We start from the raw sequence: 248,170 nt of genomic DNA on the forward strand, positions 1-248,170 counted from the left end.
GATTCTATGATTCAAGCATGGAGCCACTGTGTTCTGTTTTATACTCTCAGTCCATGTGCTTGGAGAACATAAATCCAGGCACACCTGGTGGGCATTGCATTCCACACAGCCTATCTTTGTGAGGACTTCCTGTGCACTGTGGGGATGTGGAGCAGGTTGAGTGATGAGGCGGGAGGGGGCAGTGGAGAAATCAGTGGCTGTGATACTACATGGATCCACCAGCCAGTTGCCACATGTAGCTGTAGCTGGTCTGGCCTGGAGGCTTGGATGTCAGCTGCAATCCGGATCTGATTTTGCTCTGTGACCTCAGGATGCTCTCCAGTACCCAGTTTAGCTCTGTAAAGGGTCATAGGTTAAGACGTAGGCCCATAGGTCCCCAAACAGTGCCCAGACCACAGCCACCCAACCACCCAACAGCTCTCTGGAACCTGTGGAAAGGGGAGTAGTGAATATCTGGCCCCTGAGAAGCTCTGCTCACAAAGTTCCTGACGGAAGCAGACATCTGTCCCCACTGACTGACCTGGACACACTACTTAAGCCAGAAGAAGGCACGGGAAGCTGGCTGAACAACTGAGTGATCCTGACCTGGTGTTGTATTGGATCTTGACTGTGTCTAGTCCTGGCATTGGTCAATGACTCCACTTTGATCCTGAGTCTGGCTCGACCCTCGGCACAGCTATCTGATTCTGACTCCATTCCTGATCTTTCGTGTGACTGCTGACACAGATTGCAGCCCAGAACTTTGGTGTGGCTCCTGGCCCTGGGTCTTGACAGGGTCCTGCCCCTGGCTTTGGTTCCTGGTTCTGACCACTAGCCTTGCCAACCCATACCCAAGTCCCTACAAGCTGCTTGAACTGTATACGGGACATAGGATTTCGAGCAATGTGTAAAATTAGCTATAGCTGCTTCATCACTGGCAACTGCAATGTGCCTTCAGACAGCAAATTGTTTGGGTCGGGGGCCTGTTTCATAGATACTAAGGTCAGAAGGGACCATTATGATCATCTAGTCTGACCTCCTGTTACTTCTTTGGCACTGACCATGCATTATTTAACCCCATGTACATATAAGTGATTCAAACAATAATAAATACACCCAAGGACAGGACCCGTTTAATTTGAAGTCACTGAGAAAACAGATTTAAACCCAGGACGATGGAACTTTTATTGTCAGTCCTGGGGGTCAGAAACATGGCCCACAAAGACTGATTTAAAATGAATGGTCCTTTATTCTTCCCCTTGCCTGACCTCTCCTTCCCCAGCTACACCTGGAAACACACGTCACAAGGGTAATTGCCCAGCTCTCTAAAACCAGCAAAACAAGTGCAAATGTTATGCCGAGGTTTAATGAAGACTTTGGAGTGGGTCGCTCGACTGAGACACATTCAGATGCAGTCATGCTTTCACATCCTCTGACTTTTAACACACACACGCATACAGCCAATAAGGGATCTCATTGAAAATTCAGGAGCTCGGGAGGCAGGGATTTAATAACAAAACTGGCACCTGTCATTTCTTCTACATATTGGATGCACTTGAGTGCTTTGACCATTAAAAATAACTCATCGGGTGGGCGGAGGGGAAGGAATATAAACAGCTTAGTTTATTTCTGTTACCCTGCAAGAGAAGAGAACCTTAGTGAAGTTGCACGCACAGTATTCACAGCTACAGAGTGAGCAGCAACTTCCTGAAAACTTCTTGGATTTCACATTCTCTGCATGTCATTCTCCCATATATAAACAATAATATGCGCCTGATTCTGCAATCTACTACTGCAATTTTATGCTGATGTAACAGCACTGAAGGAAAGGAATGGGGGCAGGACTAATAGAGTTATGCCAGTGCAAAACTAAGGTAAGAAAATGGTGAATTAGGCCCTATGTATGTAAATACAATATTATCACTTAGTGGCAACCGATACTTCATAATTAACATTAACGATTGCTTTGCATTACTAGTCTGCCCCAGCCTTAGAAGAAGGATGATCCACTGGTTAGGGCAGGAGTCAGAGAGCCTGGGAGACTCGAATTCAACTCTCTGCTTTGCTTTTGCTCTCTTGTGTGAGCTTTTGGCAAGTCACATGTCTTTCTGTGCCTCAGTTCCCCTTCTGTAAAACAGGGATGATTGCACTTACCTCACAGGGGAGCGGTGAGAATAAATAAATGAAAGAGTGTGAGGTGCTCAGATATTACAATAATGGGGGGCCATATAAGCATCTTAGATAGCTATCACAGAATCATAGAATATCAGGGTTGGAAGGGACCTCAGGAGGTCATCTAGTCCAACCCCCTGTTCAAAGCAGGACCAATCCCCAACTAAATCAGATAGACTTTGTCTTCTTCCTAACTTCTCAATAAAAGTCTTTTCAGCTTCAAATTTGGCTTGTCTGTGGCCAGTCAGGAAATTTTTGGTCAAATTTGAGGATATTGGAATGACAAAGATAGGAGCTGGAGTTGAATCATTATGTTCCCAACATTTGGTGGGGGTTGGGGGAGCTGAATGCGAGCTTCTGTTTTGAGCCCAACGTTATTCAGGTAGTCACAATGATTCATAAACAGGACAGTGCAGATTTCTAACCTGGATGTCATGGACTTATACATGACACTAATCTGAATGTCTGTCTGCTGATCTATGCCCTCCATGGAAAAACTCCAACTGAAAATGGATTAGGCCCTATGTGAGGAGATTAGCTTGTTTAGGTACTGATATGGCCCCAGCTACAGTCGCATCAGAGCTCTTCACAATCTTTAATGCATTTATCTTCATGAGGTCAGGAAGTTCTATTATTCCTCTTTTATAGAGAGATAAATGAGGCACAGAGGGTGGGAGACACAAAGGGATTTAGGCACCTACCTCCTACTGATGTTAAAGGGAGTTAGGCACCTGAATATCTTTGTGAACAGCACCCATCTGATTAAATAACTCACCAAAGCATGCATGAAGCCTGTGTGGGAATTGAACCCCTAGTTCTAAAGGACCCATCTAGTGCCCTAACCACTAAGCCATCTTTCCCCTCTCTTTGTAGGGGAGGGGGGGATATTTCTTTCATTTCAACGTGAGTTTTGAGCTATCTGGTGTTCCAGCTCTTGGAACCATCATGTGAGTGCAAGAAAAATCTCCACATTCATTTTCAAAAAAGGAAAATAAATGTCTAGACCTCACAGTTACAGACAAAAGCTTGAAACATGAACACTAATGACTCAAAAACCAAATGTGAAATAAAAAGAAGCCAAAACATGTACACATGTATATAAATATAGTGAGTTTTAAGACATTTCTACCACTTTTGGCGGGGGTGACTGATGGTTTTTGAATACTTTGGGTTGCCAATATCAAACTTTTGTCTCACTTCTTCAGAAGGAATGTAGGCAAAGACAATGCCCCTTTTATGAGAGCAACAGACATATGTGAGTAGCTGGAGCAATTGCTGGAGGCAGGATACCACGCCATTGACCAATGATCTATTCTGATCCAATATATGGCAAATAATATGCTTCTTTGCTGGATCTCAGTTTGTTTACTTATCTGTGCTGCCTTTTAACCCTGAAAAAATATCCCTGTGTGAATGGAAGCTTTTCAAAGGCATAAATAATGGGTTAGGGCCGTGTGGAACAATTTATGTAATACCACGGAACTTACATGCACCCACACTAATTTACAGAGAAACAGTTGAGGTAAAAACGGAGCAAATGCACATGGTTATATTATAAAAACAACAGCAGCACTTTCTGTCCAGCAGTTGCCGTTGACGTGTGAAATCCTAGAAGGATACAAGTGGCAATCATCAAAGCCAGTTCAGTACGTGATTTTCTTTTCATTCTTAAGACTCCGATATATTGTTGTTTGAAGTTGGTTGAGCTGTTTAGGCTGTGTCTGTCTTTATCATGAATAATTTAATAATCGTAATGGGGGATTCCATTATTAGAAATATAGATAGTTGGGATTGTGATAGCTGGGAGTTTTGCATGATGAACTGCCTGCTGGGTGTGAAGGAGGCAGGTCTCGTGAGACATTGAGCCAGATTTATGTGCAGTGGAGGAGCCGATGGTCATGGTACATGTAGGTACCAATGACATAGGGAAAGGTAGGAGAAAGAACCTAGAGGGCAAATTTAGGCTGTTAGGCAAGACATTAGAGTCCAGGACCGACATGGGAGCGTTCTCTTAAATACTTCCAGTGGCATGCACAGGGCCAGTTAGACAGGCAGAACTACAGTGTCTCAAAGCGTTAATGAGACAATGGTGTACGGAGGAGGGGTTAAGGTTTATTAAAAGCCGGGGAACCTTTTGGGAAAGGAAGAGTCTATATGGGAAGGATGGGCTCCAGCTAAACCAAAACAGAACCAGATTGCTGGTATGTAAAATGAAAAAGGTCATAGAGGAGTTTTTAAACTAAGTGCTGGGGAAAGCTGAACCGGTGAAGGAACACACAGTTTGGACGGGGGTGGAGTGGGGGGGTGGGTATTCATTAAAGGGGATTCTCTATATCCTAGTAAAGAAGAGAGGATAAAGTTGATAAGTACAGGTAGAAGCTGAACAGAACAAGTCAAATGAAAAAAAAAATCCCATTCAATTATATCATATGAAGGCAGACAACTAAATATTCACAAATTTTAAGTGCTTGCATACAAATACTAGAAGTTTAAACATTAAGATGGGTGAACTTGAGTACCTGGTATTAAATGAGGATATTGATATAATAGGCATCACACAAACTTGGTGGAATGGTGATAATCAATGGGACACAGCAGTACCAGGGTACAAAATATAAAGGAATGACAAAGTAGGTTGTTCTGCTGGGGGAGTGGCACGGGAGTCGCCTTCCTCTGCAGCATGGGACATGGGTCACTTGTTGGAGGATTCTCTGCACTTTGAAGTCTTTAAACCATGATTTGAGGACTTCAATAGCTCATACATAGGTTAGGGGTTTATTATAGGAGTTGGTGGGTGAGACTCTGTGTCCTGCGTTGTGCAGGAGGTCAGACTAGACAATCATAATGGTCCCTTCTGACCTTAAAGTCTATGACTCTATGACTCTAAGTGTGAAAGAAAGCATAGAGTCAAATATAGAAAAAATCTTAACTATGCTATAGAATATCTATGGATAGATATGCTTGAATAATAAGTGTATAGCAGTAGGAATATACTACCAACCACCTGACCAGGATGGTGATGGTGATTGTGAAATGTTCAGGGAGATCAGAGAGGCTACATAAACAGAAAACCCAATAATAATGGGGAATTTCCACTATCCCCATATTGACTGGTACATGTCTCCTCAGGACAGGTTGCAGAGATAAAGTTTCTAGACACCATTAATGACTTCTAGACACCATTAATGACTGCTTCTTGGAGCAGCTAGTCCTAGAAGCCTACAAGGAGAGGCAATTTTTGATTTAGTCCTAAGTGGAGCAGGGAATCTGGTCCAAAAAGTGAATATTGCTGACTGCTCAGTAATAGCTAGCATTATATAATTAAATTTAACATCTTTGTGGGGGAGGGGAATACCAAAGAAACCCAGCACATTAGCATTTAACTTCAAAAAGGGGAGCTACACAAAAAGGAGGAGGCTAGTTAAATGGAAATTAAAATGAACTGTCACAAGACTGAAATGCCTGCAAAGTGCATGGAAACTTTTTAAAAACAATATAGTAGAGGTTCACACTGTATGAAAACCATAATTTTTTTTTAAAAAAGTAAGAAGAACAAAAAAAAATGCCACTATGGCTAAATAGCAGAGTAAAAAAGTTGTTAAAGGTGAAAAGGTCTTCTTTAAAAATTGGAAGTCAAATCCTACTGTGGAAAATAGAAAGGGACATAAACTCTGGCAAGTCAAACGTAAAAGTAGAATTAGGCAGGCCAAAATAGAATTTCAAGAGCAACTAGCAAAAGACACAAAAAGTAACAGAAAAATAAATTAAGTATATCAAAAGCAGAAAGTCTGCCTAGCAATCAGTGGAGGTGTTAAAGGATCACTCAAAGAAGTCAAGGCCTCTGTGGAGAAGCTAAATTAATTACTTGCATCAACCTTCACTGCAGAGGATGTGAGGAAGATTCCCAGATCTGAGCCATTACTTTTAGGTGATAAATCTGAGAAACTGTCCCAGATTGAGATGTTAATAGCGGAGGTTTGGGAACAAATTGATAAATTAGACTGAAATGTCACCAGAACCAGGTGGTGTTCATCTAAGAATTTTGAAGGAACTCAAATATGAAGTTGTAGAACTATTAAGTGTGATATGTAACCTATCGCTGGAGGATAGCTAATGTAATGCCATTTTTTAAAAAAAAAGTCTCCAGAAGCAATCTTGGCAATTAGAGGCCGGTAACCCTAACTTCAGTACCAGACAAATTTGTTGAAACTATAGTAAAGAACAGGATTAGATTAACATGATATGTTGGGGAAGAGTCAACATGTCTTTTGTAAAGGGAAATTGTGCCTCAACAATCTATTAGAATTCTGTGAGGAGGACAACAAACATCTGGACAAGATGATCCAGTGGACATAGGGTACTTGGACTTTCAGAAAGCCTTTAAGCAAAGTATGCAGTGGGAGCAAAAGAGGGAAGGTCCTCTCCTGGGTCAGTAACTGGTTAAAAGATAAGAAACAAAGGATAGGAATAAATGGTCAGTTTTCACAGTGGAGAGACATAAGTAACAGAGTTCCCCAAGGATCTGTACTGGGGCCAGCGCTGTTCAATGTATTTAGAAATAATCTGAAGAAAGGGGTAAACGGAGGGTAAGCACCTGAAGAAGTGGGGTTTTTTTACCCACGAAAGCTTATGCCCAAATAAATCTGTTAGTCTTTAAGGTGCCACCAGACTCCTTGTTGTTTTTGTGGATTCAGACTAACACTGATATTTGACACCAGTGAGGTAGAAAAGTTGGCAGATGACACAAAATTACTCAAGATAGTTAAATCCAAAGCAATGACTTTAGCCCACTTCTGAAACAGGCTGGATGTTTAATATACATTTCTCCTCTGACACAGGAGTTTAAAGGAATAGCTGACTCCTTTCCCCCTGATCGCTATAGATTTCAGTGGGAGCAGGATTGGGATCTAAGTGAAATTTACCCATGCTACAGAGTGCTAGTGGAAGGCCCTTTATACCATCTATGTCTGGACAGGAGCTGTATGAGTCTGCCATGGTTCTCAAACTATGGGTCAGGACCCCAAAGTGGGTCACAACCCCATTTTAATGGGGTCGCCAGGGCTGGCTTAGAGTTGCTGGGGCCCAGGGGAAAAGTCTGAGCCCCACCACCCTGGGCCAAAACCTGAGGGCTTCCATCCTGGATGTCAGGGCTCAAGTAACAGCCCCCCTGCCTGGGGTGAAGCCTTTGGGCTTTGGTTTTGCCCCACTGCCCAGGCCAGTAGGGCTCTGATTTTGACCCCTGCTCCTCCCCCGGGGCAGCAGAGCTTGGGCAGGCTCAGGCTTTGGTCCCACCTCCGGGGGTTGTGTCGTAATTTTTGTTGTCAGAAGGGGGTCACACTGCAATGAAGTTTGAGGATCCCTGGTCTATGGGGATAGCCAAGCAGGGGTGCCTGTGGAAGGCAGAGATGCTGGTGAGCATTTAGACAGGTTCAGCATCCTCAAAGCCCTATGCAAAAGCCATAGAAGGCTCTATTCTCTAATACTGCAACACTCTGTTCTCTGGCCTTTAGAAATGCCATCTCGTCCCGCTCAAATCTATTCAAAATGCTGCTGCAAAAATCATTTTCTTAGCCCATGGCTTTCGCTATGTCACCCCACTCTTTGCATCCCTCCATTGGTTCCCTCCTTGTTACATGAAACATAAACTACTTATTTTCACTTTCAAGGTCCTTCACGGCCTCTCCCCACCCTATCATTTCTCATTCAGTACCAAAAGGTCGACTCCTGCCGCTGATCAGCCCATGACACCAGCCTTCATTGCCCAATTGTTAAATTTTCAAACAAGCACCATCCCACGCTGCTCCTCATGGTTGGGAGAAGCTCCCTTGTCAACATCAGCCAAGCCACTGCCTGGTCCTCCTTCAAATCCCTCCTTAAAACCCTCCTTTGCCATGATGCCTACAAAAAAACTTGATAATGGTGAGATTGTTGACGTGCTGAGACCACTGCCAATTGTCTCGTTGTTTCCTTGTTACCCACATCAGTCTGTCTGTACCCACCGGTTGTCTCTTGTCTTATCCTCAGATTATAAGTTCCTTGGGGCAGTGACTGTTTTTTAATTCTTTGTTTGTACAGTGCCTAGCACAACAGAGTCCTAGTCCATGAGTAGGACTTCCACTCACTACAATAATACAAATGATCAATAATAATTAGAAGGAATCCACTGCTGTTGCATAGGCTAGAATGAAGCCATCCACCCGGGCCTTGCTTTGAGAAAGGGTAGAATCCACTCTAGACCCCACCCTTTGGAGCTGAAAGTGTGGGCTGTAGGTGTGTAGAGTAGATTTTGCCTTTAGGAAGCTTGTTACATGTAGGTGCCCCCATCCTTTTCTCAGAAAATAAAGGAGACCCATGCAAAAGCCTTTAAGACTTTTTCATTTATTTTCCTGTCAACCGTATAAAAGATCAGATATTAAAATTCCCCACCACTTTGCTGATCAAGCATTCATTGCAGTAATATAGAGCAAAAAATATTCTCAGCCATGCAAGGCTCTTTCAGCACAAATCATTTATCCCAGAGAAGAGGCTGTGTGGTGAGTTCAGTGCCAAATCATAAATCCTGTGCGCTCAGGGTTCCCCTCTTTGAAATAAATTGGTTAGTCTCTAAGGTGCCACAAGTACTCCTTTTCTTTTTACAAATAATCAGAACCTCTGAGAAAGTAAAAGGACCCTTCTTTGAACTTGTTCCCCATGTTATTTGGTTGCTCAGAGGACACTGATTAAAGTGACATTTGCTGTGATACCATTGGGCAAAATTGTCAGAATGGCTTCAATCTAAGCTCTAAAACTGAGCCTTCAGTTTTTCACATCTGCATGTTTGTACTCATATCCAAGTTGGGTCTGACCTGCAGTATGTATGAAGGGAAAAGCAATGCTTCAGATACAAAAGAAATGGCTATTATAATAATGCTTTGCACTAATTTAGGACATGATTCGGGATCCTATGCACCTTTCATCCAAGCCTCACGACATACTGTGAAATAGGTATTATTAGTCATTTGTAGAGATAGAGAAACTGAGGCATGGCTAGGTTAAGGGAACATATTCAGTTTCACATAAAGTTGGGCTTCCTGACCGGTCCTCTGATCTAACCAATGGCCCATGCTGCATTCCAAAATAATGCAATGAAATTAAAATAGCTGTTAAACCAAAATGTAAGTTCGCCGGTCCCCAGAAAAGAAAAAGAAAATGGCAGCTGGCAGCCTCTACCAGCGATCCTACAGCAACTTCTCCCACTCTGAGAGTTTCCTGAATCAATGCAGAACTGGCATTTGGCGGGATTAGATAGGGAGAGCTTGTCCTTCCCATTTTAGCTCCTGCTGAAGTTCTAGAATTCCCCCCCGCCAACGTGTTGCCAATTGGAAAGTATTCTTCCATGATTGAAAAGGTCTCTATTTTTCACCCACAATCCCAATTCATGCTGGGTACGTATAGTTAGTGGCTCCATAGTTTTCCATCAAAGTTTTAGGCCTCGGCCTATTAAACTTATAATGCACCAGCCTAATATAGTTTTTTCTTCAGGTGGAAAGAAGAGTTATAACAAAGAGTAGTGTAAGAGGCAGTGAGGTAAGGCATGGATCTGGTCATCAGAAGAAATTTCTTCTATTTCCATTCTTTCACTGACTTGATGTAGGTAGCATAGTTGTAGCTGTGTCAGTCTCAGAGCATTAGAGATTCAAGGTGGGTGAGGTAATAACTTTTATTGGGCCAACTTTTACTGGACACATCTCTGTGTGGCTCAAAAGCTTCTCTCTCTCTCCAACAGAAGTTGATCCAGTAAAAGATACTACACCTCACTCATGGTGACTTGATGTGTCATTTTGGGCAAGTTCCTTAACCTTTCTGACTTGGTTAAGCTATCTGTAAAATGGGACTATTTGTATTGAACACAACATTGTTTCAATTAAATAAAAATGTTAAATTTAACATTTAAAAAGGGCATCACAACCTAGCTCTTCTTCTCTTGCAGCATTTACTAGATGAAATAAATTATGATTCTGATGTAGGCCATATTGACCTTCATGGAACTATGGGGCCAACTCCTAAGATCTTTACACAGTTTTCATACTCAGACCTTACTCTGGCAGTTTTACAATGAAGTTGATGGGAGTATGTCTGTGAAATCAGTAAAACAGAGGAGAAATTCATCTAGGTCATCTAACCCATTTCCTGCCACTCTAGGTCCTATAGTCTGTTTCCTAGCTCCTGGTTCAGTCCAGTTTGAAAAGACTCAGAACAATGGGATGTTTAGCATTTCCCTTGGGATGTTATTACACACTAATAGCATAGATCTCACCACTAGGAAATTGTGCCCATTTCTTGCCATCTGCTTAATTCCAGACCCTTATTCCTGCTTATCCTCCTCTGTCCTAAATAACATACTTTCTGACTTTGGGCTCATGCTCCTTGTATACTTGCTGTAGTGTATTGTCAGGTATACTTGAATTAGCCTAGGCAGAAAATACTGGTTTTGCCATTCAAATACCTAAATGGAAGTCAGAGGTTGGCTGTGAAGTGCTCAAAAGCTGCAATAAAGAAATTCATAATCGAATCTGAGCGTTATCATAGTAAGTCATGTACACACACACACACTGGTTTCACTTTTTAAAATATCCCCTCTTTTTGGAAAAAAGCACCGTCTTCTACTAGGTGCTGCTCTGCATATGTTGAGTCCATGGAACTGGTTGATAGACAATATTCACAATGCATGAAGCAGGCGCTCCTGCACTTATGGATGTCATTAATATGGAAGCCACCCTGTGACATCATTGTGCCAATTGGGCCAGATTCTGCACCCGCTCTTTCCACGGAATTTCATCTGTTTTTTAGGGGAGCGGGTTCAACATCGGCCACAAAGTAACAAACATAATTCAAATGAGGGAGAAGGGAGGTTGGCTGAAAAATGTCTGAGGAAATATGTGATGATGTCGCGTGAAACAAAAGTGTGACTGTAATTTGGTTAGAAACAGTCACATAACTCACACTGCACTCTATGAGTCTTCTTGTATTTATATAATAGAATATTTTGCATCCCCCCTACATATCTCTATTTTCCTGTCTCTATCTATGTGTATACCTCATTCTATCAGTCCCTCTATACATGTAACGAAGACACATGATGGTATAGTATATAGTTTTACCGGCTTGGGTTTGGGACGGCCACATTACTCATGTATGAGCTATGTAAATCATCCCCCCAAAATTGGCAGTGAAACCTTTATACCTTGCCACATCACCGTACAGCCTATATATGCTTCATATGTTTTTGGGGGAGGGGAACAATTTTATTTAAAGATTTTTAATTGGAGTCATAATCTAGACCAAAGTTATATAGATAGCAAAACAGGACAAGTATTTGTATGAATTACTTCGAAAATTCATTTTATCATGTATTCTTTGTAGGGACAATTCTACTACTCTCATTCTTGCCGACTACTTTGTGAGTAATCCCACTGAAACCAGTGGGGCTTCTCTTGAAGTAAGTGGGGTTTCTGTACTCAGTGTAAGTGTGATAAGAACTGGCCCTAAAGTATTGTATAATTGACCACCTCAGTTTTCTTATATTAAGAATTCTGGTGTATTAAAGAGAAACAGAGGGAAGGGAAGGAAGAAGTGCTAGTTGGAAGGATATTATTTCATCATTCTCCTCATTGACTGGAAAGGCACAAAAGCTGCGAGTGTCAGAACATTACTTAGTCCATCTATCATATCCAATGGATTAGAAGCAATTTGTAATGGAGAGCACCGTGGATCAATTGAGGTTTTTGAAACTTTGCAATATGGGCCAACTTATTCAGATAGTCTCTGACCATATTCTGAAGCTAACACTTCAAAATATGCTTCAAAAGCAGCACCTTTGTCTGTAATGATTGGAATTTTGGAAGAAACCACGTGCTATAATTAATGGTACACCCTATCCCAGCCAGTAAATACAATGTTTGGATAAGCAGAGAGAGAAAAAGAGAGAGAGCAGTGTGCTGATGGGTCACTAAGCTTCTGCCAGGTGCTAGTTATAATGGAAATGTTCAGATTCCATAGAAGGAATAAGCATGAGGCAGATTCCATTTCTTCCAATGTTGCGAATACAAAGAAACTGTCAGAGCACTGATGGGCATGGTTTTGAATGATGCCTTCAGACACAGATTAGAATGCAGAATTTGTAATAAAGTATTCACAAGGAGTCCCTGGCTCAGACTGGAGCCAATCCTTATGCTGAAATATACCATTAAAACCACAGCCTCTGTTGAAACTGGGGAGAGTGATGCAACTGAATAGCAGAGCAAACACAGAGGCCGCTGTGCATAATGTACTAACCAACATCAAAAGTCAGGCAAAAAATGGTTGTAGGAACAGCCATTTGCTGCTATGGGGGAAAGATCTCCCATTCCATCTGAGTACAGATAAAAGCCCTTTGAAATACAAACAATGAATGCACCTCACATAGTTTCTACAGCACATCTGGGTACATTTAGAGTCTTCTCTAAAAGGAACCTGATTTATGTGACCAATTGTTGGGAATATATATACAGGTGCCATGGAAAAGTTCAGAAGGCCCACTGGGATCCTACATATGTGTGAAAATTCTGAAGAGCATCCTTCAAAAACTGACCAAAACAGGTTTGTCCAGAAGGAGTTGATCTTTGAACACATGGAATAGGTAATGCTGCTTTGAGCACAAAGAATATTTCTTACATGATTTATCAAATCTAGGATGACCAGATAGCAAGTGTGAAAAATCAGGACGAGGGTAGGGGGTAATAGGTGCCCATGTAAGGAAAAGCTCCAAAAATCGGGACTGTCCCTATAAAATCGGGACATCTGGTCACCCTAGTCAAATCGAGCACTGTGGCCTGGTGATTAAAGCATGGGACTGGGAGACAGGAGACCTAGGATTTATTTTTGGTTCTGCCACTGACTTGTGTGTCCTTGGCTAACTCCCTTATCCTCTTTGTGCCCCTGTTTTCAGATATGTCAGTTAGTGACACCAACACCTGCTTTTATAAAGCCTCTTGAGACTTTGGGGTGAAAACCACTATATAAATGCTGAGCATTACTCTTACATTATTATTATTACTCCCAGAATCTGTTATCAATCAAATTGCCAATCCTGCTAGTAGCATCCCAATGCCAAATGCTTCAAAGAATTGTAATACCATATCAGACGTCTCTGAGCAGCCATTCCCAGCAGGACAGCTGTTTTAAGTCAATGGGAGCTTCTGGGTGCTGAGCACCTCTGAAAAACAGGCCATTTATTTTGGTTCCTAAATATGGACCTACATGCATAAATTTGGCACCTATTTTCTAAAACCTTGGTTGTGCTACTTACCCAAATGCTACAAAGTCTCCTTACTTATAGACTATTCATATGCGGCAGGCTGCTTGTAACTAGACCAGGTTAATACTGAAAAGTATTTATTGACGAATATGAACCACAAATTCAACACAACAATTAGTATACATGATCCATATTACTCATTTCCCAGGGTTCTTCTCAGGAATGATTTTGTTCACTGTAGTGGTTGCAGAAAGAGTTTCACAAGTTCTGGTGCAAATGCTCATGTGCTCATTTGAGGATTCCCACAGGAAGTGTTCATAAGACCATCCTGAAATCACATTGAGACCCCTCCTTTAGTCATCTATTCAGGAAGAAGAAACACCGTTATATGATCTGTGGGACCAATCACACATTATGAATACAGCTCGTTGAAATTTTTTAAAATTTCCAATTTCTGGGGAAAAACCAGGGGGCTGGGGCTGAGGGGTAGTTTTCCCCCCAAAAAAGGTTTGCAGTTTCTCCCCCACACCTTCTGCATCCAGCTCTTCTCAAGACTAACAAATAGCAAAATATGTTTGCATAAATCATTGTCCAACATTTCTGAATAACAAATTAATAAAAATCAAAGTCTGATTATCTGATAAAGTTTCCCCAGCTGTATTTGTGGCTAGAATAATCAGATCTGATATTAGCAAACCCTATTGTCTTAATTACAGTATATGTTGGATTGTAGTTATTAGCAGCAGAATCATGCTTACAGGCATTATATGCCAAATTCTGCCTCCAGTTACCCTTGTGCTAATGCCATTTTAGCCCTTATGGAAGAATCCTAGAGAATTTAACAGAGAAACTGTTTCCACGTTTACATCAGCCTATGGAATTCTATAGCAGAATTCTATAATTCTCTAACCAGTTCTATACCTTTTAGAACAATGTCTGCAGAACACTGTATGTTTTCCACTGAATGCACTCGATGAAGTGAGCTGTAGCTCACAAAAGCTTATGCTCAAATAAATTGGTTAGTCTCTAAGGTGCCACAAGTCCTCCTTTTCTTGTATGTTCTATAGAACCGAACTGGTGTCAGCCCTATTAATTCTATAGCGGTACTTTATCAGGGATGGGCAGAATATGGCAATTTGACCGGCTTTTTGGAAGGAAGTTTTGAATCTCAGGAAAGGAATAATCTGCTCCAACTGTCCGTTAGAAGTGGGCAGGAAGCTATGGTAATCTGTCTTGGGTATGAATATACACAATACATTGCCACTGTGTACCTGGGGCCTTATGTTCAGAGCAGCTGAGTATCTGCAGCTCCGGGTGACGTCCGCTGGAGTCGCGAGTGCTAAACAATTCTGAAAATCAAGGGCTGACCTACCAGATACAAAATCTGCTGTACCTGAGCGTGTATTCCTGTACTGGAATGGTGCTCTCTCTCTATTGTCCATAGTGTGAGTCTAAGTATATTCAGCAAAACATCGAAGCACAGTTAAGGAAACAGAATATTATCGGCATGAGATCATTAGGGCATCCATATCAGCAGTAACTCATCCTATCAGTTTGTTACCAGAGCAATTTAAACCTGCCTTGGGGCTGCTTCAGATTGTCCACTTGCTCACAATTTGAATGTAGACTAGAATTTATTTTTCTGTAACTTGTGCTGTACTGTAATTTATTATGCACTGGACTGTAATTGACTTCCTGTGTGACCTATGGCAAGTCACTGCTCACTAGTGAAAATGAGAGGTTTAGTATATGGCCCTTAATCTCTCTGTGCCTTAGCTCCCAATCTTCTGGTTGTACATTCTAAGCCTTTCTCCCACCCTTTGTTTGTCTTGACTATTTAGAGTGTAAGATTTTCAGTGCAGGACTGTCACTTATTATGTGTACTGCACTTTGCACAGTAGGGCCCTCATGATGGTTTGGCACCTCTAGGTGCTACTATAATATAAGCAACTATAAAACCTAGATTTTTCCTGAAAATATTCTCATGTGAAAAATTCCCCTTAGAAATTTTTCATTTGGAAAATTCTGGTTTTCCCACAGGAAATTCCAAAAATGTGGGAAAGTGGTTTCTTTCCCACTTTCTTACTGTTTCACAAAGTTTTCCAGTTGGGAAAAAGTCAAAAGGTGGGAAAAGCCACTTTCCCACATATCCAAGTTTCCCACCAGAAATTTTTTCTTTGGGAAAATTTTGATCATCTCTAATAATGGTCTTTCCACGTGTAGTGGGTGGAGCTTGTTCACTTTCTTTCATCTGCCACAAAAGAATCAGGCCCACTGACGACTCCTTGGTGACCAACTTTCTTCTAGGGAGACTTCCTGGACCCAATCCGATAAGTGTTTCGTGTTCAGTCTATCGTCAGTGGGAGTTCCAGCTGCTGAGCACTAGGAGCATGCGGCCCATTCTGTGGCTGAGCACTGGGCTACTGGGCATTTGGCATGAAGTTGTTCAGCTAGTAGGCTAAGTGGCTTTGTCTTCTGTATTTAGCTAGTTACAGATAGGTCTGATGAGGATGGCAAAATATCAAAATCCAGAATAGTTCTATCTCTCCTGGGCACAAGCAGTGTGGGTCCTATAGAGAACAGGATGGATACAGGAATTGGCAACAGGCAGATCTTTACCTCTGAGTCACAAGATAATAAGGAATAAAGACTTTTCTCTCTGATGGTTTCCCAGAGTCACCTCCCCCATCAGATAGATAGATAGATAAGTTGCCTCCATCCAGCTCTTTGTGACAGATGTCCACAGTCTCATTAGAACTGCTGAAGGATGAAAGGGCATGGAGACTGAATTATTCTGTCACCCCTAGAGGTGGTTGATCACTGAAGGTCAAATTCAAGGCATATTACTGAGGCAGCCTAGGGGAAGCTTGCTCTGCTGCGACCTGTATTGTACCAGATTTGTAGCTAAACAGCCTCTTCCAGGGCTGGTTCAGCTCTTACATTGATGTAGATCAGGAGTGTCCACTGAAACCTATGGTATAAGTCTGGTGTGACGTCACAATCAGATCCTCAGGGTCCAGAGTTTACATCTACACCATTCACAAGCCATTTAAGGTCCAATTCTGCCACTTTACTCATGAGGTGTGTTGTCTTATTACACAACTAGTCCAATTGAGTCTAATGGAGCTGCTTGGGAGGTAGGGTACTACTGAAAGTGAACTGTGCTTACCCTCTGTATAGGTCTCTGCATGTAAAGGATATTGGTTTTGATACCATAACTCACTTAGCGTTAGCCCCTTACTACACAAGTAGCCCTATATACTCCAGCTCTCATTGTGAGTAAGGTTATCAAAGTATCTGGCCCCAAAGGCTCAGAGATTGTGTGATCTTGTTTGTCTATTCACTGATAGGCTACAGCTAAAGGAATTGGTTCACCCAACGAGCTGTGCTTTTTGAAACTGGAAGTGTGGAAAAGATGGACAGGAGAAGGAGGGAAAGCTGTTTCAGGGTGTCTTTCCCTATGAACCCCTGAGCTGAGACAGACGGAAATGATCATCCACTGGCAAAAAAAAAAAAAGATATAAAGTTCTTTTGGATGCAAATTGCCAGCAAGATCCAACTCTTGAAGTTCATATCCCAATAGGAGCAAATACGGTGAAGCTGACTGATGTTATCAGCTGACTTAAAAGGCTGTATAAAAATTCACAACATAAGTCTTTTGTCTACAAAACCTGCATGTTTAAGAAAAAAGTGCCAGTGGATATGGGCTGCTACTTTGATTGCTAAAGCCTTTGTGACCGTCAATTTGATGGATAAACAGTTGTAAATTATGTGCCTTGTTAGACTCACTCAACAATACCAATAATTGCAATAGAAAGCGTTAAAAACAAAGATTAAAAAAAAGAGAAAAAGTAAGCAATGACCTTCTCATATGCTTGTTTCTTTATGAGCCAATGTGTAACATTTTTATGGGCTATATGTCTGAAAGGAGGTATATATAATGATGTTTAATGTGTAGTTGAGAGCAAAATTATTATAGTTTTATATATGGGGAAGCCATATAACAAAAGAGCACTAGCTAGTGTTTGCCCTTATATGAGATGCAGTCGTATAATAGAGAGCCTTAAAGCTAGAGTTTACTGTACTTTGGGAATTAATCACATAAACTATAAATTGGGTTCAACAGGCTGGCTGGGTAAATAGGCGCAGCTAATGAGGACACTATGAGATCTTATAAGAGCGCTGACTGCCCCAGGACAAATGTGCCGAGCTGCACCTGATGGAAAACTAGAAGACATCAAAGCATAAAGGATTAGTGCTCTCACAGTGTTGAGAAATGGCCAGGGGGAGATTCACCAACTTATTACCCACATCCAAGCTAATCCTGTTATCTGCAAAATATAACTGTGTTCAGGAACTGCCACCACCTAAACTTGCAGGAGACTAATTCTGTGTTTACATGAACAAAAGTGCAGGGAATTTTCATCTGAGCAAAGAATATAAGAGACAAACATTTTAAGAGCTTCTTTTATATCAAATTTGCACGGGGGGCGGGGGGGAGAGGGAAGGTACCTTTAGTTATTTAAAGGCTATAATGTATCCTATGTGTATATCCTATAAGAGTGAATGGTTTTTCAAAAGAATATAGTGCATCAGTCATATATGATTTATCCACTCCTATCTTCATCTGGACTACAGTTATACTTCTCCAAAGGACAACCAAAATACTTTGAAAGCAACTTTTAATAGAAAGACAAGATGAAAAGAAAGGCCATCAATGCTCAACACCCGCCCCCGGGAAATCTCTGAAATTTATTGTGTGCATCTACCCACCTGATCCCTGATCAGTGAGAAAGGAGAAGGCAAAAAATATCCTACGGTCCCTGCCAATGTACCACACAGGGAAATCCTTTCCTGACTCTAGAGTGAGCAGTTCAGCCCTATAGAAGAGAACAAGAGGCACCTGTGCTAAGAATCTAATACAGTTTATACCAAAAATATATCTAGTGTGACCAGCATCTGTGTTAGATAATTGTCCATATTTTTTTCTTTTAATCTCAATAAAGTGGATGCAACCTCTTGGGAAAGAGAATTCCAAGCATTAGGGGGGAAATCCCCACCATGTATTTAATCTAAACACGCATTTCCCTTCCTCTGATGGTTCATCACAGCCATAGTTGGCTGCCTTCAAGGCAGAAATTAAGGCTTAATTACCGAGGCAGGCCTTTGGCTAAGTATTTGTATGGCATTAAGGAGTACCCATGGTACACAGCTATAACCATTAAATCTTGAAGGCAAGGGTTTATCTAATCATCAGAAGGGACGTGATTAATTTTGTAGGTGCTGATTTTTAGAGTTATGAGGGTGCAAAGGTACTGGGTGATGGCAGAACTTATAGAAGGAAATGCATATATTTCTAGGGGGCATTCATAGGTTTTTCCAATTGTTGCTTCTTTTCAGTAGATCAAAACCTAAATTGGTGGAATATTTATTGTTGTGAACATCCTTTCTATTAGGAATTAATAATGAACATCATGATGGCAACTCCCCAAGAGTTACTATAGCCAAGCGAGAGGCTCGGGAGAGGAGTTGTTTGTTGTTAGAGGGATGCCTGGAGAGAGATTTGAATTTCCATCCACCCAGAATTCTTTCCCTCTTTTGGGCCCCAGTAAATCAACTCCTCTCCCTCCATTCCTCACCATCCTCCAGACGTAGAGCAGTATGAGATTTCTGGGTGACCTGTAAACTACTGGCTGTCTCTTTTAGTCCAGTCATTAATGTTCCCTCTTTGTCCTGTACACACATAGCCAGAGCAGGGTCTTCCCAACAGTCAGGGGAGTCTTGTGGATTAAAGAGAGCAAGGAACAAGGCCCTGATTTGTCCATACAACCCATCCTGCACTCTCCATGCTCATCACATATTTCAGAAGCTGGCGGGGGGGGGGGGGGGAAGAGAAATGGAGGAGTGAAGAAGAACTTGAGCTGGGAAGCAAGAGGAGCTGGCAAAACATGAAAAAAGAATTTTAGGAGACAGGGGACTACAAAGAGCCAGATCTTCATCTGGGATAAATCAGCATAGCTACATGGACCTCAGTGGAGCTGTATCAGTTAACACCATCTGAGGCTTTGGTACATTCTTAAAAGTCTCTGGGCTCTTAATCATGTGTGGGACTGAAGCTATCACGTCGGTATTTCTCCTTACAACTTAAAGAAACAAAGACATAGCAGAGAAGTATGTGTGTTCTAAGATCATAATGAAGCTGATGATACTACCATCTAACCTTAAACCCCTACCGACCAAAATAAGAGAGGAAAGCAATAAAATCTTTAAAAACCCACCAAACCTCCCTGAAGCAATTTTGACCCCCCAAACAGGAGATGTGCCAGACACTCCATGAAGTCGACTAGGCACTTTATTATTGCTATTGATTTGATGTAGAAGATACTCTGATACTACGGTAGTTGGTGGCCATATAAAACTCCAAGATAGGAATAATAATAAGTAGAGGTCATGATATTGCTTTATACAATAAACATCAAGTATTATTATAGAGAGGGTTCAGAGAGGGATTAGTGATAAGTGGTCTTATCAAACTCAAACATTTTCCAGTTTTAAATATTTATTATGTATTTAGTATGATATTTGGTCCTATATTTTTTTTTCTGTTAAATGATTCCAGCCTATTATCCTGTTCCCCATCCCTAATAAGTCACTTTGGAGAGATCGTAGATAAAGCTCCAGTGATAAAGCTTTTTCTATTTCACTTTTCTGCTATGACAAGTATGAGAAGGTGATGGATTTGACTGAGAGGAAGACTAGAGTCCAATTTGTCTCTCTATTCATAGCTCTCAAGATTTCATTTGAACACACTTATTGCCTTATTATTTGTTTGATTTTTGGGAATGGTTTCACTATTGTATAATAGCGTTTGTCTTCCAAGCATTTGTCCTCTTTGTACTTAGATGGAAACAAATATTCCCTCTCTATAATGTCAGTCTTAATGACAGAAAAGTTCCCATCACTAATTATTATAAGTAGATTTGGTTCCAGTTTATTGGTTTTGTTTCTGAAAACAGCTGTACCTAGCTATAATGTCTCTAAAATATCCAGAATATTCCCTAGAATCCCTGTAATTTCCAAGCATTGTTTTTTGTATGTCCATTTAAAAAATAAAATGGGTGAATGAAGACCATCTGGCATACCTAATTGTTGGCATGAAGGCCATGCCGAGAATTAGGCATGTGAACCCAGATTTAGGTATCTAGGCTCTTGAAGGGCAAGGGATTTAAGCATATGCCTAACTTTAAGTTTGTGGATAGTACCATTGACTGCCTTGGAAGACTTTATTAGTACTGCTGACATGCTTAAAGTTAATAAAATGAGAATACCTCTTAGATAGCATTTTTTCATCAATAAATCTCAAAAGCTTCTCACAAAGGAGGTCAATATCATTTGCAGATAGGAAAATTGAGGCACAGAGAGGTGAAGTGACTTGTCCAAGGTCACCTGGCAGGTCAGTGGCAGAGTTAGCCATAGAACCTAGGTCTCCTAAGTCCTGGGCCTGATCTTGGGCCATAAATCTGTGCTCTGATTTCCTGAAGCACTGGGAGCTCACATTTCTCAATGACCTTAGAGGTCTCTGTGTGTGCTTGGGACCTCTGAAACTCAGTCCAGAATTAGATACATATACATGGATACAGCTGCATAATTTTAAAGCACCTGAGTTAGAAAAATGTTGACCTCATTGCTTATGAAAGGCATTGGCTTGACAACCCTGGAGAAGGAAGCTCTCTGTTTACCCACAGAACTGGTAGCTTAACGATGCTGCTTTGTGAATAATCTCAACACTGCTCTGGATAGTTTACTTTCCAGGCTCATTCAGTGTATCATTCCTCTGCTGAGATTGCCAGCAAGGCTGATGATTAGCACCAGATATGGTTGTGGGCTTGTGATGTGGACACCTATCTACATGGAAATGGACTGAGCCCAATAACTAATGGTCAGTGACAGGATCTGGTTGCAGAACTTGAAATGAATAATTTGACCCTTTTCACGTGCTGGTTAGAGAGGAAGGATGGCCTAGTAGCTAGGGCATGAGTCAGCCATTTTAGAGATGGGGGTTCAATTCCCTGCTCTGCTGCAAACTTCCTGTATGACCTTTTCCAAGTCATTTAGCCTCTCTGAGCCCTAGTTCTCCATCTATACAATGGGGATAGTTGCACTTACCTACCTCACAGGGGTGTTCTGAGGATCAATACATTCAGGCTTGTGACGTGCTCAGATACTGTGGTGTTGGAGTCTGCGTAAGAACCTATGATTGATAAAGCCCATTGCAGTGAGCCTGGGTCAACAGATTCGAGCTTGCAAGGCTCAAGCTAGCATTCTAAAAATGCTAAAAATGCAGTGTAGATAACTCTTAGAAGTTGTGACTCAGGATGGAGCTTGGGCTTTGAAGCCCACCCAGCTCCCGAGGCTACAGAGCCAGAACTCCAGCCTGAGCCACAACATCTACACCGCTATTTTTAGCATGGTAGTGTGAGCCCGAGTGTGTCAACCCAGGCTGGAAATCTCACGTCCATGGGCTGTACTGCCTTATCTGTAGGTACACAACTTTTTGCTTTTGTTCCCTAAAGCTGAAGTAAATGTTTAATGTGTCAGATTTAAATTTAGACATGGGTTTTGTTTTGTTTGTAGCTATGGAACTGTGATGTCTTCAGTTTTCTGTGTACTTTTCCTGTATATTTTCTAAGACCTGGGTCTGCACGCAGAGGCCTCAGTCATGTTGTTCTCAGAGTGAATGCAAATAGAAGACATACACCTGCTGTGCTCTCTTCTGCAGATATCACATTTGTCCTTTCTTGTTTTCCTTCATCTAAACTAAATCATATCTTGTACCTTAAGGCCCAGCTTGATGAAGCCCAGGCTGGAATGATTTAGTTGGAGTTGGTCCTGCTTTGAGGAGAAGGTTGGACTGGATGACCTCCTGAGGTCTCTTCCAACTTTAATCTTCTATGATTCTATGACCTCACATACTTCTGAAGGGACCACTTCAAACAAGAAGTCATCACATGCTCCCCCACACTGTGATGACTTTTAAAATTGTAGCGTCACAGAAGTATAGAGCTCTAAGGGACCTCAAGAGGTCATCCTAGTCTATCCTCCTGTGCTGAAACAGGATTAAGAATACCTAGACCGTCCCTGACAGATGTTTGTCTAACTTGTTCTTTAAAAACCTCCAATTACGATCCACAACATCCCTTAGTAATCTGTTCCAGTGCCTAACTAGTCTTATAGTCAGAAAGTTATTCCCAATATCTAACTTAAATCTTGCTGCAATCTAAGATTTAAGTCTACCTTCAGTAGACATGCAGAACAATTGATCACTATCCTCTTTGGAATAATACAAACTATTACCTTATCTACCTTTTTACTCTCAACAATCTTCTCCATATTTAAAAACTATTATTATGTTATCTCTCATCCTTATCTTCTCTAGATTAAACCTGCCCAATTCTTTCACTCTATACTGATAGGTCATATTTGCTAAAACTCGTAACATGTTTAATGCTCTCCTCTGGACTCTCTCAAATCTTTCTTAAAGCATGGTGCCCAAAACTAGACACAATACTCCAATCGAGGCCTCCCCAGTGCTGAGTAGAAAGGAACTATTACCTCTCATGTCTTACCTACAACACTCCGATTAATGCATCCCAGAATGACATTTGCCTTTTTCCAAACAACTTCACACTGTTAATTCATCTTCAATTTGTGATACGCTATAATCCTCAGGTCTTTTTTTATGCAGTACTGCTACCTACCTAGTTATTCCCCTTTTTGCATTTGTGCATTTGATATTTCCTTCCTAGGTGCAGTACTTTGCACTTGTCTTTATTGAATTTCATCTTATTGATTTCAGACTACCATAATTCTCCAATCTATCAAGATCAATGTGAATTCTAACCCTGTCCTCCCAAATGCTTGCAACTCCCAGCTTGGTGTCATCCACTAATTTTATAAGCATACTCTCTACTCCATTATCCAAGTTGCTAATGAAAATATTGAATAGTACTAGACTCAAGACAGATCCCTGTGGGCCCCCATTTGATACATCCTTCCCGTTTTACAGCACTACTCTTTGAGTAAGGTCTTTCAACCAGTTTTGCACATCCACCTTATAGTAATTTCATCAAGACCACGTTTCCCTAGTTTGCTTATGAGATTGTCATGTAGAACTGTGTCAAAAGCTTTACTAAAATCAACATATATCACATGTACTGCTTCCCCCTTTCTACTAGGCCAGTAACCCTCTCAAAGAAGGAAATTAGGTTGATTTCACATGATTTGATCTTGAGAAATCTATGCTGGCTATTCTTTATCGCCCTATTATCTTGTAGATGCTTACAAAGTGATTAATAATTTGTTCTATTATCTTTCCAGGTATCAAAATTAGGCTGAAGGGTCTATCATTCCCCAGGTTCTCCATTTTCCTTTTTTGAAGATAGGTACTATGCTTGCCCTTCACCAGTCCTTCTGGGAACTGGTTCATCATCTGTGAGTTTTCAGTCATAATTCCTAATGGTTCAGAGATTGCTTTGTCTAGTTCCTAACACACTCTAGGGTAAATTTCATCAGGACCTGATGACTTAAATGTATCTATGCTATTTAAATACTCTGAAACCTGTTCTTTCCCTTTTTTGGCCTGAGATCCTTCCCCCTTGTTGTTAATCTTAATAGCGTTAAGTATTAGGTCATAATTAACTTTTTTAGTGAAGGCTGGGGAAAAAATTAAATACTTCAGCCTTCTCTGTGTCATCTGTTATTTGCTTGACTTATATAAAGTCTGCTGCAGTTTCCACGGTATGCATCTGATGAAGTGAGCTGTAGCTCACGAAAGCTCATGCTCAAATAAATTGGTTAGTCTCTAAGGTGCCACAAGTACTCCTTTTCTTTTTGCGAATACAGACTAACACGGCTGTTACTCTGAAACCTGCCATTAAGAAATGGATTTACACTTTCCTTTGTCATCATGTTATATCCAGTAAATAAATGAGTAGAAAACCCAGTCTGGGTTGGGTATAAGACAATTCTAAAATACAATATCTCACAGGTACTACTAACTAGGGGTTAGATTCTGATCTCAGATACATTGTTGTACATGTTTGACTTCACTGAAGTTACTCTAGATTTACACTGGTGTAATTGAGATTCAAATTTGATCCTTACACAGCAAAAGATACTATTCACAGGGACTCTTGCAGACCTTATCTTCTGTATCCTGACTATGCACTCTGTATACTTTATTTTGGGGTATGTAGAAAAAGACTCGGAAATTTTATAGTGATCTCACAATGGGTTACTTGACATTTTCAATGTTTGTGTGAATCTGAAATTCCAAGAAATTGAATATCACAACTCAGGTGAACTAAATCCTTTGATTTTGAGTCACTCAAACCAGTGGGTTTCATTCAGTCCTATTGCTCAGTCCTTTGTGGGCACCATTTGGAAAGGTTTGGCAGCTGTTAAGCTCAAGGCTTTGTTTTACAAAAGTAGTGTGTATATGAGATTAATATTGGGTGTTGTAATGTGAGATCTCACGGGCCCTGAGATTCTGCCACTGTTATTTAGGGATAGCACCTGTGTGTACTGCAGTTTGTGACTCAAACTGTCTCCCTTGCTAATGTGAATTGGAAATCCAGAGATTTAATTTGATGTTAAAAATCCTGTTAAGTAACGGATTAATATTAAGTGGTGATGTCTCTACATTTAAATGATATTTTATTATTATGCAGTGGCACTGGGGCTGTTTTTAGAGTGTGCGTACAGCAGCTGCACTCCCCCTTCCCTCTGCCCGTGCCTCTCACCACCCCCTAGAGCTAGGGCCGGGAGCAGGGCCATGGCTCCAGGAGCGGGAGACGTGGACAGAGGTAATGGGGCCGAGGCTAGGGCCACAGCTGGGGGCAGGTGTGGAGTCCCGGGCTGGGAGCGGTGGCGGAGCCCCAGGTGCGGGGCTGGCAGCCAGGACCCCATGCAAAACCTAGGATGCTCTGCCCCCTCGTTCCCACGCCTATGTTATGTATTCGTATTACAATATCACCTGGCAGTCCCGACTGAGATTAGGACCCCACTGTGCTAAGTGGTGTGTGTATATAGGAAGAGACGTTGCCTGCTGCAAAGAGCTTATAGTCTTAATAGGTAAAATAAAGGGAACATTTTTGGCCTATTTGTGGAATGCAAACTGATGCATGGAGAGACCAAATGAGGCACTCAAGGTCACACACAGAAAGTCTGAGGTAGAGTAAAGCATTTAACCCACACTTTTTGAGTCCCAGGCCAATGACTTAACCACAAGATCACCCTTCTTCTTAGCTGTTATTCCTGCAAGAGTAACATTTGAAATTTCCCTTCAGAGACCCCGCCTAAATGAGTGCTTTAGCAGCACGGGCTGGAACAACCATTTGAGGCAGACTTAGTGCCAACAGCTCCTCCTCTCTTTTCACTCTCCCTGACAAAAGCTAATTGGTGTAAATACAAGGAGAACAAGGCCTGACATTTTGGGGTCATCACTGGGAGCGGGGAGTAGGAGCTGCGCTAACCTGCTAAAACTGAGAGGAAATACTTTGCAAAGTATATTCAGAACTTTCTGAGGAAGTGGGGAGTAGAAAAGGCCTGAGGTGAACTGCATCTTTGGAGTAGTGAATGTATTCTAGTCCTGCCCGTGGCCATGTTAGGGTGGAAAGCTCTAATTAGATTAGAGATAGTTGGCTAGGAGGCAGAAAGCTTAAAACATTACCCTTTTAAACAAGTGTCTATGTTTGGAGTAAAAATTATTCTGTTATTTGGAGATACGTTATTGAATGCAAAAATGCTACCCGTTTTTTGGGTCCAAGCTTGGCCTTGCCCATTGCCTTTCATGTGGGCTCATGTTGGAAGGCAGAATTGGGCTTGTGTTTAGGGGGAACAAAAACAATGATGTGTTTGACCACAGTGGTTACAAACATGATACTGATGTCACACCTGTTTCCCACTGGTGACTTCAATGGAGTCACCTTGGATTCGCTCCAGTGTAAATGAGATCAGAATCAGATCCTTCATTTTAAAATAGTGGTACTGGGGTGTTTAATAAGGGAATGCAAACAGATGTGTGTTTCAGTATGCGTCACCAGTCTCACGGTTCATCCAGAGCTAGTCTAATAGTTTACTCTCAGCCCTGTGTGAGGGGTGGGGAATAGCTGTTCCTCCCCAGGAGCAGTCCAGGGAAGGAATTATAATGACCCTCTGAGTGACTATTCCTCCATATCTCCTGTTGTGCATATTGGGGCAGTCTGCTGCACCATCCCACAACCAGATATGGCAGACAGTCCTTCTAGTATTCAGCCAGCTTTGCTGGCTAGCACTTGCGGGAAAGGAGACACAAATCCACCTGCTCCCCACCCCTCCCTGCCCTTCTCTGCCCCCCACTTCCTTGCAGGGGGATATTGGTCACATAGACCTTGCTCTCCCCTTCCCCCCCGCCGCATCCAGATTCAGGATCTGAATAGCCCATGCGTACCATGAAGGGTATGTCTAAACGGCAGCGGAGAGCAAGCCTCCCAGCCCAGCTAGCCAGACATGGGCTAACTGCACTTGAGCCAGCATGCTACATATAGCAGTGTGCATAAGAACATAAGAATGGCTATACTGGGTAAAACCAAAGGTCCATCTAGCCCAGTATCCTGTCTTCCGACAGTGGCCAGTGCCAGAGGGAATGAACAGAACAGGTCATCCCGTCGCCCATTCCCAGCTTCTGGCAAACAGAGACTAGGGACGCCATCCCTGCCCATCCTGGCTAATAGCCATTGATGGATCTATCCTCCATGAACTTATCTAGTTCTTTTTTGTATCCTGTTATAGTCTTGGCCTTCACAGCATCCTCTGGTAGTGTGGACACTGCAGTATGGGCAACGGCTTGGGCTATCCACCTGAGTGCGAGCCCTCCCAACCCTGTGGGTCTGAACTTTGGTGACTAGTCCAAGCTGCCATTCATGCCGCAGTGTTCACGCTGCTATTTTTAGCACAGTAGCTTGAGTGGAGATGCTTCCTCTCAGTTACAGTATGGACATACCCACAGAGGGCAGGGGTAGATGGATGGGTGGGGGGGTCTTTCACCCCCTGGCTCCCCTGCATGCTCCTGTAGGGCCAACTGTCAATCTAGCTCGTTGTGTTTGCATCTCATTCCAGATCTCTCATTCGACATGCAGTCAGAAAACTAAGGTCTAAGGTCAAAATCCATTGTTAGCTGCAATAGTGTGAATCTGGAAAAACTCCACTGATGTCAATGACGTTACTCGAGATTTTCACTGTCGTAACTGAGAGCAGAATTGGGCCGAATGAGTCTGTGATGTGGTAGCATGCATGGCAAGGGCTATAGAGGAAAAGGCAAGTAACAGGAGGGTGGAAAAATGTGGAACCTTTTTGTGCACGTACTTCAACTTATACCCACTCACACTTTCTTCTGGCCCCTTCATTGGTTTCAATTTGAGAGTCAGATGCAATTCTGAGGGCACTATGTAGTCTAAAATGATGGAATGTGTGGTTTGCAATTTGAAAACATGGTTGAGAAATATTTATGTTACAAAGAAAAAAATCTTCAGATACTACAATAGGGATCGACAACCTTTGGCACGCGGCTCAGCAGGGAAATCTGCTGGCGGGCCAGGACGGTTTGTTTACCTGCAGCATCTGCAGGTTCGGCCGATCGCAGCTCCCAATGGCCGTGGTTCACCGTTCCAGGCCAATGGGGGCTGTGGGAAACAGCAGCCAGCACATCCCTCGGCCCGCGCTGCTTCCCGCAGCCCCCGTTGGCCTGGAACGGTGAACCACGGCCACTGGGAGCCGGGATCGGCTGAACCTGCAGACGCTGCAGGTAAACAAACCGTCCCGGCTCGTCAGCGGATTTCCCTGACTGGCAACGTGCCAAAGATTGACGATCCCTGTACTACAACAATCTTTCCAAACCTCCTTTTCCATACCTAGTCAGTTACTATTTTTAATAGTAGTAGATAATAGTAGTAGCAAATACGTACACATAGGTGCTTTTTTAGTGATTTTATTTATTTATTTTATTGCACTAGTGCCTAGGGACCTCAAATATAAACCAGGGCCCCATTATGCAAGGTACTATATACACAGAACGAAAATAAGTCCCTGGCCCAAACACAGAACAAAAATATGGCCCCAAGGAGCTTACACTTCAAGGTCCCAATCCTGTAAAGACTTCCATACAAGTGTAACTCTACACATCAGTAGTCCCATTAAACCCAGGGGAGTGATCACACAAGTAAAATTTTTCCATGTATGTTATGTTTGCAGAATCAGGGTTTAAATAGATTTCCAAAAGTGTATTTTAATCACATTATGTATTTCCCTATTATGTAAATTATTATAGTTGTATTTTGTTGTTTATTATGTTTTATAAAAAATATATAACAAATAAACAGGCTTAAGAGCTGACCATCACAAGGCCCAGCTCCTGAAAATACATTGTAGTCAATGGGAAATCTCACAGAAAGTAGCACTATAATTCTCAACAGGAAGGCCCTCTTTCAAGAAAGCATTCCTACTCAGGAAAGCACTTAACCGTGTGACAGAGGGCTTGTCTCCACTTACCATGGATTGACGCTGCAGCGATCAATCCACCCGCTAAATCAACCGCCAGTCGCTCTCCTGTTGACTCCAGTATTCCATCGGAATGAGAAGCATGAGGTAAGTCGACGGGAAAGTTTCTCCCGTCGACCCAGCATGGTGTAGACGCAGCAATAAGTCGATCTAAACTATGTTATTCCTGTAGCTGGATTTGTGTAACTTAGGTCAACTTAGCCCCATAATGTAGATCTGCCCTGAGTCCCATTTAAATCAGTAAGACGTAAGTACATGCGTAAAGTTAGTCATTAAATTCTTTCCTGAGTAGCATGTTCTTAAGCCCTGACTTAGGAAAGCACTTAAGGGCCTGATTCTCATTTACGCTAAGATTTCTTTACACCCTCATTTACACTCATGTAAAGAGGACTTGGTGTCAAGGAAAAAGAAACGGAGGGCCATATCAGATCATCAGTTTTTAAGCAAAGGTTCCCATCGAAATCAAGTAAGGTGTTCCATTTATATGTCAATGGCACAATATGGACTGGGTTTTTTTTTTTAATTTAAATTATTAAAAGCTGCAGTACTGCCATGCCAACAGTTCAGAATGCATGAGTCAGCCCTCTCCCCCAAAAATCATGAAACTGGCTTAAAAAAATCATGATTGATATCTATATCTTTCTATCTATATATTTGGAGTTGGAGAGTGCACTGGAGGGGAACTTGGGAGACCTGGGTTCCCTTGGGCAAGTTACTTCAACTCTGTACCTCAGTTTCCCCATCTGTGAAATAGGCATAATAGTGACCTCCTCTGTAAAGCACCTAGAGATCTACTCATGAAAAGTGCTATAGAAGAGGTAGGCATTATTATTTTTTGTTTATCTACTTGGTTTCTGAGCCTGTGGGGTGCACTCAAGTCATTTTAAAGCTTTTGTCTACCACCACATAAGCCAGAGTCTTACTTATTTTTATGAAAGATTAGGGTCTTACATAATAACATGATTCCAGGACCTGGGGAATCTAAGAAAAAACACCAAATATCCTAAGACTTGCGATAAAAACAGAAGAGTTGGCAACACCGATTGGAGCACAAACAACTCCCACCTCCAACCCACACTTCTTTTTTTTTTTGAAGTATCCTGACAGCGTTTCTAGTCACCTAGAGTTTTGTCAAACTTTTTATTATTTCTATACTACACCTAAAATGTTGGCCCTAAAACTCTCTGATAGTGTCCCTTTAAGGGTGGCGTTTTGTCCTTTACTCACACTATGATGTCTTAAAATAAGACCTGGTCTACACTTAAAAATTAGATGGACATTGCTCAGGGCTGTGAAAATATAATGTGCCCTGAGTGCTTTGGTTATGTTGACCAGATCCCCTGTGTAGACACAACTGAGTTGATGGAAGACTTCTTCTGTCGACCTAGTAACTGACTCTCAGGGAAGTGTATTTACTACATCGATGAAGAAAACCCTTCCGTTCACGCAAGAAGCATTTTAGAACACAATGGGGCTACAGCAGCAGAGCTGCACCACCATAGCAGTGTTGCTGTAGTGTAGACATACCCTCTACAAGGTTAACAAAAAAGGCATGGTTTAGCATGGGCCATTTTGAAATATCTTGGGCTTGTAATTCCCTCACAGCATAAGGCAGGGAGTGGGGGTGGGGGTCGAGTGTAATGGTCTAATAGGCACAGACAAGCTCAGTGTTGTTTGTTCTTATGCCATCTCTGGCTGAACTGGTCGGAAGCTATTTTGCTCTTTGTCCATCTTACCACAGTTAAGACTCAATCCTGCAAACACTTATGCACTGGAGTAACTACTCAGGGAAAGGTCCTGTTGACTCGCTGCATAAAGTTACTCACGGCGAGTTTGCAGAATCATGCCCTTAAGCCAGAATATCATACATAAAAGGCTGATTCAAGATACGCTGCTATATCTTGATGGATATCTTGTAAACTCTGTTGCTGTGATTGTATCTTACATCTGTGCTAGCTGATTTTGCAGACAATAATGGGACAGATTCTCTCCTCCATACAGCTCCCATATGCCTCTCTGGAGCCAGAACGGAGCTGGAATTGTGCCATAAGGGATCAGAGGAGAATTCCTTCAGTATAGGCATCACACAGGGCTGCCTCCTGGAAACCCACAGAGCTGAGGTGACATGTCAGGGGTGAGAGTGAGAGCCTCCATTACTCATGCCTCTATAGAGATTGCGGGGCACTAGGCTCTAAAGTGCTGAATAGGCTGGTGTAAATTAGAGCACCCCATGAGCTGCTCTAACTTACGCATAAAGCCACTTTTATCCTGCTCCCTTCCTGGGCTGGGCATTCTCTGGTGCACCATGCTCCATAGAGCAATGTGGCTCTATGGACCCGAGAGTAGACTCAGAATTAAACCAAAGCAGAATACTGGCTTCTTTACTGCTCCAGAGCCGTTCCCGCTTCACTCTTAACATGACACGTAACCCTGAACTGTCACAGTTTGCCTCGTGCTGTGTACATACTTTTAATGATTATTGCAGCCAGAAGGCTTTCCTATTATGTTTGAGTTGCTGGCTATACCTTTCCACTGGTTCTAGGTAAAGTAGTAGTACAATACCCACAATTCCTCCAGCCCCGCTACCCACTGTAGCATCAGCTATAGTAGCTGACGGTGTCATTCTCATTCAGTAGCTGATTATAATTAAAAATATCAGAATAATTAAAGTCCTCAGCTTGACAAGCAGAGCCATAACTTTGCCTTCAGACATTCCTATCTAATTAGTTAATTAATCCTAATGCAAATTATAAGCAATAATTAGTCAGCCAAGCTTGACATAAAAGTCTGCTGACTTCCAGCTAAAAGGCTTTCTGGTTGTTGGTCTGGAGCTTCTTAAGGAGTCTTTTGTCCACTCATGGTTTCTGTGGCTACGCTCCTGCTAACTTGGAGTCAATATATAGATATGCAAATTAATTTGCATAGTAGAGAAAACACAGCTGTAAAAACCTGCACTACCACTGACATTATTCTGTTTGCCTTAATAAATGAACACTTGCTACCTGTATTGAATATCAACACATGTTATCCAATGTGGGGAAATTAGATATATCTCCTCCACTCCAAAGTTTCTGGTTCAATATGTGCTTTGGGTTATTCTGGACATGACATAATGTTAATTCCAATGTGATTCTGAGATTAATATAGGCTGTGATATACCACTATCATAAATTAAATCAAATGCTTTTGTAACAAGATAACCGGTATCTGATCCACATTTCTCTGTAGGTTTAACAGATCCGGAATCCGTTAAAGTGAGATAATTTGAATTATCATCAGATAAATCAAAAGTGTGAATATTGCATTTCATATAGTGATGCTGCTAATATTGGTGTATTGCATTCCAGAATGGAAGTGTTAATATATTACAGAAATGTTCAGATTCAAAATTAACTGTTTTTTTTTAAATTGCTTAGAACACCCTGAATGTGAGAAGTGCCATATAGGAACTGTTTATCCATTTAACTAGTTGAAGCACTAACTTCTAAGGCCTTCAGGATCTTTGTCTGAATATGCCCCCATTGAAATAGAACAACAATTACATTGCTTAAAAAGAAATAAACGGCTTAGGGTCCAGCAGTACATGGTGCTAAACGCCTCTTCTTAGGCACTGACACGAAGGCTCTGATCCTGCACGCATCAGCGCTTGACTTCATGGGGGCTGCTCTGATACTTAAAAGTTAAGCATTTTCCTATTAATTCCTGGCTCTAAGAGAGCACTTTTCATCAGTAGATCTCTAAGTGCTTTACAAATTAGGTCAGTATTACCCCCATTTTATAGACGGGGACACTGAGGCAAAGAGCAGTGAAGTGAAGTGATGTTCCTCAGGTCACCAAGCAGACCAGTGGCTGAGCCAGGAATAGATCCCAGGCCTTCTGAGTCCCTGTCCAGTGCACTATCTCCTTTAGTGTTTGTAGCTTCAATGCCTAGCCATTTCTCCCCATGCACACACTGGTATTCTGCTGATTTTCCAGCAAGGGCTCAGTCTTGCAATGTACCAAAGACTCTGAAATCCCCAAAGCATTTGCTGTACTTGTCTCATCACAATGTAATAAATATGAATAAATAAAAACACAATTTCCTTTTTTTCTGAAAATACATGAAGACTAGAAATGGTATGAAACAGAACCACTTATCTGATCCCCCTGGACTTTGAAGGTTGGGATACAAAGAGACTGAGATTGGAACTACCCGTAGTTTGGGTTCTGCAAAAACAAAAGCCGCCTGATGAAGTCACAGAACAAAAAACAAATTTTAATTTCTCCATTTATTTAAAAAAATAAAAATAAATACCTATACGTAGTAAAACAGCTCATTTGACCCAAGATGTGACAGTTCGATGGTGCTGGTATACTCAGCATTAATACACAGGCACTCTGTATATTTGATAAAAGGACTTCAGTAGAAAAAAGTATTTTATTCAGTAAAAGATGCTATGCATTTCAGAAGTGTCCACTTTGTGTCACTGCATCCCGGAAACTGTACATTGCAAAGTGGAGAGTCAAGTCATCCAGCTAAACTCTCCTGGACTTTAATGGTAGATCCAGACCTTTGGAAGAATAGACTCTAAGACTTTAGGGAGTTGCTTTCTAATCTCAAATACAAGAAGTATACCAATGCATATCTTAGCACAGTTGCTGGGGTTTTTTCCAGGTACTTTGGCACATGGTGATCTCACTTGATGGATTTTCTCTGGATTTATACCAGCGTAATTGAGATCACAACATGACCCACTGAATCTGCGTCTTTTCCCACTACGATCGGTTGTACACATTGGGCTAGATTGCCTACAATGGTGAAATCTGCTCATCACAGAAGGAGGGCTAGGTCATTAGGGAGGTAGCTTGGCTCTGTGATTTTCTGGCCTGAACAGCTCCATCCCCAGCATAGATTAGAGAAGCCATTGGGGCTGATCAATTTATGCCAGCTGGCAATGGTCTCTAAGGGACTATCTACTAACCGAGAATAGCTAGATCTCTGGCTAGTTCCTCTTCTGCTACTGATACACTTCTTATATTGGAGTTAAAGAGGTGATACAGGATCTGGCTATACCAGCGCTCCATCAGATAAGAACACCATCCTGTGAAAGAGAATTCTCAGGGTGCTATCAAGAGGAGAATCAGGCCCACTGTGAAAATAATGGGTAATAATCTGCATTCTGTAATTTAAATCTTTATATTTTTTTAACTTGGCTTTCATTATAGTGAACTTTATATGCGAGATTTTTTTCCCCACAAAAGAGAAGCTCTGTGATTTTGGGTGCTAGTAGAAAGTGGGAGGTAATTAATAAAAGCCAAGAAATTAGGGTATCTTCTCCTTTAAGTATGAGTGTGTATGAATGGGAGTTACTCTGTCGTGTCAAGGGGAGAATAGATTAAGCATTTTGGAATGTACAACCCAAGAGGGATAGTTAATCCTGTTCTTGACAATAGCAAATGTGATACGTACAAATGAGGGGAAGCATTATGCATGATTTTCCTCATTTTACATACAGAACAATATCTTATTTTCCAGCTTCTAATTCACATCTTCATTAAGTAAAACTGCTCTAAATCTAGCTGTAACATGCTGTCGATCTGGAATAGGACTGGCATCTACACAGTGGTACCTCCAGGTTTAAAACAAAAATGTTTTCAATGATGGGCATTATATAGGAGAGGGAAATGAAAGGGATAAACAGTGAGGTTGCAAAGTTTGCAGACAATACACAACAACTCAAGACAGCTACGTCCAAACTGGCCAAGAAGAGTTATAAAGGGATCTCACTAAACAGGGTGACTGGGCAACAAAATGGCAGATGAAATTCAATGCTGATAAAAGCAAAGTAATGCCCATTGGAAAACATAATCCCAACTATACATACAAATGACGGAGTCTAAATAAGCTGTTAACACTCATGAAAAAGATTTTTGAGTCATTGTGGAGAGTTCTCTGAAAATATCTGCTCGATGTGCAGTGGTAGTCAACAGAGTTAACAGCATGTTAGAAACTATTAAAAGACAGATAATAAAACAGAAAATATGACAATGCCACTATATCAATCCATGGTATGCCCACACCTTGAATCCTGCAGTTCTGGTCACCCCATCTCAAAAAGATATATTAGAATTGAAAAAAATACAGAGAAGGGCAACAACAATTATTAGGGGTCTGGAACAGCTTCCGTATGAGGAGAGATTAAAAAAAACCGGGACCATACAGCTTAGAAAACAGACAACTGAGGGGGATATGATAGAGGTTCATAAAATCATGAATGGTGTGGAGAAAGTGAATAAGGAAGCATTATTTACCCCTTCACATAACACAAGAACAAGGGCCACACAATGAAATTAATCGGTAGCAGGTTTAAAACAAACATAAGAAAATTCTTCTTCACACAATGCACAGTCAGCCTGTGGAACTCATTGCCAAGGGATATTGTGAAGGCCCAAACAATAAGAGGGTTAAAAAACAAACTAGATACGTTCATGGAGGATAGGTTCACCAGTGACTATTAGGCTCTGACTGAGGTCTGGTCTACACCAGTGGTTTTCAAACGTTTTTTCTGGTGACCCACTTGAAGAAAACTGTTGATGCCTGTGATCCAACGGAGCTGGGGATGATGGGTTTGAGTGTGGGAGGGGCTCAGGACTAGGGCAGAGGGTTGGGGTGCAGGGTGAGGGCTGTGGGGTGAGGCTGTGAATGAGAGGTTCAGGGTGTGGGAGGGGGCTCTGGGGTAGGGCAGGGGTTGCGGTGCAGGAGGGGGTCAGGGCTCTGGGCTGGGGGTGCAGGCTCTGGGGTCGGGCCCAGGATGAGGGGGTTTGGGTGCAGGAAGTGGCTCCGGGTTGGGGGGGGCTCAGGACTCAGGCTGGGTATTGGGTGCTGGCTTACCTCGGACAGCTCCCGGTCAGCAGCACAGCCAGGGTGCAGAGGCAGGCTTTCCACCTGTTCTAGCACCATGGACCGTGCTGCGCCCCAGAAGTGGCCAGCAGGTCCAGCTCCTAGGCAGAGGCGTGCAAGCAGCTCCGCGCAGCTCTCTCCTGCAGCACCTCTCCTGCAGTTCCTAGCCAATGGGAGTGCAGAGCCTGTGGTCAGGGCGGGGGCAGCACTCAGAGCCCCATGGCACCCCGGCCTACGAGCCAGACCTGCTGCTTCCAGGGAGTGCAGTGCGGTGTCAGAACAGATAGGGGCTACTAGTTTTTACTAGCCGGCTGCCAGGGTCCCTGGGTGTTGAGCAAGGCGACCCAGTGCCTTGCATTCTGCGACCCAAACTTTGAAAACCACTGGTCTACACAACATAGTTAGGTCAACGTAAAGCAGCTTACGTCAACCTATTTATGTCTGTGTACACACTACAGCCTTGTCCAGCTGATGTCAGTGCCCTACTACACTAAAATAACTCCACCTCCACGAGAGGTGTAGCCCAGTGTCTGTGTAGACACTGTGTTACTTACCTTGGCTGTCTTTTCAGTTTCATGGCTCGGGCCTTGCACAATAGGGTCTGGGGCTCAGTTGTGGTTTCTAAGCACGACTGTAATATTAATAATAATTTCCAGTGGTACAAGACTCCCATTTATATTCATGAAATATCAGACCTTGAACATGTGACTACCCAAGGTAGTGAATACTGCCCATCATGGACCCTATACCAGTCAATTAAGGGTGACAACTTCTGTGGTGTAAAGAGACCTCAAACAAGTCTTATATTAACATTCCTCATTGTGGGGAAGTCCTTAGTTGGTATAAAGCCAATGTTATTTTCTGATACTCCATCTTCCCTTCTGGCAAATGTGGCATAGGGGTAGTCTGGGAAGGGTAAGGAAGATAGAACCAGAAAGCAATATGCCCCAGTTGGCCTGGGCCAGCCAGCAGAACATTTCCTTGGGGTTATCATAACTGCTGTATGCTAGAGCAGCTCTGGGGCTGTTCTAATTTACCATTGGGGCCAATTTTGACCCAGGTCCATCCCAGAATTGGGGGAGGCAGAAAAGTGCTTTAAAGTCACTTCTTTTACCCGTTTGTGCTGAGCATAAATTCAGGGAAGCTGCAGATATGGCACAAAGGGTGAACGTTATCATAGAGTTTCTTACTACTACTTAAACTATGTCTGTTTTTAACTATTTACCTACTATTTAACAAGTAAATTAAAAAATGTCAAAATAAACATGTTCCTATATTAGGAGCAACTGCAATTACTTCAGGTTAATTATTGTCAAGATCTGCACAAGCTGGCAAAGTAGCTATTAAATATTAGCCGGCAAGATATTTAACAGTAAGGTTTGACAATAACAGAGAACATTCTTTTCTTTTTTAAGTTGCCAAAGACTCCAAATTTACTCAAAAGCTATTGTCTAAACAACACACAATAGTGTCATTATTTTTCAACATATGAACGAACACTTTTGAAGATCAAATTGCATTCCTTCCTGGTGAGAAACAAAGCACAGTTTCTTCATAAGTAGTGCTGGTGACAGGTAAGGTTTGACATGAATTGTCTTAATCCACCTCTGGGTGGAAAAAAAAAAAAAGATACAGACTATCTAACGTTGCTCTAATGGCTGCATGGCACCAGATGAGAAAACCATTTATAATCCAAGAGCTACCACCAAAGGTGACACAGAAATGACTAGTGGAAGTGTTGGTTCCTCAGATAACAAAGCATAATAATGAATGCAACGCAAGGTTTCTGACTGAAGATTGTTTCAAATACTGAATCTGTTGAACTCATCTCGACTGACTAGATTGGGACAGGGATTATGTTTGTACAGTGCCTCGCATTATAGGGAACCATTCTGTACATATTGACAGGTTTCAGAGTAGCAGCCATGTTAGTCTGTATTCGCAAAAAGAAAAGGAGTACTTGTGGCACCTTAGAGACTAACCAATTTATTTGAGCATAAGCTTTCGTGAGCTACAGCTCACTTCATCGGATGCATTCAGTGGAAAATACAGCGGGGAGATTTATATACATAGAGAACATGAAACAATAGGTGTTACCATACACACTGTAACGAGAGTGATCACTTAAGGTGAGCTATTACCAGCAGGAGAGGGGGGGGCGGAGAGGGAGAAACCTTTTGTAGTGATAATCAAGGTGGGCCCTTTCCAGCAGTTGACAAGATCATCTGAGGAACAGTGGGGGGGTAGATAGTTTAGATAGTTTAGTGTCCTTTTTATTTTGTAGAGAAAAGAAAAACCATTCTTACAACTACAATACCCACCTGCTGAAGTGAAGAAACAGATTGACAGAGCCAGAAGAGTGCCCAGAAGTCATCTACTACAGGACAGGCCCAACAAAGAAAATAATAGAACGCCACTAGCCATCACCTTCAGCCCTCAACGCAACATCAAGGATCTACAACCTATCCTAGGATGACCCATCACTCTCACAGATCTTGGGAGACAGGCCAATCCTTGCTTACAGACAGCCCCCCAACCTGAAGCAAATACTCACCAGCAACCACACGCCACACAACAGAACCACTAACCCAGGAACCTATCCTTGCAACAAAGCCGGTTGCCAACTGTGTCCACATATCTATTCAGGGGACACCATCACAGGGCCTAATAACATCAGCCACAATATCAGAGGCTCATTTACCTGCACATCTACCAATGTGATATATGCCATCATGTGCCAGCAATGCCCCTCTGCCATGTACATTGGTCAAACTGGACAGTCTCTATGTAAAAGGATCAATGGACACAAATCAGACGTCAAAAATTATAACATTCAAAAACCAGTCTGAGAACACTTCAATCTCTCTGGTCACTCGATTACAGACCTAAAAGTGGCAATTCTTCAACAAAAAAACTTCAAAAACAGACTCCAACAAGAGACTGCTGAATTGGAATTAATTTGCAAACTGGATACAATTAACTTAGGCTTGATTGAGACTGGGAGTGGATGGGTCATTACACAAAGTAAAACTATTTCCCCTTGTTTATTCCCCCTCACCACCCCCCACTGTTCCTCAGATGTTCTAGTCAACTGCTGGAAAGGGCCCACCTTGATTATCACTACAAAAGGTTTCTCCCTCCCCGCCCCCCCCGCTCTCCTGCTGGTAATAGCTCACCTTAAGTTATCATTCTCGTTACAGTGTGTATGGTAACACCCATTGTTTCATGTTCTCTATGTATATAAATCTCCCCACTGTATTTTCCACTGAATGCATCCGATGAAGTGAGCTGTAGCTCACGAAAGCTTATGCTCAAATAAATTGGTTAGTCTCTAAGGTGCCACAAGCACTCCTTTTCTTTATTCTGTACATATGGAAGTCAATAGAAACCTCTAGTTGATTTCAATGGGGACTGGATTAGGCCTTCAAGTCAGGGTCTTCAGGTGTGGCATTCACAGCAGGAATACAAATAAATAATTGTCACCCACTGAACCTTTGGATTTCACTGAAAATTAGCTGATGCTGCAGAACATCACCTGGATTAATTTAAAGATGTTAGATTTGAGACACTTATTAAAACAAAACCCAAACTACCCAGCTTTGTATTTCCACCATTTAGTAGTTCAGATGAGACTGAGCCAGAAAATTTCTATCTGGATCAAGATTTTGAATACCCCTTAGTTTGGTCTGAAACAGCATCATATTATAAACATAAGGGACAGCTGCAAACTTCAAGCATGGATCCAGGTTCAGAGTCCAAGTTCAGCGATGTCAAGATTCAGGGTTTGGTGTTAATCTTAAAGCTCATATAATTATCATAATTTTTGACTCTTCATATGTACCTCACAACCACCACCACCTTTCACAGAACATCCGCATTCCCTATCCCTCCAGAAATGTTTTGAATACAGTTCAAAGGGTAGGCAGAGCTGCAGGATTGTTCTTATTTTATCTGAACCAGTTTCCCCATTTCTTTAGCCAAAGGGATCAGGTAAACGTCTAACAAATTCGATCCTCTCCTACAAAACATTTTTGAATGAGTGCATCAAAGTGCAAGAAACTGAAAGAAAACTGCCCGGTAGACAGTGTCATATCACAGTGCAGTGTGTGCGTCTAAAACAGATTAGTTTAACAAGAGCATTAGTTTACAGAGTTGCATTTCTGGAAATGTGTGCCAGCTGGCCACAATCATTCTTAATGTCCCAAGAAACTGGGTGAAGTATCTTTGACAATTGGGTTTCATTGTTCTCTCAAGACCAATCCCGGCAGTCCTCAGATCTCATTCCTGCAGCCCTTCCTCAGGCAAAACTCCCATTAGGCCAAATCCTGCAAGATGCTGAGTAGAACTGGGTGACATTTTTTCACCAAAATGTTTTTGTTTTTGTTTTTTTTTTCGGGGGGGGGCGCGGGGGGTTGGCTGAAAAAATCCACATTTGGTTCACTAGAAGTGTTTCACAAATTTGCATAGATTTTTGGCAAATTGTTTCAGTTGAAACAAAAAAAAATTGGAAATGTCAAAATGATTCATTATCAGAATGAACTAATTTGATTTTGGGGGCTAAAGTCACAAGGGTCTTTGGGCACCATTCACAAAACTGGAGGTGATGCCCTTAAAACCTTTAGACTACTGCTTAGCACATTCATGTAGGACAGGCATGTTTGAATTGCTGCTCTGGAATAGGGATTTGAGCCAAGGCACTCCGTCACGAGACACATACCCTCACCACCAGGCTATAGAATATTCTCAGTTATGACTCCCACAATCTCTCCCAATGAAGCTTTTCCACTTTGTGTAAATACATATTTATTGGAACAGGGACTTGAAATCTGGTGTACCCCGTCCCCCCGCCCCAGTGAGGTGACCTAACCTTTGGATTAGAGAGCCATTCCCAGTCACTTTTTCTGACCCAATGACTATTCAAGTGGAACAGTTTCACCAGGAGACATTGAGAGAGGGCCACTCCTAGAAAACCCAATAGTCTGATGATTAACAGAAGACCTGGATTTAAGTCCCTGCTGCAATGTAGGGATTCCAGTGGGGTCTTCCTGGGTGAGTATTTTAACCACTGGGCTAAAGGTTTTAAATATGTGGGGGTATTCTCCTCCTTGGTTTTTGTGTATCTAGCCCTTCATTTTCATTTTTAAAAGGTTAAAAATACCCCAAAATGAAACAAAATGTTCCATTTCGGGTCCAATGTTCTAACTGGAATGTAGGCTGAGACCTAATTCTCCATAGCCTTGCACCTTGAGCAGTCATCTGTGCAAAGCTGATTGGAAAACATGACCTATTCAGCCAGTTCATGCTCATTTGCACATGGGTAAATGCCTACACGAGGTGCAAAGCTGTTGAGAATTAGGCCCCAAGTTCACTTGAGAGATACTAACAGGGGGTTTGGTGCTGGGCTTCTGTAAATCCATGGGAGTTACGGGTGCTCAGCAGCTCCCATGGTAGTGCCTGATGGTTCCCAAGTACACTCCAGATCTAGGACCTATCAGAGTAAGAGATTCCATGAGTATTCGCTGATCCACAGATGAGCTTATTTATGTCTTCCCCTTGCTAATGTGGACTGACACTGTTTAAAATGTGGCTGTTATGGGTTCTTATTTCACCAGCGTAATGAAAGTTACTTTGACCCCGGTCATAAATATGCTACTGTCAAGGTTCCTTCCCCACTCTGAACTCTAGGGTACAGATGAGGGGACCTGCATGAAAGACCCCCCAAGCTTATTTTTACCAGCTTAGGTTAAAAACTTCCTGAAGGTACAAACTTTGCCTTGTCCTTGAACCCTTTGCTACCATCACCAAGCGTGTTAAACAAAGAACAGGGAAAGAGACCACTTGGAGATGTCTTCTCCCCAAAATATCTCCCCAAGCCCTACATCCCCTTTTCTGGGGAAGGCTTGATAAAAATCCTCACCAATCTGCATAGGCGAACACAGACCCAAACCCTTGGATCTTAAGAACAATGAAAAAGCAATCAGGATTTTAAAAGAATAATTTTAATTAAAGAAAAAGTGAAAGAATTACCTCTGTAAAATCAGGATGGTAAATACCTTACAGGGTAATCAGATTCAAAACATAGAGAATCCCTCTAGGCAAAACTTTAAGTTACAAAAGGACACAGAAACAGGAATATACATTCTATTCAGCACAACCTATTTTACTAGCCATTTAACAAAAGGAAATCTAACGCATTTCTAGCTAGATTACTTACTAACAGAAGTTCTGAAGAGCAATCCTGACCTGGTCCCGGCAAAAGCATCACACAGACAGACAGAGCCTTTGTCCCGTCCGTCCCCCCCCCCGCCCCTTCCAGCTTTGAATGTATCTTGTCTCCTCATTGGCCATTTTGGGTCAGGTGCCAGCAGGGTACCTTAGCTTCTTAACACTTTACTGGTGAAAGGATTTTGCTTCTGGCCAGGAGGGATTTTATAGCACTGTGGACAGAAAGGTGGTTACCCTTCCCTTTGTATTTATAACAGTTATATATAAATATGAGCCAGGAACAAAAATCTATGCTGACTAAATGAAGCCCAGAAGAATCTTTTCAGCACCATATGCTTACAAAAAGGCTTTGCAGAGGTGTTGAATCTGCACCTCTGTCTGAGGTGCTTTTTACCTGCAGACCTGAGTTCAGTCATGAGACTACCTGCCCACATAACAGATGGAAAATGTTAAGGACTATTGAACACTCTGCAAATTTTTCCAGAGGATCAGCAAAAAGTTTTTTTAGCACAGGTGTTTAATAACAATTCATCGGGGAAAGTCATGGCGTTCAACGGTCCTCAGACTCATGCTCCCACCTGAGCAGTGGTCTAATGTTAGCAAACTAGGCTGCAACAGGAATGTTAGAGGAATTTTGTCAGGTTCCAAAACTGCTCCAGGGCTTTTCTTACTCTGCGTGGTGCAACCACGCTCATTGCCAAGCCACCACAGGTACACGCCACGTGAGCAGGGGCGTAATGTGAGATTATAAAATTCTTTGAGGTTAGCTCTGCTGGAACTGGAGTCTGCCTCGTGAACGGTTTTGATCAACAAGCAGAGCTGAGAATTTGTGGCCTGGAGTATGAAAGAAGGATTCTGTAATTCATGGGAGTCATTACTTACCTTCTGGTGCAGGAGGTGGATATTGCCCTCTGGATGCATTAATTGGGTCCCCGTGGCAGAATAAGATCCTATAGAGTTAGAGGGCCTAATTCAAATTTTAATATGGAAGCTGAGATCTTCAGAGCAACTGGGAAGATTTGGGCACCCAGATGGGAAACGGGTGCCAAAATTCCTTAGGGAGCTTTGAAAATCACAATCAGCATCTAGATCAAATGGGTGTGATTGCAGGGAGTGGTTTGTCATGTTAAAACAAACAGCAGCAGTAATCACTTGCACAAAGTGCATCAGTTTGGCATTATATGATTCCTGCAAATATTCCTTTGGTTTTGACCCATGATGTTTGTATCTCTGAGATTCACTTTATATTTCAGCTATGAACAAATCCCAAACCTTGACTGTGAAACTCAGTAGAAACTATTGGGTCTCCTCCAGGTTTGTGAGGAAAGGGAAGATGGTACTATGGTTTAGGTAATGGATTCAGATTAACAAGGTCTTTGTTCTGTTCCCTGCTAGGCTACAGCTTTTCCATATGATCTTAGGTATGTCACTTTGACTCTGTATAGATGGACCTCTGAACCCATGCTGAGCCCACTGACTTCAGCAGGGTTCTATGTGGGCAGAGAGGTCTGCTTGTACACAGCTAGATGCAGGACTGCACCTTTCAAACCAAGCATTTTGTGATAAGAAACTATAATTCCCATAATGCACCATGGCAGGGCAGCCACAGGAAGAGACCCCAGTGGAGACATTACTATTGATTAGAAATTAAACATTTAGTTTCTGGTTAACAACTAAAACAGATTTTATCCAGTTTTTATCCGGGAAATGTCAAAATGTTTCCTTTTGATCATTTCAATCTACATTTTTCTGACATTTTTATTCCATGAAAATGTGACACTTTGACTTTTTATCCTAATTCAAGATGAAAATAAGTGCTAAAATATCCAAACTTCCTGCAGGATGGAATTTCTGTTTTCTTTCAATCTTCTTGTGCCTTTGTTCCCTAGCTATATAATGCAGACAATAATACTTCCCTACCTCAGAGAATTATTTTGAGAATAAACTCTTTCATGTTTTTGAGGCATTCAGACACTATGATGAGCACCAACAGTAAAACCTATAAATAAGTGAAATAAAATCACACACAAAACAGTGAATTTGACCCCAATCTATAAACTGATCTACACAGTCACTCAAAACTGGACCTAGATTGGTCCAAAAGACTTGCAACACTTAAACCATATTTTCTAAAAGTTTGCTAAGTTTAAAGTTTGTGATGAAATGTGAAACCAGGTGAGTATTGCCTGGTTTTAGTCTTCCTAGTGTGAACTTTTCACCTGGAGTTCAAGTTCTGCCAAGGCTTAAGCATCTGGCAGTGAATATTGGTGACTTTAGTAGTCAAATTCAACCATGTGTATTATTTCAGGCAAACTTAAATCTACTCCTCTACCATGCTTACCGGTTTTCAACAATATTGCTCCACCCAGTGTTTGCAGAGAGGAGAGCGTAGCAAAACTGGTGACGATATTGCATGATATGCCACCACATGATCGTCTGCCCTCATGGCACCTGCTGTGGATAAGTTTAGCAGGTGAGGGATTTATGGTAGAGGACTCATGGTGAGCTTCATGATATGCAGAGAACGTGACAAATAATTATCTCATCTTGGACCCCATTCAACATCAACCCAGGTTTGATTTACCATGAAGGCAATGGAGCCTTCTTATAGTTGAGGAATGCAAAATGACTCAACTTCCTGGAGGTCATCATGCCTTGAACATTGTTGATAAGAACACTGTGGCTTGACCAGATTGCATACCCCAAATAATAACAATAAGAACAACAACAACCTGATTTTAAAAATAATTACCCCTCCAAACCTGCAACCTTCCCTTCATCTGATTCTGAACTGAACTTGTTTGGCAGTATGGAAATGTTCAGTTAAGTATTATCCAGTCAAGGGAGGGGCAATTTGGTCCGTTAGCTCAAGCAATAACAGTCCACACCTTTAGACTCACCTGTTGCAAGTTGCGTCCCTGCATAACTCACAACAAGGTAGTTGTCTGTCTCATACACACAGATAGGGAAGTGAATTTGGAAAAAAACACAACCCCAAAACAATCCTTTGTAAATCAAAAGATAGGTCTGTTTGTGATCTAGGCAAAAAAATACAGAGTTGGGGAGGTCTGTGGCATCCTGTTTGATATTAACCAGTTGACTAATTCTCAGAGCAATCTCAGGAGATATTGATTTTCCTAAAGAAGTGGCAATTGTTTTATTGTGTGTCTGTGTACATAATATCAATCTCATGTTTATTTATATGTGTAAAGATTTTATTATTTACATTTAAATATTTATAACATTTCTGCACAAGCAGCCAAAAAAAAGTTCATCTCTGCCCTTTAGGAGCTAAGCAATTTCATTTTACCAGATAGACTTTATTCTATCTAAATAATTGACATTGTGGAAAGGATGCCCTGATTTATCACACTTTTGTCTTGATACTATTTATATAATTCCCTAAATGAAGGAGGGTAATGAACTAACAGTCTGACCATTCTGTCCCTGGGAAAGAGAGTGGTGAGAACATAATGAAGAAAATAATATTTAATTCAATGATAACTTGGTTATTGCACCCTTTACTAATCAAATCAATGCCAGTGTTTTTGGTTTCACCAAGATGGTGCTAGATGTGAGAAGACCGACATTTTTTCTTGACATGATGTGTAGAGTGCATAGCAGCTGTATCTTCTGGTCCAGCAATACTATCCTAAGAATTACTTTGCAGAGATGAAGCCTTTTAAATGTCATTCCTCACATAGGGTTCTGAATTGACATTGAAAAGTCACGTTGAAGATTTCACTACTCTCGGCTTCAGTGTGTGATTTGTTTATTCCTCATCCAAGTTGCTTTAGATTGTAAGGCCACCTTCCTCTCATGTGGTAGGGTTCAGAAGATAGTATTTATTTTCATGAATTACTCCTCCTAGTTTTCATTGTGTTTCATGTTTGAAGGAACTAACTAGCTAACCCATCAACTCCAAACAAAATTCTGCCCAAAACATTGATTTTCACCATATTTTGTGATGAAACCATGAAAAACCATGACAGCCATACTGGGTTAGACCAATGGTCCATCTAGTCCAGTATCCTGTCTTCTGACAGTGGCCAGTTCCAGGTGGTTCAGAGGGAATGAACAGAACATGCAATCATCAAGTGATCCATCCCTTGTCGTTCATACCCAGATTCTGGTGAACAGAGGCTAGCAGCACTCAGAGCATGGTGTTGTGTCCCTGCCCATCCTGGCTAATATCCATTGATAGACCTATCCTCCATGAACATATCTAGTTCTTCTTTGAACCCTGTTATGGTCTTCGCCTTCACAACATCCCCTTGCAAAGAGTTCCACAGGTTGACTGTGCCTTGTGTGAAGAAGTTCTTCCTTTTGTTTATTTTAAACCTGCCACCTATTAATTTAATTGGGTGACCCTCGTTCTTATGTTATGTTTAGAGGTAAATAATGATTCATTATTTATTTTCTCCACACCATTCATGATTTCATAGATCTCTATCATATCTCCCGTAAGTTGTCTCTTTTCCAAGCTGAAAAGTCCGAGTCTTGTTAATCTCTCCTCATATGGAAGCTGTTCCATGTCCCTAATCATTTTAGTTGCCCTTCTCTGTACCTTTTCCAATTCCAGTATATCTTCTTTGAGATGGGGCATCCAGATCTGCAGACAATATTTAAGATGTGGGTGTACCATGGATTTATATTGTGGCATTATGATATTTTCTGTCTTAACTCTCCCTTTCTTAATGGTTGCTAATATCCTATTAGCTTTTTTGACTGCCACTGCACATTGAGCAGATGTTATCAGAGAACTTCCCACAATGACTCCAAGATCTCTTTCTTGAGTGGTAACAGCTAATTTAGACCCCATCATTGTGTATTGGAATTATGTTTTCCAATGTGCATTACTTTGCATTTATCAACACTGAATTTCATCTGCCATTTTGTCATCACAAGTTTTATGTGCATGCAGCTTGATACATACACAGATCAAAAAGCTGGATTCAGACACCAGTGGTATATGTGATGTTCAGAATCTAGGGAATCAGATCTGCAGTTTTTAGGCCCATCTCTAGTTTCTACACTGAACTACTGATTGGCTCAGGTCTCCTCAAAATATTTGCAAATTTTAGAGATTTTTTCCATAGATTTTAAGGCCAGAAGGGACCATTGGGATCATCTACTCTGATTTCCTACACAACATAGGACATGGGTTAATTTGAATTAATTCATGCTTCATGTCCAGTAGCTGTGGCTGAACCAGTGTGCATCTTTTTGGAAGACAGACAATCTTCATTTAAAGCTTTCCACTGATGGAGAATCCACCAGAACCCTTAGTAAGCTTGTTTGAATGACAGTAAGTTTTCAGTCAAACTGCACTGAGTTTCAAGTCCACAACAAAACCAAGTGGGGTTTTGTATTGATTCGGGTCTCCAAAAACTATATCACATGAGCAGGTCCCTGATACAGCAAAGCATTTGGGACCAGATTCTCAAATTTATTTAGGCACCTAACTCCCTTTGTCTGGGCCGTAAGCCCTATCCTGACATTCATAGCACGAGTTGTTGTGCCTACATGGAGCGCCATTGTCTTCAGCAGGGGTCCCTGCAGGCACAGCTGTCTGCTTATCTGCAAGAACTGCAGCATCAGGGCCCTACACATGTACCTAACTTCTACTGTGTGTATTTCTGTTGAAGCTGATGAGACTACTCACATGCTTAAAATGACACGCATGCTTAAGTGCTTTGCTGGGCTTAAGAAAGAAAGGAGAAATAATCCTCAGTTGAGAAAAAGCCTCTTTTCAGTCTTCTTGTTCCACTCTGCCACTGCTTTTGGTCTATATAATCAGCTAATGAGATTTCCAGCTCTCCAGGCAACGAGACAAGTTATGCTCTGAGAAGAGCTGTTCCTTGATTTATTGAGATGCTTTCATATACTATTAAGAAATATTTTACAGTGAGTGCGTTTAAACAAATATTAAATTCACACAATTGTTAATCAGTGTGCCATCTGGAAATATTAGAAAGTTTAGACTCTTAATTGCCTGAATCTCATAAATGTTCAAAATTGTTGCATACTACGAGCTAACATGCATTTAGGACTTTTTACTGTATAAATACATGTAATTAAAACCTGAGCTACGAACATCTTCTAGCAGCTGTTGTGAGAGCCATAACCATCTTTCCTATTAATCTTCGGGGATTTGAAGTATGTGATGCTCAGCATCAGGGTCAGCGACATGCCACTACATTTGAATCCCACCATTTGACGAAGCATCAGCATTCTTTTTCCAAATTCTTTCATGTGACTGACAGCTACATCCATTTCTTCCCCAGGCCACTCTTTAAATTCCTTTGTACTTGTAGATGCAAGTTTGCTGGCTCAAGAATTTTGTCTTAACTCTGCCTCTAAGACTTGTCAACGGCAAATTAGAACACGAAATTCTAATTTATGTTTCAAAGGCTCCTATGGTAGTAAGAGGAATGATTTTTATTTACATTTTTTTAAAGTGTCAAATCAAAGACCCCTATAATTATATGATTTCAGTGGGTGTCATATTATGTTGACTTTGGGGTGGGAGAGGGTTAAGCCTGGTAAAATCCAGTGAAATACACAAAGGACTCTTGTACATGGGAAATGTTACTCACCAAATTAACCATCTTAGTAAGGAAATAGAAATATCTACGACAAAACCCAACAAGGGCTGTAGACATCCGAGCATAGGAATCCTAGAACACAGAGACTGAAAAAGCCTTTTGGGGTAGGACATCCTGTTCACCCACTCCAGTCAATGCAGGATTCTGTCCGGTCATTGTACCTTCAAGAGTTTTTGACCAGTCTAGGTTTACAGGATTCAAGTGGTGGAGCTTCTCTTGCCATGCTCCTCATCCAAATGTTAACAGCTGTTTTCAGTAACAGCACTGGTTTTGTTTTCTGCTGTATAGCGTAAATATTGAGGCTGCTCAGTAATGGAGTACACCAACCTCCTCAGGTGCCAGTAGCATGCTAAGTGTATTGTGGCACAGAGGCAAGCATAGCGGTGTTTCAGCACCTAAGCCTTGAAGGCATTGGTTAGCCCTGGTGGTTCCCAATAACCATTCAGACAAATGACTAAGAGGAAAAGGTATTTTATTAGAGCTGGCAGGAAAGGGATAGGTTGTTAATACAGTAGAGGCAGAGGCTCAAACAGTGACAGTTCAATAGTAGTTCTCGTTTGGGTCCCTGGGGCAGTCCAGTAGAGACTCAGGGCTCTTCAAGCCTAGTGTGTGGTGTGGCCTCTCCAGTCTAGTCTCTATTCAAGTAAACAGGTTTCCAGGCCAGGCTCATTTAGTGTCTTTCATTGGGGCTCCTCTACGTTGGCTCCCTGCCCAGCTGCTGCTGATCCCTCATAAGTTCCACACAGGTTTGCACCCGGCTGTAATATCTCGCAATCACAGCCTATTCCACACAAGGCTCTGCCTACAGTTTCTGGGGAATCCTTTCTGCATCCATCTTCTCTGCAGCTCCTGGCTTGTCACATCCTACCGCTTCATAAAATAGAGCCCAGCCACTTCCTAGTTCAGAGCCTGTCTCCTTATCATGCCAGGATGAAGGGGATTCACAGTATTACTAAGGGGAGTTGAAGTCCCCTGCTTAGCAGGTCCTTCACACAGCCAATACACCCTATACTTCATCACCACTCACAAACTCATATTGCGGGGCCCAATCTACTCTCAGCTACACTAGGAGTAACTCCACTGTTTTCACTGATCTGTGCATCAGTTCTGATGATCCTTCACAGTCAAGCTGGAAGGGCATATCAAGTGGGGTCCCTCAGGGATCAGTCCTGGGTCTGGTTCTGTTCAGTATCTTCATCAATGATTTAGATAATGGCATAGAGAGTACACTTATAAAGTTTGTAGATGATACCAAACCGGGAGTGGTTGCAAGTGCTTTGGAGGATAGGATTAAAAGTGAAAATGATCTGGACAATCTGGAGAAATGGTCTGAAGTAAATAGGATGAAATTCAATAAGGACAAATGCAAAGTACTCCACTTAGGAAGGAAAAATCAGTTGAACACATACAGAATGGGAAATGACTACCTAGGAAAGAGTCCTGCTGAAAGAGATCTGAGGGTCATAATGGATCACAAGCTAAATATGAGTCAACAGTATAACACTATTACAACAAAAAGCAAACATTCTGGGCTGTATTAGAAGAAGTGTTGGAAACAAGACACAAGAAGTGATTCTTCTGCTCTACTCCATCCTGATTAGGCCTCAACTGGAGTATTGTATCCAGATCTGGGTGCCACATTTCAGGAAAGATATGGACAAATTGGAGAAAATCCAGAGAAGGCAATAAAAATGATTAAAGGTCTAGAAAACATGCCCTATGAGGGAAGATTGAAAAATTGTGGTTTGTTTAGTCTGGAGAAGAGAAGACTGAGAGGGGACATGATAACAGTTTTCAACTACATAAAACGCTGTTACAAGGAGGAGTGAGAAAAATTGTTCTCTTTAACCTCTGAGGATAGGACAAGAAGCAATGGGCTTAAACTGCAACAATGGTGATTTAGGTTGGACATTAGGAAAAACTTCCTAACTGTCAAAGTGGTTACGTACTGGAATAAATTGCCTAGGGAGATGGTGGAATCTCCATCACTGGAGATGTTTAAGAGCAGGTTTGACAAACACCTGTTAGGGATGGTCTAGATAATACTTACTCCTGCCCTGAGTGCAGGGGACTGGACTAGCTGACCTCTCGAGGTTTTTTTCAGTCCTATGAGTCTATGAACTACTGGCACTTGCTGGTGGCCTGCGGAGAGCTGTCTGCAAACATAGTGCTGGCTCCACCTCATTGTATCCATCTGCTAAACTGTATTAAGAATCAGCTAAATATTTTCCTCATCTTATTTTTCCACAGAAAAAAATGCAACTGTTGCTATAGGAATGTTGTGCAGTCAGGAAGGAAAGGTGTTCCATGTGGTCATGAAAGGGACTGTAGGTGTACCATGTGATTGCATGAGGGAGGGGAGTTTGCCTGTATGGTCACCACTGAGAGAGAGGATGTCTATATGAATGACAATGGGACGTGGAGGTATTCAACAGACAATCTCCCTGTTAAGAGTCCTCTCTATGAACAAAGTTAGAGAACCCTGTATCCAATAGATCCCTGCCAGCTGCTTTGTCCTGTCCCCTCCCAATCCCAGAACCCCAGGGGAGGGGACTTCCTGGGGCTAGGTGGAAGCATGCTGTGGTAGTAGCTTGTCAGGAATAAGGTCCTGCATCTGCACCTGCTCAGCCTCCTGGCAGGCTAGTGAGCACAGCTGGTCTGCATCATCTAGGCCACCTGATGGAAAGCCCTGCCATCATGGCTGAGGAAGTGAGCAGGCTTGCTTATAAGCCCAGCAGTAGCAACAGTTCAGCTGCTGCTCAAAGCATTTGTCTGTGGCTGTGATAACTCCTGCCTTGCCCCACCCTGTGTAACCTGGTCCTGATTCTTGGCTCTGGTGACTGGCCTCTGACTAAGGACCCCTGCTTTAGACACTAGGCCTGACCACCGAAGTCCTGGTCCCTAACAGAGCTCTTTTCTATGGGCTGGTCACTGACTCCCAAAGAGTTACTCTGAATTGGAAGGAGACTAGAATTTGGCCCATAATTTTCAGGCAAAAATTACCGTTCTGTAGGCCCAGTGCTACCGCTCTGCTGCTTCGAGTGGAAGGCAGTCTGGGTCCCTGGCTCAGTGGGGTGGCATGGAAGTAAGAGGGTCTGTGGCAGGGTCCTCCCTTTCCCCCCAGTCCCATGGATGCTCTTCTGGTCGGTCTCCTTCTCAGAAGGTTTGGAGAGGTCTGGAAGGTATCCACCAGGGAAAACTGGAACAAGGTACTATGGCCCGGGTCTACTGTGACTTGCCTGGCTTCCCTCCCCCTGCTGTGAAATATGGTCTCCCTGGGTAGCTTTCAGTGGCAGCTCTGGCAATGAGAACTGTACTGTCCAAGGAGCACATGGAAGGGATGAGAAGGGGACAACGGCATAGATAGGAGACATTTTCCATCTGGATTGCCTGTTACCTCCTGCAGCTTTCCTAAGACCACACATACAGGGGAATGGAACAATTAATCTCTTCTGCAGGAAGGAGTGGGGAACAGACCTGCTCACCTGCATGAAGAATCCAAAGGAAACTGTGAATTGAAATCTTATTCCCTTTCCAACAGTAGCTTGTGTAAGGGAGAATGGGGCCCAAAGCCTTTTCCTTCTGGGCAAGGTATAGACAGTTCTACTTTGGACATCACTGGAAACATGCAAAGGGAGGGAAAAAATAGAGCTGCAAAGCAGTGTTTCTGTGGCACAGCTGACAGAGCATAATGCAAGTAGGGCTTCCATACCTTTGGGTTATGAAATGAGATAGACAGGACCTGATTTATGAGTGTTAAATAGAAAGAAAAGTGCTGCTATAGCAGGAATGGAAAATTCCCACCAGTTGAGTCTTGCAGGCTTTTCTGAGCACAGAACCAGTTTACAAAATCAGGGGTAGAGAAGGAAGATCACAGGTATATTTAATATCCAGAGGCCCATCCTCCCTTCAACTTCCATGAAGTGTTTTTCACAGGGATGAAATTCTGGGTTCCTGGGGATCTGTTCCCTGCCACTGGTTCACTCTTTGACCTGAGGCAAGTCAAAAGCTCTCTGTTTATCCAAAGCATCGAGCAGTTATTGACAAGCTTCGCTTAATTTTGACACAGTCACATGCAACAAGCTCAAAAGCTCGACCTGCACTCAAACATTATTGGCTGTGTATAGAAGAGGAAGGGTGATTTTGTGGCTATGGTGCTAGCTTTGGATTAAAGAGATCTTGCTTTTGACTGGAGTCTTCCTGCATGCCTGGGGCACCTCTCTCTCTCTCTGTGTCTTAGTTCCCCATCTCTAAAATGGAGGTAAATGCTTCTATTTTGTCTATTTCAGCTTTAAGAGCTGTGGAGCAGAGACTTCTTCATACTTTCTACAGTTCCTGGCATAATAGGACCGCTAGTACTACTGTAATACAATCCTGATCGTTCTAGTGAGACTCTACAAAAAGGAAAAGGAGCAGGCAGTGGGTTGAGGGGGGGGGGAGGAGGGATGGAGAGAAACTAATCCAGTGGTGGGGGATCAGAGGGGGAAATGGAGAAATTTGGGAGAAGAGTGAAACTGTAGGGGTGGGGAAGGGGAGAAAGTAAGAGCCTTATGGAAAAAAACGCCAATACCCTTTGGATATAGAGCACCCATTGATTTACTTGGGGCAGAGCCTGTGCTGAGGGTGGCGTGCAATCTGATTGCCCTGGTGAAGCTCCAGGAAGCAGAATGCCTCTGAAAGCAGAAGCCAGTGGCAGTGCATCGCAGCTACGTTCTGTCAGAGGTGCAGAATAAGCCACCGCCACCCTAAGCACCCCAACCAGATATGTTAGCTGGGTTTCTATCGGACAGGTCATGGCCTCACTTCCTCCCTCCCCACTCCCCCGTGGAGTGACTTGCAGCCCAGAGGGTGCATGAAGGAAGCAGGACAGTGACTCTGGTTGTGTGCTCCTGCTGCATGGAGAGTGCTGTCCTTATGCACGCTTGCAATAGAAGGGCACAAGCTAGTCCTAGGACATAGCAACGGGACCACAAAGGTATTTAGGCATCTAAGTCCCATTAAAATCAATGAGAGCTAGGTGCTGAAATACCTTTGAGGATCTGGGCCTGGGTGTCTTATGTCTCTTCAAAAGGGTCCTTTGCAGAAGAGCAACTATGATCTCCACTGAGGTTAATTAGGTTCACACATTCCTATCTGATGGGGTATTGAATAGATCTCACAGCATGGTAAGGGTGATATTAGCTTCCCACTGGGTTGCCTTCAATGATCCCGTACTTCAGCTCTGTGACCTTGTTTCTTAAAGTCTACAGAAAATCCTGGTTTCCTGCAACATTTTTTTCTGCATTTAGAAACAATCTGCATCTGAGCAGTATCAATGTAGATGAAGAGGCATTTAAAACATATTTGCCCTCTGAAGTTTAAGAGCTTGATAAGGGGCACAGTGAAGCCAACACTAAAGCTCCTGCTGTTTCTAATGGGAACAGAGCTGACTCCAACAGAAGACCTGTCTCCCTTTATGATGTAACGTATGCAAATGACTGACCGTTTGCTGCTTTGGGCCCTAACGTGTGACATTCACTACTTTTCCATATACTTCTCATTATAAAAAAAATATTTTTTTCCATTTTGTTATTAATATTTGTTTAACAGTAGACCCAGAGGCCCCAGCTGAGATCACGACTCCATTGTCTTAGGCACCGAATATATACGTTAACAAACAGCCTTTGCCCCAAAGAGTTTACAATCTAAGTAGAGCAGACAAATGGTGGGAGGGAACAGCAGAACAGACGAGTGAACTGACTTGCCCAAGGACAATGCAGAGATATGAGAACCCAGGTCTCCCAAATACCTCTCCACTGTCCTATTCCCTGGATCACACTGCCTAAATCCCTGCTGAATCAGCATCTCCAAACTAATCTCGGCTCTTATACATTTGGGATTGCACCAGTGAACACCATGCCTCTCTGGTGGACCAGATTTTGCACAGCCATGCCCCAAACACTCTAGTATTTTCTGCTAACCAGGCCTTGTAGCCTGGATTTCTGGTCTGACGTCTTGACATTAAGTTGTGCTTCAGATATTTGTCTTCTAGTGTTTTGACAGTGCAACATCATGATGGGAACATCACAAAGTGATAGATTTGATTCCATTCAGTGATGAAGTAGCCCTCAAGATATGCAAAGTTGAAGAGGACTTCCCTAAAGCATCCTATCTGAGCCAGGATAAGGAGTTTGACTCCTAGCATAGGTCAATTTTTTTAAAATGAAAGGCTATTGAAGTCTATGAGGCTCTTTCCAACAACTTAAATGAGTGATGGACCAACTCAACGCAGTATTTGGATGCAGATCTTGTATAGATTTAGTGTTCAGTTTTGAGTGCAAATCAGGGTTCGGGGATTCTGGTTTGGATTTGACAACACTGACATGATATTTATGCTTCTTTAGGGCTGAAGTCTCATGAAATCAGCCGATCTCAGAAGCTTTCCACACGCTTGGGCTGAACTCTTGCCTGAATGGCATTTGTAGCAATATTTCAGTCACTTGCCAATCAGAACTGGAAAGTCAGGTCACTTTCAAGGTTGGGTCTGACTATAGGTGCATCTCTACTTTAAATCTTAGGGCTATACCTTCAGATGTTGTTGCAGTGCTCTTATTCCACGACTTCCCGTGATTCTTACACCAACATTCTGCACATTTTCCTTTTTTCTCCTTTTATAATGGATTTGTTTTTAAGAGATTTTCTGCTGTATACAGGGGCCTCTGGACTACCGTGATTTAAACTCTGGAGAAGGGCTTTGTCTTTCCTAGGTAGGCTGAAGAAAGAGTTAAAAATCCTTCTTGCTCTGCCTGCCACCTGGAGAATATTGCAGCAGTAGCACAAGTGAGAAGCAAGAGAGCAGCCTTTGATCTTGCCATGTTGTGTCAAGGCTTGTGTGTGACAGTGAGAAAGGGAGTCTGTTGCCAGTCCATAATACCACTGTAAGACAGGGAACCTTAAGGGAATAAGTGCTCCGAGCCTTGTTTGGTTGGGAGAGCCTTATTAACTCTTTACATCAGGGATTGGCAAGCTTTGGCACGCAGCCCAGGATAGTTTGTTTACCTGCAGTGTCCTCAGGTTTGGCCAATCGCGGCTCCTACTGACCGCAGTTCACTGTTCCAGGTCAACGGCAGCTGTGAGAAGCGGTGTGGGCTCAGGGATGTACTGGCCGCCGCTTCCTGCAGCCCCCATCGGTCTGGAACAACGAACCGCAGCCAGTGCGAGCCGCGATCGGCCGACCCTTCGGACGCTGCAGGTAAACAAACTATCCTGGGCCGCCAACGGATTTCCCTGACGGGCCACGTGCCGAAGGTTGCCAATCCCTGCTTTACTTTATTTTTATTACAGTAGCAACTGGAGGCTAGCACTGTACAGTCATAGTTAGAGACAGTCCCTGCCCCAAAGAGCTTACAAGTATAAGCAGACAAAAGTTGACACACAGCAGATCAATACCAGAGCTGGGACCAAGCCCCCTCCTGCATTCTAGTGCAGTTACTTAGCCACTAGGCAGCATCAGTTATATAATTAGATGTGGATCAAGCAATATGTGGGTGTGGTCAGTGAAAAAGGTGGCTTGTAACAGGTGATTCAGCTGCCCTCCAAGGGAGGAGCATGAAATACAAATAGGCCTGGCAGATTTTTTTTTATAATTTCAATGGATAAAATCAATGATTATTTTAATCATTTTCGTATTTTTATCCATTTTCAGTTGTAGGAAATTGGGGGGAGAGGGTCAAACAGTCATTACTGAACAACAAGCAGACATAACCGTTAAAACACGAATTGTCAACATCACAACATACACCCAGATATACAAAATAAATATCCTTAAATCAAACCCTCATGAATTCTCAGGCAGCATTTTTCTTACTTTGCCGATCAGTAAATTTCTCTTATCAATGGAAACATTATTTCCCATCGGTTTGTGTGTGTTTGGTGAAATGGACATTTACTGACATTTACTGATAAAAATCGAATCCTTCCCAGCCTCAGTGCAAAGTTTTAGCTGACGCATTGCCTAGTGGATGGAGCGTTGGACTGGGGACTCAGGACATGAGACCTGTGGTCTATTCCCAGCTCTGTTTCTGAATTGATGGGTGACCTGGGGAAGACACTTCAACTCCCTATGCCTCAGTTTCCCAATCTGCAAAATGGGGATAATGATGCCTGCCTCCTTATGGATAGTAAAGCTCTATGGATGAAAAGTGCTACACAAGATTATATATTACTACTACAGAGCGCTGAGGTTGCACTGACATTAGACTGGATACAGCTCTGGCTGAACCCTTCAGAGTTTCAGTATTAAAGCACCTTTCAGCTAGATCAGTGGCTTTCAACCTTTTTTCATTTGCAGACCCCTAAAAATTTCAAATGGAGGTGAAGACCCCTTTGGAAATCGTAGACATAGTCTACGGCCTCCCAGGGGTCTGCAGACCATAGGTTGAAAACCACTGACCTAGATCATGCCCAGAGAATTCTATGCCCTGTATGCTGGGCTCAGTAAGTATTTCAGACCAGCTAGGTCCGCACTGACACAAACGAAGAGTGCTACCAGTCTTGGTTTCACATGACTGACAGCTGAATGCTTTAACATGAGGAATTTTTTATTTGGTTTGGTTTGTTTCCATTGCCATTTACCGAGCTGACACACACAACACATCTGACATTATCATGACTTTTTACATGTCCACTGGCTTCCTGCTGTGCTCCTCAGGACAAATGTCTTTCACTACTTGGATTGCTCTTGCAGCAGCATGGTGCGGACTGTAAATGCCATTAGTTCCAGCGTGAGATCCCTAAGGAGTCTCTTGTTTTAGCTCATGTCCATTTGCCACCTCTCTGTTGGGGCTTTCTGGTTTCTCATCATTCACTTACTATTGTGCTTGACAGATCAGATTAATTCCTTTCAATTCCTCCTTTCCAGGTTAGGTATTATGGTGCCAGGAGTCCCGGTTCGGTAACCTGGATGCTTAGCATTGGCACTTATGGTTGCAGAGCTGAGCTGTCTGTGCTCAGCCCTTCACCATTCCTGTATCAGGTCTCTGCTCACCTCCCAGTCCTTGCTGCATGCTAACCTGCTTGCACATTTATCAGTGGGGTGATGAGGTGTATGGCATATACTTCCTTTGCAATGCAATGCATTTTTGTGGCTGTCTTTTAGCCTGCTTGCTTGTTTTATGATTGGGGGATAATCCCCTTTTAAACAATGGGGAAGGAAATAGAATTGTTATCCCTTTAGTGAAAGGAGACACAAAGACTAAGGGGTGAACTAGATGAGAATCTGCCCTCTCTCCTCCATGCAAAATTCCTTATATGGTATGTCTCCTGGCCTCACCTCGTGCACCACTCCACAGTAGTGGCCACATGGAAGTTGATAGCAGAGTTTGCATTCACTTCAGTGAGATCAAGGTTTCACCCTAAAGCTTGTTAACAGTAACTGACAGCCTGTGTACTTCTCATTTATGTTTATAGTGAGGATTTCGCTAACCCAGGGGTTCTCAAACTGGGGGTCAGGACCCCTCAGGGGGTCGCGAAGTTAATACAGGGGAGTCGCAAGCTGTCAGCCTCCACCACAAACCCCACTTTGCCTCCAGCATTTATACTGATGTTAAATATATTAAAAGTGTTTTTAATTGATAAGGAGGGTCACACTCAGAGGCTTGCTATGTGAAAGGGGTCACCAGTACAAAAGTTTGAGAACCACTGTGCTAACCATTGGTAAGACTGAACAAAAGACAAGGTTCTCCACACAGGTGGCAGAATGAGTCATAGTCAAGCTTGTTTCTGGGGTTGGTTTCCAAGGTTGGTAGTTTTAATTTTAGATGGACATAGGAATTGCCAGACTGGATCAGACATCTAGTGCAGTATTCTGTCATTGACAGTGTCCAGAACCACAGGCTTCCGCGGACGGAGTAAGAACCCTCCTGTAACAATATGTGGAATAGTCTGTCCACCCCCCACAATCAGTCTGATCTTGGTCTTTACTAGTTAAGAGCTTAGTTTAAGCCTTGGAGTGCAGGGTTTAGTATCCCTTTGGACATTTTTATTTTATTTATTATTAAGAGATGAACTGGTAGCTTCTTAGTGGGTAGGGACTATAATAAGGTTGAAGTGATCTAGACATGGATCACAGATGAGAGTCTGATTTAACCTCCATGTACAATGGTGCACCTACATCAATATAGATTGTCTCATCTGAGAATTCTACTGGGAGTCCAGGGACACTGCTTAAGAATAGGGTACTCAGATAAAGCCATGTAGTACCTACATGTGGACATCCATGAAACGAGTGCTGTCGGAGTGGCCTGTTAGGGAGATCTAGGCCCATTGTGGTCCAGTTAAGGAAGTGATCTCTAGTTGGAGATTCCCAGATCATTCCCACTTCCTCTTGCTGCTCCTGTAATGGGAGCTGTGCCTAGATCATAGGTCAACGGGGTCAGTGGCTTTTTGCAACTCCTGGACATTTATAACCAACAGGTGTGATGTCAGACCCATGCATGCAACTAGTAGGGTTTCATAATTCATGGGAATGATGGGTCTTTACCTGAGCTGCAGTCCATTAATTGGATAGCTAATAAAGCTGCATACCATGTTGTGCTTTCCTCTAAAAGATAATTACATCCACAAATAATCGCTGTATTTTAATTACAGAAAAGGAAAAAGTTACACCTTAGAAAAATATTCAGCTTGGCTCGTGGAAGATGTTATATGAAATGCTAGGTAGGTTGGGAAGGTCTCCTTAACTTCACTAAAATGTCTGCAATTAGCACAGCAAGAAATGACTTTCCAGCTTGTGATTCATATTATGGGTATGGGAGTCATAAAATATGGAGCCTTCATGTCCTGTTCTCTTATTAAAGAAGTGGTAAAAGATGTAATTTACATAATGAACCTCATAGAGCTGAAGTAATGAAATAAACATTGAGTTTGGCTTAAGATCAGTTAATTGGTCTTGTTTAGATGAGCTTGGGTTTAGTCCAAACAAGCTAAACTCATTTTCCTAATTCAGTATTGTGGTAACATTATTGACCAGCTTCTAAATGAATAAAACAGCATGTCGTGCTTATCATGTAACTAATTTTCAGCTACTAACTAATGCCATTTTTCAGCCACATCATTCGCGGGTTCTGCAACAAAAAGAACTTAACTATACATGTAGCTGATAGCTAAGAACAGAGAACCTCTTGCACTTTTTTGCATCACGCAACTCTCGTCTAGAAAGTCTCTTCCCCATAAGGTCTGGGATTCTCTGCAGAAGCATTTCCAGAAGCACCAAAATGTTTAGACTGATATTGTCAAAGGAGCTTTAAGCGTGTAAGGCTGGGATTTTCAAAGAAGTCTCTCTGAACCTTATGTGGAGCTCTTGGGGCAGCAAACTTGCACTTGGAGGCTCATGAGAAGCTCTACCACAAGATTTCAGGCTCATCCTGCTTTTCATAAGGTCATAAATATAATGAGAAGAGCCTTTCCCATATTAGTTAGGCATGGGAATTACTTGCCTTCACAGTCTAAATCCAGATGGGCTCTGACACAACAAATAATGATAGCAAGAAATGTGGAAAATGTTAACCAGACTTTTTAAAACCTCTAAAAAAGGGTTCATATTCCCTTTGAGTTCGGAGTGAAGGTTCGAGATCTTATTTGCCCTTCCCTAATATTTTGTGCTCAATATTCATACATGCCTAACATAAGGAAGACCCAGTACTCAGATTTAAAACTAGACCAGACTAAGCATCGGATAATTTAGTGTAGGGAGCAATCCTGTAGTAGCAGAGTGATTGACTAGAAGAGATCTCTTATGTCATCTATATCCAAACTCCATGGTGCAGTCATGACCATTCCCTCCCCACCCCACAGGTGTAGCATGCCATGAACACACCAGCAGCGATATATGTTCATATTAGGCTGGATGGGCACATGAGAGTGGATGTGGAGAGCTTTAGCAAAGGTTCTGCTCTGGATGCATACCATGGACATCCCAGCAGAAAGCAAGGGAACTGGGGCAGAGCAATAGAAGGCTAGAAGAAGAGCAGATCCATGACTACACGATAGAAATGGTTACAGCTAATAGTGCTAATGTTTGTTTGTTTTACTAACACAGTAATAAATTGGCAAAGTAGCCTATCCCTTAGATTTTGACTTGTGTCTTAGCTTATAGGAAGAAAATGTGGTAGGGAACAGAAAATCTATGATTGAAAGCAGAGTACGGAGATTAGCATCTGTTCTATTCTAATTTTTATACTGTGCCCATCATGGTAGTCTCTGTCTCTACTGGAACTGCAAAGCTTTAAATGGAGGAGATCTAATTATTGGGCCAGTTCTGCAACCCCTCTTTCCAGCTAACCCTTGGGTTCTCATCCCTCACATTTGCATACAAGTCTATACCAACCCCCAAACTGTGTTTAGCATGGTGTCAGTCCTCACAACTATTCACAGCCATGTTCAGCCAGTCATATTCTGTAGTGTCGACCAGACGTGAGTATGAAGGTTTTTCAAATGTTATTTCCTCTCTGGAATGCAAATGCTACAAAGCAAGGAAGTCATATATTAAGGTAACATTCATTCCCAACACAATAACATTCTCCAAGCACTAGCGCATTGCCAGGATACCATTGCCATACCAACACATTAATACCTACTCGAATATATTCATCTTCATCTCAGTACATCTCAGCTTCATTACATGCATCAAAGAACTGAAAATCGCAATCTGAACTCTGACATGCAATACATCATTGCATTACATACAATCAATATACATAGGAAAGAGGGGGCATGTGTACTCTTCAATAATACATGTACATGGCTTCCGTTTGGTCTTGTGTATATACATAGGAAAGAGGGGGCATGTGTACTCTTCAATAATACATGTACATGGCTTCCGTTTGGTCTTGTGTATTGAATAGCTGATCTTGTTTTTGAAATGCAGAATTTAAATATATCAGAACTTTGTTATACACTTTTTGTAAGAGATTTTATAGCCAACTTTCTATATTTTTCCACTGTATGGTAGGTAGAGATAGAGAATGTACGAAAGGCGTGTAATGTGGCTTGGACAAAGATTTCATCAGTGAGTATTTTGATTAGGTATATTTTTCATGAGTAGAGCTGGTTGAAAAATTTTCAGCCAAACAATTTGCCATTGGAAAATGCAGTTTCAATGAAAGGTAAACATTTCAAAGGAGCATGTCAATTTTGACAAAAAGTTTGCTGGGAAAAAGTAAAAAAAAAAAGTCATGTTTTGTTTTAATGATGTTGACAATGTTTTATTTCAAAAAGGTAACTTTTAGTTTTGACTGCATCAGTCTGATTACTCATATTATAGAAAAGAATTACTTGTAATATAAATTATTAAATATCATGTATATTACATACTGTAGTTTACATTTTATATATGATGTTTCAGTATTAAAACAAGTGACTGGATGTTATCAAAATCAAACATGGATGGCTCCTAATTCAGAATTTTCATTGCAGGAGAAATTTTGCCTTTTTGTGATGGTTTGGTATTAAAATAAAGGTTGACACTTTTGAATGTCCTGCAGAATGGAAATTCCAGTTTCTGACTAGCTCTACTAAGGAGAGAACACTCTGAGGAGTCTTGATCCCATACACAGGTATTCTGGGAGCTACAAAACTGGAGCAGGAAACAGGAGTTTGGCAAGGGAGTTCTCCAGCTGAAGGAGGAGCGAATGTGACCCTTGGGATGAGTTTGTTGCCTGTTGCTTTGTTCTTTTGTGTGCCTGTGTAACCCAAGCACCTTCTGGGTGCGGTGTTCTGTCCCATCCAGTGGCACTGAGTCCACTTAAAGAGAGAGATTAATGAGTCTGCTCTACAGCGTTAGCTAAGGGTAATATGGCATTTAGCTCATGCAGTAGAGGCTCATGCATTTAGCTCCAGAGGTCCCACGTTCAATCCTGCCCACCGACAACCGGGGTCTGCCACTGTTACACGTGCTTGCTTATAGGGTGATCTCTTTTGTGGGCTGTGGGCTGAGCCAAGCAGCCTGCTAAACTAGGCTGAAAGCTTACTAACGAGGCTCTAGCCTGCTATCCTTTGATCCCTTTAGGATCCCTTCATGAGGCAGCAGGGCTAACTCAAGGAGAACAGGGGCATAAAAAGCCAGCTCCTAACGGACCAGAGGAACTAGTGAATGGGAGTTTTAAGAGGGAGTTTAGAGAGAGCCAGCTACGCCTAACAAACATACTCTAAACTTAAGCCAATAACCCTCTTCACCTCGCCCCCCAAAAAAACCCAAAGAGAAACAAACAAATAAAACTCTGGAAAGAGCAAAACGAATGCAGGCAAAAGCCCAGCGGCAGAGTGGAGGCTATCCAGTTTATTGCACTGAATGCAGCATGTATGATTGTCCTGTCTTGTGGGCAGGTGGCGTATGTGGGCATTTGGTGAAAGCAACTCATGGCCCTCCGAGACAGAGTACAAGCTCTTGAAACCAGACTGGCTGAACTGGAGAAGCTAATGGAGACAGAGAGGTACATAAACAGATTTCCAGGGACACAGTAGAGCGGTCCCACTCCCGGTCTGACAGCCTCTGTTCTGTTGAGAAGTATGAATGTCTTGGGGAAGGAGAACTTCAAACTGGAGCAGAGGGAAACAATCCCATAGTAGGGACTGACCTTCCAGATGATGTTAGTATGGTATCTTGTGGTATCTTCTCATATTAAAGATATCGTGTCAGGAGAGGGAACCCCTGTTATTAGGAAGAGACAGGTAATAGTAAAGAGGGATACAATTATTACATAAGAACATAAGAATAAGAATAAGGCCATACTGGGTCAGACCAAAGGTCCATCTATCCCAGTATCCTGTCTTCTGACAGTGGCCAATGCCAGGTGCCCAGAGGGAATAAACAGAACAGGTAATCCTCAAGTGATCCAACCCCTGTCACCCATTCCCAGCTTCTGGCAAGCAGAAGCTAGGGCCACCAAATCTGCCTAATAGCCATTGATGGACCTATCCTCCATAAATTTATCTAGTTCTTTTTTGAACCCTGTTATACACTTGGCTTTAACAACATCCTCTGGCAAGGAGTTCCACAGGTTGACTGCACGTTGTATGAAAAAATACTTCCTTTTGTTTGTTTTAAACCTGCTGCCTATTCATTTCATTTGGTGACCCCTAGTTCTTGTGTTATGACAAGGAGTAAATAACACTTCCTTATTTACTTTCTCCACACTAGTCATGATTTTATAGACCTCTATCATATCTCCCCCCTTAGTCGTCTCTTTTCCAAGCTGAAAAGTCCTAGTCTCCCAAAATTCTGCCTCCTACATGGTGATTCCACTGCAGGAAGGGCCTTCCAAACCCATGGAAGAAACGGTGGCATGTTGAACCTGGTATCATTCGTGCTATGTATTATAATCAAGATCCTCAGCTGCTGTAAATTAGCACATCTCCATTGTAGCCAACAGAGCAATTCCTGTTTACGCTAGCTGAGGATCCAGCCCTGTGTCAGCACTCTAGGATTTCAAAACCTATGATCTAGGCACAGCTCCCATTACAGGGAGTAAACTGCGTCCTTTACACTTTTTAGCCACACTGATGTAATTGAATGGGAAGCTTTTTCATTTGACTGTTTCTGTTCAGCTTCTACCTGTACTCCATTAACTTTTATCCTCTCCTTTTTACTAGGATATAGAGAATCCCCTTTAACAAATCCTTCCCTAAGGGATATCTCTGTCCAAACTGTGTGTTCTCCACGCGTCAGCTTTCCCCAGCCCTTAGTTTAAAAACTCCTCTGTGACCTTTTTAATTTTACATGCCAGCAATCTGGTTCTGTTTTGGTTTAGGAGGGGCTCATCCTTCCTGTATAGGCTCTTCCTTTCCCCAAAGGTTCCACAGTTCCTAATAATAAACCTAAATCCCTCCTCCAAACACCATCTCATCCACTCATTGAGATCCTGCAGTTCTGCCTCTCTAACTGGCCTTGTATGTGGAACTGGAAGCACTTCAGAGAATGCTTCCATGGAGGTCCTGGACTCCAATCTCTTACCTAACTGCCTAAATTTGGCCTCCATGACCTTTTTCATACCTTTTCCTGTGTCACTGATACCTACATGAACCACAGCCACCAGCTCCTTCCCAGCACTACACATAAGTATGTCTCAATGTCTCAAGAGGCCTGTAGCCATCACACCCAGCAGACAATTCACCATGCAGTTCTCCTGCTCATCACAAACCCAGCTATTAATAAGATTAATAAGACTGGGACTTTTCAGCTTGGAAAAGAAATGACTAAGGAGGGATATGATAGAGGTCAATAAAATCATGACGGGTGTGGAGAAAGTAAATAAGGTAGTCTTATTTACTCAGGCTCTAACTTTTGTCTTCTTTGGTTTCCCCTGCTCCATTCCTCAGCTGAACAGTTCCCTGATGTCTGGGTCTTGCCAGTTTAGCAGAGCTCACTTTCAGAGCTTGCTCCACAAAACCGTGACTTCTCCATACCTCTCCTTTCCTCTTGCCAGAGTTCTGTACTCAGGACAGGCTCCCAGGGCCAACTCTCCCCATAGGCTTCTTCCTTGACTCTGCAGAGCTCTTTATAGCCAAGATAGGGACAACAGAGTTCTTTCTCTCTCTCCCTACAGCCCTCCTTGTATTCTAGGCTACCTCTCCTTACAGTAACCACCTAGCTGGGACTTATCTTTAACTGGGCCTGGCTCACCCTCTCTCTGTAACCAGATGCTCTAATTGAGCTTTCTAGTTCCAGTTAATGCCTTCAGTGAGGGGTCTACACCCAATCACAATCACATTTATCTATGTACATCAACCTCCAAATATATACATATTCATTATAATTTAAATATATATGTATACATGTCAATACATTTTTCTGTGTATATGATACTTATCAGATAACTTTCTCTCCTTTATAAAATATTGAAAACATCTTCAGACCAGTACATAACTGAACTTTGTTTTACTTTGATCTATTTAGATTGTAGGCTTTTAAGGGAAGGGATGGGGTTTTATTTTTGTTTGTTCAGTGTTTGCACAGCGCCTAGCACAATGTGGGCCCTGATCCATGGCTGGGGCTTCTAAGCTCTATTGCGATATTGTTAACTATTACTACTATTATTCACTATCATGAAAGTAGCTACACTGTATCAAAGAAGATGAATCGGTGACCCTTAGTGCTGCCTCGGACATACTAAGTTGGCAAATGCTTGCATGATGACCAGACCCCGTTTGATGGGATAAAGTTAATAGTAACAACTGTTTGGCTATTATATCATTTCAATAACATGCTGCCATATGATGGTATATATAATTAATAATGAATGGAAAGTAAGCCAGTTTCCCAAGGACACAGTAAGTCAGTGACAGCCAAGTTTAAAAACCCAAGACTCTGTCAACCACTAGCAACAATCCTTTTCTGGTATTAATGAAATGGTGATCATTTAAATAAACAGATTACTGGCAAAAATTCTTATCCGTTTTCCTTATATTGTTAATAGACCCATAACGTTTCCAGAATCCATTGCACTATTCTTTTCTGTGCTGTCTATTTAGAGAGCCTTGAATGACGGCGTTGTCAAATATGTAAGACCCCAATATGTCTCAAGCTCGACAGCCATATGACTTAGCCTTGTGTTTTAGCCATACGGATGAGGAAGGCAACTGTGATTACTTCTCATGAAAGGGGGAAATGAGACAAGATTGCTAATGTCAGCCTGGTTTGTCAAGTGTAACCAAGACTGCAGAATTGCTGAGCTGCGTACCCAAGGGTACATCAAGCCTGGATAACTTCCATAAAATAGGACATTTTATCACGTGGCACTTTGAACCATCCGAAGAATGTGTGTGGCTACAACAGATGTGCCATGTTAAAGATAGTACCCAGAAATGGTCAGGTGCCAGCATAACAAGTGTGAGAGCAGATCCTCCCAGCAGGAACCAATTTCAGTGAAACAAACTGGCAAAGCTGTCTACTTGTCATGTATCTGAGTGCCAGACCTGGCGTCTGCAGGCTTGTGGCACAGAGGAGGGAAAATCCAGATTTCAACCACGCATTGATGCCATGGCTTCCAAGAAGAGACCTCTCAGATGTTAGTCTCTGGGAAGTGGTGATGTGATCTGATAAATCCCTTAGAAAAGTCAGCCTGTCCATCGTGCTGTGAGACACTCTACGTAGCCGTTCAAAACCGTGTCCGCTCCCAGGATCCATGGCTGTTCTGAAGCTGCGCTCTTATGGTTGCATCTTGGCACGTGAGTGCGGACATACAGACAGCCCAAACAATTTCTGGCAAGTGCACAGCTGTTAAAATGTATGTGTGCATACTGGGCTGGAATCTTCACTCGTCACGGCCATGCAATCTAAAGGGAGTTTTGCCTGAGAACACATTGCAGTTTATTGTGCCCAAAAACCACAGGTTTACCCAGAGGTCATCACTTGTTGCAGTTCTTCCACCGGAATCCAAATAAAGGCTTTTGCTTTGGCAATTGGCCAGAAGAGAGTTGTAGCAAGGGATAAGAGGCAAATTCGTGTTGGGGACTTGCTAATCAATGGTGTGAAGGTCTTACCTGGGAAGGAAAAGCATAGCTTGGAGTGTTTGGGGACCCATAGGAGTTATTTGTGTGGCAGGGAACTTGCATTGATTTGGGCAGGAAATGGGATGTTGTTAGAGTCTAGTTGCAAATTTGCAGTTGGTGTGAGTTGCAGCAGCAGATTAAATTCAGACACTGCTACAATGGGTGGGTAAGAACAGACAGGGTAGAACTGGAGGCCCAGAGGCAGGGGAGACAGAAAAAGAAGTTCTTTCCTTTGCTAGGTTGACTGAATTGTTAGCTAATCAGACTAGTTTGAGCTATAGCTGAAGAATTGGACAGGGAGGAACTGTGACAATGAAGTCATAAGGAATCCAAAATAAACAGACCGAGGCCGACAGCCAGAGGTTAGAAAAACTGGGGCTGGGAAAAATTGTTTCTTAAAAGAAAAAGCAACCAGAGTTTGGAACTTAGAAGCACAGTTACCAACTTTCATGCGGTAAATAAGCACCCCGATTTTCACAATAATCCAAAAATCAAGCTAATCCCATTTCAAAACAAGCCAATCCCTAAGAACCCCAACACTCTATGTGCCTAGATCCCCCCGGCTTACAGTCTATGGTGGGCCCGCTGTGCACCCCGACTCTCTTCTGCCCTGCCCCCCCCCCCCCCGCTTGCCAGGAGCTGATAAAAAAAAAAAGTAACAAGCTACAAGCCAAATAAGCAACAAGCAACTCACAAGCCAATAACAAGCCCAATGTCGGCATTTTTTTCATGTGTTTGGCATATCTGCTTAGAAGCCTTTTTCTTTTCATTTCTCTTAGTGAAACATTTCTTCTGAGGGATACCCAGAGGGGCTGAGATTCTGGGGAGTCAAATTAGAGCCACCACACACTAAACTAACTACTTTGGATTCTTTTGGGCATTTCTATTTTTGCCTGACGTTTGCAGGGGCTCAGATGCTGCATTGACTGAGGCCACCCTGGTATAGATAGTCAAATAGATTTTAGACCTGATTCACCACTATATTATTTCAGTAGTACAACTGTTCAACTCTATTGATAATGAAGCAGTGATGGTGTGGAAAGGGAGTAATGCACTGGAGAATGAAGCCTTTTGTATATTTTGCATTGGAAGGATACCAGAAATGTTTAGATCTGTATTAGTTTTTCTGTTTTCCAACCATAAGTGTTACTAACGCATTTGGAAAGGATAGCGCTTTATCACTAGTTACCTTGACATGCTATTGTGAAAATTATATTGCAAAAATTTTTCCAATGATAGGTGTAAATTGTTAGAAGATTCCCGTTTTAAAGCCTTACAGATAAAAATGGTTGGTATTTACTGTTTCTATTTATTTGAATTGCAGGTGGGGGTACAGCTTTCTCACTCAGTAACCCAGACCTGCGGTGTTAAGGGTAATATTTTCAAAAGCGCCTAAGGCATTTAGGATGTGTCTTCACTGCACAGTTAACACTGGCTCTTAACTACGTTTTAGCCAAACCCCTCCTATCATCCACACAGAAAAAACTCTGACCCAGGATTGGAGGTGCCAGACTAGCCGACCTTTCTGCCAGCATATATTAGAACCTGGGCTCTGCTTTCGCTCGGGTGAGAACCTGCTCACTTTGTAGTGAGGACCTAGGCAAAAATCATTCAGGTGCTGATCGTCCCTTCCCACCAGTCCGCCCCGAAGTCTGGACATGTTCTCATTCAATCAACACAATTGACTGGGTAAGACTGCACCAGCACAGAGAACCATGGGATATACCCCCAGACGTGCATGGGGAAGTGCAAACCAGAAAGAGCACAGAAACACGGGTAGGGCTCTGCTGTGGGGATGTTTGTACCTGGACTAATCTAACCCTGCTCAATCTGGGTGATTGTCATCTGGTCTAACTGTATGGTGAAGACAGACTCTTAGGCATTTACATTCCACTGAAAGTTAATAGGATTTAGGTGACTTGGATGCTTTAGGAAATTTGATTCTGGGTACATCTGCACAGCAATTAAATAACTCATGGTTGGCCTGGATCAGCTGACTCGGTCTCAGGCTGTGTGGCTGTAAAACTGCTGTGTAGACATTTGGGCTTGGTCTGGAGCCTCAGCTCTGGGATCCTATCGCTCAGACCCAAGTGTCTACACAGCTATTTTAAGCCCCGCAGCCCGAGCTCCATAAGCCCGAGTCAGCTGACACAGGCTAGCCACGGCAATGCCACAGGTCCTTTATTCCAGTGTAGACATACCCCCTGAGGCCCAGATCCTCAAAGGCATTTAGGTGCCTAACTCCTAATGGGATCTAAATACCTTTGAGGATCTGAGCTTGAATGTTTACAGATTTAGGATGGGATTTTGAAAAGAGCTTAAAGGACTGATGCTCCCAGCTCTCACTGAACTTCAATGTGACTTGGAAACCTAACTCCCTCTGCTTCTTTTGAAAAACCCAGTGTTAGGTTATGGTCCCATCCTGCAAAGGGATCTACATGGGCAGATTCTTATGCTCACATGGGTCTCTCACCAGGAGTGGAGCCTTGCTGTGTAGTCCTTGATTGTAAATTATTTCTCTTTTGTTTACATAAAGTGTCTGTGTGTGTGTGTGTTTTTTAAATAGGTACTTACTGATTTTCAGAGTTTATAAACTGAGTCTGCAAAAAATTGATGTTTCAGGAGTAGTCGTGACTAAGTGGCAGTTCAGAATTCAAACCTCTGACTCACGGCTCTATGATGTCAGGGGGTGAGATTAACCTCTCGCATCCTGGTGATCAATTTAATGTTTGTCAGAAAATTCCTTAGTCACTAAAAAACTCTGACTGGCACCTGAAGGGAAAGCTAAAGTAAATTGTATTGGTTAATCCAATTTCTTGTAAAATCCCAAGGTTTGTAGGGCTGTTACAAAATATACTTTTTTTTTCTTCCAGTGAGCATATGCTCACATGAGCTGCATTCTGGTCCTTTTCCCCACAGAAAATGAGAAGAACCGAGCAAATCTCTGCAGTTTAGCTTTGCAGAGGTCCATGCCAACAATTTTTGTGGGTTTGGACCATCAGGGTTCTCATCCCCACATGGTTTTTCTTTGAGTTTTGGAGTTTGAAATCTCAAAACACAAGAAACCATCCCATTTCACCTGCATAAAAATTATGAGAGACAACCAATTTTCCATGATCAGAGTTGCCAATTCTTGTGATTTTTATTGCGAGTCTTAGGATATTTGGTGGGAGAAGATTGCAACCCCATCTCCTGAGTCATGTGATTACATGAGACTCTCAGCTCTGATTAGGAAAAAAAGGAAGTTTCTAGCCCTCAGGGTTGCAGAGAAAAGTTTGACCTGAGTGCACTCTAAAGAAATGCAAAAAACAAAAGGCTGATAATAAAAATACCTAGCTCTTATATAGGACTTTTCATCAGTAGATTTCAAAGCACCTAACAATCTTTACTGTATTTATCCTCACAATAGTCCTGTGAAGTAGGGAAGTGCTGTTACACTAATATCAACTAAGAGATGGAAAGTGAGGGTATCTAGTCACAGGATGGCCAAGTGAGATGTAGGTATATTTTTTGTAGGTCATTTTCCCTCTCATATTTCCTTTTTAAAAACAAGTGCTACATACAGAATTTTTTTGTTCATAATTATTAATAGCAGATGTGTATATAAAGCCCAACATGTTGCACTGAAAATTATTTGCATAATTCCAAAATCAATAACGCTTATAAGTCGACAAATATCCCAAAAGATTGATATATATGAATTCAAGTTGTTAAATAAATTCACATTAGTCATGTTCATATTATATCCTCCATGACCTCTGGAAAGCAAATGTGAACATTCACACCAGAAGTATGATTATAGGAGTTTTATTCAGCTAGTTAGAGAACAGAAACTGTGCCATGTGATTTATGTGTCTACTCTCGTGTGTAGGTTCTTATCTCACACACATCACTGTGTATCTGACCATCTAACTCAGCTAGAGCAATACAGCTCAAAGTTTGAATTTTCATAGAATCATAGAATATCAGGGTTGGAAGGGACCTCAGGAGGTCATCTAGTCCAACCCCCTGCTCAAAACAGGACCAATCCCCAACTAAATCATCCCAGCCAGGGCTTTGTCAAGCCTGACCTTAAAAACTTCAAAGGAAAGAGATTCCACCACCTCCCTAGGTAATGCATTCCAGTGCTTCAGCACCCTCTTAGTGAAAAAGTTTTTCCTTATATCCAACCTAAACCTCCCCCACTGCATCTTGAGACCATTGCTCCTTGTTCTGTCATTTGGTACCACTGAGAACAGTCTAGATCCATCCTCTTTGAAACCCCCTTTCAGGTAGTTGAAAGCAGCTATCAAATCCCCCCTCATTCGTCTCTTCTGCAGACTAAACAATCCCAGTATCCCGTGGCTTGATATTTTAAAATATCAAGTCATGGGATTTAGAAAATTTGCACCAAAAAAACAAAACAAAACACAAGATACGTTTGACTCATGTTTAATTTTGTTAAAAATTGATTTCTTAGCAAGTGTTCTGTGAACATGAAAGAGAGGCAAAAGTCATTGAATCAATTATTCTGATCGCTCCAACAAATGCCCTCTATTCTCTAGGCTCATTCTTCTACTTATAATAGTAATTAGTATTTATATGGCCCCCATCAAAGTAGTTTCTGAGCACCTCACAGTCATCAATGTATCTAGCATTTATTTAATGCCTCACCTCCCGTGGTGTAACAAAACAAGCCTGTGCTCTCCATGTGTTTTTACCTCAGATTAACATAATCTGTGTTTGTGCAAAGTTCCAGGCACAAGATGGGCACTAAATACTATAAGAATGGCCATACTTGGCTAGACCAATGATCCATCCAGCCCTGTGTACTATCTTTGGACAGTGGCCAGTGCCAAGTGCTTCAGAGGCCATGAACAGAACAGGGCAATTTACTGAATGATTCATCCCCTGTTATCCAGTCCCAACTTCTGCTTGCTAGGGCAACTTTACTCAGATGTAGCAATCCAATTTTTTAAATAATAATGAGGAGGAGGAGACCTACCTCCTATATAGCACTTTTCATCAGTAGACCCCAAAGTGCTTTTCAAAAGAGGTAACTATCATTTTACAGATGGGGAAGTTGAGGCACAGAGGAAGTAACTTCCGCAACAGGCCAGTGACACAACTGGGAATAGAATGAAGGTCTCAAGTCCCAATCCAGTGGACTATCTGCTAGGCAACACTGCCTCCCTAGGAAGAACACTATTTTTCTAAGGCACTAAAAAGAAGGAAACTCTGATTTGAGCGTAAGGGAGTGCAAAGGCAGAAATTGGCCCCTGAGCTGAGAGCCAACACAAGGCCTTATCTGGGGGGCTTAAGTGGTGCTGAGGCCTTTTTGCTGGCTCTCTGCATAGGTTGAATTTCACTTATAAATATCTTGCCACCATGAGGACTCCATTTTTCCAAGCGTTTGGCTTATAAAATGGTGATATGTAGCCATAAGTCGGCTGGAAAATATATCCCTTGGATACTTGGTCTCCTGTGATATGATCCATAAAATCACACTGAATGCTCTTCCATTTAGGCAGTGCTCTCTGTTTTTGTTAAGTCTTCATTTTGGTTAGCTGGGGAATGAACTTTTAAGAAGCCACTAGCCATGTAAACGTTTTGACCTGTGATAAAAACTGAATGATTGCAGCGACTTAACAGGAAAGCAGAAGAAAAAGGAGCTAAGCTGAAAGGCTGTTTCTTGGGTGGAAATTTGCCACTGCAAATGAGAGAATGTGAGTATTAAAGAGTCACTGCTCCCTCATGAAAAATTTTGGGACCTATTCTATTGGAAAACAATTCTGCTTTATGCATTTCATTTGTCCTTAAGGCTGTAAGCAAATGTAAAGAGCATGAAAATGAAGGTTTCACCACATGGCCATACTGAAGACAGGTATAATTCAGAGGTCTAATATTCCCTACTGTACCTCACAAGAGAGTTATGAGCATTTTTGTAAAGTGCTTTGAGGTCCTCAAATAAATATGCTTGATCTTGAATAGACTGGATGGGAAACAGTTTTCCCGTTTGTAATAGGGTTCCCACTCACCACTACTGCATCTCCCAGTGTCTAGATCTGGGAAAGTGGTTCTCACTGCATCAGGCCTTCTGCCTTTGATCAATCTGCAATAGTCTCCCTTCTGGTAACTTGGCCTTCTGGGCCAGCTCACCATTTAATGCACCCCTTTCAGGGTTACGAAGTCCAAGAGGACAACTGTCCAGATGCCTTTTCCAGATGGCATTCAGCCCCAGCTTGGGGCAGAGTGTCACTATACCAGTGGTTGTCAGGGGAATCTGGACCTACTCACTACTCTGGGTTCTGGTCCAGGAACCCTATAACCAGCCATGCAGGTCTGCACAGTCCCTGACCCTGTTGCTGTTTCCCTGGGCACCTTCACATCCAATCTCTCTCTCTTCCCTTGCCCGTTCCGATTTACCCTGGGATCCTACTGTACTCCCAGTGGCTACTTCACCCCCTCCTAGCCTCTTCCTATAATTCTTACTCCGGGCAGCATTTCAGGACTTACTCTCCCCCAGATTTTGTCCTTGCCCCTGGTGACCCTTATCCTAGGAAGTTACTCCTTCCCCTGCATCCTCCTTTCAGCTTCCTGGCTTTATAGTACTGCCCAACCCTTCCCCACCTGGGCTTTACTCTGTTAACCCTGGCCCACAGTCTTGCAGGTGATGTCAGATAATTGGCCTCTCAGGTCCTTATTAACCCTATCAGGGCTGGTGTGGGGTGCACACCATGACAGTTTCTGAAATTAAAAAAAAAATCCATCCCAAATCAAGATGGATAGTTAAAGTAGCTAAAATTTTCACAAACCAATATTCCATATCAGAGCAACTGAAATGTTTCATTGTCATGTCAACCTTTTTAAAACACACACACACACACACCAATGCAAAAACTTTCTTAGTGTAAATTACCTAAAATTCTAAATGGAAAAATCTTTACAAACTAAAAAATGAAAATGTCAAAATGGGACATTTCTATCATTTTGAAACTTTTTTTACATTTTTTTTTTTCCAAATCAGAAGATTCTTCGAAACAGACCCTTTCCTACAAACAGTTTTGGATTCAACAAATCAGCATTTTCCAGGGAAAAAATGTTTCACTGGAAAATTTCCTACCATCTCTAATCCTGAACTCAGTAGTCGGAATATCTTGATGCTAGCATGTTTCAGAGTAGCAGCCGTGTTAGTCTGTATTAGCAAAAAGAAAAGGAGTACTTGTGGCACCTTAGAGACTAAACAATTTATTTGAGCATGAGCTTTCGTGAGCTACAGCTCACTTCATCGGATGCATACTGTGGAAAATACAGTGAGGAGATTTACATACACACAGAACATGAAAAAATGGGTGCTATCATACACACTGTAAGAAGAGTGATCACTTAAGATGAGCTATTACCAGCAGGAGAGTGGGGGGTGGGGGTGGGGATGGGAGAAAACTTTTTGTAGTGATAATCAAGGTGGTCCATTTCCAGCAGTTAACAGGAACGTCTGAGGAGCAGTGGGGGATGGGGGGGGGAATAAACATGAAGAAATAGTTTTACTTTGTGTAATGACACATCCACTCCCAGTCTCTATTCAAGCCGAAGTTAATTGTATCCAGTTTGCTAGCAGTTTGTCAGTGCTCCATTTTCTGCACTGGCTACCTGAAACTGAAGGTTTAACCCATACTACCCTAAATAGCTGAGGGCTTATCTACTCAAGCGATTACTCACCCCACGTCAGTCCACTGCAGCTGAGATCTGAGGGCTGGAGCTGAAGCCCCATTGGTTCATATGAGAAGGGTCTGCTGGCTGGGAGTTCTCTGTGAAGCTTTGGAATTCACTCCCTGCTTTGGTCCAAACTGGTTCAAATCTGGTGGCCTTCAGGGTATGTTGCAAAGCTCATCTTTTTTCCCCTCAGTCATTTGAAAATGGGAGGGAATTGTAAGTATAGGAAATGATTGGATTTAAGTTTTTAAGTTGCCTGACTCACTGTCAGTGGGTTGAATTGTACTGTTGAATTTCTTAGAGTATAGTTTTACTGTATTATTAAATTAACGTACCCACGTTAACACAGTGTGGCTCTTTGTCCCCACCTACTGGATGGACCATGTATAGAGGTCTAGCAATTTACTTCCGCTCCAAGCTAACGCACCTGGCCTTTTATCTTTAGAAGCTGCTGCTCTAAGATCCAGGGTTCAGTCCCCGCAAGCAACCTGCCTAGAGTCAATGTTACATTGTGCTGAAAGCATTATTATAAAGTACTTCTATTATTCTAATCAACATATTTCTCCCACCTTTCTCAAGCTTTGCCAGTGGTCTCATTAACTGCTTGACCTATGAAATCCATGTGTCTTAAATTGGCCTCTTTTGAGCAGTGATGGTCTAATCCAGTGCTTACTGAGGTCAACAGATAGACTCCTACAAGGTTCAATGGGCTTTGGTTAAGGCCCTAACTGCCAAGCATTTCATATTGTTTTATAAGGAGAAGGTGAAAATGAAATCGTCTGACTCAGGTCCATTTGTGATCTAATGCAGGATTTTAATGTGGGTCTTGCTGGGTAAAATCCCAAAGCAAAAACTCATGGTGCTCCATATCCCCTGAGGAATAGATACAACTTTTGTTTTTAAAAGAAACAATTCTCTCTGTGCAACATTATCTGAAATTCCCTAGACTTCATGCAAGTGTTGTAAATATAGACTTGTGGCCTGCAAGAGTTCATCTATGACTGATGCTATTCCTCACACATGGCCAAATTCAGCCATAGGCAGCACAATTCCCTTGGATTTCAAAAGCACAACACATTGGCCAGGACCATGACAAACAAACACAAATTTGTGGTCAGCCTCTTTTCCACCTGGCACAAATATGCGTAAAGTACATCGAAAGACACCCTCTAAAATCCTTATCCATTGGAAATGGCAAGCCCATCTTTGTTTTTTCATCTGGACTGGAACATTGATTTCTATAATTTAGAGTGTTAGCATGCATTGAATGTGCTAAGTTTGAAAAATTCAGCCCAAATTGTCTTCAACTTCCTTACCTTCAAAGATGCAGTAAAATCCCAACCAAGGACGAACTTGTTTTAAAATTGTCTATGATGTAAAGGAATTATTTCACCTATTCTTTAAATGCAGTCACTTCTGGTATGGAACATATTGACTAATCTACAATGAGCTGCAGTGGTATGCAGCAATTCAGGGCAGGAACTGAAGAAGAAAACTGTATCCAGTTTGAAATCACAAGGGGAATTTAGGCTGATGGATTAGTGAGGCATTTCTCATCAATTTTTATGAGGAGAGGAAAAGGAGAAACTAAACAGAATGAGTTAAAAACCTCTTGAAATAACACTAAACAATGACTTTTCATTGCTAAAGAAGAAATGGTTGAGGTTTCATTCGAAATGGCTGCTTTCCCCATCACTCAATACAGACCCATAGCTAACTTAATTCAAAGGAAGAGGTTCGCAGGGGATTTCATTGACAATTGTTTCATGTTGAGATGTTAAGGAGGGGGGGGAAATGAGACTGTGTAATAAAAAGAATCCACATTTCCTTTTGTACACTTAATAAAAAAGCTTCTAATTCTAAGCTTGATCCAAAGGATGCTGCTCTGTGATCAGGCTGATTTAGTTGGGGATTGGTCCTTCTTTGTGCAGGGGGTTGGACTAGATGACCTCCTGAGGTCCCTTCCAACCCTGATATTCTATGATTCTATGATTAATTGCCTTCTATTAAAGGCAGGATATGTGCCAGCACTAGGAAGAGAACACATTGCAAAACGAGGAGATGGAGCCAAGAGGAGTGTGTGACAGCTTGTAATGGACCTTGTTTGACTTCAAGGGAATTTGTAACGGGATAGCAAGTGGTTCACTTTTAGGTCACTGGTTTAAATCTGATCCAGGTCATCGTGACACAGCATTCTTATCAGCTGATGCTTATTTGATGACCTACACTACACTCCTCAGTTCCTAGTGGATAAGTAGACATCACAAAAACCAGCCAGCGCAATTGGCACTCTCTGGCATCACTAAATGGCGGTGGCAGTAGACGGCATGGATGGTGAACGGGCACTGTGTTGATCTCATGGTAGAGGTGGTCCCTCCAGGTGAGGATTGGTGGAGTGGTGTGGAAGCTCACACAGTGAGGAACAGTTTCTCCCAGGCTCCCAAACAGCTGAGCAGTAGATAGGGAGTAGTTAAGGAGAATTCTCCTGCTCTTGCATGACTCGTGCGTCAGGCAAAAGTCCCTGCATCCTGAAGAGCACAGGGACTTCTCCCTCCCTCTCTCTCTCTCTGTGGGCAAATGTCTCCCAAAACAATGTCTCCTGAACCTGGGGATCAGGTTGGGCCATGGGCTCACTCCCCCTAAAGCTGCTCTGTTATGCCGGGAGTAGCTAGTGGATTTTGGGGCTGTGCAGACAAGGGATAATGGAGAATAGAATAAGAGCCAGAGACGTGTACAGTTTCACACTGCAGGCATTTGTGCAAGCATATTCTTCTCTTTCCATCCCTATGAACTTTACTCTGAGTGTCAAGATTGTAATGCACTCAAAAATTCCTAGCAAAACTCAAAAGAAATTGAACTCCACCTGCCTTTGTGCTGACACCATATACGTTCAATGCTTGCAATGTGAAACTTCATAGCAATAATCTCTTGGAAGAGCTGTGAACCTTTGCAAACTGTTCAGTGACTCTGGCCTGAGGATCAAGCTTGTAACAAAACCCCAGACTAGCCAATTTTCATGAGGTTTCGTGTTTCTCTGCAGACGTTTTATGCAGCTCTCTCTAAAAGCAAAACTGAAGGGCCAAATTACTTGCTGATGTAAGTGGGTGCAACTATATTGGAATCAATATTATTATCATCCATCTGTATTACAGTAGAACTTAGAGGCCCTAAAGAAGATCAGGGCTCCACTGTGTACATACATACCATGAAACAATCCCGAGTTTACAGTCTAAACAGAGGATGAGAAAAAGGTCAAGGTCAGCTCCCAGACTGCTGCACTGGGCAGCACAGTATGGGGAGGAGGTGAGCAGCCCTCAGTGGTGAAAGAACAGGTTAAGGATGATTTAGAAAAGCTGGACACAAACAAGTCCATGGGGCTGGATGCAATGCATCCAAGGGTGCTGAGGGAGTTGGCTGATGTGATTGTAGAGCCATTGGCCATTATCTTTGAAAACTCGTGGCAGTTGGGGGATGTCATGGACGATTGCAAATAGGCAAATGTAGTGTCCATCTTTTAAAAAGGGAAGGAGGAGGATCCAGGGAACTACAGACCAGTCAGTCCCACCTCAGTCCCTGGAAAATTCCTCAAGGAATCCATTTTGAAGCACTTGGAGGAGAGGAAGGTGATCAGGAACAGTCAAAATGGATTCACCAAGGGCAAGTCACGTCTGACCAACCTGATAACTGGCTTTCTGGATATGGGGAAAGCAGTGGATGTGATATACTTTGACTTTAGCAAAGCTTTTGATATGGTCTCCCACAGTATTCTTGCCAGCAAGTTAAAGAAGTATGGATTGGATGAATGGACTATAAGGTGGATAGAAATATGTCTAGATCATTGGGCTTAAAGGATAGTGATCAATGGCTTGATGTCTAGTTGGCAGACAGTATCAAGCGGAGTGCCCCAGGGGTAGGTCCTGGGGACGGTTTTGTTCAACATCTTTATTAATGATCTGGATAATGGGATGGATTGCACCCTCAGCAAGTTTGCAGATGACACTAAGCTGGGGGGAGAGGCAGATATGTTGGAGGGTAGGGATAGGGTCTAGAGTGACCTAGACAAATTGGAGGATTGGGCTAAAAGAAATTGGATGAGGTTCAACAAGGACAAGTGCAGAGTCCTGCACTTGAGATGGAAGAATCCCATGTACTGCTACAGGCTGGGGACTGCCTGGCTAAGCGGAAGTTCTGCAGAAAAGGACCTGGGGATTACAGTGGACAAGAAGCTGGATATTAGTCAACAGTGTGCCATTGTTGCCAAGAAGGCTAACAAAATATTGGGCTGCATTAGTAGAAGCATTGCCAGCAGATCGAGGGAAGTGATTATTCCCCTCTGCTTGGCACTGGTGAGGCCACATCTGGAGTATTGCATCCAGTTTTGGGCCCCCCACTACAGAAAGGATGTGGACAAATTAGAGAGAGTCCAGTGGAGGGCAACGAAAATGACTAGGGAGCTGGAGCACATGAGTTACGAGGAGAGGCTGAGGGAACTGGGCTTGTTTAATCTTCAGAAGACAAGAATAAGGGGGGATTTGATAGCAGCCTTCAACTACCTGAAAGAGGGGTTCCAAAGAGGATGGAGCTAGGCTATTCTCAGTGCTGGCAGATGACAGAACAAGGAGAAATGGTCTCAAGTTTCAGTAGGGGAGGGTCTAGGTTGGATATTAGGAAAAACTTTTTCACTATGAGGGTGGGGAAGCCGTGGAGTGGGTTATCTAGGTAAGTAGTGGAATCTCCATCCTTAGAGGTTTTTAAGGTCAGGCTTGACAAAGCCCTGGCTGGGGATGATTTAGTTGGGGTTGGTCCTGCTTTGAGTAGGGGGTTGGACTAGCTGACCTCCTGAGGTCTCTTCCAACCCTAATCTTCTATGATTCTATGAAATATCATTATCCGCATTTTACAGATGGGGAACTGAGTCACAGAGAGATTAACTGACAGTCCCTAGTTCACACACGGAGTCTATGACACAGCCAGGAATTGAATCCATGTCTCCTGAATCTCAATCCAGTGCCTTAAACACAAATTCATCCTTCCATCATCGTCCTCTCTTGACTTGAACCTGGCTATCTTAAAGAGTGAATTTGGCCTTAAATCTCTATCTGATTGGAAAATGGGGGCATGATATGAGAGCCCCGTAAGGGGGACACAAGTTCAGAGACATGCAAATTTGACTGCTCATCCAACTTAATGCACCATCAACCTTACCCTGATGAATTGCAGAGGAAGAAGGAAAGAGGCTGTTAATTAAAACTCATCCAAATTCTGATGGCTAAATTGCTTCCAATGAGTTAAAAATAATTTAAACTGACCACCCACCACCTGAGTGTAATGGAATTCTAGAGTGTGTCAGAAGAATTGTAATCAGTGCTCTCTAAAGGAATGAAACAAGTTTGATGTTAATTTTATGAAGGCTGTTGGGTCTGCCTCCACCATTTGTGTACCAAATTGAAAAATTAAAAACCTACGTTTGAACACATTAATTTGCATCTCCTTCAGACGTATGGCTCCACTCTATTTGTTAATGTTTAAGAGTGCAAAAAAAAAAAAAAGACTGCAGGTCCTCTGATCCCATTTCTCTGCTTCTTTCTTTATTTCTTTTGCTGCTAATTCACACCTAGTCCCCTGCTCTAAGCTCATTTCACTTGGAATCCTGCGGTGATAAACTAGCATGGCCCATCCCGTCAGATATCTGCTCTGCAAAGTGGGATAAAATGCTGTCATGAGCATCCCTGCAGATGTTCAGATTAGGCTGGATTCAGGGATTGTTGGAGATGGGATAGTGTTGCTGCCTTGTGGCCTCTCTAGATCTTTGTGTTTCCTCTTTGGGGCTATACTAACCAACCAGATAGGTAGGATCAGCAATGACTTGTGTGTGTGGTGTGGCGTACAATGGAAAAGGCACACTCAGCTATGTCAAGAACAAAGTGCAAGGAACCAGAGAGTCACTAGGAACTCAGTTTAATCGTAACAACTTCCAAGGCCTAAAATTGGGGAAGGAAAAATGAACTCAGTACTGCCGTGGCTAGTTTTCAGGTCCACAATCTGCCAAGTTGCTATAGGATGTTAACTGTTTGACTATAAAAAGAAAAGGAGTACTTGTGGCACCTTAGAAACTAACCAATTTATTTGAGCATAAGCTTTCGTGAGCTACAGCTCACTTCATCGGGTGCATTCAGTGGAAAATACAGTGAGGAGATTTATATACACACAGAACATGAAAAAATGGGTGTTATCCTAACCCTAACCCTCATGAAAGCTTATGCTCAAATAAATTGGTTAGTCTCTAAGGTGCCACAAGTCCTCCTTTTCTTTTTGCGAATACCGATTAACACGGTTGCTACTCTGAAACCTGTCTAACTATACTCCCTTTGCTGCCTGGTGTGACACTATGATGTTCATAACCTGCAGCAGGCAGCAGCACCAGTACAAAGTCTGAAATGCTGTCTACCTGAGACCACTTCAAACTTTGCAGCTTCGAGTGCCTCCTTGGGATGCTGGACAACTCAGGGATGCTCGCTTGTGTTTGCACTGATGCTCTCTTACAGCTGCAACATTGCAGGTTGGGAATTCCAAAGGAGACTAAGGGAGATGGGTGCCTACATCCTAACAATATCTAATCAATGGGTTGCTGTCCATTTAGTAGGTTATCTACAAGAACCAGCTAAATCTACCTCAGCTACTGGCTTATTACAAAGCAATGCAAACCTAAAGAGCACCGCACCCAGCTTGTTATGGCAGAAATGTTAACATCGCAACTCCAGTGTATGGCCTCAATAATTCAGACCAATCCTATGGACAGACAAGTTAGTTGCTCCTGTTTCCTGACCAGCAAAGCTTACCAGTTGGTGAGAACTAGCTGTAAGGGCAACCCATAACATGGATGAACAGTAATGTTTAATAACTAATAACAAGTATTTATATGTAAAGGCTTCATTTGTAATGTCACTAGTCCATATTTTTGTTTTACTTCTTATATACATAGCACTGTGGGACACACTATAATAATGCCTATTCCCGTTTTTAAAAATGGATTTAAAACTACACCCCTCAATCAAAGTCCCAGACATAACATTCCCAGGCCCACAATATGGGACTAAGAACAATTGGAAAAAGGCAACTGTCCACAGGTTGTATGAGGGAATGTGCAGACCACTGGACATGTGCGGCATGAATGTATGGATGGGTAAAGCAAAATGGCCAAGAAACAATGTTTAGCCCACTGGCCATCTTCAGTCCACGCTTTATGCTTTTCCGGAACAATGCGTAAATATCTCCCCATAAAAAGACAAAAAGCGGAATAATGTAATAGGAAGAGAGCCTGAGACATAAGCCCTTTATCAGAGGGCTGGTATGAGGCAGGACCTACTCACAGAATCTGGCAAGAACAGGGATGATATTGCAGAAATACACATTCCTAAGAAGTGCTAAGCACAGAGTACTCACAAAAATACATCCCAATATCAAGTGGTACCAGAACATCCCAATATCAAGGATGGTACAAAAACATGCCCCAAGGATAACAGGAACACACTGACCCCTCCTAAAAGATAAGGTCAGGATGACAGTACGTAATAGAGATGTTCTGATCGAACCAACATGTACAAAGTAATAACTAACTTGTTTGTTTAACTATATAAAGATGTATCTCAGAGGGAATATCTTGGTCCAGCTGAGGGAGAAATGGAAAGTCTGCCCTTTACTGAGCTGTGTCCATTGTCATGGCCATACATATCTTAGTATCCTCATAGAGTCTGCCAGGTGCTATTACCGTGCTTCGTTGACAATAAACCTGGCTGGGTGCCTTCGCACCTTAACGGATCTTGTGGTCATTGGGTGGTTCGCTCGAGGTCTGCTGTGCCAACTGTCTGCGCAGAACTGGGGCAGGACACAGGGAGAACACACACCACGCAGCTGAACGTCTACCACCACCACTGAAATGATACCTTGACGTGTGTCGTGTCTTTCACTAGACACTCTTAAAGAGCGTCACAAATATTAATAATCCATCCTCGCAGTCCTCCACCTGGGAGGGAGATTGTTATTACTATTGCCATTTTACGCAGTAGAAAGGCAAAGCACAGCGAGATGAATGACTTCCCCAATGTCACCTGTGATAGAGCTGAGACCTGAACCCAGATCTCCTGTGTTCCAAGCCTGTGCCTTAATCACAAGAACATCCTTCCCCTTGTCTGTCAATGAACCAACTGATTCAGATCTGGCATGTTGCAACAGAGAGGGGAAAAGATGATTAGCATGGGGGTGAGGGGGGTCATTTTTTTTAACAACCTGAGATTTTTAAAGTAAGGAGATCTGAGATGGGCAGAATTGAATTATATCTAATTAACAAATGAAATATGCCCTTATTCTTCGGACAGAACACAACACTGCAAGGCAATGTGAGACTCTGATAAGCTGTATTCTAGTATATAATGGACATCTACACATCCTGTGTGCATTGTTTTAGTCTTTGCTGCTAAATTCCCCCTTCTTTCCCTCTTCCCAAACGGCTTTTCCCTTCTACACAGATTACTAAAAAAGAATACACAATTGTCGTAGGCCTGCACTATGCGAGCCAGTCTAAACTTTTTTTTTCTTACATTGCATCTCTGGAGGGGGTGGGGGTGGGGGGAGGAAGGTAGGGATTTGCAATGAGGGGAAGGGGGGAGAAAAATATTTCCTTTGGCAATTCTGTTTCAGTTTCGAAAGGGGACTACTTTCTTCATTCTTTATCCCAACTGACAAGTACAAGCACTTTGGGCCCTAACTGGATGTGAACATTGTCAAAAGACATTTGGGCTAAAGAAAGGCATCTGCAGTTCTGTTCCTATTGCGCTCGGTGCTGGAGCCACTTTTGCCAACGTGGCAGGGTGGCTGGTGGGCAGACACCAGTCCAGATGGGAACTTCACATACTGTACGCATCATGACCAACTATAAAAACAGTCACAACAAATCAGTTGTTACATAGCACGTCTCCTTGGAACCTTCACATTCAATTTCAATCGAGCTGACATCCATAGCTTACAGTGAGCTTTTGTGTTTAAGCATCAGTACAATATTAATGCAAGAGCAAGGGGACTCTGGCTTGCCATGGCATAAAATTAACCACTGATCTCAGCCAGGGGTTTGAAGGGTAGAGTGGTTCAAGGGGGATTGTGTAACCGGACTTTATGGAAATAGAAAAGGTGAGAAGAGCGGGGGACATCAAGATCAGGGGACTGTTTTCTGGTGTTACGGGCCTACAGAGAGTTGGGGATTTCAGAAAAAAGAAATACACATCGTAAACAGTAATTTAGCGCTCAAGATAATCCCGTAGCGTCAGCTACTCCCCACTAAAGAACTGCGGATAAATATTACTTAGAAAAAATTAGAGGGATGGCAACTTGAACAGCTTAACCTTTCTTCAAAGGGGAGGTGATGGAAGGCAGCGCTGAGGTAAATTGACAACTTGGAATTAACTGGTTGCTGGTGTGGCTCAGGTAAAGCTTTAACGGTAACCCGAGCTTTCAAAAGTGTTTCCAAACTGAAGTATTATGAAGAGGTATATTATGTTTTGTATTTGTGACTGAAAGCATTTTATTTTAAAGCCAGCACTGCCGATCCTGTCAAGGTGGAGATCCTAGCTTTATGTACAGTGCCTCTAGCCCTGCATCATGAGTGAGGCAACATGACAGCTTGTAATAAGTAATTTTTATACAGTTGCATTTATCACTCAAGTAGGCTTGGCAATATTAAACACAGACCTTAAAATGCTGCAGAAGAGGAAGGACAGGGGCTGGAGGCCATATATACTCTGTGTGTGTGCGTGCGTGTGTGTAACTTTTTTTTTTTCTTCAAGCAGGTTCCTGTTAATGTGGCACTTTTTAAGATATGCACTGAAATGCCTCCAAATTGTTAATACATCACTAAAAGTTTACAAATGAAACAACCCCCATTTAGCCCAAAGGATGTTATTTTAGGCTTTAATGAATTAGACATTGCTACCATTTTCAGGCAAAAATCAATTGCCTCAATTAGCAAATGTGGCCCAGTCCAAATATTTATAGAAGGCAGGCCCAGGATCGTCTGTCTCGGTTTCTCTCGCTCTCCTTCCTCGTTAACATCTTGGTTTCCATGAAAGCACAGAGCAGTAGCTCTGTCTGTGGAAGTGCAGGATCTCAAGTGCAGGTGACTTTGGTTTTCTTTTCGGCGCCCCCTCTTTTCTATTCAAGCGGAGGTTGGGTTTTTTTCTTTATCATGAATAATCCAATGCAATTTTTTTCAAAAAGAAAATTAAATAAAGCGTGAAGCTAATTCCTCTATATGGAATCAATAAAAAAAGTTACCTTGTGGACGGAGGGGGAAAAAAGGGAGACAGCTGATAATGCACCGTAGTGATTGGCAGCAGAACTCTACGTTCCCTCCATAAGACGTATGTACACGCCAGCCTGTGTTTGACTTAAGAGGGGCTGAAAGTTTCGTAGCCCAATGGCTGACTCTTTCCAAACTCTCCCATGCACAACACTCACGTGGCCTGATTCTTCTCTGTTATACCAGTGTGCTGTAACTCAGGACACATACCACAGAACTCAACAAAGTTACAGTGATGTAAAACTGGGGTAAGCAAGAGGAGAACTGGGCCCCACCTTTGTTACTATTTATCTGACAATAAAATCTACAGGCCCCAATCAAGTTCAGAGCCCCATTGGGCTAGGTGCTGTACAAATGCATAGTCAGAGAGAGCCCCTGCCTAAAAGAACTTAGAATCTAAATGCAAAAGACAGACAAAGGGTTGGTGGGGATCAGAGGTGAAGGGACTTGCCCAAGGGCAGACACCAAGTTAGTGACAGAGCCAGAAATAGAAGCCAGCTCTCCTCAATTCCCAGGCCCGTGCCCGATCCCCTAGACCACCCTGCCTCTCACATTATCTCCAGTTCTATGTAATATATCTGCCCAGTCCTCTCCTGCACAGTGTTGTGCTGGAGGGAGCATTTTGGGAGCTCCTTGTTAGGATTCTGCCCCCATAATTCAAGGAGGGTTGAGCTGAACATATTGGCAGTACCCCTCTGTACCCATCTATTCTGAAACCTTTCAAGACCATCAACTGAGCATTGCCTATAGCATGGGATATGTAAACCACAGTAAGTGTTAAATATTCATTTCATTGCTACTGCTGCAATGGGATCAAATCACAAGTGGCAGGAGGGGCATGAACCTGGACAACAAAACGACCCAGGAGCTGGGAGTGTTGTTTTCTAATCTTAGTATTAACCCTGATTCTTGTTGTGATTTTGGATTTAGGATCTGATTCAGCAAAGTACATAAGAACATACATAACTTTAAGCAACTGGGTTATCCCACTGAAATCATTGGAACTACTAATGGGCTTAAGTATCTTTCTCAGATCCATAACCCCTCTGTGCCTCAGTTTCCCCATCTGTAAAGTGAAGAACATAACCTTAATTAAGCCTCCTAATGCCCCAGAGGTAAATAAAAGTGACCCTGTCAATCTAAAGATCACACTTCTCTTTGATTGATTTAACCTACTGTTATTACCATAATTACCTAAATTTAGCATAATTACAAGAAATAGAAAAAATAGCTTTTGTTCTATTTACTTGCTTGTTTACTTTGTGTAATTTAACAGCAGTTTGCATGCCAGCTTCACGGTTTCCCCTACTTCATCAGCTGGAAATTATGAATAAAAAAATTTTATTGTCATTATGTATTCTCTTGCTGTTTATTGGTATTGAAGTAGTATGAATGGTCCTAATAGGAATTGAGGACTGTTGTGCCAGGTACTGTAAAAATAAAAATATATAAACAAATAAACAAAAACAAAAACCAAACATACATGTCCAGTCAATTTCCCCTGTTGTCTGTATGGGTCTTTCACCCACCAACACAAGAGAGAAAAACATTTAAAGTTATAGGAAAAGAGAATTAGAAAACTCTCAGAAAAACTGACAGAGGAATTCAGGCATGATACTTGAAACTATTTTATACATATATGTATATACACACACACACACACACACGATTTCAAGTCACAGTCAGGGGTGAAAGTAACTTCAAGGACCTACTGGTATGCCGGAGTCCTGAGCAGGGGCATGGCCTCAATCGGAAGAGGCTGAGCCTTTAAATCTTGATTTAAAGGCCCTGTGTCTGTGGCTGGGAGCCCCAGGGCCTTTAAATCACACCCGGAGCTACCAGCTGCAGAGGCGGCTGGGAGCCCCAGTGCTCAGGGGCGATTTAAAGGGCCCAGGGCTCCGGCCGCCGCAACCGCAACAGCGCTCTGGGCCCTTTAAATCGCCGAGGGAGCCCTGCTGCCACTACCCCAGGGCTCTGGCAGCGGGGCTCGGGGGGCAATTTAAAAGGCCCGGGGCTCCAGCTGCTGCAGGGAGCCCTGGGCCCTTTAAATCAGCAGCCTGGGGAAGCTGGTCCGATCTGGCACAGCGTACCAGACCATACCGGCTTACTTTCGCCTCTGGTCACAGCGTTCCTTTAATATCTGCAAAGTTGATTGAGATCCTTAAGAAAGATGCTGTATTTGTGCCAATCTTTATTAATAGAGATATTTTTACTGCATGCTAAGAGCCAGATCAGAGCTATGCCAATTTACACCAGCTGAAGATCTGGTCCTTTTTTCTCTGTATAGTATCTATAGTATCTATTTGGAAATAGATATTTGTAAACTCTGTCCACATATTTATTCAAGTGACACCATCGTAGGAGCTAATCACAGCCACGCCATCAGCGGCTCATTCACCTGCACATCTACCAGTGTGATATATGCCATCATGTGCCAGCAATGCCCCTCTGCCAGGTACATTGGCCAAACCAGACAGTCTCTATGCAAAAGAATAAATGGACACAAATCTGACATCAGGAATCGTAACATTCAAAAACCGGTAGGAGAACACTTCAACCTCTCTGGCCACTCAGTAAAAGACTTAAGGGTGGCAATTTTGCAACAGAAAAGCGTCAAAAGCAGACTCCAAGGAGAAACTGCTGAGCTTGAATTAATATGCAGACTAGATACCATTAACCTGGGTTTGAATAGAGACTGGGAGTGGCTGGGTCATTACACATATTGAATCTATTTCCCCATGTTAAGTATCCTCACACCTTCCTGTCAAATGTCTAAATGGGCCATCTTGATCATCACTACAAAAGTTTTTTTCTCTTGCTGATCATAGCTCACCTTAACTAATTAGCCTTTCACAGTTTGTAGGGTAACTTCCAACTTATCTGTATGTATATATATATGTTCCATTCCATGCATCCGATGAAGTGAGCTGTAGCTCACGAAAGCTTATGCTCTAATAAATTTGTTAGTCTCTAAGATGCCACAAGTCCTCCTTTTCTTTTTGTAAATAAATGTTTCTTTATAGATGCTGCAGCTTCTATATAAACTCGCTAAAGGAAGGTGACTCTGTTGACTTAAATAAGCTTTGAATCAGGCTTAAAATGGTGAGAGCAAAGTATTAGGTGGATGAAGATTGTTTTTATTTATGGGATGCCCATGCCATATTTCTCTATCCGCCTTCTTGCCCCTGGTTTCTCCTTTCCACTGGATGTCGCTTTCTCAGTTCTACAAGCTACTGTTTGGGAAAAGGCAATTGAGGATATCAGCCCACAACAGCACACGTCTTTCCCTCTAGAGTACTTAGCTGTAGCTAGTGCTTAACAGCCTTCAACCTCACAGATCAGAAAAGTATTTGTTTTTTAAATTTGTTGTCAGTCTACATTACATTATAAAAGAGGCGTTGAGATACACTATAACCACACAATACACTTCACATTTCTATTGCACCTTCTACCTTGGAGCCAGAATTCTATTTTAACCTCACCATCCATCTGTTTGGTAGATTGTCTACATTTTACACACAGAGGTTAACAGCCATATTTTCAAAAGCTGCCACTGATTCTGAGTGCTTCAGATTTTGAGTGCCCAGCTTCAAACAGTAGGGAATGGCTACACTCTTTAAAAAAAAAAAAATGCGGCAGCACATCTCAGAGCTCAGCTCTACAGATTCGGGCTCCCGAGGCTCACACTATGGTACTCAAAATGGCCATGTGGATGTTCCACTCAGGCTGGACCTTAGGCTCTGAAGCCTGGTGCGGGGCTGGGTCTCAGAGCCCAGGTGGGAATGTCTACAATGCTAGTTTTAGTGCCATAGTGTGAACCCTGCAAGCCCAAGTCTGTAGACCTGGATTATGAGACTCATTGCCCCAAGTCTGTTTTGGCAACGTAGACACAATGATTATATCCAGCTCAGCACTCCTGAACATCAGGCCGTAGGACCCAGATCCCCAAAGCTATTTAGGCACCTAATGCCTGTTGATTTCATTGGGAATTAGGCAACTTTGAGGAGCTGGGCCCAGGTGTCTCAATTTGGACACTCAAAAAATAAAGCACCCAAAATCATTGATTGCTTTTGAAAATTTTGGCCTAAGTGATTCACTTAAGTAATCGGCAAAGCCAGTAACACAATGAAGTTTCCTATCTCCCAGAACTCTGCCCATCATTTCTTTCTGATTGTATAGTATTCTATCATGTTGCAACATAATATATTACATAGGCCCAACCCTGCAAACACTTGCATATATGCTTAATGTCACTTGTTCCAGCAGTCCCACTGAAAACAATGGGATTTCATAAAGGGGTGAAGTTAGGCACGGGCATAATGGAGGGTGGAAACCATAGAGCATAAAGTAATGAAAGAGGAGAACAGGATTTCATGGCACCTTTTATATTCAAGTTGTCCCAAAGCACTTTACAATAATGTGGTAGATGCTGTAGTTACTGTGCGATGCAACGCAATAGACACTGCCATATTTGTGTGCACAGAACTTTGAACATTAGAACCTGCTTCATAAGGAAAAGGATCAAAGGGCTGGACACCAGATTGTCTGCTGCTTTGGACAAGTTTCATGGGATCTTTAAATTCCACCAGGATAGATACCAGTAACAGGCAGAAGGATTAAGCATCTCCATCTAAAGGAGGACACAGCTTATAGACCCTGAAGCGCCCCATCTCTCCCCACCCTGGTACAGCATTACAGCCCCAGCACTCTGTGTGTCCCCAAGAGCTATGTCTTACATGTACCACAGGATTAACAATGCAATGCACAGAGGCAAACAAAGACTAAGCACAATCACATTTTTTTAACTTGGGTATTTTAAATGATTGTTGGGTAGTTTAATAACCGGGGAAAGTCACACTTGTGCCAGCCAGCACAAGACTATTCATCACTTAAGTGCTACATAAGCCACATTTTGAGGTCCTCAACAATCCATCAGTAGTGCACAGATCCTTGGGTACAGCCCGGGCACAGAACTCTACCCTACTGTGAAATGGGACCTGGCTGTCTGTGAGGGTACATCTACACAGGCTCTTGAGACCCTAGAATTTAGGGGTTTTTTTGTGAAGCAGGGATGCAGAATCTTGTGAACCTCTTAGTTGTAGTGTTTGGAAGTGCTCAGACGGAGAACAGGAAATAATATCTAATTAGGAGTACCCTTGCAGGATACCGGTGTTTGAGACAATTTCCTGTGCCCTCATTTGATGGGCATGGTAATTAGTTAGCACATTCCAGATGATCAGGATTCTGAAGTTTCACACGCCACACATGCAGTCATGAGGAAGGCAATTATATGCAATTTGTACAGTGTTCTACAGTTCAAATATAATCCAATGAAATTGTGACAGTAATGCATACAGCCTGTTTACCTTAACTGGCATCCGGCTACAGAGATTCTAATGGGCTCTGACAGTTGGCAGGATTTATCTATTCATGCTGCGATTTTGATCCTCACCACAATAGGGGTTTTGGGGGGAGAGCAGAAATTTACTCCAAGGAAACTAGTGTCTCTGTTTCTGTCTGATGAACAGTGAGAAGTAAAGAACTTAGAATAAATGTCTGATAGCTCTGATTTGGTAGCTTCAGTGCCTGTTAATCTTGGGTTAACTTCTCTGTATTAGGTCATCAATCAATTCAATGTCACCAAAAGTTTGAACATGCATCTGTTCATCTGAACTTCAGGCTCCATGGGCATACTGTGTGCCTTAGTGGAGCTTCATTATAATTTTTCAGCACAAATCTTGGCTGCATTAGCCCCATGGAACATAAAACTCTGGCTTCAACCTCTTTTTTCTCCGTCTTCCTCATATACCCACACGGAGGATCAAGCTACACCTTTTGAGATCATTTTATAATGAAGATCATCACAGATATTGAGTGGACTCCTACCAATAAATGGACAGAGAACATATTGATGTCCATTTTAGAAGGAAGGGCTCTTTATAACAGAGTAAGAGTTAAGAGAGAATGGGATATGTAATATGTGTAAAGACGAACATTCAGCTAAGCTTAATACAGGGTCCGCGACCTCAGTTAGAGCCAGCATTCCTCTTGGGTGAAGCTACTGTGTATGAAGCAGGAAGGACCTGATTTGAGTCTCCTACAATAGTATACATAGTGAATCCAGTCAGCCAGTGGAGGACTAATCTGTTAATTTCCTTCTAGCACTGAGTGATTAGTTGGCAACCACAACAAAAGTCAGGTGAGACCAGTGTGTTCATCCTGGCTTTCTGATGTTATCGGAAATTGACAGATAATTGTGTCTGTTTCATCATTTTTAGGGGAACAAATCCATTTCATGCATAGGGCAAAACAAACAAAGCTAAAATAGGTACATAAATGGCCAGATTCAAATGGGATGATCATTTCACCCGTTAGCCATTCATATCTTAACATTAGTAATATTATCTCATATTTATTATCACAGCAGTGCCCAGAGGCCCCAGTCAGGATTAGGGTCCCATTGTGTTAGGTACTGTACAAACTCAGAACCTTTTCCTGTAAGATGTAGGTGTTCTTAACTTTAAACACATGAGCAGCCCCACTGAAGCCAATGGGACTAATTGTGAGTGTAAAATTAATCACATTCATAAGCAGTTGCAGGATTGAAGGCATAAAAGTAGTTACTACAGTCCCTTCCCCAAAGAAGTTACAAAGGCCTTGATAACTCCACTGAGACTTCTCACATACACAGTAAAGGTGGGTGCAGGTCTTTTGCAGAAGCAGGGCCTAAGAAATAAATAGTCTCCTCTTCCTTATCTGTTTTATTTTCTAACGTTAAATAACATTTAATTTCTAAAGGGGCTCTGTTCAAAAGTATCCTAGGTGCTTTACAACAAAACATAGGCCAAGATGTTAAAAAATGACCAATGATTTTGGGAGCCCAACTTGGGACATCCTAAACAGGCCTGATTTCAGAAAGTGTTGAGCACCTGCCCTCTCTATGGAAAATGGGCCCCTTTAAGATGTCTCAGCTTGGGCAGCTGAGAAGTGAGGAATCCAGTGTCACTAGCTACCTTTTGAAACTGGTTTCCCTAAGAAGTGCATTTCCAGAGGCAGTTGTGCATATCCTATATGAAGAGGAAGGGTGGTCCAGTGATTAGGGCTCAAGCCTATGAGTTAGGAGCCTCAGGTTCCATTTCCTGTACATCCCAAACTCCCTGTGTGACCTCAGGCAAGTCACTTAACCTCTCTATGCCTTAGTTCCTCAGCTGTAAAATGGGGGAAATGGTAATTTCTTACCTCAGAGTTGTGTTATGAGCTAAATACATTAAGGTTGTGGAGGTGCTCAGATACAGCGATGGGAGGCCAGACACCTCAGTTAACTAGATACTTGTCAAAACTTGCATTTGTGCAGTGAAACAGCTATTAGCATGGGGTACCTGATCATGTAAATGAGTTATACAGTGAGCAGGTTTGCATGTCAGGAAGTTGCTTGCATGCATGCATATGTGTTTCTGTGAGTGCAAGAGAATGTGCATGCATTTCTGCAGTGAAGCCCTTGTAACTGCCACTGAAATTCTGGCTTTCCAGGAACACCACATTTGAGAGTTAAACAATAATTACAAAGCCCCAAATGAAATAAGTGCTGTGGCCAAAATCGTTCGGAAGTATAAAGGTTTTCCTAGCTAGGTCAATGTTTTACAGTAGCACAGATTAAAATCCAAACTATTTTCCTGCAGCCTTTTAAAAATTCTACTTTTGGAGCCACTGGGAATCTGTGGGGCTGGATATCCGGATGAACAGAGATTCCATTAATCAGACGGCAGGAGGTTGCAGCTAGTTGCTCAGAATGTGGTTCCTTTTCTTTTAGAGACGTGAACATATACAAAGGAAAACGAGAGACAGCAGATAACAAACTGCAGTCGAGAGCTGAGCAGGCCTCTTAAAGCTTTCCAATAATCAGTGAAGCTAAAAAAAAAAGCTTTAGGCCTTTTTTCCCCTTCATCCTCCAAGATGTGACATCATTGTGTATGACACAACACCTTGGAAGGAACCAAATGGAGAAAAGTAGACATGTTGCTAACTAAATGTGAGCTCTTTTGCAATGAGAAAAAGCTCATTCACAGCCAAAGCCTGAATGGTCTTAATACAGGAATAGCTCAGGCAGCAGAGTTGACATTTTCCACTTCAAGGACGTTTTTCATTTCTAATGCTGATTTGTGTGTGGCGTCTAGAGATGGGGTGGGAGGGAAGGAATGAAGAATTTTTTCCTTCGGCTCAGGCTGAAAAGTTCAACTCGAGATGCTGATCCAAATCTGAACAGCAACAAAATCCGTGGGACGTTCTGATCCAGGTTCTTATTTGGCCTTTTATGGGCCTGATCTAAAATTCCAAAGCCTGTTAAAGTTGATGGGAGTTTTTCTACTGATTTAAGGGAGTCACACGCTTTAGATCTATCTAATCTTCAAACTGCCAAGCACCTACCCTATTCCAGGTTTGGACCCAGATGCTCGGTTCTCCCATCATGCAAGGGTGCTTAGATCTGGGGCCTTGCTTTATCTCATTTATGGTGCAACGCAATTACATTTTGCATAGTGACCGTCATTCAAACTGTTTCCCAAAATGCTTTACTGTGATAAATCATCATGAGAAAGACATGGCCTGATTCAGCCTGCAAGTAGTCCTTGACTGCACACACAAGTTAGATTTTGCAGGATCGAATTCTTAGCTATTTAGCTCAGGGGGACAGGTCACAAAGTATTGGCAAGAAAAAGAAAAAAAATGAGGCAGATTCTAGGCCCTGCTGCCTAATTAACCAGAGAAAACCTCAATACTCTGATATTTTGCTTTCACCCCCTTCTGCTCTACTATTGAATGAATTGTTAGAAGATTCTGATCTGCTTTAGATAAAACAAGTAACTAAAATCTATCCTGCACTAGCTATCCATAGTGGCATTGAGGAGAAATGTGCTAAAGACAATATACCCCAGCCCTGCAGCAAGATCCGCCCAATACACCTCTGCTCCCACGTGCAGCCCTCATCAAGTCCAGGGTTTGCCCACATGGGTCCAGGAGTGGGACCGAGTATTGGTTTAAAAAAAATTAATTTGCAAAATGCAAAAACTTGAGGGATTGTAAAATTTTAGGAAATTTGTATGAATTTCATGAAGGGAATAAAAGTATAGGAACTTTGCACAGAACTCAATGTTCTCAATTTTTGCAAACATCATGGATTTATTTAAAAAAAAATCGTGGAGGAAATTGAGAATTTCCAAATTCCAGTACCAGATGTTACCTGCCTCCTCAGGCCCCAATCCAGCAAAGAACATAGGGCCTGATTCAGCAAAAATGTAAGCATGCGAATAACTTTACACAGATAAGTCATCCCAGAGACATCAATAGGACTATTAGGACAAGGACTAGTAGGGGACAATTTCCTGGTGGAAGTGCTGGAGGAACCAACTAGGGGCAGAGCTCTTCTTGACCTGCTGCTCACAAACCAGGAAGAATTAGTAGGGGAAGCAAAAGTGGATGGGAACCTGGGAGGCAGTGACCATGAGATGGTCAAGTTCAGGATCCTAACACAAGGAAGAAAGGAGAGCAGCAGAATACAGACCCTGGACTTCAGAAAAGCAGACTTTGACTCCCTCAGGGAACTGATGGGCAGGATCCCCTGGGAGAATAACATGAGGGGGACAGGAGTCCAGGAGAGCTGGCTGTATTTTAAAGAATCCTTATTGTGGTTACAGGGACATACCATCCCGATGTGTAGAAAGAATAGTAAATATGGCAGGCGACCAGCTTGGCTTAACAGTGAAATCCTCGCTGATCTTAAAAACACAAAAAAGAAGCTTACAAGAAGTGGAAGATTGGACAAATGACCAGAGAGGAGTATAAAAAGATTGCTCAGGCATGCAGGAGTGAAATCAGGAAGGCCAAATCACACTTGGAGTTGCAGCTAGCAAGGGATGTTAAGCGTAACAAGAAGGGTTTCTTCAGGTATGTTAGCAACAAGAAGAAAGCCAAGGAAAGTGTGGGCCCCTTACTGAATGAGGGAGGCAATCTAGTGATAGGATGTGGAAAAAGCTAATGTACTCAATGCTTTTTTTGCCTCTGTTTTTACAAACAGGGTCAGCTCCCAGACTACTGCACTGGGCAGCACAGCATGGGGAGGAGGTGACCAGCCCTCTGTGGAGAAAGAAGTGGTTCAGGACTATTTAGAAAAGCTGGACGAGCATAATTCCATGGGCCCAGATGTGCTGCATCCGAGGGTACTAAAGAAGTTGGTGGATGTGATTGCAGAGCCATTGACCATTATTTTTGAAAACTCATGGTGATCGGGGAGGTCCCAGACAACTGGAAAAAGGCTAATGTAGTGCCCATCTTTATAAAAGGGAAGGAGGAGGATCTGGGAACTACAGACCAGTCAGCCTCACCTCAGTCCCTGGAAAAATCAAGATCCTCAAGGAATCATTTCTGAAGCCTGACTAATCTAATTGCCTTCTATGATGAGGTAACTGGCTCTGTGGATGAGGGGAAAGCAGTGAACGTGTTATTCCTTGACTTTAGCAAAGCTTTTGATACGGTCTCCAACAGTATTCTTGCCAGCAAGTTAAAGAAGTATGGGTGGGATGAATGGACTATAAGGTGGATAGAAAGCTGGCTAGATCATCAGGCTCAAAGGATAGTGATCAATGGGTCCATGTCTAGTTGGCAGCTGGTATCAAGCGGAATGCCCCAAGGGTCGGTCCTGGGGCCGGTTTTGTTCAATATCTTCATAAATGATCTGGAGGATGGCGTGGATTGCACCCTCAGCAAGTTTGCAGATGACACTAAACTGGGAGGAGTGGTGGGTACGCTGGAGGGTAGGGACAGGATACAGAGGGCCCTAGACAAATTAGAGGATTGGGCCAAAAGAAATCTGATGAGGTTCAACAAAGACAAGTGCAGAGTCCTGCACTTAGGATGGAAGACTCCCACGCATTGCTAAAGACTAGGGACCGAATGGCTCGCCAGCAGTTCTGCAGAAAAGGACCTAGGGATTACAGTAGATGAGAAGCTGGATATGAGTCAACAGCCTTCTTGGTAACAAGGGCACACTAACAGCATTTTGGGCTGTATAAGTAGGGGCATTAGCTGCAGATGGAGGGACATGATTGTTCCCCTCTATTTGACATTGGTGAGGCCTCATCTGGAGTACTGTATCCAGTTTTGGGCCCCACACTACAAGAAGGATGTGGAAAAATTGGAAAGCGTCCAGCGGAGGGCAACAAAAATGATTAGGGGACTGAAACACATGACTTATGAGGAAAGGCTGAGGGAACTGGGATTGTTTAGTCTGCGGAAGAGAAGAATGAGGGGGGATTTGATAGCTGCTCTCAACTACCTGAAAGGGGGTTCCAAAGAGGATGGATCTAGACTGTTCACAGTGGTAGCAGACAGAACAAGGAGTAATGGTCTCAGGTTGCAGTGGGGGAGTTTTAGGTTGGATATTAGGAAATACTATTTCACTAGGAGGGTGGTGAAGCACTGGAATGCGTTACCCAGGGAGGGGTGGAATCTCCTTCCTTAGAGGTTTTAAAGCCTGGCTTGACAAAGCCCTGGCTGGGATGATTTAGTTGGGGATTGGTCCTGTTTTGAGCAAGGGCTTGGACTAGATTACCTCCTGAGATCCCTTCCAACCCTGATATTCTATGATTCTATGACTATCCATATGCATAAAGGTATGTACCTGCTGAAGTTTTTTGCAGGATTGGGGCCTGAAGGACATATTTAATTTTAATGGGACTGCTTGTGATACTAACTCTGGAAAGCACTTAAACACATCCGTCATTTTAATTGAAGCATGTGCTTATGAGCATTCTTGAATGAGGATGCTGCCCTGAGTTGGATTCATGTGCGTAGAGTTAAGCAAATGCTGAAGGGCTTTGCAGGATTGGGGTCTTGAAGATGAAAAGTACTAGGCATTGTTACGCCTGCACTTCTACCTCCACTCTGATCCTGAACCAGGAAGTGCCTTGAAATGCAGTCACCCACCACTGAAAACTAATAATAATGATTCTAAGTCAACCCAAGTTATTTAAACCTGTGTACTGGTGTGGGGTCATTAAGAGTCTGAGGTAAAGGTTCGAGCTGATTCGCGTTTCACTGGAAAAGTTCATTTGGCCCAGATCCTCAAAGGTAAATAGGTACTTAAATCCCACTGATTTCAAGGGTAGTTAGGTGTCTAAATACCTTTGAGGATCTGGCCTTCATCTCTACTTATTTGGCCTTTCCCACAGAACTGGTTGGTACCACGGCCATTCAGATACCCATTGTGTTCTACCACTTGACATTTCAGTTTGACGTTTTCAGAGTAATATAGGTTCCTTTAAATTTTGAATGTCTTCAGTTTCTCAAATTAATATCGTGTCTGAATAGATTTATCCTCATGACAACAGCCCTGAGAAGCAGGGAAGTAGTATCTCCATTTTACAGATTAAGTGACTTGCCCAAAGCCAAACTGGAAGCCTCTGGCTGAGCTAAGAATATAAGCCAGGTCTTCTGAAACTCCAGTGGCATTACTACTAAACCATCCCTTCTTCTCTGGCTGTAGTCACACCACTTGCATTTCTCTTTCAAAGACAATTGATATAGGAAAATAGGAATTGCCTTATTGTATCAGAGCTGGCATCCATCTAGCCTAGCATGCTTTCTCCAACGGTAACTTACATCAAATGCTTCAGAGAAAGATGTAAGAACCCCACATTCGGAAGACGTGAGAGAATCTTCCCCCCTCATTAGGTCTCATCCTAATCTTTTAATAGAAATTGACTTAAACCCCACAGTATGAGGTTTAATATTCCTTCAGAAAATGTTATAATTGATTATAACTCTCGATATCTTACTAAATTCCTCACATCAATGATTTCCTGTGGCAAAGAGTTCCACAGTTCTGTTACATATGTGGAAAAACATTTCCTTTTATCAGTTTCTACTTTGCCACCCTTTAATATCATTGAATGGTCCCTTATTCTTGAGTAATGAGATCATAATAACAGAAGTTCCTCACTGACCTTCTCTAGACCATTATTTTATACTTTTAATGCATTCCCTCTTAGTCATAGAATATCAGGATTGGAAGGGACCTCAGGAGATCATCTAGTCTAACCCCTGCTCAAAGCAGGACCAATCCCCAATTTTTGCCCCAGATCCCTAAATGGCCCCCTCAAGGATTGAGCTCATAACCCTGGATTTAGCAGGCCAATGCTCAAACCACTGAGCTATCCCTCCCCCCAGAGTCTGCTCCTGTCTAAAACAAACCATTCCCAATCATTTCAATCTCTTGTCACATGACAGTTTTTCCAGGCCCTTGATCACTTTCATCACTCTTCTCTGAACCTTTAATTCTGCAGTATCCTTTTTTGAAATGCAGTGATCAGTACTACACACAGTCTTCTAGACGAGTCCACAGCATTGGTTTTTATAAGGGCTTTGTAATAATCTCCACAATATTCTCCACCCCATTACATGTGTCCTAACATCTTGTTTGTTTGATCACAGCTGCACACTGAGCAAAGGTGTTCATGGAACTGTCTCCAATGACATCCAGGCAAAGAGACTTTTGGTTGACTAAAGACTTAAGGCCAGTTTTAAAGATCTTTAGGTGCCTGAAGATGCTGCCTTTTCCAATCCTTGCTCATCTTTCTGGCCTGTCAGTTCAGCACCTAAATACTTTTGAAAATCTAGGCTTAGCCACACCCCTTTCTACTCCTGGATAGTTTAGGTGGGTCCCCACTCAGCTTCCCACCTTATGAGGATTTCATTCTTAGGGGCTTATCTCAGGGCTGAGGATTCCACTGGACAGCAGGGGGCATAGGGGTTGGGCATTGCAATGTCTAAGTACCCTTTTGGATCTGGCCTCTGGGTGCTTTCGAAAATCCCAGCATGTATCTATCTGCACCTTTAGGTGCCTAAATACCTTCACAAATCTGGCCCTGACAGCCTAACAACTGCACATAGTTACACACGGGAAACCAAAAACTTGACTCATGTCAACAGCCCTGTCAAGGTTCCTTCCCCACTCTGAACTCTAGGGTACAGGTGTGTGGACCTGCATGAAAGACCCCCTAAACTTATTCTTAGCAGCTTAGGTTAAAAACTTCCCCAAGGTACAAACTTTGCCTTGTCCTTGAACTGTATGCTGACACCTCCAACCATTTTAAACAAAGAACAGGGAAAGAGACCGCTTGGAGACGTCTTCCCCCAAAATATCCCCCCAAGTCCTACACCCCCTTTCCTGGGGAAGGCTTGATAAAAATCCTCACCAATTGGTACAGGTGAACACAGACCCAAACCCTTGGATCTTAAGAACAATGAAAAAGCAATCAGGTTCTTAAAAGAAGAATTTTAATTGAAGAAAAGGTAAAAGAATCACCTCTGTAAAATCAGGATGGTAAATACCTTACAGGGTAATCAGATTCAAAACATAGAGAATCCCTCTAGGCAAAACCTTAAGTTACAAAAAGACACAAAAACAGGGATATACATTCCCTCCAGCACAGCTTATTTTACAAGCCATTAAACAAAAGAAAATCTAATGCATTTTCTAGCGAGATTACTTACTAACTTTACAGGAGTCGTAAGGCTTGCATTCCTGATCTGTTCCTGGCAAAACCATCACACAGACAAACCAAACCTTTTGTCCCCCCATCCCCCCGCACCAGATTTGAAAGAATCTTGTCCCCTCATAGGCCATTTTGGGTCAGGTGCCAGCGGGGTACCTTAGCTTCTTAACCCTTTACTGGTGAAAGGATTTTGCTTCTGGCCAGGAGGGATTTTATAGCACTGTATACAGAAAGGTGGTTACCCTTCCTTTTATATTTATGACAAGCCCCATTTAGAGATGGTCAGATTTTCCCAAACTGTGAGTTTCTGTTGAAATTTCAATTCTCTCTTTAGCTGGGTAACTTGCCTCCCCCACCAGAAAAAAAAAATACAATCATCAAGGATGGGAAGGGAGAGTTTTGAAGAAAATTCAGTTTTCATCCATAAAAAATAAATCACTACCAAAAAATTGAGCTTTTTTAACCAATTCAAATGTTTCAGCAATTGAAAAATTTCAATGAAATTTCACCCTTTTTTTTAAATGGGGGGGGGGGGACAGGGAGAGGAAAAAATTGGGAAAGGGGTGGGGGATTTTTTGGTTTTGAACTAGTTCTAGTTTTATGGAAGTCACATGAAGAAGTGTTTTCAGGAGCAGGCCCTGAGAAAAAACTGCAGAATTTAGACAAATAATACTTAACACTTCTATATCATTTTACATTTTGAAAATATCATGCAAATATTAATGTAAATTAATCTGACCCAAGATAGCAGAAATCTCATGAGATCAGCTCTTTGAGAGATTTTTATCATCTTGATTTGAAATCTGGAGGACAACTTTTCTGCAAGATTCTGGCCCCATATGCAGTATAGCCAAACTCAAGTTTTCAAAAATAATTAGTCAGGCCCCCCAAAAATATTGAGACTTTTAAAAAGAATACATCTCCTTTTTTTAATGTTACTTTCTGTTTTTTGAGTCTTTGATTCACATTTTTAAGATTTTCTCTATAGCTCAAGGGCTAAAGACTTACTTTTTTGTTTCTGTTCTTTAAATGAAACCTGAAATTCTCACATATTCATCTGATTCCAGGACCTGGGGCTTTAAGAAAATACCAAATATTAAATTGTGAGGGTTGGCAACATCCCTATACCTTGTAACTATACATGGAACACAGTCCCACTTTAGAGCTGACCTGGAACCAAATGCACAGGGGCAGTTTCAGATCTCAGCATCAAAACAATAGCATATTCAGAGTATAATGGGTAATGATGTGAAGGTTCCTCCCAGCTGCTGTCCTGCTTGAATGGAGGGACAGGGAGGCCATCAGGCTTGGTACCTCACACAGACCCCTTTGGGCCCCCTAGGATAATGCGGAAGAGTGTGGGAAGGCTCTCATTTATCCCCTGTACCCTGTTGGTAGCAAGCTCTGGTTGCTTTATGGAAGGACCCCCCAGAACCTAGAGATTCCCATAGTCTGTCCCCTGCAAACTTCTCCTGGCTGTGTTGCCCAGGGAAGGGCATCTCGGAGCCAGGTGCTTTGGGCAGGTCCCTTTGGGTGTAGTGGTGGAAAAGATGTGAGGCTAGAAGGCCTTGATTTATCCATACCCTTGACAACAGTTGGTGCTCTCTGGTCAGGTTAAAAAGACCCTCTCACAACAAACCCTGTCATAGGCTGCTCTCTCTTGTGTAACCCCATTGAGATCAGCCCCTCAAACATGCAGAATCATGGAGCTACTCACATGAGTAAGGTTAGTATCCCCTATTAGTGTTCAAGAGCAAGTCCTAGAGGTCTGCAGAAAAGCCATTGTTTCAGAGAATTTCAAGTCAATATTTTTATTGCTTCATTAAAGGGTTGGGTTTTTTGGGTCTGTCAGAAATGTGTTGTTTGCTTGGAGGGGGCGGGGGCCGTTGTTTGATTTGCAATCTACAAACTGGCTATTCTGAAACTTCACAAGCTTCTAATCTGAGTGAGTTTATCTTCACTTGCCAAAAAAATTAACATTCTTTGAAATTCTTCAGTTTTGCAAATTTGTCATATTTCAACTAAAGAGTCATTTAGAGAGAAGTAAAATGTGATTCGTCTGCTTTATTCATGAGCTATTTTGAAAAAAGTTTGAAATAAAGTTCAGAAAAGCTTAACTGTGTTAATCATTCATAATAATGTCTACAGGTTCCAATAGAAATTGGAGGCCCCTTGGACTTAGCACTGTACAAACACATAATAAAAGAGACAGGTGCTGCCCAACAGAGCTCACCATCTAAATAGGTGAAACAGCAGAAAAGCATTGGAGAGGCAAAGTGCTTTACCCAACATTGCACAGCTAGTCAGTGACACAGCCAGCAGCAGAACCCAAATCCCCTGAGTCCTAGCCTATTACCCTTTTCTTTAGATCCACTAAGCAAGAGTTGTTCACACATCAAGCACGTAACCCCCTGTCAACTGCTCTTGGGCCAGTCTCCTTAGAAGGTCCAGCTTTCTCCTAACTGATTCTCCCCTATTCATCTCCAACTAGCCCAGTCCATCAACTTAATTTAAAATAAGTCAATCAGGCCTTTGCCCCCCAGGGCCTGCTGTCCCCCTTTGTCTCACTGTCAGGTTCATAGCAGCATCCTAGCATAGAGCTGTTTCATTTACTCCCCCTCCCCTTTTATCCCAGGCCTTTCTACCTCCCAGTTGCTTACTGTTCTCCTTCCTTTATAGCTGGGCTTATTTTTCCCATTGGTCCCAGCTGTGAGCAGGTGCCTCCATGATTGGCAATTCTGACAGCTGTGCTGAAGTGTGGTCAGCCTGGTTGCCTGTAAATGGGGAAGATTCTCTTCTCCCGTCTCTCTGTGCTCAGCATGGGGTTTGTAAACCCCATTACACCCCCATACTGTGAAACAATACCGGAGACTTGTCTGTGAAGGATGTAGTGGAAAGATATGGCACATTGTATTGCCAGGGAAGATTTTTCACTTGTAAATGTTTAAAGTTGGGAACCTATTAGGGCCCCATTAAAATGGCCGGGTTTTCAAAAGTACTAAGCAGCCAGATGCTCACATCAAAGTCAAAAGGAATTGCTGAGTATTTAGCACTTTTGAAAAACAGGGCACTTATTTAGATATGTGAACTATGAAGCTTCAGGGTAAAATTGTCAAATGTGCCTAAGTGACTTGGGGGCTTAAGCTCCTTGCGGCTGGGACCATTTTTTGTTCTATGTTTGTACAGCACCTAGCACAATGGGGACCTGGTCCATGTCTAGGGCTCCCAGGCACTATGGCAGTGGTTCTCAATCAAGGGTACACAGAGTTCTTCCAGGGGGTACATCAACTCATCTAAATATTTGCCTAGTTTTACAACAGGCTACAGAAAAAAGCACTAGCATTTCATACAGACAATGACTTGTTTATTCTGCTCTATATACTTTACACTGAAATGTGAGTGCAATATTTATATTCCAATTGATTTATAATTATATGGTAAAAATGAGAATGCAAGCAATTTTTCAGTAATAGTGTGCTGTGACACTGTTGTATTTTTATGTCTGATTTTGTAAGCAAGTAGTTTTTAAGTGAGGTGAAACTTGGGGGTGTGCAAGACAAATCCGACTCCTGAAAGGGGTACAGTAGTCTGGAAAGGTTGAGAACCACTGCACTATGGTAATAATAATTAATAATATAATAATGAGTCTCTGTTTCAAAAGTGACTTGGCAATTACACCATTTAGGTGAAGTGGAAAATGTTACCCCATGTGTAGACACCCACATTTGAAAATCTGAACCTCAGTATTCTTGCTATTTAATTTTTTTTCCCAATTGCATGTATTTATTCCTTTCAGTGCAGGCAGGCTCAGCACATTGGGATGTGCAGGCAAAATAACCCAACTGCCTTCACTGACAGCGTTTCATGTTACTTCCTTTTTCTTCCTTGCTTATACCCGTTCTGCCTAAAAAGAACACCCAGGTTCAATGAGTGACAAATCATTACAGACCGTACAGTGTAATTAAAAAAGCAAAGCCATTGATCAGCTGTGAGCTAAACCTGAGACTAAAAAAAGTGAGAGACCCAGAATAGCTGGCAAAACTTCTCATTGAATCTGTCTGAAATGGAAGATGTTCTCCCTGCAGGCATGGAGCGCGGCCCATTGTGCATTTCCATTAGAGATACATACTGACTTAGAGCATGCCATTGATGTTGGCCTATTTATGAAAGGCTGTTGAAAGAGGTTTCAGAGTTAATTGAAAAGAGCTGTTTCTGAAGTAAAGTAACTTCAAACAACACGGCTCTGAAATGTGTTTTAATGGACTGGAAATCGGTGAATTTTCCATATTGTGCATGAAATAAAAATGGATGACACGAAATGAAAGCTGCATTGCCATTTGGTGAGAGTTTTCTCTCTCTCTTTCTCTCTGTCTATCTGTCTCTCTCTCTCTCTCTCTGTCTCTATATATAAGTATATAGTTACGCAATGGGCAGGTGACAGAATAGCTAAACTCAGGACTGATTACAGCAGTATCCACAAGGGTCTGTCAGCATTTTCATTATGTCTCTGTTTTCACAGATGTACAATACAAGCTGCCTACAGAAATGCTGTCACACTTGATACTCAGTAAATACACAACACAAGGTCTTAAAGGGATATTTGTCAAATGGCTTTAGGTTGCAAGGCCCTGATTCAAGCAAAGCATCATAAAACATGTAACTCTGACTCTATTATGGAACTTAAGTATATATTTAAATTTAAGCATCTGCTTAACTTTTTTCCTAAATCATAGCCATAAGCACATGCTTAACTTTGAGCATGTTCTGAAGTACATACCTGTTAAGCAAAGTGTGTGCTTAAATCTCATGAAACTTAAGCATGTATTTAAAATTAAGCCTGTACTTAAATACTTTGCTGAATCATGGGTCAAATGCTATTCTGCTAAAAAAAAAAGGGGGAAAAAGTTTTGCTAATCTAAATGCAAATAGAAATTGTAACACTGAATTTCATCTCTCTTCCAGGAGCTTAAAGGGTGGAGAGAGGAATGTAATCATTACCCTTCAGTAATATGAATTTAGACAACACTGTATTTGTGCAGAAAGTAAAAAGACCAGAGTCTGTTACACTTACCCTCACACTGTCTAATACTTTATGTCTTGAATAATCCAACTGATCTCAGTGGATCTCTTTGGGAAGTAAAATGCTCATCACTGTAACTCGACCTAGTCAGAAAATGGAATTTCTATCATGTGGGAAAATTCTGACATTTCAAAATTTGTTTTTATCCAAAATCAAGATAAAAATTCAAAATGTCAAAACTTTTTTTCATGCAGTGTTGTAGCTGTGTTAGTCCCAGGATATTAGAGAGACAAGGTGGGTGATGTAATGTCTTTTATTGGACCATCTTCTGTTGGTGAGAGAGACAAGCTTTTGAGCTTACACAGAACTCTTCTTCAGCTGTGTGTAAACTCCAAAAGCTTGTCTCTCTCACCAACAGAAGTCGGTCCAATAAAAGACATTACCTCACCCACCTTGTCTCTTTAAAACTTTCTGAAGAATGAAAAATCTAAAAATGTTGATCTGGAAAAATACCAAGTGTGTGAAAAATCGGGATGGGGTAGAGAGTAATAGGTACCTATATAAGAAAAAGCCCCAAATATCGGGACTGTCCTTAAAAAATCGGGATGTTTGGTCACCCTAGTAATATACAAGATGTTATCAAACAGTATTGATAGTGGAATAAGTTTAAGATTCTTTCCGTTTTAATTATTGGAATAATTATTAATTTTGTCATCACTATGGTGAATAGTTAGCACTTACATAGTGTTTTACGTTTGTAAAGCGCTTCATAAACACTGGGCCAAATTCACTGTGTTACATGGTACCCGTAGGGCCCCCATCACCATAATAATAGAACTCCTGACCAACATGAATTAATTTACCCTTACAACACCCATGTCACACAGGGAATTATTATTATCCCCACTTATAGAAATGGGGCATGAGACACAGAGAGACTAAGGGCCTGATAAAATCCCTATTGAAATCAATGAAAAGGTCCACATCCAGCAAAGCACTAATTACGGTACTGCCAATATCAAGCTGCTTGGAGTGGTTCATGAACGTGGGTGCCATCTCAGGGCAGACTGCCACAAACTAGGGCACAAACCCCAAATTGTGTGCTTTATAAGTAGATTTCACCAACCAAGTATCAAGTGTGAACTCTTAAAGCATTATAACAGCCTTCACATGGAGCCACAGACCTTGGGCACTCTTGTCTATCTTGCCACACTGCCAAGCCCACCTCTGTGCTGGGCTGTTACACCAAAAATCACAACACTATTCAGGGGACTCCCAGTTCCAAAGGACCAATCACATACCCCAGGTCAATCGTACCTGAGCTCTCAAACCAAAGACAAAGCTTGTACCCAATCCTATAATACTAGCTAAAGATGTATTAACTAAGAAAGAGAAACAAAGGAGTGATTTACAAGGTTAAAGCAGGTAAACATTCACACACAAATGAGATAGTCTTAGGTTCCAAAAGCTATTACAATATGCAAGCTCTGCATGTCCTTTAAGGCTAACCCAAGTCAAGCAGCATGGGGATCCCTTGCTTATACTTCAAAATATTTCCCTCTCTGAATTGCAAGCAGCATGGTGAAATACAGTTCCTTCTCGTCAGGCATTTTTATTCCCTTCCCACAGAGTTCAAGCTGATGAGATGAGCTTGTGTGGACATGCCCTCTTCATGGGTGGGTGTGGTGGAGTGGGGAGAGCAACCAACAAAGTCTTTGTCCTTTGATGTTTTACAACAGTACATTTGGTTTCCATGCGCCTTCTTGTGTGCAGGACCAGCACTTTACGCTAATTAATGTACCGTTCCTGTTTGATTCTAGGGCTTTACATTGCACTCAATATAAGTTTATACCATGGGCTACAGATGTTACAAGTGAGATCAATGCATGAAGCATTCTCCAAGCATTTCATGAAGTCTAAACACAAAATACATCTTATTAAATTAACATCTATTTTAACAATGCTAACACATAGGGCAGCCAGACTGCTTTCTATGTATGTATTTGTCAGTGTTCAGAGAGGCCTAGGAGCCTTGGTGTGAGCTGGCACCTGCTCTGACAGCTTCACAGCCAACTCTCATGATTTTATTGTGTGTCTTGCCATATTTGGCATTTTTGTTAAAGCCCCAGCTCCTGGAGTCAGGTGATCATGTGAGAATCATTTTTCAAAATCAGTTTGCACCCCTCATGGTTTCAAGGTAGAGTCTGAAAAGAAGTCCCCAGCATACCCTAAAGGCTCTGAAACTAGAAACAAACAAACAAAAAGGAGAGAGAACCAACATTTATTATTTTTTAAATCTCATGCTTTCAGGCCTATTTCATGATGTTTCAGGATCTGGCTCATGATTTTTGAACTCTTGTAGCTGACAATACTGCTTTAGCGCATGCTTAACTTTAAACCTGAACCCAATGGAAGCTGCAGGTGCTCAACACCTCTGAGAAATCAGGCCATTTTCTTAGATGCCTAAATCTGGATTTAGGTGCCGAACTTTAGGCAGCTAAGTTTGAAACTGTTGGTCTGTAAAATTAATCTTCCAAATACCTCTGTGGTATAGGCAAGCAAGTATTATAATATCCAATCACAGATAGGGAAACCAAGGCACGGCGGTTAAGGGTGGGATTTTCCAAAGCGCCCCACGGTGGCCTCACTCTGCTTCAATAGGCATGGAGTTAGGCTGAATCTGAACCTTTTGTAGATTTGCCTAAGACCATGGTGTAAAATGGTGTCAGAACCAGAACTCAGGACCTTCAATCCTGTGCTCCAACCACTACCTCAGACATCTCCAGAAAGACTAGGTACAGCCTGAACAGAAAAAGGAAACCTCATACATTTCATAAGAGGGGTTGGACTAGATGACCTCCTGAGGTCCCTTCCAACACTGATATTCTATGATTCTATGATAAGAGACTTTCAGCTTAGTAGTTCATTTAAAAGTTGGGTAAACATCAAGGGACAAATGGTTCCTGGGTGTAGTTCCACTGGCTACAGTAGATCTACACCAGGGATGAATTTGGTTCCTAAAATTCTGGTTATTTGATGAAAACGAAATCTCTGGAGATTCATCAGTCATGCATCACACCCTCTAAGATGGAGAAGATAAAACATCACCTGGAGTCAGTACTAAGACCTGAACGTTTATTTTTGTAATATCCTTGGCTGTAAAATTCTGTATAAGTTTTAACTCGTAAGCTGTCCGGGAAGCCTGAGAACAATGAATTACAGTCATCCAGCCAAGATGCAATAAAGATATGAATTAAAGCCTCAGCATCCTTTGGAGACAACAGTGGCCATAATCTGGCTAGGTCTGGGGATGATAGGATGAGGTCTTGGTGATGTAACCACATGGGCTATCATCTTGGGACAATGACAATCCCAAGGTTAGAAGCCTTGGGAGCAAGCTGTCCAATGTTCCCATCAAAGAGAACTGCAGCATTGTTCAGGAAGGAGGTAGTAGCAAACCAAAATGAGCTATGTTTTCTCAGAGTTTAACTTCAGGAAAAAATTCAGACTGAATGTCACCTAGTCATTTAATTGAATCAGAAATTAGTTCCCTAGGGTCAGCTGAGATCGAAACATAAACCTACATATATTCAGCATACCAATGTTAGCTGAAATTATGCCTCTGAATGACAGCACCTCATAGAAGTGTAGGGCAAAGTTTCCCTAAAGAGATATTAGAAAAGTGTGCTGCCTATTCCATAGGCTTTGATAGTGGGCGAGATGCTGTTTGCATATTTCAAAGTGAACTGTAAGACCAGATGATTTTCGCACACTCGCCAGTCTCTGACCTTCAGATTCCATTACCCTTCTTCAGTAAACCAGAAACATTGACAGAACAGAGTCATTATAAACAGGTGAAGATGGGACCAAACTCCTCTCTTGTTTATGAGGGTAGAAATGTACAACTCTACTCCCATGTTCAAAGATGAAGACAGTGGACTCATCAAAAGCTGACTTCAGGGTGAGCTTTCACATCATGGTATAATATTTGCACAATAATGTAATTTTTTTGCACTTTCCTCTGAAACCTCTATCATCAGCCATGGTCAGAGACTGAATGTAAGACTAGACATCATATTGGTCTGCTGAGCTCTTATATGGTAATTCCTATGTTGCTAGATGTGAACTAGAAATATGATTAGGCAGTTTGGCAGGATCTAGTAGACGGCAAGATCAGCAGAAAATATAACAGAGTATGATAGTCCTGGAGAAGATGTGTGTACATGTAATAAGTGTGTGATCTATAATATTTTTAATTGATTACTGGATTTGTCCTGGTCAGGAATTAAAACCTAGAGAGATCACAAAGTCTAAAACGTGTTCCTTACTGTTGGTGCTGAATATATTGGGGAGAAAAAGAAAAAAGAGAGCCTCCAGCACAGACATAAATTTTCATGTGCGGGAATCTAATGGGGATATCCAAGTGAACATTAAAATCACCCAGGACAACCTTACAAACCAAATCTGACATCGGCTCTGAAAACTCGGTGGCAAATTCATGGCTGCATGTAAATAAATGGTACTCTGTTTATATTTTGGGCAAGTCAGATTTTCAAAGGTTTTAAAGAGGAAACTTAGTTCTTCATTATTGGGATTGGTTGTCTGACACAGCAAAAAGTAGAAGTCATCTTTATTTGTTTAAAGGAACAAACCTTTTCTCAATCAATATTAAGTTTTCTCACAGAAAACTATTAGAAGGGCAAAGGGAAAATAAAAAATGATTACTTCTACCCTTTGGGTTATTATTAGTCAGCTGAAAGAGGGGGACTGTCCCTGGACAGGGATATAAAAGCGGAAGAGCCAAAGAAAGATCTAGAAAGTTAGAAACACAGAACAAGATTTATTTTCCCAAGATTTTTAACTATAGTGGGAAAAGAGATGCTTTTTCCCCACCCTCTCCTCCTTGTGCATTCATGGGTCTTTCTCGAGCTTTAGGGGTTGATGCACACAAGAGGACAAGCGTCTACTACAGCATCCATTGAATGGAATTATTCCCTTAGTCAAGTGTTAGAATCTTATGATTGTTACAGCTGAAGTCTTGAGTTCAATTTATGCTGATGACTCGTGCAGGAGTTCCCTGCATACCCATATGAGGGCTGGGTGCAATTTGTTCTTACCTGTGCAAAAGTTCTTACATCTGCATAACCAAACTGTGTAAAAATCCAGTGGTGGAGCATCTCTAAAACATTTGGAATATAGATACCTAGCTGACCTATGGAAGACCTCACCAAGCTATGTAACCCTCTGCCCTCACACAGCATTAACAGCTGTAAGAACCAATGGTGAATTTGATGTTTTGTATGAAGATGCTTTTATTCCCATCCCAGCGGATGGCCAGATGTGTGGAAGAATGAGGGAGGGAAGTGAGAGCTTTGAAGTGGCACCTAATAGACTGCAAGGCATTCTATTAAAGTCATTTTATTTTGCTTTTATTAAGGGAATTTCCTCCAGCTTTGCAAAATATTTCTTTCAAAAATTCCATGACCAAACTTTCATACAATTTTGCACAATCAGTGAAAAAGCCCCATTTCACTGTGAAACTCTTGTGAAAGAAAAGAGCAGTGTTTAGCTTACTTTTGATTAAAACTGTAAGCTCTTTGGAGCAGGGACTGTATCTTTCTCTCTCTATGTGCAGTGCCTACCACATTGGGGCTCTTCTCTCAGTTGTGGCCTCTAGATGTAATACATACAAATCTGGGTACTGAAGGTCAATGCAGAAACTAGAGTTGCAACCATGGTTCATATAAACTGCCTTATTTGTATTTATTCATTTATTTTTTAACAAAAAGGTTAGACTATATATAGACAGAGTGTTAAAAACAAGCCATTATTTTTAGGACATACACTCACAGTTTTAGTATGATTGCACTAAACAGTTAACCTGTTAACTTTAAGCAGAAATTTTGCTTAAATGAAATATGTATAAGGCCATCATCCACAACAATGAAGACACATCCCCTACTCTTAATACTTGGGCATTATTCTCAATGGGTGAAATTCATTCCTGTGCAGAAGGCCGACAGGAGGCCTGGGCAGCACTTATGGCTTCGGAATAGGTCAATAAGTGGTGCATAGAACTTGGACTGATGAAATTTCACCCATTGACATCCCTTGACGCCGTATGAATGGATTAAGGGCAATATATACAGCCCTGTGCTATTATTGATGTAATCAAACCCAAGAAATGGGACAATATTTAACTCCCCATCCCTGCATTTCTCCTGTCTTGTCTGTTGGAGGCTGCAATCAATAATAATAGAATATTTCTACATTATCCTCATTATCTATATTCCCCAACTTCCCCCTTTGCTGTTTCCCTTCTTGTTCATGGCTTGCAGACTCCCTGAAAGGTATACAGTGTTGTTAACAGCTGATTAGCTATTCTTATGAACACTGATCTCTAAACATCAGAGGAAAATTCACAAATCTTTTTTGGTCCTCAGCAATCCTGTGTACTCTGAGATGAACTTCTTTCAGCTTGCCTGACATGCCGGAAGTATGGAAATATCAAAAGAAACAGGAATCAATGGGATTAAGGGATTTAAGTTCTTTTTGTTTACTCATACATGGCTTAGTAAAGCAGCATTTCTCTGGGGAAAGGAAATGTGTCTGTTACAAGAGTCATCTTAAAAAGTTCACTATGACTCTGCATAGGCAGACCCCAGTGATTCTGCAGAGCCCCATTAAGTCAATTTCTGGAGTAGGGCGATATAGACTCCTCCCTCCATTTGAGAACCGTGGGTTGTCAGGTTCCTCTCTGGCACGTCTTTCATGAGGGCAAAATCAGGACAGCCAGTCCGACAGGCCCCATTTCAGGAAAACATACTTATTCAGCACAATTCTTAGGCATACACTTATATTTAGATATGTGCTTATGTCCCAAGTAAGTTGAGTCAAACGTATTCTCCACTAAATGATCTCTTGCAGCCACTTTATAGTGCATGAGGGTGCATTTTGTTCTCCAGAAGGTAAAAACCAAACCAAAACAGAATGAGTTAGGTGAAAGGAGGAGGGGGTGAGGGAGAGATAACAGTCTTTTGAATTTTTAAACGAAGACTAAGATTACACCCATTTTGTGTTTGCTTTCCATGAATATTCTGTTGAGTGAATTTACCAGGGGAAACCTAAAGTAGATATTAGAAAATATTTGTGCGTTGTCACAATCATTCACATCAGCAATCTGATTCTAAGAGACACACTCGCCCAATTAGGGACCAGAAATATATCAAGTAACATAGGTGTCCAGTCGGAAGAAAGCATATTTCAGATGTATGCATCAAGTTACTTAAGAATTAGTCCAAAAACGAGGAATGATTCACAAACATTCTAGGTTGTTCATTTTGAGCAAATTTTTTTTTTCAAATGCAATATTTTCACAGACAATTTGCAAACAGAAAAGTTGGTAAAAAGTTAAATAAATGAAAATAAATGCCAACAAAAGATTCTGGACTTTGAATGAAGAGACTTTATTACCAACAAGGAGAGCCAAGAAATTACCAACTAGCAGCTTGCCTCCACTCAGTGTGGAAGGAAGCATTGGACACATTTGTGGCATGCACTCCATATGCTAACATACAGACTCCCACATGAAGCTGTTAAATGTGAAGCAACTCACATGAGGAAACGAGGGTGCCCAAGAGAAACCTTACAAAGAACCCTTAGCAGGGATGGCAGAACAGTAGATCACAGAGCAGAATGAAGCAGCAGCTAATGACAGAAAGGGATGGAACAGAGTGGTTTCCATCCTGTGTGAAAAGGATGTAAGAAATAAGTAACACTAATCTATAATGATTGCATGTTACTTATCCTTTCTCTACGTAGCATGTGTGTGTATACCAATCCACCTGAATTGCCCATGACTTACACGCACTAATATGTGTGTGTTTGTTTCTAATTAACTATAATTCTCCTTCCGTTTCTGATTTTGTGTGAAATTATCTGTTTCTTCTACCTCTAGCCTGAAGGGTTAATCACATGACTCCTTTCAGAATCATTGCCAAGTTTATCTGCGCTACCGTTTCATAGCAGTAGGTGAGTAATACATTGTTTCCCTCCTCCGCCCACCAAGAGAGCTTGTTTTGAAGTTAGAGGTAGGAAGTATGCTAAATTAAAATCAGGGCAATGTGCTAAAGGTAGCTCTCCTCTCTATAATCTGACTTTAAGAGACATACCCTAAACACTCTGTTCTTTTATCAGTGACAGAAAGATTAGAACACGACCATTTTTCCAGCTGCCTTGGAAGGGAACTCGGGTACAATGAAGTGCAGATAGGACATATTTTTAAACTTAAGATTGTCAAGAGTCTTTACAGAAAGCTTCTGTATACAACTAGAGGTAGGTGAACAGTTGGAGATAGGAGCCAGATCTTCAGCTGGTGTGAACTGGCATAGGTCCATTGATCCTACCCAACATCTCTTCTCTGCCCTATGCAGTTATCCATATCTAGAACGGATGTCAAACCAAAGTTAATTAAGATTCCTATGTGTTCAGACATGGGTTTTTTCACTTGCAGTTCAAGGCCAGGCCTATTACCAGAAATAAAACCACCAAAATATCATGCAAAATAGGGGCTGTATTTTCAGATAAATCCAGAAGATGGTCTGCAAGAAATCCTAGGGGATAGGCGGGAGGCCACTTTGCACCAAATTTCCTTGCCGAGTTTTGCATGGGAAGAACTGTGGCCTCTAGAATTTCCAAGTGGAAGATAATTTGCAGATGCAAATGAAGGAGAAAGGAGGTTCCTGTGTTCAAATCTTCTCCGTTTTATGGGTCAAACCATAATGTACAAACATTGCGTGCACGCTGATTTTGCACATGCTCAAATGAAGATGAAATTGAGGTCACTTTGAAAATTTAACCCAAGCAGGTCACATAGTCTGGTTAAATGTCAGACATATTTCCACCCATATAAGAATGACTTTTTGGTTAAACACTGCACGGGGACTAAGGAGACTTGGGTTTAATTTCTGACTCTGCCACAAGCAAACTGTCTAACCATGAGCAAGTCAAATAATCTCTCTGTGTTTCAATTCCCCAAAAGCAATACTAATTCTTCCTTTCTCCTTCTGTATATTTTGTCTATTTAGACTGCAGCTCTTAAGGGCAAAGACTGTCTCTTACGGTGTGTGTGTGTGTACATTGCTTAATATAACCAAACTCTGATATTGGTTGGGTCCTTGGTGCTATCATAATGACAATAGCAAATAATTAATCCTAACTGCCCTATTTGTTCCCTCATGTATACTATCATGAACACAAATAACGTTCTATCTCACTTCTACAATCTGTGGCTCAAGGTGTGATGCAAAACCTTTTGGTTCATTGTACGATGCGAATTTATAAAAGACTGAAAAAAATGGATTAAAAAAAAGAGAGATGTGATTCAACTGAATGCTCTGACAGCAAGAATGCAGGTGAACATGGGATGGACTGCAGTCTCTCTGAGGCCACCTCTGGAAGCTGGTTCAGGCATGTGGATTTTGTTTGAAATGAGTTTGACAATCTTGAACAACACTTTTGAGCAAGAACATAAAGACCTTCGTCATACACTAAAAATGCTACTGGGGTGGGGTACATTTTCTGGAAGAAAAAAACTGACAACTTTGTTATATTACATGACAACTTGACCCTAAGCTGAAAAGGACTTGACTGAATGTGTTGCCAAAGTTATTGGAAAAAAATGTACATCTGGTTCAGAATAATAACTAACTTGTATATAGTGTTTTTCATAGATAGCTCTCAAAGGGAAGGTCAGTACCATTATTCCCATTTTACAGATGGGGAAACTGAGGTAAGAGGTGAAGTAACTTGTCCAAGGTCATCTAGCATGTCAATGGTAGAGTCAAGAATAAAACCTGGACCTCTTAAGTCCCAGTGCAGTGTTCTATTCACAAAAGAGGAGGACTCTACTGGCTACAACACCTCATAGAATAGATGACACTTTGGTAGCATTAGAAAACCTAACTCGATGGCTCTTACCTGGAATATGTCAGACAGTCATTATATGGGACTGACCAAGCTTGAAACTGATGAGTCCTATTGTGAAATTCAGCTCCGAATCAATCCAGCACTAGTAACGGACGGAGACCTACTTGTTACAAACAGAATTCATTCCACCATTTTTACTTAAATAAGCACTTAACCATCGTGCTTTCTACTTTAAAAAAAAAAATCTAAGGCAGTTCCAAGACACAAATCTTTGGCAATATTACAAAGCCATAATAAAGAATCCACAATCTGGGCTCTGATCAAAGCCTTCTGAAGTCAATGGAAAGACTTATTGACTTCAGTGGGTTTAGGACCAAGTCCATAGGGACCATTTCTACAAGATGCTTACTTAACACCTCATAAGAGGCTCTCAGGACCTTCCTGAATTGAGGCTCATAGGCCCTAATTCTAGAGATTTACACGCATACTTAAATGTGTACATATTAGTAGTCCTGTTGATTTCAGTGGGTCTACTTGCATGAATAAAATTAAGCCTCCTCTTGCTTTGAATTAGTTCAATTGAACTGCTCACATGTGTAAAGCTAAACACATGTGTAAGTCTTGACAGAATCAAGGTGTAAACCATCAATTTCTGTTACCATCCTGAAAATAAGCCATATTTTGTCCTTATACCTGTCTTTTTAGCCAGACGAGAATCTGGGGGGTAAATTTCAGATTAATTGGACAGACCACTTTTGAGATATCTGCCTTTGAAAAATTGTATATATATATATATATATATATATATATATATATATATATATATATATATATATTTTTAGTTTCCCAACATTTCTTGTTAAGCATATATCTCAAAAACTGCTTTCTCTAAACTTATTAGCAGATTATGTAACACACAGAATTTATATAGAACTTTATATCATATAAGTGCTAACCAAACACCAATTAATTACTCTTTATAATTCTCCTGTGAGATAGGTAAATATTATTATCCCCACTTTACACATGGTGAAATTTCCAGATGCCTAAATGAGAGTTACATCAGTTTAATTTAAGGTGTGATTTTAAACGGATTTAGTTAAACTGGTGTAAACTTGTGTACAGACACTCTTAGTGTGGTTTAAACCAGATTTATTACAGTTTAGTTCAACTTGATTAGGAAGGGGTTTAAGTTAAGTCAAAATAAGCCACTCTTAAATCAAAATATGAGTATCCACACATGGGTTTGCACAGTTTAACTAAACTGGTTTAATTAAACCAGCGCAAGTAGGTGTGTAAATGAGGTCTGAGATGCTAACGGGTTAAGGCTCAAATTTTTAGTGTGTCCACTTAGACACATGCAACAGTACACGACCATTTAATGAGTTCCTGTTTTGCTTATTGTAGCTAATATCAGCCTATTCTGTGCTGTTTATTCTAGCAATAGTCACATTTTGTCATTTTATATAAAGTGCAAATGCCACAGGCCCTTCAGACATTGTCTGCTCTGCACACATGGTGAACCCACCTTTAAAAATGTTCCTCATAAATCTTTCCCATCACCTTAGTTTTGCAATCATTAAATTGGGGTCGGGAAGGGGGAGAGGAGAAAGGAATCCTCTTTCAGTCTATTCCAGGCTCGCTTTTATAACAATTCTCAATTTCTCCTTTTTTACTGTTTTTTTTTCTCTTTTACTCTAAGTCATCTTTTTACATTGCAAACCCAAGTTATTATTTCCTGGAGGTTTACACAGGAAACCTCAGATTGTCAGTTCGTTTAATGTCACTTCACTTTATGCTTCATGCCAGTTTTAAAGCTCAGCAAGAATTGACAATGCGAGCCTTTCACGGCATCAGCTGACTGTGCTCTCTTTGACAGCAAGATTTCAAATCAAGGATTTAATAAACTAGTAGCTATTCCAGTTAGCAGGGAAATGTTCTTTCAATTTCACCACTTAAGGAACATCAAACAGACCTCAGCTGTACAGTTAAGATTATAGCTAACTCTGAAATACAGCTTATTTGCATGCACACTGTCACCAGGTTTGACTGCAAGAGGAAAGGGTATGAAAACATAATTTACCTTCTTGAAATAAAGGTGTGCATGTGTGTGTGTGTTTAAATAAGTAAAAGAGTAGAGGTGATATATAAGATGGTGTAAGTTACCCACTAGTAAAAGTGTCTAGGTAGGTGTAAAGGAAGGTGAGTCTAAACTGCTGTAACTTACATGTTGAGTGGGCTGGAAAAACAGCGTTAGACTCACTCAGATAAGTCTAAACTAAAGTAATTTCCAGTGCCTTCAGAGTTTAGTTTACAGTAAATTAAGCTCTGTTCCATTCCCTTACACCCTTACTACAGCTACTTACTGACCTATATCTTGCCCCAGCTCACACATCACCTCTGAATTTGGCCCAGGGCTCACAGACCCTAGAGGTCAGTTTGTTGGAGGGAAGAAAAGAAGCACTTGTGAAGCATTGACAGGCAAAGGGAAGAAGCCCAGTGAAAGTTCCCATCTATAGAAGTCAATGAAAAGGCTCCTTAGTGTGTCTCTTTGTGCTGTGTCACATGGTCACCTCTCCTCCAATCAGAATGGAGCATTATGCATTATTGGAACAAGCGCAAACTCTTACAGTTAATCTGCAGACCTTGTTCTGTGGTACTGATGCAATGGGAAAATTGCAAGTACAATGGGCCTCAAACTCTGATTTCCACCTGTTCTCTCATGGTTAAATTGAACTGGTGTCCAGGGCTGTGATATAAAATATGCAGCAGTTTTCTTGGTTTGGTTGCATGTGTTTCATTGTTTCTGTAATTATACTTTAGCTAGTGCATTTTTGTATGAGATTTACAAGGGTCTCCGAGGTAGTTGTTTGGGGGAGGACAATAACCTCTGTATGAGGTATTTCCTATAGGTCACGGTTGGACAGGGTACTAGACTCTATGGGGCATTGCTCCCTTCTGGCTTGGCTATCCTATGAGCCTTCCACACTATAATAAATGCATTTAATCTGTGTATAAAATATTCCCTGTTTTAAAAGTGCATGTTGATGGGTCAGCAGGAAATAAAACATTTCTTTTTTTTCTTCTTTAGGGTTAGATTGTGACTTTAGGCACAGCCTTGAGTTGGGGTCATGCATTAGACCAGCGGTTCTCAAACTGAGGGTCATGACCCCAAAGTGGGTCATAACCCATTGTAATGGGGTCACCAGAGCTGGCATTAGACTTGTTGGGGCCCAGGGCCGAAGCCCAAGCCCCACAGCCCAGGGCCAAAGCCCGAGCCCACCACCTGGGGCCGAAGCCAAAGCTCGAGCCCACTACCTGGTGCTGAAACCCAAGGGCTTCAACCCTGGGTGACGGGGCTGGGTTTTGGCTTTGGCCCCTCTGCCTGGGGAGGTGGGGCTCGGACAGGCTCAGGCTTTCGTCCCCCTCCTGGGATGATGTAGTCATTTTTGTTGCCACAAGGGAGTCACAGTGCAATGAAGTTTGAGAACCCCTACATTAGATGCATTGCCCCAAGAGGAGCCCTGGGAGGCATTGTGCCTCTAGACACCCCTCTGAGTCACAAGTTCATCCCTGGTTCCCCCTACCCCTTGCTCTAGGGGAGGAACAAGGCACTTTGCATCTTTTAGTGGTGCAGCGTATGCCTCCCTTTGCAGCCGGTTAGCTGTTCTGGCTGGCAAGTAATGAGGGAGGTAGGGGCGGGCTCCAAAGCACCTCTCACTCACTACCATTCTTTGCAGCTCTGACTTGCCCCGCTCTCAACTCCTGGGTCTTTTAGTGTTTCCCAGCTGTGTTCACCTGCCACACCTGATGGCAACCCTGGCTCATGGGATGTGGACACCTCTGTCCCTCTCCCTAGACTGACTCTGGTCAGAATCGCTTCACCCTTCGGCAGCTCTCCTCGAAGCTACAGAGGTTCTCTTCTCCCTGGGGATGTCTGTGTAAAATTATCCACTCGGGTCTGCCTCATTTGCTGTCTAGGTAGCAGCTCCCCTTGCTGGGTCCATGTCTTTCTCCATCAGTCCCCTTGATCTGGGCCAGCTTGCCTGTTCAGAAATGCCTCTCCTGCTCTAGGCAGCTACCGCTGCTTTTTAAGGCCGTTTTCTCCAGTTCATCTCTACACCCAATAGGGGTTGGTAAAACAATTTCCTTCTCCACCCTCCAAGGGATTGTCTATTAAAGAAAAGGAGACCCTTAGTAATTAATGGCTGCCTTTCAAAGGCTTCATGACCTAGCTTAGATACCTCCTTTCACACAGCAGATTGTCTGGCTGTATCTAGTTTTGGTCAGGCCCCTTGTTAAACCCCTCAAAGACATTTTCTTTTACCAAGAAATATGAATTATGGGCAGGTCTACCGCAGCCTCCGCCCCACTCACATCCTCACAGGAGGTAGCACTGGGCAAGCAGCCCCTACTCGCCCTACCATGTCTGGAGTCACAAACTCAGCCGGGATTGTGTACAAGAATAAGGGCAGTCAGTGGGGCAGGAATGAGGGGTGCTGTAGGTGCTGCCGCACCCTCAGCTTCAAGGAGTAATGGAGGGATAGCTCAGTGGTTTAAGCATTGACCTGCTAAACCCAAGGTTGTGAGTTCAATCCTTGAGGGGGCCATTTAGGGATCAGGGCAAAAATTGGGGATTGGTCCTGCTTTGAGCAGGGGATTGGACTAGATGACCTCCTGAGGTCCCTTCCAACCCTGATATTCTATGATTCTAAAACACACCAAATATATGGTTTATATCAGCACCCCCACTATAAAAATTGTGCCAGCACGTTGAGAACAGTGACAGTCTGACCCTGAAGTGCCCAGCAACTCGTCCTAGAAGATTAGTTGAGAGTGTCCTGTTCCCTCCCATAACTATCCTCCCATGATACATTTTTGAAAATTTCAGATTTAACCTTTTCCAGGAACCCTAAACAGAGCAATTTTTTTTCAGGGACTCCAGTGTGTTGTCCCCACTCTTCCACCAAAATACCTAATACCAGTTTTTGTTGGTTACTAGAATTTTTGGCTCAGCACAGTCATCATGAATAGGTCGGAATATGAACAAGAGGCTGCTCGGCAGCTCTCCAACACCACTTTCTACAAGCCATTACCCTATGATCCCACTGAGAGTTACCAAAAGCAACTACAGCATTTGCTCAAGAAACTTCCTGAAAAAGCACAAGATCAAATCCGCACAGACACACCCCTGGAACCCCGACCTGGGATATTCTATCTACTACCCAAGATCCATAAACCTGGAAATCCTGGGCGCCCCATCATCTCAGGCATTGGCACCCTGACAGCAGGATTGTCTGGCTATGTAGACTCCCTCCTCAGGCCCTACGCTACCAGCACTCCCAGCTACCTTCGAGACACCACTGACTTCCTGAGGAAACTACAATCCATTGGTGATCTTCCTGATAACACCATCCTGGCCACTATGGATGTAGAAGCCCTCTACACCAACATTCCACACAAAGATGGACTACAAGTCGTCAAGAACACTATCCCTGATAATGTCACGGCTAACCTGGTGGCTGAACTTTGTGACTTTGTCCTTACCCATAACTATTTTACATTTGGGGACAATGTATACCTTCAGATCAGTGGCACTGCTATGGGTACCCGCATGGCCCCACAGTATGCCAACATTTTTATGGCTGACTTAGAACAACGCTTCCTCAGCTCTCGTCCCCTAAAGCCCCTACTCTACTTGCGCTATATTGATGACATCTTCATCATCTGGACCTATGGAAAAGAAGCCCTTGAGGAATTCCACCAATATTTCAACAATTTCCATCCCACCATCAACCTCAGCCTGGTTCAGTCCACACAAGAGATCCACTTCCTGGACACTACAGTGCTAATCAACGACGGTCACATAAACACCACCCTACACCGGAAACCTACTGACCGCTATTCCTACCTACATGCCTCCAGCTTTCACCCTGACCACACCACACGATCCATCGCCTACAGCCAAGCTCTGCGATACAACCGCATTTGCTCCAACCCCTCAGACAGAGACAAACACCGACAAGAGCTCTATCAAGCATTCTTACAACTACAATAACCACCTGCGGAAGTGAAGAAACAGATTGATAGAGCCAGAAGAGTTCCCAGAAGTCACCTACTACAGGACAGGCCTAACAAAGAAAATAACAGAACGCCACTAGCCATCACCTTCAGCCCCCAACTAAAACCCCTCCAACGCATTATTAAGGATCTACAACCTATCCTGAAGGATGACCCAACACTCTCACAAATCTTGGGAGACAGGCCAGTCCTTGCCTACAGACAGCCCCCCAACCTGAAGCAAATACTCACCAGCAACCACATACCACACAACAGAACCACTAACCCAGGAACCTATCCTTGCAACAAAGCCCGTTGCCAACTGTGCCCACATATCTGTTCAGGGGACACCATCACAGGGCCTAATAACATCAGCCACACTATCAGAGGCTCGTTCACCTGCACATCCACCAATGTGATATATGCCATCATGTGCCAGCAATGCCCCTCTGCCATGTACATTGGTCAAACTGGACAGTCTCTATGTAAAAGAATAAATGGACACAAATCAGATGTCAAGAATTATAACATTCATAAACCAGTCGGAGAACACTTCAATCTCTCTGGTCACGCGATTACAGACATGAAAGTTGCTATATTACAACAAAAAAACTTCAAATCCAGACTCCAGCGAGAAACTGTTGAATTGGAATTCATTTGCAAATTGGATACAATTAACTTAGGCTTGAATAGAGACTGGGAGTGGCTAAGTCATTATGCAAGGTAACCTATTTCCCCTTGTTTTTTTCCTACCCCCCCCCCACAGACATTCTTGTTAAACCCTGGATTTGTGCTGGAAATGGCCCACCTTGATTATCATACACATTGTAAGGAGAGTGGTCACTTTAGATAAGCTAGTACCAGCAGGAGAGTGGGTTTGTGTGTGTGTTGGGGGGTGGCGGTGAGAAAACCTGGATTTGTGCTGGAAATGGCCCAATTTGATTATCAAACACATTGCAAGGAGAGTGATCACTTTAGATAAGCTATTACCAGCAGGAGAGTGGGGTGGGAGGAAGTATTTTTTCATGCTTTATGTGTATAAAAAGATCTTCTACACTTTCCACAGTATGCATCCGATGAAGTGAGCTGTAGCTCACGAAAGCTTATGCTCAAATAAATTGGTTAGTCTCTAAGGTGCCACAAGTACTCCTTTTCTTTTTGCGAATACAGACTAACACGGCTGTTACTCTGCAACAGTAACTTATTAGTTAGTCAATTAGGTGGGCTAATTAAATGAGTTTGTATGACAGGGGGCTCAGACATGCCTGGAAAATGTGGGTAGTGCTGTTTTCCCACTCAAGGGAGTAGAAACCAACATGACTGGAAAGTAGTCATGGGTGACGGTACATCCTAACCTTGTAATCAGAACCACCATTGTTCTTAAAATGCACAGAACATAGTTGCCTGCTGGAAAAGTTGTCCCAGATTCCCTCTTGGATGAACAGTTCTATGTAAACCCCAATGAGCAGAGATGCTAATGATGATGACACATTGCCAAGAATCTTCAGAGGTAAATTAAACCACTGCAGGCCAGGTTCTCTAGTCGGGCTAAGCTGTGCTTGGTGCAAGACTAGAGAGGTTGGGCAATGATGGCTTTCAGCATCTTTATGCTGTATCTGAGCCACGTAAGGTCTGGGCTGGTTCCTACTATGCGTTTAAGTAGCCCTGAGGGATGCTGTATCTTGCACCAACTACTTATGGCCCCAAGGGGCTGTTCCAACAGCCAGGAATCAACTGGGTATAGCAGCATTCCCACCTCTTTCCCTTTCTTCTCGCTATTCCTCCTCCACCAGGAGCAACACAAAGATCCTGCAGTGAGGGACAGAAGCTGCTCCTGTGTATTTTATAACATGACAGCTGAGAGCAGTGAGAATATCACACAAATAATTTATTCCAAAACATATATTCACATTCAATAGCACCTTACCTTACAAGTCTTACCACTGAATTCAGCAGAACAAGTTGTGGAGTAAGGTGCAACTCGACGTCAGTGTAAGTATCACAAACCGATATTCAGTGGCTAATTCTTGATCTGCACAGTCACCCCATGCTGTTGCCTCTGGTCAGCCACCACAAAGAATTAAAGGAGTAAAAAGCTCTTTTACTTCTGATACTACACTGCACAGCATACACCATTCACAACCCTCAACAACTACATGTTTTATTGGTCCTACAAAACCCAGGAACCATTTTACATATCCTTGGGAACCATCTACTGGCAGCTTGTATAGTAGCAAACTGTTGGTACATATACAGACATAGAGCATTCTTGTAACTGTATTATTTCTGTTTCCCAACTGGATGTCTTATGCACAACACAAATTGCAAACATTGCCACTGAAGGTACAATTCGAACACGGTGCTCTCTTGAGTGCAACATTGTTTCTGTGTGCCAGCTGAATAATTTACATAACTAGGCAACATGTTGTAAAGTGAGAATTTTAGAATAAAATATACCATTTGAAATTTGCCCATAGTGAGTATTAGAACATTCAAGCTTGAAATTAACTTTTTGTCTCTGTCCTAGTGAAAGGACACGCATGCAAATGTTTGTAGCAAGCAAACACAAAAAGGTTGTGAATATGCTTACATTGAAAATGGCTTTGGGACCCAGATAACATTTATGGAGAAAAAAATCATTTACCTCTAGCCAGGGCACACAGGTTTCAGAATTGATGATGAAAAAACGCAGCTGTTCACAAGCACAATTCTTCTGCCAGTTACATCCATGGCAAACTCCTATTGATGTCAATAGGAGCAGGACTGAGCCCCTGCATTTCACATACACCAAAAGACATAAACATACGATCCATATTCCCTGTCAATGTGGAATTGTTTCTCTTTTTACTATTAATGCTTAGTTCTGCTGTGACTCAGTCCTGCGTGACCCTGGGTAAGTCACTTAGATTCTCTGTGCTTTGGTTCCTCATCAGTAAAATGTGGATAAGAGCTCTTCCCCACCTACTAGGGATGTGGTGAGGATAAATGCACTAAAAATTGTGAGATGTTCAGATACCATGGTGATGGGAGACAGAAAGTACCTAAGATAGATAAATATTCTTCATTGTTATGGCTTACCCAGTTTTAAATTACCCAAGTGATACTTCTCAGCATCCACTATAATACTGAAGATCTCACTGTTAAGAAATGCAAATAGGTGTGTGCATGTTTAGTAGTTCCTATGGGAAGTATATTCAGTCAGACAGATCCTTAGCTGGTGTAAAGCAGTGTCACTTTTTGCTGAAGTCAATGGAGATGTACCAATGTACGCCACCTGAAGATCTGGCCTAATATATATTTCTCTGCCCATGGCTGGGATTTTCAATGGAGCGCAAGGGAGTTAGGCACCCAACTCTTTGAAAATCACAGCTATAGAAGATATTTCTTTTTACATGTGTTTTAAAACAGTTAGTGCACCCTGCACATTGAGACAGTATAGCCCTTTTTCTTGTGAAATACTTACACTTTAAGTTGATGTTTCACTGCAACCAGAATTGTAAGTTGCACGTTGTTATGCATTGAAATAACAGCTGTCACCTGGCTTTAGTATAAATGGAGTTTCATCGCACCGGAATTCACCAAAGGCCAGATCTAAAGCCCATTTAACTCTATTGACTTCAGTGGAATGTGGGCCAGGCCCTATAAGCAGTTTCTCATATAATTCTTTGCAAGGATTTTGAATTCAGGAATTGAGACCCTGTCCACTTTCGAAAGGATTTGTCAGTGTAACTATACTGGCAAAGTCTCCTCTTTTCTACACTAGAAAGGCAAACCCTCCCATATGGAGATGAAGCTTATACCGGCAGAAGAGTTCTTTTGCTCATGCAGCTGATACCATTTCCCTGAACAAAGTAAGTTAAACCAGCAAAAAGACTTTTTTGCCCGTATAACTAAAGAACATAGGAATGGCCCTACTGGGTCAGATCAAAGGTCCATCTAGCCCAGTATCCTGTCTTCCGACAGTGGCCAATCCCAGGTGCCCCAGAGGGAATGAGCAGAACAGGTCATCATCCAGTGATCCATCCCCTGTCGCCCATTCCCAGCTGCTATGTCTACACTAGGGTTCTTGCTGACGCAGCTATGTCGGTCAGGGCTGTGATTTTTTCCACATTCCTAACTGACATAGCTATGCTGGCAAAGCTTTTAAGTGTAGACCAGGAGTTTTCAGTTTTCCTCTCAACCCCATTCCAGTGATTTTTTCCCCTCCAACTCAGGTTCTTTTGGGAATGCCTTGCTGTGTTATGCCCTGGAACACAAAGCATTAACAGGCTTTTAGAGAGTGCCAACACATGGCGGAGGTGGCTACCGACTCTGTTTTCCATAAAACTGGTGTTAATAGGCTCTGGAGGGGTCTCTCAGTAAAGAACGAGGGACTTCAAGCATTTATTAGCTGGCTTGATTCTCCTAGAACTATCCAAAGTGGGAAACCCTAAATCTGGAGAAAAGCCATGTTTGTAAACACAAATGAGAAGCTACTAATGAAGTATTTTTACAGTTCAAGTTAGACGTGTGACCTTATAAAAGTTGATGAACTGCTATTGTGTTTTCATCTAAGCTGTTTGTTAATTTGTTTGTTAAGTGGCTCAGCAGAGAAACTGCTGAATGCCTGTGGAATCACGCTGCTGCAAGAGTTAAAACTATAGGCCTGCACTTGGGGGGGTTATGCTGTAGATCCTGCTGCTTTTTTGGGCGGGTTGGGGGGGGAATAGGTGAAATAATAAAATAATGAAACGAGACAAGCAGTTTGCATTATTTTGCTCTTACAATAACATTTTTAGGCCATTTTGCTTGTTATTATTGAGACTTAATAAGTTTTGGAGATTGTTCTGATGACAACAGTAATAAAAGAATTTTATTTATTTATTTATTTATTGGTCTGGCAACCTCATTTCAGGGCTTTGGGTAAGAGAGGTTATTTCTGGACTTGATTAACAATTAACTCGAAATAGCTGACCTATCATATTAGAACAGCAATGATGTAATTGAGCTGGCCCCTGAAAATGGCAGGTTGGAAAATTGCATGCCACATTTTTCAGAGGCAGTGATTGTAACTCTGTGGTAGGGATGGGGAAAATGCTGTGGAACATATATGATTGCTTGCTGTTTCCACTCTGTCCCCTCCAGAACCTTCACCCATTCCTGCATCTAAACTCAAATCTAGTCACTTTAAGATTCTAAAAAGCTCTGACTGACACAGGAAGTTGAAGTGTCAAAGCCTCATTTGCAGGCTAACGCCCCAGTCCTGCAAAAAGACCTACCCGTGTGGACAATTAAGTCCACACAGAATCATGTTGACTTCAAGCCAATGAGAGTGTTCACGGTGAGTAAAAAAAAACTGAATAAGTATCTCAGGATTTGGTCCTAGGTGTTTATTGTTTCACAAATATTGATGCATTACCTTTTAGCATTCAGTTATCCTGAATAGTACACTGTTGCAATTTATACCCATCCCTTTCAAAGGGAATGTGTTAAACCTAAAAAGTAGAGCTAGTGAAAAAAAATTCCATCAAAACTGAGTTTTTGATTAAATACTTTTTTTTTTTTTTTGCAAAGGGGGTCTGCTTTCTGTGGGGAAAAAATCATTTTTGTACCCAAAAAATGCCTGAAAACGAAAATATTTTGTCCACAACCAAAATATTTTGGATGAAAACCAAACTATTTTGATTCAAATATTCTCCCGTGGTGCCTCATAGAAGTTGTCTTTGAATTTCTCATTTCTTCTGTGTGCTGGTCTCTCCAGCCAGATGACATCTCCCATGATTCAACCACCTTGCTTCACCCTGAGGGTAGGCCATGCTGCATCATGGGAAAGATAGTCTGACCAGGCATCCCAGACTACGGTGGAGAATGGGAGCATAAGGCACCTAAACTAACATTCTCATGATGAGCCACGGCAACATTTCTTAAGCAAAATATGTCAGTTTTCATCTGAAAAATTTCAGTTTTTGATTTTTCTCTGAAAAGTACAAATTTCTAACGAAGAAAGTCCATTTTCCAATCATCTCTGCTAAAATGGTGTGACCTTATGTTCCCATTGTTGGACAGATAAGGGTGGCTGTAAGAAACTCTCCCAGGTTGGCTCCCTTTTATGGATGCAGTATAGAAAAAGTGGATGCAACCTTCCTAAAAGGAGGTACGATCAAAGTCAGATCCTTAGAGTTCAGTATGTTATCTTCAAACCACCATGTAGGAAAAGGATCAAAAAGGAGATTTCAGTTGTCTACTTCAGAGTGGGGTCATTGCTCTTTGGGAAACCTATAGAATGGGAGATGGCATCCTGGAAAGCAGTGACTCTGAAAAGGTTTTAGGTTTCATAGGGAACAAGCAACTCCACATAAGCTCCCTATGCAATGCTGTGGCATAAAGATTGAATGCGGTCCTTGGATGTATAAACAAGGAAGTAGTGAATGGGGGTAGGAAGGTGATTGGCATTGTTGGGACCTGTACTGGAATGCTTCATCCAGTTTTGGCATCCAGATTTTAGAAAGGATGTAGTAAAATTGGAGAGAGTGCAGAACAGAGTCACAAAAATAATTTGAGGGCTGAAGAAATGCCTTACAGTGGGGGACTTAAAGAACTCAGTGTGTTCAGTTTATCAAAAAGAAGACTGAGAGATGACTTGATTACAGTGTTTAAGCACCTTCATGGAGAGAAAATACCAGGCACTAAAGGGCTCTTTAATCTAGCAGAGAAAAGCGTATAAGAACCAACGGCTGGATGCTGAAGCCAGACAACTTCAAATGGAAAATTAGACAAAATTATTTAATGGTGAAGGTGATTAACCACTGGAACAAACTACCAAGGGAAATGGTGGATTGTACATCTCTTGATGTCTTCAAATCAAGACTGGATGCCTTTCTGGAGGATCTGCTTTAGCCAAACACAAGTTATGCTTTAGTCAAACACATATTATTGGGTTCAGTTCAGGAGTAACTGGGTGAAATTCAGCAGCCTGTGATACACGGGGGGTCAGACTAGATGTCCTCAATGGTCTTGTCTAGCCTTAAACTCTATGAACCTATTAATCGTCTCTGGGATAGATTTGACTCTGAAATAGGGCAAAATTACAATCCTAGTTCATTTTATTATGTAGCTGGTTTTTATGACTGAATATAACCACAACAGTGTTTCCAGAAACATGGGCGTTGAGTCATTTACCATTCCAGGAATGCACTGGTACAGCAGCAGTGATAAAATATGGATTGCGCTATTAGAAACAGTAAAATGCAAGAGGAGATAGATAGATAGATCTTCTTGCACTTTACCATGTCTGTTATTATTTCATATATACTACACCCACATTTTTGAAAGTATGTTAAGGATGAAATGGTAAGCACTCAAAAGTTAGGAAATGCTAGAATTATGGTGGTTGGTGGCCCTTCATTTGGCCCCCTTGTACCTATGCATTATGATTCAGTCTTTAATTACATGATCAAATACTATTTTTTCCTATTTCATTCACTGCACAGGATGGATGGTGCTCACCATATGGACTCTTCAATATTTCTTTTGATCCTCATTATTTAGTGTGCAGCCCTGTGCATTATTTACTGCATCCGGACCCTGCACTGAAATACAGAATTATTAATGTATATGTGTTTTTTTTACGGTGCTCTTTCACAACACTCCAGAGAGGTGAGGCGGTGTTGTTATCCCCATTATACACCTGGAGAAATGAGGCATAGACATTAAAGCCAAAGGTGACACCTAATTTTGGGTGCCCATTATGTGACTTGCCCAGCATGACAGAGGAACTCTGTGGCAGAGGCAGGGAAAGACTCTTTCTCCAAGGCAGCATTCAACTGCCTTAACCATGATGCCATCCTGAGGGATAGCTCAGTGGTTTGAGCATTGGCCTGCAAAACCTAGGGTTGTGAGTTCAATCCTTGAGGGGGCCATTTGGGATCTGGGGCAAAAATTGGGGATTGGTCCTGCTTTGAGCAGGGGGTTTGGACTAGATGACATCCTGAGGTCCCTTCCAATCCTGATATTCTATGATTCTTCCTGCATTTCCCTGCCTCATTCATTACATACCTTTCAACTTCAGCAACAAATGAGGCAGGGCTCCTACAGGCAACATCCTCCTTCACTACACAACCCTTATTCATTGCCAGAGCAGAGTCTATTCTGCGCACTGAATGGGGCAGAGGTCTTGTGGAAAATGTAGTATCTGCCACATGAGAACTGACTCTGGGTCACCTCACTTCCAGTCCCAGGTACTATCCGTTGAACAACACTGCAGCTCATTATCTAAATGCTACGTGTCAAGGAGATTTGTCACATCTGACACAATTTCTGCATGCTGGGTCAAAAGGAGCAGCAAATAAGGGCTCTTTAACAAGACCTAGCTCTTATCAAGAGCTTTTCATCAGTAGAGCTCAAAGTGCTCAAAGAGGCCAGTATCATTATTGTCATTTTACAGATGGGCAAACTGAGGCACAGGGAGGGGAAAGTGACTTGCCCAAGGTCACCCCACAGGTTAATGGTGGAGCTGGATATAGAATTCACATCTCTTGAGATCCAATCCAGTGTGTTATCCACTGAGCAATGCAGACACCCTTAGGTAAAGATGATCTCTTCTTTATGTGGTACATGGGCTTTCACTAAAACCACATTCACATGACTTTCTGTTCACATTGTAAATGTCACAGCTTCACAGATGTTAAGGGCCAGAAGGAACTATTCTGATCATCTACTCTGACCTCCTATATAATCCCAACATTTCCACAGATTTGACAGGCTGCAGTTTACCTTTTCCTGCTTTGGAATCCTTTTTTGTCCCTTGGTACTATTTTATCCTGTGGGAGACAATCAGGGCCTATAATCATTGTCATCCACACATGTAACATGTTGCATCTGTTGCTTATAAGCTGCATTGTAAATATAACGCAGTGTGTGTGTACAATTTTAAATTATTCCTTTTTTTGTAGTGATTAATTTAAAAAAAAAAAACATTCCTGAGATGGGAACTGCTATCCTTTGACACCAGACAATTGAGAGAGAGCTGGCTCCACGTGGGGACTTTTTGCTTACAGCTATGAGACAGTGCTGCACTTTCTCCTAATAACCTTGACCTGTTTTTCCTGGCTCAGCAGTAGCATCTGTGTCACATCGGCTTAGCATCTGTTTATCAATCTAACAGCACAAACCTGATTCCTGCTTCTATTCTCTTTAGTGCCCGGGATATTAAAATGACTGAATTAAACCAGCAGAATTCAGAAAACACAAGAGTAGGAGACTGGAGCAGATCTGTGGAAAAGGACGGGGGGAAGGGGGACCAGTTTGTAAGGATGACATTTATTTTTGCTCAACAGACCTTTAATAAAGATTCATACTGGAGTATCACCAAACTCTTGGCAGAATGGAGGGGCTCATTGTTTGAACCAGAAAAGTTTGGACTCTCCTGTGTCATTTCCTTCTATGCTTATATCTTTAAAAATACAAGGTGGCCTAATAATACAATAGATTACAGGTGATCTCTTTAATCCTCTTTCACTATATGTCTCCTGTGATCTTCTGCCTCAATTGAATGAGCGATAGAATAGTGCACAATATTTTAGATTAGATCTTTATTCATGAGTTGTGGCAAGGAAAGGTGGAGGCTCTGAAAGCAGCTTCCACTTTACCACGCCTAATAATGCAACGGATACATTATCAATTCTGCTCTAGTAGTGCATTCACAGATGCCCACATTGCTAGAAACACTGTATGGTTACATTGTCTCATCAAAATCAGCTACCTGATAAAATGCTATTTAACTTCCCCCTCCGACCACCACAGCGCCGCTTCCTAATTTCCAAACTGTATGTTATTCAGTGTGTGGGAATACTCCTTGGTCTGAGGCATTACTTCATTTTGAATGCTGGCCTGGGGAAAGAGAAGGGCTTGAGTGGGAACAACAGACTACTCCCACCTGGCCTAAGCCTTTTGGAATGCCTGGTGTGCAGGCCATTTTTATCAGTTTCAAAACAGCAGTTCATGCCACATGGCACTCAGCTCTTGGATAACACAAGATGATTTCTGTGTGTATATAAAGTCTGCTGCAGTTTCCACGGTAAACATCTGATGAAGTGAGCTGTAGCTCACGAAAGCTCATGCTCAAATAAATTGGTTAGTCTCTAAGGTGCCACAAGTACTCCTTTTCTTTTTGCGAATACAGACTAACACGGCTGTTCCTCTGAAACAAGATATAGGAGATCCCATTCTGACCATTGTGTGGAGCTGTCCTTGTTGGAAAAAGCAGGAGTTATCAGCTCTGGGAATTGCATTCCTCTTCTCCCTCCCCCCGCCCCCAACAAAGCAGGACTGAACCACTAAAACTCAATGTTATTGTTATTTATTTATATTATAGTGATGCCTTGCAGACCCACCTAAGACCCCCACATTGTGATAGGTGGTATACAAACATAGCACAAGATACGGATTCTACCCCCAAAGAACTTACTGTCTAGATCGATACGACAGACAACCAAAGGGAGAAAAGAAGTATTGAGATGGGGAACTCAGGCACAGAGAAATTAAATGACTTGCCAAACGTCACACAGGGAGTCTGTGGTACGGCTGGGAATTGACTGCAGGTCTCCTGAATCCCACTCTGGTGTCTTAAACCACAAGGCCATCCCCTAACCGGAAGCAGCATTGTGAAAATACAGCTGATGGGGTGTACAGTTCCAAGGTGTTGCACCTCTAGGAGACAGAGAAGGCCAGAATATCTGATAACACACGGGACCTTTCAGCATTATAATATCCCTTAATGCCATGCTGGAAAATGTGCTGAGTACAGACTTAGGGAAAAATTCCACATACAGAAACACCGACACCCACTTACAGGAGCATTGTAAGTTACTCCTTGGAAGTCTCTCGTCCCTCTGCACTGGGGAGGCTTCATCTGGAGTACTGTGTCTGCTTTTGGACAGCTTTTAAGAGAGGTATGGACCAACTGGAGCGAGTCCAGAGGAAAGAAACAAAAATGATAAGAGGTTTAGAAAACATGACCTATGAGGAAAGGTTGAAAAAAATCGTTATGTTTCATCCAGAGAAGAGAAGACTGACGGAATACACAAAACCTGTCTTCAAATATGTAAGAAGTTGTTCTAAAGAGAACAGTGATCATTTGTTCTCCAAGTCCACTAGGGGTAGGGCAAGAAATAATTGGCTTGATTTGCAGCAAGGGAGATTTAGGTTGGATATTAGGAAAAACTTTCTAACGGTAAGGTTAGTTAAGGACTGGAACAAGTTACCTAGGGAGATTATGGAAACCCCATCACTTGGGTGCAGGTTAGATAAACAGCTCTCAGGGATGTCTAGGAATACTTAATCCTTCCAAAGCATGGGGAATGAACTAGATAACCTCTTGAGGCCCCCTTTTCCATACTTTTATCAATCTATCCCTGCTTAGCTTGTGAGATGTGATAAGCTCAAATGCCGTAGTGGTATGACTGCATGCCACTGATTTATAAGTATGTAAATCATTATATATGATTTCTTGAATATGCATTAAGGAATATTTAGGACCAGGTCCCCAATAAATGCAAGTTGGCCATATTTAGGAACAGGTCCCCAGTAATGCAAGTTGGCCATATTTTCAACAGCCATGATTTGCTGATTGTAAAAGAGTGGGGGTGGGGGGAAAGGGGAGGAAATAAGTGGAAAGAAGAGACTCATCATGCTTGTGCAAAGCACCAGCTCTCAAAACCCTCTGACCAGGGGGAGGTGTCTAGATGATTTACAGGTTAATGCATTGCTCAGGCCACCTGCAGTGACCTTAGCTTACTGATGAGATGAGTTAGAAAGAGGAAACTTGTGTAAACAATTGCTGAAACCTCCAAAGAAGATTTTTTCTTAAAGGGAACCAAAGGATACAGTGGTTCGAAAAAGCATTTGTCTAAAGCTCTGCGTAGAAGCAGGAGGTTCCAATTTGAGTTTGATCCAAGTTATTGTTCTTGCAGAACTCTGCAAAATAGGATGGTGCACAGGAGTTGGTCATAAGATGAATTAGAAAGCTGAACCATTTCTTGGTATTTTTTTAATGCCTTTACACCGCCTATGTTTTGTTTCAAATTTTGCCTTAGAACAATCCCCAAAACACGAAACTCATCCAAAGTAATTTAATTTTATCTGGATAGGGGTCAAAATCACTGGATGTCACCTGGTTTCTATTCAAAACCAGAAATACGACCAGGCTCACTCAAAATCCGCCCCCCCCACCCACCAATTCACTGGGAAATTGGATCCAGGTTCACTTGGAAAAGTCTGGACACTTCCAAACTGGGCTGGAAATACAGGGCCTCTTCTAAAGTCCCTTGAAGTCAATGGAAAAATTTCTATTGGCTTGAACAGATTTTGGATCAGATCACTAGTGGGAGATTTCCAGTACTTTCTCTTTTAGTTATCAGCAATTAATAGGGGAGCAAGTTTTCCTGGATAATTAGCTATATTCATTCCAGTTTTGTTCATCTTTATTTAACCTGAACTGATTTAGCCATTCCTGTTGGCTATTCCATCTACGCACCAGGGCTCTTCGGTTGTGTTTGGAAAGAAGTCATTGCTGAATGCAGTTGAAATATACATTGTTTAATAGATACATAGGTTTTAAAGCCAGAAGAGACCGCTATGATCTTCAAGTCTGATCTACATAATACAGGTCACATAGTTTCACTCATCCTTGCACCTTACTAGAGGAGAATACAAAGTACTGCAACTCTTAGAAAATTATAACATAAAGTGGACATTGAACGTTCTTAAAACATGTAGGGTACACTCAGAATTCAGAGGGCTAGACCTTCCAGTCTGGCTGAGCTATGTTTTGTACTGGACCAGAGGGGTATAGCAGAGATGGCTTTAAGCCATGTTTATCCTCCCTCAATCCTGAGGTCCACCAGGGATCAAACCTGTTCCCAGAATTAATTAGAGTAGCCCCAGGGATACTCTAACTTATGCCATTGTGCATGTGGCCCCAAGGGACTGTTCTGGTAAGAAACAGGTGGGAGCAGGTGTACCCTGGCTAGGATTCTTCTACTCATGCTCCCCATACCATTACACCAGATCTTTGTCACCTGAATTATCCATGCAGAAGAAATCCACAAGGGGCCTCTTAAGCTGGTTCTTTTCCAGCTGCAAACCAGCCAGAGCAGAGGACAGTATCCTGCTGGGGTCCTATCCTCATTGCACATGGTGAATGGGCCCTGTTTTTATTATCTTCAGGAGAATTAGCAAAGTGAAGAAGATGTTTCCCCTTTGGTTTTAGTAATGTTGAGGGAAGCAGGTAGCTCCAGGAGGGTCAGCATCGGTCAGTACTCTGCACACAGTTGCACACTTCCACCTTTGCGCTGGTGTTTTCTCTAATGGGGTTTTTATTCCTCCTAGACTGTGGCCAGCTAGAAGAATATTTATGTGGTAGTAAAAAAACTTTAACAGAAAGCTGTTTGAATCTAATAGTCTCAGGTATTTCAACACATCTCCACTTGCCATGTGTCATGTTGAATTACGTCGTGTCCCACATGTGACAGCAGCCCATAATGTGACCTGTGTAACACAGTTTGAAATGGAATGCAATGGGAGGAGAATTTAAAAAGAAATGTTCCTCTTTTGTGCAGGATAATGGCTTTGGATCCATAAAGAAAACCACCCCCAAATACTAAGGAATTAATAAAGGGGAGAAGGTTAAGTGGCAAATCAGCAGTTGGCCTACAAGAAAAACAGAATTCACCTAAATAAATAAATAACAATAATAATAATAAATATGTTTCAGATATGCAGTAAATATCACATTTTGTACAAAAGCCTCTTTTAACTGTACAAACATTAATTAAAGAATCTGACCTTGTGAACTAATTAAACCCCCACACAGAGCAGCAAGAGAGGTGCAGAGAGGACAAATGATCTGTAGGAAGTCCGGCACAGAGCCAGGACCCCAAAGGTCCTGATTTTCAGTCCTGTGCTTTAACCTCTAGGCAACACTGCCTCTCCAAGTGGTCCACTTACTTGGGTCCACTCTGCTTCTGGCTACAGCAAGTATTTGCTACTCTACAGGATGGTGTAGGGGGAAACAATTCCATCTGTGGCAAAGCCCTGAAAAGTCCTGCCCTCCCTATGCAGGGTGTGATCCTCTAGGGACATTATGCTATTTGCCTGGTAGAGAAAAAGCTGTTTTTCACTGGCAGAAACGGTGAAATTTCACCCTTCAGCAATTTGGTGAAAACTGATGGTTCTGGACATTTCCAAGCCTGGGCAGCAAAGCAAAAGGCCGCACCTTGCTAGCTGGTAGATGCCAAGAGATAATAAATAGCATTTTGAGGCTGTGCACCAGACTGTCCAGTTTAGTTTATTTGCTTTGCAATCCGAGTGCTGACACAGGGCTAGATCCTAAGCTAGTGTAAACAGGAATTGCTCCTTTGGCTAATTTACAGCAGCTGAGGATTGTGCTTATAATACACAGCAAGAATTACACCAGGTTCAGTATGGCCCGTTTCCTCCATGGGTATGGAAGGACCTTCCTGCAGTGGAATCACCGTGTAGGAGGCAGAATTTTGGGAGACTGGGACTTTTCAGCTTGGAAAAGAGACGATTAAGTGGTGATATGATAGAGGGCTATAAAATCATGACTGTTGACAAAGTAAATAAGGACGTGTTATTTATTCCTTCTCAGAACACAAGAACTATAGGTCACTCAATGAAATTAATAGGCAGCAGGTTTAAAACAAACAAAAGGAAAACACATTGCTCAGTCAACCTGTGGAACTCCTTGCCAGAGGATGTTGTGAAGGCCAAGACTATAGCAGGGTTCAAAAAAGAACTAGATAAATTCATGGAGGATAGGTCCATCAATGGCTATTAACCAGGATGAACAGGAATGGTGTCCCTAGCCTCTGTTTGCCAGAAGCTGGGAATGGGCAACAGGGGGTGGAAAACATCAAACCATTTAATTTCACTTCATTTGGACCTTTATATTAATCAAATGAATATTTTAATGAAATATATTCTATTTATGTACTTTAATATTGTATAAGAATCTAGACACAGTTGTAATGGGGTGCTCCCCACACCCCCTGGGTTCAGTTTGGATGGAAAACTAACATAATTTCCCCCTGGGTTCAGCCTCCTGGCCCTGCTCCCCAGTGAGTCAGGACCACTGCAAGCTGGTGCAACACCCGTGCTCTTTATTCCTGTGTCCGGTCCCCATCATCAGACTCCAACTATTTACAGATTATTTACAGGGTTGGCCTAGCACAGGCCTCAGTGGCAACAGGGTAGCAGGCTCCTTCTGAGCCTACTCTCCCCTCCTGGTCTCCACCCCATCGGACTCACTTCCTCCCAAGCTTTTAGCCCCAGTTAACGAGGCTGGCAGGTGTGACCAGTTTCCAGGCCAGTCCTAGCTAGTGGCCCAGCCCCAACTCATTTCTCCTGATTGGGGCTGGGGGGACAGGAGGTGATTTTAGGGCAGCCTACTGCCCTCAGCTGGGAGGTTCCCTGGATCCTCCTCGCAGGGTTTGTCGGTTCCCCATTCACAAAAGCCACCGTGTGTGTGTGGGGGGGGACCACCCCATAGCTCTACTCCCGCCCAGAGGTCTGCACACCAAAAAGCAATCGGGTGGTTGCCCTCCCAGCTGCTGCCCCTTCTTGCCTGGCAGTGGAGCCGGGTGGGCATGACCTCTGCACCGACAATCTTGGGCTTCTGTTGAAGGTACCGAGCCCAAGGGGGCCTGACCCTCGCTGCCTGTAGGATCCCCATTCAGACATTCCCTGGGGCCTTCCCCCTTTGAACCTTGGACTTCCTCTCTGGGGATTTGTCATAAATATAAAGGGAAGGGTAAACCCCTTTGAAATCCCTCCTGGCCAGGGGAAAGCTCCTCTCACCTGTAAAGGGTTAAGAAGCGAAAGGTAACCTCGCTGGCACCTGACCAAAATGACCAATGAGGAGACAAGATACTTTCAAAAGCTGGGAGGAGGGAGAGAAACAAAGGGTCTGGGTCTGTCTGTAGTCGTCTTGGCCAGGGACAGAACAGGAATGGAGTCTTAGAACTTTTAGTAAGTAATCTAGCTAGGTATGTGTTAGATTATGATTTCTTTAAATGGCTGAGAAAAGAATTGTGCTGAATAGAATAACTATTTCTGTCTGTGTATCTTTTTTGTAACTTAAGGTTTTGCCTAGAGGGGTTCTCTATGTTTTTGAATCTAATTACCCTGTAAGATATCTACCATCCTGATTTTACAGGGGGGATTTCTTTATTTCTATTTACTTCTTTTTTTTATTAAAAGTCTTCTTGTAAAAAAACTGAATGCTTTTTCATTGTTCTCAGATCCAAGGGTTTGGGTCTGTGGTCACCTATGCAAATTGGTGAGGCTTTTTATCCAACATTTCCCAGGAAAGGGGGGGTGCAAGTGTTGGGAGGATTGTTCATTGTTCTTAAGATCCAAGGGTCTGGGTCTGTAGTCACCTAGGCAAATTGGTGAGGCTTTTTACCAAACTTTGTCCAGGAAGTGGGGTGCAAGGTTTTGGGAAGTATTTTGGGGGGAAGGACGCGTCCAAACAGCTCTTCCCCAGTAACCAGTATTAGTTTGGTGGTGGTAGCGGCCAGTCCAAGGACAACGGGGGGAATATTTTGTACCTTGGGGAAGTTTTGACCTAAGCTGGTAAAGATAAGCTTAGGAGGTTTTTCATGCAGGTCCCCACATCTGTACCCTAGAGTTCAGAGTGGGGGAGGAACCGTGACAGGGTTACCACAGCAGAGCACCCCTTCGGTCACCCGCTCTCCCCTTCTTTCCTATCTTCCCTCTGACTTTGTTGTCTAGTACCTGCTTCTGTCTTCTGGGAACCTAGATTCTCCTCCTCACTACGACGGAGGGTCATAGGGGTTCCCCCACCCCTATCCTGGAAACTCCCTCCTCCTCCCACCCGAGGGACTCCTCTCACAGCCATTTTTTCTCTGTTGGATGGGGCCCCCAATCTGTTCCCAGCATGACGGGGTATGGCAGCCAGTCTACTACTCTCGCCCATTGCTAGGCAAATTTGCCCCCAACCTCCAGGGGCACCTGCGCCATGGGACAGGGCCTCCAATCCCCCCAGATGTCTTCTAGTATCATTCGTCTCCCGGCGATAAACCAGTGCGGTTTCACCAGCCCATGCTGAATGAGGGAGCGGGCCGAGGCCATATCGACGAAACCTCTCTGGGGTTTCCTGCCCACCTGTACAGGGATGGTGGCCAGCTCTTTCCCCCGCTTCTTCCCACTTGTCCAACCACAAAATTCGGCAAGCCCACACTCCATCACTGGGCAGTCCTGGGATTTGTGTCCCTGCTGCCCACCATGCCAGGAGACCAGTTGACCTGGGTGCCTAGGGGCCCCCTTAGCCTTTTCTCTCTTTTTCTCCAGGCATCTCCCGGGGATAGGTTCTCAGGGCTTCTTCCCCCAGTCCAGGTCACGGCCTGTCTGCGGCTCCCTTCAGGGAAAGTCCACCTCAGCATTTTGACGGCAGAGCCTTCAAGGTCATCGGCTGGTGCCTCCGGACCCAGACCTGCATGTTCTCCAGGAGGCCCTGCACAAATTGCTCGAGAATCATCCGGTCCATTATTTCTCCCACCGTCTGGTGTTAGTCCATAGCCACCATGTAGCCTAGTCAGTCAATTTTGGGGCTAACACTCAGGGCCGCAAACCCCCGGTCTACCCCAAACTTTTTCCTGTACTTCTCATCCGACAGCCCCGTCCAGTCCTGGACAGCCGCCTTCTCTGCTTCATAATCTTTGGCCTGGTCGTTGCTTCAGGCCATATAGGCAGCCTGAGACTCGCCAGCCAGATAAGGAGCCAGTCTTAGGGCCCAGGTCACCTTATCCCAGCCAGCACCCATGGCTACCTGTTCGAAAGTACATAGGAAGGTGTCAGGGTCATCGGCGGGGCCCATTTTACACAGCCCCAGCCCTGTCGTGTGGTTTCCATCACTGCTTGGGGGACTCATCACCTGGTGCAGGAGCTGCTGCTGTATATTGGCCTGCTCCTGGATGAAGTCCTGGAGGGTTTTTTGTTGTTCAGCCTACCACACGAGTAAGGCCTGCCTCTCAGCCTGGTGGGACTGTTGGAAAGCCTGCAGGGTCTTCTGCAGCTCCTCCTGCTGCTTAGCCAGCCACTGCACTGTGCTCTCCATTCTCTCGGGTGGCCACTCCTTGGCGGTGGCTTTCGACATCCCAGACAAGCCCCCACATGTAACAGGGTTCTCACTGCGCCCCGCTGGGTTCAGTCTCCTAGCCCTGCTCCCCAATGAATCAGGATCCCTGCAAGCTGGGTCAACACCCATGCTCTTTATTCCTGTGTCTGGTCCCCACCACCACCAACTCCTACTATTTGCAGAGTATTTACAGGTTTGGCTTAGCACAGGCCTCAGTGGTAGCAGGCTCCTTCTGAGCCTACTCTCCCCCTCCTGGTCTTTGCTCTCCTCTTGGGCTCACTTCCTCCCAAGCTTTTAGCTGTTAACAAGGCTGGCAGGTGTGGCCAGTTTCCAGGCCAGGCCTAGCTAGTGGCCCAGCCCCAACCCATTTCCCCTGATTGGGGCTGGGATGGCAGGAGCTGATTAGGGCTTCCCCTGCAGCACCCTGCTACAACAATGAATCAAATCACTAACACAGAAATGAAACATTTCAATGGTTTCAAATTGAAATGTGTTTGAATTTTCCTTTGCAGGGCATTTCAGTTCAGAACAAAAACAAATTTAGAAATGTGAGAATTTCCTGTGGAATGGATATTCCGGTTCTCACACAGCTCTATTATTTAACAATATCCAAAGGCCAGAGTTCCAACAGAGCATAGGACAGTGGTGCAGTGTTACAATGGAGATATGGATATGGACACCATGTGCATTCACTGTTTAATGCATTTAATGTGTGACCTACTGGAGACTGCCGCTCTATAATGTACGCTACAGAGGTTCGCCGGCGAGCTGCAAAGTACAAGCAAAATCAATATGAAGGGGTTAGTGCACTGTAGCAAAGCAACTGGGAACATTGAGTTGGATGCATATTTGGATTTGCATTTGGAAGGTCAATATTACTGCCAAGTCCCATCATTTACAAGGAGATTTTTGTCCGTAAACATGTAGCTCCAACAGCATATACTTGCGTAAAATTTTATATTTAGTAGTTTATAATAGCATTGTTTTCCCCTTGCAATCTTCTGAATGCATGAACTGCTTTCTGCAGCAACCATCTATCTGTTGGTCTGTCTATCTTAGGGATTTATCCTGTTGTTCCCCTTATGTTAATATCTGAGCACCTTCCATATAACATCAGTAGCAATAGTGAAGTCCCTACTGTACTTCACAGAGTCTCTAGCGCTTCTCCTATGGGGAGTCAAAGCCCTGCTTGGGGGAGGGTTCATTTAATATTTTTTAAATATTTTATTCATTTCCTCTCTCTGTTTTGGTTGGTAAGCGGTTAAGGGGAGAAGGGGCTGTCAGTTTTGTGAGTGTCATTCTCAGGGTGGACAGTTTTGGTGGGTGTGGGATGAAGACAGGGACTATAGCCAGGGGAGCTCATCAGCTGAGCAGTGGAGTTCTTGCTGCTCCCCCTTTTAGAGAGTGCCAGCAGGTTCACTCCCTCTGTGCACTAGGGAAGCATTGTGCTTTGCCGGCCAACAACAATGCCAACCAGAGCTCCGCCCCTCCACTCCGCCCCTACTCCAGGCTGGGACTTAAAAGCTTTTGCTGTTGAATAAAGGAGTCACTTTAAGGGTGTGTCTACAATGCAATAACAAATCTAAGGCAGCGAGTCTCAGAGCCCGGGTCAATTGACTCAGGCTTGCAGTGTAGACATATGGGCTCAGGCTGAAGCCCGGGCTCTGAGACCCAGCAAGAGCAGCTGGTTTCACAGCCCAGGCTCCATCCTGAGCCCAAACATCTACACTGCAGTTTTTAGCCCCACAGCCTGAGCCCCACAAGCCCGAGTAGCTGACCCAGGCCAGCCACGGCTGTGTTGTGGGTCTTTTATTGCAATGTAGACGTACTCTAGACTCCATCTAGCCCAAAGCCTGCACCCGTCACAGTGTTTCAAGAGCCACACAATAGCCAAGTAATATAAATAAAAATAATAACTCCAACATGCTATTCATGATTCCTCTGCAGTGCAATCTATAAGGGCAATCTTTTCTCTCTTTTAATAAAGCCTTTATTGGAGAAATTTAACAGAATTATGCCCTAATTATAGTAGGTTTTTTTTTTATTTGCTACTGGCATGAAACATACCAGCTGAAGCTGTCTGGGTTCATGGTTTGTGTCATGGATATGGAGGGAGGGGTAGACCCCTTTGAGATCCCTCCTGGCCGGGGGGGGGGCTCCTCTCACCTGTGGAGGGTTGAGAGGCTAGAGGTGGCCTCGCTGGCACCTGACCAAGATGACCAATGAGGAGACAAGATACTTTCAAAAGCTGGGAGGAGGGAGAGAAACAAAGGGTCTGTGTCTGTCTGTATGCTGCGCTTGCCAGGGACAGAACAGGAATGGAGTCTTAGAACTTTTAGTAAGTAATCTAGCTAGGTATGTGTTAGATTATGATTTCTTTAAATGGCTGAGAAAAGAATTGTGCTGAATAGAATAACTATTTCTGTCTGTGTATCTTTTCTGTAACTTAAGGTTTTGCCTAGAGGGGTTCTCTATGTTTTTGAATCTAATTACCCTGTAAGATATATACCATCCTGATTTTACAGGGGGGATTTCTTTATTTCTATTTACTTCTATTTTTTATTAAAAGTCTTCTTGTAAAACACTGAATGCTTTTTCATTGTTCTCAGATCCCAGGGTTTGGGTTTGTGGTCACCTATGCAAATTGGTGAGGCTTTTTACCAAACCTTGTCCAGGAAGTGGGGTGCAAGGTTTTGGGAAGTATTTTGGGGGGAAGGACGCGTCCAAACAGCTCTTCCCCAGTAACCAGTATTAGTTTGGTGGTGGTAGCGGCCTGTCCAAGGTGTAATATTTTGTACCTTGGGGAAGTTTTGACCTAAGCTGGTAAAGATAAGCTTAGGAGGTTTTTCATGCAGGTCCCCACATCTGTACCCTAGAGTTCAGAGTGGGGGAGGAACCTTGACAGTTTGTATGGTATATTAAATGCTTCCAACTGCTGTCTTTTGTGGTTGTTAACAAGTCAGGGCCAGACATGCATGCATTTTCTGAGCGCTTTCTGAAAATGGCGTGGGTTACACTAAGGTCTAGTCATTCCCCTTCTGTAATTTTATTAGGGCTGATCAACTTATTTGCTGAGAAATAATATCCAACCATGTTTTTGGAACTGCAGTCTATTAACTAAGTAAAAAGAAGCATGTAGCCCTCAATTTATGTACATTACTGCCCTAGGACTCGATCCAAAGCTCCTGAAGTCAATGGAAAGACTTCCATTGACTTCAGTGAGGTTTGGATCAGACCCCCAATCAATCACAAGTTCATACTATCTTCCTTGTCTTTGTCGTCTTCCTTCTTGACAACCCCTTGTGTTGTTTCCTCAGTGGCGCTCCACATGGCTAACCCACATGGATCAGATTGCAACATCTGGCCTTTAGATTGTGAACTGGGGACTTTGGTCGAGTTTTTCAAAAGCGACCAGTGATTCTGGGTGCCTCAGTTCTAGGGTGTCCAACTTGAGACGCTTTAAAGGGGCCTGATGTTCATAAAATGCTGAACATCCACTCGCACCCATTGAAATGCAGGCCCTTTTGAGGTGTATCCAGTTGAACATCCAAAAACTGAGATGACCCAAAACACTGACTATTTTTGAATATATTCCTGAAAAGCACCGTGCACTAGCTTGCTATAGGAGGATAATAAAGCGCCTGATTCTCTTCTCACTTACATTGACATGAATCAGGAGTAACTTGAATGAAGCCAATAACTAGGTTATGGAATATTGTCAAGTCCTATAGATATGCTATAGAAAATAGTCAAGTTAAGCGTCTTTTTGCATGTAAGAGTTGAAAGGAAAATTCTCATCATCTCAGAAAGACCCATTTAAATTGAATTTATAAATTAGAATAGTCAAATGATTGACTTTAGATCCCATATTTCAGCTGGGTAAACAAGTCCCAATTAATAATTTATTTAGCCCCTTTTCTTTTAATGAACTGACCATCAACTATACGCAGCAGCAACAGGCCTGAAAATCATTTTCAACAAACATTTGTGGGAGCAAAATTTCACCTGCACAACTATTCCAGCAAACCCTTGAAGGATTGTAGTGAAAATCCATTTAGGTTTTGTCAAGTGTTTGTTCATATCATTTCTCACAACTCTCCCCCCAGGTTCTATTCCAAACCAGACAACCATAGAGACTAGAGCTGGAAAAGACACGCTTAATCCTAGGTCACGTTGTCAGTCCCTCCTGCCCAGTGGTAGATTGTCCTCTGCGGTACATTCACCCGGGCCTTATCTTAATTCATCAGATAAAAAGGATGGTCTTGTAGTGAAGGCATTGAACTCGGTCTCTAGAGAGCGGGCTTCAATTCTCATTTTTGCTATAAACTTCCTGTATGGCTTAGGCAAGCTATTTAATTTGTCTGTGATTAGTTCCTTTATATATATGATGGAGTAATAATAGTTCCTTTCCTCACAGAGGTATTGTGTGGTTATATCCATTATTGTTTGCTCGGGGCCCAGGTGCTGAGTTGATGGGGGACATATGATTACTTAGACAGGCACTAATAAATGACTCAACCAATGGAGCTTCCACTGTTTCCTTTGGGAGACTGTTTCACAAATTGTCTAACAGCCACTTAAAAAGTTTGTCCTGATCTCCAACCTCAATTTCCCTTTGCTCAGTTTCATCTCACTGCTCCTCATGATGAACCACCATAAACAATTCCTCTCCCTGCTTGCTGTTCACATCTTTCAAATACTGGCCGAACTGTGAACAATTTTGCACAACACAGCAGGGGGGAAGGAGCACCTTCTTCCCCTTCCCTCCCCCCCTTCCGCCCCGGAGCATTTAGGAAGATGTAGTGCCGCCTTCAGAGATGCCCATGTGGCTTGTCAATATTGGAGCACTGAGCACCTGAGGAGAACATCCACCTGGTGAGTGAGCTTGCTTTCATTTAAAAAAAAAATCTTCAAATTGTGTTTGCTTTACAATCTGAGTTCAAGCACTTAATTAAAGCCAACAGAGGATTTGAAAGTAAAGAGAAAAATTAGAGCAACAACTTTTTACATTATGCTGTAGGCGGTCTCTCTCTCTCAAAATCAAACATCCCGTCCCCTAAATGCACATTTAAAACATGGTGACAGAGGGATCTGATGGGCTGGATTCTGCTTAGCCCTTCTGCAGGGGAGCAGTACAGGTGATAGGGGGCTTCTGACAAATTGCATGGCCTGAATAACAGCTGCATTCCTGAATAAGTGAATGGCATTCCCTGCATTCATAGAAGCATAAGGATTGCACCCTAATTACACCCTATGGTGAGTGAGAGAGCAGGAAATAGATGGAGCTGTTGTTCCTTCCTCTCACCTTCCCTGCCTGCACCAGTAGAATTCGCTGGTTATGCAGGGGGTCATTTGCTGCACTGCTTTTGGGGGTGTCACAGGTTGTGTGATTTGCAGACATTGGAAGAGGCAGAAAGCTCTTGCGGGCCCCTGAAGTGATGTATCTCCTCATTGCACCCAATGAAGGGTTGAGCCAAAAAGGCACATCCTAGTCCTATAATGTTATTAGATTCATTCCTAATACACCCAGCATTACAGTTCCTAGGCACTCCTACATCACTGTCTAGTGCATGGACTATCCCCAGTGTTCTCCCTGCTTCCTGCTCCTGCTTAGACACTAAGACAAGTGGACTGGGGGAACCACCCATCTATTAGGGAAGTTCCTGCATAGGAAGATTTTGCAATGAGGTTATGATTCTGCGCTGAACATACCTGCAGGCAGACTCTTGCACTGATGTCACTGGGGCTCTGCCACATGGGTTCAGGGGTCTTCCTGTGTGCAGCTCAGTAAAGGATCAAGGCCTTATGGAGGTGAGTCTCATACCACAGGTAGAAGATGGTAAGATTTGAGCTCAGCATGAGTGTCTACAAAATTTGGATTCAAATTCCAAACAACCCTGCTCCGCATCCTGACCCCACCTCACCATAGTTGGAGGTATTAGAGGAAGGGAATTGTTGATTTGCACCCATCTCTAGTCACTGCTTTTTGAACTACATTACTTTGGGGTGTTTTTGGACCGACAAAGCACTGAAAAGGATGAGGAAGATGGACAGGGGGTTGAAGAGCAGTAGATGACAGGATTTCTAAACTTGTCACTGTAAGCTCTGCCAGGAAAGAACCATTCTGGTTTTGTTCCGTACACACATTGTTCTTATCAAGTGGTCTGCAGTAGCAAATGGATGGCTCTGAGATGTAAACAGATTGGTGGGGAGCAGTGGGGTGGAGCATAGGCAGGGTAGCAGGGCTGGATCTAATTCCGTAGTGGCCATTCATTTGTAAGAAACTACCCCGTGTGCAAAAAAGAACAGATGTTTCATGTCTCAGGCTTTGTAGGACACTGGGCTGAGGTTATTTCTTGGCTTCACTTCCCATTTGTTTATTTGTTCTGAATGGCTGTGATAGTGTGTCTACTTCGCTTAGTCTCTGCACACAAAGCATCCCAATTGTGTCTCTCAAGGAGCAGCTCCCATCACTTGTTCTCATGGCAGCTAGAAGAGTGAGCCCCTCTCTTGTTGGGCTCAAATGACACATTTCATAACCATCCGTCATTGAATGGGACACAATGAAGTTCATTTGAAAGCCCAAGATCCAGTCACTGTTTGCTTCCCTCCATACCCTGATGCTTCAAGTGATATAAAGAAGCCTCCTCTCCAGACAAATCAGGTTCTATTTCCTTGATTTATTTCTGTCAAGGTTCCTCCCCCACTCTGAACTCTAGGGTACAGATGTGGGGACCTGCATGAAAAACCTCCTAAGCTTATCTTTACCAGCTTAGGTCAAAACTTCCCCAAGGTACCAAATATTACCCCCGTTATCCTTGGACTGGCCGCTACCACCACCAAACTAATACTGGTTACTGGGGAAGAGCTGTTTGGACGCGTCCTTCCCCCCAAAATACTTCCCAAAACCTTGCACCCCACTTCCTGGACAAGGTTTGGTAAAAAGCCTCACCAATTTGCCTAGGTAACTACAGACCCAGACCCTTGGATCTTAAGAACAATGAACAATCCTCCCAACACTTGCACCCCCCCTTTCCTGGGAAATGTTGGATAAAAAGCCTCACCAATTTGCATAGGTGACCACAGACCCAAACCCTGGGATCTGAGAACAATGAAAAAGCATTCAGTGTTTTACAAGAAGACTTTTAATAAAAAATAGAAGTAAATAGAAATAAAGAAATCCCCCCTGTAAAATCAGGATGGTAGATATCTTACAGGGTAATTAGATTCAAAAACATAGAGAACCCCTCTAGGCAAAACCTTAAGTTACAAAAAAGATACACAGACAGAAATAGTTATTCTATTCAGCACAATTCTTTTCTCAGCCATTTAAAGAAATCATAATCTAACACATACCTAGCTAGATTACTTACTAAAAGTTCTAAGACTCCATTCCTGTTCTGTCCCTGGCCAAGACGACTACAGACAGACTCAGACCCTTTGTTTCTCTCCCTCCTCCCAGCTTTTGAAAGTATCTTGTCTCCTCATTGGTCATTTTGGTCAGGTGCCAGCGAGGTTACCTTTAGCTTCTTAACCCTTTACAGGTGAGAGGAGCTTTCTCCTGGCCAGGAGGGATTTCAAAGGGGTTTACCCTTCCCTTTATATTTATGACAATTTCCTTGATCTAAATAAAACTTTCTTGGTCCCACCCTTTATTTGTCTTGTCTATTTATATAGTAAGTTCTTCTGGGTCTGTCTCTCACTGTGTACAGTGCCTAGCACAATGGGGCCTTGACTTGTGTTGAGGTTTCTTGATACTGTACTACTACTGATAGCTAGCAGTAATGGGACAGAAATGAAAAGAGGGGAAATGCAGATTGAATGCCAGGAAAAATCTCCTAATGTTGAAATCCATTAGACTCCTAAAGCCTCATCACTTTTAAAATATTTAAAACTAAATTTGTCAAAGTACTGAAGAGAATATATTGCAGGAAAACCCTGTATTTTGAGAGAGGTGGAATAGGGGATCTTAAAGGATTTTTTTCAGGGCTGACATCTGTTGTATGGTTGCATGGTTCTGCAGACTGGGGGACCATCACATCTCCCAGTCACTTCAATGCTAAAATACTTCTGCATTCCTAGGTCATATTAGCACCTGAAAGATACAGATACTCATACTTCAGCCTTTCTGAAAATACCTCCTTTATATTATTTTACTGTGTCTTTGAAAGAAGCAACATTAGAGGAGAATCAGGAGTGATTATGGATCAAGTTCTGCTCTGAAAGATACATGTGCCCTCAATGGGGCTGCCATGTAGATCTAATGCCACAACTTTAATATTGTCTAGTGACTATGGGCTCTTTTCTTGTCATCTTCTGTTCTCAGACTCTCCAAAAGAATGTGAAGTGTGTATCCTTGAGAATTCTCTCGCTCTCTTTTTTTTAATTGATCTTTGTCATAAGAATAGAAAACGATTGCGCATCTATCTCAATTATGTAACAACTTGGGATTTTAACATGAGAAATTTGACAAGAATAGCAGATAGTACATATAATAGCAAATCCGACACATTAAAAATAATCAAACTCCTCCAGAGCAGTTTTAAAATAGCTTTTTAAATTGCAAGGTTGGGTACATTTCACAAGATTGAGACCCATCTCCGGAGGGGACATGCAAGGTAGGGACAAGTTGGAGACTGTGGGTGGGATTTCCAAAAACACTCAGTAGTGGCCTAACTGCTTTCTATCATGTCCATGGTAAAGCTCCCACAGACTTCAACGGTAGCATGGGAGAGGTAGAACAATGCTCTGTACTTTTGAAAATACCAACTCACACTTCCCTTTATGGCCCCCATTATTGTAATACCTGAGCATATCAGAACCTTTCAGGCATTCATCCTCACAAGATCCCTGTGAGGTAGGGAAGTGCTATTATCCCCATTTTGGAGTTGGGGAAGTGAGGCAAAGATATACTAAGTGACTTGCCCAAGGTCACACAAGAAGTCTGCAGTAAAGCAAGAAATAGAATCCAGGTCTCTACTGGCTAGCACCCTAAGCACTGGAGCTCAGCTTGCAGTATTCCACCACCCTCTGGTCTCTCAATGGTAAATTACACCAGGTTAGCTCTTGTCTACCCATGTTGCATCAGTTTAACTTCTTTCATATGTGTCACAAGTTGGTATCTAGATTGTTCAGCCACCTAAGAGCTGTATCATCCAGGGAAGCAAGGTGTTGCCGTCTACCTTCTAATCTTCTAATCATGCACTTCTCCACCACAATTGACCATCTGCATCACTGCTCCGCAGTCAGACTGTGAAGATTAAACTAAGCCAAAAGTTCTGCAGTTTAGCAGCCACTCTGGCCGTCCCAGTCATCAGTCTGGTAAGTCCAGGATCTGTGTCCCAGGTTGCAAACAGTGGATGTAACTGAGGCCTTCTGAAATTTGTCAGCACCCCTGTCTCTCTAGCCCTGAGTTGCTGTCACTCTGTGAGGACATAGCTGTCATCCCTGATATGTCATTGTTCGTCTGAGACTGGCACTGGGCCAGCAGCACTGGACATGAGTGCATGGATGGCTGCCGCAAAAGGATGTCACAAAGTCAGCTGTGGAAATTCAGCAGGAATTGCAGGTGTAGGTGTTTTTTTTTTTCTGAAGGCAGACAGATCTTCTTGTAGGAAGTGTGCATTGCTTACTTGCACCTATTGGAACCATTGTCAGCTTTGAGCACAGCAAGTTGTTTTCAGCCATCATTCTGCTCTTCGCGAAGTTTAAAGGGAGCTGGCATCTCATCAAAGATTTGGGGAGCTATATGAGCCAAAACATATAAATTAGATGTTAATGTGTGGCTAAGGCAACCTCTAATGATGCAAGTGACTGTGTTGAGCTCTGAATCAATAAAATACTTATGCCAGCTTCTGGCCCAAACTGCTGGGATATGTCCTTTGCTTTCTCAGGGCATCCCTTGTAAGACGAAACAAAAATAGACAAAATGCAGAAAAAAAGGGTTGGATTTAGTCTGAGGCAAAAGGCCATGTGGAGGTGAGGACAATTATTTATTTTACCATGCCCAGTCTACCTTACCTATTTATTATTCAAAGTGCCTTAGGACTATCCAAAGGATAGGCCTCTTAAGTATTAATATTCATTTGCCTGTATGTTTATTGGGTGCATTTCTACTGGCATATAACACTGATTTTACACTGGAGTGTCTCCTTGATTTCAGTGGACTTACTCCTGCTTTACACCATTATAAATGAGAGCAGACACTAACTTTTTCGATATGCCATGTAAGTTTGCTATGGTCTGACAGTGGGAGTGAATATTTGCCTTCTGGTTGCACACAGGTGCTATACACAAACGTTTATTGCTGAAGAAAACAGTACAAAATTAACCACGTCTAAAAAGTTTATGGACATCATAGGGATTTGAATCTCATATTTCCAGAGCATCTACAGCTTAAGCTAAACGAGCAACCCCACTAACTAGTAAAAGACTCCTTCCTCTTACGTGGACTAGCCACAAAAAAAGAGGAGAAAGACCCACATTGTCCTGGTGAAAGGAGTCAAACCCAGAGCCCTGAAGACCGATGTCCTTATTTAACCACAGAACAAGTAGATCATGGGTAACAGCAGTAGTCATTTTCTCTGTGTTGTCCCACATATTTTATTTTTATTCTGGACATAAGAATGAAAGGGTAGTTCAATCTTCATTACTTTATATCCTCAGTCTTTGGCATTTCGGATAAGACGGACAGCAAGGTTGCCAATTATTGACAATGGTAAGGATCATTTTTGTGATGCTGACCTTTGTCCACTAGAAACTGGACTGAGAAGGCTTATTTATTCTATATAGGAAAATTAACCCCTCTTGATATGATATTCAAATGGTCTTCAGAAAAGATGGGGACAAATTGGGGAGAGTCCAGAGGACAGCAAACAAAAATGATAAAAGGTTTTGAAATCCTACACTATGAGGAAAGGTTGAAAAAATTGGGCATGTTAGTCTTGAGAAAAGGGGAGACCTGATAACAGTCTTCAGATGTGTTAAGGTCTGTTAATAAGGAGGATGGCGATCAATTTTTCTCCATGTCCACTGAAGGTAGCGCAAGACGTAGTGGACTTCTTTGGCAGCAAAGGAAATTTAAGTTAGATATTAGGAAAAAATTTCTAACGATAAGGGTGGTTAAGCTCTGGAACAAGCTTCCAAGGGAGGTTGTGGAATCCCCATCATTGGAGGTTTTTAAGAACAGGTCAGACAAACACCTGTCAGGGATGGTCTGGGTTCACTTGGTCCTGCCTCCACACAGAAGGCTGGACTTGCTGACTTCTCTAGGTTCCTTTCAGCCCTCCATGTCTATGATTATAGGATTCAGTGACTGTTTTATGGAGAGCTTTGCAATAAGATTCACTTGGAAATAGCTCTTAAAAGAGTACATATCTTTTCCTGCTACTCCTTATCTAGTGGTGATCATATTTGTCTGAGAAGTGAAAAGGTAGGATTATCAATGCTGAGAAGTAAGAAAGTGCCTGTCGCACTAATCTGTAAGTATTTGAATTATTATGTGGATTACCTCTGTAAAGTTGTGTACACTGTGCAGGCAACAGTACAGTGTATTTATACCTGAGGCAAATGAATAAAATCACAGGCACAAGTAAGCATGCATGCTGCTGTAGGAGGCAGAGGATGAACTGGTTCAGTAAAAGTCAGATATGTACCTCTGAACAATGGCAAAGCAGGCTCTTAGCTGCCTAATAACCCTAAACTCACAACACTGGCACATATCCTGACTGGAAACTGGAGACAATGAGCCCAATTCTCATCTCACTTATTCTGGTGTTATTCATGAGTAACGTTACTGAGGCCAAGATGCTACAAATCTCACAGAACAGCTGATTTCCACCTTCTGGGCTGAAAGCTTGTGAGAACACCATGCAGCATTTAAGCACCTGAACCAGAAATTAAGCTTTGATTGGGGCTTGAACTGTAACCTTCACCAAATGAGGATCTGGATGCAGATACTATCATATTTAATATGGATAAATTATGACTACCTTCAGGATTCACTTCGGAAGCACATGAAGTTTCTCCTGAAAATCCGAACCAAAGCTGGTTTCCAAACCCAAACTAAGGTTTCGCATGGCTTAGCCATACAGAAAATTGTCTTCTCCCAACAGAGATGTTTTGAACAGTCTTCAGGTCTCAGACAGTTTTTCTCCATCCTCCTTTACCCTGTTCTTGAGATTCCCTAGCTCCATCTCCCACTTTTTTTATAGATTCCCTTTCCTAGAAAAAAACTCTCTACTAGCTTTCCAGTCCCCACCTGACACTACTGCTGGGGTGAACTTTCCACCTGATAACCACTGTCTCGTAAAGAAAAACAAATTACCACCTAGATTGCCACACCCATAACTTGCTTCTTTTACAGTTTCCTTTCCCAGGGACAAGGGTCTACATTGGTTTCTTTGCTCGGTCTCTAGACCTCTTGATTATCCCTTTGCAGAGAAGTTCCCCACCACCATCTTTGCTCATCCTCTCCTGCCTTTCTCTCTGATGCGTCCCAGCTTCAAACATTCCTCCACAATCTTACCTGGAGGGATGGGGGGGGAAATCCCCTTTGGGTTTCTTTTTCCTCCCAAGACCTGACTCCCTGGTGTTTACATGTTCAGAAATGACAATGAGTAAGACAGACAAATCAGGCATTGATCAGTTAGAACATACTAACTAGCTGACACTGTGTCCCCCATTGACTTACATCCTTGGCAACCCCACTGGCTCCAAGTCAAGGGAGATTTTGACTCCATATTTTCAAGGTCCCTTGTGCCACAACAAAAGCAAACGGCGGTCAAGCTTCATTGTGACCTTATTAGGCTAGACCTGGGATAAAATCTGAGGTTTTTTCAGCCCGATTGTAATATGGTTTGGTCCCTTCCACAACACTTGTATGCTTTGATTGTGGGTCAAAATGGCAGCGGCACATAGAGAGGTTTGCTTAATGACCTACATTTTATACAAACTGCAACTGGAGAAGCTCAGTTTTCCATGTCATTCCCAAGGCTGCAGTGTAAGAAACACTCCAGGGCCAGATCCTTGATCTCAGACCCAGCAAACACAGCCTTCCAGACATGTTTTGACTCCTATCTCTTTGCTAAATTTCAGCTATGGCATGTAGGGATTTTTTTTTTTCTGAGCGTAGTTTTGAATTTTAGCCAAGACCTCAAAGACGTAGCCTGCCTGCAAGAAACATTTGCCTAAAATTACAGTGAAAAGCAAAAAAAGGGCTAGCTGCTGCCATGCTCCCCTGAAATCCATGTTCTGCTATTAAACAAGTGAGTCTCAGTTCGACAAAGACAGTGAGACTTGCTTTCTTCTTTCAATTAACTTGGTTCTGGTGAAAGGTCTGGCTTAATAAATATAGAGGCTGGAGCCCTCAGTCTCTCTGCAGAACGAGAATGGCATGGTCACTCCGAGCTGCCTTACCAATGTTCCTTAGTCTTAACCTGAGCAATAATGACATTTTTACCTTTGATTCTTTATATCCTCTATATTACTCCTCTCCAGACTATCCAAAATGCATCAGGCAAAATTGTCTTCTTTGTCTACTGCTCAGGCCGTATCACTCTTCTATCGGAAAGACTCTGCTGCCACTATCTACTGTACTGAGTTTAAAATTCTCATTCTCACTACAGGTTTCAGAGTAACAGCCGTGTTAGTCTGTATTCGCAAAAAGAAAAGGAGTACTTGTGGCACCTTAGAGACTAACCAATTTATTACAGCATAAGCTTTCGTGAGCTACAGCTCACTTCCTCAGATGCATATCGTGGAAACTGCAGCAGGCTTTATATATACACAGAGAATATGAAACAATACCTACTCCCACCCCACTGTCCTGCTGGTAATAGCTTATCTAACTCCACCCCGGGCCACATCTCAGATCTCCTGTCTTCTTGCATGCCTCTTCTGTCTTTCACAGCACTTTGTTTCCTTCTTCTACTCTCCTCCTTGCACCATCTTCTGTGCTATCAATTATCACAATCTTCTGTGCTATCAACTGGGCAAGGAATGACTTCCCAAACCCACCACACCCACCAATATTCTCACATTCAAATCTACATTCAAATCCACACCCACCAATATTCTCACATTCAAATCCCTCTGTTCATTTCCTCTGAGGCACCTGGCATTGGCCACTGTCGGAAGACAGGATACTGGGCTCGATGGACTTTGGTCTGACCCTATATGGCTGCTCTTATATTCTTATGTTCTTAAACAGAACAAGTAGCCTGCCTGGGACAAGGATTGTCTTGATATTTGTGTCTTGTACAGTGCAGAGCACATCATTGTGATGATTACTATTTATTGAAAAGTTGATTTGGTATCCAAGTAACAAAACCTAATATCCAGAGTTGAAAATGTGTCTGGAAAAATAAATTAGCAGAATTTTTATGGAGAACACTGATCTTGACTTAACAAGAGAAACTAACACTCTCTACTGGGGAGATCACCCCTAGAGATCACATCTGGATTAAAAAAAGTATGTCCTTAAAAATTAAATCCTGCAACAAGACTGTGTTTAAACTAACTTCTTTGTACCTTGTATTGGAGGGAAGGGCATATAGTATAAGTGATTTGAATTGTGATTAAGTACTTAAGGGTCTGATCCTGATTCAGTTGAAGTCACTGGTAAAGCACAAATGTATTGCATGGCATTACAGGAGAAAATAGTGCACAGAAAGTGTAAAGTGCCTTCTGCCTTCTTTGTTGTTAAGATCACCATTCTGTGACCAGTGAGGGGATCAGTTTCACAATTGATGAGTTGACAGGAACACACTCCTTGTCTTCAGTAGGACATTGCCTAGGAAGGAAACTGTGCTGTAATACAATGCAGAAAGATATAGCTGTTGCCTTTATTTGACGATATTGCTGGTCCCTAAGCACTCATCCACCAGCCTTATAGAAGGAAATGTAGTTACTGAGATCAAGATTCAACACTGGCTTCAGCCAGGGCAGTTCCACTGAAGTCAACAGAATTGTATCCATTTACTTTCATGGGGAATTTGGCCCTAAGACATTTTTAAAGGAATAAAAGGCTAGGTGTCCTCAGGGGTGAAAGTAACATTGAACACTTGCCAGTATGGAGGCCAGCCCCAGCGCCCAGAAGGGGCGGGGCCTCAGGCGGAAGGGGCGGGGCTGGGTGTCAGCGTCCCCCAGCCAGCCCATACGCTCTGCCTGGCCTGCGCTGCCCGGGGCTCCAGTGGCAATTTAAAGGGCCCGGGGCTCCAGCTGCTGCTGCAGTAGCAGCACCGGCGGCCAGAGACTTGGGCCCTTTTAAATCACCGGCCCCGGGGCATCTGCTCCTTTTGCCCCCAGGTAAATGAGTCGTGAATGCATGTGGGGAGTAAATACTGTAAGGTGAAGATGCATAAATACCCCCAACTCCCAGTGAAGTCTTCAGGCTTCATGGGTATAAATGAGGGTCTAAACTGGCCCATAGAAGCCAAGCAAGTTAGGATTTCCATTCCACCTTAAGTCACTCCATCGTGCTATGGCTAGGCACTGTGCAAACACAGAATACAAAAAATAATGAGGCATCCTTGTGGCACGTTAGAGACTAACAAATTTATTTGGGCATAAGCTTCCATGGGTTAGAACCCACTTCATCAGATGCATGGAGTGAAAATACAGGAGCAGGTATAAATACATGAAAGGATGGGGGTGGCTTTACCAAGTGTGAGGTCAGTCTAATGAGATAAATCAATTAACAGCAGGATGCCAAGGGAGGAAAAATAACTTTTGAAGTGATAAGAGAGTGGCCCATTACAGAGAGTTGACAAGAAGGTGTGAGTAACAGTAGGGAGAAATTGGAATTGGCGAAATTAAGTTTAGGTTTTGTAATGACCCAGCCACTCCCAGTCTCTATTCAGGCCTAACCTGATGGTATCCAGTTTGCAAATTAATTCCAGTTCTGCAGCTTCACACTGGAGTCTGTTTTTGAAATTTTTTTGTTGAATAATTGCCACTTTTAGATCTATTATTGAGTGACCAGAAAGATTTAAGTGTTCTCTGACTGGTTTTTGAATGTTATGATTCCTGATATCAGATTTGTGTCCATTTATTCTTTTGCGTAGAGACTGTCCAGTTTGGCCAATGTACATGGCAGAGGGGCATTGCTGGCACATGATGGCATATATCACATTGGTAGATGTGCAGGTGAATGAGCCCTTGATGTGTGGCTGATATGGTTAGGTCCTATGACGGTGTCCCTTGAACCCATGAAAGCTTATGCTCAAAATTTGTTAGTCTCTAAGGTGCCACAAGGGCTCCTCGTTATTTTTGCTGATACAGACTAACACGGCTACACTCTGAAACCTGTCAACAGAATAGAAACACAATCCCTGCGCCATAGGGCTGTTGAATTTTTTTTAAAGGTAGCTTGACCTAGAAACTCCATGTATGTTTTAATTTCTTGGTCTTGTTGAGTCCTAATGCCTTTCGCTAGTTTGGGAGGATGTGCAGGAAGAATTATTTAATCATTAAAGGTGATTCCCATCTACATAGCGATTTCTCTGACGGGAGGGTTTGTAAGTCCCAGTTAGCCCAGTTGCAGAGGGCCATGGTGTAGGGAAATGTAAGCAGGAGAACACATGGAGGAGATATGGAAAGGCCCTGTCCGGGGCAAGACAGCCACTAATGGGGAGCGGTGTGGATAAAGCTAAAGGGGGCACAGAGTGGAGGAAGTCTCAACACAAGAAGTGGGGGGGCATTTAGCAAACAAGGGAGGCTTCTCCAAATAAATTTCCAAACTCCAGTACCCCATGGTCACCTCTTTCCCACAGAAGTAATAATACCCACCTCTAAACATACACATGCTGCTTGTGCATTTTTCATTAGTAGAGCTCACCATGCCTTACAAAAGTCAGTGTCATTATCACCATTTTATAGATGGGGAAACTGAGGCAATGAGAGGTGAAATGACTTGCTCAAGCTCACCGAACAAGCCAATAGCAAAGCAGGGATGAGAACCCACGTTTTCTGTGGGGGGTAATCCTGTGTGCAACTCACTAGGCCTTACTGTCTTTCCTTGTTTAGCTGGCAGTGTCAGTTAACTGTGTCAATACTTCTGACATGAGTTAGTGCTGGATTAGGTGCTTACTTTTTTTTTTTTTTTGCACTGTTAAATATGTTTATCCCAAAGAGGAACAAATTTCAATAGAGGATGAAGTGATCCATAGGTACCATCCCTCAGAATTAAGGTGGTTAGACAGAGGTAAGATGTCATTCTATTTTTAAATTCTTTCTGAAGACACCCAAGTGCTCTGTGTAAGAATGACATTTTAAAAATCATCACCATCGAAAAGTGCATTAAATGTGTAACACAGTGCTCAATCCTGCAAATATTTAGTCAATAGCAAATTATATCAGGTTGATTAAAATGTTTTGTTTGTCCTGAACAAAATAATTCATTTCATTTTAAAGCTTTTTAAAACTCTTTCTTAAGAAAACTTCAGTAAATTTCAGAACGGAAAATGTCATTTTTGAATTGAAAAATCAAAATGCTTTGTCTCCAATTTTTTTTTGAAATTTTGTTTTAGGTTGTTTTTTTTCCTCCCTATTAAAACAATTCAGTGAAATTGATCCAAATCTGCAGTTTTCAGTTAAATATTTTTGGATACAATTTTTGCCCAGCTCTAGTCAATAGAACTATTCAATTGGGTAAGGATTATACAGGTGAGGTTGCTGTCCACTCTCTTGTGTTTCCTTAACAGGTGAGAGCTTGTGTGTATTTGAGGATTTCTTTTTTGTTGTGGGTTTGTTTGTTTTTGTTTTTTTCAAACCAGCTCAGCCTGCCTCTTTCTCTACTCACAAAGGGGTTAATTCCCTCACTGATAATTTTGCTGTCTAAGTCAGAGCCTTCATTACAAATAGCATCCTTACAAGAAGATGTTTCATTTTTTAACTGGAGCATATCTAATGATCCAGGGGAAAGCCCTGGCTGATAACATTTGACCCAGCCTCAGATAAGAACAGTAAGGTGGCACCAGCCTCTTCCTATTTAGTCATAAGCCGAGGAACTGCACCAGTATACAAGTGACATGCATATCCCATGCATCAAAGTAGCAGCTCAATCTGTACTGCAATAACATTCTTTCACGTCTCAGCATGGGTGCTAGCCCTAAGCTGCAGTTCCATTAATTGACATAGTTGCCCAATGCTAGAAAACAAACTCGGAAACTATTCTCATTAGACGTCTCCCTGGTTTGCTACTCTGTTATTGTAAAACCCAAACGCTGAGCTTCTTACCAGCGTGGTTCTGTTTTTAATTAGTTCTGATGGCACTGGGCTACGCGCCAAGGGAAAAAATGAACTTCCTGTGATTGAGGCTTGTTGCTCAGTATGTTGCTTCCTCTGTGTAGAGATTGTTTTTGCAACATTTTTCGGAAAAGGGGCTACTGACAGAAATAATATACGTTTTTACTGCTTTTGATTTTTTTTTCTCCCTTTCACGCTTATAAAAGGCAGCTCCAAGTCAGGGATCCTAATGTTACAATGCCATTATTTTGCTTTTGTGTGACTCTGCTGATTAAAGACATCCTGGAAGAGTAATTTTTTAATAGAATAAACACAGGCTCCTGTTTAAAAAATTAATACCGTTGACTTTGTAGTGTTTTAAGTAAATTAATTTGGATTTTTCTTTTTAAAGTGTAAGTTGCCTCAGCATGGTTAAGGGTTGTACTAAAAAGGGACATGAACACGTTCCCACCATGGAGAGTTCAAAGCTGCATGGGTGATCTGGGGATAAGGGACTCGATGTCTTAGTACAATCCTTTTTTTTCATTTGGGATTTTTTTTTTAAGTAGACACACTGCATGTTCACTGTTGTGGTACCAGATCCAAAGCTTGAAAAGTCTAGAAATGACCAGTCCCCTCTCGTCAAATGTAATGGTGATGTGCTTGTTCAATATTGTTTCAACAGAGTCCTGGACCTTCTCAAAGTAAATAAAGACTCTTATTATGACCAGAAGATGGATCTCTGCTCTGTCAAAAAATAGAGAGACAAGCTGGGTGAGGTAATATCTTTTATTGGACCAACCTCTGTTGGTGAGAGAGACAAGCTTTCGAGACACACAGAGCTCTTCTTCAAGTCTGGCAAAGGAAGCCCCAGCGTCACAGCAAAATGCAAGGTGGAACAGATTGTTTAGCACAAGTAGTTAGCACATATTGTAAGGGACCATTCAAGGTAGAGTAGCCTGTTAACACCTTGTCTTTTATCATTTCCTGTATAAATTCATTCAAGAGGGTAGTGATTATCTGGTTTCACTCACATAATGGTTATTAGGGCATTTATTGCACTGGATGAGGTATACCACAGGTTGGGATAGGCATGTGTAGGATTCTACAGTTGGTATGGATACTTCCACCTTTTCATGTTCTCTGTATGTATAAATATCTTCTTACTATATGTTCCATTCTATGCATCCGATGAAGTGAGCTGTAGCCCACGGAAGCTTATGCTCAAATAAATTTGGTAGTCTCTAAGGTGCCACAAGTACTCCGGATCTTGAAAGGTGTGTTGTGGGAGGAGTTAATCATTGTAGCAGGAGATGTGTCTGCAGGTTTTGTATGTGTTGTTCTGGTAGGGCCTTGTGCAGCTTTGAGTTGATGTGTCCTGCTCTGCTTTGGATGATGAGGTTGGGGGGTTATTTAAAAGCCAGAAATGGGGATTGAGGAAAGATTTCTTTCAGCATGGGGTCCATATAGAATATGGGTTGCAGTTTTTGAAGATGCCTCATATTGGTTCCAGTGTAGGGTTGTAGGTGACAACTAGGAGTGTGTGGTTGGAGCGGGGTTTATTTCTGTATTGAAGCAGGTTCACTCCAGGTATTTGGGTGACCCATTCCATGATGTGATCTACTTCCCTTGATTATGAAGGTGGTTTTAAGTGTTAGGTATTAAGGTGTATGTTCTGGAGTTTCTCCTTGGAGCATATTCTATGGTATCTGAATGCCTAGCTGTAGATAACAGATGACGTGGTGTGTTTGGGGTGGCTACTGTATCTATGAAAGTCGTTGTGGGTTTCTTGTATATGGTTGTTTGTAGGGTTCCATTGTTGAAGCTGATTGTGGTGTCCAGAAAGTTGATGTTAGTGTGGGAGTGTTCCAAAGAGAATTTAATGGCCAAGTCAAAAAATAGTCATTCAACCACAGTTTTGCTATTATTACTCATAGGAGCCTATATGAGGAACTGAACTGCTGTAGACCTCTGAACATCAGAATGAGCTTCCGTGGCTAGCTGGGAGTATGTAACATGCTAGACAAGAATCTCTTTCTCCTTCTGTAGTGGCAGGACCATATAAAGAGGTTTATGAGCAGCTATTGCTTATAGCTACTGAAGTTGGTCCTTTAATTCAAGCAATTGAGGTGTGTGGCTTTTGCTTCAGAAACCAGGGCTTCCGTCCCTGCAGATGTCCCATCCCAGGGGCATTGTTGAATTATTGCTGTCCTATAGGCCAGTGACCTACTCGGAGGGAGTAGGCTACATCTGATTTCAAATGAGTTCACCTTCCAAGATACTAGCCAGAATAGCAGTTGGTTCCCTAGCACCTCATTTTGGGGAGATGAACTGGCCAGTGCCTAGAAATTTCTCTGAATAAATGTATAGGCACTGAAGTCTTTATTTCCCATAGAAATTTCAGCACATAATCTTCATCCTCTGAAGACTCTACAGGGAGAAAGAAAGAAAGAAAGAAAGAAAGAAAGAAAGAAAGAAAGAAAGAAAGAAAGAAAGAAAGAAAGAAAGAAAGAAAGAAAGAAAGAAAGAATTGATTAAAGGAACCAAATACATATAGTAATTGCAAAGTTCTTGGCTCAGGCTTGTAGCAGTGATGGAATAAACTGCTGGCTTAATAAGTCTCTGGTTGCTTCCAAATCATTGGAAGGACCTAAGTCCCTTGGTTAGAATGGTCCCATTAGTATAAATTCATAGTCATTGGTCCCGGACAAGTGGAAAAAGGCAAATATAGTGCCCATCTTTTAAAAAGGGAAGAAGGAGAATCTGGGGAACTACAGCCTCACTTCAGTCCCTGGAAAAATCATGGAGCAGGTCTTCAAGGAATCCGTTTTTGAAGCTCTTGGAGGAGAGGAAGGTCATCAGGAACAGTCAACATGGATTCACCAAGGGCAAGTCATGCCTGGCTAATCTAATTGCCGTCCATGATGAGATAACTGGCTCTGTGGATATGGGGAAAGCGGTGGATGTGATATACCTTGACTTTAGCAAAGCTTTTGATACAATCTCCCACAGTATTCTTGCCAGCAAGCTAAAGAAGTATGGATTGGATGAATGAACTATAAGGTGGATAGAAAGCTGGCTAGGTCGGTGGGCTCAATGGGTAGACATAAAGGGCGGGCATCAATGGGCATCAACGGCTCAATGTCTAGTTGGCAGCTGGTATCAAGCGGAGTGCCCCAGGTGTCGGTCCTGGGGCTGGTTTTGTTCAACACCTTAATTAATGATCTGGAGGATGGGATGGATTGCACCCTCAGCAACTTCGTGGATGACACTAAACTAGGGGGAGAGGTATATATGCTGGAGGGTAGGGATAGGGTCCAGAGTGACCTAGACAAATTGGAGGATTGATCTAAAAGAAATCTGATGAGGTTCAATAAGGACAAGAATCCGATGCACCACTACATCCTGGGGACCGACTGGCTAAGCGGCAGTTCTGCAGAAAAGGACCTGAGGATTACAGTGGATGAGAAGCTGGATATAAGTCAACAGTGTGCCCTTGTTGACAAGAAGGGAAACGGCATATTGGGATGCAATAGTAGGAGCATTGCAGCAGATCGAGGGAAGTGATTATTCCCCTCTATTCGGCACTGGTGAGGCCACATTTGGAGTATTGTGTCTCGTTTTGGGCCCCCCACTACAGAAAGGATGTGGACAAATTGGAGAGAGTCCAGTGGAGGGCAATGAAAATGATTAGGGAGCTGGAGCACATGACTTATGAGGAGAGTCTGAGGGAACTGGGCTTATTTAGTCTGCAGAAGAGGAGAGTGAGGGGGGATTTGATAGCAACCTTGAACTACCTGAAGGGGGATTCCAAAGAGGATGGCTCTAGACTGTTCTCAATGGTGGCAGATGACAGAACAAGGAGCAATGGTCTCAAGTTGCAGTGTGGGAGGTCTAGCTTGGATATTAGGAAACACTATTTCACTGGGCAGGTGGTGAAGCACTGGAATGGGTTACCTAGGGAGGTGATGAAATCTCCATCCTTAGAGGTTTTTTAGGACTGGCTTGACAAAACCCTGGCTGGGATGATTTAGTTGGGGTTGGGGTTGGTCCTGTTTTGAGCAGTGGGTTGGACTAGATGACCTTCTGAGGTCTCTTCCAACCCTAATCGTCTATGATTCCAGAGGTTTGAGCAATAGAGAGGCAAATGGAGGTGTTTCCAGGGCCTTTTATAGTTTCTGCCATGTGGAGGGAATCCCATTGTTCTTACTGTAGAAAATTACAGCAACAGCAAGATGGAGTTTGGAGTCACGTGGGTAAGTCACATGTCCATGCATTTTGCCTAGTCACCCCAAGAAATTCCATTAAGTGTAGATGGACATCTCCCACGGTCCATTGTAAGTTAAATGTTCATTTGATGGGCCACTCAATTTGAATAGTCCCTCCAAGATGTGCTAGCTAGCTACCTTGTGGGTGTTACCCCAGGAGCAAACATTTGAAATCCAAGTATAGAGACAATACTTATAACTTCAAATACAAAAATGATACATGCATGGAGCTGGCATAATTATAACCAGCAAATCATAATCTTTTCATAGGTACCTCACTTGACAACCTTTGTACAAGATTTGCTGCAAATATATAACAGTGGTTGCAGCAATGATCTATATGTTCCTATTTTAATCAGATAATGCCACAGGGTGCTTCCTTTGATTGTACATATTGCTCAAAGATAAATACACCAGAGTCTTCGGTATCATTTTCCCTTTGGGACACTATTTCATTGAGTGTGTATATATATATATAACATATGCAAGAGAATATTATATTTATATTTATAGATAGATAGATAGATAGAGATATATATATTTGTCAGGAAATCATATTAAAAACTGAGGCCTTCCATTTCTCCAGAGTACAGGCATAAGGTGTGCATACTTCTCCTTGCAACTCCTCCACTGTCCTGTCTATGGGCCTCAAAACTGAGCTTCAGGGTCCACATCTAGGAAAGAGAGGGTAATTCAGACTCTCTGCATCCTTGGCCTGTCTGCTGAGAATACCCACAAGAGTGGCAATTAGTACAGGTTGGGATAACGGGGTTTTGTGGCTTGGAAATTATTTATATATCTACACAGCAAAGAAAAAAAACATGGTTGGCTTGTGCCAGCCAACTCGGGCTAGCAGGGCTCGGGGGCTGCAGGGCTCTGTCATTGCTGTGTAGACTTCCAGACTTGGGTTCAAGCCCAGGCTCTAGGACCCTGCAGGTCCTCCATCCCAAGCCTGGAAGTCTACACAGCAATGAAACAGCCCCACAGCCCAAGCCCCATGAGCCTGAGTCAGCTGGCATGGGATAGCTGGAAGTTTTTCTTTGCTGTGTAGACATACCTTACAAGACTGGGAGGTCCAATTCATTTAACATAGGCCACTAAACAGATGTTAAATGTTGATAACTCGTGATAGGAGATAATGTGTTAGTACTGGATCAATCTTGAGGGTAATAACGCTACCATAGGCACCTTTTGATTTTTTATGTGATATAAAATTGAGATCCTGACTATCTGAGGCCATTAAAGATCTGGCAATTGCTTTGGTAACAGTAGAAGTGTTAACTCTGTTTTCCTGGCCAGTTTCCGTTCTGGATAATTATGTTCTGACCCTCTGAAGACCCATGACGTTTTGATTAGAAACAATATTTTCCTTAACTGTTGGTCTGTGAGGTGCTAAGCCTTTTAATTTCCCAATGATTTTAAAGTCAATGGGAGTGGGAGGTGTTCAGTGTGTTTCTGGGATGGGCCCTCCGCCTACTTTGTAGTATTGCTTTGTGCTGTTGATGAGCTGCTGGGTTCCAAAACAAGTGTGGCTCCATTTTAGATTATGATGATGATGATGATTTTCTTCACCTTATTTCTTTTTTCAAGGAGAATAGGAAGTTTCAAAATAACTGAACAATTTTGACTATTTACATATTCAAAACCTGTATCCTTCTTCCATTTTCCCCTCACTGGACCAGTCTTCCACCTTCCCTTCTCTCAAGTCCCTCCTCACCATGGCCTTCTTTCAAAAGGCCTATATGCCCACATTTTCAGAACCATGCAAAAAGATCTCCATGTCTTGGAATACTGTTTATGTTGGGATTTGAGGCACCTAACTCCCATGGGCATTTAATTCCCTTAGGTTCATTTGAAAACCCCCGCTTTAAAAAGCACATAAATACATAGTACCAAATTTTTGTAACCTTACTTGTATCAAATAAGACTCTACTCCGCAAGCAGTTCCATAACCTCAACAGGACTGTTTTGATCAGCAACATGCTTCCTGACTTGAACAAGGGTATAAAAATCTGGCCCTAAGAAACATGTCTATTCATATTTAGTTAGTATATATACTTTAGGACACAGTGGGCCACATTCTTCAGTGTTGTGACCCCACTAAAGCCAATGGAGTTACACCAGGGATTAATTTGGCCCTATATTTTTATGTACAGCATGTGTATCAATCCCTGAACATAATTACAGTTGATGTCAATCTTTTAAGTTAATTACTAGTTAGGCCCCTTACAAAGACAGCCTTTGCCTAGGCCACTTTTAGGAGGCTGTTATCCATCCAGTGTGGAGAGATTTATGCTCTTACCATCCATTAGCATTAATAGGAGTGGTCCATATAAATCACTCAGCACCAATAAGGGAAGATAAAGCCCCTCTATGTTTAGAGTAAGAACAGCTTTGGAAAATCAATTTTTGGACCAAAAAAAAAAAAGGGGGAGGGAGGCAGGGAATGAACGTGATTAAATCTGTTATAACTCTGTGGTATGTAATAACACAGTCCGTATCATGACTGCTTCAATGTGCGGTAAACATTTTTTTTTTACAAAATTTATTATTACTTTTATAATAAACACAGCAGTAAAGCATTAAGATGGATAAGTAAATAAAATGTGAAGGGCAAATACTTTAAAACAGCATACACTAATGTTAAGTATGGTTACAGAATCAAGTATAGTAGAAAAGCAGAGGCCAAATTCTCCTTCCATTTATTCAGGTGTAAATCTGGAGTATACCAGAGAAGTTACGAATGGAGTTACATTGGATTTACTCTGGTGTAAAATAACAAAATTTGATCCACAATGTTTCATTTATATGATAAATATTTGATCCACTTGTATCTAGCGGAAAATTTCTCTTGCCTTTTTATAGACTGTCTGTGTGTGTGTGTGTGTGTGTGTGTTGGTCTATATAGCCATTCGTGATTATCGGTATATGAGGGTCTTTAATACAGTTATATAAACCTAGACATACCACAGGCAGATGGTTACACTTTAGTTACTCAGAACAAAACTGCACTTCCACAGCTACCTAAAAAGTACACAAATTACCTAATGAAAAGCATTAGTTAGAGCTCACTATGTTAGGTGATGTGCCATTAAAATAATCACCTATCAGGATGAACTTGTTATAATCATATAATCTTAAAAATGTAGGGCTGGAAGAGACCTCTAGAAGTCATCTAGTTCAGCCCCTTGTGCTGAGGTGGGATCAAGAATAACTAAAATAGACCATCCTTGACAGCTGTTTGTCTAACCGATTCTTAAAAACCTCCTGTGACAGTGATTCCATAAACTCCCCTGGAAGTCTGTTTCAGTTCTTAACAATCCTGATATAAAGGTCTTCCTAATATCTAACTTAACTCTCCTGGGCTTAAGATCAAGCTGATTTCCCCTTAATAATGTCCCTTAATATATCTGAAGACTGTTACTCCTAGGTCTTCTTTTCTCAAGACCAAACATACCCAGTTTTGTTTTGTTTTTTACCTTTCCCCATAGGTCAGGTTTTCTAAACCTTTTATCATTTTTGTTGCTCTCTCCAATTTGTACACATCTTTCTTAAAGTGTGGCATCCAGAATAGGGCATAGTACTCAAGCTCCAGACTCACTAGTGCCAAGTAGTTACATCCTCTGTCTTTTATATGGCACTCCTGTTAAGGAACCCCAGAAAGGTATTATCTGTATGTGCAGCTACATCACATTATTGACTTACATTCAACCTATAACCCCCAGATCCTTTTCAGCAGTATTACTGTCTACACCAGTGGTCCCCAAATTTTTCACATTGCGCCCCTCCCTTATCCCTGTCCATGCCCCCCAGCAGAGCCGGGGCCAGTAGTGGAGCCGGGGTTGAGGGCGGGGCGCAGACAGGAGTAAGGGGGGAATGAGGCTGGGGCCTCAGCTGGGAGCAGGGCTGGGGCTGGGGCCAGGGGCTGAGGCTGGAGACAGGACTGGGGGCAGAGTGGGGATGGGTGGCACTCCCTCCCCACCCCCCTGGGGGCTGGTCTGGGCCCTGCTGCGCCCCCCTGAACATTCCTCCACACACCCCTGCCCCACAGTTTGGGAACCATTGGTCAACACAGTTATTTCCTTTTTTCTGATGTGTATTTGATTTGGTCTTCCCACATGTAGTACTTTGCACTTGTCTTTCTTGAATTTCATCTTGTTGATTTCTGACCAATTCTCCAATTTGTCGTGGTCACTTTGAATTCTAATCCATTCCTCCAAAGTGCTAACAACCTCTGCCAGATTGGTGTCATTGGCAAATTTTATAAGCACACTCTCCACTCCATTATCCAAGTCATTTTAATGAAAATGTTGACTAGTACCAGATCCAGAACACAACCCTGAAGGACCCCACTAGATATGTCTCCCAATTTGACAGCAAACCATTGATAACTATTATTTGACTATGGTCTTTCAACCAGTCTTGCACACACCTTATAATAATCTCATCTATAATGTTACATGGTGCAACAAACATACATTTTATAATTAATAACTGATCATTTGGATAATAATAACTACTACATCCATAAAGAGAGCTGGTCAAAAATTCTACACAGATCAGTTTTCCAATGGAAAATGGAGATTTTCCAAAAATTTAAACATTTCGTGAGAACAAGTCCATTTCAAAACAATTTCAACAGGAAAGTATCAAAAAGAATCATTTTCACTTTCTTGGTTCATTTATTTTGCTTTGACTTTATATTATATTATATTATTATTGTTAACCTTATAGCGTATTTATACTGATTATTTTTAATTTTGTAAATATAATAGTCCATGTTATATTATCAAATATGTTATATTGTCATGTTTCAACAAAATTGACAAGTAATATTTGAAACACTTTGATGTTTCTAAATTGATTTTATTTTTAATTTCCATTACAGGAGAAAATTCAAAATTTTGACTTTTTGTTCTGATTCAGAATGGAAACAAATTTCAAATTGTTGGAATACCCCAAGGCAAGGAAATTCCATTTTCTTACCAGCTCTATTCATATATTGTAAAGCCAGAAGGGACCATTTGATCATCTAGTCTGAGATCCTGAATAAGGCAGACCATAGAATTCCTCTATATCCACCTAGTAATTCCTGCATTGATCCCAATAACCTGTACGTTAGAGCACCTCTTTTACAACAACATTCAGTCTTGATTTTAAAGTGATGGAGAATCCACCACCCTTGGTAAGATGTTCCAAGAGTTATTTATCCTCTGTTAAAAATTTGCAATTTTTTCCCAGTGTGATTTTTTTTTTAACTTCAGCTTCCAGCCACTGGATGTTGCTATACATATGTGGGCAATATTAAAGAGCCTTCCAGTATCAGATTTCTTCTCCCTGGGTAGCCAGCTCCTTATCGAGTCTGGATATAAATTTGCTAATATAATACATTCACCAACTTGTTTTGGTTGAAACCCCCTCAAAAAATATTCCCCTCAAAAACTGAAACATTTTGTTTTGACATTTTCAAAATGAAACATTTCAATTTTTTATTTGGAACCCACCCACCCCCAAAAAATGAAAGAAAATGTTTCTTTCATCCAGAAACTATTTTTTAAAATCTTTTCTGTTCACAAAAAAATTCAAAATATTTCCATTTTGCGTCAACAAGAAACAATACCCACACACACAACTTTTCAGTTCATCCAGCAAACGAAAAAATCAGTTATTCACACCACTCTGCTTTTGAACTCTGTACTTTTAACAAACTGCTTATTTGTTGTTCATTTTTTAGGCTCCTCTGCCTTGTCTTTTTGACTGTGAGGTCTTCAGGACAGGGATTGCCAGCACGGTGGAGAACTTATTCTAATTGGGTGCCACTGTAATAGTAGCAATTGTAGACAGATAGATAGATAGATAGATAAGCAGGGAGGCTAAGGACCTGATTCTGACCTAACTTACATTGATTTTACCCCTGAGTAACTTAGTCAATGGACCTGCCTTTACATCATTCTGACAAGGCCTTAAAGAGCATATAAATGTAGTCTGCATTGCCAGAGAAGTGAAAGGGCCCTTCGTATAAATGAAAAGAATCTGGCAATGCAATTAGGCCTGACTTACACATTACACAAGTATAAGTGAAAGGAGAGTCAGACTCCAGTTTTTAAAGTATGAAGCTGTTAAACTAAGGTATTGTTTTTCATGTTCCCCTTTAAATATAACACCGTATCTTCTGTCTCGTCCATCCCTTTTATGGCAGACGCACATTGATGTGAAGCTCACACAGACATCTACTGCAGCTAAAGATAAAAAAAAATGCACATTATACCAAAAAAAAAAAGAAAAGAATATGAGGGTAACAATAAAAAACAAAACAAAATTTCATTGTTCTAAAAATCGGCTATTTACTAACAAAAAAGTCTGTACAAAAGAAATGTATGTTATTCTGTTTTACAGCTTCAAGCACTTCAGACAATTAACATTGATCCCCCCCACCATAAAAGCAAGCAAGAAAGAAACCCAGACACAACAGTGCGGGGGGAACTGATAGCTAGAGATGATGAAGGAAGAAAATCCAAAATTGAACAGAAATGGCTGATTCTCTCTTTGTGATATATTTTCTCTCTCAGCCTTGCATATTTGCATTAAAGTGATTGTGAATAATGTACATTTGACCAGTGCTGTCTGTGGAACTAATGCCTATTAAAGTGATGGGAAGTAGCATATGTTGTGCCTAGGGCAGAGAAAGTCCAATCACCCCCACTGTGTGAGTCTCCAACTAAAATGCAGGACAGCCTGGGTTTTATCCTAAATGAACCCAGCAGGAAGAAACAGGGCATAGTCCCTCGTTCTACATTTAAGCTTCTAAACTAAGGTTATAAGAGTTAGTTTCAGAAAAGGGAACTGTAACATCCATCATTTAATTTATACTTGGTGCTAACTTTGCCTTTATCTTATACCTGCTCCATAAATACAAGGGAAATCATTAATGCAGAGAAAGGGGATACATGTATTCAGTTGTTTCAAGAATCAAGATGCATTCACTTTATTGCCACCAAAGCAAAACCCCTCCTCTGCTCCAGTTATTCCTTCATATTTTCTGCCAGTGCACAATTTTGTCAGTAATTGCAAAATGATTTGGGTTTGTGGTTTCACTTTTATGTTCCTGCACTGTACTAGAAATGTTCTGCTATTTGAACAGTTTGGAAAGCTTTTTGAATTCTCTTACATAATCTCTCTAACAACCTCCAGCATCAAGTTCAGATCCAAAACAGCCTTTCTTCTACCTGTGTGAACTTGATAGCTGGGAAAAAAAAGGCAATTATAAAAATGTATGAGAATAACAAATTCAGCTGAACTAAGGAAATAAAAGTTGCCGAATTGTCATGTTTAGATCTGTAGCGATGCCTTTTGCCTCATTAACTGCAGCATTACAAAGGGGGGAAAGTGCTGGGACTAGTTTTTTAAAGACAGCATCCATCCCACACTTTATATCTATCGCCAGTGAAATAAAACTTACCTTAAATAGAAGCACATCAGTTTGTGATGTAGAAAAACATACTCTCCCAGTAGGTCAGGAGTAACTACATTGAAGTCAATGGGCCAGAATCTGATCACACTTTAAAGGTGCAAATCGAGAGACCCTCCACTGACTTTAAATCAGTGCATTGAGCGGAAGACTAGAAACCTTTATTAGGTATATGGTAGAAATGGGCTAAGCTGAAAATTTAGGATCTTGAATCCAAGACATCAAATGCCCCATATTTTGGGGTGGGAATTTCATATCCGAGGTTTTCAATTATCCCCCTACAGAGCCTGATCCAAGGACAGCTGAAGTAAGTGAGAGTTGGCCCATATAAAGGCTAGTAGCAAAATTCAGATACAGGGTTGGAATCTGAAACATAACCCTACTCCCAGTTCTGAAATGTTTAAATCTGGAATGATCATTTGGGCTCATTTTTAGCGCACTGGCCATACTTAGGCAATGTAAATTTTTTTTCCTGGTTATTGCTGATATTATTTCACATTTAAAAGATAATGGGTAGATAGTAAAAAAAAAAAGTACAAAATAATTGCTACAAGAACCTAGTTCAATCAGCAGAACTCAGAAATCTGATTATATTTCTATTATTGTTCTTATTGTTGCATAAAAAATACTGGATAGCTTTAAAGGGATTGTTTTATATTTTACTTCTCTTCTTTCTTTCTTTCTTTCTTTCTTTCTTTCTTTCTTTCTTTCTTTCTTTCTTTCTTTCTTTCTTTCTTTCTTTCAATAATAACACAGGAATGGGAGAAACTTATTATTATTATTACCACTAGGTTTAGAGACTGCAACTGAGATTGGGGTCCCATTGTATTGGGCAGTCTTCAAACACATATTAACCGATAGTCCCTTCCCCAAAGAGTTTACAGCCTAAGTAGACAAGAAAAATACCTATCCCCATTTTACAGATAGGTAATTGAGACACAGAGAGATTAATTGACTTGCCCAAGGTCACACAGGAAATGTGTGGCAGAGCAGAGAATGGAAACCTGAACTCTTGAGTCTCAGTCCAATGCCTTAACTACAAGACCACAAGCGGGAGGACAAGGGCTCTATACATAAAATGATGTCTATTCTCACTTTTACTTGCTTGCACACCACTTCTCACATACCCACACAGAGACTCACACCGACACACATATTCACACTTTTGCGTGTTGTAGTCTTAATGGCTAATGATGGTATTACACAAGATTCAGATAAGGCCAAACATGGAATGGTGGGTCATAACTAAAGCTATGTGAAACCAGAATAGTACTTGAAATCAGCTTTGGTTCATGATCAAAATGCATCCATCCACCACCAGCTAGTAGAGGTTGCTCAATTTTCCCCCCAGCCTTCGAAGAGTCAACAGAAGCTTCTTAACACATGGCAAACCAGAAACTGTATCAAACTTGTGTTGTCAAGGTATTTTGAGTTTGAGCCTGATACACTAGGATAGGTCAAATCATGTATATCATATGGTTTATTTCCTACCTCCCTGATTGGCTCAATCTATACTATTCAATCAGAAGGATCAACCTTGTTCAACAGAAGCCAGAAAAGAATGCATTTCAGTGGAGCTCCTTGGTGCAATGAAAAGTCAATCATACAAAAACTGAACAAACCACATTTCCTTCTATCCCCTATGTGATTCCCCAGATTATTGGTAATTGGGTCCTTACTCATTTGTATTTTGCCTAACATCAACATGTTAATTTTAGATTTTATGTTTTAGATATTCCCCTAAGATCAGAATTCTCTTGTTAATTCAGAAATGAAACCTAGACTCCATGTATCCTTGTTAGGGGTGGAGGACAGTGCTATAATTCTTCCCAGTTATTGGGAATTCTCTCCTTGCTATTTTCATTTTGCTCCCATGATATTTACTTCATATCCTTGTTTCACAATGGAAAATTTGTTTCCCTGGTTTAAGAGACTTTTTTTTTTTTTGCCTAGATTCATAGAATTTAGGGTCTGATGGGACTGTTCTGCTAATGTAGTCTGACAGGCTACATAATACAGGCCATAGATTTTTATCTACTGATTCCTGCACCTAAGACTACAATCTATGCTGTACCTTGTCCGAAGCTCCGTTAAACCAAGGTACTGGTGCACCCATATGAACAGCTATGGTCCACACCTTGCTCACAGATTTAAAAACCAAATTCAGCTATGGGGAAAACAAGTTCCTTCAAAGCCCAAAGTTTTATTCTTCAGGGCACGCAAGTCTATGCACTGATAGACAAAATATCATGAACCACGCTGTGCCACACCACACTTGGAAGGGGTGTCATTGTAACTAAAATATTGTTCAAGCCTGAGATCTGGCCCTATTGAAGTCAATGGGGCTTTTGCCATTGACTTCAATAAGTGCCAGGATTTCATCCCATGTGTTTTAATACATATAGTGCTACTTTCCTAAGGAAAAGTACAGACTTTGAGCCAGATCCTCAGTCAATGGAGATACATTGATTTACACCATTCTGATCTGGCCCATGGCCTCTATTTTGTCCCAGGAAATACCATGCCATGCCATTGAAAGACGGTATACCAGAGTATATGGTGACATTGCCAACAGATTTACAAGACTACTACGTCAGTCTCAAAATCAGCATCTTCTGCAAAGATGCCAAATCTGGGTAGGACAATGATTGTGCCTGGTTACTTTTTTTGTGTTGGTATTTTCAATATGTGTCCATTAAGACTTTTGAGTGGAGATGTGCCCTGAGTCACCAAAGACATTACAAGCAGCTACCACAGAGCACAGCTGTTCATTGTGATCGTTGATAGCCACACATATAACCAGTCCAAAGCTGGATCACTCCTCTAAGGGAACCGCACATTTAGCTATCAGTCAAAATCTTCATCCTGATCACTGATAGCTCTGTAACTCCCTATTTTGCCAATAGGGCTGGTAGAACTATTTTTTGTGATGGAAGCATTTGCCATTATTCATCACACCAGTTCACTCTCCCCTCCAGTTCTTTTTATTGTGGCACAATATCCAAAACCCATGAATCTTGCCGTCCTAGCAGCCACATCTGTAACATTTTGACTATACAAAATCAGAGCTAATAATAATTCAAGCAAGCAGAAACAATGAAATGGAAAGGGGCATTCTGATTAGAAACAAATATAAATTGCTTCAAAGGAGACCTTTTGTTAAGTGAAATGAATACTGGGAAAACCAAGGCATTAGTGGTGATCCAGTAATCACCCTTGTCAAATCAGAAAACATCAATCTATTGATTACATTTTTACAATTGAATTTATTAATTACATATATCTCTTCTTATATATTTAACCAGTTTAGCCTATAGTTGATATCACCTTTGTGAACAAATGGACATAAATGACCTAGAAATGAAAGACCTTGCACCCCACTAAAAATTCCTAAAGCATCCAACCTCCTAGGCAAATATATATTTATTTTAACCATAGGTGCTGGAACTAGGGGTATGGTGTGGGGGTGAAGGTAGGGGGGCTGCAGCACCTCCTGGCTTGAAGGGGTTTCTGTTATATACAGGGTTTACAGTTTGGGTCAATGGCTCTCGGCCCTCCACTATAAAAATTGTTCAAGCTCCCCTGATTTCAACTATTATCTATTTACCTATTTTAGGATTTTATATGGCCACCACCATCATTGTATCTGAGCACCTTCTATGTAAAATTGAGAGCAATAGAGAAGTCCCTAGTGAACTTTTGGAGTCTCTAGAACTTGTCTTTTTTCATGGTAAAAAGGTTGGCTTGGTGCAATATTTTTGGTTTTGACTTTTTAAATTAATAAATTAATTAGTTTTTGATGTTGATAATAACACCTAGCTCTTGTATAGTGTTTTTCCCCATATATCTCAAAATGCTTTATATAGGAGGTAAATATCATTCTCCTTATTTTACAAATGGGGAAATTGAGGCACAGGAAAGTGAAGTGATTTTTCTAAAGTCCATCACTAAACCAATGACATGAAAAGCAAAAGAACCCAGGTCTATTGAGTTCCAGGCCAATGCTTTATTCCCTTGGCAATATTGCCTTGCAGAGTTGTGGTAACATACGTCAAGAATTAACCATCTTGTTCTTTGTTAACTCCAGAATATTCAATCTTGTTATTGTTTCACGTCCTTGTCACTTAATCTGAACTAACCATAACTCTAGATTGTGCATTGGTCATTGCGATATCTGCTGGGAAGTTGGAAGCCACCTAGGGAACAAAATGAAAATTTGCAATATTCTAATATTACAACATATAGCTCCTTTATACTTAGTGTAATTATATCTATTTTTATGCAAGGACATGTGCTTACTGTTGGTTTTTTTTCAGACGATGTTTTTACTAAAAATGCCCCTGATTTCAATATTTGATATCAGATCTGCTATGACCTGCTATGCATAGATCTGCTATGCAACATGAAATCATCAAGAGGACATACTCATTTTTAACTTTTCGTTAAATGTATCTGAGCAGATTTTGAAGTGTGATTTGCTCCCTGCAAACTGTTTTGATTAGCCATGCATATCATGTTGCCTTGTGGTTCCTTTCCAGCTAAAGACAGACACATTAGGAAACTGACTCCTGTCACTACCGAATTTCAACCCCCTCATCTGGGATTCATTTTCAGTCTTTTCACCTGATCTATGTTTACACCCTTTGGAAGCTGAATCTAGATAGGTTGTAACACTGGAAGCTTGTGCTGACCATACATTATACTCATCCTCCCCTCTTTGCACTAAGGTAGTGTGACGGGTTGGACCCCATGCCCTCCTCCACATTGAGGGAAGAGGTGAATTTCATCATATATCTTTGGGTCTGTACTCCAAGGGAGGTGGACATCTGAGTGCTTGAGCAAGTCTCTTAAGCTGAATCTTCCCAGAGCTGATCTGCAACTGGGTGTGGCCCTGCCTGTGTGTGTGTTAGAGGAGGTTTTAAGAGCCTGGCTCAGCAAGACAAGTTAAAGGGGGCCCATGCTGGCAGAACAGATAGATTCAGTGCTATTTCAGCACATCAGGTGGCTTCCCAAGGGGTCCAACCCGTCACAGGTAGAACAAGATGGACGAGGTACAAATTGAAACACAATTCTCATTCCCCAATGTAAATTTAGGCCAATCCTGCTCACTGACACAGGAAAAAAAAATATTATTCTTTGAAGAATGCAGCCTAAGAAGCTAATTTAATAGCCATGAATACCAGAGGGTGGAAATATTTATGCATACCTCACTGTTTCTAGCTCCACAACCTCACAGGGGCATATATTTATACTTCCACATGACCACATCCTGATTGCTATCTCTTAAAAAGAGCACATACAAAATGTTTCAGCATTAAAGCAAGAAACACTGTACGCCATGGTCCTAGTCCGAACACTGTGTGTAGCTTGAGCTAAATGAAGAGACCTACTGACAATACTGCATACTTATCTAGGGGTTTGCTAGAGAGGTATGATCTAGTTGAAGAAGCATGGGACCACGAACCATGCACTTCTGAATTCCAGTCTTGACACTGACTTCCTTGGTGGCTTTGGGCAAATAATTCAGCACCTCACCCTCAATTTTCCAGCTGTAAACCTTACATACTAAAACCATGTTATGGAACGTTGTGAGGCTTACTCAGAGATTACCGGCAGTGTTACGCATGCGTGGATCTCAACTAGAATTTTCTGTGTTCAGCACTACTGACGAGCAAGTCCATAATGAGCAATAAGTGATATGAATCAGTAGATGCACAGGAATCATGAAGCAGGAATAAACCATTCCCCCATTAATCACAGACTCATAGATGATACCCCTGGGAGCAGAACCTCCTAGTTTTTCTAGCCAGTCCTCTTACCCTAGTCCTCTACACAAACCCCATAAAAGTTTTACCTAATCTACTCTTGAATATCTTTATTGGAAAGGGCTGGCCAACAATGCAAATACAACAGAAAGCAGATGAATCTTTGTCTGTTTTTACACCTAAACTCAAACCAGAGCTTTATCAGGATTTTGAAATGGTCTTTTACTTCTGGTTGTGAGCTGGGACAGGAACTGAAAATGCTAAAGTATCACAAATAGGATGAAACTTGTGTCTTTCACCAACAGAAGTTGGTCCAATAAAAGATTTTACCTCACCCACCTTATCTTTCTCATTTCCTGAGACCAACATGGCTACAACAACATTGCAAACCAAGTTTCCCAAGGCAGGCAGCTCCCCTGGCAGGATGAGAACCAGATGTGCCAGAAATCTCAGGAAAGAGGCTCTTCTCTCAAGAATTCCAGCCCATTTTTGTGGACTCCAGGGATGAGATTTCAAAAATGTAACTTGAGTCACCCAGAATTACTAAATCACTTTTGAAAATGTAGGCCTAAATCCATATTTAAGTACCTACGCTGGAATTTTCAAAGAGACATAAAGGAGTGAGGTACTCAACTCTCTAGAAAGTTTATGGGCTGACAGACCCATTTGAAAATCCCTGCCCTACATAAGTGGCCTGATTTTCAAAAGTGCTGAGCACCCAGCTGCTCCCACTGACATCAATGTGAATTTAGTGGTGCTCAGTATCTTTGAAAATCAAGCCATCATTCAAGGGAGGGTGGTCCAGTGATTAGAGTGCTACCCAGGGAGGTAGAAGACCAGCATTCAATTGCCTTCTCTGTTGTGGCTTTGGGCAAGTTCCTCTCATTTTACAAACGGGTAGGAATTGTTCCTTTCAATCCCATTTGCAGTCATAAATGAAACAATCTTCCCTTGTTCCTCTAATGGACATTACTTTGTGTAATAGAAGAGAACATAAGATGGCGCAACACAGCATAGACTCTACCAAGAACTGAACTACAGTAATATTGCATTCTCCTACAGCTCTGTGGAGTTTATGATACTGAAACTGATCATCTGCACAATACGGGTTCATGGATTCAGAGATCACTGTAATGGTATGATGCTGGGAGGTACTTGGTACTCACAAACTCCATTAAAGCCAACAGGAGATGCAGCCCCAATTCAGCAAGGACTTAAGCATGTACATAACTTTAAGTATATGAGTAATCCCACTGATGTCAATGGGGCTGCTCATGTGCTTAAATTTACTCATATGGTAAGTACTCTGCTGAATCAATACCTTACAGCCTGGTTTAATGGCTGTTGAAGTTAATCGGAGTATCTTGTTCCTTCAATAAGTGTAGGAGAAGAATTGTCTAATGGTTAGAAACTAGTTTAGAACTTGGGTTCAATTCCCTACTCTGCCACAGATTTCTTGTGTTACATTGGGTAACTTATTTCTCTGTGGAAATGGAGATGACAGCACATCTCTACCTCACAGGGGTGTTAAGAGACTAAATACATTCAAGATTTGTGAGGTGCTTAGATACAAGTGATGGGAACCATGAAAGCACATTAGATAGATTGGATCAGTCCCTTTATTGTCAGTTCTACCATGTCAGATGCGTTTCAAACATAAATAATCATCTTGATTAACAACAGAAAAATACTAATGTGAGAATTACTAACATAAACTCTCATTCTGGACTCCAATAAATCCCAGCTTTTTAATGCCATTTGGATTAAATCAAACACCAAACTAACCTGTGAACTAGCATTGGGAAATTTCCATTCCAAAGAGAGCTTTAGTAATGCATGCCAGCAACCTACACTTTGTCCCCAGTTGGAAAGATGTTGGCAGCGATTCAAAACCATATGTTAATAAGGATTTTTATATATATATATATATATATATATATATATAATCCTTATTAACATATGTTTTTAATATATATATAAAGCATCCTTATTAACATATGGTTTTGCATGTATATCTATCTATATATATATGTGTGTATGTGTATAATATATATATATATATATATATATATATACACACAAACCTTATGGGCATCAACACACTTGTTCAAACAGCTTTTCAAATCTGAGTCCCAATCTTCATGAATGCATAAAAAGTTCCAGATGTTAAAATGTCCCAGGACATGCATTTTAACCAACTCTGTTCTGCATTTGTAGCTTGACATGCAAAGGAGGCATATTGATTAGAATTATTGGCATGCTTATTATTTTAGTTTTACCACTTCCGACCGAGTGGCATTTGCTCTGAAATGACTAGTCTTTTTGTTGTTTATTCCCAGCATGGTACTTTCAGTACTTGGTTGCTTTGGGAATTGCCCTTATCTCAGTATCCTGGACTTTTTAGAATGGATTACTGTTTTGCAGGTGCAAGTACAGAGAATGAGAGAGGGAACGGGGAGTGAATGGGAGAAGGTGAGAAGGGAGAGTGGGCTAGGGAATGTATGAATGAATGCAAAACGTCTGTGAGTTGCAAGACAATAAGGGCTAAAAATGTGCCCTTCCCTGCATGGGAGCACAAGCCGAGAGTAGGCAAAAGGAGACCACCTTTCTATTTACATCTCTACTTTACAGCTCAGGCAATACCCCGGTCTTTGTGCTCCTGGGGTAAAGGGATTCCATAGGTCTATTTACCATTGCCATGCAGCTAGTGCAGTCATTTACATGTGTGTAAACTCACTCTTCTCTGGTTGATAAATATGAGTCTCAGTGTCCCTGGTAGTCATTTGCTTTCCTTAAGAATGGATATGTGTGCACTGCCAGAAAATCCAAAACCTAAGAGAAAGAGATTACAGAATAATGCAGCTGAAAAGGGAGCCCGTTAGAACCAATGTAACCTGGATGATCTGCCTGGGGAGTGTAACAGAAGCCTAGTAGAGTTTGAAGACTGAGATTTTGAGTCTGATCCTGATCTCACATATACTAACTTTACACCAGTATTACTCCATTGACTTCAGTGCAGTTGTAACGCGAACAGACCCTTGTCATCAGCAGTCGGGATCAAACCGGGGACCTCTGGAGCTTAGTGCATGAGCCTCTACCGCATGAGCTAAAAGCCAACTGCCTCTTAGCTAGCGCTGTAGAGCGGGCTAAATGGAACGTCTCTCTGTATCCAGGAAAGCTACCACTGAATTTTAAGAATTAATCTAGGAAAATGCTGGATAATCTGAACGAAAGCATGAGGCTAACTATTTCAGGTCAAAGTTATTGCGCATATTGGCCCTTCACAAACACTTCAAATGAAGACAAGGTACCTAGCTGCTTGAAATGTGTTCAACCCCCTTAAATGCATTATACAAATTAGTTTCCTGTGTAAGGCCAGTTTGAGATATTCTTGCTCACACCGAGAGATGCATTACAGTCAATAGGTTAACTCATCCTACTCTATAACAAAAAAGGAATCAAACTGTCCCTCAGAACATCTTCAGCCCATTGCTGAATACAGAATTATTATATGTGCTACACTAAACAAAACATAACATTTTCTTGCAATCATAAAACTCTTCATAATTAAAACTGTTTTCTTATTTCTATCAAAGAAACCCTTCTGCCAGGTGTTGTCAGCAGCAAAAAGGGCCTGGTTCAATTTTCTATGGGTTCCTTCTGAAGACATATTACACCCACCTGAGCTCATGCCCAGAAACCTGGGAAACTATATGCACCACCTTGGGGGCAACCTTGATGAGCAATAGTTCCCCACTCCCAAGCACTGAGGCCAAAGACAACTTTATTTAGTGGGGTGGGATACATCGAAATAAACTTGGGGAAACCAATAATTTAATGAATTAAGAATGTGAGGCAATAATCCCACCCCTTAAGGTGTCTTAACAATCATCCCAACCTCATCCTCCTCCGGCAGTTGTGAGTGGCTAAGACATTCTAGCTCCCACCCTCCTCCCCAGCTCCCTATTCTCAGTTTGTCATCTTGGGTTGGTGGAGTCCAAAGAATCTGGCAGGTCAGTGCTGCCTGGGCCTCTCTGGAGGCCCCTCCATCTGACTTAGCTGAAGTGATTTCAGTTTTAATTGATGGTAGGGAGGCCCGCACCAGAGTACTTTAGGAAAACTGGTGCTTTGTTAGTGGTTTCAGCCCAAGACTCCTCAGCTCTGCACCATCCATCGCCTCAAAGCCTCCTCAGCTCTGTGCTGTCCATCACCTCGAAGTCACCTCAGGTCTGGGCCATCCATAGATTTGAAGCCACCTCAGCTCTGCAGTGTCTGCTGCCTTGAAGCTGCCCCAGCACTGCAGCATTCATCACCTTGAAGCCACCTAAGCTCTGCACCATCCATCATCTCAAAGCTGCCTCTGCTCTGTGCTGTCTGCTGCTTTGAAGCTGCCTCAGCACTTCATTGTCTGTCTTTTCAAAGCTGCCTCAGCTCTGCTCTCTAAAGAGCAATCAGTGATATCTAGGACCCCCTTACAGACCCCTTAGCACCAGGGAAATACTTCCAGCAGAAGGTAGGAGTTTCTTTCCCCTGTCTCTCCCCTTTTAGCCCTGTCCAGGATACCTTACCAACTGTGCTTGAATATGTTCTCTGTCAGGGACCCCAGGCATATTTGGTGTAGATCTCATGTTCCTTTATTTACTAGCAGGGTCAATAGCATTATATTGCCCCCAAATGCAAAACTTAACTGTATTTTAACCAGACACCCTTAACCAACCACATAACTGAAATGAAAATGAGGCCCAGCGCATTCAGTGAGTTTCTGTGGCTCACCAACAGATGCTGGCAGAGAGCTCCCTCCCTTATGGAGTTCTCAAGTGACTCTGGGCCACTCCTCTCCCATTTCACCAACACATGGCAATAGTTATCTCCCGACTCTGTAGGGCTTCAGGCCACAGGGCTTACACCAATGTGATGGAAAGATTTATTCTGCTGAGATCTCTGGGCTTTTAACTGTGAATTGTATTTCAGCAAAAATATCAATCATCGTATTTAAAAATTATTGTTCTTCTTATTCATTCATTATTTTGTAGCACCCAAAAACATGATAGGTGCAGTACAGGACACATTGAAAACCATTGTCCCTGATGCAAAAAACTTACAATCTTGTCTATAGATGTATGTTACACAATTAATAAGAATAACAATGAGAAAGAGAGGATGAAGTGAAGATGAATATAATAGCAATATTATCAATGATTATTCACTTTGAGTTTGGTTGTTCAATTCATTTAGCTTATTGTTCGATAGATAGATCATTCAAATTAAACTCTTTGCTATTTTGTCTTATAAATGTCCAGGTCTACAGTCACTGTTCATTACCTATTGCCAGTGGACTGTTGTTCTGGGCCAAGGTGTTCGAAGCACCGCAGGCCGGCAAAGGTACTCTGGAAAACGAGACCCACACGCAGCTAAGCAGCGAGTTATTGGCTTTATTGAAGGTTAGTGACACACCCGCAACGGGGACTCCAAGCGTTGCTGTCACGGAGGCAGAGAACCCAGCACACCGGAGCTTTGCCTGGGATGGAGTCCAACGAAGGGGTAAACTGCGAGCCATAATAAGCACTACACAGAAACAGCTCATGAATATATAATTAGATACTTTCCTAAAGGGCTTTCCGCTACCTGGCAAAGGGCCATGCAGGGCAGACAGAACCGGCCTAAAACCGGTTAGAGTTGGTTCCCCATGTCCTACATGAACCGGGCGGCCTCGAGAAAGCGGAAGCTCCCTAGCTAGGACGTAACGAAGTCTTCCGCAGTCCCTTACAACTGTCATCTGTATGGTTGGAATAAACAGCTTTGTTCAGCATTTGATACCAATGACAAAACTCCAGACAAACAAAAATGTATTGCCATAGTAATATAGGATGGAGTTATTTGAAGTGAAATATATTACCAGATAAATATACAGCTCGGATACCAGATGGATTAGCCTTTCATGCCATTTAAAGAAAGAAACCTATTTTGTAATATGAAAATTATGTTTATATCTCTGATCTCACCTGGTGCATTTTCCTTCCTATTCTGCTGATAATTTCAACACACTTTTCATGACGAGCAATTCCAGACTCCATTATTGTTCCAAGTTCTGATATTCTCATAGGAAATGAAGAACTGCCAAACCTTCCTTCCTGTCATAAAGACCTGGAAGAGGTGGATAAGACCAAAGAATCTTCTGACTTAGGGAACATTTTATTTATTTATTTACTTACTTATTTAGATAAATCCTCTCGGCAGGAAGGAGAAAACAAACATTTCAAACTCAGTTCCAAATATCTCATTTGGAATGTTTGCCTCATAATTACAGAGCTGCTGCCAAATAGCACACTGAGAGATATGTAGAATAATTTGGTATTAAAAGACGTGGAGGGAGGGGCAGTGGTGGCTTCAGATTTTTAAAAATGCAAAAGTATTATATATAGCATCTTTATTGGTAATCACAGCAGAGAGACCAATGATTTATTAGGATTCTGGAGGCACATGGATCTAAAACCCTTTCCATCATAGACGTGCTGCCACCTCTGGGTGGAAAATCACAGCTGTTCAATGGGACACAACAACAATATATAACATTTTAGGAGACAAAGTGTTGAATAAATTCCTTAGCCTATTGACACTGAGAATGTAGGTAATATGGAACAATCTTAATTAGAATTTGGCCAGGACACAGAGGTTAATATCTATATTTTGTACGCAAAGGGTCATGGAATTCTGATGGCTATGAAGAGCAACAGTCTCTCTTTTCAGAGTAACAGCCATGTTAGTCTGTATTCGCAAAAATAAAAGGAGTACTTGTGGCACCTTAGAGACTAACCAATTTATTTGAGCATAAGCTTTCGTGAGCTACAGCTCACTTCATCGGATGCATACTGTGGAAAGTGTAGAAAATATTTTTATATACACACAAAGCATGAAAAAATACCTCCTCCCACCCCACTCTCCTTTTATACCTCATCTGACAGTCAGCCCCTCCAGCAACAGTGACCCCCTAACACCATGTCAGTGCATTGGTCCAGTACAGAATTAGAGGGGAGAGAGCATCATCTACTGAGTCACCAGCAACACTTCCCAGTAAACCACTGTCAGACACCTCCACTCTTCAGGGAAGTCCACATCCAGAGCAGAACTTTGTGGTTTAAGCTATTTTTACTGCCTACTGTTATCTGGGTTTCTGAAAGTCCCATCCAGTTATTGACCTGGTCCAACACTACTCAGGTTCATAGAGATGATAAGATCACAGCCCTAGATAACATGAGACTTCCAGGGAGGGAAACACCTTAGGGGGCGAAAATAGACATGTGGGGCTCAGGGAAAATCTGCAGTACTCATCCATTTTTATACAAATTTGCTTGCACTATCAACTGTCTTGTGGATCAGCTGTTCTATGACCCTCTAGGTGAAGAATTTCTGCAGGATGAAATGGTTGATCACCCTTGCTCATTTTAATGTCAATCCCGTCCCTAGGAATGTGGGTGAGGCTCCAACTGAATAAGAGGTTCTTGGCCTCCCATGTAGTCAGAAGCTGAAACACATATTTCACCTTATGTAAGAGCTACACTCACCATCGCTTCTTTCGTCCCAGGAATAGGAAGAGCAAATTGCAAAGACCTAAACCCTCTAAGGGTGCTCAAGATCCCAACTGCAGCAAATATACATTATCCTTTCTTGGAAGCCAGGCCACTTAGGGCCCAGTCCAAGGCCCTTTGAAGTTAATTGGCCAGACACCAGAAAGAAGAGAGACTCCAGAGATCTGGATACGCCATAGTTCTCTAGGTGCTACAGTGCACACCTCCAGGGTGGTGCTCTGTGTGGGACAGTGACAAGAATCTTTGTTGATGGGACAGCAGAATGGAGGAATATGGCACAGTGCATAGCCAATAGTTCCCAAGCTTGCATAGCAGGAAGTGCAGAGGACTGTGCTTACTAATCATCTTATACCCAAAATCAGTAACTTTAGCCTAGCTGTGTCCTTTTCTTCCACAAGGAAAGAGATTCAGTCCCTCTCAACAGCGATGTAATTTGTACTTGCAAAGCCCTTGTTATACACCGGCCTTGTGTGGGGAGAACGAGGATTTGGTCCAGCTATTTGCAAGCAACTCCTATTCATTTGTGCACAAGGAAAACGACACACCAGTCACGGCACTCCATTCCTATGACAAGCTATGAAGGAGCTGCACTGGATCTGAACCATTCCAGTCTGGTTTAATGCATGCGTCCACATGGAAAATAATAGGAGCCAGCTCTGGGACAATATAACACAATAATGTGAATCAATGATTTCACAATGATAGTACCAAAGGAATTAAGGCCAAATACTGCTCCCATTGAAATCAATTAGAGTTTTGCTATTGATTGCAAGGAGAGCTGTAACAACTTTGATTATTTTAGCAACCAAGAGTGTGTTTCTAAATGACTTATGCTTTTAACAACATCCTTTCTCTTTCATTTACATTCCAGATACACAAAAATGGCTGTGCTGATGTTTACAGGGGGAAAATAACTGATCTTAACAGTTTATTTCAGCATCAGGAAAGTCAGGATTCGTCTCTGGCCTCATATTGGTTAAGGATAAATTGGGTAAAGTATTTCTTTTTTTGCTGGCCATAAAACAGACCACGCATGCTTTCTGTTGCAGGAATGGTTAAGCAGCACTTTAAAATGTTTAAAACTTTAAAAAGTTTGCCTGGTTCCTGAGAGCTGTAGAGCTTTAGGATGTAGCTAGTGAGGGGTGCACAGGATCTCCTCCCATTCAGCTCAGGCTAGGAGGGAATGGCTTTGGGACAGACAAAGGCATGCAGACCAGGCAGTGCCAACCGTTGGCCTGACCCTGGAAGGTGCTGGGTTTTTTTCCAACCTCGTCAAAGTCGTATGAGCAGAGGGTGTTCAGCACCTTGCAGGAGGCACTCACAGCACCTCGCAGGCTCAGGCCCCACCTATATAGGCCTAGATTGTGCCATTTAGGAATAGCCATGGGTAAGGGAGTCCTGATGCGCCTGAGCTATTTGGTGTGCAGATTGCACCAACCTTTGCAAACTGCTTCTTCAGAGTGTACCTCCACCTCCTCCTCTGCACCCCTCTTGAAATAATGTGGGACCCCAGGGATTAGGGTGACCATATTTCCCTATGCTGAATACGGGACACCTGGTTCTCCGCACAGCCCTAGGCGTCAGAGGTGACCCACCGGGGCGGGATATGGAGGAGCAGAGGGGTGGGGGGGGTGAAGGGGAAAAGCAGGGAGAAGATAGAGAGAGGGGGAGCATATAAAGGGTTGGTGGGTGGGCAGCAGAGGCGACACGGAATCAGCCACTACCTGGTGCCTGCCCACACTCACCAGCCACCGCAGCTTGCGGTGCACAGCCAGTGCTGGACGGAAATGGGATGGAAGGTGAGGTCCTGCTGGCCAAGAGCCAGCACGCAGCAGGGGCTGCACTGACAGACCAGCAGAGGGAGCAGCCAGCCCCGCACGCTGCATCTTTGCCCTGCCACCAGCCTTGCACATCCGTGTCCATCGTCAGCCACTGGACTCACCACTGGTGGGCAGGCAGTTGGCGAGCATTGATCTGGCCTGCAGCAGGACTCGCCCGTACTGATGGGGAGCAGTCAGAAAATATGGGACAATTTGCCCATTTTTCAGAAAAAGTCAGGACACCTGCAGGAGGGCTTAAATACAGCACTGTCCCTTTAAAAACGGGACATCTGGTCACCCTACCAGGGATGCACTGATGGAGAAAGCTCTGCAGATCCCATGAGCAGGGGCTGTAGTTGTAACCAGCTTTGGTGGAGGGTGCACAAGTGGGAGAAGGCAATGTTGTAACAGACCATTGTATCTATGACATATGATATAATATCTACATATGATAATTTGTCTAAATGAAATTTAACATAGGATGTAAACAATACAGTTTGTTCCCTTCATAGAAGAGGGCACACATTTTATTATCTAATTACAACAGGGTTAGCAGGTATTGGCATTGCAGACCAAGATCATTTCCCACCCTCACATATAGGCATGTACTGACCTTCCTGCAATTCCCTGAGCTGCTGTCACTCTCCTACTATGTCCTCTTGAGTTTCCAACTTAGATTCCCAAATAAATAAGTCACAACAGCCACAGGCCAGGAATAAATTTCTTTTTAATTATTATTTTTTTCTTCAATTGGTAAAGACCTAAGATACCTGCTACAATCCCTTAAATATTTAGGATTGATTGTCATGGCAGATAAGTCACTCAATGGAAAACCACAGAGAATACCAACAGGTGATATCTTTCTTGCTACTAAAAGAAATAGTTTTTTCTATCATTTTTTTCTATCTATCTATCTATCTATCTGTTGCATCCATTCAATAAAATGCCATTAAAAACTCCATGGGGATTATTCATTTTCTTAAAGTTAGGTATGTACCTTGCTGAATTAGGATCTGTGTAGATATTTTCATTGCACCATTACCAAAGCATGGGAATGCTTAGAACTAAAATATTCAGGTAGACTACCTTGAAGTGTCTCTTGGAGACTGATAACTACAACTGCAAATGCTGGGGAGGCCTTCTGACTCCTGTCCAATGTGTGCTGGATATTACATCAATGTATGGTGCAGCAAAATAAGTGTCACAGTGGTGGAGTCAGTTAGATTTCTAAAGAGAACCTGGTTGTGATGGGGTCCTCGGGATGCAACCTGGTCTGTGGGACCACTGAGTCCTCAAAACCCACCAACCCGGGCTGCCTCTCACATTGTGCTTCTGCTGTCAAGCTACAATCCTTTGACAGGCACTGCACTCACACAGACATCCACAGGCAGGGACACACCCAACTGAATTATATGAACGATCTCCCAGCCACATATGAACCATCAACAGGGAGGCTCCAGCCAATTCCCCACAGCTCCCCAGTCTTGCACCCGAGAACTGTACTATTTTGCAGTAATCAGAAACCTGGCCAGTGTAAGTTCATTATCTAGTTTGCCACTTCATCAAAGGAAGGGGGACATGCACCAGCCTTTGTAACCTGAGATTTCTTAAGTTCTTTAGACAAACTCACTGGTAAGGCTGAAACATTAACATATGTTTATTAACTACAGAAAGACAGATTTAAAGTGATTATAAGTGATAGGCATAAAGGTCAGAGACAGTTACCTTAAGAAAATGAAAAGTAAACACACATTCTAAGTCCTAAGCTTTTACACTAAGCAAAAGCTGAACCAAACAGCTTTTCTCACCCGAACAAATGTTACAAGCAGCTTACAGTTCTTCAGTACACAGACTGGACCCTTTTCCAGCCTGGGACCAAACTCCCTCAGTTTAAAGTCTTTTTCTTCCAGAACTCCTTCCGGGCGTTGAGTTAGGAGGGAAGAGAGGCCGTGTGATGATGTCACTCTCCCTCTTTTATACTTTCTTCCAGCTGCTAGAAAGATTCTCACTGTGACATGGGTTATGCTACATCTACACTAGCCCTTTTGGTGGTATCACTTATGTCGCTCAGGAGTGTGAAAAAAACTCCCCCCTAAATGACATAAGTGACACTGACAGATGCATAGGTGTGGACAGCGCTATGTCAACGGGAAATGCTCTGCCACCAACATAGCTACTATCACTCGTTGGGGGTGATTTAACTATGTCAAGGTGAGAGCTCTCTACCGTCAGCATAGAGCAGCTACACAGGAGATCTTACAGCAGAGCAGCTGCGTCGGTATAGCTCTGTGGCTGTAAGGTATCGAGTGTAGATCTAGCCTAAATCCACTACCATGGCGTATGTGCCTTCTCCGAGAAATCTCTGGAATAGTGGACTGTGTGTTGATAAGCCGTTAATGATTGTCTGCCTATTGATGGCTGTTCCTTTGTTTTAACTGAAAGGCTGATTGTGGGTGTTCCCAACCTCCCAACACAGTGCAGTGACACATACAGCAATACTTCATAGCGGCAGGTGTAATGGTAGCACATACAATCCAACAGGATATTAATATTCAACAGATCGACCTTTAAAATGATACCTCGCAAGGGGTACTTTGTACAAAACACATCATAATGATATGACGGTGGCAAATATGGGAGTTCCAGGGAGCTACTTTGAGATACAGAGTGTCACAAAGGTACAAAATCTTCAGTTGACTCCATTAATGAAGAGGATGCCAGAATGCAAAGGATGGTTCGTCTTGACCTTTCAAGCTGATTCATCCCAGGAAGGCACTGTAGCTCCTGCTAAAAACTGATCTGCATGCACTGTGCGTTTAATACTGAACTTGTCTCAGCAGTGGCCACAGTGGGAACCCCTCATAACATGGCTATAAGTTGTCCCGGTCCTGATTCGTAAACGCTACTCACATCTACACTTGGCCTACCTGTGTCCATTGTTCTTGCACTTGGGTCATCCTCAAAGATTTCGGCAAGTCAAAACAGGTAAGCAACTGCTTTCTGACCATTAGAGGTGCTGGAGACTTCTTTGTACTGTCACAATGACAGGCTATGTTTCAATAAAATTATAAGAAACGGTCCAGGTGTCTGTGATTAGGTTATATGCCTTATTAACTATGCAAACCTTGCTTTATTGTTTAAATAAATCTTTGTGCTAGCCTGTTAGTTGCTGACTGGTACCACGCTGCACTGATATGATACACACCATTCATCTTCACAAAAGTTCTGATGGACTCATTGGAAAGAAGCTGAGGTCTTTTGTTGTCAGTTCTGATAAGTTATGATGGCTAAACGTCTCAAGCAGTTTCTGGATAACACATCACACAGATCTGTCAACTCTTCTGAGTACATGTCAATGATCATCAAGATCCTTTGAAAAGGCTAGCAAAATCCATTTTGAAGGCACTGCTTGGGATTCTCAGGCTCTCACCACCAATGCAGTAGTGCCAATTAAATAATATTCCTTACACTGAGACAGAGTAACAAAAACTTTTGTCTTCTCTTCACTATCTTTGGCAAATGTCACCCATAGAGGCATCTCACTGCAGTGTCCAGCATGAGGATGTTCCAGAATCTGTTTTTTTAAATGTGGTGGAATAATAACTTGAAGATTCCCATAATAGACACCTTTATGTCTGAAATAATACAATGTAGCTGGACTTTTGAGTTTCCTAGTGTTTCTCCATGTCCAAAAATTGTCATCAGATTGGATATACCCTTGAATATTTTCTCACTTGTGAAGCTTTCACATTGTCTTTTCTCCAAACAGGATGACAGCTAGCTACATCTTCAGGGCTTTGAATGGCAAAGCTGATGTCAACGCCATCATGTAGAAATCAGCCTCACAACCTCTGTTAAGCTTAGAACTTAAATGGACTGAAATTCATACCAGTGGCAGGATAGCAACAAGCCCCCTTTTTTAATAAGTTGTTTACCTGCCAAGCATGGAAACTTAGGGTGACATCCTGGCCCCACAGAAGACAATAGTAAAACTTCCATTGTCATCACTGAGGACAGGACTTCAGGACTTCATCTTTAACTGCTGCCTTCTCATAATTGTTATGGTAGACTATGAAGGTGGAGTAAAACGTAACCGACGGGTTACACTTAAGTAGAAAAAAGAAAGAAAGAAAGAAAGAAAGAAAGAAAGAAAGAAAGAAAGAAAGAAAGAAAGAAAGAAAGAAAGAAAGAAAGAAAGAAAGAAAGAAAGAAAGAAAGAAAGAAAGAATATGAAAAGAGGAAATGAAAAAGGGGAATGAGAGGAGACGAAAAGTGAAGGGGAAAATGGACAAAGAGAAGAAAGGAAGAGAAGATCAAAATGTTACTAAGCATGATTTAATTTATTCATTTTTCTACATTTCATTGCAAATTGCTGATGGAAGAAGTGGGAGGATCTTTGACGGGCAAGGTATTTTTTTCCAGTCAACTACAGACCCGGTTATCTCTCCTTTTCCCTAGATTGAACCTGCACCCAAATGTTTATTTTTTAGACAATATTTGCGTGGTATGCAGAATACGATATTGCTCTTCAAAAATCCTAGGTAATAGCCATTAGTTCATCGGATGCATACAGCTGTAGCTCACGAAAGCTTATGCTCAAATAAATTTGTTAGTCTCTAAGGTGCCACAAGTACTCCTTTTCTTTTTGCGGCTGCTACTCTGAAACCTGTAGTTAGTTAATGTTTGGGAAGTTCTTTGAATATGCCAAGTTCCATATAAATGCTAAGTATTATTGTTATTCTCATGTGAAAGCTGCTGCTCCATGGATCTTCTAACTTAAATGGGAAGCATGTTATGGCTCGGATTACGTACATGCATACTTTTGGGCACCGGAGTAGTCCAACTGAAGTCAAATGTGCTGAATGTTGTGCATATGTGTAAGTGCTTTGAAAAACTGGGGCCTATAATGACAATGTACAGATATGAATCAGATGTTGTGCCCTATTCTGCAAAAAACATGCTCACACTTTGGTCTTCAGGAAAGCAGAGAACTTTTTCTGGATTCTGCGGCTGCTTCTGCTGCTTGCTGCCACCCCCTGAGAGTCTTGTCTGATATTGCTGTTGGTACAAGGAATGCATGACCTGAGAAGGACATTGTCAATCCTTCCTTTCATCCCATAATAAGAAAGTTCAGAAGAAAGCTTAGTTTTGACCTTTTGAGTACAGTAATCTGATTATAGTCTCACCAGAAATTTTAAGTAACTAGCTGGCTAACCCCAGTAATATCCCTCCTCCTGTTCACTTTATGGAAAGATCCTGTTGTCAGGAAATATAAAGCTCTCAACACCTTTACCACAACTAGGATTATAGCCCCCCCAGGATAATGCGTTTCCAACTGTATTTCTTATGGGTGGTGCAAACCTCAGTCAACCTCATCAACAAGGCTGCAGCAGAGTTAACTGCAGGCTTGCCAGGGAGAACATCAGTGATTCTATTCATGACGTTGGTCTGGAACTGAAACTACTTTCCCCAAGCATGTTATTTTTAATCAGGTCATTTCCCTTTGAAACCTTTATAGAAATCCGCAGTGATTCATTCTTCGAGACTGATGTATGAAGGACCCCATCATACACCACTGATGTCAACGGGAACTGTGCCACTGGCTTGAATTGGTGCAGGATCAGAGAATCAGTGGTTTTATATCCACAGCTCTAGTTAAAATCAATGGGAGTTGTAGGCACTCAAGCCCAGACACTAATAACTGGGTCTACTGAAACAGAGACACTATGTGTCCAACATATGCAAAATGCTCTCCAGCTTTTTCTGCCAGATTCAGAGGCCACTGAGGATTTTCACTGCTGCTGCTGCTGCTACTCTTCATAGCATTGTGTTTCCAAACTGATAGCAAACATCCCTATTTTAGGCAATGGCCCCTCTTTAAACCATAGCACCTGTCACAGTGCCTTTTTCTGGTTACTTCACATTTCTTTATGCCTGTGCTCAGCTCTGCAGATGATTCAAAGCCAAAAAGGCATCTAGTGAGATATAAATAGCAGAGCGCAATGCAAGTACAATGGGAGAGCACACACACACATCCTTATCTATTAGGATAACTATTATCCCACTTTGGGGGTCAGAGAAATGAGCTCCTCTTGGCATCAGGCCCAAAGTATGCACCTAATACTTAGGTGCCAAAACCTCTCTGAACTCAGGGTTACATAGATAAATCCTATGACATTTGGACACCCCCAGATTTGTGCAGTGTGAGGTGGGGGTGATGCCAAACTCTGGATCCAGATCGGTATTTTTCAGCTTGGGCCTCTACTTAGTATTATATTAGGTGTCATAAATGAAATTCTCATATGCGTCTTACATCAAAGCAGAATAGGATACTTCAGAGACGGTGTAAAAGTCTTGAATACTTATAAATCTGCTTGTAAAGCTATAATAATATTTAGCTTTTGTATAGTATTTTTTGTCTGTAGACTGCAAAGTGATTCACAAAGGATGGTATGTATTATTATACCCATTTATGGAAGAACTGAGGGATGAAGGGCTTCTGCAGGCTAGTAGTAGGTGTGGGAATAGATGCCATAATTCCTGACTCCTGCCCTGGGCCCCTACGCTACCTTTCTAAGGGCTTCTCTACATTTGAAAATTTACCAAAATAGCTATTCCAGAATCATTATTCCAGATTTGGAGTACTTACTTCAACATAAAGCCCCATTAAGATACTCTTATTCTGGAATAGGAAGGACTTTTTTCTGATTTCTGATTTCTGATTCAGGCACTCTAATTCCAGAATAAGAGTGTCCACATGGGTGGTCATACCAAAATAACTCTTCTGCAGTAGTTATTTTGGTATATTTCCAAGTGTAGATAAGCCTTAAGGTATATGAAAAGAAACGCGTGTACATCTCTGTGTGAGGCAGTACTAAGAACTCTAAAACATAAGAAACTTCAGTGTATTGGCAATAACAATGGGATCATTGCTCAATATTCAGGCACACAAACCACTAGAGCTGAGCAAATAATTTGTAGCAAAAAAGAATTGTTTGATTAATTTACCTTCTTTTTATGGTCATGCATGGTCTTCAAGTCTTACAGATTATTCATTATTTGAAATCATTTGACAAATAACTTCTATGAATAAATCTTCACCTGGAGATAATCCAGGAGCAGTTCATTGTATCTGATATTTGAAATTCGAGCTGTGCTGGTTAGTTCTGATTGGAGACAGAGTGTATTTGTTGTTATTTCTATTCCCTGATTGGATGATTGTAACTTTTAGGGTATGTCTACAATGCAAGTGAAAGTGTGGTTGCAGTACAGGCAGGTGGGAGCTTTAATCTAGCTAATTTGGGTAACGATATTACTGTAGACATGGTACCATGGGCTTCTGCAAGGGTTAGCAACCAAAGTGTCTACCCAGGTTCCTAGTAGACTTGTACTCTGGATGCTAGTGCATGGTGAAGACCACACCACCATATCTACATGACCATTGTTATGTGTGCTAGCTAGATTGAAGCTACCACATGCTACTATCACACCTTCACTTGCAGTGTAGACGTACCCTTACTAACAAGTTTCAGGTGCAAGTACTCATTTTTAAGAGTTGAAAGAGTTGCCACAAATGTCCTGTAACAGTCACTTTAACTTCTGTTTCCACAAACATTCCTATAGAAAATGTGTTGTCTATGCTGATGGGAAACTTACACAATGGGAGTATGAACATAGCAAAAGTATAGTAAGTGGTTTATTTGTGCAAACAGGCAATATTTGGGGAATAGCCCAGCCCTACTCACAACTGGTTTCACTAATATATGTTCAATTTGGGCCTGATTTTGCAACTTTTTCTCAAGGTGCTAAGCACTTACTGATACATCTACCCCCATTAAAGTCAATGAGACTATGTCTTACTATGCTCACCAACATCAGGGTTGTACAATCTAACATTTCATTGCAGAAAACCACAGTTGAACTTTGGTTATGTTTATACACACACATATCACACACATCAGCTACAGAGACATCAATTGACAGTCACTCTGTCACCGTCATATTGCTGTACCCACATTCTTAACAATCTTTCCACCACATGTCTATTCAGTCACATACACATTCAGCCTCACTCTTAATACCACTCTCACCTTCAATTACAATCATCCCCTCTTACCGCTATTAACATATACTCACTCAGACACTTTCACATTCAGTTACATACCCACTCCCCAACATTCCCATTCAGTTATACTCACAAAGCTACACCCACACCTAATTAAAATCACACCCTCACACTCCCATTCAGTTATATTACCAATGCTACACCCACACTTAATTACAATCACATTCAATTAAACCAGCAATTCTGCACCTACAGTGTAATCCTTCCCTCACGTTCACATCCACTTACAGTCAATAGCCCTCATTGGGAAGCACATGCCTGCTTGTCATATTCAGGAACACGCAGGAAAAGCCAGACCTTCCTCTGTCATTTTGACCACATAGAAAACAAAGCAAACACAATTGGTTACCAGTAATCATGGAAGGTGACTGTCCCCAGGCAATGCCTCCCTCACAGCAAAATACCCCCTGGGGTGTGTTACCTTCCTATCCTGCTAGATTCTACTATCAGCACTTAGATACTGCTCGTAATATTAATTATAATAAAATAATAATTTCAGTATGATGGCAACTAACCAAGATCAGGGGTCCAGTATGCTAGGTGCTATACAAACACAGTAAGACAGTCCCCTCCCTGAAGAACTAACAAACTAAAGAGACAAGACAGACAAAGGTTAGGGGAAAGGACCCCTTATCACCACACAGTGCATGAGCCCCTCACAACCATTAATGAGTTCTTGAGCACAATATGCCTTTGGGGAAAAGAAGTATTGTTTTTCCCATTTCATAGATGAGGAACCTGGCCACAGAGAGAGCATGATTTGCCCCAAATCACACGGGAGGTTTGTGGTGGAGGGGGGAATTGAATCCTGATCTTCTTAGTCCCAGTCCAGCACCTTGATCATAACCATAAGACTATCCAAGAGACTATCTCTTCCCTTTGTTGAGCCCACAATTTTGCTGTTGGAAGGCCTTGGGCCCAGATAGCTTCTGTTAATTTCAATGGCAATTTGTCCTGGTCCTACAAAACTTTTTCTGGCAAAATTCAACACCAGCAGGCTGATCTCTGGGACATTAGACCTGATTACGGTCTAGGCCAAAAGTCAGAAGAAGGGATATCTGCACTGATGACATTGAAATCCATGAACCTGCACAGTGATATTGAATATTATGAATAGAAAGAACCAAATCAGAAAAATAGGAGCTATGCACAAACACACCATTGAATTTTCACCCCTGCTTAGAATTAAGTTTGATCTGAACCATTTATTTATTTGTTTATTTATTTATATTCTTTTTGCAGTTCTTTAAGCTCCTTCCACCCCCAGTTTTCCTGTTCCTTTGCTCTTCCAGCTTCCACACTGGAAGTAGAAGCCCCTGAAATCTGGCAAGACTTCCTGCTCTTGAGAGATTTCTACACAAATTTTGATTCAGAGAGATAAGCAAAGCTCTGGATAAATAGACAAACTTCCAGTTGCTTATTCAAATGGACCCTCTGATCTCTGTCAAGTAGCATCGGGAAAAAAATAAAATGCTACTTTTACCCAAACAACTTTTGCTGCAGTGATATTTATTATTTTATATTTCTAAATTTAGAATATTTCTACAACTTGTTCCTTGCAGTGGGCTGGATCCATCAGTCCTTATTCAAATAGAAATCCTATTGAAATTCATAGTAGTTCTGCTTGAGAATAGACTGTAGGATTTGGCCCAGTCTATGGCTATATGCCTGTTGCCACAATAGGAGACACATGGCCTATTCAGAGATGCCTTTACTGGATGCCAGGCCACAAATAAAGAGAGACATGTGGTGCGGGGTAAAATTAGCCACTGTTTTATTAAATAGCCAATTGAGCCAAATCAACCAAACCTAAATCAGTTAGGATGTCTTTGTTGATCCTGACCAGGACTAATATGTGATTATAACATACACTGGTTCCTGCAATTACCACTCCACAGCCAATCATCCTACCTCCTGAATCCCTGCTCTATGCATGGAGGAGGGGCAAGAAGAGTAGTGAAAGATCCTGTCCTCCTACATCCCAGCCAGGACCTTCAACCAGTGCTGGAGCCAAAAGTGATATCACAAGGGGGAAGGGCCAGGAGTGGTGTGCCTAGCAAAGTCAACAGCAGGGGTCAGCAGAAAGAGAGCCAGATTCACCCTGCTGTTACCTTGTTGATTTCAGTGGAATTATACCAGTGTAGAAGTACCAAAGAGAGTCATTATTGTAGAATGACCAAAGGGAATATTTGAGTATCCTCATCACAAAACTTGATATTCTTCTATTTTAAACGGCTTTGGGGTGGTTTGTGTTGGTTACTTGTTTTTGTTGTGGTAATTCCAGGCTTGCTCTTGTGAATATTTCAGTTGCAAGTATTAAATCACCCGCTCCAGCATTCTGGCTTCAGACAAAACTCATCTGATGAAGTGAGCCATAGCTCACGAAAGCTTATGCTCAAATAAATTTGTTAGTCTCTAAGGTGCCACAAGTCCTCCTTTTCTCTTTGACCTTGTAACCCTTTCTTATGCAAGAAACCCTTTCCATCTAAATTTTCAAAAGTGACTAGTGATGTTTAGTGCCTCCATGTTGGGGAATCCCATGTATCAGACATCTGAAAGGAGCCTGGTTTTTGTTTTTGTTTTTGTTTTCAGAAGTGCAAAGTGTCCAACCATTCAAAGTCAGGCCCCCCGTCAGCTATCAGGAGTTGGCCACCCTCAAAATGGAAGCACCCCCATTCTCTAGCAACTTTTGAAAACCTGGGCTTAGCCTAATCCTATGAAACTGCTGGGGTCTGCTGGTGTATATGTGGTTGCAGGATCACGACCCAAAATCGAAGTCCTAGGTCTGCCAGCGAGGCAAAATTGGAATCAGAAGGGAACACACTAGTGAGATCACGATAATGTATGTTATTGTTGGTAATAATCATTTATTATTGTTGCTGTTCTTATTGTATTTTATTATAAAACAATGTAGGCTCTAAATGTCTGGGTCCACAGCCAGAATAAAAAAAAAAACAAAGCCTGGGCCACCTTGCCTTTAATTTTCTAACTGCTGTTTTGTAAGGCTGTGTCATGCTTCTCAGTTCAAACACGCTTTGGCTCTTTATTATTCATGGGCCTTTTTCTCAGCCAGTGGTGTTGAATAATAAAACAGCCCAGGATCAAATGGGCCAATTCTCCACGCCTGACACCAACTGCTACTGTTCACTGGGCTCCACCAAGCGTTGCCTCTGATAATGAGTGGGATTTGGTTAAACAGTAAATTAATGAATAATGAAATATCCAGGTTGATCAGTTAGAGAGCACGCTTGCTTGGCCCCTGGCGAAACGCTCGGGGCAGAAATTACTCTCAAACGGCACTTGCCTGTCTGCTGGTCTGGGTAACTATTTTACAGCCTATTGCTTGACAGAATGCGGGGGGTGGGGGGGTATGGAAAGGGAAATGGGGAGGGAAGCGGGCAGGACAACCTAGTTATCACCTTGCTAAATAATGTATATAAGGAGCGATTTGCAAATATGATTCTGAACGTCAAACAGTGGGAGAGTTTAAAAAGACGGCTAAGGGTAGGAAAGAGCCGGAGCTAGATGACACTGATTTAGTTGGGGATTGGTCCTGATTTAGCTGGGGACTGGTCCTGCTTTGAGCAGGGGGTTGGACGAGCTGACCTCCTTCCAACCCTGACATTCTGTGATTCTAGACAGCTAGATACAGAGGGAGGGCGGAAATTAGAGGCCTCCTTAGAGCAAACCCATTTGTTTCAAACAGCAACTTTGCTAGAAGCAGAGCTGCCCTGTCCCCCGCAATGGCAGTGTGTGCAGATCCCTTGGGGCTTTCACTCTAAAAGGCGATTCCCTGTATCCAAACAGGGCCATCACTGGAGACAGCGGCAGCTTTGGCATTCACTGCACTGGGTGTAGGATCGGGCCCAATGGACACGTTTCACTGATTGGCTACACGTTTTCTATAGCAATACCTACCCCACCCCATGGCCACAGAATACGTTGTCCCTCCCCTCCAGTTTGAAGTTGCTGGGTACAAAATCCCAAACCCTAACTGCAATACTGAAGGGATGTACTGTACAGTGACACAGATGTGAGTTTGCAGTAGACAAGAACTCTCTTATTGAATAGCACTGTTATAGCCTTTCCCCCCCCCCCCACCCCCCAGCTTCCAGCTGAGTGGGAGAGCACCTGGCTCAAAGATTGTACCGCAGATTATGGCATCCCATAGATGTTCAAGGACCGCGGGCACATGAAGGAAACTAAGAATGGCTCTAGCAAAACGCATGGAAGGTGGCCACCTATTTGGTATAAACAGAAAGAAAGAGACTAACCCAGAAGTGAGAAAATAACTCTCTAGACTTCATTTTCTGCTCTGGAAAAGACAAGTAGCAGTAAAATACTCCCCACAGGTCAATAATACACGTAGATACACAGACCCACGGAACCATTACTTATCTCTTGCTACAGAAAAAGCATCCCCTTATCACACATAAATGGCGTTAGAATTACGCCCTAGCAGAGATCGGGACTGTTACTTCCCCGAAATCATTAGAACATATTTCAAACAGAAGGGGAGGTCGAGCAACCCGACCCCAGCCTTTGTTATTCTTCTAATCTCCAAACTTTGGAAGCAAATCCTGATTTCCACACGCTACGGGCGGCTGCGGGGTGGGGCGGGGGGGAGAGAGGAGCGGTGCTTACAACATACAGCCTAGAGGTCGGTGCTTGTTTCGTTTAGGGTGTCTGATGTCGCTGGGAGGGTATCCCGGAAAGTTAAGGGCTAAACAAACTTTCAAAACTTAAAAGAGAGGGCGGCACATTCCATCTGCCCACAAACACCAGTGAAGGGATAGAACCTGCAGACTTCACTTGAATACTTGGGTTTTGTATAACCAAAGGGGTGTGAATTAATTTGGCTGGACCAATCTGAGTTTCCCTCCATTTATATGTTTGAGTATATACGTTCGTATATAAATATACATGCACATTAGCTAGCTAGATAATGTCACAAGCAATTTAAAATCTGTTTATTATGACTACGCACATCATGCACCAAAAATGGTCTGAAAAATTGCATCATCAAAAGTCAATGTTTATAATACATAAATAATCATTTTAGAGCATTTCTCTTTTTCCCTCTTACTTACATGGTTCCAATTATAAATAGTAAACTGATGTTAAACCAGCCTATTTACATGAAGGACGTGGGCCGGGCACCCTTTGCTAAAAGTTAGCTTTGTTTTATCAGGCAATTTGTCTCCTCCCTCCCCCACTTCCATTATAATTGTATCATTATTCTACCATCTTTAATACACAGCTGGGCATGCTCCTTTCCCACCACCTAAACAGAACGAACTCTGGAATCAAACAGAAACATCCGAGTCAAAGCGAGATCAATGACGATTCTCATCCTAATTGTTGCTCTCTGCTTTTAGCCTATTTTGAACCCGGAACGACAGTCCTTGCTCCTGTAAAACTCGCACTCCCTCCTGTAAAACACCCCCTCCCCCCGACACACGCACACACAAACACAAACACACACTGTACTCATGCTATAATTTTAACCGAGGCAATACTTCCAAATACAACTGCGAAAGTAACTGATGCTCTTTGTCAGTCTGAATACCTGACTTTGATGTACACTCATAAGGAAATATCAAAACACTCAGACACTAGATTAAGTGTCCCCTTATATTGGGCATTTGTCTGCTCCTGTATCTGAAAATATATCAGTAATAAAGAATAATAGCAATAAATTATGATATTATAATATAGTTCAGAATTGATTCCCAATCGTGCACTCGACATATTGCTATCTTTGAAGGCAACAAAGGTAAACCTGCATACATCACTCAACACCACAGATAAGACGTTGTTTAATTTACTTTTCGTGGTTGCTTTTTCAAGTCTTGTAAAGAATGTAATTCCCTTCTTTAAATTAATGGATATAGTTGACAGTGTCTATTTGATCTCTCTTGGTGGGAATATAAACGCATCAGTGCAAGTGTGAAATGCTTCACTCTGAGAATTTGGGGGAGCAAAAATAATGACATCCAATGCCATTTTATAGAGAAACTGAGTGGCAACTACAAAGTCCATTCTGTAATGAGTGCCTTCTACTGCGTTTTTAGCCCGTATCGTATTAAGAAATGGTCACCCTTAGTTGATGATCAACAGAAGGATTTTATATGTGACACTCAAGAGATGACATTGACAAATAGAGGGACCATCCTGCTCCCATCGAAATCAAAGGGAACTTTGCCATTGGTTCAAATGGGAGCTGGAACAGGCCCATAATCGTGTGTGTGTGTGTTTCATATGAAATTTGAAGACATGAAAGGCGTCAGAAGTGTTATCATTTACTTAGTGCAGCATTACATTTAGCAGCTTCTGCCTCGGGTACATATGTAAATAAAGAAAACTCTGCTGCACATGGCAGAGCAATATTTGCAGTCACTTTCCCTTTTAACAATGAAGTCTGAAGCTAAGAGTTTCAAAAGGAAGGGCAAAATAAACTGCTTCTCTACTTCTTCATGACGCTTGTTTGTTTCTGATGGGGTGATTTTGCATGTGTATAATGCAGAATCTGGAGGAGGAACAACAAAGAAAGTGTATTTATTTGAAACAATGTGGTCTGAAATGTCCTGAATTCTACACATATGTATCCATCTCTCTCTCTCTCTCTCTGTTAATGAGAGAGAGACAGAGAGAGAGAGTTCAATGAATAGATTTGTAGGCTGGACAGACGTTTGACTACTTTCATCACAGGGACAGCGGAGATGATATTTATGAGATCTGGTATAAATGTGGGGCACTCTGTTTAGGTGGGCCAAAAAGGAGTTCACCCCAAAGGTATGAAAGACAAAACTGATGTTTACGAGTCTATAAATCAATGTGAAGTTGTGTAATAGAAAATAGAGCTAGCAAGAGTTTAGAACAGAGAGTGAGGCTAGACAGAAAAAGGAAAAGGGCCTCCCCGGCCATGACTGAGAGAGCAGATTATAAAAGAACAGCGTGGTAGGAAGTTTTACAGCGACACTTTAATGGTGGTGGTGTGTATTTTTAATCTTAGTTTATAGGGATAGATAGATAGATAGATAGATAGATAGATAGATAGATAGATAGATAGATAGATAGATATCCGGGGCCTGATCCGGATGGATTGAAGCCCCTGGAAGAAGCGCGATGAGAGCAGGACTGATCCCTAGGATTGTTTTGCTTCGCGCTATTGCATTTCCAGAACACGTCCCGAATTTACTTAACTAACTAATTCATTAATTAATCATGATAAATCTTAATGAAACTGCGATTACAGCAACGTTACAGAGCCCGATCCTGCCGTTTCAGTGCAAACGCCCGTCTGTCATTGATATCCTGGGAAACTTCCCAGCCCCCTGTTAGGGTGTTTTAACGGCAGGTAGAATCAAGCCAAAGGGATGGTGAGTTATCCTGGCTCGTAACCAAAGACTTGTTACGTCATTGTTGCAGGGTAACAGAGAAACTTCCTGGTCCTCTCCCCTCGCATCCCCCCACCTTTCGGTAGGAGTCCGTGGGCCTGCTAGCCCTGTTTTGAATATTTCATGCAAAACATATGGGCAATAGAAAACGCTTTGGAAATAAACGTGTCTAACTTTATCTGAGCAATTCCACGGAAAATCATTAATCCTCTTCCTGTCCAGGGCTGGAGAAAACCCTCTAGATGGTTTTTAATAGATTTTGTGGTTGTTTTTATTAACCATTGCAAGCAGTAGATGGGTCCCGGCCCGCCTACAGTGGCGTTAATTGCCAGGATTAAGACTCTCAGACTCGCTGTTCCCCTTGTGTTTTCTTTCCAGCTTTAGTTTGGGGCTATATTGCTTCACCCACTGTACATGGATCTTCAAAATACTTGCTATGTGCGCATTTTTATAATACGGGTGAGCCTTTCCCATAGAGGCGAAAGTAGGTCACAATTGACTCCAGCCCTCGTCTGGCTGCTGCAAACGGCGCCTAGAATTCTTCTTCATAAAACAGACTTGGGGTTTTTTTTCTTATCTTGTGTAATAAATTATTTCTATTCGTGGAGTCAAATGGGTGGGAATTTGTGTTGGTTGTGTTGCTCTATAGAAATGTAAAGCAAAAAAACCTTCCAACCAACCCCTGACATCCCCCTGCCTTTCACTAACAGGAAAATAAAACCAGCTAGGATGTGCATTCAGTCTAAGCTGGCACAAATAGGCCACTAATTATCCAGATTTCTTGGACCCTCAATGTTCCATATTTGTCTAAACACATGCCTATATTAGTTCTAAGAGGGGAGGGTCCGGACAAAGGCTGATGGCATTGGCAGGGGCTAAACTGGTAGTTTTCCCATTTCTAATTTGCATTGAACAGTGTTCTGATCTCATTTAAAACATTTACCCTCAGTTTAAATCCGGAGTCATTCCAGTGTCACTCCAGATTTATATTGGTGCAAATGAAATCAGGATCTGTCCCTATGTTCCTTATAAGTGTCACTTCCAACACAAAAAAAGGGCTGCTTGGGCATTCTTTTTGCTATGATCTCATTCCTAGTGCTGCAGTTATACAAAAGGAGGGTGAAGCTAATCCTACCTTGTAAATATCAACACCAAGCTTGATCCATTGAACATACAAATAGAGCAGAAATATCTATCCATCGATCCCCACACATATAACTGGGATGGGGACAGTGATACAGCAGTGGGGATCTCGGACAAAATGTTTCCTGTTATAATAATACAGAGGACTTTGTTTTACTAGCTCCTACTTGGATCTGAGAAGATGTATCACTAATCTAGCTAGTACAGGCAACATTAAACAAAAGATCACGTTCACATGGCATGAGGTTTATTATGTCTGTTTAGAAAGAGGAGGAAAGGATGTCAAAATTATAGACACCTCTGAATCAGACAGAAATAAAATGCCAACATTTCTGAGAAGCAATATTTATTGTAATTTTTTTTTAAATGTAGAGACATATCCTAATTTTCCCAAAGCCCAGATTGGGAAAATAAAGACTTCTTGGCGTTATAAGTAAATCCGTCTGCAGAACTGAAGCAGCACCAACATTCAAAAAAACTGAAGAGGAAAATACAACAAAACACAACAATTTTTATTCTTCTTATTATTTATGTAAATCAGGTCATCACTGGACAAGAAACCAATTTCTACCCATTACCATAACAGCTTGTCTATAAAGAACAGAAAAAAAAATCAGATAGGATACTATCTAGTGTCAAGCGGGTTTTTTTTCTTTCTTTTTTTTCTTTTTTCTTTTTTTCTTTTTTTGTTTTTAAATCCCCCCACCCATTCACAGAGGTATAGATTCACAGATAAATAACTCAAAACTACTTGCTCGCCATATTTACACATTCCCGTTAAATTAAGCATAAATAAATATGTACAAACTTAACATTGAATGCCTCTCCGCATTTCTTTTTAGGAAGAGTCGCTCAGCTGATATTTCTCACTATTCAAGGTGATCCAAAAAGGCATCAATTTTGGCATAAGAAGGGTGGTGGTATCACTTCCCACTTTTTCAGTTTTTATGTTCATTTTTATAGCTATTTTTGTTTGTGGGTTTTATTATTATTATTATAACACGTAGATATACTTAGGCTCTTTTGTACTGTCAGATATTTCTAAAATGTATTTTTTAAAATGTTTTCTTTTAGATTGGTATAAGGAAATAGAAAAAAAAATAGTCTCCTTTAAGTCAAAAGGGGTATATTGTTGGATAACAGAAAACTACTTTTCCAGTAGCTCTGGCGATCTTCAGGACCCGAAAGGCGCATTACTGGATCGAAGTAAGCTAATTGTTTTTTTCCCCAATTAACAAAAGATTAAAATGGTGCAAAACAAGAATCTAAGAAAAGCTTTTCAGAAAACATTAGCAGGGTAACTTTTAATCTTTACAGCTCTGTCGTTTTCAAATTCGTGGGCATATTTCAGGGCTTCAGAACTAAAAAAAAAAACAAGCTCAAGGTATTTGTTATAGAACTTGTTCAAGCTACAAGACGGTAATTATATAGATACACAGGTACATTTAATTGCCTGACTAATCTCTGGTCATGGACCCTATTGCGCTATCAGCTTTGGGTTCAATAGAGACTTTTGGTGACATGATATGGCCCAATATTAATTAAATATCCAGGTTTTCTCCCCATCCTTAGGGGGTCCCTAGAAATGACCTATGTGACATAAACTAGACTCTGGATTCTTTTCTATCTCGTGTTAATAACAAAGTGGCTTATCAGAAAAGCTGCAGACAGCACAGGAGCTGAGTTGCTCAACCTGGGATACACATGTATATATATTAAACAAATTGTTTAAGGGTGAAATTAAATTTACAGTAACCCACCTGTTTGGTTTGAAAACAAACTTTTCAAGGTCTCTCCTTAAACGTTGCCCTTGAGTTAAAAGCAAAGCTGCCATGTTACTCCTCCTGTTTATTGATTTATGATCCCGAGGAAACCAAATCTTTTAATAACTCAATTATCAGATAAACGTCAAAGGTGCCTAGTCTGGGGAAGTGCAAAAAGACTGGGTAATGCCTTGCAATTAAGTTATACTTTCGTGATATTTTGAGAGCAGGAGGCTGAATTATGTGTTTAGAGGGATAGATTGTTCAACAAAGTTATAATAATCAGTAATGGACGCCTGCTACCAGTTGCCAAATATTAGATTATGGGGAAATCAATTAGGTTTTAAACCCATGCCATGTTTTTGCAATTTAGAAATGTCCACGAGCTTTCTCTCATTACTGGGATGAGGGGGCGGGGAAATATTCCACTGAAATCAATGGGTTGTTTGCCCGAGAAAAGAAAGAGCAGGTTGTTGCAGGCTCTTTCTACCCCATCGAGATGTTTAAATCTGTTGAATTAAACTCCTGTTGCCTTCAGTGGGTTTGGATCAAATCTTACGGGACTGAGCCTGCTCCCACCAAACTCAAAGGGAGTTTTACCATTGATTTCAGCGAAAGCGAGATCGGGCTCTTATAGTGTGTTTATAATGTATCTGCTCCGAGATTAATTGCAAATGGCATACACTTTTCAGATATACTACAAGATAGAGAAGCTGAACTGTAGACTCCTTGGGGCAGGAACTTTATATCTTTATATCTATTTGTGCAGATTGGGATCTGGTGGTGTTTGGGGCTTCTGGGAGCCATTTCATAAATATTAAGCAATAGTAGCCATTTGTTCAGTACAACAACGCCTTTTGTGTTCAATAAACCCACTTCTGCTGCTGCGCGTTGGAGAGTTTTTAGCTATGCCTGTCTGGCACATTGCAAATGCTCTTTACGTAGACCAGCTTCTGCTGCATGCAATAGTTGGTGACTGGTTTCCAGAAACACACTTGTCTCTAACTGACAGAAAAGAGAGACATGCCTTGAAAGAAATATTATTGGGATTAATTTCCACTCAAGTGTTTCCCCCCACATCACAGAAGTGGCGAGGAGGCTGTCTTGTAAGGAGGCTGAATTATGATGTCCATAGGCTAAAGCACGCTGACTTCTCTTACAGGTGAAATCAAGGGAACTACTAGGAAGGATTTGGCCCCAGCTGTTCAGATGCTGTGTAAACAATCAGAACCAAAGATCGCAGTGACCTGCCTCTGCCTCTCAGCCATAGCTGGAAACTCCTAGATTCTAATCCTGTCTCTGATTTGCTGAGAGCCTTTGGACAAGACATTTAACTTTTCTGAGCCTCCGTTTACCCCTTCTGTAGAATGGGGATAATAATGTTTGTCGGCTGAGATTTAAATTAGGATTTATTTAAGGCTAAATTTTACAGGGTTAATATTCCCATTGGCTGGAATGGGGATATCCTGTAAATTAAGGTCAGTGGGATTTGTTTTATGCATGCTCAAGTCGCTGGTTTGAAACGCAAGGTAAATTTCTTCTCTTGAAGATAATCCTCTATATTAACAGTAGCAAGGGTAGGAAAGCCAAAGAGGATCTCAAATGTAAGTATTTCCGAAGTCTGGTATTCGTAGCCAAGCAAATGAGGATGGGTCTGGGAAGCGAAAGGCGTGGTCTTTGATTTGTTTTAAGAAATAGTTGTTGGGGAAATGGAGAAAGGGGCAATAGTTTTACACGAAATTCATTTCCCCCCTTGCAGTTATTTAGAAAACAAAGACCACGTCTAGAGGGTTGACCTTCGTCTCTTTGGGATTTCAGACCTGCCTGAGACTCAATGAATTCAGCATCTGATCTCAAGTTGAAACAGAGGGTGAAATCCTGGCCCCATTGAAGTCAATGGGAGCTTTGCCACTAATTTGAATGGAGCCAGGATTTCACCCAGTGAAAGGATTCCTTAATGCATTAATCTCTCTACCCCACCGAATAAATACAATTCTCCAAGACTGAACAATCCAAGCTGAAATTCATCTCCTTAAGCATAGGTATTATTTTCCATATATGCCATAGAAGGGCATGTCTTTAAAATGTATATTAGTCATAAACCATCACGTAATGCACCCAATTACTGCAAAACAAAAAAAAACAAAAAACCCACAACATCGGTGTTATTTTTTCCTCCTGCTGAATTTGTTCTAAAACAAGAGTCACAGAAACATCTTAAAGAAAAGGAGGACTTGTGGCACCTTAGAGACTAACCAATTTATTTGAGCATCAGCTTTCCTGAGCTACAGCTCACTTCATAGGATACATGTAGCTCAGGAAAGCTGATGCTCAAATAAATTGGTTAGTCTCTAAGGTGCCACAAGTCCTCCTGTTCTTTTTGCAGATACAGACTAACACGGCTGCTACTCTGAAAAAAGAAACTTCTTAATAACTTTCTAGAGAGAAATAGAGTGAGATAGTCATTTAGGGCATTCGCCTGAAATCCCACCCCTCCCCTAGCAGGCACCCACACCATTGCATTTAGCAACTCCTTTCACTCGGTGTATCAAACACTAATGCCCAAACAAGTGTTTGCAACAACCCTTCGACAAAACGGTATCCTTCTTCTCAACATTACATCTCGATTTCAGTTATTTTTAATCTGGTTTCAATTATTCCCTTTGAGCTTCTTTAAAGAAGGACACCTGCAGAATTCTGAAACCACTGGCTTTGATTTAAGAAGACAAAAAGTATTAGAATTGTGGATTATTTTTCTCTGTACCTGATATATTGTGTAGGGAGCTCTAGTCCTCTTTGAAGAAGCTCATAAGCCAAGCGGGCAAAGCTTTGGGAAACAGAAGAAAATAAAATAGTGCATACTCCTGAGAAGGAATTACATACTCAATTTTTGTTACTAGCACTTCTTTTTTTAAATTTTTTTTTTTGCTAGATCTCTCTCAATACACCCACACTATTAGAACAAATTAAATATAGAGACATTAGCATTGTTGGGAATATAAACCCTTTAGAGGAAATTAGGATACCTTAAATATAAGATTATGAGTTTTAAACAGCATTAACCTCTTACTGGACCTTATTTTCAAATTTTGCACCCTAAGAGCCAATGCAGTTTTGTCATCAATGCTAAATACCAAATTATACATATCTAGCTGTAAACGCTGGTAATCTAAGCAGAGAGTCTGTCTAGACCAGGAAAAGAGGGTGCCTTTTCAAAATTGAGTTAATTAACTGGACTGAGCTAACATGACTTGAAACACCCAATGTACTGTAATTAATGTAGACACTGTAATTAATGTAGAAACAGTTTAATACATTTACAATTCTATTAGCAAGTCATATTGTAGCCTTTGCTACCCAAACCAGCCCCTTTTCTAGTCTAGATAGATCCGGAGCAAGATAAAATGAGGGCAGGGTTGGGAGTGAGGGGTGGTGATGCTAGGAGTGGAAATGTCCCAGATAATATTATTGGAAGATTTTTTGTTTGTTTGTTTTCCCAAGTGTAGACACAGGACATTGTTTGATTTAAAAAATAAGATAGACTGTACATCTGAGCCCAAACAAGAACCAAAGCACGGACACCAAAGTGTTTCTCTGATTTCTTCCAATAAGTTATTCATTTCTTCCTTTTATTATTATTATTTTATTCCCCCCCCCTTCAAAAAATCATTTTAAAAAAAGGTGAGAACAGAAGTGGAAAAATCCTGGTGGTTGTCTTCAAATGTTCCGTGTAAGAGACATTGAGCCACTGTTCTTGCTCCATTGTGCGCCTCTGATCTTAAGTTATTGTCTTTCTTTTTATTATTATTTTTGTCCTACCTAATATAATTCTTCCAAATCCCAATCCAATATTTTTAAAGCTAAAATTAAAACTGTTTTGTTTTAAAAGATTCTCTCTCTCTTTTTTTTATTTATTTATTTTTCTCCTTTTTTCATTTTCTGTGTTTCTCTTCCTTGTCTCCAGTTTTACTACCTGGTCCTTCCCCAGATGTGTGCCTGTTAGCAGTGTTGTTGTTCAAGAACATCTTGTCCATGCCTTTGAGAGCTTCAGTCAGGTAGTTTTGGAGGGCTGTGAGGGCAGCACAGATAGCTGGGGCCCCAAAGCCATGGGTGATGAGGCTGAAGTGAGTCAAGCAGCTCTGAATGCCTGGTTCCAAAATAGGGCTGGGCCTGCTGTTGCCAATGGGTGTCCTGTCCTGGGCCAAGAGATCTGTGAATTCTTTACAAAGTTGCCTGCAAGGGTAGCAAAGAGAAGGAAAGAGAGAGAGCCCAGAGTAGTCAGAGTCACTTCACTTCACTTTGATTAACACTTTGTACACAGCCTGAGACTTCCAAGGTGTCTGACATGCGTTAAGACAGGCAGCTGCCCCTCTCATCCCACCTTCCCCAACCACACACATGCTAGGAAAATGTACTATAGTCATTTTACACATAAATGAACTAGAGTGCAAGGAGGCTGAGGGCCTGGCCCAAAGCCTACTGAAGTCAATGAAAGACTCAAACAAAGCACCACAGACAATTGGTATTGAAGTTGGATACAGAACTCAAACCTGATAGATAGATAGGTAGATAGATACCAGTTTTCTTTCTATCTAGAGCTTGATCCTGGTATTAATTATTATTATTATTATTTTCTCAGAGATGAATACTACCTGGCCTTCATGTGAATGCAGTACCACCAATAGCCTGTAAATGACTCATTGGGATGACTGCTAAGCAGGATTGCTGAATGCCAAATGTAGTCAGGTCTTTCTCTTCCCATGAATCCTGAATGAACTCTTCCCATGGGCGGGGGGAGTGTTCAATGATGTAAGCCAAGAGTTGCAAAAGTGACTAGAGAGTTTGTGTGGCTCTGTTTTCTGAGAGTTCCGAACACTCACCTTCTGGACACCAGGCCCCCTTTAGGGTGTCTCAAGTCTATCACCCCCAACCTGAGACCCCCCCCCCCCATCACTTTTGAAAATCTTGGCCTGTCACGTCCACACATTCTGTCATAGTCTCTAGTATAGATGCTTCCAGGCCGTCTTGCACAGGGGCAGCATTGTACAGATTCTGTGCCGGGTAGGGGTATTTCATATAATACCATGGGGGGTGGGGGAATCCCCATGATCATCTGACTCCGATTCGTTCCTTTTAAAATCAGGTCTCACTGCATCCGGTGCCACTCCTGGAATCTGCCTCGCTATTTGCAGAGCCCCCGCCCCGCGCGCTCCACGAGCAACAAGGGAGAGCGAGCCGCCAGGTACAGTTTTGCTGGGGCAGCAAAAGGTAGGTGAAGACCTACGCAACAGCCTTTGCCCAGGGCGATAAATAGATACCGGTGACTGGTTGCTGCTCTGCTCTTGCCTGGCCGAATAGAACAAAAAAACACCTTTTGGGGGGCAGCGCTTCAAAAACGGGGGAGGGGGGGTTGACCTTTGGTGCTTGTTTATCTTCATAACAGCTCGTTTGCCACCTCGGAGGATGAAAATTGAATCCTTCCCTTTTCATTGGGTGGCTTCCTATGGCTATACTTCGCCCCACTCACATGGCCCCCAATTAAACAGGTGCATCATCCCAGGCAAAATAGAAACTCAGAGGGGAAATGATAATCCCCCCCCCCCAAATAATAGCAACACTGAGGAAGGAGAGAAGAGTTCGTCTGTGATCCTCTGAAATTCCCGATGGGTTAAAGAGTTCAGAGAGTGGGGAAAGATAAAAGTCTTATCCACTAGGAAAGTGCAAAAGAGGAAACTTTGAGTTTGCAGAGCAAACGGTAATGAGTCAAACCCTTCAAAGCTTCAAAGAGCAAGGCAGGGTCTGCGAGCAGTTAAAGTTCTGGGACAGTAATATCTTTTGACCCTGCGGAAAAGGGCAATCAAATTCCAATCACGTCTAAAAAAAACATCTGGACAAATTTGAGTAAACGATTTTCCACCCCTCCATATATTTCTTTAAATTGCGCTGTCAACGGAGCAAGCGACGTCCTAGAGCACTAAATAGTTTGGGTCTCGCCTGCGAGAGAGTTAACACAGGGGCCACACCCAGAGCTCACCACCGAAAACCTGAGCTGGCCTTGAAACACCAAACCATATGGCCCGAGAGCCAACGACAGGAGTAAATCAAGCGAACTAGAAAAGCTCCTGCAAAAGACCCAGAGAGCCAGATCTACTGGCAGATTTACAAGGTCCCCCCCCTGCAGCTGCACATTTCTTAAGTCTACAGGTGATGAACGGTGCACATTTTGGGGAGGGGAGATTACAAATTATTTGGTCGGGGTATTTGATGGATAAGGCGGCTCGCTCTTGAAGTCAAGGTGAGTTTTTCCTTGGACTTCAGTGGGAGTGGAGGCAAGGCCCAGCCACTCCTACACAGAGAGAGAGGCATGAAATACACAAACAGAGAGAGAGGCATGAAATACACAAATAGAGAGAGAGAGGAACGCACACCCGAAAACAAACAAGAGGAAAGAGAGGGAGCTGCAAACTCATACACAAGGAAAGAAAGAAACACGGAGACTCCAAAGAGGTGAAGGAGGAGCAAGGGGGGGGGGAAGAAAGATACACAAACCTGGGGACACGTGCACGCTCACACCGACAGAAAGAGTCGAGCCACCGTGCGTGTTTCATGCGCACACAGCTCCAGAGCCGCGGGCACAGCACAACGATAGGCACAGACGGACACGTAGCGTTACGGGTCCATACAGTCAGACCCAGGGCCAGGAACACCCACAGAGCACAGCCTCTTCCCCCCACACACCAGGACCGGGGGCAGCGAGGGAGACGAACTCGAGAGAGGGCGATCAGAGCAAAGCCTGTCCGAGGAAGCTCCGCGGGGGTGCTCCGCAGAGCGCCAGCGAGCGGGGGCCGCGCGGAGGAGAGTGAATGTCAAAGCCCTGAAAGCAAAGCGGGCTGGGGGGTGGGGGGGACACCGCTCCTACTCACTTGGTAGCCAGCAGCATGTTCTTCCTGGAGTGGAGGTCGCTGGGGTCCGTGTGCTGTCGGTTCAGGTACTCGGAAACAGCTTTGGCTGGAAACTCCGTTTCACAGATGTATCCAAAATCCCGAGCTAAGTGAACGGCTTCCCCTGCAGAGAGAAGGGCCGCCTTTGGTCATCACAGGCCAGCAGGGTGGGTTAGTGAGGAGGCTGACCAGAAAGCGGTTCAACGGAGCCCGCTGGAATAACCTGAAACACGCTATTGCCGGAGGTGCTGGGCACACTTTGAAAAGATCCGCTCAATCTGGCATCGGGGAGGCGCAACCCCAACTGAATTCAATGACCAAGACCGTCCCATGGGCCCATTATTCTTGGGTCAGTCTCTTTCAGCAGAGCACATCCCTAGTTTTTGGTTGAAGGAGTCTTCGCATGGCATATATGGTCTTAGCTCTATTGACTTCAGTTGAGTTTGGCGATTTACACTGGTAGCGGTTCTAGTCCCACGCGCAGAGAGAAAGTGTGTTCTCCATACCTAGATCAACTCGACTTTCCAGGGTGCGAAAACAAAAAAGAGACGTCCTGATAGGTAAATGGACCCGGCCTTTAAATGGGCAGAATAGGTTTGTATTTTCATATACCAGAAAAGTGGCCCAAAAGCTCTACCACAGAATATCATGTCGTGTGTGGTGTGTTTATATTATACATTATTATAGCCACATCTGGAAAACAAAGCAGCCAAGTGCATTGTATCCAATGGAAAGTGCAGTTTTGCATAGATCTGATCACAATGCAACAGAAGCTACCCATTCTACCCGCACCCTACCCAAAAAAAAAAAAAAAAATCCCAATGAACGGGGACCTTTCATATGAAAAATAATAATTATTCTAACTATAATTCTAATTGGCATTTCCTCTGCCTGCCTGGTTTCAGGTTTCTACCCTCCAGAGGTTCATGTCATCAAACTCCTACTGATGTACTTTCTACCACAAGAAGAAGACACAGTAGCTGAAGAAAGGGGGGGGGGGGAGAACAGACTCTAGGGGGATCCCATCAGATTACAGCTCAACCCCTCTAGAATAAAGCATTAAAACTCTTTAAAGCACCGCCTGCAGGACCACGAGGAAGATTTCTAACACGCAAACCAGCTATGTCTAATAATTCTAGTACCACATTATTTTTAACGATCAGGACTTACTTTAAATCGTCATGTAAAAAACAAAACAAAAAACACAACCCTTCTCAATAAACACCAAAAAGATCAATCACACTGCCCGCCAAATGCAAGGATTTCAACTGACGGTTATTTCCCCCACCATCACCCCCCGCCCGCGCACACACACACTAAATTATGTGCAGACACCCCATCCTCACTGCTTTTTGTTAATCCTGGCCGGAGATGAGTGAAACATTTATGCTATAGGAAACATAATTTAACAAGAAAAAAAAATCCTATTGTCAGAAAACAAGATAAATCTAGAGCAGATGCAACCTCCTATATGAGAAGGGAAATCTTGAAGGTAAATTGTTGATTTTTAAGTAAATCAGAGGTCAGTAACATATAATGAGATAAACACTGTATAGTTTTATATTATATTTATAATGTATGTGGAGTTCTATAGAGAGAGAGAGAGAACTCCACATACCTTTGTGCTATTTGTCAACTTTTAAGATGTTCTGATTTTGCTATTCGTGTGAATGTATAGTTTTACACACACACTGCATAGATATAGGTATGGGGTGTGCTTGGGTGTGTGTTTGAAACTACCTATTAATTAATACATACGAATATGCAAATCAGACTATGAATGTATTTTCTTACACTGTAAATGTTTATATATAGTGTCTAACTATGCATTCATAATTTGATAGGCGTTTTCATGTAATGTACTATGATTTATATATATATATACACACACACACACACACACTATATCATCAAAATGGAAACAATACTTATAACTAGAACGAATGTCTTGATTTTGATTTCACATATGAGTGTGTAATTATGTATTGCATTTATAATTAAATCAGAAGATTGTAAGTTAATATACAGTACAAGTCTATCTGCACATGCATAGGAGATACGGCATAGTGTGTTATTGTACACATTGAATGTTAATCGCCTCTTTGTGTATGTATATTATACATACATATAATTCATAGGTTTCAGAGTAACAGCCGTGTTAGTCTGTATTCGCAAAAAGAAAAGGAGTACTTGTGGCACCTTAGAGACTAACCAATTTATTAGAGCATAAGCTTTCTGATGAAGTGAGCTGTAGCTCAGGAAAGCTCATGCTCTAATAAATTGGTTAGTCTCTAAGGTGCCACAAGTACTCCATATAATTCATAGTTATATCCACATAATTGTTAGTTATAATTTCTGAAGAACCAATTTGCCTCAGAATAAATATAGTATTTCCTAAAAAAACAAACGAGAGTCTGTGGATTCCACATTTCACGTCAAGTACGGGATAGCGTTTGTTCATTTAAGAGGAGGTATAACTTAAGTATTTCTCCCCCCCCCCCTTTTGTTTCTTTCTTTTACCCTCCCCTTTCTTCTTAAAGAAAGGGCTCGTTTGTTTCTTTGTTAAACTTTCACCCTCAGGTAAACTGTACTTATAACTGTTAATTTGTAATAACTTCTTTCCTTTGCTGAAATAAAAAAAAAAGTTCTTTATTATTTTCGTTCAATGGCCGTATTGTAATGTGCATCTGTCATAATTAAGGTTGGAAGTAATGAATTAGCTAAAGTCCTGGATCCAGCACAGGCTAGACCATTATTCAGGGAAGGGAATGGGAATACTTGGATAACAGCAGAGAAAGTTCGATTCTGCAGATCTCACTGAGGCAAACCTGAATTCAAGACACCCATTGGAGTTAATGGGAGTTTGATCAGTGACTTCAGCGTGACTTAAATGGGGTCCTTAAAGTCTTAATTTCACCCACTATTATGCATGTTAAACAGATCTTAATGCCACCGCTGCAACGATTTCCACTTAATCCATGAAACTTTGCAAAATGTCAAACTCCCAAACCGAAAAGAGTTCGGAGCAACCAACAGCGCGAAGAGAGCGTGCAAATTCACCGCTTACCTTCCACCAGGGAGGTGAGTAAAGTGACATTTGCGGCCTTACGCCTGCCGGCTGGTAAATTCAAACCGATTTTTTCTAGCCTCTCTCTCAACGATCTCCCCCCATTTTTCGATTTGGCTCTGGAATTGCAAAGAAATTAACATTCTGATTAACCTCGGAATGTCCCTGAAACAAACTTTTAGACTGTGCAATCTAAAGACCACTGGAGCTTGAAGGGGTTTTAACTTGAGGTTAGCATATTGTGTGCGTGCTTGCTGGTACAGATTGCTGAGGTTTGCTTAATTTGACTAGGTTCCCCCTCCCGCTTTAGCTTATAGAAAACAAATTAATAGAATGAAATAAGTTCTGTATAAGCTGCTGTTAGGGAAGAAACCAAATTGGTTCCTACAGTATAAGACGAAGGCGTATTAGGATAAGATTGTATATCTAGGTGGAAAGACAGGAATATTGGATGAACTGATAGGGCGTACCTAGAGGAAGCATGGAGGACATACGGGAAATCGATAAGAACACTTAAGGAAGAATTCCATAGATATTATACAGGAAATGTTGAACTATTATATAGGGAACATGAATAATTAGTGATAAGAGTACCTAATGGAATATATATAGCAGATTATTGATAGGGACATTAAAAGGAAGGCTGTAATATACATGGGAAATGCCGAGTTATTGTTAGGGCCAGGTATAGTTTTGTACAGATGGTTTTAAATCCGGGGGTGAAATACTGGCTCCATTGAAGTCAATGGCAGTTTTCCCATTGACTTCAGCACGCCAGGATTTCACCCCAGATCTTTTATCGCTAACAGCTTTTTTAACTGTATACAAGGAATATGAAAGGAAGTCAAATCCTGTTGAGAATGTCTCTCTACCTAGATTCTGGTATCTCAGTATTTTGTGACAAAGTAGATAGGAACCAATGGCAAGGTTGCAAGAGAGCAGCCATCTATATTTCACATGGTCTGAAATATAGATATTTAACCAAAAGCTTCTCTAAAATGTAGACTCAAGCTACAAAGTGAAGTCAGCATAGACCACTGTTTGGGTCCTGGGTCTTCTCCAGAAATCAATGAGGCTCAATAATGGTGCATGTGTTTAACCTTGCTAGTTATATTTTCTATTTGAAATCTCTCTTGCAGATGTTCTCTTTGCTCCACTTTCTATTACAATGCACAGGCAGATTCTCATCTGTAAGTAAAATAATCTGGCTTCTTCTTTCCTAACAATATGTCCACATATGACACTCTGGGAGAAGGACTTGGGCAGAAAATTACCACAGAGGAATGGGATTTGCTATGGGAAGGAGGATCAGCAACCTCAGTATCTATTACAATAAAAGAAATGTTCTTTAAGGTACTGTTTCAGTGCTACCTCACACCAGTCAGGTAAATTTTAATACACATATGTGTGTGTGTATTAACATTAATCTGACTGGTGTGAGGTAGCATTGAAGCAGTACCTTAAAGAACATATCTATCTATCTATCGTGTATATGTATGTAAAATGGGGATAAATATTGGAGAAATTGTGGTTAAAGTGGAGATTTTATGCATATATGGTGGATATGTCCAGTCATTAGAAAGTATTGGGATAAAACCTGTAACTAAATATCACAAATTGTTGGATATTTATCACCAAATAATCCTTTGGTAGTCCTTCAAGGGCTGCCCAGTGGAAATAGTCACACACAAAAGTAAATGAAGAATTAATAATCTCATCTGCTGGTAGATGCTGGACTATTGGTAGCTTCTCTTTAGAAAAAGAAAAATAGTCCAACCTTAGAGGAATGGTTCAAAAACTATGGGAGGCTGTTGTTATGGAAAAATTAACACGCCAATTATGTACCAGCAAATTAGATAGAGAACAAATAGATACTTAGATATTTGGTGGCCTTTTGGTCAATATCAGACAAAGTACATTCACCGGAAAAAAAAACCCATCACACATGGGTCCATTTTTTAAAATATTAGCATTTAATAGACATGTCTGGTCCCTTAAGTATGTGGATACAAAGATGTCACTAAATCAATAAACTCACAAGAAAGGACATATTGTAGGTGTAATGATGCTCACTCTGTAATATAGTAACATCCTTTTAAATAGGAATATCTGATGACTATATTCTTGCATAACGTCTCTTTAAACAAAAGCTAGCTTTTGTAATGAACGCTTTGTTTCTGATATTTAACTGGCAAGGATTTGTAAACCTCTTAAAACTTCCTAACTTAAATAAATAAATAATAAATAAATAAAATAGTGTTTCTTTGTTTTAAATCTCTGCTTCTTTTACAGGCAAAAATCATAATAGCTGAGCTTTCTTATCTATACTCCTCTATTCATAGGGAAGACCTTTTATTTAAATAGAAGCCTTCCTCTAAAATGTATGTTTGGGTAGATGAATATATGTATTTGAGAGAGAGAGAGAGAGAGATGGGAAGAAAGTGTATGTGTGAGAGAGAGAGATCCCTTATTGACCTTACTGTGAGCTGCCTTCTCACTGTCTTGTACACTAACATAACTTTATGCATTAATTTCCATGGTTTTATGTTGCTGCTTATTTTTGCCTTGCCTTAAGTTCTACACACACAACTACAAAATAAGAACACCACATATTTGCAAATGCCTTTACCGTAGTATAGGCCTTCGACAAAATCCTTAGTCTATGTATGTGTCTACGTAAATACCCACATTTGCTGCAAGGCCTTACCTTCTAAGTACTCCTCCTAGGAGGGATGCATTCAGACACTCTGGGGGCGAGAGGCGTCTTTGAACTTCTCCCACAGTTACTTTATACTTTGAAGTGGAACTGAGCAAGGACAAGCGGCCAGGTACTGAGCAAAACACCTCTCCCGTATTGACTGACATTCCACCCAGGAAGCCATCTTTATTCATCATCAGAGAAGTAACAGATTTTGGAGGAACTGGAACTGGGGAGAGAAAGAAGGGGTGAGTGGAGGTATAGAACATGACCACACATAAGAGTACAAACTGACCAGACTGGCTAGTCTGACATCCATAGCATAGCTGAAGAAAAGTGAATTCATAGGCCCAGAATTCCCTAGTAGCTACACCAATAAGAGTCACCCTTGCCTTGAGTCTACAGGAAATTGACCTGGATGGGTGATAATGGATAGGTAGAGGTGCAGTGGAGTACAGCTGATGTATATTGGTTTGACAATTTAAAAAAAAACCTATGTATATTATAAATGTATTTTAAGTGCATTTCTCCCTAAATTATTTGTTTGTAAGCCCTGTGATGCAGGCATATCTTCTTGTGTAATGGACAGTTCCTGGCACATTGCTGGATTACAAGAATATTAATACTCCTCTTCCTGACACTTCTATTAGTAACAATGATAACAAGTAGGAATACATCTAATGAAGTCAAAGGAGTTACTGGTTTAAGTGAGAATCGGAACTACAGAATGCAGCAAGGAAAGGATTACTTTATTACTGTTTGGGGCTTTTATTAAGACAGGCTTTTGCAACGTAATTAGCACAATTATTTTCCCCCTAAAAAGGTGCATTAGAAAATAGTCTATCGGATTGTTTAGCATGTTATGTAACAAACAGAAAAAAAAGTGGGACGATTCAGTTTCTAAATAAAACTGGTCTGATTACAGCAACATAAATACATCAGGGGATTTTTTTTAAAAAAAGTTTGCCCCCTCACTAGTACCAGAAAAAGTAGTTAATTCCTTTGAAAAACAAAGAAGATGGCTTTAGGGAAAACCGAAGGACTTATTCTAATTCTTATAACAAACACCTATTTTGCTAAACTAAAAATGAAAGCAATCCCCTCCTGATACGAATTTTGTTTACCAAGCAACTTCAAGAGCTTGTTCATAATTGTGTGCAACTGTTATGATTTACAGCAGGTGCTCCACTCAATCAACCAATCGCTTTAATTTATAGACAGCGTCGCTGCATTTGCCCCGTTGTTTCATTTCTGCAAGTAATTGATAACAAACCGTACTTAAGGTATGTTTTATGCAGGAGTTAATAAGAGCTGACAGCTGCTACTGCTGCTTCCTTTTGGAATCACTGCAGCCTCATTTCCGCATAGAACGTGTGTTCCTAAACTCTAGCTTTGCTGGTGGTAGTCTAGGGGGCATATTTTACAGAGAAGACTAATTGATTACACACCCCTGTACAGCAGATTCTCCTTTGCAATATCGCATTGCCAGGCAATCAATTGCAAAACCAATTTTGCAAGTAATAGGTTCTCCTACACAAATACGCCAGCTATTTAGGTACTTCTAATACGTGTCAGTTAAATCATAAAACCCTATTTATTTGCAACATGTCTGGAGAATCAACCCATTGGAGTTGGGGGGATATTTAAGTCCTCTGGGGCTGCTGAACAATAAGATAGGAGATCCTAATACCTTAACAAATGCTAACACCTGGGCAACTACCAATTGTATGGCCTCAATGTATGCAAGAGACAAAACAGGGTTTCGCTGTTGTTATAAATTATTTCCTACCGCCAGGCCGGGTTCTCACAATAAAAGCTCTATAACAGCGAAAACGCCAAACGCATGTAGATTTCATATATACATATTGCCTCAAATAGACTGTATATGGTCTCGGATGTAAACAAGTTATTTTGAGTGGCTTTACTGGGGCGGGGGTAGGGGATCAGAAACTGAAACGGATTCCCGTTTCGTATTATTCTGAATAAGACAATGTATACATCTTCGAAAGGACGTTTCCAGCTTCTCAACTCTAGCCCGTCACATAACTTGAAATTGGCACAAAAACAGTTGTAAAAGAGGGACAGAAGCCCGATGTGGTTTTTCCATTGCTATTAATAGGAATGTTGTCATTGACTCCACAGATCAGTCAGATCCTTTGGTTTTAGGATGCTTTAGGGGTATATGTTTTAAAAACAAAAACCCGCTCCGCTCCCCTCCCCTTTGCGCTCCATTTTTCAGTAAGATGTTTTGCAGAGTCACTCAAGTGCCCCCATCAAGACAAAATCGAGTTCTTTTGAAAATAAATGAACATACACATGCTTTGAAATAACTAATCCTTTAAAGGACCACTAACAACTGAAATCATTTCACTTTACAATTTTCTCCACGCCAACAAACACACACAAAGGTTTTGCTACACCTTTCCAGTACCTATATTTAGTGACTAGTTTATCAGGTCACTGTCCAGTGAACTGAGAAATTAAACAAGAGACAACAGTCCTAAGAAAATTTGATCTTCGTCTAAACTCACAACAGAGACAGCTGAACACATGATATGTTTAAATATATCTCGCCCAATTTGCTTTGCCCTTTTTGGAGCATTTATTACATTAGTTAACCTTTGCAATATGGTTTTAACATGTTCCCTATATTTTTTTCGTGCAAATTTATTTTGATAAGCAAGTTAGTCCTCTTTCCTGCTATGCTTTGCAAACTTCTGCTACTGTTCTTTACAATAACTGTACAAAAGGGACTAGGTATACATCAAGATCACTTGAATATAATAATTCTAAACACATTTAGGGGTCTTACAAGCCTGTGAGAGCATATCTATTGCAATTTCATAGCTTCAGAGATATGTAGTCCAATCTATACTCTATCTTTTTAAAATTACCTACCACTTCTAAAAAAGTGAGTTTGCCATGGAATGGATTAATTATCTATCTCTATCCTTACAACTATATTAGAACTATTACCAGAGATAATATAAGGTTGAGATTTTAGGTTTTATGTGTAAAACGACTGCTAATGCATTTATTTAAACAATTATCCACTTTATTCCCTGGCGTATTTTTACCTACGTCTATGTGTTTTCCAAATCTGCTTTTATGCGTCATAATAATTGTCCAGAGAAGGACACAACGCATGCACAAACAAGTTTCTGCCTACTTCTTGCATGTTTTGCTTTGTCCAATTGATGCTGATCTTCTTGTCACTTTCACAAAATAGTTTTCTCCCAAACTCTTTTGCGTGTGTCTCCTTTCCCATTGTCCCTCAAAACCTCCCCTGGACTCCTCCATCTTTGGGGGAAAAAAAAAGTGATTCTCCTGGTTCTTTAGGCCCCATTGTCATTTCCCCTTCCATTTCTCTTCAGCTTATCAATAAACCGAGAGAGCAACAGTAGCCGCTTGATTTGTTAGTAATTATGAGCATACTGTTCCTGCAAACGGAATCTCTAGATGAGTGAGAACGCTTTAAAACGACAGCAGGAAATGGTAAGGAAATGGAGCATGGCAAAACTCAGCGTGAAGCTTTCAGTTCTTTACATGTTTACTATTTTCTGTGCATACATTAAGGCTTAGTCTTTTTACATTTCTCTGTTGGGTTGCTCTACACAACTTGCGTGGCAATGCGAAAGCAGCATTTCACCCACACACCCACACATACGGATTAAATTAATAAATGGGGTTTAAGTATTCAACATTGTTCCAGCACCGTCATTTATATTGCAAGACAAAGACAAAAACATGGTTTAAAGAAATACTGGTCTTTAATCATCTACACTGGGCAACAAATACTAGTATAATATTAACATTTTGTCTACAGATCTCTAAGTATTAACTGGATTGGGAACTAGCCTTCGTTAGAAAGGTTTATGTCCAGCATAACAGTCAATGGTTCGGTAGCGGGTGATTTGGTTTGGCGTTGTAGGTAAACTTAGAAACCCGATAATATATATTCTACCCCCTTACACTGAGACTCGATCCTTGTTTATAAACCAAGCAATCTATCTATCTATCGTGTATTCACGAGCCGATTGCAAGAGTTCGACTCCACCACCGCTCCTTGCATCTGAAGCTAGGAGTTAATTTCACAGTGAAATCTATTACCCCGAAATTGTTTCCCATTAAAGTAAACGCGATAATAAAAGACAGTTGGTGTTCCAGGAAAAGAACCAAAAATAAATAAATAAACCTAGGCAAATTCTGTATGTTACATTTCCACAGATTCAACAACTCGATCACCTAAAAAGCTGTAACCAGATATCCTGGTTTTTAGTTAATCATTTATTGCTGGCCACTTCAGGAAGCGGGGGGGGGGGGGGGATCTTATCCTGTTTGAAGTGAGCTGTAGCTCAGGAAAGCTTATGCTCAAATAAGTTGGTTAGTTTCTAAGGTGCCACAAGTCCTCCTTTTCTTTTTATTGAGGGAGTCACTTTTTTAAAGGGTTAAAAGGCTCCTTTTGTGTGATTCTTGGGGGGGGGGGGGGCGCTTAGAGCGTCTTTGCACTATGTTAACATTCAGTTTAAAATAGCGTTTGGTGCGTGTGTGTGTGTGTGTGTATACACGCAGAACATTTATAGAAATAGTTTAAAGTAAACACATCAGGATACTTTTAAGGTCACCGACTATGCCCCCAAAGTCACAAACATTGAACTTTGGACTCCGGCCACGCGAGATTTTGAAAGAGGGCAACTTATTTTGTCATAGATTGTGCCAAACAAATTACAACTGAGCTGCTGACAAGGGGACCTGCCACAGCCTTCTTTACACACCGAAAACCTCCCCTTGATTTCAGCAGGAACCTGGGTGACAGTGAAAGTGAGGATAAACCCAAATAATATGTAGCGGATCACTCCTTAAAACTGAGATAAATCTAATATTAATACTCTTGATGATCATCATCATAGTCATTTATCTAGGCTTCCTCCCTTTCCTTTCCGCCACGCCAATCTTAATGGAACTAAGAGTTAAGAATGATTTTTTAATGTCTCGTTGGATTTTTAGACTGTTAATGTACCGCGTCCTTCTCATTATTACTTTATTGATTGCTCATTGACCAGACCCCTTCAAATCGTATTAGCCACCCTCTGCCAGTTTAGATTAGGAGAGTTTAAAAAGCACCTTTCATTATTTCGCCACCGCTACCATCACCCCCACAGTAGAGTAGGGCTTGGCAGCTTAATGCGCTCTCTAATGGGGCAGCTAAGAGACGAGGGGCCACGGTCCCTGCCTATTGCATTAACAGCTCAAAGGGGGCTAATACAGAAAATTAGCCTTAAACGAGCTCTGGAGATCTCCAAATGAAAGAGCCATTTATCACGCTGGCTACCTTCACTCCACTCGTTTGCTCTCTCTACTGGGAACAACTCATTTCCTCTTAACTAAATTACTTCAGAAATGTCAAGTAAGCCCAGATAGCAAACATAACAGGAGTGTGTGTGTGTGTGTGTGTGTGTGTGTGTGTAATCTATTGTGTGGGATCAACACGGGTGATAAATTGAACAGTTCAAGACGATGATGATTATATTATTTTTACAAGGCTTTCTTCAAATTTTAGGCAAGCTTTCTAAAGCTGTAGGTAGATAGATAGATGACCATCGTTACCTCCATGACACTCAAAGATCATAAAAATGTAGGCACTTATATCCGAGAGGATGGATGAGATATTTGTGTTAATAATTTAGTTCTATATCCTATCCGTGACACTTAATTTTTATGAGAATGTTTTAAACAGTAAAGTAACCTCTTTGGAAACAGGCAAATCCTTCAACCTTCCTCCTGTCCAGGTTCCATTTGTCATCAAGTGTACTTTACTGGTAATAGTCAAGAAGAAAATCTATCTATCACCTGCCAGCAAGAATGATCTGCGGGTCTTTGATAACTTATTCTTATTTCAAAGTACATTCCTATGTAAAGGCTGCAAAGTGTTGGACCACAGCAAAACTCACACCGAACGCTTTCCATTTTGCACCTTCTATCAGTCTGATCCAATATCGTCAGCCACAGATATGGCCCCATGTGTCTCTTCTCCTCTACCAGTGTTCAAAGAAAAACTTAACTCTCAAAATTACACTAAAAGTTCAATAAAGCACAGCATTAATTCTAAGGGGGGAAAAATAACACCCCTATGCCTTCTTTCCGAGAAAATGTCGGTATCTTTTTACTGATATGATTTTAAAAGTGTGTATTTATACTTTTAAATAGAGATGTTATCACGCTAAGTGTCTTCTGATATAGACTAAGGTTAAGCATACACCTGTGGGTTCAGATGTGTGCACACGTTCACATACACACTAGAATTATCAGCATCTTCTGATCTCTCTCTCTCTCTCTCTCTCTCTATATATATATATATATATAATATAATTGTAAGTATCATTAGACGTGCTTAACTGCTTGACACTGACTGCCTTTACAGCTACAATCACTGTGTGTTGACACCAAATGTTCCTGCTACCCTTTTCATTTGAAAAAAACAAAAACAAAAACCTGTTTTGAGGAAGGGGTCACATACAATACATGACAGTGTTCTGCACAGAACAAAATACAAAATGTGCTTATGAGGCAACGAAAACACGAAGGCAGATCAACGTTGAAAAGAAGGCTCTCAGCCACAAATCAACCACCAATTAATCGAGAAGACCCAAGAGAAAACATTGCGTAGGAGCGAGCGAGAGAGAAAAAGACAGATAGATATAGCGAGCGCATACATTTGCAAACCGATACGTTACACACCTAAACCCACAGGCTGATAATCCATGTGAACTGGAAAGCTCAGAGCAGTTCTTTTTCTCAGAGCAAGACAATTCACTGTTTCCCACAAAACCCTACGTTCTTCCACCACCAATCATAAATTATGTTGCCAAAAGAGCTTCAGGTTTTCATCCACCCGTCTCCAAAGTTCTGATTGCTCGAATTGACATAATTACATTTTTTAAGGAAACAAACGATTGAAATACCCTCACCCTGCCTTGAATTCGTATTCCATCAACACTCTCACGTTCTTTTCTTAATATTCTAGAACCTCATCCCTATTAAAGTATCGGTTTCATGTGTATTAGATGAAGAATAAACCACTGAAGATAAGTGCTGTTGCTAGTAAACATAAGGGCCAGCATTGCTAAGCGTCAGCTCTAGTATTTAAAACTGAATCTAGAAATAGAAATTCCTTGGATAATTAAAGATAGCTCTCCCTAAATGTGCAGTGTGAGAGCTGTTTAATGTCTATCAGCATAACCCATACTAATAGCCTTGCATCTTCAAGTGACTGTCAGAGAAATGTAAAAAAATTAAGCAGCTGCAACACGCCCAAAATGAGTTATTGTAATTACATTTAATTAGTTTAATTAGTTAATTATTTTGCTTACAGCTGTACCAGAGACTACAAACATTTGTTAATATCACATTCCCTTTACCAGTATGGGGTGATTCTGCAGTTACACTAAATCATGTATGCATATGCAGAATGGTTTTTCAAATGGGCATGTTGGAGGGGAAGGTTGTATTTCCATAAGCATGTGTTTCTTCCCTCCCCCCCCCCCGCCCAACACATTTGGCACGATTAGAAAACGCATAAAAGCCACACATGGAATCAGACAATTCTTAAGAGTTACACAGTGCAGATCAAGAACTACCAGAGGTGAAAAGTTAAGGTATATCTGTGAAAACTATTTTATAGTATGTGGTGCCATGTTTACACCAATATCAAAATAGGAATTGTTGGCAAATTCAAAACTTGTTGGCTGGTTACTTATTTTAAATCAGTTGGCAACAATTAAAATAAATATTTAAGATAAAATGTAATTATCTAACTCCTAGACAAGAAAATACTCGTTCCTTTTAGCTCCTCTATCTATCTCCCATGCGTGTTTGTTTTCCGGGTAAACTAATTGCCTCAAAGTAAAATTATATCAGGAAGGCATTGCTACACAGTATAAGTTGGTCAAGCTTGTTGGAATAATCCATACCTTTTTTAATGACAGACTGGTCCAATAAGTTCATACCGCTGTTATTGGCATCTTCAACTGACTGTGAATATAAAAACATCACTATTCAAATTGACTGGATATTAAAGAATGGCGTACATAAATCATGTCATTCCAAACTGGAGTTTCGGTTATTTCCATTTATATTAATTCACTGGGGGAAGAAAGGTTTATTAGTATTATTGTTATTATTCCCCCAAATCGACATGGAAATGAAATTGTTCCAAATTATATGGTCTTATAATAAAAAAGAGGTGTGAAGCATATGGGGTGTAATAGTGTTTTTGTTATCTTATAAAACATAGATATTACATAGTCTTTTTTGCATTCAATAAAGCTTTATATTTCTTTCTTTGAAAATTTGGTAATTTGGTAACGTCTCCAAGATCTAGTACCTAAATGAACACGATTAAGGACAACTTTTTTTATTATTATTATGATTATGTTTTGACCCTGCTGCAGCTTGATAACTCAAGGGCCATTTACTTTTTATATAGGAAGGTTTACATTATAGACTTGTAATTACAGTTTGAGCAATTCAGAGTGGAGTGCAACACCCACATAGTATAGGGAACAAACACAGATTAACAGCTCGCAAGGTTTGGTTACAAGTTAGAAGTGTGTGTGTGTGTGAGAGAGAGAGAGAGAGAGAGATGGGGGGAAGGGAATTACACAGAGACAAAATATAAGAGCTATTAAATCGATTGTCTAGAAAAGTCACTCAATCTCTCTCCTCAACCTGTCTACTTTCACCCTGGTTAGAAGCACACCTGTTATTATGGCATTAACTTCTTTAGCAGGAAAACAAACAAAGATGGTTACACTGTAGCAGGGGCAAATGTTAGGTATTATTTCTTAATATAAATGGTCTGATACAGAATCCCTCCTCAATGAGCAACAACCACCATCGGAGAGAACAGAGGTGACTAAAGAACCATTTTTAATAGATTTCAATAAGTGGTTCAGTTTTGTGGTCAGTTCTAAACTGCGGGTGTAGATAGATAGATAGATGATGGGTGTATAGATAGACAGACAGACAGACGGCTTTGGGTTTGGTTTGGTTTTTTTTCCCCAAAGACACATTAAACACCTTTAAGTTATGGAATTCTCCTCTTATTCTAACTTTATCTTTCTAAGTAGTGTCTTAGTTTATCATAAGAGCTTATGTAAATATCTTTCTATTCTCAGGAGACCCCATCTAAGGTGGGATATGAGTTAGGAGAAAATTATATTTTCAACTGCACATCCAAAGTGTGATGGAACAATAAACAATATTTCCTTGGATTCCTTTCCCTCTTGACTCCAGCCTCCCAATTACACCCCCCCCCCCGGTTCCTTTTGTCTTTTTTTTTTTAACTCCCCCTTAATCAATAGGCCACGTACCTACAGGGTATCACAGAAAATAATCAGGGAAAAATATCAAATACAATTAGAAGGTCCTTCCTTTTTTCTCTTTCTCCTTTAGCAGCTTCTACTGTCTTCAACGAGACAGAGGAAGATGGACAAATTGTGCAGCTTGCTGGAGAGCATCATTTTGCAACACGATGCTATAAAAATGGAGGCAAATATTAAGCGCCATCTTTCTTCCCTTTTTTAACCTCACCTTATCTCGATATTGCCTGGCTATGTTATACCTATATGTATGTGTATGCACGCCACTCCCTTCATCAGCAACGTGGGTTAGTTGTTGCAGTTAATGAGAAGACTCTTGTCTGATTTTCTATCTAATTACGCCCCCCTGCTGGGTTTTTGTACAGGATATTCGCGCAGCATGCTGGCAGTTAATAGTCACAGAGAGGATCGTAAAGATTTAATTAGGACTGCATGCGGAAACGTGGAAAAACAACTCAGACTTTTAATTACTAGACTTCTTTAGTTAAAAGTGATACCAGGGGTTACTTTATAAGAGACTCGGGTGTTTTGGTGCAACTTAACTTTCAGTCTCCCTAGCTTGCATACACAGGCGGGGATTGGGGCTGGGGGGTGGGGGGAGTGGAGGAAGGGAAGGAATAGAGGTTGTAATGGGGGAGATGATGAGTTTCCAGCATAAATTTAGCAAACCTGGAGATGTATTTTTGCAAATAAACTTGATAGCACTGACCCGTTCTAAACATCATCTCCTTACCCAGCAGCTATAAAATAACTGAAATATAACCCACAGAATTTGTCATTTATTTTGCAAACTCTGGATGTATATGCGTGTGTGTGTGTGTGTGTGGGGGGGTGTTAGTTGCATTTCTTTCCTGTAGCTTTGGTTATAATAATGAATGAGTTCCCATCAGGTACAAAAGGTGCAGATCCCCTAATCAGTGAGGAATAAGGATGAAACTGAAATGGCTATTTTAATTCATTTTTTCTACTACGGGATGCATATTTGGTTTCAATGTGAAGATACTTTCTTTCTCTGTGCATATTTGTCGGTTGTAAATTGCAGATTGTAAACCTAATTCGTCGCAAAGGACAGCAGTGTGCTTACAATAGCAGAACCCTATGTTACAACCACTTAATTATGTTCCTGGACAACGGATTGCACATGGCCTGGACTTGGGTTTATATCATATCCTCATTTTCTCTCTCTCTTTCCCTCTCTCTCTCTCCCTGCCAACTAAACACAAATTTATGAAATCTATTTAATCAGATGGTGTAAGGAAAAAAAAAACTTTACTCAAAAAGTAAAACTTTGTGAGTAAACCCCCCTGAATAATACTTTTTCCCCCCCATAAGGCATAGAAAGTAGGTGTATTTATCGGCTAAACAGGATTTTTTTTACCTGTCCTAGAAAAAAACTCCATATTAAGAATCACATATTAAGAAAACCGCCCACTTAACCTGGCTCGCAAACACAGATGGAAAATAATAGAAAATGCCTGTCAATAAATACAATCCCATCACCCCCTCTGTGCCTATTTATACTAATTTGTCGATGAGCACTTTCATCTTCATAAATTATCTCTTGGAATATTTTTGTTTTCAGTTTGAGATCCGACCTTTAAAAATAAGTACCTGCCTCATTCTTCCAGTGCACTCTCCTTCATAAAAATTATGCACAGAATTCCAGAGATAGATTCCTGCACGGAAATACCCGGTCTGCAACGCCCCTTTAGCTATTTGGATGAGTAATTCAGCTACAACACAAGCTAAACTAGCTCCTCCATACCGTAGGCTATGGATATATTATGTTGTTTAGAAAATGACCATGCGACATGCCCCTTATTTTTATTCAGTACTTTGCGCCTTATTGAATCAGCAGGGACGTTTAATAGAAGGGTTCGTTTTGCTTTAAAAAATGCTTGAATAGGAATAACTGTATCCATTCTCTACCTATCTATAACAGAAGCACAACGAGTGTACCAGCTAATTATGTCGTTTTCTGTTGGCTTTGTAAATGACAATGCACTCATATTTTCTACACCTTTTTGGTACTAGATATAGAGAGATAAGGGATCCTATTCTGTTGTCCTTACTCAGGCAACACCCCCATTGCCAGTTTTGCCTGAATAAGGAATGTAGGATGAGCCCCATAAAGCCTATTCATATAGCTCAGGGAGTCCGCGTAGGTCTTACAAGTACAGTTTTAAATCCGTGCAATCCGATGCTCCGACTGCCATCGAGTTCAGAGGGAGCAGTAAACAAATACCAAGGAAAGCCTTTTCCATGATCATCGCAAACCTTACCGCACAAGGGTACAGGGGCGTGCGAGTCTTTAAAGTGACACCCGAGCAAATCACATTTGCAATTCCCCCTTTCCACGGATTGTATTTTCAGCAGTCTTGCATTTTTAAAGCGGGGCAATAGTAGGTCTTCTGTCTAATAAACCAATTACTCCTCATGCTTGTTTGGTACTTTTATGTTGAACAGGGTGGAAGCCCATTTATTTTAGTGAGGCATTTCATTTTAGTGAGTTCTTTATTCTCCTTTTTGCAGATTCCTCCCTTGCTATTTTTAAAAATCCGATCAAGACTTTTAAATATCCGCAACGGCAACAAAAAAGCAGGAAAAACAACAATACCAGCAACCATCAACCCTCGTGTAAAATGTGGGCCGAAAATCATGCATCCACCTACTGTGGGAGCTCTGCGCTAATAAGATCTGAACCGAGCCATTTTGAGTGAAATTGTTATGGGGCTTTTGTTTTAAGGAAATAGCCCGTGATGACTTTGGCTGGGGAGTGAGAGAGCTAGGAAATATTGTACCTCAGGGCCCATGAAACTCCATTGTTTCCTAAAGGATGGAACAGAACAATGATATATGATGTTGATATAGATAGAAAGAGAATACACACACACACACTATTTAAAAACAGTGCCCGGTGCAATCCTTTTATATATCCTTGATCCTATTACACTTGGGGGGGGGGGGGTTGGTTTTGTTTTTTCCTAACTGGTAGTAATTTTTTAAATTTGTTATTCTGAAAGATCTCACTGAAATCCCCAAACTGCAAAGAGCTGGTTGGGAGACCCATATTTCACATGGCTTAATATCTGAAATAAGAAAAGCTTCCATAAACTTTATCCCTTTTCAAAATGCCTAGATTATTCAGAAACGCCTTTCTTTCTTTCTTTCTTTCTTTCTTTCTTTCTTTCTTTCTTTCTTTCTTTCTTTCTTTCTTTCTTTCTTTCTTTCTTTCTGAGTTCATTATTGTAGCTTTCATCTTGTTAATGTAAATTGTGAGGTGTGAGAAAGAAAGAAAGAAAGATTATTTTTAAGAAAAATATAAGTCGGGAACGACACAGAAGAGGCAGGGGGGAGGTCCTTCCGTTGTCTAATTGCTATGATTCATAATTGATCATTGTTGACTATGTGTCTCCCAGCTGCTAAGACTTCTTCAGGCTCCCTGGCAGTAGGAAGGAGCAGGAACTCCTTACCTGCACGTCCTCCATCCCTGGGTGTCCGATGCCATGCAGAGAAAGGCTGTCTCCCATGCCGGAATCCAGGCCATGGTGTGCCGAGTGAAGGAGAACATCTGGCCGCCTCACTGAGTGGTAGTCCCGCCTGGGGTCCAGTCCCGAGAGCTGAGGCAAGGCGGCCCGAGGCTGGGGCAGCAGTGAGCCGGCTTCTGATCCCACCTCTTGCCTCTGCCTTTGTCCCCAAGGGTGCTGCTGGGGTTGATGCAAGGGGTTTAGGGAGTAAGGGTCATTGACATGGGAGTACGGGTCCTGGCTTTGGTGGTAAGGAAGAGGCTGGTAGGGGGGTGGGAAGTAAGGCGGCTGGAAATCCGAGGACGGGGTGTGAGACAACGGCGGGGCGCTGGAATAGGGTCCCTGGGAGACAGAGCCCAGCTGGGACAATCTGGAGCTGTGGCTGGGGACTCCATCATGCCGGTCCTAAAAACAAAAATGGGAAAGGAATAAAAAAAAAAAAGGAAAGGAAAGAAAAAAAAGAGGAAATGAAAAACAAATCACTCACCGCAAGATAAAATAAAATATGCATTTAACTTGACCCCTTAAATCGAAATAGTCCAGCATTTTCCTGTCCTGATCATGTAAGTTTCCAAGAACAAGCGAGAAGGGGGAGGTGGGAGAGACATATACTAAAATGTCATAATTTAAAATGCCGGAGTGGCGCTCTCTGTTTATGTGCAGTTTGTGGGGCTTTGATCCATTCTCTGGCTGCCTAGCACCCCTCCAAACTACAGCGTATAAAGTTTTCACACATCTATTCACTCCCCTTCACCACTAAACGCTGGTTAAAAAAAAAATCACCCACTCATTCTGCCTGGGAAGGTCAGAAGAAATGTTGTCATAGTCGGAGGACAAGGAGAGGGTGAAAATAAATTTAAAATGTGTCTTTATGTAAAGTCAGCCCTCTGGGATTTTTTTTTAAAATAAATACATATATAAAAACATTAAAAATCCGTCCTGAACAAATCCAGCCACTGTGATTTCTGCAGCAACTTCGAATGTATTTTATCCCTTTCAAATATTATTATACTCCAAAGGGTGGGGGCGATGGGGACATTAAAATAGTAATTAAAAGTCTTGCTGTGTGTATTGGGGGGGGGGATGTGAAAGTCTTCAGAGAAAGTGTGGGAGAGGAGTTTTGTCCAACTCCATCCTAGCTGAGGCTGCAAGGCTAAAGTAAACAAGAAAACATCTAGTCCACAAAGTGGTGTCCAAATCCCCACCAGCGATGGCAAAAAAAAAAAAAAAAAAAAAAAGTTTTCCTCTTCCCCCCAGCTCAAACCAAGAACACACAATGCAAAAAGGAGAAGCAGCTGCAAGCCTCCTCCAATTATTGTGCTAAATTACCAAGCCAAAGGCGTTCAAGAGAGAGAGAGGGGGGAGAGGGAGCGAGAGCGAGAGAGAGAGAGAGAAAGAGAGAGAGAACATGCAATTCTGGTACAACATGGATCCAAACTCACCATGGCGGAATAGGTGTGGACTAACATCTGGAAATAAAAAAAAGTCTTGTAACAGCTACAAATAAAAGAGTGGTGCTGATAATAATAATTGTAATAATAGGAGAAAAATATCAAGGAGCTCGGCAAAGGGACGTGTTGGACACAGGAGAACAGCTTGAGGTATTTCCAAGTCTAGCCATCAAAAATCATCATAAAAAATTAGCCAGTGAGCCCCCCCCCCGCAAAAAAAAAAAAAAAGAGAGAGAGAGAGAGAGATTGGAAACCTATGTAGACATCTATGATTTCCCCCCTCCCCCCTCTGGTTTTATTTATTTATTTTTTTTATTTCCCTTTGAGCTTCCAGATGCAATCCTCTTCAACCCAAGGCTAGGCTGAGACTGCTCCGATGCCCCTTCCTCCCTGTCCTCCCCTACGCCGCCTCATAATAATTGATATTCATGACTATTAATATTACACGACTACTTTAAAGGGAGAATGCAGGACCAAATGGAGCGTGAAGCTTGCAGCCAGCTCGAGAGCTCCCCTACCATTGTAAATGACGTTCATTCAGTGGAGAATTACTAGATGTAATCAGACGAGGGGGGCTGGCAGAAGCCGAGTTGGGGGAGAGAGGGAGAAGGTCCGGGTGGGGGGGAAGTTTAGCAAGGAAAAGACATAACTTCAATTAACTCAGGCGGAGGAAGAAGTGTAAACTAGACACTGCTGGTTTGGAGCAAGGAAGTGCTATGGAGCAATACTGGAGGCTAAGAAAAAAAATCATATTTCCTTCTTTTACATTTAATTATGCATCCAGATAGGAGAATCCGATTGCCTTTGGTGCTTTTGTCCATATTATATATAGTTGTAAACTTATAACGGGGGAGGGGTGAGCCTTCCTGATCCTCTCTTCAAAAATAAATATAGAAACTATTCAGCCACTATAATGTGTTTGTTTAGAGCGGCAATTAAGGACTTCGACTGAATGTTGTAGATCGCATTTATTTATAAAAGCAAAATATCTCAAACGTACAAATAAATCAGTGTTAAGTCGGGTTCCATTTAATTCTCCATGCTAATTTGCCCCCTAACTATGCCAAAAATGCGCCCAGTTTTCACCCAGATGTAAAATTTATGCAATGAATTTTAAAGGATACTAAATTTATAGTTTCTAGGCAAAGCCAGGGGCAATATAAAAACCCTTTTGATGTTTCAGGAACCCGTTCGACTGGCCTGCCTGCCATTTCTGTTAAAGTTCAACTTACGTTCCCTCCTAAAGAGACCCACACTTCCCAGAACGAGTTCCTCTCCCACTTTTGTTTTAAGAACATATCAATTTAAGTAGATAGGGTTTTTTTAGACCATACTATTAACTATAAATCAGAGAGACAGAGAGAGAGAGCGAGACAGAGAGATTTTTTAAAAAACCCTGGAAAGTTTCTATCTATCTATCTATCTATCTATCTATCTATCTATCTATCTATCTATCTATCTATCTATCTATCTATCTATCTACTACACGATTCTAGGGAAAGTAGTAGGATGGATATTTTTTGTTAACTCTAGGCATTACAGAATCACTTCCCAAGCATCACAAACTCAGAGTATATCATGTTTCAAGACAAAACACAAACAAAATGCACCCCACTGCTAAATCCCCTGCATCCAACATAAAATAAACCTACAAGTATGAATAAAATTTAAAGCAGGCAAAGAGCCTTAAATGTGTCCTCTGGCAGAAAAGAAAAAAGAGTCCAGAGACATATCTACCTCTGGATGGCTGTTATTGTGAAGGGCAGATCATGGCTTTCCACTTGATCAGTATTTGCTTAAGGAAAAGCAGGACTGGGATGGGGGGGGGGGCTGTTCGAAGGGGACAGAGCTGTGCCCACGCCGATACTAATTCTGCATATGCTGGATTTTGCGAGCGTTCAGTTGATAATTAGCCTGACGGGAGCTTTTGAGAGTTGAGACATTCCTTCTAACGGGAAGACAGCTCCCCGCCAGGATCATAGGGCTGCTTAGAGAGCGCACACGGAATCGTATTCACTACTGTTTTACTCTCAGGCATGAGGCACTTTGATAACCTTTGTACACTTTATCTCGATCACTTCATTTTATGAAACACTTCCTACAGATTAACACGTCCCTTCAAGTGATCTTTCTTTCTTTCTTTCTTTCTTTCTTTCTTTCTTTCTTTCTTTCTTTCTTTCTTTCTTTCTTTCTTTCTTTCTTTCTTTCTTTCTTTCTTTCTTTCTTTCTTTCTTTTTCTCCTTCAGATCTCTGGATTAAATATTAACTCACTTCCAGAATTAAGTCCTTAAAGGCTCTGACTTTTGACCAGCCGGCCCGTGACATGGTATCCACTCCATAGACTGCAGGGAACAGGGCTCCTTCTTTTGGACAAACACACTCCACACAGACTTTACTGCTAAAACAATCAATCGGCACCGTATCCTGCCGTTTGGAACGAGTTCTGTTATCGCAACAAACTCCACTGTACTGAAATTGAAGGGGGACCCTTCTTAACATCTCCTTAGCAAAAGTGCTGCTCACATTTGCAAAGTAACCCCCCTCCCAAAATAAAAAATAATAATTAAAAAAAGCGAGCGGGACAATACAGACGGCTTTTCCCTACACGTCTTTTTTCCTTTCTGCGAAAATGTAGTCCCTGTTTAACTTAAAAGAACCAAATGGACTGAGCATACTTAAAAAACAAACAAAAAAAAACAGGTCACGAAGCAATAGGAAAATTAGCAAATGTTTTACATTTTTGCTTTTGAGCCTCAAAAATCAAACCTTTCTGAATAATCCACACAACTTTCACTGTTCTCTGACTGTATCTATGTAGCTACCTCTGACTATATATGTGTCTATGTGTGTATAGACACTGATGTATGTATATATTTCAGTGTATTTATAAAAAAAAAAACACACACAAAAAAACCCCACACAGATGCATCTTATAAGGAAGGCACAACAAGAAAAACAACAACCTCGGGTTGCTCTAAGATTGGGGCTGAAAATAGGGGGGAAAAAAACAAACCAAAACCCACAAATGTATCAAAGCATAGGATTACAAGATTGTGTTTCCTTTCTTAAGCTTTTTTTCTTGACATTTGTCCGCGTCTAATGGAATTATGTTTAATTGGAGATCTAAAAATCAAACTTTTGCCTTTAAGTTGCCTTATCCCAACCCCCAGATCGTTTCGCTGATGTTTTAAATCTCATCAAACAGCTTAAAAAAAAAAAAAGCTGAATAGAAAAAAAAGCAAATAAAGAAGCAAATGAACATTTATTCTGGGTTTCCTGAATGTACATGTGTGTTATCTATATAGCTCTCCATATGTATGCACCTATCTATAGATGTATTGTATAAACGTACATATAAACATGTAGATGTATATTTATATACTGCAAACATATCTCTCACACACATGCATATTATATACTCACCTCATAGATATCTTCATACTTGACATTTTCAACCAGTTTCCAGAGCATGATCGCAGGCTGTTCTCTAGGAGGTGAGTGCATTCATGTGAAGAGCAGATGTCTGGATTCTCAGTACTTCTCTGTCTGTAATGATCCATCTATAATTGGAAATGGGGGACAGGCAGCAAATCCGACGTTCCTCTTCCATCGCAACTTATATCTGTTGTCTGAAACAATAGGCTGCAGAAGTAAACCTCAATCGGAGAGTAAAAACATTATTGGTTATATATATGCACACACAGACATCATATATATATATATATATATATATATATATATATATATATATATATATATATATATATATATATATAATCTCACAAGTACATGATATATATAGATATACATATATACATATATATATACATATAATCTCACAAGTATACATATACAGACATATATACATCTAGATATAGTCGGATATGTACACATAAGCATACAAATACATGCATACAAATAGATATATATGCATTCATATGTATAGATCACTCTGTGTGTGTGTGTATATATATATACACTTACATGAACACACATATTCATATACTGTGAAACTCCACGATACACACAAGTTTATCGTTGTGTGTATCATAATATATGAATATGAGTGTGTTACTCAAGAACACACACACATATACACCCACTTATTAATAATATCCATTATTCTCTCCACTGTGTGTGTTTATACACAGCAGACAGAAGAGTGGATATTTGTATATCCTTATTTATACTAAAATACAGACTATTTTGCCTCTATGAGAAACGATGCACCATTTGCAATGAGATATTATGTTTCCCTCCACATACTCTGTTTTTACGTACATGTCCAGAAATTCTCTCTAGTATGCAGTAAAACACAGAAGCAGAGACTTGGACATTAAAGTGGAAGGAGCAAATCTAAAGTAAAAGCTTTTCATCTGGAATCCCTGTACTCATGGCTTAAGCAAGATAGTTCATAACTTGGGACATTTTCTCGGCACAGCGTAGATCTTAGCATATCCCGAACATCTTTCTAAGAGCTAGTCGCTACTTTCAAAAGACACTAACACCATGAAGTTATATTTGTGCTTTTACATGTCTCCGTTGATCTGGGGCGTTGGAACACAGCTATCCTTCATGTGCCCCGGCAAACATTCGTTTGCATTGTCCATTTTTAGTATTGCCAAGACACGAGCAGTTATTAAGGGCAAGGAGAGACCATCTCTTGCTTTGAAAGAAAACAACTGCGCTTTCCAGTGAACTAATGGGTAAGGCAAGGAGGTGTTTCTAACGTCAGGGTCCTATCTGTGGAACTGCAGGGCGTCCGTAATGTCCCTAAAAAGAAAAGGAGTACTTGTGGCACCTTAGAGACTACCCCCATGAGGAATATATATATATAGTCCTTGGGACTTTTTAATCTCCTAGAAATCGGGATCGATTTAAATCTAGGAGTGAGGAGACTTAATAAGCAGAGGCTCCGATTTTTCATCCCCGCAAATTGAACTAGAAAGTGTAAATTCGTCTTTCTTCTCTCTCCCTTCCCAATTCCCTCCCCCACCCTCCATACACCCCATTTCCAAGCATGCATTTCCACTGGAAGCTCAACCCACAACGGGGAAGAAACAAATAGCAGATAGTTATTATAAGAGGAGCAGGGCAATTTTTGTGGTGGGAAGTTATTAAAGCAGATAAGAGGGATTCTCAGCAAAGATTGTCTTGTTACCCATTGCTGCGTGGGGCTGTCAAAGAGGACTTCGGTTGGTTCGAGAGAGACGCCCTTCCCAAGCAGTAGTACAAATAGGATATTGAAAAGGGAAATTTACATGTGTTGTTCGCATGTAGGCTTATACATTATGTTACACTCACGCACACACAAGCGATCCGGTTCTGCCTGTAGTGAGCAAAAATTCCGATTAAAACAAATATCAGCTAAAGGGACACTTTGCCACCGTTTCGCTGAAGTCTCCGGATCATGCTCGAAAGGGCTGGTTCCGCAGAGTGACTCTGGTTTATGACCTATTTGTGCGTTATTACGAGTTACAACTGAATAGCAGGGGAGATTATGTAAGTGCCACGTATCAGAAAACAGAGTAATCACACACAAAAAGATAAAATCGAGATATCGACCAATGCTGGTCCACTAGCAAAATGTTTTAGACTGTGCACTCGGGTTCACAAGTCACAGATTTATTAGGACTCTCATGAACAAAACGCAATCGAGCCATGTGTCCGATGAACATTTTGAAAACGATTTGATTGATCAAGGATCTGTTTTTCCCCCTGTGTAGTTTATTTCTGCTTGGTGTGGTCATTCAAAATAGAATTATATTATTTTATATTGTATTATTATATTATTTTATCTAAAATGTATAATAAGCTTCATATTAAAGACGTTAGACGTATAATAATAATTAATCAATATAAATATGCAGGTTACATTTTAAAATGTTTAGCGTTGGTGTTAAAACCATTTTAATATATATTTTGAAATTAATGCAAACAAATAGTTTCACGTCAAACTACTCAGAATTGTTGGAACTGATCAAATGATGTAATTTCAATATAATATTTGTTATGTCTTATTCTTCAGGACCATATTTGAAAGAGGGAATACATATTTTAAAAAGTAGGTAATCAACATGGGATAAAAATGTCCATAGCTAAATCTCACCGTTATTACGATTAAAATCTAAGCAAATTGTTTCAAACTGACCACATCTGAAAAATCCTGCATATTTTAATACGGAGCTTTAAAATCCCTTTGAAATCCATCATTGAACGGGGTAGCAGCGCCCTCTTTTGGGATTTTGGTTAACACACTAACTCTTGACTATAGAGTTTAAAAGCTTGTTAGTTCTTGTGATTCTTGCCGTCTACAACTTCAACTACAACTGTGATTCTTACTGTTTACCGTCCACAACTTAGAGTGACAAATAGCTAACGCTTTTCAGGTCTAGAAATTAGTACAGATATCTCTTCTTCTGTTGAACGCTTTTACAAAATAATAAATGAAATAAGTCAAATGCACTGTCCATAGTTTTATCCTTTCACAGTCAAGTAACAATGGTTCTTTTGTACTATCTTTTAAATGTAGTGTGTATAAAAATACAAAATAAGTAATACTGTCTATTTACCCAAGTTAATAACTCTTCCCCCAATCAACATAATCTATTGTTACTTTGTCAAAAAGTAAGGCAATACTACATTATTTCAACAAGTATTCTATTTTAACTCCCATTTTATCTATCTATCTAATAAGCTTGCATCCATTCTCTATATTTTGAAGTCAGAATGGACCTTTATAATAACAACTCTCTCTCTCCTGCCCTCCCCATGTATTATTGGCTACAGTTTAAAACTAAATCAATTTAGTGCAAGGCCCTCTGCTGGTAGCTGGAGGCTCTTATCCAAAGTGAATTTTATGACAACCATTTCTAACTGAAAATGCCTTTTATTCAGTAGGTCTCGGCACTATAAGTAGTTCTCTCTTTTTTTTTTCACACACAGACACAATTTCAGAATCCAGTCCTTCTTTTGCTCTCTTTAAACTTTACTCATTTGGAAAAATGTGGAATTTTTACCCATGGTTAAGATTCAGATGACACAATTTATCTGCTTTTTTCACCTGAAATCTCTTTTGTTCTGATGCTAGGCCCTGTACCATTCAGCTCTCCCATCTATGAATAACACAATATACACATATTTTTAAATAGAAATTAAATCCAGTTTCTGATTTTATTCCTTTTAAATCCATACTCTTCATTTATACTTCTCTGCATAGTGGGTAGACTGCATAAATCATCAATGCTCCTTTCCCATGAAAAATAATCTTGAAGCTGCACCTGCTGTTAAGTGGCAGGAATGCTTTGGATCAAGCCCATAAACCCAAGTGACTACACAAAAGCATCAAACTTACATTGAATCTTACAATTTGTTAATGTTATTTGACTACCTTAAACGGAGGATCTTTCCTGAGGGGACTGATCCTAATGTGGATATACGAATCTTCCATTGTTATTGATTGCAGTTTCCATTTCCAGTAACCTCCCCCATAACCCCTCTCAGAATATCTGTTTAAAATCAGAGTGGAATCATTACAAGTTATTAAAATATACTAAGAAAATAATATAAATTCAAGTTCTCTTCATTTGGAGGCTGCATAACAGATTCACTGCCCTGAATGTTAGACTGGCTAGAATTTGAAAGAGCAGTATACAGTGATTAAGTCAGTTCTCAATATGATCCTAATCAGGTCACCAGATTCATTAAAAAGGCTGTGAAGGAAAAATGTACCAAAGATGACAGATTGTTAAGAGGTAGATATGGTCAACTTGGTAACCAACAGTACCTGTTTTTAACCCAACAAGGGAGAAGTGTCTGAGACTCCAGAAGTCCACTGGAAACTTCACTACTGTTAATGATTTTACAAGGAAGGTGCTCAGATTTTACAGTGATTGCAGTATAAAACCCTATGACAAACAAATAGAAAAAAATGAAACTGTCACTTAAATAGTCACAAAACATAAATACCTCTCTCTCTCTCTCTCTCTCTCTCTCTCTCTCTCTCTCTCTGTCTGAGTGTGCATGATGTATAAGTGTCTGGCAAAATAAGCTAATACTTTGTGGTCTTGTTCACAATTTAGACAAGAATCCTATTAATAAATCATATGCAATGTGTTCTAAGGCACTTAGACATTTCTACAAACACTCTTTGTTTGGTGTCTTTTGCTGAAGATTTTCTTTATCCTTTTCTGCATCTGTGTGTGCTGGGGGCAGGGAAGTGGTACAGGGGGTGGAAGAAGGAAATAGCTCAGGAAAATCTAATGCAATCTCATGCAGACTCCAACATCTACCGCTAGGAGGCGCTGGAGGTCTCCTGGGTAAATATTTCCAACTGAGGTGGAGGTCAATAGTCTATTTCATTTTCAGAAACAAACAATACAACATCTTCTAATGTGTAATAATGGAAAATATCAGAGAGGGAGGATGCAAAAGGTGATGAGAAAGAGAGTAGATAGATAGATAGATAGATAGATAGATAGATAGATAGATAGATAGATAGATAGATAGATAGATAGTGGGTGTATGGAGATAGATAGATATCTGAACAATAGATAGATAGATAGATAGATAGATAGATAGATAGATAGATAGATAGATAGTGGGTGTATGGAGATAGATAGATATCTGAACAATAGATAGATAGATAGATAGATAGATAGATAGATAGATAGATAGATAGATAGATAGATAGATAGATAGATAGATAGTGGGTGTATGGAGATAGATAGATATCTGAACAATAGATAGATAGATAGATAGATAGATAGATAGATAGATAGATAGATAGATAGATAGATAGATAGATAGATAGATAGATAGTGGGTGTATGGAGATAGATAGATATCTGAACAATAGATAGATAGATAGATAGATAGATAGATAGATAGATAGATAGATAGTGGGTGTATGGAGATAGATAGATAGATAGATATCTGAACAATTAGTATGTTTTTTTTTTTAAAAATGATGCACCTGATCTAAGATTAAGAATAGAAAGTAAATAAACTCTAAATAAAATAACTGATCATCTGGTTTGGAGAGATTTGTATTAACTATCCATCCACAACCAATTAACCCCAAACAAATATAGCAGAAGTTAAAGAATACAGACCAGAAATGGAATCAACTATATGAGTATACAGATTTTCTTTTTACTGAAGGATGTAGTGTTTAAAATTAAAATATGGTCTAAACTGGGGAGAGAAAATTATCTGAGCTGAAGCTAATATTAATTCACTCACATATACTATCTATCTAAGATACTTCTATAGTACTCATCATAATAGTAGCTGGATGCCTCACTGTTTTTATTTGTATTTATCCTCCTGCCCGCCTGTGAGGTGGAGAAGTGCTACTATCCTCCTTTTACAGATTGGGAACTGAAGCCCAGAGAGACTAAAGACTTGCCCAAAGTTAGACAGGAATTCTGTAGGGAGCAGGTAAATGAATCCTGGGTACTCAAGATGTAGACTCATGCCCTAACCACTGACTAATCCTTCCTCTCCATCCTTCCATTTTCCCACCCTTAAGAACATAGGTGGTGGAACTAGAGGTGCTGGGGGTGCTGCTACACCCCCTGGCTTGAAGTGGTTTCCATTATATGCCGGGTTTACAGTTTGGTTCAATGGCTCTCAACACCCCCACTGTCAAAATTGTTCCAGCAGCCTTGCTTAAGAATATGATAGAATAATCCTTGGTTTAACAGACCCCAATGGTTTTTAACTGGATTCAGACTGGAAGCCAAGACAAAAAAGTGTTGGTCAGTGTGCCTGCATATCGGTTTTGAAATAAAAATAAGATCTCATTCAATTCCCCCGCTACTTTGGATTGGATATTGAAACCAAAACTGATCATTGGAATATTAATCAGATTAAAGCTAACCTTTCTTATTTCTTTAAACTCCTGCTATGTTCCCATTGAAATAACCTATCACTTGATGTACATTTGTAGTCCGAAATTAATTTTAGTGGAGATATATTCATACTATGAAAATTGAATGAAGTTTTCAGTCTGTTCAAAGATTGAGATGTAAAGTCAGAAAGTCAGAAGATCTGATTTTATTTGTTTTACCTCAATTCTGCTGTATACATTTTGATACAGTATTTGTGTAAGCAATTTGCTTCATGGTGCTTTGAAATACAGATTTGCTTTCCACGTATACAAAAACATCTATATTATAGGATGCTTCCTGCCCAGCCTGTTCAGTGAATAATCTATGGCCATGATACAGTACTTAAATTTCATAGCACAGGGGAGTCAACAGACTTTAAGGAGTGAGAGGAAAAGGTAATAAACTAACCTACCGTCTGATTGGAGAAAACCTTTCTCTTTTTTTTTCAGGGGCCTTTTCCCCCCTTCTTTTGACTCCTCTCTGTAAATCAGTGAGATGGTGTCTTCCCTAATTAGGTATTTAGATACTATGATCATTGGCATCATTATAAGAATCTGCTTAGATGAATGGATGGAATGCTTCCCAGGATAGCTGCAGTATAAGAACTAAAGTTGAATGATACTGGGAATTTCTGTCCCACAGGAAATTCTGACTTTTCAACATCTGTTTTTGTCCCAAAATGGGAGAAAAAGATTATTTTTTTTAGTGGAAATTCTGACCCATTTTGAATCAGAAATGTCAACGTGTTTCATTTCAGTGTTGTTGCCTGAAACAGAGCACACTGATGTTCCTGAAACTGAAACGTTTTGCTTTGTTGAGATGACTCCGAACACTTCCTTTCCAGTCAGATCAGTATCAAAACGCACTTCTCTTGCCTTCTGGGAGTTGTCCTTCAGGTCCCCATGGCATTCTATGGGCCAGGCTCCCTGGAGGACTATATATCCCACAGTGCAATGTGGTCCAGCCCACTGAGCTGCTTGGTGAATCAGGGGAGCCATCTGACTCTGGGGACATCACGGTGTAGTTCTGACAGGGAGCCTGGCCCATAGGGGACAAAAGAGGCATCTTGCTGGGTTATGTATCCCATCATGGACCAGCACAGCCCATCACTAACACACCCAGGGTTGCCAACTCTCGCGATATGTTGTGAGCGAGGTGATTTTGACCTGATTCATTTTTTTTTCAGGCATTTTTAACAAAATGCAAAGGAGGACTAGATTCCCAAAATGGCAGGAGGAGCATGAAGTAGCAGAGCTGGAGTCCTCCTTATCACTTTTATCCCAGTGGTCCAGATAGTTATGTGGCAGACCCAAGTTCAAATTGCTTTCTCCACATCAGGCAGAAGAGCACCTAGGTCTCCCACATCCCAGGTGAGTGCCTTAACCACTGGGCTAAAAGTTATAAAAAGGTCACTGCCATCACCACTACCTTCTCCTCCTCTTGCCATTTTGTGACTCCAGCCTGAAAAATAGAAATGTTTTGGAAACAAATCATTCCATTTTGACATTAATGAAACATTTTGATTTTTCAGTTCTGTCAAATGTCAAAGTACTGGAATAAGACAATAAGGGAAGTTATGGAATCACCATCATTGGAGGTTTGTAAGAACAGGTTAGAGTCAGACAAACACCTGTCAGGGATCATCTAGGTTTACTTTGTCCTGCTTCAGCATGGGGGCTGGACTAGATGACCTCTTGAGGTCCCATCCAGCCCTACCACATTTATATGTTTCTATGTCTACAGTAGCCACGGATATTTTTGTTAGGTAGAATAGATAGATCCACTGCCACACGCTGTATTGGTAGCATTTTCAAGAAGAGGTGACAATGTGAACCTGGGGGAGTAGGGGGAGCTGATGTTCAATTAATGCAAAAAATGATCATGCTCATTTTCAACAATATTTTAGATGTGGCATGAACAGATATGAAGGAAACACAATGCTTGAAAAGGGAACCATTGTGGCTGGATCTTATTTCACACAGCTGTAGCCCTTATAACCTGACACTCAAATATCCTGGATTTTTACATCAGACACATAGAAAGGTTGCTTTGGAAGACAAGGAGCTGGCTATTCAACGTATATGTGTGTAAACACTGGATTTATTATTATTTTATTAAAGGGATATTGTTAAATAGTAGGGCTGGTTGGAAAAAAAAATTTCCATTCCACAGGAAATTCTGGCAGTTCAAAACAAAAAACTATTCCATATTGCAATGAGAAGCCAAAATTTCCCGTGACATGGAAATTCTGAAAAAAATATGATACAGAAACATTGAAATACTTCATTTTGATAAAGTCAAAACATTATCATGTACTTTATTATGACATAGAGTCTTAATTGTAATATATAATATAGAAATGTAATATAGTTAAAATTCTAATATAAATGTCAAAACCAAATGCAATAAAGTGAAAAAGTCAGACTGATACATTTCAACATTATCAAAATGAAACCTTTTGATGATCCTGAATCAAAATGAGAAAGTCAGAACAGTTTCAAAATTTTCCATAGAAAATTCTGTCAAAATCAATACGTTCCTGCGAAATATTTCTGTTTCAATAAAACAACATTTTCCAATGCAAAACTGCTCCACTGAAAAAATTTCAAACAGCTCTATTAAATAATTTAAGGCCTAGAGTGGTTAGTGAATCAGGGAACTCAATTTTTGAGTGCTTGAAAGGGGCCTGATTTCCAGAAAGTGCTGAGTATCTGCTCTTTGAAAAACAGGTCTCTTTACCTTGGTTTCTTAGTCCAGTACGTAACTAACCTTATATTTAGAACATTTGTCTAATATCTAACCTAAGTCCCCCCTGCTATAGATTAAGTAGATTAATTCTTGTCCTATCTTCAGTGACCATGGCAAATAATTTAACACTGTCCTGTTTATAATGGCCTTTAATGTATTTGAAGACTGTTATCAGGGCCCCCTGATAGAATGTCATGTGGGATTGTCTCAAAAGCTTCCCATCTCTGCCCCGCCCCCACCCCGCCCCACTCTGTATGAAAGTCCTGTCCTCACCATTATTTACCCTTCCACCAATCTTTATGTCATCTGAAAATTTTATCAGAACTGATTTTATATTTACTTCCAGATCATTGCGAAGTTTGTTCCTACACTCCCATTGAATTCACAATTTCAATTTGAGTTTGAGTGAACATTGCTACCATTGTTTTGCAATTGAACTGAAAGGTTTTGTGGTTAAGCCACTGGGCTGGGGAGTCGAGGGTTCAGTTCCTAGCTCTGCTACAAATTTACTGTGTAATCTCAGGCAGGGCACTTAATTTCTCTGTTTCTCTGTTCCTCATCTATAAATTGAGAAAAATAAGATGGGTTCACACAGTCCTGCTTGGCATGTGGTATTGTTAGTTAGTCGACATTTTCATAGTGGCTTGAAGATGAAAAGAACCACCTAAGTGTTGAGTATTTATTATTGCTTTCTTATACAGGTGAGCTGGTGTGACATATATACTCTGGTAGAGGGCAGTTGTAGACATACTGTTCCTCTTCAGGGCATATACTTGCTATAGCCAATTATATCATGTGGGCATGTGCATTAGTAAAACATTTTTATGGTGCTATAGGAAAATACAACATAGTGGGCCAGAACTTCAGCTGGCGTAAACCAGCACAACTCCAATGAGGCTGTCTCTCTGATGATTTACATCAGCTGATGATCTAGCTCAGAGGCAGAAACTATAGCTAATTAAAATAGATAGTAAGGTATTTTGCTTTCTGATCGGTCTATAGAACCAGGAATGTGGGAGGGATTGGATGGACTGTAGTGTTTTTAAAGAAATATGGATCACTTTTCATCACTTGTCACCAATTCAAATGTGGCCCAAGTCGATAATGCCTAAAAGTCATTCCCATTTGATGCTCACTTGGAGACCAATGGAAAATGAATCAGTGGTCCCAGTTCATATCACAAAAACCACCATCACAACTGGCTCTAACTGGCCACATTGGTTGCCTTATTCAGTGGGCAAGGACCCAGTCACTACTTCTGTCAATCTTCAAACTGGTTCTTCCAGAACACGATTGAGGCCATATAAAAGAGCTGTCTCTGACAGTACTCAGAAAATACTTTCTCGTTGTATACTTCACAAGCAAAAGTTCTTTCCTACAACTTTTGGACAATTTCACTTTGTATTCAAAGTTTTCCACCTGACCCCTTTCGCAAGTATTTCATTCCCTTTCAAAGGGATATTAAAATCAATTTGTTTCATCAAAACTTTTTGATGAAAAATTCATTTCCACCAAACGATATGAAAATTTAAATGAAAGCAAAATTGTGTCATTAGATAGTTTCAGATTTTCCAACAAAATTATCTGAAACAACAAAGAAGTCTGGAAACAATTGGAACACATTTTTTTGCTTCAAATTGTGTAACTGAAAAATCAGTACATTCCACACCCAAACCATTCCGGTGACACAACCATTTTTTATGACACTGGAACTTTTTCGTAGGACAAATATTTGTTTTTCGACCAGACTGCAATTTAAAAAATGGGTTGGTAATAGTGTGACACACCATCATGGTTGAAAGTGTCTGTGTTTACTGAGTAGTCTCACAAACAGTCTATCTGTTATCTCCTGCCCCTCCATTTACGCTATGGCTGCTGACCATTCATAATTCCTCATGCAGTTTTATTACCCACTTCACAGTATATGGTAATTGGCAAACTTTTTATATCTTGATGACTCCTTCATTCCAGTGGTCATAATGACATTGCCTAGGGTGGTTCATTAATATTTTTATTAAATACATATTAATAAAAACATATGGAGACTAGATGGCTCATGGGTGAGAACAGTAATGGCCTGTGGAGTATTTCATCTAGGTCACTATTGCAAATCCAGCCCAGATCAGTCATAAGCAAAAGTCATTACCTTCTCATGGCTGTAAAATGAGTTTTGTGATCACTGTTACAGGTATCTAGGTCATACATACACTTCTTTCGATAGTTTCAGGAGAGGCTAAAGGTTTTATGGACACAAAGACTGAATTATCTTGTCCTTCCTGGAAGCCACGGATTCAGGAATGGACGCCGGCTCAGAGAACGTGCCTTGCTATCATTCTTGCTCATCCCGCTCTGGCAGGACGCTATGTTTTTATTGTTGCCAAACAAACTGCTTTCACATTCACGAAATCCCCTTAAAACAGTCTGAAACATTATGGGTCAGATGTCTCGGGTGACCGGATGTCCCATTTTTAAAGGAACAGTGCTGTATTTAAGCCCTCCTGCAGGTGTCCTGTCTTTTTCTGAAAAATGGGCAAATTGTCCCATATTTTCTGCCTGTCGCCCATCAGTACAGGCAGGTCTTGCTGCTGGCCATATCTCTGCTCGCCAGCTACCCACCCACCAGCAGCGAGTTGGGGAGTCCAGTGGCCAGCGATGGGGGTGGGTGTGCAAGGCTGGTGGCGGGGCAAAGATGCAGTGCGCGGGGCTGGCTGCTCCCCCTGCTGGTCCGTCAGTGCAGCCCCTGCTGCATGCCAGATCTCGGCCAGCAGATCCCCACCTCCCATCCCATTTCCGTCCGGCATGGCCTGAAAGCCGCAAGCTGCGGTGGCTGGTGAGTGTGGGCAGGCACCAGGCAGCAGCCAGTTACATGCCACCTTTGCTGACCACCCAGCTACCCTTTATATGCTCCCCCTCTTGCTGTCTTCTCCCTGCTTTGCCCCTTCATCCCCTCACCCTGCTGCTCCTCCATATCCCTCCCCTCCCCTGTGATGGGGCACATCTGACTCCCAGCACTGTGCGGAGAGCCAGGTATCCTGTATTCAGAACTGGGAAATATGGTCACCCTACAGATGGCCAATGACCCTGTAGTTGGGCACTAGTGAGGAGGCATGAGCACCAGGCAGTATAGCTGAGCAGGCATGGGAGAGGAGCACTGTAAAGGGATGGCAGAACATGGGAATGCTGCTATGGGATGCCATCAGTAAAGAATTAAAGGATGGTAGCATAATTAATAACAATCAACCTGCTTTTGTGGAAAATAGGTCTTGCCAGATAAACTTGACGTTGGGTAATGTTTTCCAAAGCACTGAGATTCACAGACTCTAAGGCCAGAAGGGATCACTGTGACCATCTAATCTGACATCCAGCATAACTCAGGCTGCAGAACTTCCCTGAACTAATTCCTGATTCAAATCCTGTTGCTGTGGTTGAATTAGACCAGTGGTTCTCAACCTTTCCAGACTACTGTACCCCTTTCAGGAGTCGGATTTGTCTTGTGTTACCCCCAAGTTTCACCTCACTTAAAAACTACTTGCTTACAAAATCAGACATAAAAATACAAGTGTCACAGCACACTATTACTGAAAAATTGCATACTTTCTCATTTTGTCTGTATGAAATTGTAGTTTGCACTAACTTTGCTAGTGCTTTTTATGTAGCCTGTTGCAAAACCTGGCAAATATTTAGATGAGTTGACGTGCCACCTGGACGACCACCAAGTACTCCCAGGGGTATGCGTACTCATGGTTGAGAACCACTGAATTAGATCATATCTTTTAAACAAACATCCAGTCTTGATCTTAAAACTTCCAGTGATGGAGAATCCACCACAACACTTGGTAAGTTGTTCCAACAGTTAGTTATCCTTACTATTAAAAATGTGTACCTTATTTGTTGTCTGAATTTGTCTAGCTTTAACTTCCAGCCATTGGATCTTGTTTTACCTTTGTCTGCTAGATTGAAGAGATCTTTATTATCATATTTCTGTTCCCCATGTCGGTACTTATACAATGGGATCAAGCCACCTCTTAGCTTTCTCTTTCTTTGGTAAAATCAATTGAACTCCTTGAGTCTATCACTAAGAGGCATGTTTTCTAATCCTTTAATCATTCTCATGACTCTTCTATTAATCCTCTCTAATTTTTCAACATCCTTCTTGAACTGAACACAGTAATCTGGCAGTGATTGCACCATTGACAAATATAAAGGTAATGTAACCTCTTTACCCCTGTGCAACATTCCCGTTTGTACATCCAAGGATTACATTAGGCCTTCTGGCCACAGTGTTACACTGAGTGTTAGGTACCTAGGTGCTTTTGAAAATCCCATTGCATATCTCTTTGCATCTTTACACGCCTAAGTATCTTTAAAAATCTGAATCCTAAAATACTTAGGTGGTTTTGATCATTTTACTCAATTTTTTTAAGAGATTACAAGTTTGGCCGATAAAGATAACTGTGTTGACATAATAGACTTCAGTAAGGCATTTTTACTTAGTACTGTACAACATTCTGATTTAAAAATTAGCACTATACAAAATCAATGCATCATATTATTAGATGGATTACAAAATATCTAACTCATGAATCTTGAAAAAGTAATTGTAAATGGGGCATCATTGTCCTACTGGGGCATTTCTAGTGGGGTCCCTGAGGGACAAGTTCTTAACCCAATGCTTTTAAATATCATTATCTGGAAGAAAAAAAATATAGCCTGCAAAGTTTGCACATTACACAAAAGTTAGTGGAATGGTAAGTAATCAGAAAAGGTCAGTCCTACAGAATGATTTGGATCTTGTGTTAAGATGGGGTCACTACATGTATTTTCATACAGCTAACTACAAGGTCATACACCTAGAAACCAAGAATGTAGGTCACACACATTCAATATGGGGGGGACCGTATTTTGGAAAGGAGTGACTCAGAAAAGGACTTAGGAGTCATGGTGAACAACCCACTGAACAGTAACTCCCTGGTTTATGAGGAGTCTAAGAAAGCAAATGCTATTCTTGTTGTATAAGCAGGGGAATATCAAATAGAACTAAGGAGATGTTATTACCACTTTATACAGCATTGGTGAGGCCACTTCTGGAATACTTTGTCTAGTTCTGGTGTTCACACTTTAGAAAGGATGCAGACCAACTGGAAAGGGTGAAGAAAACAGCTACAAGAGTGATTCAAGGTCTGGGTAACCTGCCTTCCAGTGAGAGACTAAAGAGGCTCAATCTATTTAGCTCGGTAAAGGGAAGGTTAAGAGGTGACTTGTTCATGGAACATAAGCAGCTACACAGGGAAGAGATTTCTGACAGTAGAGAGCTCTTGAATCTAATAGACAAAGCCACAGAAAGATCCAAAGGCTAGAAGCTGAAGCTGGACAAATTCATACTAGAAATGATGTGCAAATATTTTACAGTGAGGATAATTAACCTTTGGAAAAAATGTACCTAGGGTTGTGATGGATTTTCTCCAAAACTTGAAGTCTTTAAATCAAAATTGGATACCTTTTGAAAAAATATGTTCTAGCTCAACCAAAAATGATGGGCTTGAAGCAGGAACCACTTGGTGAAATTTGTGGCACGTGTTTTGCAGTAAGTCAGACGAGATGATCATAATGGTCTCGTTTGGCTTTAAAATCTAGGAGCACCCATCTTGTGTGCACTTCCTGACAGCCTCATCAAGGAATTCTGGCTGAGTCAGTCACAATGCTGCATGGGGGTTCTCACTGAGGCACGCCCTTTCTAATTATTCCCAATGTGGCCTTTTGTTTAACAGCCCTATTACAGCTTCAAATAAATACTTTATTTAAAAAAAAATTACCCAATCTTCTGCTATCTGCTCTGCCCGCTCCTCCAATTGCCTTGCTCTAATAGAACAGTTTGAAGAGAGGTTTAATGTCTTC

At 41.6% G+C, this 248,170-nt stretch overlaps 1 protein-coding gene across 12 annotated transcripts; it reads right to left on the minus strand.

Annotated features, from left to right (window-relative positions):
- Positions 1-13,654: 13,654 nt before the first annotated feature.
- TFAP2B (transcription factor AP-2 beta) lies at positions 13,655-233,256 on the minus strand. Of its 12 annotated transcripts, none has more exons than XM_078852041.1 (9): positions 233,059-233,256; positions 228,131-228,589; positions 223,248-223,308; positions 215,287-215,506; positions 212,580-212,698; positions 209,495-209,636; positions 206,545-206,804; positions 205,336-205,398; positions 13,655-13,787 (listed from the first exon to the last, which is right to left on the minus strand). In XM_078852041.1, exons 1-8 carry the CDS (start codon positions 233,137-233,139, stop codon positions 205,358-205,360), a joined length of 1,383 nt encoding a protein of 460 aa, XP_078708167.1. In that variant the 5' UTR covers positions 233,140-233,256; the 3' UTR covers positions 13,655-13,787; positions 205,336-205,357. The 12 variants fall into 12 exon arrangements, with proteins under 12 accessions (XP_078708167.1, XP_078708169.1, XP_078708166.1 ...); XM_078852043.1 differs by lacking the exon at positions 13,655-13,787 and adding an exon at positions 100,902-100,920; XM_078852040.1 differs by lacking the exon at positions 13,655-13,787 and adding an exon at positions 147,964-148,752.
- Between the last annotated feature and the right edge of the window lie 14,914 nt (positions 233,257-248,170).

Source organism: Lepidochelys kempii, chromosome 3 (assembly GCF_965140285.1).
Source record: "Lepidochelys kempii isolate rLepKem1 chromosome 3, rLepKem1.hap1, whole genome shotgun sequence".
Taxonomy (NCBI): Eukaryota; Metazoa; Chordata; order Testudines; family Cheloniidae; genus Lepidochelys; species Lepidochelys kempii.

Excerpts from the sequence above, each read along its gene's own strand:
- TFAP2B (XM_073335725.2), bottom strand. The coding sequence starts at position 233,139 with ATGCACTCACCTCCTAGAGAACAGCCTGCGATCATGCTCTGGAAACTG. Across the intron at positions 209,637-212,579 it reads ACTCACCTCCCTGGTGGAAG|GGGAAGCCGTTCACTTAGCT; the intron begins GTAAGCGGTGAA and ends TTCTCTCTGCAG. Across the intron at positions 206,805-209,494 it reads AACATGCTGCTGGCTACCAA|GCAACTTTGTAAAGAATTCA; the intron begins GTGAGTAGGAGC and ends CTACCCTTGCAG.